General features: G+C 36.1%; 3 protein-coding genes across 3 annotated transcripts; all 3 read right to left on the bottom strand.

Moving 5' to 3' along the window:
- Positions 1-1716: 1716 nt before the first annotated feature.
- On the bottom strand, positions 1717-61753 carry LOC145673152 (trimeric intracellular cation channel type 1B.1). Its single transcript, XM_081742579.1, has 7 exons — positions 61484-61753; positions 26844-27000; positions 26425-26520; positions 20499-20587; positions 18424-18511; positions 9568-9688; positions 1717-1897 (listed from the first exon to the last, which is right to left on the bottom strand). The coding sequence occupies exons 1-7, from the start codon at positions 61602-61604 to the stop codon at positions 1742-1744; spliced, it is 828 nt and encodes a 275-aa protein (XP_081598705.1). The 5' UTR covers positions 61605-61753; the 3' UTR covers positions 1717-1741.
- A 13300-nt stretch (positions 61754-75053) lies between these two features.
- On the bottom strand, positions 75054-140498 carry Cpsf73 (cleavage and polyadenylation specificity factor 73). Its single transcript, XM_081742580.1, has 16 exons — positions 140346-140498; positions 136041-136104; positions 132577-132674; positions 126759-126887; positions 124456-124633; positions 123313-123402; positions 109378-109528; positions 108322-108497; positions 103509-103638; positions 100341-100516; positions 97138-97290; positions 94061-94169; positions 90059-90243; positions 87128-87256; positions 80431-80553; positions 75054-75256 (listed from the first exon to the last, which is right to left on the bottom strand). Exons 1-16 carry the CDS (start codon positions 140414-140416, stop codon positions 75170-75172), a joined length of 2049 nt encoding a protein of 682 aa, XP_081598706.1. The 5' UTR covers positions 140417-140498; the 3' UTR covers positions 75054-75169.
- Positions 140499-168011: 27513 nt separating this feature from the next.
- Positions 168012-206794, bottom strand: LOC145673154 (3-ketoacyl-CoA thiolase, mitochondrial-like). The gene is made up of 8 exons (XM_081742581.1): positions 206591-206794; positions 197308-197474; positions 190838-190969; positions 190029-190293; positions 187223-187398; positions 175138-175338; positions 174465-174619; positions 168012-168559 (listed from the first exon to the last, which is right to left on the bottom strand). The coding sequence occupies exons 1-8, from the start codon at positions 206607-206609 to the stop codon at positions 168478-168480; spliced, it is 1197 nt and encodes a 398-aa protein (XP_081598707.1). The 5' UTR covers positions 206610-206794; the 3' UTR covers positions 168012-168477.
- Positions 206795-227123: the final 20329 nt, after the last annotated feature.

Raw genomic sequence — 227123 nt, forward strand, 5'->3', positions numbered from 1 at the left:
TAATAATGTCGATAAAAGACACCTCGAGAATTATTACATCAGTTTTGTCGCTCTTCTTGTGACAATGATTAATTCTTTTCACTTTTGTGGCAATTCCTACTTGTTCAAGATGAGGAAGGGACCGTGGTGGCTTAGTGGTGAAGCGTTCACCTCTGGTGCACGGGATTCCTGGTTCAATCTCAGCTCGCGCCAAGTGGTCTTTGTGGTGGACAAACATCGTGCGTATGGGTTTTTCCTCACAGTTGTTTCCTCTCACTTTCTTTATTCCACCATTTCGTTTATTTTCGTCACCACCGTATCCTTTAGCCAACACAGCATAACAGTGAGATATAAAACTGAAATATTTTATTTTTCCAGATGAGCGAGTATCTCGTTCCAGTTTCTTCTCACTCATCCCAGCCAAATTTAACTCAGCAGGAATCTCGTCTACACCCGGATATACTTGTTTCTTTGATTTTTTTTTAAATAGCAATTTCTATTTCTGTTCGGTTAGGCTCTAGAATATATGGGTGTACTGTATGCATTTCACATTTTTACGTATACGAGGGGGACCCAAAAGAAACCGGACTGAAAGAGCGCTGCCGTTCCTAGGCGTAGTAGAGAGTTCTCCTGCTAAGTGGGTCTAGTAGAGACCTTCCCAGATCAGTTGGCCAAGCGGCGTCTGCGTAGGAGGTTAACGTTTGAGTGTATTATTTTTCTCAACTGTTCTTTTTGCCGTCTGCGAAATAGTTATGGCAGATTCAAAGGAACAAGGAGTGTGTTTGCTTCCTACTTAGAAAATCGGAAACGAAACCTTACCAAATGCTTCAATAGGCTTTCAAGAAGGATACTAAGAATGACAATTGTTTGAGTGGTTTGGGCGCTTTAAGTGTGGTGAGATGAGTGTTGAAGATCATGCTCGTTCTGAGTGCTCTTCATTATTTCGAAACGACGAAAACATCGAATAAATCTGCCCCAAAATCAGCGAGGATCGTAGTTTCATGATCGATGATATTTCAAAACAGGCAGGAGTAAGTTGGAGCTCGTGCTAGCGTGAGGTTTTGCAAATGAGACATGTTGCCGCTAAGTCTGTTTCTCGCCTGCTCACACAGGATCAAATCATTCGTCTGAATTTGAGCCAGGACTTGAAAAATCAGATTGAAAGTGATCCAAACTTTTTGACCAACATGACATTTTCCGAGAATTAAAATCTAAAATGTTTTGATGGTGTAGAGGTTGTAAAAAGAACTTCGCAGAGCGCATTGGACAATATAAAAGTTCCAGAGGTGCTTAAAACAGTGGGAAAGCAGATGGGAGAAATGAATCGCATTTAATGGAGAGTACTTTGAAGGAGACAAAGAATTTTGTAAAAAATTTAATAAATTATTTTTTTTTAGAACGAAAGTCCGGTTTCTTTTGGGTCCTCCCTCGTATTTTTTGACCGTGTTAACAAACTGTGAAAGACACTCATCACAGATTATCTACAGATTAACAAAACCTATTTAAGCGTCCTATTTAAGAAATGTTCAGTAAAGACTAATTTCTGACGAAACTAATACTTTTTTGTATACTCAATGTTGAAAAGTAATCTAACTGTACTACTAGTAGTTTTAGCATTATTTGAACTATAAGTACATTTGCTTAATTTGAAATGGTCAGTTACTGTTGCAATCTTCTATTTCGCATTCAATTCTTACAGTACTAAGCAAAACTTACCATAATACAAGTAGGACTTACTTTTTACATTCGTAGTTAACAGCGTTTAGTTGCTCTTTTTGGCATTTTCATCTTTGCTGCTGCCGCCACCCCTCTGCATTACCTTCTGCATTGAGTCCCAGATGCCTCCCATGAACAGGGCACAGAAAAGGTTCTCGAAAGGAATAAATGGATCGTGGATTCCGAGCAATAATGACGACAACTATAAAGAAATACAATCATATCATCCAGAAAAAAGAATTACATGAAACTTAACTTCAAAAAGACAAATTTCAATGATACACTAAACTACGAATATGCCGTGTGGTCACCTCAAAACCAATAGTTCTGTAATACGACTAGAAAATCTTCCTAAAAATCTCATTGGAATTCCTGGAGTTCGAAAAAGTGAAATTTTGGGGGAGAAATTTGATGTCCTAAAACAACTTTCCTTTCTTTAGTTCTAAATATTGAGCTGTACATGATTACGGTATTAACTGAAAAATATTTCTGGAAGATCTTTAAATATCTGAGTTGAGAGATTAATGTAATTGTATATCTGAAACAGAGGTAGACTTTTTTTTTTTGGGGGGGGGGGAGTGAGCTGTGAGAATATGAAAATGTAAACAAAAGAGTTTGAAAGAAGTTCTGATTATGTATACTGTAATTAGTGGCTTGTAATACTTGTGGTTTTTCGTTACAATGGTGGATTCACTTTGCTGAATAAGATGGTTACTCGAGAAAAATCATCATTAATTATTCTACATTTTTCATTAGGCTTATGAGAGTAAGCGTAACAGTCATATGCAATTATAAGTATTCTACAGCTTCTAAAAATACGTAAAACTGCTACAACTAATAATAATAATAATTTGGCGATGTCAGGGTATGATTACGTTGCTGTAGAGTGGGTTGAAAGTACTATGGTTATCGGTACATGTTCGAAGTTCAGGTGAACCAACCTCTTATAAGTTTCTTGAATAGTTTATGCACAAAATGTGGTTTTCATTGTGCACAGTGTATTTCGCTCGTAATCGCATAATTGCATTTTTAGGTAGTGTATTAATTTTCCTGAATCTACACTAATATCTACTCCAAATAAAGTAAAGTTATACCTTTTCTTCAAAGTACCATCAACTCGAAACAAAGATCATATTTCTGTTATCCTCATTTTCAATGTTCTCATCGTCTACAACAAAAATATTACTATAATTGAAACGGCAAACAAAGAGTGCAAAGAATGCTGATAGAAATATATATAATTAGTATTAAAAAATATTCGAAGATTTCTACTGTCAAATGGACATGAAACTTACAGGAAATATACTTTATGGACCACAGTTCTGAAAATTTACTTTGAAAAAAAAAAAAAAAAAAAAAAAAAAAAAAAAAAAAAAAAAAAACTTATCGCGTACATCTCCCTTCAATGCTCGAACCTAAATATAACTATTCTTAACAACAAACTGAAAAGCACGTTAATGTTTAGTGTCATTACTATCCATTTTGAAATCATTACAATGCTTTTAACTTACAATTAAATCATCACAATAGTTTTAAATATGCATATTGTCTGCACGTAGCGACACATTAGCGAGATCTCATGGTATGTGGTTCGTGTGCGCGTCTTTGACGCAGAAGAGTTCTGTTTTTAATGAAAGCTAACGTAATTCGGATTCCACGTTAAGTTGAGGTCCACATCTCATAGCTTCACTCCTGAACGGGACACTACTCAACAAATCAACCTATCTGCATGACTAACTATGAAGATTTAGCGTTAAGCACAGACAGACTTTTCCTTTTGAATATAAGTGTCACCATGTATTATATGAGTTGACCAAGACGCGTAAGGCATGTAGCAATCCGCTCGTATGGAAGCTCGCACTAGGTGCATAGCCTTGTAAATAGAAGGCTTTGGAATAAGAAACTTCTCGGTAGATCTAGAAGTTAGAAATATATGTACTAGAAGATAGAAATATAAAACAAGATTTTAGGAAAGTAGGGTACAAATCCCGACTGGATAGGATCCAATGGCTTTCTTTCTGATTCTAGTATTGATTTCTCTCACCTTCTCTGAATTTCTATAATTGAATAAGTAAATTTTTTTTGTGACACTGCGAACACTATCATTTATGGTAATCATAATTTGACCTATTTATTTACAACAAACCTAATTGATTTTTTTTCTTCTGCAACATTTGAATTTTTTAAAATTTAATTTTCTTTCAACAGCTTTCGGCGCTACTCAAATTTTTTTGCGCGTTCAGTGGACAAAATCAAGTCCCCTTTTCTGATCATTTTGGACATTGATTCCCCTGTGCTCTGAACGTCCCATTTCAAGATTTTCATTCTTTCAGCCTTTATCTTTTCAAAATATGTCTTGATTCTTTGAGGCATTCTTCGTGTCTTCCGTGGGCAGCTTAAAAAACCCAACTTCTGTGAAATACAGGGTGGCCCAAAAGTAGGTATACACCCCTGCATTGAACAAGTGTATCATTCTAGCTTATAGGTTTGTTTGTTTCGGCTGTTCTGAGCTTAAGATATAAGTAAAAACACATTAAGAACAAATAAAGAAACTAAGTCTACCTGATGGATAATAATAAGAAATGATATAAAAAGTAATAAGTTGATCAGTACGGGACTGTACATCTACTTTTGGGCCACCCTGTATAGTAATTTCCATTGTTTTTGGCATATTTTGAAGCATTTTCTTGACGTTCCAGATCAGTGAAACTTAGATAAGCCACTGGTTCCTTTACGAGTAGCTATAGTTGCCTAATCAGGACTGTGGAAAGAAGTGTTTATTTCCCTAGGGGAAAAAGGTAAATTCGCCCTGAAATACACTTAAATTCTATTTAATTTTGAAGATGATCTGTATCTTGTAACGCGAGGGCAACTGCTTCAACAGAATTGAACTTAAAATTTTCTTTCAAGAAGCGTCATACTAATCAGTTAAAAGTGTCAATAGATCCCCTTCTAAGTGGCAAAATGCACATATGCTATCAATTTCTACCCTGTTGCCTTAACTTCAGTAGTAGAAGAATATTGGGTATAAGATCACAATGGAGTCTTATTCACACACATTGAAATATTTAAATTTATTTTATCGTCCAACTATTCCAAAAGGAACAATCCACGAAAGCTTAGTCTGAACTGGAGTAGCCATTCAATTATAATTCAGGGAATTATTACCTGACCAGCGAACGAGTGCGGGCGGCCGATTTTGGAACTAAAATGCAAGCAGCAGTGTTTCTAACCGGATTACTTGTAATCAATCTATCACAGCTCTTTTTGTCCTGTTCGTAATAAACCACTTCACGCATATGCTCAAGTCAGGGGCAGATCCAGGGGGTGGGGCGATCAGGGCGATTCCCCAGAATAGGATATTTTTTTTTTATTTTAAAAATGAAACCTAAGAATTTTCACCTTTGTATTATAAATGTAAAATAAAGCTTAAAATAGGTAGGCCTTACTATTTTCTGTTTTATTTGGTCTAGGAATTAATTCGTGCGGTTGGTACGCACACATTGAAGCTGTAGTACAAACACAAAATGCATAAATACCTTAAGAAAAATACTGTCCATCGCTAGCCACCACTTTCGCCCATCTGTCAGGCAATGTACGGATTCCGTGGCGAAAGAAGTCCTCATCCTTGGAAGCGATCCAGTCAGAGACCCATGTTTCGATATCTTCTGAACAAGTAAACCGCTGTCCAATCAAATCGTTGTTCATGCAATCGAACAAGTAGTAGTCCGAAGGAGCAACGTCTGGTGAATACGGCGGGTGGGGTAAAACTTCCCATCCGACATTTTCTAAATAGGTTTTGACCGGTTTTGCGACATGTGGGCGAGCGTTATCATGTTGAACAATAAGTTTATCATGTCTGTTCTCCCATTCTGGTCGTGTTCTGGCCAGAGCTTGCTTCAAACGCATTAATTGTCGTCGATAACGTTCTCCATTCATAGTTTCACCCGGTTGCAGCAGCTCATAGTACACCACACCTTTCATATCCCACCATATGCACAGCATAACCTTTACACAGTGAATATCTCGTTTTGGTTGTGATGGACCTGGTTCACCTGGTTTCACCCAGACCTTTTTTCGTTTAGGGTTCTCGTAATGGATCCACTTCTCATCACCCGTAATAATTCGATGCAGAAACCCCTTTCTGCTCTGTCGTTGAAGCAGCAATTCGCAAATGGTTTTTCGTCTTTCAACGTCTCTGTCTTTCAATTCATGTGGAACCCAATGTGACATCTTTTGAATCATTCCCATGGCTTTCAAGCGTTTGGAGACTGTTGTTTGATCAACGCCTAATGCTGCTGCAAGTTGTTCCTGCGTTTGACACGAATCCTGCTCGAGCAATGCTGTCAATTCTTCGTCTTGAAATTTTTTTGGCTGTCCAGCTCGCTCTTGGTCTGCCAAGCCGAAATCACCACTTCTAAACCGTGCAAACCATTCTGACACGTTCGCTCAGCTAGAGCATGGTCACCATACACTTCCACCAAAATACGATGACTTTCAGTCGCACTTTTCTGCATGTTAAAGTAATGCAGCAGGACACCCCGCAAAAACACTTTATCAGGCACAAATTGCGCCATGTTCACTTAACTATAAACTGGTGTTGTTGACGCTTTAATCCACTGCCCTATACTACGAACGATACGCGATGACAGGGGTTTGCAACACATGTGTGGATACACGGAACTGTGGGACGCTCCGTTCGTTGCGCCATCTCTTGTCCACCCGCACGAATTAATTCCTAGACGAAATACTTTGCAGACGTCAAAGAAATTACTTACATTGGCGTTCTTGCTAAAGAAAAAAAAAAAAAAGTCCACCTTCGAAATCGCAGGTGGCCATTTCTGTTCTAGAAATTACAGACAATAGCTACTTCTTTTCTAAAGTTGTTTTACTTTTTTGTTTTTGCAATACACACTTACTTTGATTTGACTTCGAACGACCACCCCCCAAACATTCAGCCTTGACGCGCTCCTGGCTCAAGTTAAGACAAACAGTTTCAAAAGTTATTGAAGTTATTTGCAGAACATACAGAACATCTTAAGTAACACGCAAAAAAAAAAAAAAAAAAAAAAAAAAAAACCTCCATATTAACTTGCGAACAAACTAGCGAGCAGCGTTTTACAGGCTGCTCCTGTTTTATAATGACATCGAATAAAACGTAATCATTTTTTATACAATCTGCTTAATACAAGGTAGAAGCTCACTGAATTGTCAATTGTGCTATGTTCTTAAATTGGTAATTTCCATTTATATATCACTATTCACCATTCTGTATTACTACAGGAATGGTTCACTACAACCACAACTTACGGCGTTCTTTATTAAGCGGAAAGAGATTAGGCTATGTATAATATCTCAACTGCAACTTTTAAAAACCATTGGATACACTGCAGAGTGAAACTCTCCGCTCTCCTGTCCCACCGCGCTTGCCAAGAAACTGATGTAAACAGCAGCGCCATCCTCCCAAAACCGCACTGCTATCCTGGTCAGGTAATAACTACAAATTAGAACACGATTTCAATAATTTTCTATGGAGCACGCTTTTATAAAATACTGATCATTCCTTGTACTTGTGATATGACAAACATTGAACTTCGAACTATTACTTACTCCTTTATCGAAGGATTTCAAGAAGTGTTTTGTAGTATATAATTTGATTTTATTGTATTAAAGTTACACATTTATTTCTACTAACACAGTAAGTAACCTATTTCATTTGTGAAGTGTATATGTATACTCACAATTCCTTGTATTTCTGGAGCAATATACTTAATGCTTCGAATGTTATAGTTATTTGTCGAAGAATTCGAGAAAGCGCTTAAAGTATAAAATGTACTATACCATATAAAGAACTGCACAGTTAATGTTGCCATATATATATACAGATAGATATAGATATATAGACAAATCGTAAAAGAACACTTATTTTCAGCTTATGTCCAGTAGCATTAGATTTGGTTGCTAGCAGATAAGTTTCGTAAGATAGAAGGGAATCATTTTGTGTGCTCAACTTTCATAAAACTTGCTCAATTTCTTTATCCAGAAAGGTACTTCCCGCTTTAGTTCAGGAAGGAAACTCACTTCATTCCCAAATGGTCTATGTAATTTACGAAACAAAATATATATGCAAAGAGAAACAGAGGGGCCAATCTTGTGCCAAGTATGATTAGAAAAGTCTAGGATTAAGTAGATGATAGTAGTATTAATATCTATAGTACAATGATATGATTTGAAGATATTTGTACAAAAATTTGGATAGTTTTACTTACAAAAACTTTCCACTTACGAGGTGCTATCCAGAATTTTCGGGACTGGTGCTGCCATCTGTAAAATAGTAGTAGTAGAGTTTTGTACCGATAAGTGGCAAGACTAGCATATCTGATGAGAGTGCACAGTTTCATGCAGCTGGGTTGATCTGTTGAGTTTCCACAATGCTTTTCCTGATACTCTGTGTGTGGTGTGTGACGATTTTATGATAGATCCGAGAATAGAACAGTGCGTGTGTATCAAATTCTGTGCGAATCTCGGAAAAAGTGCTACGGAGATTTTTGCAATGATTCAACAAGTGTTTGGGGAACACAGCATGAGCCGTACGCGTGTATGAGTAGCATGCTCTGTTCAGGGCCGGCCGTACAGACATCGAAGACGATGCCCACACTGGAAGTCCCGTTAGCCGCACAACGCCGGACAATGCTGCCAAACTTCAACAATTGGTTCGTGAGAATCGACGTCGAACCATTCACGACCTTGCTGATGAAGTGAGAATTGGTTAAGGGACATGCCAACGAATTTTGACTTGAATTGGACATGCATAATGTCGCCGCAAAATTTGTGCCAATGATCTTGACTGCTGATCAGAAGGCACAGCGTGTGGCAGTTTGCACGGAGCTTCGTTAGACCGTATATGATGCTCCAACCTTCTTGTCACGGGTTATCACCGGCGACAGGAGCTGAAAAGGAAGTTGAAAGGCCGTTTGTTCGACACACTTCAGAGGATTTAAGAAGCATCGCTGGCGGTGCTGAACACGTCAAAGAACAGGACTTCCAGGATACATTTGTTGAAGTTTGGCAACAATGTCTGGCGTTGTGCGGCTAATGGGCCTTCCAGTGTGGGCATTGTCTTCGATGTCTGTACGGCCGGCCCTGAACGGAGCATGCCACTCAAACACGCGTACGGCTCATGCTGTGTTCCCCAAACACTTGTTGGAATCATTGCAAAAGTCTCCGTAGCACTTTTCCCGAGATTCGCACAGAATTTAATACACACGCGCTGTTCTGTTCTCGGATCCATCGTAAAATCGCCACACACTACGCAGAGTATCATGAAAAGCACTGTGGAAACTCAACACATCAACCCAGCTGCATGGAACTGTGCACTCACTCATTAGATATGCTAGTCTTGCCACCTATCGGTGCAAAGCTCTTCTATTACTACTACTACTTCTACTTCTTTCCAGATGGCAGCACCAGTCCTGAAAATTCTGGATAGCACCTCGTATAGTTAATTTCGAAACGAAAGTAGACAGACATCTACACTCTTATTGAGAATTTTAGGACTATCTACTTCACAACTATGGATCTTCCTTATTCTAGTAATTCATGGGTGTTAAGAAGCTGTTACCAGGTGAGCTAAGAATGTACCCTAGTATGGAGGGCGTGGCTTTCAAATGAACTATCTGAACCAAATATTACAAACCCCGATAATCACAACCTTGCTCCGTGAAATCTATATGAAATTTAACTTATATAAAGCAAATACTAATTAAAATTCTCGTATTGTTTCATACACTTAAATGTAATTTAGTGAATTTGACTTTCCCAATAGAAAAAAAACCACTTCCTAATTAAAATCCTTCTTAACTAGATGCTTACCTTAAAGTACACGAAGAAGATGACAATACCAAAGTATACAAGTGCATGTGGTGCTGAAATGAAGTCAGTCTTCTTATCTAGCACAAATATAAGTGAGGCCACGATGCACGCTTTTGTTGGGCTGAAAGTAAGAAATATTTACTTGTAACATTTAGACTTATTTAGGTTACTTAAAAAAAAAAAAAAAAAAAAAAAAAAAAAATTGCTTCCCGTACTTGTACAGATTCAGTTCAAGGCGACAGATTAGCAACTTCTGTAGTGCTTTCTCAATTTTCTGGTTTAAAAAAACCCGGATCAGGAATTATACTTAATTATTTCTTTTAACCAACTTCTATAGAAGTAAGACCTGATAATTGAAACTAATAATACATTGTGAAAACACGAATAAAGAATGAGAAAAAAATATTTTGTACATGAAAAGGCAACAACAAAATTTAATACTCTTATTTGTGACTTCTTGAAACTACAGGAAGTGAAGAAACAAAATTAGCTATTAACATTGCATTTTTAAATAGCTTCATTTGCACAGAATTCGGTGTAATCATACAAACTAAATTAAAAATTAAAAGCCGAAACCAGATTCTTGTGTATTCTTGAAACTCCCCGAAAAAACTATTAAAATTAATTTGCTAATAAATTAACTTCACTTGCACACAATAAAATTTCCCGTGTTAAAGTTTGTAACAAAACTGATAGAGCTGCTTTAACACAACTTTGTTAAATGAATGTAAATGTAGTTCAAATTCAGTTAGTGTCAACCGACTTCATCGTACTGCTAGTAATTCAGTTACCCTGGACTTGAATAATTCATTGCTTTCGCACAAATCGTCACCAGAATATCCTATCCACGACCTGTAAGCCAAAGTTACCATCAAATTGCAACACGATCCATAAAGGGGCGTTTACACTTAGTCGATTTAGTCGCACGACTAAATCGACTCGCTGCATTTGCCACTAAATCGAAGCAGCTAGGCCGAATCAGATTGATGGATGTGTTCAATTATTTCAACCACAGAAAATAGAACGTTTTTTAAATTCAGTTGCCAGTCGAATAGTCGCCTTGGATCAACAAGCGATTAAGTTGAAGTCCCGTTTACACGGTCGATTAAGTTGAAAGTGACGTCAATTCAACTGAATCGAACGCAAATCGACTAAGTGTAAACGCCCCACAACAATGTTGCCTTACGTGCTTGTGCAATATCGATTGTGATAAGGGTCCAACGTTCGAAGTGCAATCCAAACTACAACTCTAGTTTTGTATCCTAGGCATTCTAGTCTCTGCAGGATTTGAGCCTACGATCGCACATACGAAAAGCCAAAGTTCTAGCCATGGCATTAATGGGAAGCATGCAATAGGGATGAATTGAAAAGTTTGTGTCATGATTTGCAGAAAGAGGGAAGGAGGTGATGATTAATGATATAAAGGTAAAGTAACGGTTAACTATAATGAAATGTTGGCCTGTATCCTAACGCAAAATAGCTCAACTAGAATACTAATTTTACTATTGAATAGCCATATAAAACTAAAGCGTGGTAAACGGATGTGGTTAAGTAATGAAGGTATCACTTTCACATAACACTAACAAATATGTATCAAGAGGTGACAACACTGCAGGCTTCTTATTAAGAAACTGCGTGCTCTCATCATAAATTTATAGTCCTTAGCCATAAACCCTTAGCTAGCAAGCAAACAATTCTGATAGGGGTAGTAATTTTGTTTTTCTATGATTTGTATTCAGTATGTCAAAATAAGTAAACTGACAACTCGACCGCAATTAGTTTGGCAGAAGAATGTATTTAGCCCTTCCGGCCCTTAAGTTTATTTTTTCTGACCAAATTTCACACATGTACTAAGACGTATATAAACTATTTCTAAAGTAGAAATAAGTGTTTAACTTAATTTGAATTGCAATTATGTAGTCTTTCCTTCGGCATAAATCTACTTTGAATATTTCCAAAAACACGGAAATAATACTGGGTAGTTCTGAAAATTTCCCGATTAAAATGCTAGTTTCCTTTTTTTTCACTCTTCTTTCTTATAGCTTCGTAGCATTGTATGAGAAAATAATAAGACATGGTTAGCGTACGTGCTTTCGGTACAGGAAACCTGGATTCGATTCCCAGTGAGTGCTCATGTGGTTCAGATCCCACGTTATGCTGTAGGTCAGGTCCACATTTTATATGGCCTTTGTGATGAAAGGGACAGTAATAGTAATTTAGGCATAGTATATGATTGAGTGAATGTTGTGATTGTTTCCGTAATAGAGAAAAATACAATATATTATCACTTGTAATGGAAAATTAGGAAACTGAATTTTGCAAGAGGGAGGATTCATTTATATACATGCTAACCGGATTATAAGTTCAAGTTATATCAAGTTTAAATTGCAGATAAGTTGACTTTTTTCTAGTATATATTATGCTTGGACAACATACGGAAGGAAGTAACAGGAATATTTTAAAAACTAAAAAGTTCCCATGTTCATATTTATTTCATTAATTAATAAACCTGTTTCGAATAGTGAAAAAAATTAGGGCATACCACATTCCGCAAAGTTATCTTGTAAATATCGTGTGGTTGGCTCTTAATAAAGGTACATTACGTTTTCTCTTTAATTGCTTCTCAGAATTGGGGAGAGGCAGTAACTAAAATTAGGATTTGGTATGAACACCAAATGTAACAATTAGGCTGTTATTTATAGCTAATAAGCTTGGTAAAAACTCGCTCGGATTTATTTAGCACTACTGCAACATATACCATTAGATATTTCAACAATTTCTGATAAACTGTGATAGTATTGCCAATCCATTTTTCAAATTTTACTAAGAAATTAATTTCTTTTATATTTTACTCTGTACTGCTATAAAAATGAATGCATGATATTCCCCATCGTTTCTCTACAAATTAAACCAAAATTTCTGTGTGTTACTCACGTGGGTATGTCCCTTGGAGTCCAAAATTATTGGGAGAAAAATAAAAACAGATTATTTACATTTATTTTAAAATTCTTTCAAGTGGTCTTTGGAATTTTATTCAGAAGTGCTAGCGTAACATCTTATTCTTTAAATGTTGTTTCTTCCACTTAGACTATACTTAGGAAACCCATTAAAAAAAAAAAAAAAAAAAAAAAATCATAATATCAAAAGAGGGAATAGATTCTTACAATTCTTTTATTAAAATGAGACGAACAATATTAATTGCTAAAGTAGAAAAGAGAAAGTTAATTTCTTAATGTAATTTTAATTTAATTTTTTCAAATTTTATTTCTCTTTGTTTAGAGTAAACAAAGTTAGCATAGAGAATTTCATTTTAGCCGAGATTTTTGGATCCGACAAGGTCTTTGCTATTACAATATTCGGGCTTGCCGCATTGCTTATTTTTCTTAATTACAAGCCTGATTTTTGAATAATGAAATATGCAATACTTCTGATTTCATATTCCTTCAACAGAGCCAAGAGTTCCCAGATTCCAGAGATAATGTCTATTCTACAATCACCACCCCAGAGACTATGTTCGAAAAAGATGATCGACAATTGAAAGTCATGTGAATGCTCACGAATCAAAACATCGATTGGAACGTATGGATTGAGAAGACAATCTCCGGGAGTTGCTCAGAAGACCGCGATAAAAGTAACATCCCATTTCCAATGGACCATTTATTCGGTTGTTCTGTTAAATGCAATGGACTGTTCAAGTATGTTTGTGTATAAAAGGCTAATAGTTTCGCTACAGCGCGAACCATCACTTTACTTGAATCAGAAATGGAAAAAACAAGTTATGAATACATTCAACTAAGGAAGCCAGAATTCCACCCCAATTACAGTGACTGGCAATGCTGCAGAACTGCGAAAAAGAACAGAAATACGACACTAAAGACTGAAGGCAGGGACCGAAGAACTCAGCACCCTCCGTCTCAAGCTAAGACGACTCACCTTCGTTGAGGCTGGTCTATGTTGGTCTATTTCCATAGAGGAACTATGTGAAATGAAAGTGTTCAGCAATTATATGTGCAACAAAATTTCAGTATGTAATGTGTTTCTTATACGAATCATGGTGAACTACTGTAGAATTTCTCTTCTTACTCATACAAGGCACCAACTACCTATTCACAGTGAGCATCTCCAACGTTATTTCCATCTCATGTTTTGACGGTTTTATTTGAAGGGTACAAGAGACAAACACGCTAAGTCCAAATTACATGATTTTGAGAAATTTGTCCCTTCCGACAACTTAAGGTAGCATTTTACCAATAGTATAATAACACTGCGAAAGTAACAGCTTAATCCAGTTTTCTATAAGATTCTAAAAAAATTATGAAATCTGACAGCGTGTTTTTCCCCTGTACCCTTCATTTGTAATGGGCCTTTTGTCGAAGAACTGTTGACTCTTGAATCATTTCAACAATCAGGCTTCATTATTTTAATACAAACTGCTACATTTAATTCTTAATTTTAATTTACCGAAAAACTTGGCAACATCACAGGTTTTTTTTTTTTTTTTTTTGGGGGGGGGAAGGGCAGCAGTTTGGAATAATCATTTCTGTTTGTTAAAATTAGATCTTGTGTATTTTTATTTACAGATGTAAACCTCTAAATAAAGTGTGATTTTAGTTTTAAGGAATCAATTTCCATTACTTTAGAGAGTAGTGGAAAAGAAATAGGTTCAGAACCTAATCTATGCACACGTAAGTCAGAAAATATTACCAAAACTTTTATGCGTTTATATTTTACCAAATTCTATTGCATTATTCTCATGTACAAACCTAGTATAGCGTATCATGTCTGGAAACGTATGTACCTACTCCCTCTATCTCTAGCTGGCTCGTCACATGGCACCGCCGCTTTATTCGTAATCTGAGAACATACCGATTTAAGCTTCACGACACGTTTCCGCGAGATATGATGACCTACATATAAACATCGATAAGGACAAATACCAATTATGAATATCTACTTGTTGAAATATAAAATAATAAAACTGAACTCGTGAAACAAATAATTAGTAATTACAACGAATGTATTATTGACTGTGTGGATTGTTTGTATAAGTTCAGAAACCCAAACATATCTTACTGTTCAATTAAATAAATAAATCGCTTGTAAAGTGTTATGTTTATACTTTACGCTTTATTATTTCATAAGCAATATATTCTATTATATATAATTTTTGTTTTTGAAAAATTTAAAATATTTATTTCCCTTCCGTATATTATAAAGTTCTGTCGCTTTTTGTGGAGGTCTGTGTTTTATTGGCCTTCACACCGTGAGTTGAATGCGAATGAAGATAAGGCGAAGGTCAATTGGCGAAGGGTATATCCAACATGCTACCTGGTTGTGGCAGTTCAGTTACACTGTGAACTTTCATAAAAACAGAGTGAACATGGTATCTCCACAGAGCGTCATAAGGGCGTGTATGCTGTACGATTTCCAACTGGAGTCAAACGCCGGTGCAGCGGGGCGGAAGGTATGCCAGGCCTTTGGTGAGGGTGTCGTGACTACGCAAACAGTGCAGCAGTGGTTTAACAAGTTTAAAGACTGACGAAACACTTGAAGACGCACCACGTGCCAGAAGACCAACATATGTCCACAATAAAGATCTTTAGGCAGCAATTGAGGCGAACAGTGGCCAGACATGTGAGGAACTGAGACTACAATTTAATGTGAGTGGAGTATCCGTTCGGCAACACATCCAACGTGTGAAGCACTACACGTTGGGTCGATGGATTCCACATGATTGGACTCCTGGGCAGAAGGCAACGCGAATAGATACCTGTGTTCCTTTGCTGTCTCGTCTGAAGGAGCCATTTCTGGACAGGGAGTTGACATGTGATGAGAAATTGGTCCTGTACGAACCTCCACGGCACCGTCACCATTGATCTGCATCCCATGAACCAGTTTAACAGCAGAAACCAACATTGCACCAGAAGGTCTTTCTGTGTGTTTGGTGGACTGCTCGCGGCATCGTGAACTGCTACCAGTTGGTCAGAGCATCAATGGAACTATACTGTCAGCAGTTGGGTCGTGTTCACGAAAAACTCAAACTCTGGAGCCAGCACTTCTGAACTGCAAAGGGCATCAGGACAACGCTAAGTCCCACGTGGCTAGGATGACCCGGGTCACCATTCAACGCTTTGAACTGAGTTGATTTTGAGTTTTACGTTCCGTTCATCAGAGAGGCTATATGAGACGTGGACCCACTGATTAACGTGGAACCCGAATCACATGAGCTCCCACCGGGAATTGAACCCGGGTCTCCCACGCCCATTCTATGCTTTGAATGGGAAATTATCGCATCCGCCATACACCCCGGACATTGCAACTTCTGATTATCATCTGTTCCATTTCTTGGACAATCACCTTAGAGGACGCCAGTTCAAATTCCTAGTAGAGGTGCAAAATGTACTTTATACTTTCTTCGCTGCACGGCCCACCAAGTTCTACCGTGATAGAATCCATATCCTTCCAGAACGTTGGCATATGGTCGTCGATGGTGATGGGGACTATTTTTGATCTTCCAAGTACGTCTTAGGAGACCTATCGATGTTCGAAGGTGGTGAGTGAAAAAGCGACAGAACATTCTTTGTTACCTTTATATGTAGAAGCATAGCTTATAACGGAAGAATAGCGTAATAAATCTAATAAAAGATTTAATGTTATGCTGGATGTGTGGAATATCGAGACTGTGGAATGAGACAGTAAGGGGAACAACAACGATTGTAGAGGTGAGGAAAGTGATCCAAGAAGACTAGATGAATGGCCATCTGAGAAACAATTATGTGGTCAGAAAAGTAATGGCAATGCAAATACAGGGAGAGCAAGAGGGTGAGAGAGAAACAAGAAGAAATGATAGATCAAGAAGGGTCTATCTTCAAATCAAACTGGGAAGAATTCCGGGACAAGTCTTTAATGGGGAAGACCCATCAGAAACGTTGACCCTGCACATGTAATAAACAGATATAAAGACTATGCTGGAAGACTGCCTAGTTAACACCAATTTACATGCGGTAGGCTTTGCACATATCTCTAACTGGAATGTGTATGAATGAATATCTTCCACTTTGCAAATTCAATATTTTTCATTAAAAGATTTTTCTTCAGATACTATAAGAGCAATAAATACAATATTCACAGCATTTTTAAAGTGTAGCTTGGTATGCTTTATTTATTTATTTATTTATTTTTAAGGTTGTGTTGCCAGGTTATAAGCAACAAAAATAGAAAAAAAAATCGAAATTTTAACAACTTTCAAGTATTATTTCCCTGTTCTTGAAAATATTCAAACTAGACATCAAAGCAAAGGCAATTAATTGAAATTCAAATAAAGTAGAACTTTGCTTTCTACTGTAATTATGGATAGAATTCTATGAGTTTTAATATGTCTACAATTTTGCCAGAAGGGTAGAAAACTTCTAAGGACCGGGAGAATAAAACATGTTTTTCTGCCATATCAACTGAGGTCGAGTTGTCAGAATTTACACGAACAATGACATGCTGAAAAAATGAAATCTTTCAGTAACGTCCCAGAATTATGCTGTGTAGGTTAAAAGAGACTGATGAGAAATGAATGAAACGGCAGAACTGAGAAAACCCTCGCAGACAGTTTAGCTACTTTTAACATGCAGAATACAAGGATTTTTTTTTTTTTTTTTTGCTTCTATCAGAATGTTTGCTATTTAGGTGAGAGTAACAAGATACAAATTACGAGAATTCAGAAACTTTCCGGCCTGACACTGAAATTCGCTTCACTGGTAAACCATCATGGCATATAGTGCCATCTATAGAAGAAATGATTCAGTTTTAACTGTATAGTTATTTCGAGGCAGTAATTTGAATCATTTGTGCGCTGAGTTTGCATACTGCATAACAGTGCTCCACTTCGCACCGTTGTTGCCAGGGCTCCAATGTTAAATCTAGGTTGTACGGTGGATGATGAATCTCCTCGAAGCCATAGTCTTTCACTTCAGCCTTAGCAACAACAGTGTGAATTTGAGACTCATGCGGTATGCACGCTCAACGCAAAGTAACTGATCCATATGACTCACCAACGAACTGAAGCAGCTAGACAATTGAAATAGATCCACATTTTCTTCCATAGATGCTATATGCCGTGAACTGCTTATCACCAGTAACGCGATATTTCAGGGTCGAGCCAGAAACTTAGAAATGCCCTCATATGTAGCAACAGTGTAATCAAGTACACTTGGTAGGACAATTGAAGTATTATGTATGGGCATGCGGGATGATTGGTTTCTTCGAGGCATCCATTCAACTATGAGGCAATGTCCTGCATTTGTGTTAGGAAGTGATTTGACTAATAGTTCTGAGAGTACTGTGGTGGAACAAAACAAAATTAGTTCTTTACGTAATGAGAAGTTCTTGTGTTAAATGTATTGATCACTATAATCAGAGGTCTGCGCGGACAAATATATCCTCAACAGTATAGCTTTTCGCGGATGTATTTTTGGTTTTGCGAATACTCGTAGAGAGAGATTTTCAAGGAATATTACGAAGGAAGGAAAGAAAACCATTGTTTTCACAAGGCAGTAACTTTTTTTTTGCTGAAGTTCTCTACACGACCTAGACACGTCGAAAAGTATGACTACAATTGCTCCTTTCCTTATAAGCGTGGGAATGAAATATCACTAGCCAATCAGTTTTGCGTAGCGGAAAGATACAATAGTTCTGTTTACTGCCGTTTCGAAGCAAGAGGGAACAAAGAGTAGGTACATAGCGATAGAAGAATTTGTACATTTGGTCTAACACTTGTCTATATGGAAGGACGAATAGGTAAACAAAATATAGAAGTTATTTCTTTATACATCAGAAAAAAAAAAAACTTTCAATGTGAGTACTTACAAACTTGGCTGCATGAACTCCATCGCTGTTGGTGTCCATACACCTCGAATCAGTCGTTCAAGTAGTTTAACAAATCCAGCTCCATTACCTGCATCCAAGACAGCGAAAATTAATTTCTCACAAAACAAGTTACAATTCCAGCAAGAAACTAAAAGAAACCTATTTCTGATATCAAACAACTTATCTTGTATTTTGCTAAGAGACGCATAGTTATCGATTTATGGACGTGTGAAAGTTATGCTAGCTAAATATTAGCTGTTAGAACAAAGAAATCTCAGTTTGACTATATGAAATAATAACGCTACTTGCATGATAGATATTGATAATAGCACAAGCGAAAATAGATACTGTTAAGGTTTGAAGGTAACAGTCTCATCATTAAAGGAAAATGGAAACAAAACAAAAATTGATTGTTTTTAAAAATGGGAACAAAGGACAGTTTCAAATATGGTCAACCATTACATATAAAACTTCCTATTTCTTTCTACTGTATACTGACTCAGATCTTTTTCCACGACTATCATATGTAAGTCTTTCCTGATATGTCAACTGCTTACTTATAATCCTACAAAAACTACCAAGGAAAAATTAGTTTCGCAATTACAGAAAGTGAAAATTAGCCATTCAAAATAACGGATTACCGAAAAACTTGAAGGGAAATCAAAATATAAACACAAAAATCAAAATATACGGATTTTATACAGTTACTATCCAATACATTTGTTAAGTATATAGTACTTTCATTAGTTTCTCGGAAAGAACGGCGATGTAATCTACAGTAAGTCACTGAAATTTATTCATACTTTCCTTACGTATTATGTTCTGAGGCCAATCTGTTGATCACTGAAGAGCTAAGAACAAATGTTCTTCATTTTTATGAGCATGAGTATTACAACATAATGTTATCTATTTACAAAAAGGTCCAATAAACTACACGAAGATATTTTAATCTTGAATAAGAAATTAATTTTATTAACATTCTGGGACTTACTTCTCAACATTCTTTCATTTTGGAAAGAAATATTCATTCTGGGTTAACCACACGTAACTTACTTTTTCATTATACTACCTGGCCGCTCCGTCGTTTTAATAAGAATGTTAATTATTCCCTTTTTAATATTAGTCAATAGTAGACTATTATTCACAAGTAATAACCTATATTTGTTTAATAAGGATGCAAGTAATTTGTATTACCAGGAGATGCACTGTTCGAAACTACGTATAGTTATCATTTGAAGAAAATGTAAAAGGCATGTTCGCAACTGGCAACCTTGCACGTTACATACAGTGAAGCTCTTGTTGCTTATGCTGTGTGGTATGGCTACTTGTTTTTACCTTGTCGGTGTTTCATTTTTGTCTCAAAGAAATGTGGTCAGGCTAGTTCAGCTTCACTATTACTCACTTGGGTACATATTAAAATTTGAGTTTTATAATTTATAATTCTTGTGGTTATTACAGAATGCCTCCGTGCTGAAAAGAGGTGTTATACACCAATTAACTTTTAATTACAATATGAGATCCGAGGTAGCAGTCTTGTAGAGAGAACCTTTACAATTTATGTACGTAGCACTAAATATGATTAAAAATGTCTTCCAAGACTTAATATGAGACCGTTAAATCAAGTCTATCACTATTTGCTGATCAATATATTCACCTTGTCAGTAGACAGTTTCAGCAACAATTTTAGTGTCATTAATCATCCAGACAGCATTTACAGTGGCATTATGTAGCAAAATTAATGTGCCATGTGTACTTTGTACGGTGTAAATTGTAATTTCACAGGATACCGGTTCATTATCTGATCGCGGCTACCGTCAGATATTCGTAAGCCATGAAACTGTCTACTGACGAGTCTAGCTCGTCATGGCCTCCCGGTATCAAATCGCACAATGACGAGCTACACTAGTCATAAAATTTAAACTATTCTAGCATCACGTAGGGTTACTATATTAATATTTTGAAAGTTATAAAATGATGAACCATCTATAATACACTTTTATAACTTACACTTCAATTATCAGAAAATAAATCGTACTGGAAGGTGTTAAAATAAGTACGTATTAATAAAAGTTTACCTTTAAGTGTTCCAATAAGAATCATTATGAGGTATGCATTAGGATAGAGCTTGGCAGCATGTGAAACACCATCATATACCTTTTTACACCTGTGTAAAGATAGGAAACAAATACGTGACAATTATATTTTAGAAAACCTTATGAATCGTTCTAACACTATTATAAATAAATTAAATTAGATCGCATTCTAATTTTAGAATTTATAGCAACAATTATCAAAAGTATAGCAAAAATCCATACTGACAGTTACTTATAACTAAATAAATGTAGTATACTTCAGTTACTAAACTTATTTATGTAAAGTTATTTTCAACTCATTGAAACAGTAAATAAGAGTTCAAAATATCACAATTATACTATACTTGGAAAGAAGGACGAACAAATTTTGCATTAGTATTTTACTTAAGATTAAAAAATAAAGAACTATAATACTGAATTTTAGATATTGTTATAAAATATTATAATCGAAAATTATCAGTTCAATTGCACATCATGAAACTTTATTATTGCTGGATAATACACAAAATCCTGTTGAATAATAACATGGTGTACTGGAATGCAGTGAATAATGTAAATGTTGTATAAAGTTGAATTTCAATATAAATTTATATGAAAGAATGCATAGACAAGTCTTATGAATGAGAAATAGAATACTTATATGTCCTTGAAGAAATCTGGTTTCCAATATACGTATCTTAAATGCACGTAAGGAAATTTCAAGCGTAAAAGGGCAAAAGAAAGCAATTTGAAAAGTGAAAGATTCTCTGAAAAATTAAAACAGATTCCAGAAGAGAAAAACTAAATACTGCCTGAACGTTTTATTTATATATTTGTAAAAGAATCTGTGTTTCCTCCCTTAATGAACTACTATACAGCTGAATATACTGGGTGTTTCCTTCAGCCCATTGAATTGAAAGTACTTATCTTTTCAAACGCGAAATTGGCAACTAAAAACAACTGGATAAACAATGTATTTGATTAGTATAGGTGATTATTCAGACACGGGAAATCACTCGAATGGACTATAATCTACCTTTGTCGTACATGGTAAGTTAAGGAATGATTTATACTTGAACAAAATATGAAACAGTGAAAAATGCACGATTGGACAGGGACACGAACCCGGGATCTTCGGCGTAACGTGTCAATGTGTTAACCACTATGTTACAAAGTACGCTACCTGAACAGCCACACACTTCTTTACTCTGTAACATTGCCTACGCACCTATATAGAAATTGGAGTGTTAAAAATCGGTTTTTCCACCACTTATCAATATAAATTAACAAAATATATTCAATAGGTACTCATTGGTATTTCCTTCATAACTTAATTCAGACACAGGAAATCATTCAAATGAGGATGCCGGAAATTTGGATAAATCGAACTGTGGGGTAACACTGAAGTAATCCCACGACGTAAGTTCCTAGCTGCTGCGAGAAGAATCCATATCCAGCAGGATAAACGTAGACAGTCGCACTATGTAGAATTAGGATATGGGAGGACCCGTTTCTACTTATACCCATAGAATCAGCGGATCCGGGATTTCACTGATTGGGGGCTAGCCGTAGTACAAGTCCTTGACCGGCTACGAGACTTATGCCCCTTAATGTTATAGCGAATCCAACGAATGTGTTGATTACATCAAGACGCGGAGCAAAACTTCTCGAGCTGAAATGCTCCAGGTGCGAGCTCGATTGACCGACTGGTCAATGTAGGCAGTTCATTTTAGATGATTTTGTTCACCTCAACCATAGGTTGGTGGGACACATGGAAATTTTAAAACTTTTCTCTCGCTTGGGAGAGCTGTTTTATACTTTGATAAGGCCTCCCAAGTATAAAACAGCTCTCCTAAGATATTCTAGATATTCTATCCTTGGTCTTCCTCTTCGTGGTTTTCCTTCTGCCTTTCCCTCTATCAGCACAGTGATCCAATCGGAGTGTCGAATAAGATGGCCAAGCACGCTGTTTATTCTTTTTCCTATTATCTTCATGATCTGTCGTCCTTCACTAGCTTCCTTTAATACGTCTACATTTCTTTTCCTTTCGGTCCATGAAATGCGCAGCATTCTGCGCCAACACCACATTTCAAATGCTTCTAGCTTGGTTATTTCAGCTTCTCTCAATGTCCACGTTTCTGATCCGTATAGCGCCACGCTCCATACCAGTGTCTTAATAAATCGTTTACGAACGTCCAGCGACACATTTCTTAATGTTACTAGTCTTTTTTTCTATTGAATGCTTGTTTAGCCTGTGCTATTCTGGAACTCGCGTCTTTTTCACTTCTACCGTCCGAGGATATTACACTTCCTAAATAGGGAAACTACTTCGATTTTCTCTCCATCTAGCCATACGTTTGCCCTTCCTGTCCTGCTCTTGTGCACTATCACTTTCGTTTTCTTTTTATTTATCTTCATTTTGCATGTTTTTTCCAGCTGGTCGTTCAAGTTTGACTGTGCTTCTTGCATGTCCTCATATTTTTTTCTCTATCAATGCTATGTCATCTGCAAACCTTATTGTGCTGAAAACCTGACCATTTACTTTTACGCCTTTCTCGTTTTTATCCAAGAATTCTTTCATAGCCTCTTCTATATAGACGTTGAACAGGAGAGGTGAAAGTCCACATCCTTGCTTCACTCCTTTACTTATTCTTGTTTCCTTCTGATCTATTCCTGTAACAGCTGTCTGGTTCCTATAAAGTTGGTATATTATTCTTCTGTCTCTAATCTACTTTCAGATTCTTCAACGCTCTGAACATGATTTCCAATCTAAGTTGTCAAAAGCTTTCTCTATATCTACAAATGCTATCACAATTGGTTTGTTTATTCTGATGTGCTGTTTATGATCAACCGTAGACTCAGTATTGCTTCCCTTGTTCCTCTTTTCCTCCTGAATCCAAACTGGTTATCCGATAACCGTTCTTCAATCTTCCCCTCTATTCGTTATGCAATAATTTTGCACAGTATTTTTGATGCATGGGAAAGCACACTTAACACTTGTTCTGTGTTCTTCGCATTTCCGTGCGCCTTTCCTCTTCGGGATAGGTACTAATATGCTTTTCTCGAAGTCTCTTGGTATTTTTCCCCAAAATGTACGTTTCATTAATAAGATTAAATAGTCTCTTTGTTGCTATTCCGAGATTCTTAATCACTTCCGTTGGTATTTGATCTATTCCTGGGGCTTTACAATGTTGCATTTTCTCCAAAGCATTGTCCAATTCGCACTGTAAAATTGATGGTCCTAATTCATTTTCATCGAAGTGTTCTTCCTTCTCTATCTCTTCTTCGTTCACTGTCTCCTTTGTAGAGTTCTTCAATGTATTTCTTCCATCTTGTTATCTGCTCCTCTTCTATTAGCGTTGTTCCGTCCTTGTCTATGATAATGTCTGTGCGTTTCCTTTTTTCACAGAACTATTTTCTAATCTTTCTATATGCCGTTGACTATATTTTCCTCAATTTCTTTGCACAAGTTGTTTATCCAGTTTTCTCGGGCCTTCTTTACATCTCGGATGTAATTTCTTCACCTTCTGTATTCCTCTTCTTTGTTATCTTGAACTGTCTTCTTTGCTCCATCATTTCCAATATTTCTGCTGTTATCCAGGGTTTATATTGGGTTCTCGTTTCTCTTCCTATGTGCTCGTCGGCAGCTTTTGTAATCCCTGCTTTCATGGCTTCCCATTTCGAGTCGATGTCATCACCTGCTAAAGCTACCGTAGACGTCTTTGTTGCACTTGCAAATTCCCTTTCATGTTTTTATCTCTTCTTAGTTTGATTGTGTTCCATCTTTTGTTTGGTGCTACCACTAGCTTCTTTAGTCTGAGTTCACTTCATCAAAACCAAATTATGGCCTGAGTTAACGTCTGCTCCTGGGTAACTCAGTGTTCTTCACTTGATTTCTAAACGCTTGTTGGACCAGTATATAGTCTATTTGATATCTTTCTTTGTCTACTGGTCTTGTCTATGTGTATCATCTTAGTGGTTGTTCAAAGGGAGTGTTTGTTACAGTCAGATTATGGCTTTTGCAGAACTCAATCGTGTACCTCTCGCATTCCTTTCTCCTAGGCCGAAATTCCCAGTTACATTCTCTTCTTTGCCTTCGTCGACTACTGCGATCTAGTCACCCATGATGATTAAATTGTCCTGGTCTTCAACTTTCATCAATACTTCTACTTGCTCATAGATCTCTTCTACTTCCTCATCTGTGTAGCCTGATGTAAGCATATATACTTGGATTATCGTCATATTCCTCGGTTCGGTTGCTATCTTTAACATTATCCTTTCATTATATTTTCAACTGCCTATAACTTTCTGTCCTATATTCTTATTCAAGACAAAACCGACTCCTGCTGTACCGTTTACAGCTCCTGAGTAAATCATTCTGAAGTCTCCGCTCCACATGTCTTCTCCATCAGGCCATCTAACTTCGCTGATTCCCAAGATATCTATCTTCATGCGTTCCATTTCTTTCTTCAGGTTTTCCACTTTTCCACACTAACAGCGATCGCACATTCCAGGTACCTATACTGCAGGGGTTTAGTTTGATGACCGAGGGGACCCTGCTATGTTTCCCTCCACTGCCGGGGACGACCCTCCGTGAAACAGTAGTATCGTATTTCCTAATATTACATTCTCTTATTTCTCTTTCCATGTTTTTTTAGGGACTGAGTAAAGTGGTGGTGTCCCAGGTCCTTCCACCTCTCTGAAACAGCCATAGAGGACATTCTGTCCCTACCTATTTTTGCCCACATCTGAGCCCTGCCGATGTCAATTATCTTCAGCCTCAGTGTGGTAATGGTAGAGTTGCTGCTCACTATCATAACCTTTCTCTTCGTCTGACTCCTACCCCTAAAGACCTGTCCGCCGAAAGCGAAGCTATCTCCGGCATAGCTCTTGGAATCATTAGGGTACGCAAGCCCCTCCCACCGCGGCAAAGTGGAGATATTGAGGGAGGGGGAGGGATTTTAGAAGATAATCAGGTTAAATCGCATGTATGGGTATGTAAATTAAATATTAAAAGAATCAGCGTTAATTCACAGTTCACTGGCCACAATGTACAAAAACATTACGATAACTTAGTTGAGAGAACTTCTAGATAAGAACTGGCTAAACGATATGGTTGGCGACGCTGTGGCTAGTTCGCAGCTGGTCTGATCTGGCCTGCTAGAATTTCCATAAGTGGTTGAAGAATTCACTTGATTTAGCTCCAATAAACTATATAATGTAATCTTTACGTATTAATAAGTAAGGAAGAAACACTGAGGACCCAAGTAAGAAAAATACGTTTATCATATATGTAATAAACTACGTTCATTTTCTAAACTATATATATGATAATCGTATTTTTCTTACTTGGGTGTTTCATCGCAAAAATAAAGTATAAATTGAAAAATGATTTCTGTCTCCAAAATATACAGAGCGTTCACAAGTACTTATATAAACTGGTGACGGTTATAAAGGAAACAAATTTTAATGAGATATGTATTAGGAAGTGTATGCAACTTTGATAATTATCAATATAATAATAATAATAATTAAATAAATAATTAATTAAATAAATAATTAATTAAATAATTAATTAATTAATTAATTAATTAATTAATTAATTAATTAATTAATTAATTAATTAATTAAATAAATAATTAATTAAATAAATAATTAATTAATTAATTAATTAATTAATTAATTAAATAAATAATTAAATAAATAAATAATTAAATAAATAAATAATTAAATAAATAAATAAATAAATAAATAAATAAATAAATAAATAAATAAATAAATAAATAAATAAATAAATAAATAAATAAATAAATAAATAAATAAATAAATAAATAAATAAATAAATAAATAAATAAATAAATAAATAAATAAATAAATAAATAATTAAATAAATAATTAAATAAATAAATAAATAAATAAATAAACTTACCTGTATACTTCCTTCATAGCACCAAAAACTAACTTCACTGGCAGAAATTTGGCAGCCTTGTAACCAATATCAAAAGGTGTATAAAATATGACGTACCTATGAAAACAAAATAAATTGACTTAGTTACTACTGATGTATTTACGAAACCTTGACAAAAGATACACAACATGACGTGACAACTTTTTGAACTAAGATCGTATGACTCATGAACTACATTAGGTTTTAAAATATATAAAATGGAAAAACATATGCTAACGTCTAGAAGAAAAATGTTAAGATAAAATTATGTTCTATAGCAATTAATTTGATTCTATTTAATAATCCTTTCAATTCCAGTGAATGACTACCGTTGTATGGAAAAGATATACTATTGTCATTAGCTACAAATCGAACTAATTTTATTTCTGAAAATATCCTACCAAACTGCTGTCGCTACCAAAACTTGTGGTGTGTTTTTGATTGGAGCCAGAACAGGTTCTCCAAGTAAGGCGTTGCACAACATGCCACCAGCAAATACTACAAGCATAGTCGATAGCCAACATGCTAGTGGGTGTTTCCGGGAGAAGACCAGCGCTCCTGAAAATATATAATCATACAGTTAGAAAATGAAGTCTAATTAACTGAAATCATATTGTAAACTCACGTACAATTGTGTTCAAAAACATTAGCGCCCATCCTATTTTAAGAACATTCCTTCCTTCTCCATCCCTCTTTTGATCGCATTTGCAGGTTGCAACGTCTAACACTCAGTGTATCTACTCTTTCTTCCCAGGTTAATATGGAACAGATTTCAGGCAATGTAAGAACAATGAAGCTGGTCTTCGAAACGGGAAATCCAGCACTAATTTAACGGACAACATTCTGAACTGTGGCATTGTAGACCACGTGGAGTTGACAAATAATTGTTTGAAATTAGGATCCTGGTTGGCCACGTAGTTATCGGGGGTGTTTTCCACAAGTTCCCACATAGGTGGTATTCTTTATATACGAATTGCACTTCGGTTGAAGAAACGAACCATACTATTACAAAAGAGAATACATGGGTACACTCAGATGCGGATGCGAACAGTTTTATTTTCCCCGAAATTTTTAATAATCTTTTCATAGTGAACAAGAACTATTCTCAGTTCATATGTATTTAGCACAGAAAATACTTCATGCCGTTTCAAAGTAAATTTACGATACGATACAGTAGATAAAAGACTCCCTCCCCATCCCAACCCCGTAGACTTGCTCTAGATTCTTGTGCTATGCATATTACTTTGCAACCGAGTAACTAGCCGTAGAACATCGCTTTTGAAGAAAACTAGAGGCTCAGAAATGACAGTAGTGTAATTTCAGATTGTCCGGGAGGGAAAAACATTGTCCACCAATATAAGAATTCGACGTTATTTATTAGTATAAAATTCATTAAAAAACTTTCAGATTCACGGGGGGCCAACTTCTCCCCTGCTCTCCCCAACTCACTATCCTGAATTTACATAACCCAAAAACTATCATCAAGATCCAAAAGTTAAGTATAACCTGTATTACACGAAAACCACCCATAATGGAAGCTGCAGATGACATTTTTAGGTTCGCAGCCAGAATAGTAAGGAAGGCAGGAAGGAAAGAAAGGGTAAGATTTTCTTAGGAGAATAACTTAAATTTACCTTAAATTCGTAACTTAATATAAATGGTACAAAATTCGAAATTTATTCAACAATTAGCACAGTTGCATGTGATTTTCACAGCGTCTGAAAACAATTTATTACAAAACAAATATTTAATTCTATTCAATACAAAGCATGCCTGACTGTAAAAGAATCATGGAAAAAAAAATACCTAAATAGCTACTAGATTAGGAAAAAAAAAAAAGACCTACTGCTTCCGACAAAAGTTTCTGAAAACAAGAACTGATTACAATCCATCCCTCCTTCAGCGATACAATTATCAAGTCAATAATAAATTTCCATAAACAATGATTTCAGGGGGTGGTTGGGGAGAAATTATTCGGTAATCCTCAACCTGAGTTAACAGTATTTCTGCAGCACTACTCAGCCATGGGAACAGATCCTTGGGGCATGTGCCCCCACATTGCTTGGGCCGACATATTTGTATAAAAATCCTCATTGATATAGACCTATTGTCAGATCTGACAAACCTAAATTCCTTTGCCCTGGAACGGTCACAAAAATTGGGAGTCACTCCTTTCACATTCGTCACATCCTGGGAAAAGTCTTCTGATATCTTATTAACTAACTCTATGGCCTATGGAACCCCAGGGTTCAATGCCGCGTTCACAAAAGCTCTTCATTGACTTCTGTCCTCAGCCAAATGGATCGAATTTAAATTTTGATATTAGGCACAATTACTACAGAAAATAAATTTGTCATAAAGAAAGAAAGAAAGAGACAGAGAAAAGAGAAAAAAGAGAAAGAGAGAAAAAAAGAGAGAAAGAAAAAAGAGAAGAGAGAAAGAGAGAAGAGGGAGAGAAAAGAAAGAAAAAGAGAAGAGAGAGAAAAAAGAGAAAGAGAGAAAAGAGAGAAAGAGAGAAGAGAGAGAAAAGAGAGGGAGAAAGAAAAAGAGAAGAGGGAGAAAAAAGAAAAAGAAAGAGAAAGAGAGAAAAAGAGAGAAGAGAAAGATTCAAAACAACACCGACAATGTTTGGGAGGTGATTCCTAATAATAAGATAAGCGAAAAATATAGACCAACCAACCTGGGTGCACAAATGCTTCCTTTCGGTGTTACAGGCTGCCAAAAACATGAAAAAATTAATTTTAAACGTCCATAGCTCCAATACTATGGGATCTACCGTAGTCGGGTCCAGACTATTTAGGAACTAGTATGTCCCCTATCCAAATATCCATGTTTCAGAATCCTAAGGTACTTCTGCAACAATTTTTATAGAGGTAGTTGGTGAGTAATTCAAATTGTATCCAAACTACTTTCATCTGTTCCCGCACTTGGAGCATCTACGAAGCCATCACTTCGCTTCAGACGAAAAGGTGAAACACTTCGTGACAACGTGGTTCAACTAGCAAGGACAGGATTTTCACCAGGTGGGAATCTTCAAATTCATCCCACGATGTGACAAATGCCTCAACCGATATGGAGACTACGTTGAAAAATAACGTAATGTATGCACTATCTGGCTATATTGGTTGCACGAAATAATATACACACGTTTCACTGCAGGTTATGTAACCTTACTCTCTGATCACTCCTCGTATTTTAATTTTGTATAGCAAGATAAATATCCATACATTCTTTCAAAGGTTACCAGTATCTACGCTCTTTCAATAGACTCACATAAGCAAGCCCACAAAAGTGAAACTTATTTTAAAAAGAATAAAACAGTGTCTTTCGTGTCGCTTGATTAATCATACATGAATCACTTGACTAGGTTCGTTCTGCATTTTGCATTCAACTTTCAATTTTAAGGAAGTGAAACGTTGTCAAGACTTTAGTTTCTTCACTCACTCACTCACACACACACACACACACACACACACACACACAAAACATCCTCTTGAAAGATTACATTAAACATATGGGCTGCACTGAACTAATATTATTCAACAAGAGATTACCTTAACAGTGTGGCACATATTTCATACTTACAAAAACTATGCAACACTAAGATTTAATTTTTCAGGCATATTAATTAGCCTGTTTGAAAATCATTCACCCGCAAAAATGAGTATACAAACTTCTACATATTTTTTTGCCATGAACTTTTAGACGAGGAAATCAATTTTATTTTATTTATTTATTTATTTTTATGCATTACACTGATAGATTTGCTCGGTAAAGTTATTAATAACATCAGTGTGATAGTACATTACAAGATCTCCCCAGCAGACATTGCCTTTACAATGACGAAAATTTTGAAGGTGAAATCTGTCATCCATGGCAAGTTTACCTAATGGTACAGTGAAACAAAATGTGATAGATCGTAGAGAAATCTCATGGGGGAAAAACAGGCCAAAAATGTAGTGCACTAGAGCTTCTTTAAATTTGTTTATGACTAACGATTATTACCCGTAGGTTAAATGAGATTAATGATTAATTAAACTAAATTGTTATGAAGGAATTTATGGAACAAGAATCTGGAGGACCTCGAGAAAATCTACGGACACTATGTTGTCCACCACAAACATGGATTGGGATCAAAACGGAATCCCCTCACACCAGAAGTGAGCACTACCACTGAGTCACCATGCCCTTTAATCAACGAACTTAAAAAGTTCGTTACTGAATTGTCTGTGTGTGCGTGCGTGTGTCTTATTTGCGACTTTTTCAAGTTTGAGCCCTCCGTTCGATAAAGCATCAAAAATTATCTGAGAAAGTGATGGAATTTTTGCGTCACTCTTATTCCAGAGATATTAGCCAAAAAATGGCCGATTTCCGGAGATTTAAGGAGCCATACATCGGGAACCATAAATTAGAGAGATGATATTGGTATTAATCAAAACCTAAGAGGATGGTGAATATTTTGGTATCATAGTAACCGGTGGCAACCGGCCAGTTGGCCAGTGACAACCAGTTAATTTCGGTACCAAAATATTTACCATCCTCAGGTACTGATTAACACCAATATCATCTATGACTTACCGTTCCCGAGATATTGTCCACAAAATAGTTCGATTTCGGGAGATTTAAGGAGCCATATCTCACGAACCGTAAGTCTCAGAGATATTTTGCGAATTTTTGCGATTTCATTTTACATGTCGGAAGAATCAGTTATCCTCCTTGCCCCATTTCTTCATTCTTTTTAAGTTCGTTCTGGTAATGCTTTTGGAGCATTACCAACTCGTTTTTAATAGTTTCTTTGACGTAGTTTATTTATTTATTTATTTGTACAGCAAAAGTATTACATTGGTCAATTTTCTCGGAAGTTATTAGTAACATTAGCAATTAAATAGCATATTACGAGACCCTCCAACAGCGGACACCGCCTTTACGATGATACATAAGTATTCAAAGTACAGTCAATCAATATCAATTCTGTCTTATTGGAACAGAGATTAAATCTGATCGATCGTCGAAAATATGTGGCGCACGGAAGCTTCTTGCAGTATGAAAGGAACCTACAAGTCTTCGTACAAAATGTAAATGTTCTACCATTGAGTAGCTGTAAACAGTTAATACATTTAATTTTAGGTATATTTATTTATTTATTTATTTATTATATTTTGCCTTGTAAAATAATTTCATTGTATTTATAAATGTATTGATTTCATATACATCACTTCAAATGACTCATTTACCTCTTCCTTGACTTCTCAATTTTGTATGAATTTTCAACTCAGTAACAAGAATATAACATCTATTGAAGAACCGCTTCGGTATTTGCTATATAGTTTTAATATTTACCATGGATAATAAGTTCATTTTTTAAAAACAAAAAATGGCAATTCGGACAGTCATTTAACTTTCAAGCATCACTAATATCAGTCAACTCTAGTGAATTCATCAATCTTCAACAAACAAAACAAATTTGTGGAACTGATTAAAACAATATTCAAATGGAAACACACGAGTCTGAATTTAAATTAGCATCCAGGTTAAGAGCGAATGTTCACATATAAAAATCACGCACATTTAATGAAAACACCACGCTGTGCAAATAAACGTTACAATTAACACCACAACGATAAATCACTTAATATACAATATTTCAGCAAAAAATAAAAACTGATGTACGCGTCGGTAAATATACGAGAGCGGAATTATTTATTTTTCTAATATTTGTGTAAAGTGAGAATTATTCAAATTAGACAAGTTCTATCTTTTAGAAAGCAAATTTTAATTTACCGAACTTTAATATGGCGCCTTCTTTCCACTAAATCAATGGCACATCTAAATAGAAAAATTAAATTAGGAGAGTTCGTTTACATCATATAAAAGGTTTTAAAAGTTTCTAAGGAATTAAATCAACGTACTTCTATTGGGCTTAAGTTAAAAAAAAAAAAAAATGTCAAGTTATTGTTCTCATGTAAGAATGTTAACTTCTATATAACGGAAGTATGAGCTTTGCTATTCAAGGGTATCAATATTTGTTATAGCTATTAATATTAGCCGAAACCTTTGAATCTCGCAAATAACTTTGAACGAAAAACAAATACCGCTCTACCACACACTGATTTGATTTGGAGCTGAACGTCACTTAACACCGAGACTAGAGAGGCTGTTCCGCGCATGTGACCAAATTGTGCTTACCAAATAGTAACAAAAACCCGTGAAGCCACGTGCGGCAGTGCTCTGTGTGTCTTCCTGGTTCAGAATGATGACCAGGCAACGTAGTTTCCATCGCAGAAGACTCCGTTCAAGGACTACGAGCAGGATCTTATTCCATTTCTCTCCGAGTTCACTCGAAGTTGCCACACGACTCTTGCTCAAAGTCCTTTTAAGCAATCCAAATCCGTGGAATTTCATTGGATTTAGTTTGAAAACTTCATAGATATCTTGTTTAAAGGTGTGCTTCCTTAATACCTGGCATAATGTGAGGAGCGATCTTTAGGTAGGTAGGGGTGCGTGTGTGTGAGAGAGAGAGAAAGAAAAAGAAAGAAAGAGAAAGAAAGAGAAAGAAAGAAAGAAAGAAAGAGAAAGAAAGAGAAAGAAAGAAAGAAAGAGAAAGAAAGAAAGAAAGAAAGAAAGAAAGAGAAAGAAAGAAAGAAAGAAAGAGAATGAAAGAGAAAGAAAGAGAATGAAAGAGAAAGAAAGAAAGAGAAAGAAAGAAGAGAGAGAGAGAGAGAGAGAGAGAGAGAGAGAGAGAGAGAGAGAGCGAGAGAGAGAGATGAAGCTTTAGTCTTGATGGTTGAGGACAATATTGATCTAATTTCCATATATTTCTGATAGTTCCTGCTTGAGGATCGGCCTCAGGAGCTTCTGATAATACTGCAAGTAAATTTTGCAGTTCGTCCTGCAAATCATTAGTTTACTCCTGTAACAGTAGCCGGCAGCCACCATGAATCCTTTCGGGAAAGTATCTTGCATGTTCGGACCCACTTCGTAAAGAACTTTGCGCCTTTGTCTCCGTAGATGATGGTACTTGGATGCAGCCAGTGTTCTCGTCCCTTTGTTTGAGTACGATGGAATCATATTGCTGATCGTCAAGTTAATGTCACAATCTTTCTCTTACACTGCTTCCTGGTCATAAAACAGGTGCACCCACGGGGGGAGTCCACCGGGTCCGGACTCCCTCCCAAACTAGCTCAACATACATTTGTACACTTTCTCAATAAAACAATACTTGTTTAACAGGGAAATCATTTATGTATCATTAAAATTTCATTTGTACTCTCTCTCTCTCTCTCTCTCTCTCTCTCTCTCTCTCTCTCTCTCTCTCTCTCTCTCTTATTTAAAAGTAGTTCTATCATTTTTCTGAAAATATAGGAAGTATTTTACAATTAATTATCTTTCCGGGTGCAGAATAATACCCGTTGTAGTGGCTTGTAGTGTTGGATCTCCTAAAAGCTTGGACCCTTTCCAACAAAAATTTCTGGAAGCGCGCCTGCTGAAATACTAAACAGCGTCTTGAAGTGCTACAACTTAACTCTCCCGAAACTGATTCAGTTTTGGCAGCATATTCATCCCAGCGAGAAAAACTTTAAAAAGTTACAAAACTTAATCCTGAACGTTACTCACAAGGAAAGAATATGAACCTCTCAACAGGACTTCCTAATCACACCTAGTCCATTCGATAAACAAAGATATGCTCATGCACAAAAAATTAGGTGCCATGGACAACGGAGTGAGTCCCTGGGGCCCATTGATCCTGTTAGTATAAAGAAAATCGTAGACTCGCATAATAATATAAAGAAAATAATTCATTCTTTTCAGCATGAAACAAGCTTTCCAGAGGTGCTATGTATTGGGGCTCCTAACGTACTTGAACAGGGAAAACTGGGAGAATGTCGAGAAAATTCCCTTCAGAGATCCCTCCCATCAACTTTGGACCCCTTTGGGGTGGCCTCAGGTAAAAGGACAATTCAAATGTATCTTAAAAAATAAAAATAGTATAGGGGATAAGAAATGTGTAAACCAAGTTTTGTACTGATAGAATAGATGTGAGGGGAAAAGCTTGTATACCAACACATGATTTCTCCTCGTACCTATTGTCTAGCAATACAAACTTGGTATACGCACTTCTTAGCCCCTATAGTATTTTTCGAGATACATTTGGATTATGTACTTTTACCCGGGTTACTCCAGAGGGGGTCCAAAGTTTAAGGGAGGGATTTTTGGAGGGAATTTTCCCGACATTTTCCCAATTTTCCCTGTTCATGTACATTATCAGCCCCAATACATAGTACCTCTTGCAAGCTTGTTTCATGCTGAAGAGAATGAACTATAAACCATGACTTTTCAATGAACAGTGTAGATGCAATAGCTATTTCACTGCGAGTCTATGATTTTCTTTATACTAACAGGGTCAATGGGCCCCAGGGACTTACTCCGTTGTCCATGGCATTTTTTTTTTTTTTTTTTTTTTTTTGTGAATGAACATGTCTTATGTTTATCGAATGGACTAGGTTTGATTAGGAAATTCCGTTGACAGGTCCATGTCCTTTCCTTGTCAGTTTAGGCGGCATTTTCGGCCCAATGAGAAAAACTCATAGCTAACATTATACTGACAGAAGCGCTTGATCAAGATCGAGAAAGTTCACTCTACGCGATGGACGAAGAAAATTAATTTGGTGAAATGTACGTGGAACAGCCTGGGATCTAGAGCTTTACGTGGAATTTAAACCACATGAGCTCCCACTGGGAACGAAATCAGAGTTTCCTGCGCCGAAGTTCACATGCTAACTACATAGCCTCACGTACGAAGCTCACTAAATAGGATTTAATATTTCGGGAAACATACCAATTTGAAAAACTTAAGTTAGAAAATTTAAAACATTTCTATCATACGAGTGATTGTTTTATCAATTTGTTGGATTTTATCAGTTTCTTGTGTATCAATGTTGATACAGTGAAAACCGACACCAATGGAACATGAATTTTTGTCCGTTACTGAGAGGTGTCAGTTACAGAAATGTAATTTCTCACAGTGGTAATTCTATGTAGTAATATACAATAAATACATTATGTATGAGCGTAAATACGTAAAATTCAATATGAAAATACTCTATTTAGTACATATTTGAATTATAATTTCTGTCAAATATTAATATTGCTGGAGGACGTGTTAATATATTCGAATACTATATATACACGATAGAAACATTGGATAGCTATAACGCTTCTGTCTCATGTTCCCGGTGCCCTTCTCTGATTATTCTTGGAAGGGTGGCTACAGTTCCCTGTTTTACGAGAGGTTGCAGGATAGAACGTATTTTTACCTCCGTGTTCCCCGAAGTCTGTGCAAGTAAACTTATGGTTACTGTAGCCATTGTACTTTTATCTCATCTTAATTCTTAATCCAGCTTCCTTATTTGTGGTTTCATACTCAAAACATATGGAAAAGTAACCAGCCACATTATTCCTGCTTCACTGGCTAGTGACCTTGGTTTACCTGTTTACCAAATACCTACGTTATATGATTTTGTTTTAGGTAAGACAAGTGGATAGGAATGCTTTCTCTCCCCAAACTACGGTTGCCTAGGAGAGAAGAGTTGAAACAATCCAGTCACGAAAAGGTGTCCTGGAAACAGTAGTGTCATTCGAACCATTTAACAACCGGATCTATAAGTCGTTAAGTCGAATATCACTAGGATTATATTATGATGTATTTGTATATTAGTATTTATATATTTATTTCAGTGACAGACCACACAGCTTTTTGATGTTCAAAATACAATTGAAAACTATTTCCTCTGCCCATGGAAACATAGCAGCGACGAGTAGGGACTATATGCGTAGCAGAACACAAACATCTATGGTCCGACTTCGTATTAGTCTGCATAAAAGGAAATCAAAATTTGCGTTCATGACAGGATAACGAACTACGTCTGTGCATTGGCAGAAGTACATTTCCATTGATAAGATGCTACAGAAAATTTAAGAGCCATATCTCAACTGCAGTGTATTAACAGACTAAAAGCTGGAAAGGGAAAAAGGTACATTCTTGAAAATACTACTACTGAGATTAGGGAATTATTTGATTTGATTTTTAGTTTAACATCCCTTTCCGCAGCGAGGCTATATGAGACATGGACCTACAGCTTAACGTGAAATCCGAACCACATGAGCTCCAACCGGGAATCGAACACTGGTCTCCCACACTTAGGCTGTATCCCCTAACCACTTAGTCACGAGAGAACAAGAAAATATTTCCTAAATACTGAGTCTAGAGAAATTTAACAACCGGTTCCGGGAACAACCAACCAACCAAAACAACCACCACCACCACTACTACTACTACTACTACCACTACTACTACTACTAATAATAATAATCAGTTCGGGCGAATAGGCTGAATGACAATGCTTGAAAGTGATTTCATTTCGTTATCTAATCATGAACATTTTCTTTTATCTTGTGAGCAACCCTACACCAAATCCCCTGTTCCCAACCAAGGCGCCACTGCCATTTACATAAACTGAAGCAACGTTTTTGTCAATGAGTTCTCTCGTAAGTGTGTCATCGATTTTTGCTTCTAACTGTCACATTAGTTATGTACTGTCAACAATTCTCTATCTTTTTAAAGTAGCAGAAATCAAGAATTACTCTTTCATTGATTTCGATTATTCAACGCGCGTTTCGCAACTGCTTGAAATGAAGGCGAGGATAAAAATATCCAAAGCGGGAGTAATTTACGTAAATAATGCACACGTCATCGCAACACCAACCAATGAATATTGGGAACGTGTCCAATGGGGTGAAAGTATTTTTTCACCCGCGTGACACGTTACTAATGGATATTGAATGCTCTCCTCATACTGACTTTTTTTTCCTGAAATTATCAACTAAGATTAAACACTTTATGCAGCAGGATATTAGAAATACTCTGTACAAAAGATGACTTCGATCCCCATTACCTCAAGTTTGTCTGCCTTACATTAACGATGACATGCCATTAACGAGTTTCGAAATAATTTCTGAAAAATTTACATTATGAAAGGGGTAACATTTCTAAGAGTAATCCTGCACTATGAAATAATTGCATAATCTTGTTATATGCAGGATGTCCCAAAAGTAATGGCAAAAAAACGAAACCAGATTCCTGGCACCAAAACAAGAAAAGTTTATATGACAGTCCGGAAGTGGACAGGGGCGGAGCTAGACAGTTTCGAATGTGGGAAGAAAGGGTGAGAAGAAAGGTACTTCACACTTAGGGAAAGACTTGCCAATTTACAAAACCGCATTGAAGATGCGCGTGAACAGTTACGTAACATACCGGGAGTGATGGAATGCATTCGAAACTCACGATTAGCAATTGCATAGATGTGGGAGGATAGCACATTGAACATTATCTGTAGGTACGTTTATTGTTAGCACGTATGACTTAGTAGTTTGTAGAGCTACTCTGTGTAAGATACTACGTTACAAATACAGTACGTTGTGGATTCAGCCTTTTATTTCATTACATGGCACAATTAGTTACACTTGGTCTTATTTCTACCCCCTCTAAGTTTCTATCTGGCATACCACTTTCAATTGCCCCTGAAATTATGCAACCAAGCTAAAAGATTTTTGCTTTGACTCCCATTGAACATGTGCGTGCAATCGTGCAATGAGTAACTGTTTGGTTTCCATCTTTACTGCACCGTTTCATTACCTCTGCCGCACAGACATTCGGTGAATCCTTAAATGAAGTATGGAGAATCTCTGGTGCAGTTATGAAACATGAGTTTAACATGTCAAGCCGATATGATTTTTATGTCTTTCTGAACCTCTTTCCTAGATCCTATCATTATTCCACTGGCAGTGTGAAGTTCCTTTGCCCCACATTCGAAGCTGTCTAGCTCAGCTCCTGTCCATATCCGGACTATGTCAATATTTTTTTCTTGTTTCGGTCAGAAATCGTGGTTTCATTTTTCGCCATTACTTTGGGACATATTTTCAGTAATTCATCTGAATGGATCACGAAAACTACAGTTTTGCTCAATACTGGAGAGCTTTTGTCATTAAAGAAATGAACTAACAAGCCGCAGACGGGGTGGTCCTAAATTTTTTGCCCTCCCCAAGTCATAATTCAACATTATGTGCTATATTAACATGAAAGACAATTTAGGTATTGTTAAAGACTTACTTTGTATTTTCAATATAGGCTCTTCGCCAAGCCCTTTCCACTTTATAAATAGAAAGTAAGCAAGTAGTACCTCCAAAACGAACTAATAACAGTTTCCAAACATTATCTTATAGATCAAACTTGGGTGCGCAGTATATGAAGTCATAAGTACTATTTGGATCACCTGGTCCATTTTTTATCATTGTCTAAGATTATATTTATTTATTTATTTATTTAAGTTGGGGAGTGAGCTTAGAAAAGAATTAAGGGAATATAAGAAATGCAGAAAACAGGAGCGGGTTATATATATTATAGGGAGAACACATCTTTTAGTGAATTTTTACATAAAGTTCCTGGTAACTCCTCAGCGACAAAGTGGTAAGGGTATTCTATTTTAAAGAATAATGTAAATTGCTATATTTTTATTATTTCCTTAATATACGAAGGGCAGTCAAGTTCCCGAAATTTTGTAGTACCTCCTTATTAACAACACACACACCCACGCACACACACATATACACACTTTGTTCCAGTGATCCTGCGATTGCTGGAAACACCGGCGAAAGTTCTCTTTTGGTATCTTCCGAAATTCAGCTGTTGCGTTCGTTTTGATTTCTTTGATGGGTGCCTTGTGGCCTATTTTTAGCTTTGGGAAGAACCAAACATCCCTTGGTGCTAAACTATTTTTTAAGACTCAGTCTCTCTGAATCAGATTTTCCCTAATTTGCACATGAACTTGATGTTTGCGCATTGCTCGATCTGTGAAATTGCATCGACTAATCACTACACATTTCTCCGTTCAGCTACATTACTCGTACACTGCCTGTTAAGACGTGTTCACACTTGTCAATTTCATAATTAGTCAACCTAAGGACTATACTGTACACGATTTATTGAGATTGCATCACAGATGCCAAAACTACATTCCGGGAACATTTTGAGTGCCCCTCGTAACTCAAAATTTATTGTTAACGACGTTTCTAAATTGTTTTGTTGGCCAATACTTTAAATATTGTATAGAACTGCTTTACTATATCAATACCTACTTCCAATACCATACCTCCCTATACCTTCCACAGACTACCACTATTTAAGTTTCTTTAAACCTTTGAAGAAACCATTTTTCAAAGAGTGATACGCTCTTGAGAATGTAAAGGCCACTTAAGACTACTCAGGCAAGGATAATACAATGTGACATAGCATCCATTTTTAACATAGCGTACATGAGTACGATCGAAAACAGTGTACAGGTTTTATCGCTGCTGGGATATATCCACTACAACCCCAAAATTCATAGATGAAGACTTTGCTTCTAATTTCATCCAGAATGCTCCCGTGGACGTTCATGAACATGAAGGGGATGCGGATTCGAAACAGATCTCTGACTAATTCCCCATACAGTTTGGTCTTTCAGCCTCCACGCAAAGTTCTCAACGTCGTCATCTCATCCTCAACCACCAACTGAAACGAACTATTAAAGCTACCTTCTTGTAGTCCTACTTAACTGGACAGTAATGTGCTACCTGAACTTCTAATCCTTCAACGTCAATGGGAAATCAAATTCACTTAAACATGTTTTCTACATAAATATGTCCTTACTAATAATTACTAATTGTCATGTTGAACACCAGAAGAAAATTCGGAAGCAATATTCCATAATTTTAACAGGAACGCCAATGAAGACTACTCTTATCGAAGACGAGAAAAAACATGGAGGACGTAAGAAGAAAAGTAAACAATCAGAAAACAGCACACCACTTGAAAAGAAGAAACTTACATGGAAGGTAGGAGGTTGAAGATTCATCCTGAGATGAAGAAATTAAAGAAGCAACTCGGATGATACCTCAAAGGATATTAGCGACATCTATTATGAAATCTGCCTTGTTTGTGGTGAGTTTGGATTCAGTGAGTTGTGATATAAATGTGTAATATGTGGAAAGTGGGCACATGCAAATTGCAGTGGATATAAGAAAATTACGTAATTCTTGATTATTTAAATACAAAACAATAAGCAAATACTGAACTAAGCGAATTGTGTAAATCATAACACTGCACATCTGTAAGTCCAGTTTTAGCGAAATACTGTTTGACAAAATATTCAATTTTCTTTCATTTGTTCACATCTGTAGGCCTATTGTTATAACTAACTACCTAACTATGGCCTATGGAATCCGGAGGTTCAATGCCGCGTTCACAAAAGCTCTCCACTGACTTTTATCCTTAGCTAATTGGATCTAGTTTCCACTTTGTATTCCAATCTCAGCGAGATACATCTTAATATTGTCCTCCCATCTGCGCCTAGGTCTTCCTAATGATCGTTTTCCGATTGGTATTCCAGTCAAGACTTTGAAAGCGTTTCTACTTTCTTCCATTCTAGCTACATGACCTGCCCACCTAAGCCTCCTAGACTTGACGACCTTAACAATGTTTGGTAAACTGTATAAATTATGTAGTTCCTCGTTATGAAGTTTCCGCCATTCCCCCATTTCCGTTCCTCTTCGGTCCGAATATTCTTCTCAGGATCTTGTTCTCAAATACTTTCAGTCTATGTTCTTCCCTCAGAGTAAGCGACCATGTTTCGCAACCATACAGAACAACAGGCATGATTATCGTTTTATATATTTTAAGCTTCAAATTCTTCTACAGAATTCGCAGCAACAAGAGATTTTGAACCGAATAGTAACACGAATTCCCTGCTTTTAGTCGACATTTAATTTCTTCGTGAATATGATTTTCCTCTGTTAATATCGATCCTAAATATTTGAAAGTATCCACTTTATCAAAAGTATTATTTAATATTTTAACGCATCCACAATTTGCCGTATTACGGTCCCGACGCACTTCCATGTATGTTTTCTCTGCATTTACTTCTAAACCCATGTCCCTGCAAGCGTTTAATAAAATTTCTGCATTTCTTTATTGTTCTCCTATCATCCCCTATTAAATTTACATCATCAGCATATGCCATAACCTCGTGAATACCGTTCAACTCTAGGCTCTGGTTGCTATCTTTGATTTTCTTTATGGCGTATTCCAGCACAAAGTTAAATAATAATAACGCATCTCCTTGTTTCAGGCCATTTTCGACGTGAAAACTCGTGGACAAAAATTTTCCTAACCGGACTTTACTTTGGGATTCATTTAAACATATCTTAATTAATCTAATTAGCTTTCTCGGTATTCCAAGTTCCGGCCTATTGTTATATCTGTCAAAAAAATAAATACTTTGTCTAAACTTTGAAAAAAGAAAATGAAATGAAATTTGAGTTTTACGTCCCATGGTTATGCCGGTTAGGCTAAAGGAGACAGTGATGAGTAATGAATGAAATAGTGGAATGAAGAAAGTGGGAGGAAACGGGAGAACCCCGAGAAAACCCACACACACACGGTGTTTGTCTACCACAAAGTTCACTTGGCGGGGACTGGGATCGAATCCGGGACCCCAAGCACCGGAGGTGAACGCTCTACCACTGAGCCACCGCGGTTCATTTTGAAAAAAGAAATAGAAGTTGCAGTGAACACAATTGTGTAGGATAAAAACTGGTATGTGAATCAGTTTCACTTCTGAAATATAATAATCATTATAATACAGTCAAGTATTCAGCTATTAACTGGACAATTATTTCTCTTCACTTGTTTTAATTGCAAAAATTAAGTATTAGTGTGTATTTAAAAAAATGAAATGAAATTAAGTTTTACGTCCCACTTTTATGCCGGCTAGGCTAAAGGAGACTGATGAGAAATTAATGAAATAGAAGAAAGTGGGAGGAAACTGGAGGACCCCAAGAAAGCCCACGCACATGGTGTTTGTACACCATAAAGTTCACTTGGCGCGAGCTGGGATCAAACCAGGAACTCCAAGCACCAGAGGTGAACGCTCTACCACTGAGCCACCTCGGTCCCGAGTGTGTATAAGTGTTCTTAGTTAAACTGCCTTCTTTAAAACATGTGGTGGCAATCTCGACTTACTTGACGGTATTACACCAATGCATGGAATATTGTCAATCTGTACTTTTGAAAAAAAAATCTTAAATTTTGTGTTTTGTAATGGTAGTTGAATTTTTTTTTTTTTTGGGGGGGGGCAAAAGAAAAAGATGGTAATCTCTTACTTTAGGTAGTTTTTATTTTCAATAGTTTTGAGTTTTAATCAATGAACTGTCATCTTACGATATGCCATGCTGATCTCGCTCAAACATTTCATGCACAGCATCAACATTACTGGCAACAACAGGCGTGAATAAACCATCTTCAGGAAATTCATCACCAAGAAATGTGTGACTACACGAATTCAAAGAAAAAAAAGTCCTAATGGATGAAGTTCCATTCCCAAAAGCCAAATGAAGCTGTTCGATGCATTGTTTCGGCGTTCAACTACATTTAAAAAAAATAATAAAAAATAAATAAAAAAAAAGCCCAACTGTGCCCACGAGAAATCTGCATAACCATTAATGGAGATAACCCCCCTTCCTTCAAGAATGATACTGATTAGGTATGGTATTTCTACTCAACTTATACAATATTCGAAAAGTTTTCCTGATTACGATTATGGCGTAAAAACAGTTTCGTCGCTTTACACAACAGAAACCTATCAAGCACAACTTATATTCATGAAGTGCCGTTCATCTAGTTGCAACTTTGCTTTACTTACGCCCATGTCTTTTTCTAAGAGCTCTTTTTACGAGGTGGTATCAAAAAGTTTCGGGAATAATTCTGCAACATTCCAACAGATGATATTGCAAGGCTGCACGTACAGGCACAGGGAGTACCAACCTTCGGAAGTCAGTATGACAAGAGGCATCTTGTGTACATCGGGAACTGTGCAGCTGGTGCTATCCTGACCACGTGCGTTACCACATCTGCAATTTCATCATGAACACTAAGAACAACGAGCGAACGTGAAATTCTGTGTGAAACTGGGGAAATCTGCCAAAGACGCTTGACATATCCGGCAAGTGTACGGGATGGTGCAATGACTCGTTCGAGGTGTTTTGAGTGGGAAAACACTTTAAGACGAGAAATCAGATCGATCTTCAACGAACACAACATCCGAAAATGTTGAAACCATTCGGCAACTTATGCATGAGGATCATCGGAGAACAATCCACAATATTGCAGTCACTGTCAGTGTGTTATCAGGAACAGTGCAGACATCCTTACGTGTGATTTGAACATGCGCCGGGTTGCTGCCAAGTTCGTCCCCAGACTGCTGACCCAAGAGTAGAAGGAACACCGCGTGGAAGTCTCACAAGAGCTCAGCCAACATGCGTGGATGGCCCATCTCTCACACCGAAGATTAGTACCAGTGATGAAACTAGGGTGTACGAGTACGACCCTGAGACAAAGCAACAATCTTCACAGTGGAAGAGACCATTTCCATGACCGAAAAGGCAAGGCAGGTCCGCAGCTCGACCAAGTGCATGCTCATAGTATTTTTCGATATTCGCGGCATCGTGTATAACGAACTCGTCCCCAATGGCCAGATCGTCAATAGTGGACTTTAAATGTGTCCGAGGGAGGACATCCGGCGAAAGCGACAGGATCTGCGGCGCATGAAAAACAATGCTTCACGACGACAATACACCCTGTCACCGTGCTCTCCTCCCACGTGAGTTTCTCACCAGAAACAGATGATCGCACTTCCGCACCCATCTATTCGTCAATTTGGCTACTGCGGACTTCGCCACCTTCCCGAAGCTGAAGATCTAGCTCAAAGGTTGCAGTTGGGACACCATTCCGGAGATCCAGCGCGCCCGAAAAGACTTCCAGAACACATTTCAGCAGTGACAAAGGCTAGGAGCGCTGTAATACTGTACAAGGTGACTATTTTGAAAGTGATCATGTGTAGATATGGATAAAGTACTTTCTTTAAACAGAACTAGTCAAAACTTTTTGATTCCAGCTCGCATACCTTTAATTGGATAATAGAGAACTTTTGAAAATGCAGTTATGACATGTTGAATGTTTCCATATTATACAACTGCTAGGTTTATCAATATTATTCTCTTCCAGACAGTTCCCACGGGCTTTGTCCAACCTCCTCCTCTTCCCCCGAGCTAAAATTAAATTGTGATGCCGTCTACGTTCTTTACCAAATAGTATCCCAGTGCAGCCTTCCCTCATTCTCATTTTGCCCCCATCGGACAAAATTTTCTAGAAGAAAGCCTGATTGGCATAGGTGTAAGTGCCGGCGACCTCTGTTGCCAAGGAATAGAGCCTGTTGACAGTAATCTCTGAAACTTCTTTAATTTGCGGTCCTCAGCTAACATACCCTTCTTGACATAATTTTGATGCGTCAAGTTTTCCTTTTCCTATTTTATCTTCCATCATACTTTTTTTTATCAAGTCTTTCGCTCACATTAGAATTTCCTGCCAATATCCTACCCAATTTATTTTTAAATTACCTCCAACACTCATGAATACTTTACTACTTATAAGGTTCAAGATCTCTCCACCCAATACCCGATCCTATTCAGAGTTTAAAGTCTGAAGAATATTTGTACAAAATTTCAGGTTTATCCGCCCAAAAATTTCCGAGGCCTGTGAATGGAAAAAGCAGAGTCAATTCCCCCCCCCCCCTCCTTTAAGAGTCGAATTTTAAGAAGTTTTATCTATATGCAACTTGTCACTCACGTCCCACGTACGTGCTTTAGCAAATAGTTTCCCAGTGCAGCCCCCTCCCCTACATTGATTTTGCTCCTCAACACTAAAAAGTCAAGAATAAAGCTCAAAGTAAATAACTTCTAAACAATGTGTATTAAAACATTAACTTTAATACTTTTCTTATCTGACTTAAGAACTAAAATCTACATAATTCTGTATAAATGAGTCAAAGGAATATATTCTTTATCTATTAGCAGTAAGCAAAATTATTACTAGGATCCTCCAGACTTTCTGCCTATCACGCCTTCTAACAAACTCAAAACACGAAGGCGAGGAAAGAACAGTGTGTTGTCACTCAGACGGAGGGGGAAGCAGATGCGGTAACGCTTGGTCTAATTATATCCAAAAGTAGCAATAAAAAACAGTATTTTAAAAGAGCTGTAGTTTCTTTTCGAGCTCTGAAAGAGTAATATGCGCTGAGGCCACATTAAACTATGCGATTTCAACTATTATAATTTTTTCGCTCATTATCATCATCTGCACTATTTACACATATTCGTGTTTAAGCATTAATTCATTGATAACATCCAGATATGTTCATTCCTGGTATGGTAAAAGTGACAAGTTCACATGTGTACGGAGATGGAAAGGACCGTCATAATCCATGATATTTCGATTCAAACGAAAGCCGCGGTGGTTCAGTGGCAGAGCATTCACCTCTGGTGAATGGGGTCCTTGGTTCGATCCCAGCTCGCGCCAAGTGAACTTTCTAGTGAACAAACACTATGTGCTTTGGTTTCCTCGGAGTTCTCCAGTTTCCTCCCACTTTCTTCATTCCACCCTTCCATTCATTTATCATCACCCTCTCTCCTTTAGCCTACCTGGCATAATGTGGAACGTAAAACTCATTTCATTTTCGATTCAAATTTTTCGGAAATAGACCAACACTATTGAATGGAGAAAGACCAAATGTTGAATGTTTCTTGCTTCCTTTAATCTCTATTTCTTAGACGAGATAAACTTGTCAAGCAGAGATGACAATTTTGTAATGGAAACTTGCTATCCTCAAAGGGGATTGCGCACACTAATCTCAATGAGAACTGGTTTACATGCACTCCAAGCTTGGGCATGTCAACTTCAATGAGGCTCGCGAGCGCTCTTTCAATAGGGCTCGCACTCAATCACGCTTACGCTCAATTGAGCTCTAGGTAGATTGACTAGGAGTATGGATATGTTAAGCAGCACGGCAAGGATTTCCTTCCTCATTACCACAAAATAGCTCTATAGCGCAAGTTTGTGTATTCACGGTCTTATGGCCGGGTCAGTGCATAGGCTGGTAGAAAGTGGAAAATTTGACTCCCTTTCTACAAGGGTGTATCCAAAAGTTTCAGGACAGTGCTCATAGCATGCAAACCGCTTGTAGTTCACGAGTTTCCCGCTAGAATGTGTTGCAGTGATGTCTTTTGAGCCAGTGTGCCGAGTAGCGTGTTTTGAAGTGGAAGCGTTTGAATGTTGCACATGTTTTCGTGTGTGTTGCATTAGCAGTCTGCGATTTTTCTTATCTCGGCATATGGCGGAGGTTGAACAAAGAAGTGCATCCAATTCTGTGAGGCATTGGGTAAAACTTCATTATATAGTTTATGCTTACGACCCAGAAACTAAACTGCAGCCGGAAGAGTCCTGGGTCTCCAAGACCCAAAAAAAGCACGCATGGAAAGAAGTAAATTGAAGACTATGCTCATGTTTCTTTGACCAAAAGGGGATCGTATACCGGAAATTTGTCCCACATGGAAGCACGGTCAATGCAGACTTCTATGATGTCCTAAGAAGGTTGCGTGAAATGTGCGTCGCAAAAGGCCACAGAAATGGCATAAAGGTAACCTCATTCTCCACCACGACAATGCACCTGCACTCCGGTCCTTTAAAATGGCGCAGTTTTTGGCTAAGAACACGACAGTGGTTCCCCATCCCCCATACTCACCTGACCTGGCCCCCTGTGACTTCTCGAAGCTGAAGCTTTGGATGAAGGGGAAAAGATTTGACAGAATTCCAGAAATTCAAGAATAATCGCAGCGAATACTTGACACTATTCCAAAAAAGGTCTTTCAGAAATGCTTCCAAGCATGGCAGAAACGCTGGGACCGCTGTATTAATGCAAAAGGTGAGTACTTTGAAGGTGATGGAGAAATTTAACTTCAAAGGTAAGACACTCATTTTGCAGATTCAGTCCTGGAACTTTTGGATACCCTTTGTATATTACAGAAATAATTTACTGTACTAGAAATTTACCATGTGACCGTTTCTACTGCAGATTACAATATGATTTCCCTTTTTGAGCGCTCTTTTCAAGAGACTCTTTAGCCGCGACTGCATGTTGGGTCCATTATAGACAACAATGTAGTTGTTGTAAGTTGCAACAAAGCCTTAAAACTATCAATACAAAATTTTCTTCACTTATTGCAATAGGATAAGTTATAAACACAATCACTATAAAATTCGATAAGTAGAAATATATTTGAAATTACATTAATTTTTGTAGTGGAATGGGATCCGCACGTATAGCCTAGGATGCAAGAATGCTAATCCGGTCTTGTGCGCTCTAAGCTATCTTATGGAAGCGTAGTCTATTCTGCCTATGTTTAGTCTGTGAAATAAGTTATCTTTATACTTTTAGACTAAGCAGTTACAAGGTATACATATATTTAAAACCTATTTAACTCTTAAACATTCACCGACAACACAAAGTGGACTTCATAAGGCAGGGTACCCAGGTGTAACACCGATTGTGATAAGATTGCATAGACAAAGAACATTGAAAAAGAAGCGACACGTACTTTTTATATCGGCCAACAAGTGCATTGAAAGGGACAAATAGGGGCATAAAAATGGGGTCAAAATGAGATATGAAATATAGCGAGAACGAGAAGAGAGATCGGAAAATGTCAAATGTACGAAATACTACCCATAGTCGACGCAGTTCAATGAGGTAGAACGCAGCCATGAGAAGAGAACAGAACATCCGAAAATGGAACAATCACGTGAACAACATTGTCACAATGAGTTACGGAAATGAGCGAAAAGGGTGGTAAGGAGCAGAAAGAAGAAACGAAAACAGAAAATACGTGTTTTTGTTTGGGTACATACATCACCCATATGCGAAAAAAAAAAAAAAATACCTCAATGCACGAAGATGGGATAAACACGCAGGAGGGGTGCAAACTCCGTTCGTATAGGCAGCCAGCGAGACTACTGCGCAGTGGGTTGCATATATCGGGTAATGGGAACAAAAATTCATAGCACAGTAGAATGTAATAGCATGTGGTCCACATACTTAAGATAAACAGCAAATACTACACATGAGTATCAACATTATATCACTACGAAAATACGCGTACAACATAACAGTAATAGTAACAATTTTGTTTTTGTGTTACTACTGCCTACACACATTTTAGTTTCCAACATCCATATCGTCGTCCTTATTACGCGATATATGCAACCCACCGCACAGTGCTGTCTCGCTGGCTGTCTATATGAACGGAGTTTGCATCCTTCCTGCGTGTTATCCCATCTTCGGGCATTGACATAAATCTGTTTTTTTTTTTTTTTTTTTTTTTCGCATATGGGTGATGTATGCACCCAAAGCAAAAACACGTATTTTCTGTTTTCGTTTCTTTTTTCCTGCTCCTTATCACCCTTTTCGCTAATTTCCATAACCCATTGTGACAATGTTGTACACGTGCTTGGTCCATTTTTGGATGTTCTGCTCTCTTCGCATGGGCGTGTTCTACCTCTGAATTGCGTCGACTATGGGTAGTATTTCGTACATTTAAACTTTTCCGATATATCTTTTCGTTCTCGCTATATTCCACATAATCTCATTTTGACCCCATTTTTATGCCCCTATTTGACCCTTTCAATGTGCTTGTTAGCCGATATAAAAAAAATACGTGTCGATTCTTTTTCGATGTTCTTTATGTCTGTGTAATATTATCACAATCGGCGTGTTACACCTGGGTACCCTGCCTTGTTAGTAATAGTTCTTGTATTCGTGAGAATATTACTGTCATCAAACCGATGAAGCACAAGCAGTAACAAACAATGCAGTCAGTAAGTATTATAAAGTGTTTTGTTTTGTAGAAGTTCAAAGTCCCTTTTCAGCCACTAAACCAGCGGGAGCCCTAAAATTTATTTTATAAATTTATATATATAAATTTTAGGGCTCCCGCTGGTTTAGTGGCTAGCTTTGCGTCTTTAGTGCATGTGGTCCCTGCTTCGATTCCCATTTCCCAATGAGAGCATTACAGTTTCGAACTTATTACATTGGTTCGTTTTCCAATTTAAACTGTACGTCCACATCTTATATATAGCCTTGATGCTGAAAAGGGACTCTGAACTTCTACAACTTGATATATATAATCTCAAGTACAGGTTCTATAACAAAGGTCTACGAACTATCAAACAGTTAAGCTCAATTGGCTCAAGAAGGCGGATAGTATGAGTAAAGTAAAATTTATTGAAAGAATTTGTGAATGAGAGAATCTAAAACACCACTCAACTTGAGATCGAACCCGTAACCCTCTGTACCAGGGGAGCATTCTACCACTGCACCCCTCAGAGGAAGAACTTTCAGCAAGTTTGTCGTCTTGGTTCGGAAACTCCTCGGTTAAATTTCTGCATATACCGGACAAAATTCTATCATTCTCAAAGTATGAATGACAAGAAGCTGGTTTAATAAAAGTTATTTTCCAGTTACAAACAAATGCATATTCATTAAGAAGTAAGATAAGTTTACATATCCAATTAATAAAAATAAAGATCTCCACGATTTCTTTACAGCTTAGAAAAGAAACAATACGCAGTATCGTAAAAACTATACATCCTCAAATATTGCCAAAGTATGCACACTAATAGCGGAAACTGAAGCGCATACTTTGCATTCTCAATGTCTACATTGGTTTACACTTCGTATTCCCCTATCGTCTGTTTCTTGTAGACTATACCCTCTCTACTCTCGAACGAAAACATGCAGTGATACACACGCGCGCAGGTGATATCTTTCGGCGTCCCAGGACCAGTTCAAAAATACTCAACCCACCCCAGATCGTTCGGTGAGATCCCAGAAAAGCTTATTGCAGCTGCCTAGACAGAGAGTTTAGCCACTCATCAGACGTTTACAAATCTCTTCAATGTTCTGCTACAAAGATTTTTTTTTTTCACGAACGATCTTTATTTTATTCTTTGATTTCTTTCGTATTTGCTTTGCCAACAAAATGAAGTTTAAAATACATGTAACTAAAAGACGCAAGCTTTTTACAAGATAAAATAATAGTAAAGAAGCACAATACATTATAGTCAATAATTCTTTATAACAATATATATTTGCACCTCTAACTCAAAAGCGTGTAAATCAAAGTAATTCTACTACCACAAGAAAACTATTTCGAATTCAGGAAACAATTTCATGTAAATAATCCGTAATGCATCTTGGGACAAGATCTTAGGAATTCAAATTAGTTATCACAAAACTTCGAATCCGAGGTTAGGCGCCTTTGGCTCTGAGGTATAGGTATACGATACTGCACCGACAAACTGATAATAGACACGAAATTAAGGAAAGTCTAATGACCGGTTGAACGCGGCACCGTTTAAAGTGAAAGGCGTTCACAAATCGGCCGCTGATATGCCGAATACCTCATGAACGCGTAAGATGTGGCTGCTGGGTCGAAAGATTACACAAAGTCGATCCTAACAAATGCAATGACGTATCAATGGTAGCGGAGTGGTCGCTGCGTAACAGGGATCCCCACAGAGAATACTGTGCGAATTAGTCTGTAAGAATCCCTGTAACACGGAAACCACTCCGCTACCATCAGTTCGTCATTGCATTTGTCAGGGTCGACTGTGTAATCTAAGCCGACAGCGATATTTTTCCGCATTCACGAGATGCTGCATTAGAGTAACGCCTTCGCTGGTATTTGAACGATTTCACAGTGAAACTGCGCCATTTAAAACCCATGTTCATTAGACTTAAAAAAAAAATAAAAAAATTTCATGTCTTATCACCTTCAGTTTGCTGGTAACACCCTGTATATTGACATAATTCAGGTGAACTTAATATTGTGTAACACAAAACATACGATAAATGAAACAATAGTAGAACAAAGTTTCTTTTTATTAAAAAATCCGACTAATAACTGTACCAATACGCTTTTTCCAACTAGCTGGAAGTGCCAAGATTTACCTCATGAAAAGACTTTCTATTTGGAGGAAACTAAACCTTTGAAGTTCCCACAATTTTCATAGATAAAGCATTTCCCGCTAAACGAATAGTCAAAATCCAAAAACAAATACTAGTGTCACGTGTACACCACATGAAGGAGTTTGGTTAGAATATTGAAAGTACCGGAATGTTATGCAACCAAGCCGACTTCCGTACAATTGGGTCACATACTACCAAGGGGTACTCCATCTATCATCTACAATCCTTTACGAGAATACATGAGGTGCATGCCTTCAGATCAAATGGATGGATCACCTCCAATGAATTTAATTCCTAACTTATGATCCTCTATATCCTGGCCAAAACTGCCGATCCACCAAGTAGTTCTTGAGATTGTCTTCCGAACGGACGGACACACAGGGTCAATATAAAAACTAATTTCCTTAGAAAGTGATAATACGTTGAGCTTCAGCTTGATAAATACGGGTGGACAAATTTAAATTTTGTTCTCCAGTTGGTTCACTACCGTGTAAATGAAGCGTTCTCGACTTGTAATTAACTGGCACATTGAGAAAGATATTTTATCTGTTTACATTAATACACAAATATGTAACAAAATCAAAGGAAATGTAGCCGCATTACTTTTGATTCCATACTACCTGAAGTGCCCGTTCTTTGCTCGGGGAGAATTAGATTCAAGGAAAATAGTTTAACCTCTACCCTTTAGGATACGAATATCAATGAAAGTGTAATGCTAAAAACCCCGTAAGATATTCTATTTCTGGCATGAATTTTTAACTCCCTTCTCCCTTAGGATACGCCCTTTAAGGAAAATTACATAATACCCCAGCTTGAGGTAGGTATAATTATTTCTAAAGCTCATTTCAAACTGTTCAACCATTTCCTGTGACACGATCACGAACAACAGACGTCATCCATTTAAGTGTGAAGAAAGAAATTATAGAAAACTCCTTTCTTCCCTTAAAATTTTCAAAAACAGGAAGTGACGTGTCCCCTTATTCTTCGTGAGGTGTTTATATATCAAATTTCATTTTCCTAACTTTACTTGCTCACGAGATACTGTAATTTTGGCTAAAATTTTGAGCCCCTTTACTTCCATTACGATGTGCCCTTTAATCAAAGTAACACAAATAATAATGAAATATGTGCCAAAATTCATTTCAAACTGTTCAACAGTTTCTCGTGATGCGAACACAAACAACGGGCAAAATCACTTCCAATGGAAACAAAGGGATTACGGAAAATCATCCTCTCCCCTTAACACGAAAACTATCAAAAAGGTTGGAACACATGACCCTTATTTTTAATGAGGATTTATATACCGAGCTTCATCTTCCTAACTTTGCGGGCTCGTGACATATTGTATTCATTTTACATGAATTTTGAACTTCCTCTACTCCTCTTAGGATATACCCTTGAATCCAATATAAAAATCCCAGCTAACTATTGTATCTTCGAAAATTCATTTCAAACTGCTTAACAGTTTCTCCGTGTGATGCTATCAGAAACAACAAGCAACATCGCTTTCAAATTATAGAAAATGCTCCCCTTCCCCACTTAAAATGGAAACAAAAACACGGACACGGGTCACTTCCCTTTAATGGGAAATTTACATAAAAAATGTCATCCTCCTAACTTGACAGAATCGTGAGATACTAAGATTTTCGCGAAGATTTTGACCGTTTGCTCCCCCCATAGAACATACTTTAATCAAAGTAATCTCATTAAAAACCTAGTTTGAGGTACGTGATAACTGTATCCGAAGACTCTTTCCAAACAGTGTTGCGCGCAGAAACAAGATACTATTTATTTTTATATAATCGATTACAGTTGAACAGTGTTACAGCGAATTTGACCGAGCGCAAACAAAATTAATTACGAATGATTCCCAACCTTTTTTGTTTTCAATAGTATTCTGTTCTGGTAGTAAATACATATTTTAAGCCGATTTTGAAACTAGGCATACACTAAGAAGTGCGATTAAAGAAAATAATTATAAAGATTAATATTTCAATCCAAGTTTTGAAGTATACTTTTTGAGGTGGACTCCTTTGGGTTTTACTGTTTTTTTTTTATGTGGATTTTACCCCAAAAAATCCACTGGGAAATTTTGGGCTGGGGAAAATTCCAACAACCCTGATTTTGCCACTCAAAATTAAAATGTACTTCCTGAGCAGCAACTGCCCTACTGAACTCTACATTCGTATTACAGAAGTGCTTTAGGTTTTACGACGGAATATGGGAGAGAAAATTAACGGGAAACATTTGAAAAACAGAAGCCAGTGCCTTCTTATTAAACTAGCCGAAGTGCCTGTTCCTCACCCAGTGGAAAAGTAGAGAAATTAAAAACATTTCAAACATATATCGGGATTCCCACTCAACCATAGTCGAATTTGCAGTTTTTTCAGTTCTTTATTATTTATTTATTTTAATTTCACGGTCGGAAAGTGTATAAAAGCAATAAAAACCGCCCGGTGCAGAACTAAAATGTAGGCAGGACCTAAAGCGCAGTGACGCGGTCAGTACGTTGCAGTGGAATAATTGAACCTCTTCTCGTTCAACCTTATGAGGTTGACTGTACACAGAAAACGAAAGAATGCTAGATTTTCAGGTTTTGATAACTAAATTCAGGCTTATTCCAGTTCTTCCACGGTTTACGAAATCTACGGCTTATTTACGGTTGGGTGGGCAGCACGTATAGAAACCTGCTGGTTTCATCTGGTTTAATTTGGTTAATATACATACTATTTCGGCAAACTGTGTGGCCATGATCTCGTATTGTGCTGTATGCATGCCAGAATAATCACTAATGATGCCTGTTATTGCTTAGCTCCTTGCCCGGAAAATGAAAAATAACCAAGTATTTTTAAAAATGAAACTAATGTCAATTCTACACCATTCGATTTTTCTGATTACAGTCAATTTACGACTGTTTCCCCGTGGACTGTTTACGTAATAAATTCGATGCAACTTTCCATTAAATTTGTTTTCTCAAGTGAATTTTGTGGGAACCGATTTTATAGTGTAAATTGTAATATAATTTATTGTGTATATATGTATAGTGTAATATAATTTATTCCCAATCCATGTATGGATTAAGAGTTGGGTAGGACTATATTGTGTAACTTTAGATTCTGTTGCTTGTAGGTCTGAAAGCTATTAATAAAGCGCAGGGGATTGTGCATTGATGTAATTACCTAAAATATAGGGGAAAATGAACAGCTTTCAATCGTAGACTATCTAATCATCCAGAAATTTAATAAGCATATGACAAGATTGCTTATGATTTATAAGTAATATGTTAAACTACCATAGCACATAGATTTATTATTTAACGTCCCACATTCGTGCACCGAGGCTACGTGAAATTGTGATGAAAGTGGTGGGAAGACGACAGTAGAAGAAAATTCGAGAACCACGAGAAAAGACGCACACGTTATTTGTCCATCACAAAGACCCACTGGTGTCTCTGGCGTGTATTTTTTTTTGGGGGGGGGGGGACAAAATTGATTTAAATGGTACTTCCTAGTCCAACCTCTTTATTATCTTCGATTCCATTTTTACCCTTCTGTGCCTTCACGGATCCCCTGAGGTATACCAAGAACTCTGTTATAATCGTTTCACAGCCTGAATATTATATTCCAAATAAAAAATATTATATTTATATGTTATTCTATCGTTAGTAAATAATTAAATTAGAAAAAATATTGAATATTGTGTACTTCAAAATATCGGGGGTGACGTGTCCCCCTCGTCCCCCCGCCAGAGACGCTCGTGCAAAGAACACATGGTGGTTGCTAGGATCGAACAAGGGATCCCACGTGCCGGAAGTGAGCGCTTTACCACTGAGCTACCGCGAACCCCTCTTATCTGAGTGACATACCATCATTGTTAAATTAAATTTTAAGAAGAATGAAGAGTAACAGAACTGAAATTTAAAATTAGCCTGTGATTTGTTAGTTTCTCTAATTTATCTAAATAATATTAATTAATGGTTGTTTAAGAATAAAATTAATTACATTAAATTAAGTTGGGGAAAAAGATTGGAGAGATCATCTTACGTTAGTCTGAGTTATTATCCGTAACTGAATTTGCAGCAACGTTTTCAAAAGGCTTGTCCTATTAACGGGCGGCATGCTATATGATTAGAAGAATAGAAAGTTCAATTTTTGCCATGCTAAGATAACAATAACATTGACTTTTATTTCGTTTGTACTTTAGTATTACAGATACCCATATCTCAATTATCTAAACTAACATAATTGAGATAAAACTATGTTTAATCCATGTAACTTACTTCATCTTACTCTTCTTAAAGATAACGAAACAAGTTTTGATGTCACTTATATCTTAATAGTCTTTTACCTGAAATAATTCTTGCTACTCGTATTACGTAATACCAATCATGCAAAATGATCGACAACTATTCACGGTTGGACCAAACATAACGTAAAAACTATGAGCTAAGTGACAATTTCGTGAATAAAAAGGGGAAATCGTTACAGAGGGCAGAAATAGCCATAATTAGCAAAATTTACAGGAGAAAATTATTTAATAGGTTTCAATTTCACTACTATAAAGAAATGGTCTTTTATCCAAATTACTGAATATTTTAAACTATAGTTTTCATTGGATTATTTTTATTTTACGCATAGGTACATAGGTGCGTAGTACGTACTGAGGAAAGCAGTATAAAGTACGGAAGGCATAAAACCGGGATCCACTCACTTGCAATGTCTTAGTGAAAATACGACAATTCATACAATTATTTGGTCTAGGAATTAATTCGTGCGGGTGGACAAGAGATGGCGCAACGAACGGAGCGTCCCACAGTTCCGTGTATCCACACATGTGTTGCAAACCCCTGTCATCGCGTATCGTTCGTAGTATAGGGCAGTGGATTAAAGCGTCAACAACACCAGTTTGTAGTTAAGTGAACATGGCGCAATTTGTGCCTGATAAAGTGTTTTTGCGGGGTGTCCTGCTGCATTACTTTAACATGCAGAAAAGTGCGACTGAAAGTCATCGTATTTTGGTGGAAGTGTATGGTGACCATGCTCTAGCTGAGCGAACGTGTCAGAAGTGGTTTGCACGGTTTAGAAGTGGTGATTTCGGCTTGGCAGACCAAGAGCGAGCTGGACAGCCAAAAAAATTTCAAGACGAAGAATTGACAGCATTGCTCGAGCAGGATTCGTGTCAAACGCAGGAACAACTTGCAGCAGCATTAGGCGTTGATCAAACAACAGTCTCCAAACGCTTGAAAGCCATGGGAATGATTCAAAAGATGTCACATTGGGTTCCACATGAATTGAAAGACAGACGTTGAAAGACGAAAAACCATTTGCGAATTGCTGCTTCAACGACAGAGCAGAAAGGGGTTTCTGCATCGAATTATTACGGGTGATGAGAAGTGGATCCATTACGAGAACCCTAAACGAAAAAAGGCCTGGGTGAAACCAGGTGAACCAGGTCCATCACAACCAAAACGAGATATTCACTGTGCAAAGGTTATGCTGTGCATATGGTGGGATATGAAAGGTGTGGTGTACTATGAGCTGCTGCAACCGGGTGAAACTATGAATGGAGAACGTTATCGACGACAATTAATGCGTTTGAAGCAAGCTCTGGCCAGAACACGATCAGAATGGGAGAACAGACATGATAAACTTATTGTTCAACATGATAACGCTCGCCCACATGTCGCAAAACCGGTCAAAACCTATTTAGAAAATGTCGGATGGGAAGTTTTACCCCACCCGCCGTATTCACCAGACGTTGCTCCTTCGTACTACTACTTGTTCGATTGCATGAACAACGATTTGATTGGACAGCGGTTTACTTCTTCAGAAGATATCGAAACATGGGTCTCTGACTGGATCGCTTCCAAGGATGAGGACTTCTTTCGCCACGGAATCCGTACATTGCCTGACAGATGGCCGAAAGTGGTGGCTAGCGATGGACAATATTTTTCTTAAGGTATTTATGTATTTTGTGTTTGTACTACAGCTTCAATGTGTGCGTACCAACCGCACGAATTAATTCCTAGACCAAATAACATTTTGCAATTTTTAACTATTGTCATTAACAAGAACCTAATTATCTGACCTAATCAACCTAACCTCACAGAATCGAACCTGCCTCTAATTTGTTGGAAAATAGTGAACATTTTACATCTTATGCAATTAATATTTGGCTCCCTGAAATCTAATTTAACTAGCCCAACCTACTGAACTTTAGAAGCACAACCTAATCTATCCGAACTAAACTCGCATCCGCTTTTTTGGAAAATCGTGAGAAATTAACATTTTATGTAATTAATGTTTGCATCTCTTCTGTAACAAACATCTAATAAAAATTTGCCAACAGGTTAACTTGTAAATTGCCGAAGTCAAATAAGGCACCGGATCCGACAAATAAGTAACGAAGAAAATTCAAACTGAATTACCAACGCGTCGTTTATTCAACGATGTGAGTAAAACAAAGACATGTGAGAAAGTGGTAACGCATTCCAGTCAGGAAAACAGTGGCGACACGACTAATGACGTGCTAACCATACATTCTCCAATTAGAAATCGACAGATGGTTGCCTCAACCCTATAATGGATAGGCTGGGTCTGTCAGACCTATTTATATAAGTAAATCTATTATTTTCTCAGTTTATAAACTTTCGCAATAAAGGTGTGTATCTTTCAGATGTCTCCGCAAGGTAGTAACGTATACGTTTAACTTCACTTGCTGCTATCCTGTGCACAACGAATGGTTTAATTTACCTTTTATCTGAGACTGTGCTTGCGTAATCCTCTTGGGATTCTATATACATATTCCTATAATCTAGTTTTCATTCTTTGTAGAATATTTATGGACATTCCTCGCGTCCTAAAACCATAAAGATTGCAGAATAGGTATCATTATACCTTCACCTTCCTGAGTGTACTTGCAATGGCAGGAGAGCTAGTTAAATTAGATCAATAGATGTAGGTTCACTAAGGTAAATGACACACTGAATCAAATTAGGAAATTTTTAATACTTTGAAGATAAGTACGTTTCGCATGTACGATTTAACGAAACATGACTTGGGTCTCTTAGAACCGGCCCGTCCTTCCGTATTAAGTTTCTTAACATGTCAATTGTAGGGTTAAGAGGTTAATGCCAAGGAGTTAGCCAACTGAGAAAAACTATGTGTTTTCCTAGAAACACACACAGCGACTAAACTGAATGAAATGTCCAGTCTAGTGTGCCACGATTATGCATCGAGGTTAAGGAGAACTTTAATAATGATAATGAAAGAAATAGTAGAATAAAGGACGTGAGAAAAAAAAAAACACATACACAGTGTTTGTACACCGGCAACGAATGAAGTTTGGGTGTTGATCACTAACAATAAAAAGGAATATTGAATGACATCAGGCAATAAGCCGTAAGAGGTAACAATTCAAAGAATTATTACTCCAGCAGATGGTTCTATCAAATTTTGACATTTCTTACATTCTCAGGTCAGGTGAGAGCTTTGCATTTCTTTTAGCAGAGCAAGCACTAAATTAGGAGCTCCACTACTGCTTGCAGATTGACTTCAGGAGGGCTCAGCATAAATAAAGACGTATGGCATAAAAACAAGAACCGAACCAAGTTATGCTAGATGGCCAATAAAAAGAACGAATGCTATCTAACCCATTCAGGACAGCAGCGCAAGGGGGTGCGTCTGTAGGAACAGGCGCGTAAGCGACGGTGAGTATACGCATAGACAAGGATAGTGGAAGAGTACGATTATGCATACAACACTTTCCCTATCACTCAAAATTCATTTCAATATGCTGTGCAATGACAAATTACTTATATTCACACTCATTCCTTCACGAAAAATTATCACATTGAATCGTATCTATAAACTTCCTATTTGGTAGAACCTTCAGCTCGAGTGAACCCTTCAATGAGGTCACTCCTTGAATGAAACAACTTTTTACAGGGGGACGCGGTGGCTCAGTGGTAGAGTGTTCACCTCCGGTGCTTGGGGTCCCTGGTTCGATCTCAGCTCGCGCCGTGAAGACTGGTGCACATACACCGTGCTCGTGAGTTTTCTCGGGGTTCTCCCCTTTCCTCCCACTTTCTTCATTCATTTCTTATAATCACCGCCTGCTTAGCCTAACCGGCACAAACGTGGGACGTAAAACTCAGATTTCACTTAATTTCATTTTAACTTGTTACATAAAGCATCTTTCGGACAAGTGTTTATATCATTATTAACTTAAGGACAACAAATGCAACTGATTTCTACTATTTTCAAAACTATGAAATGTTAAGTTCTAACCTTACTTAATAAATGGTTAGTACTGACGAAAAAAGTTAAATCAGGGCTTTCGAAATTCGCGGTTGGGAAAAGTTAGACTTGCACAAACCACCAGAAAAAGAAGGGGAGAGGGAGGGAAATAAATGAGAATTTAAATATTAAGCATTTCCTACATAATTGCATTTTTATACAAAGCAGGAAGATACTGACAGTGAGCACCAACGGCGCCGACTATCCAAAATTTATGTGGGTGCATATCAATGGTGGGACGTCTTCAGGGAAGTCTCAATATTTGATTAATTTATTTTTAGTTAAAATCTTTTATGAACATTGCGTAAAGGGCTGTGCTGTGGCTGCTCTAGCTCAGTCGGTAATACGGCTGACAAACGCAATGGAAACTGGTTCAAACCCGGGTCCGAAGTAAGAATATTGTGGGTGCTGAGCATACGTTCCGAAAACCAATCCATATGACTACCATTACTTTTTTAAAGATCCCTTCAAAAACATATAGGATTCTTTGCATGTACACACAACATTTATATGTGCTACTCAGGAAGCTGTTCCATTACACTTATAAATGTCAATTTATATTAGACTAGGTTTAGTATTTATGCCATTTGTTAGATACTACTCATCTAACTTATTGAGTTTCGAAGAAATATATTACACGACTGATAAAGAACCTGTCTCGCATCTACCAGGAATATACTCCTATCACTGAGGCCCACTAGCAATGTATGAAAGTTAGCCCGTTAACAATTTGAAATTCCGGCGTGTTGCTCGTCCATACTAAGAATCTACGAAGTAATCAGTGATATATTTCAGAAACTGTAAGTTAGATGAAGCTGAGCAATTAGTATCGAGAGATTTTCCACCACGTTGACAATTGCAACACGTTAGTATCAGCTTTCTTGCATAGTAATTAATCAGGAATTAAGTCCGGCCGACCATCCCGACAGTCTTTCAGCCTCATTCCACCAGGCAAATGTCGGAATAGTAGCCTTTAAATACACCCAGCTTCGACTTACTTTCATTTTCCATCGCTGTTATTTGTTGGTTATTACGATTAAATCAGCCTCGCAGGCTTATCTAGCATTCATGGAAAAGAAATCAGACTTCCAATACATACGCCGCTGACAGAGAACTGTAATTATTATATTCCCTTAATTACTCTCAAAACTCAATTATGAAGCAAATCTTATATTTCCCGCCTGTCCCTTAAGAATGAAGAATGTTAAGGAGGGAAAACGAATCATCCATTCCCCTCCTTTAATACTAGTGCCGGTACCGTAAATCAAGCACTATGCCTCATTTGCGGTTATTGGATTCATTGGACCTATAAACCCACCTCTTATCAGTTAAGATTCTATCGTATATTAGATTGTCATATATTTTTCGATGACTGCTTGATCGGAGTAAACTACATCTTGTCTTTTAAAATGTCCAAATTAACACCGGCTAAACAAACAAGTCAAGTAGCGATACTGACACCAAAACATTCTTTACAAGCCAATTCTGAAGCAGGTCCATTTCATACACTTCAAGGCCAAGGTTGTGGTTACAGACTAAAAATACACTAATGGGTACTCCCAACATTCAGTATTCATCAGTTTATTGCAACTTCCCCCCCCCCCCCACTTAAATCACGAAAGAAAACTTATCTATACAAAGCAATATGCATGTGAAACCTATTTAGAGAAATGGTACAAGTAATTTCAGGTTTTTACGGACTAATAAATATATAATAAACAGTTTTCAGATACTTACCAGGACCAAGATCTTCGCGCACATGCAATGCACATAATGCACTATGTGCTATATCGAAGAAAGGAAACATTTTTAATTTTGTGACCTGGTTCGCCAGGTCAAGGAAACCCTCTGGATCCATCCTGTTTTGTGTATATTTCCCTCTTAGTCCTTAATTTTGCCGGGGAGTCGTCAAGGCCTGGTAGACACTTGAAAGTCTCCCGGAACACCCCTTCACCAATCCACTTCTCTTCCGACTCCAATCGCTCTCGTCGTTTCCGTCTGCTTTCAAAACTATTTCGTCGTCTGCAGCGCTGCGATCGCCATGGTTGCCAGGTCACGATGTTAATATAGTTCTCCTTACACTTTAGGCCTTCATTCCATATAAGCCATTACGAAAGCGGTACGCAGCGCAACGAAACGCAGATTAAAAATGTAATTATGAAGATGTTCACAAACACCTACTCTGTGCTCACCAGTGGCGAGACTTGAGGGGAGACAGGGAAGTCAGTGTATACTCATTAGAATTTCATGTGCATTAAGTTTAGTTTTTTTTTTCTAATATAAAATTTCCTACAATTTATTTTCTCTTTTTTTCAAGTTGAAACTAGATCCTTATACACAGAGACAGATCTTTAACCATCTAGCGGAACCGCGAACATTATCCTTGTGTTAGATCCATGTTTCTTGCTTCAATCTATAGAAGTGTAGGGTACGAGATGTGCGTGATTAAAGGACCAAGTAAAGGAATAGGAATCGAATCCAGAACTATGCACATTAACGGCCCACGCATTAGCAACTATACCAGCGGGAAGAGCTGCTTCGAAAATGTTTGTTAACAGCTCATTTAAAGAAATTATTCTCACTTGTGTGCAAATCACTGAATGGATTTTAATAGCTTATAACAAAATTATTTTCAACGAACTTTGATGCTTGCGAACAACATTCTCTTCCCATTAATTGCCTCCACACCAAAGCAAGTTTAGTTTTACGTCGCTATGCCACTGCAGAAAGTTATCGCTCGCGTAAGGCTGCTCAGAAAATACAATTTGAATTTTACAACTTCATTAATTTATCAAGGGGCCGCGGTGGCTCAGTGGTAGAGCGTTCACCTCTGGTGCTTGGGGTCTCTGGTTTAACCCAGCTATCGCAAAGTGAATTTTGTGATGGACTCAGGGTTCTCCCGTTTCCTCCCACTTTCTTCATTCCACCATTTCATTCATTATTTCATCATCACCATCTCCTTTAGCCAAGTCGGCATAATCGTGGAGCGTAAAACTCAAAGATTTCATTTCTATTAATTTGTCTAAGGGATATTACAGGATAAATTGAAGGACAACAGGACTCACTAATACACTGAATGTGTAGATGGAGGGCAATGATTGATTTAGGTATTTTGCGGCCTAGGCAACTTATGGTCGAATGCCCCTTCGCCCCTCACTGCACCACCTTCTGATACGCTATCCACTAATGAAACTGTTCCAAAGGTTGATTTTTCTTTTGCGGTGCTTATGAGCTCAGCGCCACTAGAGCCTTTCTAGTTGTTCTAGAGCGGCACTAGAGCCTTCTGGCGCTGCAGTCGATGTGTGCTTTCCAGCCGGCCCGTATCCAGGGGGTCTAGGGGGCAGCGCCCCTCTACAAGTTTCACGGTAGGCTAGCAAATGAACTATAATATGGTTGGGTCGGGACCCCCCTACATTCTTGGGCTGGCTACAGGACTGCTTTCCAGTACCTCCCTCAAAAGACGAGGGAGAAGTTGTTGCGACCGAGATCATTCAATTGTTAGATGCGGAAGCGTTGCCAAAATGAATTATTTCATGGACTTCGCTGTCCTCTATCTTGTTAGCCATTCTAAGTAGCCTACGATCTTCACTCGTCAAGCCAAATGATTGAATGACAAATTGGCAAAACAGCTGAGGTCATTCACTTTTTTTCCGTAAGCGAAGGGAGAATTTCCTCCGTCAGAGGGTGCCGAAATACAGTTCGCATACTTTCCGAGGGCATAGATGAGATAGACAGGCTCTAGACAGTTTGTCTAGTCGCAGATCCTACGCTGATGGAGGGAATACTTTAATCCATGCTTCATTTTCTGGTGTCCTGCTGATGGGCTACTTATAAAACTGTGATCAAATCGATTAGGACTTCGTAAACTTTGTAATTTTATTGGATGAAGCACTTGATCATACATGTGTCCTCTATGATCAAGGGCAGTGTTCTGAAGTGCGGCACTCCAGGCAGTTGCCCGGGTCGTCCTATATAAAAGCCCGTCGCTGAAGATACCTGATCAGTCATACCTTTATGTTTTGAGTTTTCATTAGTATTTGCTATATATCTATTTACTCTTTTTTCTTTGAGTATAAAATATAACATTTCATAATTAGTTGATTTTATATATGTAGCATATTATTTCTCCGAATTCTAATTTTCCGAAAATGAAATGAAATGAAATTTGAGATTTACATCCCACGGTTATGCCGGCTAGGTTAAAGGAGATGGTCTAGATTTTCCGAATGGCACCACATTTCCTAGAAATGAGGGCATCATTTTCCCACCTCCTCTGTAGGAATGATCATAGAGGACACACACACATATATATATATATATATATATATATATATATATATATATATATATATATATATATATATATATAGAGAGAGAGAGAGAGAGAGAGAGAGAGAGAGTCATTGGGGTCAAATGGGTATAAAGATAGCAGTTAGAACTAGACACCAGACGTTTATCTCCAGTTTGAGTTAAGAGCAAAATTATATGGATAACAATAGGCAATGTGACAAATTATGTAAATTCTTCCAAAGTAATCTGTAATGTTTTATCAACTAGATAGGCAAAAAGTGACACATTTTCTCGACATAGTATTTACTAGAATTAAGTTTTCTTTCTTATACAAGCATACCTGAAACAAAAGTTAATATTTTTCATACACAATGCCCACATGCGTCCTCCTCCACTGGAAACTGTAGAGTGAAATAGACTAGGGGTTAATACAGAATAAAACAACAGTCAATATTTGCCACACACAAACTGCAACTTATTAGAAGCACCAACACATTATTCATGATATCAAACACCACAATCTTGGCAGTGTATGCAGTCGAGAAATTTGCCGGACGTCGCACTGGTGAAAGTAGGGATGCGCACGAGACAAGATTTGAAACTGTCTCGTCTCGAAAATGTGGTGTAAAGTGATGTCTCGACTCGAAAAATATATATTTTTCTATTGGAAGAGCTGTGTCTCGACTCGAATTTTGTCAGGAAAATTCTGTCTCGACTCGACTCGAGCGCATCCCTAGGTGAAAGGTTTTCCGTAGAACTTGCAAGTCTTCCAATATGTAGAGCCCACCTATAAAAGTATTTTCTGTACGCGAGGATTCATAGTGAAGTGACTTTCTCGAATTTTTCCTGCTCAATTTCTTGATGTCATTGTCTGGACGTTCAGATTGAAGAAACATCCTAGAGTTTGTGTCTCAATTTCGCAATATGGTCTGGAGACGTCAAACTCTCAGATCCCTGCCTTGCTCTCTTTCTCTTCTCCACTGAAGGTCTCTTGCGAGGTGAGGATAGAACCTCTCGAGCTCCTGTTGTTGGTGGCGATTCTTGTCTTCGAGCTCCTGAACAATACTTACCGCTTCTTCATTAGGCGCATCCGTTGGCTGAATTGGAACAAGTTTATCATCGGATATGGCCAATCTGTTTAGTGGAAATCCGTTAGCAGCTGTTGCAGCCTTTCCCCATGCGTCATTTAATAGGTGACCAAACTGAACTTTAGTTGATATTCTATCTGGATGTGAGAAAAGCCACTGATTACATACTTGCTTAAAGAATACACTCAAAGGTCGGAAGAAAGCCTTGTCCAAAGACTGCAATGCGTGAGTCGTGTGACATTTCTTGTTGAATGCAATATTCAAGCACTTCCAATGACTTCAAATTAGCTGCATGACATCCATGACAAGTAACCAAGGTCCCTGTAGCTTTAGTTGAGTTATGTGTTTCAGCCAATTCAGAAATGTAGCCTCATTAACGTAACCGGAATCAGTCCTAACCAGGTACGAATCTTATGGTAAAACATCACGAAATTCACTCCTCAATCTTTTCCCTTTGAATATAACAAAGGGAGGAAAGAACATGTCCACAACATTGCAGCAAGCAATCACCGTCACATTCCCACATCCTTGCCTCTCCCCTATCCCAGTCTGAGTCTTAGATTAAAGGCCTAAATAAATTCAGTTCAATTTAATTTACTCTATAAATCGTGTTATATAATTATATATACACCAATGATAAATTACAGATCATGTTGAACGTACATATAAATAAAGTACAGGGGCCCACTTCACCCCACATGACATTACCCAATTCATCGTATTTTACACTTTTTGATACGTTATCACTTTCTTACTATCCCATGCAGGATCTACATCAATTTTTTTTCATATGCACAATGAAAGCTTGCTTTGCGATATGGTACAATCTGCTCAAATGGGCCCGGGCCCAGAAGATTTTTGTCCTAAGCCTGGCCCGGCCCGATAAGCAATCTATCGCCAAGCAACACAAATTGTAAATAGCATTACCTTTGTAAAACCTCTCAGTTCACCTGGATGCACACACACACTTCAACGTTTGACTTTATTCCAATTATAGTTTAACAAAAGTAAATCATTATTTTAAAAAAAACTGCAATTAATAGGCCCGACCTGAGGAGAGAAGCAATGTCGGCCCGCCACAACGATATAGCGTAGCTAGTCCACCCAAGTCATGCCAGTACAGGTCTCTAGTAGCTGCTAGATGAAATTCCTTTAAAAGGTATTCAATACCACCGCCATCGTTAATGTGTTCTTTGATTAATATGAGAAACTAGATTACTTTTTTGTGCTGAAACAAGACGGAATATTAAGGTTATGATTTACTGATTTCTTAGTTATTAGAATATAAGTATCATCGTAAAAATGAATTTATTTCGTACATAAATATATTATTATTTAAAATAGCAAAAGTTGACACTTCGTGATTATCTGAAGCATTTGATCCATCTCGAACTGGAAATTAAAAGAAATCGAAACAATACCGTTTTTCCTCGTAGCATCCACTAACATGGAGAAATGAGAGAGAGAACATCTTAGATATTCATACTTACACAACGCGTATTTTTAAGCACGCTCGATTCTAGCCATAGGAGCTAAATATGCTGTTCTGATTGGTTGAAGTTATCCGTTTCTCGCCACGTAGCACATATTGCAGAAATCAAAGGTTAGCTGCTGTCGGCTCTCGTAGCCGAGCGTGCTAGCAAACCAGGCTAGTAATCATAATTGCTTTTGGCTCGGGTTCAAACCCGGCCCAACGAAAGTTTTTTTAAAAAAAATTCATAACATTTTTTTCATTAATATACGATGAATTCTCAAAAAAGTGATTTACTTACGTTACGCGTGCAGTTTTGCTATACGAATCAATAGTATAAGTAGTAGAATTAGAAGTAGTAGTAGTAGGAGTATGGACGACCTGGTCAAGAGTGAACAGTTGTAAATCAAAGAATTGTGGTGCAATGGTGACAGCGAAAAACGCAATATGTCTTTGATGTGGAAACCTGTTATCTCTAATAACACATAGTTTAACTGCGGAAAAAGCAAGCAGAGGATACAGAGGAATAACATAGTTTTGACGAAGGAAAAATTTTCTACTTTTGTCCCATGTGGTGGGGTTAGAGTAAACAACGGTTGGAGCAACAGTGTACAGTCGAATAAAAACATAGAAGCGTAGATATAAACGCCAAGAAACACGTTGAATCATAGACGTATATGTACTGGTTACATGGAAATAAGGGAAGTTATAAAATACCAAACATATTAGTGTCAAATGAAACTGCCAACCAAAGTTAGTACTATATCATGCATGTTATAATTACAAATTATGAAAACAGGAGAAATCAGTTCGTTAACATCCGTCATGAAACACAAAAATGTTACGTGCGGTGCTGCATACGTACACAGTGGTCACACATGTACACATACTTCCTTTGTTTAAAATTGGAACATTGTTCGTGAGACCAGTCGTTGCATATGATACAGGAAATCTACATTTCACCGTTTGGAGTATCTGAAAAATAGTTCCCCACAGAATTGGCAGAACGTATCTATGTCATCCAGTACAGGTATATTTAACTGATGAGTGATGCTTTGTATTTGGTTGGATGGCTGATGCGAATTGCTTATTTGCTGTTCCTAGCTTCGTTTGTGTTCCTGTGCAACATTGCCTGTAGACATTCCCATGCAACATGGCATGTGCTCAACAACTCTGGCTGTGAAATTCTAAATTATAATGCAAACGTTTTGTTAGTAGTCTATGACCGCCAACTTCTGTATTACTCTGCAAATATCTTTTACTCAATGTTACATGTTGGCTCCTATATTTTCTTTACCCAACTATACCTCAAGGGGCAAGAGTGAACGTTCACGCTTGCCCATACACTCTTTCTCCGCCTCAGACATCTTTCAATCAATGCCTGAAGAGAAGACGAAAAGAGAAAGGAAGAAAAGCGATACTCCAGAGATGAAAAGAAAACAAGCGATACTGGGAAAGAAAAATAAAAGTCGAAACGTGATACTGAAGACGAAAGAAAGCATAAGAGAGAGAAGAAGGTAGCAATATAGAAACTAATATTAAGAAAACAACACCCGATCCGGAAGATAAAATTGAAGAAAAGGAAAAAGAAAGAAAGAAAAGTCGGAAAGTGATATTGAGGGTGAAAAGAAGTGGGAACAAAGAAGGTAGCAATATAGAAGCTAAAAAGAAGAAAACAAATTATATTGAAAATTAAAAAGCAAGAAGAGAGAAAAGGAAAGCAGAAATGGAAAAGTTGGAAGAAGAGAGAAGATATGAAACAGAAGATGGGAAAAACGAGAAGAAAAAATGAAAAGGAAAGAATTTGAAGACAAAGAGAAAAGAAGAGAGAAGAGTTTAGAAATTAGTAAAGAAAGTGATTATGAATTGGGAGAAAACGTAGAAGAAGAGATGAAAAGGAAGTCTATAAAAGAGAAACTAATGGAAGTCCCAACCGTTGTTATTCGGGAAGAGAAAATTGAAGAATATGAGACGCTACAGAAAAGTGTCGAAGAGATTAATTTTAATAAGATGACCCCGATTGAGATCTTACGATTTATGTTTAAATACAATATTCAGTTTTGGAAAGAATTTAAAAAGGATTTAATCCTAAGTTTTTTCTGAATTCTCATCATACTGGCATAACAAGATGGATGAAGTAAAAGACTAGAACAGTGATGTTAGCATCAAAACAATTGATGAAAAAGAGAAACCACAAGATAGTTTTACAGAGAATGAACATATTGGAAAGCCAGATATTGTAATTGGAGAACAAGTTGAGAATGGAAAAAAATACTGTAAATGAGAATAGAAGTAAAACTCTCTGTCAGGAAGATAAAGTACGTCTATACATGGAAGAGGAGATAAATTATGAGAACCAAATACAATTACAGGAGAAATGTCAGTTTCAGAAAATGGGACATTATAATGAAGAAAAAGGAAAATATGAAATTGGAAATAATGACGATATTAAAGATGAGTCGGAAGAACAAAGAGAAGCAAGATATCAATTAAAGGAACAGACTTATAAGGAAACAGCTGTTGAAAGATATCGAAGCAAGAAAAAGAAACATGATGGGAGTCCATTAAAAGAGGAAAAATCAGAAGAAAACTCACCCCAAAGTAAAAGAAAGAAAACTGAAGTTTTCACATGTTGAACACCAAAGATAAGGAAGACAAAATTCCAAACCCGGAAAAGGACAAGAAGAAAAATGAAACAAACGATACAACGTGAATTAAGATTTAGTAGATCGTCAAAAGTCAAAGCGGAGAAGAGGAAAGAAGGAAGTAGAAATTAAGGAATGGAAGTGTACAAAGAAAAGGATAAAATCCAGAAATAAAAGGCAAAAGAGAACTAAGAATAAAAAGATTTGTTTAGGAAACAAGGAAAGGGGAAGGAAGAAATCGAGAATAGAGTGGAAGAATAAGACAAAAGGAAGAAATATTTAGAGAACATAAAAAAGGAAGAACGGAATAGGTAATAATGAATCGTGGCGTTCGATGAGACAACAAGCATTTGTATTTCACCCAGGTGGATGAATTAGCGTGAAACGTTAGATGACATAAGTTAATTTTGTGTGTTTTTTTTAATTTTTGTTCAAGTTGTTTGTTGTTTGTTAAGATTTCCTGTTACTTTATAAACTTATTACTTCTATGAAGTTATTGCTGAAGAATGATTAGATAACAGAATAATCCAATTTCAAATGGTATTGCCGAAAGAATGCATAATGATTTAAACTGTTAAAATATAGAAGGGAAATGATGGAATGATGTGAAGGAAAAGAGAATTACATTTTTGTCCAGACCAAGAGGAGACTAATGGGGCGTTTACATTTAGTCGATTTGCATTCGATTCAGTTGAATTGACGTCACTTTCAACTTAATCGACCGTGTAAACGGGACTTCAACTTAATCGCTTGTTGATCGAAGGCGACTATTCGACTGGCAACTGAATTGAAAGACGCTCTATTTTCTGTGGTTGAAATAATTGAACACATCCATCGATCTGATTCGGCCTAGTTGCTTCGATTTAGTGGCAAATGCAGCGAGTCGATTTAGTCGTGCGACTAAATCGACCAAGTGTAAACGCCCCATAATGCGTCACTATTTCATACCTGGACCGCATTACATTGCATAATATTTTCGGAGGCGAAATGTTTTCTGTACCTTATGGTTTAAATCTAAATGAAAACTAAATTTTTCGAATCGAATATAAAAAAGGAAGACATTTTCAGAAAGTTTCAAGATTAAGTATCTGAATTAAATATATATATATATTTGTAAATTCTAGCATAATAAAATCTGAATAAGAGAGTTTGAAGCACTAAACTACAACAGGTAATATCTATCTATCTATCTATCTATCTATCTATGTGTGTGTGTGTGTGTGTGTAATTATCTGATTTTGTGGAAGATTCAAGAAGTAATTAAAATGAGGCACTCATTTAACACTTTAGGTTGGGAGAGACTTTCTCCCTAAAGCATCTACCGTGAAATATGAAAATTGAAATATAAAGTATAACTAAATATCTTAAATTTTACGTCTACATCAAATTTTCACATTCTGAATCCTAAATATGCTGAATATGCAATAACACAACAATGGAATTATAATAGATTTTATAGAATATCAAGAAAGGAGCATATAGTAGGACTTTTGGTATATAATTATTAATCAAAAATAAACTGAAGAAAATCTATTTATTTTATTGTTGATTATCATGATAGTTGTATGAAATAAGTTACTTAGAAGTATCAATATCCACGTACGCTGTTGTTGTTTTGACCAGGAGATACTCAGTTACTAATTTAGTGGAACCCCGGCTAATCTGCAATTAAGAAAAAAAATATTAGTTAATATTGTAAGAAACAGAATAATTATAAAAAGTAAATATAATTAATATAAATAGAAAAGGGGTGAAAGTAGGAAAGTCGTGTATACTTACAATTTATGCAATGAGATCTTCAATAGACACGTCGTGTGAAATCTGCACCAAAACCTGGAATAAATAAGAAACATAAATAAATAAGTAAATAAGTACATAAGATAATATAAAATAATATAAAATAATATAATAAATATAATATAATAATAATATAATATAAAATAATATAAAAGCGTTTAAATAATCGAAAAAGAAGAAATAATCGAAAGTTAATAAATTGTAATCTACTGTTGTTATAAATTGCTGTAGCAATTTATGTAAATTATATCAACCTTTTTGTTGTTGATTATAAAGTGATACCAGGGCTCATAGTGGTCTAACCTCTTGTAAGTAGTTGAAAAGTGACCAAAAGCATACGAAAAAGTGACCAAAATCTCATTATGCCCTTTTTTCCTTTGTCAATTTCTCCATCACGTCTCTTTGTTGTTTTGTTTCATCTTTTCTTCTTTTACTTCTTTTTGAGCTTCCTCCTTTCTTAGGTTTTCTATGTATGCTTTGTAGTTACAGTAAGCAGACTTAGCAGATATAAGAAGCTTCTGAGTAAGTGGAACAAGTTCTAGTCTATTTCCGAATTTCTTCATCCCAGACATTATATTTAACTTAGCACTGAGAGTGCTCAAAGCCATGAAATATTCAAATTCATCGCCTATTCTTATGCATAACACAAGACGGAACATGATGAACCACACGAACACACACACATAACGTTGAGCGGAGCGTTAACTATTACGAGAGAAAACTAAAAGACTATTATGACAGAAGAAAGAATAGGCACAGAAGGGTTCTCAACCCCACCTTGAGAGCTTAATCATCCATCAACCATCCACTGTGCTTTCGAAAGAATAAAAGCTGAAGTGAGAATACAGCTGACTGTTTCACATGTGGCAGCAAGTACTGAAGCTTTCAGAAAAGTAATAACAAGTTTCTGCCTTTTTCCACTTATTTTTATATATTTCTTAGAAAACTGCCAATGCAAAACATAAATCACACGAAAAGGTCACTTTACCTCCCAAAAAAGTAACTTTTAGTGACGAATTAAAAAAAAAAAGTAACTTTTAGTGACCAACTTGGAAAAAAAGTAAATTTTTGTTTAAAAATGACTCGCTATGAACCCTTTGATATTATTTTCAACTATAAGTGCATTTCAAAATTTTATTTCTAGCTTATGATATAGTGATATATACTGGTGTTCAAACTAAATTTGATACTTACCTTATTCTCACCTTAAGCTAATTTTATATACTCCCTATATGCTACCTCGTTTTTCACGAAGAATCTCGTTTCCTTCTTATATACTTTTTCCCAAGCCATTATGTGCAAGGGTGGCGACCGTTGCCACGGGCGAAACCTTGGTTCAGTTCTTGTGAAGAAACTTTAGATGTCTCATTGCAGGATTGTGCCCATAACTGAAGAAATAGTCTAGCTGGAAGAACCTGTCAGCTGTCTAGGTGTCACTGTATTGCAAAAGAGATTGGATCCAATGTAACATCTAAAGAAGTCTATCTGCATATAAGCACGACAGCAGTTAATAGTTACGAAAAAGTTTGCATACAAACTTTATTCTAAATTACAACACTGTAATGTAGTAGAGCGAAGGGCATGACAGGACTACTGGATGTTAGTTATTGCAGCGGTCGATAAATGTGCATCCCGCGCCATTACATGGAACATGAAAAGAATAACAATGATAAAGTATATTTATCTAGATTTTCGTTGCTGAAGAATTATGTGCCATTTCAGTGACCTTCGAGCTTCTACTTTTCACCAACCATCCCCAACCCCCAAGCGTCATTCATGCTAGGCCACATATCGGCTAGGCACTATGTAGTTTGAATTTGTTTCCGTTCCTATCAATGTGCTTTTTTTTTTTAAGTACCTGTACATTTTTCTTTTATTACAATCTCTGAAACAAGGATTGGAAGACCCAAAACCTGAGATCTTCAGAATGATCCACTCAGACAAAGGGACTAAGCGAAAGAGAAAGAATAAGTCACAGTCTAGGCATTCTTTCTTGCAGTAGTTGTTTCATACAAAACTTGTTGTTTTTCGTAGTGCTATGAATAATCGTATCGCTTTCGAGAAAACAGCAACTTTTTATCTTCACTCCTCAGTAAACAACCCTTAATTTTGGGAGTAGGAAGAAAATTCGAAACATCCCCCTTATAGAAACCGTAAGTTTAAAATTTGATACAGTTTCGTTGAACGATACGGTCTCTACACAAGTAAACACATTTTCATCAAGACAAACAGACGGGGGAATGAATAGGCGGACAGACATCCCAAAATCATTTTTTTTTCGGCTTGTAGGGACCACGGAAGATGTAAATCCATCGAAATCTCGAAGTCTATTTTTTAACGACCACCATTCTTTCTTTTTCCCCACAGTCGCTCGAAAGTAAAAAGGAAACAGTCAAATTAGGATAAGAAATGGAATGCTGCTTTCAGCTGAACATTTGAAATTCTGAAAATTAAAAAAACAGAAAAAAAAGTATAAATCGTTCATTAAACAATGATCGAAGCAAACAAACGTGCTTTATCAAGTCTAGTAGGACAAAACTTTCCGTGCTAACAGAGTGGCGATGGACTGGATTTACTATTATTTTGAATCGTATTTTCTATTGTGCTCACAGCCAAATCTGAATTCTCAATTATTTTTTCTTGCAATGAAATAAGTTATAAGAATTTCTTGACTGTTTACTTTTTATTTAAACAAACAACTGAAAGTTCCAGAGGAACAGAAAGCGGTCGCAGGGGAAGGTTCTTTTTTGGGCATGATGTTAGTTTAACACTTCATAAAAAGTTCATTACTATGTAAAATCTTCCTTCTTTATTATTTTATCGTTAAAAAATGAAATGAAATCTTCTAGTTTAACGTTCCATAATTATGCCCGTAAGGCTAAAGGAAACGGATAAGTAAGGCAAGTGAATGATGGAAAATTTGGTGGAATGAAATGTAGAAGGAAACGGGAGTACCTCGAGAAAACAGACACGTCCACCACAAAGTTACTTGGCCGGGGATCGAACCACGGACCCCACGCACCAAAGATAAGTGCTCTACTACTGAGCCACCGTGTCCCCTATTATTATATCATGTCAACATGTTTGAAATAAGAAACTTGGGAATATTGTATTTTACTTTGTCCTCTTCGAATTTTAAGGATCACAATATATGCTTATTATTTTAAAGATCACAAAACATAATGATTACAAGATCAGCAATATTGCTAACATTTTTAATCATTTTATTAAAATAATTTTGTGGTTGAACTTACTATAATAGCTCTAACAATAAACTATGCTTCCTGGAGTTCTACAACACCAATATTGCTTATAATCAAATACTATTTGAAACTAGCACCACTAACTTTCTTCTTTGAGGTATGTGGTTATTATTATTAATGAATACTGGAAACATTATGTGTTGCGAATGCTCAGGGCTAGATTAACCCATCTAGAGGCCTGGGGTTAGAAAACATAAATGGCTCCTGCTGACTTCACCTAATACATTTCTGTGAAAGTACAGTAGGAAAGTTTAGCGAATATGTTTCAGATTTTTGGTCATGTTTTATTTTATGATGATGATTGTATCTTCATGATTCCTTTTAGATAGCCAGTTGTGATTTCGACAGAGTGGAGGCCCCTATCCACCTGGTGACCCCGGGCTATAGCCCCCTGCATATGCTCCTTGCTAAATGCACTGAGTATAAACATGGAAATAATAATAATAATAATAATAATAATAATAATAATAATAATAATAATAATAATAATAATAATAATAATAATAATAATAATAATAATAATAATAGGGTGACGTGACTCCCTAGGTGAAAAGATCTCATCGTTCTCAAAAGTTTGAGAAACGATAGAAGACCTTCGAAACAACACTCAAGACATTCCCATTTGTGATATGGCATCGACCTACATCAAAGATAGAATCTCAACCAAACAGGAGTGAGCAAAGTTTACAAAGGTAGGCAACAAAATTTCAAACATAAAATATATGTAAGGCTTAGAAAAACATTTGAAAGATCGATTTCATAAAAAAATATTTTATTTGGCAGTTGACACACTCACACATACAAAAGGAATTTTTATTTAACTTAACAACAGCTGTTACATTATTTAACTTGACAACATGGAAGATTTCTTATGGTGGTGCCAGAGACTGGTACAGTTTCGTGACTGCAGTTTGAACTGTCTGTTGGAAAATTTCGTCTTCTTCACATCGCACATCCTGCAATTAAATACACATACATTTCAAATCAATTTACAGTAACTAAGCTCTGCTCTCTATTTCTTAAACTTTAGTTTTGATCAGGTTCAAATAGCACTTAACTGAAATATTAAATACTCTGGAATGAGAATTAACAGCTTTTCTCCCACTATGCGGAAACACTTCCTACCGGGTGAAGGTGCGAATATTACCATATATATATATATTAGGGATGGGCAAAACCGTTTTTTAAAAATAAAAACCGGTTATCGGTTTTCTTCAAAACCAGTTCCGTTTTCACCAAAACTGGTTTCGGTGAAAACTTTTGGAAAAAAACATTAAAATATTTCTGTGGAAACGGAATCGGATTCCAGAGAACAAGGAAACACTATTCTGGTCAGAAATAGAACCAATTTTGAAGAAAGAAAAAAAAAAAAACGGAACCGGGCCAAGACCGAAACCGGTTTCGGTGAATAAATGTTCTTTTGAAAATTATCGAAAACCGGTTTCGATTTTCCTAAACACCGAAAACCGATTTTTGTGCCCACCATTAATATATATATATATATATATATATATATAGGCATGGACCCAAGGGGTATAGGGGCTCAGATATATACTGGATAAAATGGGCTTCAATACTGCTTTACACCGGATAAAGCGGCAAACTATGGTTTAGGCACTCCCTTGATCGTATCCTGGGTCCGCCACTATATATATATATATATGTGTGTGTGTGTATGTATATATATGTTTGTGTGTTTGTTATTCCTGGAAATTAAATAAACAAAATCCAAATACTCAGTCATTCTTGAGAAATAAATTTAAGAGCTTTTTAAAGGGATGATTGAGAGAAATACGAAATTTGTACCAAAGAACATATCCAAAATACTAAAAACCAGCCTTCTCTTTCAAGCATCTCCAATCATTTAAATAAAAATTAACACCATATTTAAAGTGTAGAAATATTTTACCAATCGAATCTAACACAAAAAGATCAGTTTCAAGAACTTTTCCTACTAAAAACTAGATAATAACTAAAGAGAGGCAAAACACGAAGAAAAAAGTAAGAAAACCTGAAAGTCTATAGTCTAAAATATGCAAAAACATGACATTTTATTGATACATTCCCTAAAAGATACTCTATTTACGTCACGTACTCATTAACCTTTTAGAAACACGTCAGGCGTATGTTTACACCATTATTTCAATAATAAAAGTTCATAATTAGAAATTATTGGTGTTGTTATATACTTTACTTTAAAGGACACAATAACATGCAAATGGTTGATCGAGTAATATCCGATCGACTTTCAAACCAAGTCGCCGCCACCAGTACTGTTCTATCTATAATGGACTATCATCCGACACAACAATTTCCTGCAACAAATTTGAAGCAAAGACGCACGAATTCTATTCCATCCCTCACTGCAGGTTTTCCATAAATTAGTGAAGGGACAATGTTGCGAACGTCGTTTCAACATTCTAAAGTGCAGAAATCCATATGGCTGCCATTAGAGTATTCGACAGAAATGTGAAAGGGAATACCACAGATTCCTGTTTTCTGCTCTATTTGATGAGAAAACGCCAAGAGAATGGGTGAACGCTTTGTAAATGTGGATCCACACCTGGTTCTTGTCGGGTCCGTACAAATACAGAATTACTTTTGATAAATTGGGGTTATGATGGATTCCGCCCGTGTAGCATTCACCTTCACGCTTTTGTCGACTTTACGAACCCCAACTTCCCCTCGTAACCGTATTTGTCGGTATTCACGATTCTCTGCGAAAAACTCTATGTACTTGCAGTAAAATTCATTAGTCCTTTGCCATAGAACTTCCGGTACGTAACTGTCCGAATATTAGCGTCACGCGTATTATAAATATAGGCTTAACCCAATGTAACAACCGTCTTACTTTCTGACCACGCCGAGTCTTTAGTACAGTATGCTAAAGTTTATCTTATCTTCAGCAATGTGACGCGAGGGAGGTGGTGAGCGCCGGCAGCTTCCTAGGTAAAACCAGCTGACATTAGATTGTGCCAGGTTTAATCTCTAGGCCATATAACGGTGGGGTGGTGAATTTTCTTGGCTTGCCAATCCACGAATTTCAAGAAGCATCTCAGGCACACTTTCACTGGTAACCCCGAGTAAACTCTTCTTTGTTAGACAGTGATTCTGCATGCACCTCATACGTATTTATATAGCTACGATATCTTTAGTTTCTGTGTAACTTTACCAATCGAATCTATTTACGTTCGATTTACGTTCCACGAATATGCCTTGTAGATTTTATGAGTGGGTAAGCAATGAAACTGAATGATTATTATGAATAAAAATGGTGTAGAATTAGAATGTGAGATGTAACACGAGAACCTCGAGAAAAATCACGAAAACGATGCTATCACCCGCAAACTCACATGGCCTAATACGGAGCCACAGACCAGTGGCATCAGAGGTGATAATTCTACTCTGATCCCGATATCTTTAGCTGTGGTCACTTCGATTGTTAAGCATATTAAAATGGTTAAATGGTTAAAAAAAATTAGTATGTCTAAATTATATAAAATATGAAAGAAAAAAATGTGTTTAACTAGAGCCTGTATACTACTTTAGGTATGCATTAAAGAGAGAAAGAAAAAATGGATGTTAATATCCTGCTCCGGAGGTAAAATATGACACCATCCACACCCACTCACATGACTTGAGACTGAATCTTGAATCCTTTGCACCAGAGGTAAGAGCTCTATCATTTACTATTCATGTTCCGTCATAATTTAATGTAGTGCTCCCCTAAACCTTTCGTCATATGATGGAACATACTACATTTAATGAAACAGTGTAATTTTAACGGACTTACGCGTCCAAGAGAGATACGATTAAATGTATTCATGTTAGTGATGTATTACATTAATTGCCAAATTAATGTCATTTAAAATTTTAAATAAAATTCAATACGACTATGAATTTAGGTCAAAATTTTGAGAAAAGGTGCACATTTCAAATGAAAATATTTATACAAACAGCAACAAAACTGATTATAAGGACTCAAAATTCATTAATGTGTTAAAAATCTGTCTAAAACAAGTCCCAAAATACAATTTCACTAAAGTCATAAGGTCAGAAAAACTATAAAACAGATAACATTAACATTTTTCTTTTTCAGTGAGGCTACATCATCTTTACTAAGCAAGCTCGTGATAATGCGCGGGAGACCAAGTTTCATTCCCGGTGGGAACTCGTGTAGTTTGGAACTCACGTTACGCTGTAGGTCAGCGTCTCATATAGCTTCGATGCTAAATGGAATACTAAAGTCCAAATAAACTAACCAATCAACCAAGAGTGGCTATGTACGTAATTTAGAGTCACGTGCTTTCCCAATAAATCCGAAGAAAAAAGTTTATTCGTTTTAAAAGCTAACAATTATGGACATATTTCTGTTTATGAATAAGGAAGACCCAACACAAATTTTAGTTATCTTAATATGAGCCTGCAATCTTGGTTTATATCCATGAGAAATATGGCAACACAGCGTATGTCACAATGCTTGATGTTACTTTCTTTCATGTGTTCTGGTTTGGTTTTACCTACCGTCCGCAGTTACCACAAAACAATCTTTCAACGCCTGGCCTTTAATTATTATATAAATCCCACATTTTTTGTTACTGCGAACTCTTGCGTTTCTTATGTCCTTGCGGCGCTCAAGAGAGAAGGCAACTGTGTGAAGCTAGTCTGTAAGTTGTATGTTGATCACAAACATAATGGCAAGAGGGAACGAAGGGGAAAATCAAAAGTTTTTTTTTTTTTTTTTCTGCTCCTGGCAGAAGAAAGACTGATTCACTGCTTCAAAGGCGAGAGCTTCACAGCGAATCTTCGGTGCGACATTCATACGTATAAAAAATTATTATGAAGGAAACAATAAAATACTTTCTTTATCCACTTTACGATTTCAAAATTTAATACATACAAAGTACGTTTTCTTTCTTTCTTTCTTTTTTCGAGCACGTAAGAAATGAATGAATGTTCTTGAATTGCATTTTAAATTTATTTACCTCTGAAAAGTTATTATGAAGAATGAAAGCAAAGCTATAAACAACTATGTAAATGCTGCATATGTAATTTAAAGTAATAGTTATAGAATACGAATAAATACAGAATAGAAAAATACCAAAAAATAAAATTTCAAATTTTACAAAGAAATAGAATACATAAACACACATTTCTACTTGCTTAAAGATCAGAATTATCGTGGGTTCGAGTCAATTGTCAAGTCATATATGGTAAATTTAAAGTGGGAATAATCACAGAAGTTCAGTAAATTTAGTCCCCGCCAGACCCGAGAAATTTCATGCATACGCGTCTTCGGCATGGGATGCCATAAGCACGAGCGATTCAGTCTACGTTAAACAGTAGGTTCACGTCTTGCTGAAAAGAAATGGTCGAATTAAAAATAAAATAAAATAAAAACGAAATCAAAATGCATACTTGAATTTCAATGCATCATATAAGTATTATCATGTCTCTATCTTAAAAGTTAATAAATATAAATGTATGAGAAATGACGCTAAAGCTAGTTAAACTTTCGACCATTACTTAGTTTTTCTTTTCTTTTTGTATGTGTTTCCTATTACGCTGTTCACAAATATGGATGTTAATGAGTATGTAACCAAACGATTTTTACAGAATCGATTAAGAAATTCATTAGTTAGCGCGTGCGCTTATGTGATGTACGTGGTGTCGGGTTTGATTCTCGGTGGTTTTCAAGAGTTTACAGTCAAAATATTGAAAGCATTTTACATTGGCTGTATTAAGGAGAGCTTCCCCAAACACAAATTTATCTTGATTTTACTAGCCTAAAAGTCAGAATTATCGTGGTTTTGAGTCAATTGTTAAGTCATGTATAGTAAATTTAAGGTGAGGAACAATCACAGAAGTTCAGTAAATTCAGTTCCCACCAGACCTGAGGAATTTTCGATTTACGTATTTTCTTAAAACCCAAAATAAATCCTCTAAATCTAGACCTTGTACGAGGATACCACTCTGAAGAATGTTTTAAAAACGGGATTCGAACTCAGAACAGTCGAATACTAGAAAGTATTATTAGCCATTCAACTGGAATGTAAAAAGAAAGAAAAAAAAAAAAAGTCTTCAGTAATCATTAGTAACAAAGTAGCAGTGACGATCCACGTAAGCTTACCAAGTCAACCAAATCTATGTTCGCCTTCTTTCCATCTACAGTCACATACAATTTCTCTCCTTTGAATATCTTTGGTACTGATTCCTCCCCAAACATTTCTTGCAACATTTCAATGAGACACTCCTGCAATGAGAAAAAAAGGTGAAAAATAGTCAGTCTTTTGGACAGTACCTCAAAATAAAATGTCAGCAAAAAAAGTTCGTAAATAATTTTCTTTCCGATCATATCACAATTATTTTCGTTTCTTTGTTAACTATTATTTTATATTATTTAAGAACATTAGATTTCTTACTGTTTTATAACAATACTGTAGAAAATGGTTTAACGGACAAGATTCAACTCTAATTTGCAACTTTACTCAAAAAATATTTTTTTCATTAAAAGTCCTCTGTTCATAACTAAAATTAGTGTAAAGGCTCGACTAATGTTCAACAGATGGCAGCACGTTTCCCCTATCTTTCCAATGTATTTTCCAGGAAGCGACAATATTTAAAATAATTCAGTCAAATCGTAGAGTGAATATTCAAATATTCAAACAGAGAATAATACGTGCAATTTCTAAACATTTTGTTTTATTTAGTGTTGAGAACGCTTAATTTTACTCTTTAAAAAGCTGCATCCAATAATTAAACTCTTTCAACAATGAAAGAAACAACATCGGCATTATTATCATAGGTATTTTGTTATTACTGCCAGGTCACTTGATGTAACTGAGAAGCTTCCATGCTGCGCAATTTTCACCCAACCTCTTCGTCTTCACGTATGATTTTTCTGTTTTTATATCGCCCATCAACTGTAACCTCCTTGCTCCTGTCTCTTTTTCCACCAACCGTACCCTCTAGCACGGCACCCTTTTTCATGATACAGTTCCTTCTCAGTCAGTATCCCAACCAGTTTCTCTTCTTTTTAATTACGTAAAAGAAACAAGTTATCAAAAAACTACACCGATATTTCTTTGATTACTGATTCAATTTTCTGGTTTTGGACAAAATAATAACATCCATCTCTTGAACTCTTGAATTTGACTGAATACTGTCGCTCCCTACAAAGTACATTGGAAAGATACAGGGAAATGTGCTGCCATTTATTAGTAATCAGCGGTCCTTTACACTCGTCTCAAATCAAACTGAATTTCATAATGCCAGAGAGTGCAGGTTATAATAAAGAAAGGCGCATACTGTAAAATCCCGATGTAAGTTACTAGCAGAAACAGACAGTGCTCAAAACTTACGTTTTTCTATTTAAATATGGGTGTACTGTACATTATGTACTGCATGAACTTACTTTTTTTTTTTTTTTTTTTTTTGGAAAGCATCATAGATTTTGCGTTATGCACCCAATGAAAAATAACTGTACAAAAAATTACTTCTGGATTCTTTTTTTCATTATTTTTATTTGACTACGCAACGCTTTAAGACTCTTCGCTTAAGCTCATCTCCATTTTTTTTTTTTTAATTTAGTAAATAACAAAAACAATGAAAAATATCAAAAATATGGAAAGTGAGCCAGGTAGTATCTACAAAAATGTATTGAATAAACTGATAATCGCTTGCAAACCTTTTCTTATAGACCAGAAAATTGGATGCGCAGTTTATGACGTCATAGTTGTTGCAGTCATAAATTTATGTAGTATACACGTCTACAAAACAATTATTAGTTCATATAATATCGTTTTGCAGATACTTTCTGGATCACTTTCTATATTTTTGATATTTTTCATTGTCTTTAAGTTACTCGTTAAAACTTTTAAAAAGTGGGGATGGGCTTAGCACACAGCAATACTTTTTTTTTTAATGAGAGAAAGCTATTCTATTTCTTCATTGTCAAACCACAATCAAAACTATTTTAAGAACTTTTATCAAGCCCCATATACAATATTTTTGTGCCCCAACCCTTCATATTTAATTTGAAAACAAAAGCTAGGAAGCAAACCAAAGTAACAAAAAAAAAAAAAAAAAAACTATCATTTCGATAATATAATATTGTTTCTTTTATCAATATTCGAAGTAGACGAAAAAAATAAAAACAGTATGCTTTTCTGAGGTGTCTGCTTACGCATACCATTAATCTGTATGAAGAAAATACAAGTAGTATATTTCCTTCAATCTTTCATGCCATACATATACCACATTTTTCAGCGACTGTATACATAAACAAACAGAGGGAGCTACCTTATGTCTATATAGTTAGTATATGTATCCTCGGAACAAGACCAGGATTCGTTTCCTGATGACACCTCATGTGTATGGCTATAGGCTTATGTCTCATATAGCTTTGGTGCTAAAAAGGAACGTTAAACTCCAAATCAAGCAGCAATCAGAGCTAGATGCTACATTACTGCACAATCTCTTCGAAATCTTAGATTTTATCATACAGGGCTATAAAGACATCTGTAAACAAATTTAAAAATAATAAAGAACCAATTGATGTATAGTATAATCACAATCAATTTATGATTCCGTAAGTATACATCATTCGAAAAGTGACTTCTAAATACACAGAGAAACAAGAGCGAGATCTTTCTCCTTAACAAGAATTGGCTAGAGACCTTATATACCTTCTGCGCTCTCCAAGCTCTCGCTATGGGCCTCTTTACGAAATCTTACAGTTTTATTTTTATTTTCATTTATTTATTTATTTTTTCGAGTGTAGTGTCGGTCCGTACCCACTGCCAAAATTTCGCAAATTTTTGTCGCACTCCATAAAAAATTAATCAATTAACGACAAATAGCTTCGCTAATTACGTTATAGAATATTATTTTTTCTTAAAATCCTAAAACAGGGAAAAGAGAATAACATATAGAAGTTAGGCATTCTCCCCGCGCTCATCCAGTTCCTTCCAGCTGCTTTATTTTTTCTTCTTCTTTTAGTTGAAAGATTTGTGTTTTTTTGTGTCTGTCTCCAGTCTCCCTTCGAAAGCCGACTTCGTCTGGTAAGAAGTTCACTTATCATCTCTTCCGTCTGGGGAAGGTAATATATATATATATATATATATATATATATATATATATATATATATATATATATATATATATATATATATATATATATATATATAAAACAAGAAACGTAACGGATCTTCACTTGGTTATCACAGCTTTAAATAAGCAGAAGAGACAGGAATACTCCAAATTAAATTTTATTTTGTTCCGAGGTGAAAAGGATATTTTTATTTGCCAGTAATATATTCTGTAAGACTAACACAAAATCTAATTTCCTTGCAAGAAAACCACAAGTGTTCGATTATAAATTTTGTTACTCACTCTGTTTTTGACTTTTCGTAATACAAATTCTCATAGATTCTAAGTTATTATTTTCACAGTGCATGTATGAAGTTGAACTTTTAAACTCTCCAAATTTTCTTTGGATCATAATGTATCTGGCTAGCAATGGAATAATTAAAACTGCCATACTAAATTCCCGCTTTCTGTAACCATACGACTTTTTGTACACATGAGGTCAAATATCTAACCTCTTAAAGTTATCAGGGTTCTATATAAAAAAAAAATATCTCATGTAAAGGAAGCTTTTAGGAAACGTCTCTTCGTTGTCTTGTGCAACTCAGAGTCTCAATTTCGTTTTACAGATAATTAAACTCCAATCAGGTAAGACTCAAGCTTACCCCGTATCTACCCGACACTTCCGTAGTGCCGAGTGCAATTGATAACGGCTAAACAAAAACCTAGTGCACCCTCTCTCTCGTGGGGGAACTACGCCGGAACCTCGTGGCACAGACTTCACGTCTGCTGCTCGATTCGGTGGAACTCCTTCGAAACCTCACGACGTGGACATGCTGTCCGTCGTCTAAGGGGAACTTACGCCGGGACGTTGACACGCAGACTTTACGTCTGTTGCTCCTCCAGGAGAAAATTACTAAGTTGCCGACGAGGACTTACTGTACGTCGCAGCATCGAACTACTATCGGAAAGTTCTTCGAACTCCCTCTCCGAGAGTTGAGTTGAGTTGATTTTGAGTTTAACGTCCCGTTCAGCAGCGAGGTTATATGAGACGTGGACCTACTGATGAATCCGAACCACATGAACTCCCGCCGGGAATCGAACCCCCTCTCCGAAAGAGAGACTTCCATCTGCCGTGACGTCCATTACCGACTAGAGCTACTTTGTCGTGTCGCTACTAACTTTTGATTAACATCACACGGCGTATAAAGCGAATACTTTAATACCACGGTCGCTTAGTTAATAACTTCCATCTCTTAATTTTGTAACGAACAGTGCGTGTGTTATCGTCAATTCATTCATCAGTGCTAACTTCAGCTGTGCAGTACTAATTGTCAAACTGTGAGTACGCAGTCAATCTAGACTTATTCGCTGCTAATAAGACTCTATCTATCAATCTCTGAGAATTGACTCTTCACGGATCCCTTCACGATCCATAACTAACCTTGACTGCTTTGGCTCATAAATGCTTCCTCGTTCGCAATTGTAGTTTACTTGTGCTAAGACTTTTTTTTACATAATTCTCGAGACCTCATGTAGGAAGCACCTGTTGTTGTACAAAATCTACGGACTTACACGAGCCAAATAATAAAACTCTCTATACCTCGAACTACTTGCTTACGTCTTTCCAAATTCTCAATACTTCCTCATTCGAATCTCTCATCATTTTCTTGAGACATCTATTAACGCCTCATTCATCGGCGTGCGAGTGCTATAGTCTACTGGGGAAAGCAGTCGGCCTGCGGAGTGAAGTCCCGTTGGATGCCATTCTGTCTGGGTGCTGTGTTCTACCATTCGTCTCACCTTTATTCCAATATATTCGATCCAGGAGAAGACCAGCTTGTGCGAAGTCTCAATACTAAGAAGATCTCTAATTCTGCACGAAGCCGAGAGACATCATCCTGTACGAAGTCTTGGTAATCGTCCGCCTATCCTGCTCTTGTGTTTCAGTGTGATAATATCAGTGTGATTTAGTGTGTTAAGTGAAACGTGCTACCTGGTGTGTACGAAATGTCTATGGTAACGCCGAGGTAACCCAGGAGTCTTCACCATCTCGACTTCGGAGTGCCTGGAAGTAGGATCACGGACCTCAGGTGGGTTACAACAGTTTCTTTAATTTTTCATATATCTATCGCTTGCATTTCCTTTTTCATCAAGACGCTTAATTGTAAAGGGGATCACCTCCCAAGTAGTTTCAAAATTACTTTGAAATCTTTTATTGTTTTGATATAACGATGTGAATATTGATAGAGCGAATTCCCAGCGCTCCTCTCTTTTGGTCAATTGTTATTTATATTTGATTTTGAAGATCTCTTTTAATCCGAACGGTAATATCTTTTGTTTAATGGTAGCGATATGATGTAATTTGATATGATAATTGTTAAGTAGTCTTAATTGGCTGATAGCAGTGGTATTTCAACTCGCAGAAGCTTACACACGAATATCAATTGTGCTATGAGATCTATTTTGGCTTGTTCTTTAAATCTTGTATTAATCACTCATTCTTTCGCGTACTAACTCCATTTGTCCGAATTTTAACGAGACCGCCGCCTTCTAGTTATCTCTATCGCTTTGAGACCCGAACTCTGTCGTCTTTGACAAGTGGCCTTTCGGTAGCCTTATTGCATGAGATGGACATCTGCGCCTTTGCGCCTTGACTAAATTGATATTGTAATTGTGTGCTAATACATCATCTACCACCCGAGCTGCATAGCTCGCCTTAGATACAGACTAATTTAAAGTCCATATATAAACAACCTTTTTCAAGGCTACCCCTTACTCTTTAATATTATTATTTTGTTGTGTACGAGCCTCACCACCACAGATTGGTGGCTGACAGTCTCTCCAAGACTGCTTATTCTCATGTTATTGCGCCCGATGGGCCTTAATATGATTGATGACTCTCCAATGTGGTAGATTGTTGCGAAATGTTCTTATTATGTGATATTTATGATCTGGCGGTATATAAATACTTTGTTGTTGTTAGCTATTGTTCTCTATCGGTGTCTTAACTCCCTGTTAGTACGCCCATAAATTAATTAAGCGCTCATGTATGTTTAAATTGATAATTGTGGATACTACCAAAGCTTACTTGGGAGAGTGAACAAACTATTCATTATTCTTTGAATGCAAGTGATATAGAAGCAGTGTCCTTTCAACTTAAAAACACTGAAAATCCTACCAATCGGCCACGAAGGTCTATTTTTCCTTGAGACCATTCGTGGGCACGACACAAGAGAACTTCACCAAAAACTTTACCTGATTTGACTGAATAAAATAAAATTCAAACTCTCCAGGTAAAGATCCTATACACTTAATACCCCCCCCCCCTTCCTGGCAGCAAGAGGTTGTGTGAGTTAGAAATTCGGTTATTACTTTCTCATGCATGACGTTATAATTGTTGCAGTCCGGTAAGAGATTGAACGAGATGAGTGGTTCCCATGTGAATAACTTTCTTTTATTATTTTTTCATACAGAAACATCAATATCTTTTGATTATTCTCTTCTCGTTTCCTGCTATGAATTAATCGTGATCAATCAACAAACCTATCGGAATTCTTTAGTGCTTGTTTCATAGACTAGGAGAATAATTGTCACTTCAATGATGCGGTATATATATGATATACTCGCATAAGCCAACTAAACTTACAGCTGGAGAAATTTTCCAAAAATATTAATTTATTTTGAAATAAATTAAATTACTCACTCAGTATATACAAAAAATGCTTAGTCTACCATACCTTGAAATGCATCCTGTCCATTTTCGCTGTAACGGGGAAAAATTTTGGAGACTCTTCTAAGGATTCAGCTTGAAGTACAGCTGCTAATACTGCATCTGCATACATATCATTCACTGGACTTGCCACCCACTGAAAGAAATTATAACTTTTGTAAATAAAGACAGTTGAAGAAATGGATAAAGCTAATCAGATGTCTTTCGGTCAGGTGATATATCACCTTCAATCGGAGTCAATTCTAGCTTTCTAGAATGAAATTCGATACTTCGTAATTCAGGTAGCTGTTAATAATACATAGACAGCAATAATAATAATAATAATAATAATAATAATAATAATAATAATAATAATAATAATAATAATAATAATAATAATAATAATAATAATAATAATAATATAATAGCTATTACTTAACAGAAGTTTCAAGTAACGGGTAAGTTGAAAAAGCATGTGATCTTAAAGATTTATAGTCACAGGGTGAAAAAGCATATACGTAACCTTAAACGTTTATGATTGTAACAATAAACTATACAGTAGTTCTTCAATGCTGAATATAATTCTATTTATACAAAAGAGATCTACATTACATACAGGCTCGTAGCCACGGAGGGGCTAGAGCGAGCAGTGTCCGCTTTAAATTTTTAATTGCCGCCTCTAAAACAGAACGTTATACAGAATTTTTAATATTCTCAAAACTAGAAATGAAATTCAGTAGATGGCAGGATCACGATGCCACAATAACAGTGTATGTGCTGAATCTTCTCGCGCGATGAGGATGGGAAGTACTCGAGAACCCATCATATTCGCAAGTATTATCATCTTGCGATTTCGACCTCATACCAAAACTGAAGAAGTCATTACGAGAAAAAAGCTTTCGAACATGTGAAAACACTGCCACAGCAGTGAGTCGTGAAATCAGAAGATTCGATTACTGTACGGCTATCACATCTTGGCATGTGTAATGGATTCTTTGGAATACTATATCGAAGGACTCTAGATGGCACTGGTATGTGTTTCTGAGCTTCACGCATAATTGTAATAGTACCTGAAATGATTTGTAATATAATTTGTTGTACTTATTTTTCTCGTGCTATATCCCAATGGGGATATGTATGTTCACCCAGCTCCCTACATGTATTTTCCTTTGTATATTTCAGAATTTCTTATTTTGTTCCAATCTGCCTTAAATAAATAAGTAAAAAAGTTGCCATGACTTTTTGCGGTAGCTAAATAATGAACTTCCGTAGTCCTGGATTTGTATACCGTAACATTTGTCAGTATTTTTCTCTTTGTAAAATGAACTGTAGCTCTGTTACAGATTCATAAATAATAAATTAATAAACAATTATGTGGTGTTCCTTGATGTCTTTGTCATAGTTTCTCAATATTTACTTCTGTGCCCCTCGCCCGTAAGAAATCTATAGGCTATAGGCCTGAACAAACGAAGTTCTAATGCAAAGTGTTCGCAATAATATTGTCCAACAGCCTGATTGTTCGTATACAAAGTATGTACAATAATGAAAACTTTTAATCTCACAATTTTTCCCCTAAGCACACTTTGAAAAAAAAAAAAAAAAAAAAAAAAAAAATCTGAGAAGTGGAAATACTTCCATGTGAGTTTTCCAGACCCATTGATAAATGTAACAGAGATTGCTGAAACACTTTAGTACAATTTAGTGCTTTGGACACAGCAAATTGTATTTTTCACAAATTATATACATATCCATCAAATCATATACTTAAAATAAATACATAAATAATAATACCGTGAGATCATATATTGGGCCTCAACATCAATATATCTTGAAAATATATTTTTTGCTACACAATAGTTTGAACACTACGTCTCCCATCGAGTGGAAATATAAAGATGGAAGGATATGGAGTAGCTAATGAACTCAAATGGAACCTTACAATAACCTACACTTTCGAGTTTAGTTAACTTGAAGTATTGTGATACAGAAGATAGTTTCATCCTTATGCTAGCGAATTGCACTCGCCTGCCCTAGGCCGTAACTCCGCTTTCCCACCACCAATCATGTTCAATATGATGGCCTGGCGATGAACAATAGTAAGGTAGCGGAGCTTCCATTGAAGGAGGCTTCTATTCAGTATAGCTTGATCCAGTTTAGCCCTTTTACTTAAATACTTTCCAGAGTCCCTCAACTATTGTAGCTCAACGTTTTGTAATGTTCCATTTTAATAGGTCTGAGGCACAAAAATCTATTGGTCATGCATCTGACAATTCAAGGGGAATGTGTCTAAATGGTCCACTGCCTTGGTACCTGTCCCCTGTTCCATACGAACCATGTAGACTACCGTTGCTTTGGCAGTGTGTCTGTTCGCTTTGTCTTGGTGGATGTGGACTTTGGCGGTATCATTGTCACACAAAGCAGGGATATGTTGGCAATATATGGGATGGAATGTCGAATCCACTGTCCGTACTCCTTTCCATCAATAGAACGGTACTAAATCGCATACACCTGCTTTGACTTGGTCAAACAGACCCACGCCTCATCTAGGGTGATGACACAACGCCATTAATCACCCGCTAAGTAGCGCTCATACTAACGTTTGCATGGACTTTTGTGCCTTTGGCTTATTAAAACGCAACATCACAAAATGTTGAATTACAACACTTGAGAACTCTGGAAAATATTGAAGGGTGACTGGGCTAAACTGGGTCAATTATGCTGAACAGAAGCCTCCTCCGATAAAAGCTCCAATGTTATGCAATTGTTCATCATCAGAGCCATCAAACTGAACTTGATCGATGGAGGAAAATGAGTTTTACAGCTTAGGGCTGCCGGATGCAATTCATTAACATAAGGAAGAAACGAACTTCTGTCTGCATGAGTTAGTATCATACGAGCTGATACCTTATTTAATGATGCTACTGCGTCATACTTTTCAAGTTACTATTAGTATCCTCACCTCCAAAGTGACAACCTTATTTTCCATGATGACATCTATATTGTTGAATACTCTTAGCTTCTTTTCTTCGACCATCTCCACAGTGCCAGCTATCTGAGTCAGCAAATGCCTGAGGAGAGGAATGTGACCTGTGTAATGCACGCTTTGTCGCTGAACAACTTGACTCATTGTCATATCTGTGTACTCTGAAAGAAAGAACAACTCACCTTTATATAGAAGCGTAAGATGAAGTGTCAAATAATGTATAACATTTAGAAATACACGTTACTGAATAAGGAAAAAATACAGGTCATTAATGTGTAATACTTAAAAACACAACCTTTCTTGTATTATTGTTTTCTATTCAATATCAAAACACATTATCATCACTCATGTAAAGGACCAAAAATAATGCAGAAAGGAGCACGCTGACTTAGCGACAAAGCGCTCAACTCTAGTTCCACAGATCACTGGCAAGATTCCAGGATTATGAGTTTGTGGTGGACATTTTGTCCGTGGAGTTTCCTCCTATTTTCTCATTCCATTAATTTTCCATAATAATTTACTTTCATTAATCATCTATCTTCTTTAAAAGAAAGGACCAAAATGTAGGACGTTAAATTTAAAAAAAAAATTAATTTAATTTTCAGAAAGCACTATTAACCGACTTCAACAAAAGCGCTAAAAAGTAGAAAATAATAATACTGATAGCGCTTAAAAGCAGAAAAAAAATTGAAGTCAAACAAATTAATACCTAATATAAAATTAGTTTCAATGATAATTTTCTAAAGCATTAATTTTTTGGCTAGGCACAGGCTTTAAGTGTTCTTTGCAGATAATATTAATGAATTATTTTCTGATTTTAAGTCGGTTAATATATATATTAGGGTGTCCCTTATTTAGGGTAATTTCGTGTTGCGGTACGCACACCCACTAAATGGATTCTATGTGACCGTAAACACGCATTAGTGAAATAGTAGTTCCCTACGACAACGTTAACCCGTGCCGGCTTGACGACAAAGTCATGAAATGACGTTTCCACATTATAATATTGTGAAGTAGCTGTGTATTAGATGTGAAGTGACCATGTGATAATTGTATAAACTCTTAACTTAATTCGCCAAATTCAATTACTTTATTAAATTACATTTATCTACGAAAGAACTATGAACATTTAAAATCCAACGGAACAAAACTTTTATTAATGTACATTGCCAGACAGTTTGTATAAGCATGTATTTATTAATTGTTACTTTTGAAATTGTCAATAAACGCGATTAGTTTCCTTCTTGTTTTTCCGCGTTCTTTTCCGCCTAGCCTAACACTTCCTAATTCACTAAATGTCGAACTCATCGTTTTTTGATTTAGCAAAACCACGGAGGACACATCGACATGGGGTATTCGCCACAAGGTTTAGGAAGGTGCAGAATCGTCGTAAGGAGCACGTCGCTCCATTGGAGAATAACCAACTCCATGTCTTGGGAGTATCACTCTGTTGGTTCATCGCCGCAGATTCAATTGAGTCCAACATCTGATTAGTGGAATGAAGGTGTACAAGGTGTGATTGAAAAGTACCGGAACTTTTCCCGCCGCGCGGCTCCCTGGCGTTCGAAAAATGTGAGGGGCGGGGGAAATGTGCGCGGGACTTTCCTCTTTCAAGCGGAACTTGGCCCAGTGCGCTGCGAGCAGCGGTTGAGAAAGCATCGCTGTCCGCGCGAACGTCGTTTTGGTCGTCGGTCACGTTTTTTGAGCGCCGAAAATGTAGTCAAAGATTGGCCAACGCTACGCCATCAAGTTTTGTGTCAAACTAAAAAAGACGTTCACCGAGACCCAGGACCTGCTCAAGGAAGCCTTTGGGGAAGATGTGATGTCCCGTACTCGGATCTTTGAGTGGCACAAGGCCTTCAGGGAAGGCCGAGAGGACGCCGATGACGAACCACGCTCTGGGAGGCCGTCGACGTCGAAAACCGATGAAAACGTCGACCGAGTTCGCGAATACCTGAACCTGGACCGTCGGACAACCCTCCGGGAGATCAGCGAAGAACTTAATTTGACATACTATGCAGTGCAAAAAATTGTGACTGAAGAATTGAACATGCGGAAAGTGTGCCCCAAACTGGTCCCCAAGGTGTTGACCGAGGAGCAAAAAGAACTGCGAGTGAAAATGAGTCGTGAAGTGCTGGATTGTGTGGAAGCCGACGAAGAGTTATTAGACAGTGTGATCAGTGGTGATGAAACATGGAGCTACGAGTACTACCCCTCGGTGAACGTCTTTTTTTTTAGTTTGACACAAAACTTGATGGCGTAGCGTTGGTCAATCTTTGACTCCATTTTCGGCGCTCAAAAAACGTGACCGACGACCAAAACGACGTTCGCGCGGACAGCGATGCTTTCTCAACCGCTGCTCGCAGCGCACTGGGCCAAGTTCCGCTTGAAAGAGGAAGGTCCCGCGCACATTTTCCCCCACCCCTCACATTTTTCGAACGCCAGGGAGCCGCGCGGCGAGAAAAGTTCCGGTACTTTTCAATCACACCCTGTAGGTGAACATCATTGGAGACGCATCAAGACGAGAGAATTCGACGCCCCTGGTAGTCCAGCAGGATTAAGATCCAGTTGTTGGCTGACTCCAGTACATCCAGTCTCCTCCAGTCACGTACTGACCGAGATATTCGGTATAAAGTTGAGAAGTAAATTTTGTAAAAGATGACAACGTTGTACAGTGGGTAGGAATCCTAACAACCTGGTCAAAGCGCAATTTGCATGGGTTTATATACTCATGGGTTTTCGAGATCGCTGATAGCGATGATGACGTCAAAAGTGACTTATCGATTTCACATAACCACGGTACTGCTCCTCATGCTCTACCGCTTTGCATTAAAGGTTTTAAACAATACTGCACTAATGAAATTTCCGAGTTATTGTACCTTTTCTAAACTCAACTTTTCTCTTTTGTTGATGGCAGTAGTTTCGATGGACCTTTCTAGACTTACGTTTCCTGAATCGTTTGCAAGTTTCTTGTTTATTTGTAACAGTTAATTGTAGGGTAGTTAGTAGCCATCTACATGTGTTGACATAACATGGTACCATCGCTATTGCGATATTCAACTATATTTGTCTTTTACAACACGGTACACGCAACACGCCACAAATGTGTGGTTGTTGTTTCAGAACAGTACATTACCACCGATTAGCATTCCCGTTTGTCAAAAAAGTAGACCCCCCTCCACCTCCACGGTTTAGATCTCAAAACTCTTTACAAGAACAAGCCTTCCCTGGGTGGGAGTTTCATTTCATTCGCACTTATGGTTGAAAAGTTCTAACGTTCTGAAGTCCAGGTTACCACACTTTATGGACACCTTGAAGCTCACGAGACTATCGTTAAAATTTTATGAAGTTTACATGAGGTCACAAGGAAAGAATACCTTAAAACAAAACAAAACAAAACAAAACAAAACAAAACAACAACAACAAAACAAAAAAAAAAAAAAAAGTAATCTCTATGGAAGTTACGAACATAGACACAACATATGTCTAGTGCATGGAAAATAACTCCCGATTTTTAATATATGTTTCTCATAAGACATTACAGGTATAAACTCAATTTTTTGTACACGTGTATTATATACCATTATCTTTCCAAAAGTTCCAACTGAATGTGTGCTCCAGTATTTTCTGGACACTGTCTCAAACGAACACGTACGTTTCCTACCTCAAGACATCAGCAGGAACCCATTTATGACCTCAAGGATCTTCTCTCAGGTTCGTCAAGAGTTTGCGGTCTGCCGCGATACACTTTTTCCTTGCCCCACCCCCATAAAAAGAAACCCCCAACACACAGAATACTTAATAATTTATTTGATTTATGATATTACTTTTACTGAAACATATCTTACTAACTGAAGACCTGATTAACATTTTGTTATCTAGGAAATACATGCCCCGAACTTGAAATTTAGTTATAATAAATAAACTTAGGATATTTTTTGAATGTAAGGAAACTTTAGAAACCAGTTTTAAACTTACTTGACAAGTCACTTGCTGCAAGCATATGATAATTGAAGTTCCTTTTCACTAGAATACCCGATAATCGATGACCAGGTTTAGGTTTGTCCACAGCCAACGATCCCATTACCTGTGAAGTAAGCAAAAATACCATGGCAACTACAGATAACAATTATTGCATTGTCGTTCACCTTGCGTACTCTGTCACTTACAGATAAAAAATATCTTGCTATCAAATATTCGTCATGCAACGGATAGCATTTTCAAGAAAATTAAAAAGTCAAATCAGGATTAAACACACGACAAAGGAACACGAAAGTTGGAGAATGTTTAAATTAGGTCTGTACAAAGTTCTTCCATTAGCTCTTACAGATGACATCGTCACCTTCGCTCCTAAAAGAAAGAAAGAAAAAAAAATAGCACCAGATGAAAATAGGGCTGCAATTCACGAAGACATATATAAGAGCTAAGTGAATGAACATTATGTAAATATTATAGTGAAAATAAGAGAAGTTCCGTACCCTCATGGACCCTACTTAGTTATTTAGATTACATTTGATTTCTCCGTTGTCTATAAAATCCCACTCACTGCATGGCGAAAATTTCACAGCAGGGCATATCTATCTACGAATGATACAGTGTCTAAGGAAAGTGATAATGCATTATATGTTTACCACTATGATAATGTAAAATTACTCAAGTAACAAAGTTTAAAGTAAAATTGCATAAAACTGACAAATAACAACTAAAAAAAATCTCGATCTTATCCGCAGATCTTGGTATCGGTCACAAATATTTTAAAAAAATTGAAAATATAATTATATAAAATGTAGCAATTTCATTTTACGCAAATTATACTTAATAAATAAAATTAAAATTGTTCCCTTAATTTGCGTTGATTTTATTTTATTTCATTTCATTTCGGAATCTAAGGCCATTTAGCCCGTCACGTATGAGGGATGACATCTATCAACTAGTATACTACCCGGGGAAAGGGAAGGAAGGAAGCGGTCTGGGACCTGTAAGTTAGGTACCGACCCGGCATTTGCCTGGTGTGAATGAGGAAAACCTCATTCAGGATGGCTGGGCTGGAAAAGTTTTTACATTTTTTCGACCGAGTGCCCCCACCGTGAATAGAACCTGGAACCGCTCGCACCGAAGGCGAGAGCGTTAGCGTTCGTTATTATTATTATTATTTTTATTAAATTTATTTTTTATCGAATTTTCAACCACTATTTCTTTCCTGTGTTCTTCATCAGAATGTAAACTTCTTCCAAGGGAGTGTGCATCCTTCAGATATTCATAGTTCCTCTTTTTTTCTTATGACACTAATAAATGTAAAATAAATATTTATTAGTCTCACAAGAAACAAGAGAAACTGAATATCTGAAGCATCTATACTCCCTTCAAGAAGTTTACACCCTGAGGAAAACCACAGGTAAGAAATCATCATTATCATCATAGGTATTCTGCCTTTATTGGCAGGTCACTTGCCGTAGCTGAGCAACTTCCATGCTCCACGGTCCTCCGCTAACTTCTTTGTCTTCGCGTATGATCTTTCTGCTTTTATATCATCCATTAATTGTAGTCTCCTTCGCCCCCTCCCTCTCTTTCCCGCCACCATACCCTCTAGGACGTCCCTCATGATACAATCTCTTCTTAGGCAATGTCCCAACCAGTTTCTCTTCCTCTTCCTAATAATATCTAAAAGTGTTCTTTTCTCACCCACCATTTCTAACACTCTCTCATTCGTTTCCCGCTCGACCCAACTAATTCTTTCCATTCTTCTCCACACCCACATTTCGAAGGCTTCCAGTCGATTTTCATCACCTTTACGTAATGTCCACGTTTCTGCCCCATACAGTACAACACTCCACACGAAACATTTTATGAGTCTTTTTTTCAACTCTTTATTTAAGGTCCCACAAAACAGACTTTTCTTCCTCCTAAAGGCTTCTTTCGCCATTCCTATCCTTGCTTTTATTTCACGTTCGCACTTCATGTCGAACGTAAGAACATGTCATGTAAGAAATAGTAGTTGAAAATTCGGTAAAACATATAAAATAAACTCAATGCAAATTAAAGGTAGCAATTTTAAGTTCATTCATATAATAATATAATTTATAAGAAACATATTTTAATACAGACATAATCTTGCATATTTTCCTTAAGTTTAACTAACATTCATATATTATGTGTCCTAGCAATCCTAAACGGATTATTTTATTCCTAATATGATTTTAGTAACCAATTCTGTTGCCTTCGACAATTAGTAATTAACGACGAGCTTCAACAAATTCATGACCTTAATACTTGACAGTTTGCAATTCCTAGTATAATTGAGGAGTTTGATGTAATAAGGGGGTAAGCGAGTTTACGCCCTTTTTGCAACAAACGCATTTGTGGCTTTTGCCATGCTTGTTTAATCTCCTGGTAACATTTCAATTCAATATCGGAATAAAATATGCATATTACATTGTTTTATGTTAAAAAAAAAAAAAAAAAAAAAAAAAAAAACCTACTTAAATATTCAACATCGTTTTTCTCCAACTGTATGTTCCAGACTTACGCCCTTATTACATCAAACTCTTCAATTAATTTAATGTATTGTTATTGATGTCACACTTGATTTGTCCTTTAAGAAAATACTACAATCGTGTCAGGTAGAGAAGATTCAAGGGGAAAACTCTATTTCAATTTTGAAAATTTCCATAATTTTGAAGGTGTTAACTTGTAAAATTTAGCCTTAACTGTTCACTCTTTGTGTACTATTTGACAGAAGTTAAAATACCAGCAAAGACAATAATAACACTAGTTTGTGACAATTAGTGAGGCAAGAGCATAATCTTTGAAAAATCTTAATATTTTCTTTGAAAAATTGTATCGGGCTCCTGAAGGTTAAACTCTACTAAAATTTGGAGATTAGTATGTTCTGAAGCATAGAGTTTATGTATGATCCAAACCTTACGGATAGATTACAGATTTTCTGAAAGTAAGTTACTAGGATAAGTGACTGTGGATTAACTAAATATTATTTTCTTTTTGATCTTACGAATGGCTCTCTCAGTCACTGGATATTAATATGTGAGACAGTTTACCTTTGCCATTTTCTCTCCTCTAAAGTATAACTCAACGGCCACTGTATTCCGAGGATTATGTACCATTATATTAGATTCTGGATCATCTTCGTATTCCCTTACTAATGCTGCCTTCAGTCGATTCATTTCATTCTGCTCTCCATGAACCAGAACCTATAAAGATCATAAAACTTTCTCTCAGCGATATACAATCAGTAGAGATAATTGTGACAAAAAAGAAAAGAAAAGGGTAGGGGGAGATAAGACTGAAATTAGTGGACTGCATAAAAATCGGATCCTGCTACGTCAAAAAGAAGTGGTTAGCTGAAGACCATAGTACATAAACGCTTTTTGATTTGCAACCAGTGACCTCAAAGATGGTATAATACCTGTAATTATGGTAATGACAGCGATCAAGCAGTAAATCTTTTATGTAATTGCATAACATTAAGTAACAAGCAGAGCTAAGAACTTAGGTGTTGCACACTGTTTTCCTATCAAAATGCCCAAATTAGCTGCTTTTGCAAAAATAAATAAATACTCGTAACTGTGTTTTGGTTATACCTTTTTTCATGTTTTGAAATGAAACAAAATCTTTCAGTTTTACGTCTCACGATTATGGTGGCTAGCTAAAAGAGACGGTGATGGTGAGAAATTAATGCAATGGTGGAAACAATAAAGTGGTGGGAAACGGGAGAACTCCGAGAAAATCCACGAACACGACGTTTGTCCACGACATAAGCCTATTTGGCGCGAGCTGGGATCAAATTAAGGACTTTACGCACCAAAAGTGAACACTCTACTACTGAACTCCCGTGCCCTCGTTTTTGTTCCTTTTGTTCATGTCATCACCTCTTTGCAGTTTATAAAAAAATGTTGGCTCTTTGTCCGCACTTGATTCCTGTAACAATTAAACAATGAACATTGAAGTGTGCGGTAACACATTAATTTCGCTTCAGTGGAATGCTGTTAGGTGGAAGCTATTGAATAGGAAGTAAAGGGAACATGTCAACATCAAAGTCATAAATTACGGCTATCACCAATCGGTATTGTTGGGTGCTTCTGTACATACAAATATTCATTCAGAGACAGGATGGGTTAATTAGCTGATTAATTAGAGCTTAAATGTCCCGTTTAACACCGAGACTATATGAGACATGAATCTACAGCTTAACGTGGAATCCAGATCACATGAGTTCCCATCGGTAATCGAACTCGGATCTTATGCACTGATGGTACGTACGCTAATCATACAGCCATGAGCCCTACTTCGTAACTGGAGACGTAACTTCACTTTTAAAAAATAAATATTAAATATTATCTACTTTAATACTTTTTCGGACTTGTGAATTTCATTGAAATGTTAAATGTTACGTTTTAACTGTTTTCTGCACTTATGACTTTAGTAATGTTGTGTTCTGAGGCTTCTTTTATGCAGACTTTTTAATACACCACCGAATTTCGGGTCCTTATATATGATATAACTAGTTTTGGTAGTGTTTGTATGAATATTTACATTTGAAATTTGTACCACTTAAAACAATCTTTTAGTTTAACGTCCCAGACTATACCCTTTAGGCTAAGAGAAATGATGAACAAGGCAAGTGAATGATGATGGAAGAATTGGTGGAATGAGAATGTGGGAGGAAACGAGAGTACTCCGATGTTGTCCACTACATACTTGACCGGGGATCAAACCAGGGACCTCACGCACCAGAGGTAAGCGCTCTACCTCTGAGCCACTGCTTCCCTCTATTTTTCCGAAGTTTTGCACCTTTTGAATCAAAATTTTTCACCTAAAATTCCAAACTTTGGTAAAAACATTTTAATCTTACAAAACACTTATACTTCTCAAATAATTTTAGATGTTCCTAAAAATCAAGCGTAAGGAAACATTAATTTCAAATGCAAGGTCATTTATTAACTGCACCATTTAAATCGAACGAAATGGACTGAAACAAGAGTTTAAGTTTTTGTGTTTTATGTCTTTATGCAACACCTAAGTCATGAAAGACAGAGCTTGGGAGGTGATTCCTGACATCAAGATCAACCTGGGTCCACAAATGCTTCCTTTCGGAGTTATAGGTTGTCGAAAATATGAAAAAACTTGAAAAGTCCATAGCTCCAAAACTATGGAACCTACCGTAGTCAGACCAATACTTCACTTAGGAACTAATACGTGCGCTATCCAAAAATATATGATTCAGAATCTTAAGTACTCACGCAACAATTTTTATACAGGGAGTTTGGCTACGGGCATATAATTTTAAGTACTCACCAACTACCTCTATAAAAATTGTTGCAGAAGTACCAAAGGATTCTGAAACTTAGATATTTGAATAGGGCGCATACTAGTTCCTAAGCGAAGTCTTGACCCAACTACGGTAGGAACCATAGTTTTGGAGCTATGAACTTTTAAAGTTCACTTTTTCATGTTTTTGGCAGCTTTTAACTCCGAAAGGAAGCATTTCTGCACTCAAATTGGTCTATAATACAGGGTGGCCCATACTTATATAAGATGTTACAAAGACTGCGATAAAGAAACTAGCACCACAAGTTGAACATAAAATTGTACATAAACAAATTACTCTCATACCTTTCCTTAGAAGAATTTTAACCTCTGCTCTCCATGGCATGGTCTACCAATGCACCACCCAAATCGATACATTCCTGGAGATGAAGAGCACGATTGTCACAAACAGCTTGATAGACCCTTACCGGTATCCTGTAGGACTCTTCTGTGATAGCTTCTGTAGTTCAGCCAAATTGCGTATGTGATGTTGATAGACTTTGTCCTTTAAAACATCCCATAAGAAAAAGTCAGGTGGTGTCATATCGGGAGATCGAGCCTCCGCGTAATTGTTTGTTGCAGAATACAAACGCACAATTGTTCCAGACACAAGCGTTCCGCCATCCTGTCTGGCATACACTAACGGTCCTAAGTCCTGTGACCGTTATCCCCACTCTCAGGTTGCAGTGTTGCCATATCGAAACTTTTTGTCCATAATTACAAATATTACAATCAGTAAAACACCATAATTATAACCACCCTGCATATATATATATATATATATATATACACCTTAAAACGTGATTTACAAATACGATAATAATTATAACAAACAAGTTTTGCAAAAAAAATTTCGGTTTTCATATCTTTACTTTTCGTATCTCAACCTGACTGTACATTTATTATATCATATATTTAAAGAGTTGTCACGTACCACATGTGGAGGTTTAAGTGTCCTGACGAATTCACTTGTCTGTTGGTAATCCGTGTGAGCTGAGAAGGAAATATAATCCACTGACATTTTGAGCATTAATTTCTGCCCGGACATTGTTGTGATTTCTTCTGGTTCCGTCAGAATAAGCTTAGCTAACGTCCCTTCTACACAGTAACCTGGAAACAGAAAGTAAGGGTTGTTAACTTTCCAATAGTACGGAGTTACCTAAGAAATATTAATGGCACTGTGTCATTAGAAACAGGAAGATATAGAATAGTAAAATGTACAACGTTGTAAACTAATCCATTATTTCAAATTGCTGCAAAGTTATCGCTAAAGCTCGCGTTTCTATGACATATCATGTTTTTATTCTGAAATCTTTTCACATGTTTAATGAAATATCTTTTTGACTCTTATGAATACGAAAATACGGTTTGATTAGTTATATAAGCATATTTGCACCATATTTTAAATGTAAGTCATATTTAGGCCTTAACTAATATACAACCATATTTTTGATCATATTTTATCCCAGTTTCACTTTTCAGAAATATTTGATTTTGTGTACGGTGATTTGGAGCAATACATTAAAGTAAGAGACACAACGGTTCTTGACTTGGAGTAGCATGAACCACTTTGAAAACAGACAGCTACCTCTGTCTCTCTCTTTATAATTCCCTGCAGTGATACTTGAAGTCCAGTTTTTCGTTGCATACTGGTGGAAAACATTCCAGTCACATCCACAAAAGACTTCAAATATACGGAGAATGAAAGTAGTACTGCGAAGATAATGGTAATCCACGTTGAGCACGATCGGAGATATGACTACAGTAGAATTTTTCCCCGGGTTATCCACTGAAATCATCGTTTGCACTTATGACAAGACTTTTTCTTCTTTTTCACATTGAGCGAGGGCATGATGGCTCTGTGGTAAAGCCTTTACATTTGAAGTGTAGGGTCCATGGTTCGATCCCCGGCCAAGTTAGTTTGTGGTTGGCAACATCGTGCATCGTGGCCATGATTTTTCTCGAGGTACTCCCGTTTCATCCCAAATTCTCATTCTAGCAATTCTTTCATTATTATTTACTTGCCTTAATCATCCGTCTCCCTTAACTAATCGTTGGACGTTAAACGGAAAGTTTCTTTTTTATTTATTTATTTTTATTGACTGTAGGGACACTTTTCGAGTACGAGGAATATCTGACATTTGCTGGAAGATTTCTTTCTGAAAGAACTTGACATTACTGAGTATGTTTTCAAGACGTCTCAATTTAAGTGTTCCAGTAGTGTGAAGTTGAGTGGTTTGTAGATCATATTTTGCCATTTTAAGTGCAGAAATGCATCATGCATATTTTCAAAGTTTTTAGGTCATAAAAATCAAACCCTTGCTTTCATTACATTAATGTAAATTCTAACTCCAAGCCCTAGTTATCACTATAATAATGTACATTCTAACTCCAAGGCATAGTTAGAATATACATTATGACAGTAATTACTGAGCCCTATTTATCGTTATAATAATGTATATTCTAACTCAGGGATGCAAATAACCACTCGCCTACTCGCCCAGGGCGTATGGTTTATCGGTGCGGGCAAGTTCCTAATATTACTATTATTTATTTCAAAGGTAAGTAAATAATTTATATTGTGGGATGTGGGCTAATAGCTCTTTTCTTGGGCTAGTAAACTTTCGGTGCGTATTTGTATCCCTATTCTTACTAAAAAAAAATCTAGTTTATTAAAATTGGAAGTTCTTTTTCTTTTTTTTTCTTTTCTACGATTCAATGCCTTTTCTTATTTTGTACAACATGAAGCAATTATCAGTAATGTCAATATTATCTGAACATATAATACTGACGCTGCTTATAGTAGTTATAGAATACACACTGAATGACTAGAAAATGAAAGTTCTTACCCAGTATCCAAAAATTAAAAATCTTTTCAGACTGTTTCGAAGCTTGTTAGCCTCTTTTTCAATGACATCTACTCGCTGTTAAACCAAAATCATATGAGTAGGATCCTTCTTTTCCGTAGAATCTTCTTGGAGAGAAAATTAAATAAAATTCACACTATACAAAACTGCGTTGAACTTCGAATTTGGAAAAAATACTTTACAAAGTACATAGTTAATATTAAAAGACAGACATACATTCTTCCTGTTGTAAAAAAAGTGTAGTATTCTTGATTATGATTATTCACCTGTCTTCCTGTTGAAGTACAAATAATGAATTTAAACTAGAATTTAGAGTTGACATTGATTTTTTTCTTTCAGGTTATATCAGTGAACTGTCAAACAAAAGAACAGCGGGTCCCGCAATGCGAAGAGTTAGCTTTTATAAAACTACAGTGTTTTGGCGATTTTTCCTTTACTAGTGAGAACTGACACATTGCTAAAAATTGATTAAAGAACTGTAAGTATGAAAGTAAAATAAATTAAAGTTTTATCCATTAAGTCTGTGTATTTTTGAAATTCAGCATTATGTCATTCCATCTAAGGTCCAAATACCTTTTATCCAGATTTTGGGTGTGGACTTCAGTTCTTATGAAAAACGATTCAAACACAATTCTCCCAGTGATTGAAGAGTACAGAAACAAACTTTTGATGCTTTCTGTTTGGATTCATGTAAATGTCTCTGTAGGTCTGATGTGGACTAAGTGTCTTCTTCCTTAGAATTCCTAACATTTTCCTTTATTCTAGTTGTGGTATTCTTTTAGTAATGCTTATGTAGGAATGTGAACAGCAGCAGGTAACTTTAAAAATTCTTTTAGTAGTGCTTACGTAAGAATGTGAACAGCAGCAGGTAACTTTAAAAATTTCTGAAGGAGAGAGACGATCTTTATAAAAATTTCTTCGGATGTCTTCGGTTTATAGTAGAGAGTAGATGTCATTGACAAACAGGCGAGCATCAAAATAGTCTGGATGGTAAACACTTTCGTTTTCTAGTTGTTGCTTGAACAGTAACATTAAGAAGCAAGTAACGAATAGAACAATTCACAAAAATCGTAATAGTAACTCTCAGAGAATACTTATACATGTTGTAATCATAAAAAAGTCTTATACAGAGAGCACTAGAATTGTTTACATTAATTACAGACCTGAAAATTAAAGATCTTGATAGGAAAGAGAGAACATATGCACCCATCTGCACATAATATAACTTCACCTACCTGCTATAATCACGCCATTTTTCGCGTCTGTACACCATGATTCAAATAATTCTCTAGATAAGCCACTTTGCATCATACCAGGAGAAGCCATTACTACGCATGGACCCACATCCTCGAAATGATCGATCCCCTACAAAAAAGTACGGAAGAATATGAACACATCCAATAAACCAAGTTACCAAGTTTGCAAAATAAAATACCCTGCCAATACACGATTAAACGTTTTGAAAAATACCAATTGTTATTCATACGAACACTACTCCAACTTTCCAATGAATAGATATCGGGATTTCTAGGTGTTTTATATCAGATATGTTGCAAAAAATAAGTAACATAAGAGAGTGAAAGATTGTTTACCTGCTTTAACATTTTATCAACAAGACAACAAATTAATATATATGATACATTTAGAAGGGTGCGAGCTCCTTTGTGGCTAAGTGCTTAGCGTACGCGCCTTTGGTGTGGGAGACCCGGGTTCGATTCCCGGTGGGAGCTCATGTGGTTCGGATTCCACGTTAATCAGTAGGTCCCGTCTCATATAGCCTCACTGCTGAAAGAGTTGTTAAACTCAAAATCAACTCAACTCAATTTGGAAGGGGCCGCGGCGGCTCAGTGCCAGAGCGTTCATCTTTGGTGGATGGAGTCCTTGGTTCGATCCCTGCTCGCGCCAAGTGAGCTTTGTGGTTAACAAACACCGTGCGCGTAGGTTTCTTCGGGGTTCTCCCGTTTCCTCTCACTTTCTTCGTTCCACCATTTCATTCATTTCTCATCATCACCGTCTTCTTTAAACTAGCCAGCATAACTGTGGGACGTAAAATTTAAAGATTTCATTTCTAGAAACATTTAGAAGGCCATACTGAAAGTATCTTATTTTCTTCTGCTCTCAGTCGCAGTAGTCTTTGGCGGCAGATACATACTTTTGTAATCACTCGGTCAACGATTGGATTCCATGACGAAAGAAATATGGAGTCTGTGATGCGAATAAGTTCTTAACTACACATTGCACCGTCCAGTCATCAGCGAAGTTCTTCCCCGCCAAGAAGTGATCGAGATGCCGGAAGATGTGGTAGTCTGTGGAAGAGACGTCAGGATAGTACGGTGGGTATGAAAGCATTTTATACTACAACTCATCAAGGTCTGCACTGTCCTTTGAACGGCATGTGGACTTGTATTGTCATGCAACAAGACACCACCTGCTGGTTACTTCCGAAGTTTTGTGGTACATAATGAAGGTTTTGCCTTAACGGAGAAAGACATAATGGACCACTACCATCACCATGGACCACTATACCAGCTACAACACCTTCTGCGGGTGGAAAGATGGATTCTTGTTGGCCAGAGTAAATTCATGTGTATCCACCTTTTCCATCTTACTGACTGCGGAGCCGCCAAACGACACCGTATGGTGTATACTGAATTTGCCTGAAATCACATGAATACTTTTTCGAGGGTCTGGTTCCACAGTATTCCTGAGGAGTTCATCGGAACATGCAGTGGTCGGTGGCCGTGGAGCTAACTTTTTAATCTTGCGTCACCAGGACGAAATTTCTTAAACCAATGATGTATGATGTATTCATTCATCACTCCAGGCCCAAATGACCTACCGGCTAGATATCCACAGTGTCCCGGTTTGAACTCGCACAGGAAAATCGCTCCCAATTGTGATTCTCCATGGTCCACTTTCTCAGGATCTTGTTCAACACACTGCCCTCTGATTGACTGGACACTCCAGCCTATTTTGTGTTACGGAGTTTATGATGTGCGTGTGACCTCGACTCATCCACTGGTTACGTTACAGAGAGTGGTTTTCCACCAAACGTAAAATCCAACATTTCGGTCACACTGTTTCAAAATACTCACAAATATCTATTTTACCTCTTTTTCACGATTTTTCTCCTCTTTTGTTTTGTTTTAAATATCACAGACTGAATTTTATGTTTGTTGACGTTCACTTATTTTGACAATCCAGAAAAAATATAACCCCATTACATGTTCAACCTCTCTAGTTTTCTTTGATTCTAACATATGTGTATCTTTTGATCATTTCAAAGTAGATTTTAAACAACTGCACGTAGTCTTATAAACTTTTGTAATCACAGAAATACTTCTCTGTATTTACCAGGGACATTCACCCTGCTTTAGTTACGTTCCTTTTATATTTTATGCAAATCATTACTAACAGACAGGGACAACGGTTCGTCCACTCAACGTATTAAATGCCATGATATGGCGTATCTGTTAGTTTCATATTGCTGAAGTTTCTGTAAAGTATTAAACTCGTACATAATTTCGATCTTTTTTAAATAACAAAAATCACCTTTATCCTCCTGTTTATTGTTGCAAATTGTTTACACTTCTTGTAAAAACAAATCAAAATATTAATTTACTTATTTTACAATTTTAATATCTAGATACACAAAGTTAAGTTATAAAACTGGAAATCTAACTGAAAGTCTGTCTTTGTAAATGCCGAGTCATTTGTGTAAGGTAGAATTCAGTTATTATTATTGTTATTACTTATCAGACGGCTCCTCAGGGTAAGCAGGGTAGGCTAAGCCTATCCTGGTTGACTTGAGTAATTTATGAATTAAATCTTAAAATATTTGTAGAGCATTGTATCAAAACTTTCCTATAACAGTGTCTTCGAGATGTTTAAATTTGCAATTAATGATACACGCAAAGACCTGGACGAACGTGAGCTCATCAACTTTTGCATTGTAGTTCACGAAGATAGTTCTGAAATAGCTAAGGCCGGCAAATTTTAATCTACCTGCTCTGCCAGATATTTTCAGTGTGTATTGCAAGTTTTAGTTCATGAATAAGCATAATATCCAATACATGTTCCGCAGCATATACAGCGCATGCGTATAAAGCTTTGGCCGGCTCTTGCAGACTTTGCCTACTCCAACAGATACAGTGCCACCAAGCGCTGGCTCCCTTTTCCTGAAATCGCTAGTATCGCTTGTTTACATGTATTTTTATAGAGTTGCGAAAGGCTTAAAGCGTTAGGAAACTAAATGTACTAGAGACAAAACCAGAAAGTAATCGAGATGGAGAGGCAGCATCGATAACAAATACATGTTGTTAGTGCTCGGTATCTTATCTTTCTTAAACGATCGGCATACGAACAACAGAAAGAATAATAATTTCAAAAATAATAAAAACTTGTGCTTTCTTCTAATATTAAACAAGACGGCATGATCATTTGAAAATAATTCATTATTATTATTTAGTTATGATGCATGTTGTGTTAGTGGCATTGCAAGCGGTGGGTGATAACCCAGAGTGTCGCGCTTTCAGAGGCATCACAACGACAAACGAGCCTAAGTACGATTTGATACTGACTTTTATAAAGACCCATCGATTCAATAATTAATAATATAAATACCTAGGTACAAACAATTATGAATTTGGATTTGTTTACATAAAACATTACATAATGGTGGCTTGAAACAAACTTATTATCTGTTCTTGTAACAGTGCCGTGCCGTGGGGCGAAAGCGAGCGGGGCGACGGCTCCGGGCGCCGAAGTAAGGGGCACAAAATTTGGGAGCCCCCCGCAAAAAGAGAGAGTAGAAATTACTTGGAATATTACTAGTATGTACTTAAATTCTCTTCCTGCTTTAGGAAGTGGTCCTATAATGTTACTTATTTAGGGAAATGTATGTGCACATATATAAAATGTAAGAAAAAAATAATATGTGCTTAAAATCAAGGAAAAGCAGGGTTTATTTTTGAAAATTTTCTTACTCTTCCCGCCAATCATGGTGGTGCTTCGCGGCTGGTCTGTCAACCTCACTTTGTCATATGTAAGGGGACGCCGTCATATACTCTCGCTCCGGGCGCTGATTACTACGGCACAGCACTGTCTTGTAATATTAGGCCTCTAACATAGGCGATTACACAATAAATTTAATTTTCTTGTGTACTAAATTATACATGTTATTATAATTTGCCTACCCTAAGCATTTTGGTACGAGCCGCCACTGTTACTTAATCGTATTAAAACGTATTAAAATTTGGGTTGCGTTGTTTTCTATCACCTTGCATAAGGAGCAAATTAATTTAGATGTATGTTTTTATTATATGTTTTAAGGACTTAGAACTGAAGACAAGCTGATGAAAGAATATGTAAAAAGTGTGAGGTATCGATGTGAGGCATGAATTCCAAAGATTAAAAAAAAAAATGTAGAATGGAAGCCTTCGATATGTGAGGCTACAAACAATAACGTGAGTAAAAAAGGTGTCGAATGAAAAAGTGTTAGAAATGGTAGAAGGAAAACAGGATTACATACTATACTGAAAATTTTCTCGAAAACAAGGGACAGGATGACTGGACATATTTTTTACATGGAAGAATCGCGGAATTGTTTATGGAGGGAATGACAGAAGGAAAAATGCTCCGAGAAAGGCTGCGATTGAAATCTTCGAGTTTTACGTCCCACGGTTATGCCGGTTAGGCTAAAGGAGACGGTGATGATGAGTGATGAATGAAATGGTGGAATGAAGAAAGTGGGAGGAAACGGGAGAACCCCGAGAAAACCCACGCACATGGTGTTTGTCCACCACAAAGTCCACTTGGCGGGGTCTGGGATCGAACCCGGAACTGCAAGCACCAGAGGTGAACGCTCTACCACTGAGCCACCGCGGCCCAAGGCAGCGATTGAATATACAGACCAAAAAATACTGACAGATGTACGACTAAGAAGAAAAGATACAAGGAAACGAAAAGCCTGGCTTAGGATAGGGAAGAATGATAAGCTGTCAAACCAATTAAGAGATTGCTTATCGATTATTATTATTATTAACATACCTTGAGATTTGATATGTGCCTGAACACAAATGGATTATTTATTGCAATCTGCCTTCGTATCCTTTCGTTCATAGCGTTCACGTACGTTTGATACACGGCCATACATTTCTTTGCCAGTGACGACGCATAATAAATAGGAATATCATGTAATTCTGGATGCTGACTCCAATATTCATCTGAAAGAAGAGACGAAAAATACAGAAGTATTACATATTTCTATATAATATTTCTTCAAGTATCGATTTAACATGTGTGTTTATATGTAATGCAGATAACACGTGGTTCATATATTTGTTAAAAAGAACAGCTAGCTGACTTTACCACGCGTTAATGATGCTTAATCTTCATATCATAAAATTAAGTACTACTTCTTCGTCAACGCTACGAACTAAAATTAGCACCCATCAATACAGTTAGACACATTCAATTCGATTCCCCAAAATGTCACTTGGGAAATGTATGCAGCAATGGCTTACGACAAATAAATTATTTGAAAATTTATGAAATACTGAAAAATTTTTGAGACGTGTTTACAGACGAATTAGTTTTGAAAACAAGTTGTATAAGCAAGTAGAAAGATTAGTCATGGGCACCCCTCTTTTTCTTTGTCATGAATCATTTCGAGTATAAGATTTTGGGAAAGAACATTTCAAATTTATAAAATACTAAAAATATGTTGATGACATTGTTATCTTTATAGAACAGATAAACAATTACAAGGAAATTTAACCAGTTTCACTCTAAAATAAAATTTACAATTCAGCAGGTAAAGGATAATAATTAGATCTTTTTGAACTGACATTCAGCAGGCAGATATAATAACCAATTTATCGTTAACAAGTATAAAACACCAGCAGCTTCTGATTTTGATATACACAACAATCTGCTTATTGATTCAAGATTAAGTTTGGGTTATATTCGACACAAGACCCCATCGACTATTCAATTAAAAAAAAAAAAAAAAAAAAAATCGAAATATTTACTCCCGACAAATAAAGTCAAACCATATTTTAAAAGCTTTACAGAATCGTTCCTAAAATATCGATTACAGCTTACCTAATATTAACAAAAGTTCTTGCGCACGACCAAGCGCAAACACTGGAATCAAGCATCTACCTCCACGGTTGACAATATCATGAACAAGGGTTGTGAACCGGGCTTCTCTCTCTTCTCTCTTTTCATGGATATGTGTACCGTATGTAGATTCCTAAACGATAAATATATGAATATAAACGTACTGTTCTAACATACATTACCTCGTACATAAAAATAGTAAAAATGATACTTAATATATATAAATCCTTACAAGAATAAAATTTCACTCTACTAGGTAAGAAAAAAATGATACCAACAGGTGAGTTTCTTATGCAGCACTTTCTAATGATCTTAAAATTTTATTGACTTGTACAACGATTTCTTTAACTAAAATATCTAGGATACTCAACAGTATCTTTAGAAATTAGCTGAACTAACTCCGGGAGATGATTCTTTAGTAAACATAAGTGGAAAAAAAGCCTCCCACCAAAGTTATAATCGCCGAAACTACGAAAATTACGTTTTAAAAATGCCCTAGTTTGAAAACTGTATGACCTACCGCAAGCGATTTAAGAAATCACACACGAATTAGCAAGTGCACCATTTAATTATCCATGCTTTAGAATCCACGTTATCGGAGAAATGAATGAACAATTAGTAGTAAAAAGTGATCCTCCATGATCAACTTCCTTTAAAAATTCGCTTCGCCGATACCGGGAAAATAGTAAGTAAAACATGCATATATAGATAGAGTGCGATTATAACCGCCACCAGGTTATAGAAGTATTTTTTTGTGGACGCCCTGTATATTTCGTAAAGACAGTGATTATTATTTTCGATTTATACTTTATTCTGCAACGCACATAAGTTCTTTCTTTGGTGGGAATTGCTTCTTTCCCACACAATTGGACAAAGAAGTCTTTCATCGTTTTTTCATATATATATTTAAAACGTTGCTTTCGCTGAGAACATTTCAGTTAGTGACTAACCATTTCAGTGTTTCTCCCTGACTCATTATATACACAGTATATATTCTATAGTTAATGGGAACTGAATTAAGTGTTTTCTTTAATCGCTTATGGAAACATTATAATAGATTGGAGAAATACGGACTGACCAGATGTTTCAGTAACCAAAGTGGCACCAACTGTGTTGTTTCGTAGCCCGTTATCTGTACTTTCTCACGCCAGTGTTATCGCCGTGTCTAGTGCATTATGGGCAGTTGACTAAAATTAACATAAATTGTTTTCCGTATTCTGTTTGTATGTGCATACAGGTGAGTAACTGAGTAATTTTTGAAATGAACTGCCAACACTATTCTGTTGACCATTGCAACCCGTAGCTTGAGCTTGGACGCTCAGGGAGTTTGACTCCAGGTCTGGAAGATGCAACCACGCATCTCGCGTTGAACTTCAAACATAAGTTGTGTTAAGGGGCACAAGCTATTTAGCCGGTGAAGGACGATTTCTTACGGCTAGCCCCAATCAGTGAAATCCCAGGTCCGCAGACCTTGTGCGTTTCAAAAGTTATATTCGCGCCCTCCAATATCAGAATTCAACTGTGAAGACCTTCTTTTCGTTTATTTACTCAAGATTTACTTTTACGCTGCAGGACTGTTCAGCGTAACAATTGGGTTCATCGTGGGACGATCCAGACAACTTTTCCCCAGTGCGAATCCCCCAAGTGTGTTCATGGTGTGAGCAAAGTATTTATAGTGATACCTAAATTATAATCATATATACATAGAAAGGGCTATATTTCCTGAATAGGGCAAAACGTAATTTCAGCGGCAAAAGTTATTAGTGTCCAGTGTTGTATTCATTTCTCTTCGTTATTTTTTTTTCAAAATAGTGTTCTAATAAATAAGTATAGTGTCATTTAACCCAGTGTGTTTTCGTTGTATGTATGGATGGCGTTTGTGTGCGTTATGGTCTGGATGACCGTCTGATCGTCCGTGAGGTTTTCGAGACGAGACACCCGAACCTCTCGGCGCCTAATGCTCATCTCATAATTGAGACCGACGAGCTTTTTGGGAAACAGTTTGTAACCTTTCTTGAGAGGTCTTCGTCGTCCTGTCCAGGTAAGTTAAAGTATCAGGAGCATACTTATTGGTAATACCACGAGCCAAGGACAGCGAACAGAACCACGCCGGTTACAAATAAATGGACCACGAACTGAGGACGGTTACAAATAAATAGCTGCCCGAACATGGACCACGACCTCTAGTTGGTTATAAATAAATGTTCGCCCGAACAGTGACTCGAACACTAGTCGATTACAAATAAATGACGCCCGAACTACCGACCCGAATCGAGACCGTTGGTGCTCGAATACTTATAAGATAAATATTTTAATATATCACTTTTTTTTCAGCTTAGAACCAGTAATCTGAAAAAAAAATCTCTTTCAGGTGATTTTAATAATATGTTTTAGTGATAGTTTATTTTATCCTAATTGTACGTTTTGTTTTATTCTTGTTGAAGATGGCATACAACGAAGCAGATTTGTTTACTAAGATAAGCTTACTTTTTAAAGAGAATATTGACAGATTAAAGAAAGCAATGAAAGAGGATGTTGAGGAATATATAAAGGAAAATAAAGAGAACTTTGATAGATTAGAAAAAGAACTAAAGAGTGGATTAGGTCAAAAGGTAGACGCTTTACGGGATGTGTTTCGGGAAAATAGTCAGCAAACGGAAAATGCTGAAAACAAAACATCGGAATGCGAACCCGAGTTACAGTCAGATGTTCCTATTGGATACGAAACACCGGAAATTGAACCTCAGTTAGTGACTGATATTCCTAGTGAAAACAAAATATTGGAATTGAAATCTGAGCTAGAAACTAATACTCCTAATGAAAAGGAAACGCAGGAATCTGAACTCCAACCAGAGACAGGTAGTCTAAACCAACCTCGTAAGAAATCTGACAATGATTTTATTCATTCAGAATCTAGCAACACCACTTGTAGTAGTAGTAGTGAAATCCACGAACATATAATTGTAGACGACAGAGGTCGTAAGCGCACAAGAATAACTACCACAAACCACAGAGAGAAAAGGCGCAAACGAGATTACAGTTATAGCAATAGGCAAAGATACGCAGACCGGAGCGTAAACAATACGAAATTTAAAGGGAATCAGAACCAAGACCGCAGTCGAAAAGGCAGCAATAGAAACAGAAGGAGTCGTAAATCACGGCCATGTAACCTGAGTTATCACAAGCGAGACAGGAACCGCAACTTGTGTGATAACATTAAGAATATTTTCGTACGTAGTAGTAATCATTGTAGGAATAGAAGAACAAACCGTAATTATCAAAGCAGAAACAGTAATCATAGAAAAAAAAAAAAAAAGGGAAACCAAGACTTTGTGTGTTGATACAAATTTTTCTCCTAGGAGAGACGCATTTCTAAGCGATAAACATGTATTCATTTTCTTTCTTTTTGCTTTTAGTTTTTGGATAGAACACCTGGACACGAAAAGAAGAACTACGTATTTCTTTTAAACTCATTTTCGCTTCCAGCTTTTAACTGTTCGGCAATGAGCAGATAACACGTTTTTCTTTCTTTATTTTGATAAGATAGTCGCTGCATTCTCGACCATCTGTGCTTATGGTTACGAATGACGAACGACACACAGCTGATTCTTTTCCGCTTTTGGTCTTTACTCCGTGTCGCGCCTCACAATTGAATACTAATGTTGCAAACCTTATCACTGACTTACTATTAGTTTAATGTCATTAATGTTTTCTTGTTTTCATTTCAGATGTTTGAATTTGGATTTTTTAGTAAATAATTAAAGTATCCCATACGTAGGGGAATTGCATTTTAAAAGCAATTTGAAATCTTGGCGAGATTTCCGTACCCTCAGCCAGTGGGAAGATGTTTTGGCGTTATAATATATATTTTTATTGTGTTTTAAAATTAAAAAAAAAATCTTTTAGGATTTCTTCCCACTTTCGAAATTCTTAAATATGTTATTACATGTTATTTAGAATTAATGTTTGAATTTCTTTTAAAAAAAAATGTATCGAGATGCCCAGGATAAGAAAATTTTTAGTTGTTAGTTTCGTATATATTTCTGTATTTGTAAATGAAACTTAGTATGTAATCTCATGCGTAGAATATGGAATTTTACACTTATAATCAATGTTAAATTTCTTTTCAGTGTTAATCTTAGATTTTCGTTTTCATTTTGAAGTGTTTACTGTAATTTTATTGAACCTCATTTACGTCATTTACCCGATTTTGACTTTATTTGAATTTCCAGGATGTGACATGATATATTTTGTTCGAAGAGAAAAGTTTAGAACGGAAAGTAGGCTAAGCCTTAAACAAGTGAAACAGACATTTCCTTGTTAGCTAATAGTGTGTGTAGGAATGTCGTGTGAATAGTATATTCTTCGAACGAAAGCAGTAATCTTTTTATTTTAGAAGGAACTATATGAACAGATATTCTGATGGTGAACGGTCGTTTTTCCCCTCATATTAATATATATGCGGAAATATGTTTAACTTCTATATTTTCTTGCAATTTCTAATTAACATTTTTTTTTCGTCTTCTCTAGACCACTGAACGACCGTAGGGAAACTTCTTCGGGTAGGATATTTTATGGGGATAAATATAATTTTTTTTCAGGGAGGCAATTTTTCCTGGAATTGCAGATCTCTTGCAAAAATGGACGTGGCTAATCCATTGGATATTCCATAGCTAACTGTATTTTCGCCATCAATCGCAAAATATAGTTTGTCATTTCTCTTCTTCCTTTATGGTATCCGTAACTAAGTATGCGTATTCTTAGGTTAAATATTTTGAGTATATTTTGTTTATAACATTTCAGTGTATATTTTAATGTTTATGAATCGTAACTATATTGTGTACTTGTATGCTAATGTGCTATAATGTTTAGTTTTACATTAATTTTGAAAAAGCTATATTTTAATCACAGTATGTCCCAAAACTATTTGGAATTTTTTTAGTAAAATTGTTTTTGTTATGGAGTATTTCCTTCAGAAATCAACATGGCCAAAGGTTTTGGAATATAAATCTTTAGGTTTCAGCCATACTACCAATGACGGATGATTTTCTTCAAAAATCGACATGGCCCATTATTTATGAGGTTTCAGCCGTCTCAGAAATATTGATATAGATCCCGAAAAATAAACTTATTTTCTTTTTTCCAACAGTATGAAGCCATAACGTTTTTTGAGAATTACTTTCTGTCAATTATTTCATATGCTCGATGACTGAATTTTAATATGTTAATAAGACCATTTTGAAAATTTTGTAGCGAAGATGCCTAAGGAAGCTTGTTACAGCTGTTTTGTAGGGAATTTAATTGGATGTTTCAGACCAACCAGAAAGTTGTAATGTCGTTGACTATATTCTTGTTTGTATCTCATGTTTTTCTCTTAGTAGGTCTCATGTATTTTGTCTTATAGAGACATATCTTTACGATGCTACGAGAGCATTTGTATTTTGTGTGTTTACACATTTTTTCTAGGTGGAAGACGTATGTTATGTTCCAGGGAACATACGCGTAGTTTACTGAATATTAATGTTTATATTTCAGTTTTGTGCAGAAACAATTTTGTAAGTGCCTAGGGTTGCAGGCCTTCCTCGTTTCTAGTTTTTTTGCCTCGCAGGTGTCGATGGCATATTGTGTGTGTAAGTACGTGTAGTATTACACATTTTTCCCACCAATAGTTTTGGTCAATTTATGGCGTAATGACCATTTATTTTCAGGAATGTTTGGACTAGTGAGTCAACTTCCTTGATTCAGACCTTTGAAAAACTTGGATCAACACCGTATAGTTTTCAACGCTGCATTAATAAGTTCTTTTGCAGATAATACCCATATGTTCTGGTAACCCTACAATGTTTACGTTTATGGAAGTGAACAACGACCATTATTCTAGGCCTAAGCTAATAATAACTTTGTTTCAGAACGAAACCATTTGTTGTAATGAGCATTATTGAATTAAAGTCTCGATTTTCACGACGAGCAGATGGCATTTGATCTTATGGCGTGCCAAATTTTCTTCATACATGTCAACGAAATCACGATCTTTTCTTTGATATGCAGAATCATGCTTATTTCTTGGAATTACTATGAACGTCAATTTTGACACTTAAGTTTATTTTTATTTTATTTTTGAAAAACGATTTTTCGTTCTTTTCTACCAAACAACATGAGGCACAGTTAAAAAAAAAAAAAAAGGGACATACAGGTGAAAATCTTATTTTTGTTTATATATTGTCATTTTATCATGTATTTACATTTCCATTCATTTTATTTTTTCAATGATTTTCATATTTTTCAAATATATTAGAATGATATCGAAACTTTAACAATAATTTTAATATTTTAGTACCTTTAACATGTTTTGCTATTTGCTTATTCATTCATATTATTATATTTTAAATACAGATATCAGTATATTTACTAATTTTTATTAAGATATTTGATAATTCTTCAAGTCGATGTTTTCATGAATAGTTATCGTGTGTGTATATTTATTTCATATTGCACAAAATAAAGTGATCGAAACGGAACACTTAAACATTTTACGAAAAGAATTCATTAGTGTTTAAAAAAAAAAAAAAAAAAAAAGCATTTAAATAGCCCTATAACGTATTTACTTCATATTATATCAAATAAAGTGATCGAAACGGAACACTTAGACATTTTACAAAAAGTATTTGCGTGTTAAAAAAAAAAAAAAGGAATTTTAATAGCCCTACAAACGCTTTCTACGAACTTAAAAAAAAAAAAAAAAAAAAAAAAAAAAGTTATCATACAGGTGTTTCAACCGTACTTCGCTTCTCACACCAGTGTTAAAAAAAAAAAAAAAAAAATCTCCCCTTCTCCCCTCATCAACTCATCGTTGGAGAATCATGGAGGATACTCACACAGGAAGACAGCATGGTTTCAACATGTGAAGAAACGGAAGATAAGGAAACCCAACTGCACCAATTGTTCAAGAGGATCTTATTACTTCATGGAACATTTGGATTGGACATTGCTCATGCAGGAACCTCATCATGTTGTAGTGAGTGGACAAGTTATTTAACTATTTTAAATAGCCCTTTTTTCAGGTGAAAAACCATTCATCGTTTATACACGTAAGTCTCACACCATATGACAGTGTTGCCAACTAACTTATTTTAAATTTTCAGGTGAAAAACCTAATTTTATTCATACTTCGTCAGACGGCCAAGGGTTCTCAACCTGTCTACATGTGCACTTGACAGGTCGTTCCACTTTCGGACACCAATCTATAACCGCCACCAGGTTATAGAAGTATTTTTTTGTGGACGCCCTGTATATTTCGTAAAGACAGTGATTATTATTTTCGATTTATACTTTATTCTGCAACGCACATAAGTTCTTTCTTTGGTGGGAATTGCTTCTTTCCCACACAATTGGACAAAGAAGTCTTTCATCGTTTTTTCATATATATATTTAAAACGTTGCTTTCGCTGAGAACATTTCAGTTAGTGACTAACCATTTCAGTGTTTCTCCCTGACTCATTATATACACAGTATATATTCTATAGTTAATGGGAACTGAATTAAGTGTTTTCTTTAATCGCTTATGGAAACATTATAATAGATTGGAGAAATACGGACTGACCAGATGTTTCAGTAACCAAAGTGGCACCAACTGTGTTGTTTCGTAGCCCGTTATCTGTACTTTCTCACGCCAGTGTTATCGCCGTGTCTAGTGCATTATGGGCAGTTGACTAAAATTAACATAAATTGTTTTCCGTATTCTGTTTGTATGTGCATACAGGTGAGTAACTGAGTAATTTTTGAAATGAACTGCCAACACTATTCTGTTGACCATTGCAACCCGTAGCTTGAGCTTGGACGCTCAGGGAGTTTGACTCCAGGTCTGGAAGATGCAACCACGCATCTCGCGTTGAACTTCAAACATAAGTTGTGTTAAGGGGCACAAGCTATTTAGCCGGTGAAGGACGATTTCTTACGGCTAGCCCCAATCAGTGAAATCCCAGGTCCGCAGACCTTGTGCGTTTCAAAAGTTATATTCGCGCCCTCCAATATCAGAATTCAACTGTGAAGACCTTCTTTTCGTTTATTTACTCAAGATTTACTTTTACGCTGCAGGACTGTTCAGCGTAACAATTGGGTTCATCGTGGGACGATCCAGACAACTTTTCCCCAGTGCGAATCCCCCAAGTGTGTTCATGGTGTGAGCAAAGTATTTATAGTGATACCTAAATTATAATCATATATACATAGAAAGGGCTATATTTCCTGAATAGGGCAAAACGTAATTTCAGCGGCAAAAGTTATTAGTGTCCAGTGTTGTATTCATTTCTCTTCGTTATTTTTTTTTTCAAAATAGTGTTCTAATAAATAAGTATAGTGTCATTTAACCCAGTGTGTTTTCGTTGTATGTATGGATGGCGTTTGTGTGCGTTATGGTCTGGATGACCGTCTGATCGTCCGTGAGGTTTTCGAGACGAGACACCCGAACCTCTCGGCGCCTAATGCTCATCTCATAATTGAGACCGACGAGCTTTTTGGGAAACAGTTTGTAACCTTTCTTGAGAGGTCTTCGTCGTCCTGTCCAGGTAAGTTAAAGTATCAGGAGCATACTTATTGGTAATACCACGAGCCAAGGACAGCGAACAGAACCACGCCGGTTACAAATAAATGGACCACGAACTGAGGACGGTTACAAATAAATAGCTGCCCGAACATGGACCACGACCTCTAGTTGGTTATAAATAAATGTTCGCCCGAACAGTGACTCGAACACTAGTCGATTACACGATCTTGTGTAGTTCTTTGAACAGCTTGCGATAGGTCCCATAGTTTTCTAGTCAGGGCGTTTTGAAACGTTATGTTTCGCATTTTCGGCAGTTTATAACTCTTAAAGGTGTTATTTGACCCATTTTTTTCCTTTCAGTTGGTATACGGAATCGCCTCCTGGAGTTTGGTCACTGAATTTCTAAACATACTGTATATTTTTGTATGTATGTATGTATATTTATCTGTGTTGAATTATCTGGCTCCTGAACTTCATATTAATAAGTGTTAACTGTTCTATTGTGTTTCAAGCTATCTAATTTTAGTACTTCTTTGAATAACTAAGTGAATAGGAACATATGTTATACATACAAATGAGAAAAATACTATAAAAGAACACTAGTAAATTGTTACGAATAAAAATTATGCAAATATGGAGCAATATCATAATAGGAAAGGTTTATACACTCAACTTGTAAAATAAAACAAATGCCGAGATATACTCTATTATAAAATGAGAGTTAACTTAATGTGATGTAACAAATATAGAAATGCATATAGGCACATCCATAGCACATGAAAAATGAATTAAATCAATATTAATCTCACTCAGAAAGCAGATGGTAATTCATTATCAATGATAATACAATACGTGCACGTCAATACCATCGATTAAGAACTTTTAATTAAAAAAAAAATAATGGCTTACTGGTCGCTAAAGCCTCTATGTTTTTAATTTATGAAAATTTTAGTACGTAGAAAAGGAAAGTTAACTAACAGAACTATAGTTCTGAAGCCACATATTAAAAATTTCATATATGAGATTAGCCTACATATGACAATCGAATTTCTACTGTCTATTCATTGTTTCCTCTCACTTCTAAACAGCGCTAAACATAACTATTTATATCCATTTACTATTCGAAAACCTGATTCGTTAGAGATAATTTATTCCTAGGCTTACAGACGAAGAGGAAATTATATATGTGATTTTAGACTAGTTCGAACTATGCAGAAAAAAGAAAAAAAAGTGGCAGTAGTGTTTTGTGAAACAATGATTTCCTTTCTTTTTTAAAATTTTCAGAGCAACCACTGGTTACTGTGACAAACACATTTAGCACAAGTGCTCAGATCTCCCTTGTTTGTTCTACCACAGCACTCACGAAACTACAAGTCACGCATCTTTTCAACCTAAAAGCAGAACCATACCTACACAGTCGAACTGTCATATATATATATATATTAAGCTTGTACGCAATCGTCCAATTATTTCATTGAACGTGCTTTATTGCGGTCCTAGTAGTTTCTATCTTGTGATCTCATTTATGGTGGCTTAGTGGTAGAGCATTCATCTCTGGTGCATGAGGTCCCTAACTGGATTCTAGTTCGCGCCAAGTAGGCTTTCTGGTGATAAAACGTCATGTACGTGGATTGTCTCGGGGTTCTCCAGTTCCCTTACACTTTCTTCTCTCCACTATTTCATTTATTCTCATAACCATGGTCTCATTTAGCATACCAGGCATAACCGTAGGCAGTGAAGTTGAAGGATTTAAGATTTAGGAATTAGATTTCTGGCCTTCCGGAGTCTATGGCCATGTTAGCCCGTCAAGTATGAAGGATGATGTCTCTCGGCGATCATACTACCCCAAGAAAGGGAACGAAGGAAGTGGCCTGGGACTTATATGTTAGGTACCATTCCGGCATTTGTCTGGTGTGAATGAGGAAAACCCAGGAAAACTTGACTCAGGATGGGTGGCGTGAAAAGTTGGTGTCCCCAAGTGTCCAACCAGGAATCGAACTCGAGACCGTCGCATCAGTAAAGTCAAAATATTTTTCATTTTACAGTGCTTTATTTTCATTAGGTGAACTCCACCCCGTTCTTCACACGGGAGAACTAATTTACCATAAATATTTGGAAAGTGTTTTTAAGCCGCCTTCCCTCCCCCTCTTTTAGGATGCGCATTTCTGATAGAAATGGAATGATGAATATTCAGCTTGACCCAAATATTCAACAAGTACCAATGTCATACGTACACTACGTGAATGAGTTTGGTATTTAAGCGTGGTATTTTCTCAATTGATTTTAAACTGGTAGTGGTAGAAATCTACTACCAAATCTGGTCTCAGTAAAGAGATGAGAGTAGAGATGAGATATATTTTTGGGATGCTTAATTGATTATAGAAAACAGCTTCTCGCTATTTATTACTGTTTTCACTATATAGTGAGCAACGTTAAAACCTGAAGCGGCTCATTTCTGGGACTTCTTGTTCGGACAGTGATAAGAGCCCTAAATCCTATTCCTAGAGCGCTAAATCGATTCCAAAATAACCCTTTCTCGCTATTTCCTATCGTTTTTATTCCATGTAGATCGATATTGAAATAGGAAATTGTAATATTTTCCATAATGTAACACGTGTTGAATTTTAACGAAAATATATAGTTTTGCTCAGCAAATAATTAGTTTATACGAAGTTGTAGTGGATTTCTATCACCTTCGGTTATAGTAGATAGTTAAGGATGGAGATGAAATGTCGTCTTGGAACACTTAATCGATTGCAGAAAACCATTACTTGCTATTAATTACCGTTTACGCTCTATAGTTATCAACGTTAAAACCGGAAATGGTTGATTTTTACCATTTCTGGATTAAGTATCACCTCCATGAACGAACTAGATTCTGGATTAAGTATTACCTCCATGAACGAACTAGATTCTGGATTAAGTATCACCTCCATGAACGAACTAGATTCTGGATTAAGTATCACCTCCATGAAAGAACTAGATTCTGGATTAAGTATCACCTCCATGAACGAACTAGATTCTGGATTAAGTATCACCTCCATGAACGAACTAGATTCTGGATTAAGTATCACCTCCATGAACGAACTAGATTCTGGATTAAGTATCACCTCCATGAACGAACTAGATTCTGGATTAAGTATCACCTCCATGAACGAACTAGATTCTGGATTAAGTATCACCTCCATGAAAGAACTAGATTCTGGATTAAGTATCACCTCCATGAACGAACTAGATTCTGGATTAAGTATTACCTCCATGAACGAACTAGATTCTGGATTAAGTATCACCTCCATGAACGAACTAGATTCTGGATTAAGTATCACCTCCATGAAAGAACTAGATTCTGGATTAAGTATCACCTCCATGAACGAACTAGATTCTGGATTAAGTATTACCTCCATGAACGAACTAGATTCTGGATTAAGTATCACCTCCATGAAAGAACTAGATTCTGGATTAAGTATCACCTCCATGAACGAACTAGATTCTGGATTAAGTATCACCTCCATGAACGAACTAGATTCTGGATTAAGTATCACCTCCATGAAAGAACTAGATTCTGGATTAAGTATCACCTCCATGAACGAACTAGATTCTGGATTAAGTATCACCTCCATGAAAGAACTAGATTCTGGATTAAGTATCACCTCCATGAACGAACTAGATTCTGGATTAAGTATTACCTCCATGAACGAACTAGATTCTGGATTAAGTATCACCTCCATGAAAGAACTAGATTCTGGATTAAGTATCACCTCCATGAACGAACTAGATTCTGGATTAAGTATCACCTCCATGAACGAACTAGATTCTGGATTAAGTATCACCTGCATGAACGAACTAGATTCCTAACTTTTGACCTTCTACATCCCGGTCAAAACTGATGATAATCGGGTGATCTACCAAGTTGTTCTGGAGATTTTTTGGCTCCTGGACGGATGGACTGACATACTGAAGACAGGGTAAATAAATAAAGGAGTCTGGCAAACCAAACGATGCAGCCGTTATTCTATACGAAAAATATAAACCTCCTTCCCCATCTAATCCAGGTGTAAATGTGAAACTGCATTAGTGTTGTTATTTCTCCCCTGATTCTGTCACTGTGTTTTATCTCGTTATCTAAGCTCTTTCGTGTAATTTAATTTTTCTGTGCTGTTTTAAATTTGTCGCTATACACTCATGTCCAAAATTATTGTTGCTGCATATCTATAACTGTCTTCTGGTAAGAAAATAATTTGATAATGATTTTCCAGGGTACTTTTAATACTGATACTATATGTATAATCGGGAAATGCATATTTGTGGTAAATTTCATAGGAAAAGAATTATAAATACGAAAATTATAATAAGTAAAATCAAATGTTGCTAAATGGAATAGAAAATTTTATTTTCGTTTTATTGTTCTTATTTACTGCTCTTTTGACATGAAATTTGTCACATACCTGTCTTTGCCTATTATACACGTGCTAACATTACAAGAAATACCGGGCGAATTCGTTATCAAATTATATTCCTACAACAACATATTTATAGACATGCGACAATAATTTTGGACTTCAGTGTACATAGTTTCCTTCTTAAGTGTACATATGTTCAAAGTATTTAATCATGATTAGCAGTCAAAAAAGGATAATACTTAAATGTAATAATTAATGAATCTATTGTTACAGCCTGGAATATTCTGTTTTTGGCATCAATATTATTAAACCTACTCACTTGCCCTCCCCACTTCACTGTACGGATTTTAATTGAAGTGACACGATGAAAACCCAATTCAAGGTAGCGATTAACTATGATTAAAAAAATCATGTCAATCGATTCAACCGTGTTGCGATCACAGACAAGAGAACGTGTACTTTTTATTAGCATAGATTCTAATTCTAATGACAAACTACTATACTCATGAGTTACATGTACTAATAACTCAGCAGCAAATCAGCGTGCTTTAGTTACCCGTGGGTTTGTTTATGGTCGCTTAAAAGTAAAACGGAACAGAGAATAAGACAAAATGAGAAAATGAACGAGCATCGACCGCCTACCACACTGGTTCTAAAAAGTTTAATGATATCAAGTTGTCTTATCTAGTTCCGCTTTTCAGGCAACGAGAGCATGATTCCTTATAAACTATTACTAACAAGCATGTACAATCAGAGGCAAAAAACCTGCAACATGAGCATATAAGTTTATTGTGAAATGACGAAGTCTTTTGCTCCAAAATAAGTGTGCACGGGAGGAGGCCGAGGTTTATCCTGCCGTGATTCGTTCCACTGAGACGTTATGTTCATTCCCTGTGCTGTAAGGCGTAGTTTCACAATAAACTTACATCCTCATGTTGCAGGTTTTTTGCCGCGGATTGTACACGTGATACTTACTATAATGAGAACATCCGGATGAATATTCGGTATTTCCGCAGCCATCAAATGCCTATCCTCTTGCCGAGAAAAATCGCCTGTGTACAAAACCTAAAAAAAAATTGAAGTGAAAGTACAGTATTTAGAGAATAAAATTTAACATTAATTAACCAATTTTTTTGTAACAAAACAAAACAAAATAAAAATAAATGACCTACTGTTGTAAAATAAACCTAATGCCAAGATACCACAGTTTTGAAATAAAACTGAGGAACCATTTAATGACAGACATATATTATAGAATATATAACTCAAATATGAATAATCTTGGTTTATATTAAGTAACTTTCTGCAGATTAAAAAAAAAATCTATATCCAGAGAAATGGAATCTAGTTTGTGACGTAGAGATTCCAATATCAACACGGTTGCTTTGAGTTACAACCAATCTGAATAATTGCTAGCACATGCTATAGGATACAAAATTCAAATATGAACAGTCTTGCTTTGTATTATAACATGATTGGTTGCAAGCCAAAGCAACCGTGTTAAAAATTGGAATATCTACGTTGCAAAGTGGATTCCATTTCTCTAGACATAAACTTTAAAAATCTGCAAAGGTCAGATACAAGGCAAGACTGCTCATATTCGAGCAGCTATTTAGCTTAGTCAAAAGTCCACATAAAAAAAGTGAGGGGTCATACAATGGTTCAGATTCCACGTTAAACTGTAGTTGGTTGGCTGTATTGAGTTTAGTTTTCCTCAACATATATATGTGTATGAGTAAGTTTATTTTCAACCTCTTACTAAGAAAAGTTTATTTTCAATAAGAAACGTTTTTTTAAACCAAAATACCTTATATTTTATTACAACTTTAAAAAATCTTTTTACCTTATAAACAAGCGAAGGCAATTGTCAACCCAAATAATGCATTATTTTAAAAGCAAGATCTAAATTTAGGAAAGTTAAGTAAGTAGCTCGTTTATGTTTACAAGGACTACACATCAAATTTTATTCCATTCTTTGAGAAGTCAAGAGCCAAAAGTGGGGCCAACTAATTTTACATTCCCCATATTAACAAATAAACTGCGAAATTGTATATATATATATATACAGAGAGAGAGAGATAGATATAGGGAGAGAGATTTGTGTCAAAGAAAATTTACCTTAACGCCTGCAATTTCTATCATGAACATGGCTGCTCCTAACACATGACCTGCATTATATGCCCAAAATTTTACTCCAAATACGTCCTTCTCCTCGTGAAAATTGATAGTTTCTATCTTATCCATACTAGATTCTAAGTCAGCTTCGGTGTACAACATCTGGTCAGTTGCAATATTACTGTGGAAAAAAAGATACGAGATTCAATCAATTTCTAATGCTACGCACAAGATACAAGTTTTCATATTTAAATTGAACTATACGTGTGCAATATACTGTTGGACACTGCGCAGATAAAGTAAAAATTGATTCATTTATAATACGCACCTCACTAACTGCCTCTTCGGTTTAGCAAAAAAGAAAAAAATTAACGCAAAAAACCAAACATATCACTGCCTTCTATTGCTTGTCATCCAGCTGCATCAAGAGGTTACACCATAACGCATTAGCATCTTGTTTCATGTTATTCTATCATCACCTTGTTTCATTCAATCTATCTCGTGGCTAAATGGTTATCGTTCTCATCTTTGGTGTGGAGATCTAGTCTCGATCTCTGATGAGAACACATGCAGTTCAGATCCCATTCCAAACCTTAGATCCACGTCTCAGATATTCTTGATGTTCAAAATATATGTTAAACTATTTTCTTGACGCATCCCTAGTCTCATTCTCAACGACTATATTACCTGAGCTTCGATACTGCTTAAAAATAAATGTAACATAATGTTATCCTAATAAATTAATATCTATTTTTAAAGATGCATACAGATTGTTATACCGCATATACTCGAATCTAAGACGCACTTTTTCTGCAAAATTTCAGGTATAAAAGGGGGAGGGGGGTGCGTCTTGGAATCGCATACGAAACCGCATACGAAGTGATAGTGAGTCTGTGTTCAGACAGTGAAAGTGTCCTCTGTTGACACTGTAAGTAAAACTGTAAGATGGTGCCTTTGTTCTCTTTTTAATCTTGACATTTAAATGTTTAGTTTGAGCAGATAAACCCGTATGATTTAATTTGTACTGTCAAATTTTGAGTTGCTTCATTAAATATCCAGGATGCGTCTTAGATTTGAATACAAGAAATTGACACAACTTTTGAAGTTTAGGGGTGTCTTAGATTCGAGTATTTACGATAACTCAATTAGAAGAAGTTGCTCTCATTAACCAACTCCTTCATCATTAACTTGCATTAACACCTGTTTATGCTTGCACGACATAAATATTGAACACTAAACTGAAGATTTTATATCATTTCAATAAAACATACATCATCCCAATACAATACAGATATTCATTATCATTACACGGTAACTGATAACAGTACATTGGAGTCTCGATGGTAGGTTCCCGCATTTAACGAAATATTAGTTAGGTCCCGAAAAATAACTTTATATACATAATGTAATTCAATCCACATTTAAGGAAAATTATATTAGTACATGTCCTACTTTAATGAAATGAAAGAAAGGAAAGAGAGAGAGAGAGAGAGATGAAATATTTATTAGTAAATAGAAAATATTCACATACATCGCTCACGGAATGGTTTATTTACTGGAATCCGTAAAACCACTTGTTCATGGGTAATTCGGTAACTTTAAGCAAAAACTAGGCCAATATTTTCATCACCATCGACTGACACTAGGATCGATGATACTCTTCTGAGTTTAGAAACATTAATGTTTGCTTTAACAAAAAATTGGTTACCCACGAGAGGATATATAGATAAATAACTTTATTATTATTATTATTATTATTATTATTTAAATTTGAATAATCCTCTCATGTGCATACATAATGTTAATGTTAGCAATTCGTTTTCTTCAGGTTTCTTGTTAGTTTTTACTTTGATATGTTTGATCACTCTTGCTCTGGATTTTAGGACAGTATTTTTCAGTCTTTGGAAGGTGGAAATACTAACAGTGTATTTTTAAAAACAGTACGCTGTATTCACTGGCTTGTCATTTAAGCGCTTATTTAAATGTGTTAATATTGCCATCTTTTTCAATGCACAACTCTTAAAAGTGCAGATTAAAATCATTCAGATCTAGTGTTTTAAAAACACAAAATGTGTTAAAATATTAAAATCTCACGTTATACTGTACATTTCAGAGAAACTCTTCCTTATGATGCGCATTTCTTTTATATCAAATCCCTATTTAGCGAAAAATCCCATTTAAAGAAAGAAAATCCCCAAGCAATTCGTAAAATCGCAATTATATTGTATATGATTTTTGATATTCAATGCACATTTTACTATTACTTTTTTAAAGATCCTGCATTTACATATATAGTTGATACTTACCTAACTTTTATATAATCCGACAATAACCACCTGTAAATTGCCTTGGTCGCGTGAGTCATAAAACAACGCCCTTTGAAGCTTGTTTTCTGTAAAAACCATGGCAGGGCACCACAGTGGTCGAGATGAAAACTGAAATAAAATAATCGCAATACACTGAAAGAAATACATTTCATTATTATATCTTTAATATTTATATATAAGCGGGTGATCCATGATTAATCGACTCATGCTCATGGTTAACAATTGAAGGTGGATCCAGTTGTGAATGTGAAGTTGCTAGGCAAATAGGTGGCATAAAATTAAGTTCATTTTCTACAAATCCGTTTCATTAAAAAAAAAAAAAAAAGTTTTAAGTTCACAGCATAGGAGAATTACAATGTTTCTTAGGATTCTTCTTCTTGTCCTTTAAGTAACTTTCATTAAGTATAATATTTCATTCCATTTTCTCAATAGTCTTCTATAACCGTTCATACTTGACTGATGAAAATAAACAAATGCTAACGCAAAGAGTGAAAAGATGACTGATTGGATCAGGACTCGAACCCGGTCCAGTCAGTCACTTTTTCACCCTTTGCGTTAGAATTCATACCTATAGAGAATCTGGTATGTAAAATAAAATTAAAAAAAAAAAAAAATCGGTTATTTCCTCCTTAAACTAATATATATGTAAACAAATGCATTCAATTTTATTGATGCACCAGTATACTGAGAGCAATTAGTACTAGAAATATTAGTCTTTCATATATTACGCACCATTATTTTTGGTTCAAATTACGGGAACCCTTTGGCTTTTGGAACCCAGAAAATCATGTGGGAGTCTATTCAAAGAAGTTTAATTTCCGATTCCCGCAAACGCAAGAAATGTGCTCGTAATTACGGTACTAATACATGGTAATCAAAAACGTTCTTGCTGTTCTTGACGTCCCATTAATCAAAGTGCTCACAGAGAGGAACTGAAATGACGCACTACGTGCCAAGCGATCGAGAGTTAGTCCGGCCATCGATCTTCAGTACTATAGGCACATTGCGCATATACTGCAGTCATAGCCCGTCCAGTGTCGTAGAGAAATGGAGGTATCGAAGCAACTTGTTTGCGTGTGTTTGTTCTATGACATTAAAGTGGGCCTGTCAGCTGCCGCGTTAAGAAGTCAACCACACACAATATTTATTTATGGAGATAAATAGACGTATTTTATTGTAAGTATTCAAGTACGTACCTAAAGTAAGTCATGAAAAAATTATACAGTTTCGACAATTATTGCAGCTAACTTTTTCAATCGGACATGGTCACTTACATAAACACCAGTTCTTGCTGCTGTCGAAACTGTACAGGTATAGTTTTCCAATGGTTCAATTTAGGTAAATACTTTCCATTATTTATCAGTTACACATCAACTTGCAACACTTTCATAAATCAGTTACATCAGTTTTTCAAAGGGAGGTCAAAAAATGCATAATGTACGCGACAAAATACTGACCTATAGTGTTTACCTATTATAGCATATTTGATCTTAAGCCTTTTTTTTCTTTTTCTTTTTTCCTTCTTTCTTTCTTTCTTTTTTTTTTTTTCAAATAAAAGCCGGTACACTCTCTACGTTGTGTGTCAGCATTAAAGAAAGAAAGAAAAGCAGTTTTTGCTGAAGTACCGACCACAATACCAAAATTCCACTACAGCTGTCAATCTGCAACTGACCGCGGTGGCCCACTCGAAGAACGCTCACCACTCGTGCGCTCGATCCTAGCTCTCCCTTAGTGGGATTTCTTGTGAACAAACACATGTGAGTGAGTTTTCTTGGGGCTCTCTCGTTTCCTCCCACTCCCTTCACTCCATCATTTCGTTCATCATCGTCACCGTCTCCCTTAGTCTCGGAGCATATTTGTGGGACGTTGAATTAAAAAACACACCTAAACCACTGAATTATACAGAATGGATAAAAATGGGCTCACATGAAATCCCTAATATTACACACAAAGATCAGAGGAGAAAAGTCCGAATCAACAAGACCCCTTATAGACAGGGGAGCGACTTTTACTAGTTCTACAACCTACTGCGTCGGTTGCATGCGACTATTACGGAACAGGGTGTCAGCGTATGGAACAATTTTGTGTTTGTAACAAAACTAAGGTTGAGAAGAAAGCAATGCTACTATTTCATCATGTTCATCGTCAATAAATAAATGAATAAACAAATAAACTAAGACATTAGAAATATTTTATGTGGAATGGTCCTCAGAAGGTGCGCTTATTTCCACACATCTTTCGCGTTCTCCAAATATCTATACCTTTCCTTTCTATAACTTTTTTTCTTTCTTATATATTTGTTCTTATATACATACAGTCATAGTTCCACTCTATTTGCACCAGGGTGGAAAAAAATCATGATTTTTTTCAAAAAAATCATTTTTGTTGATTCTTTTGATTTAAATCGATTTTTTTGATTTAAATCAAACCTTTTTCTTCGTATAATACAAGTCGTGAACTGAAGAAAAACATTAGGAATTAGTATTAAATGTTAATTATGCCATTTAAGTGAAAGTATGGGGTTTTAATTTTGAATTAATTCCCAATCGTTAACCTATTTCAATCCCAAACAATGTTTCTTAAGCATTAAGGAAAGAGTACAGCAATGTATATCAAATGACACCTTTCTTTTCACGAAAGTTACTGATATTTGGCAGGGGCATATTTTTAAGCAATTGGAACTAGCTAGTGGCACGAAAAACATATAAAGCATATAAATTTCGCCTAAAATTAATTAACTCACTCTATGACCTATGGGAGGTTCAATGCCATGTTCACAAAAGCTCTCCTGACTTTTATCCTTAGTCAACTGAATCCAGTTTCTATTTTGTACTCCTATTTCTGCGAGATTCATCTTAATATTGTCCTCCCATCTGCGCCCAGGTCTTCCTAATGGTCGTTTTCCGATTGGACTTCAAGTTAAAACTGAAAGCGTTCTTACTTTCTTCCATTCTCGCTACATGCCCTGCCCACCTGAGCCTCCAAGATTTAATGACCCTAACAATGTTTTGGTGAACGGTATAAATTATGCAGTTCCTCATCATGAAGTTTTCGCCATTCCTTATTACCGTTCCTTTTGGTTCCGAATATTCGTTTCAGGATTTTATTCTCAAATACTTTCAGTCTGCGTTCTTTCCTCAGCGTAAGCGACCATGTTTCACAACCATACAGCATAACAGGCATAATTATCGTTTTATATATTTTCAGATCCTTAAAGCTTGAAATTCCTCGACAGAATTCGCGACGATAAGAGATTTTCAACTGAATAATAACACGAATTCCCTGCTTTTAGTCGATATTTAATTTCTTCGTGAATATAGTTTTCTGATCCTATATATTAGCCGATGGCAGAACTTTCTTTGTCTTTATGCGATGAGTTTTTGTAAGTCAAAAATTTTCTGCAGGAATTCCAAAATAAAAAATGAAGATGATCAGTTCCAAAAGAAACACTTGTGATTGTTAAAAATATGCTTTATGTGACGTGAAAAACAGTTCAAATACGAGTTGTCCGTGCATTTAAGACATCTATACATAGCAGGCACGTTTTTATTCTTTTCTATTGGCTATTTTATTTCCTCTGACAATTTTTCCTGCACGGGCACGACAAATTTTCTGCGATCACATCGCAGATCGCGGCATGTTCTGCAATGGGTTCAAGTATCCACTTTATCAAAGGTATTATTCGATATTTTAATGCATCCAAAATTTGTCGTATTACGATCCCGAGGAACTTCTATGTATTTAGTACATAAATTTCGCCCAAAATTTTAAAATCTATTTTTTTTTCTTTGTTTCGGAGAGGGGATCGGATCCCTCTAAATACGCCCCTATTATCTGGAAACAAACAAATAGACGTGGACACAAAAGAGTTTTCATCTTAAATGTCCATGGTGATTTCCCCTTTGGAATAGAAATTTTAAAACCCTGTGTAAAAAAAAAGAAGAAAGCAGGGTTCACCCGTTACCCATTCAAACGGGATTTTCCCTGATCGTTCTCTACATGATACTCGTTTTCTTACTGTGCTTAAATACATTTGAGTCTCATTGTATTATGATTATTATCTTCCATAATCGAAATAAGAGAACAGAAATGGGATTTTACTTACTTTCACTTTAAATTAATTCTTTTCGGAATTTGATTTAAATCAACGATTTTTATTGAAAAAATCAAGTGATTTAAATCTTGATTAAAATCGTGATTTAAATCAGACTGATTTAAATCAATCCACCCTGATTTGCACGATAAGAACATTGAATAAATCGGGTAGTCGCGAGTTGCCGTCCTTTATATCCACTGCAATTACTATTTTTAGGGACCCACATGGATCTTGCACTGCCAGTGGAAGTATGCCAACAACTAACTACTACTTTTTGAATTACGCGCCGCAGCTCTATCCATCCATCTATACTCTCCATCGGTGAATTATGAAATATAAGTAACATGCGATGGCTCATGTAAGTATGTTCTACGTTTTAAATTCCGATGCCACTCATTTCGTAATGAGGGACATCTGTTTTCTTACTCAAGTACGTATAGTAGTTAAAGTGATATCATTACCGACTCTGGTAATGTGGTGTAAACGATTTCTAAATTTGTGATGTGTGGTCAGCTCCCGTTTCCCTATCTAATGTGTGCTCTGGTTGCCCTAAGTGGAATATGACTGACTGGTGCTGGAAGTCAACACGGCAGTACGGAACTATGCGTACGAATCCTTTGAACAGTGCATAAAGTAATAAGGTCTGGAAGAAGTCTTAGATATTTCAGAATGACATCATTATTCTGGACTACCTTTATGTCTAGGAAAACTCATACAGACGCAATCCACAGAGCACCCACATCTTTTACTCATTATTTTAATAATTTGATTAAAATGTATCAATTTCTGTGTTTAATTAAATATCCTCTGCCAGACACTCAGAAAGCACAAACAAACAATAAATGAAATGAAATGAAATCTTTTCAGTTCAATGTTCCATGATTATGCCCTTTAGGCTAAGGGAGACAAATGACTGAGTTAGAATTGGTGGAATGATAATGAGGGAGAGAACGGGAATACCCGAGAAAACCCATAGACACGATATTGTCTGCCATAAGCTTACTTGGCCGGCGATCGAATCAGGGACCCCACGTACTGGAGGTAAGCACTCTACCATTGAGCCACTGTGCTCTCAAACAATAAATACATAAATAAATAAAAGCTGGGAAGATCACTGATAAATCATGTTAAGTTTCTGTAAGATTTTGTCAGGTACTTGTTATAAATTCAAAAGACCTTTAAAAATAACCTAAATATGTCCAAAAAGACCTTCACCATTCCTAATTAGACAACTCAAAAGTTCCAACCACCAAAAATTAAACAGCACATAACACTTTTAAACTAATATGCTTGAAATAAGTAAATTTATATAGTATCTTCATGTATGTTACTTGTCGATATCTAATACAACCTAACCAATAGTTTTCTCCAGTGGACCTTACGAATGTATGCCTCTTCTTTTGCCGCTGAATTGACATAAACAAAATTTCTTAAGAATTTGGATCTGGAGAAACGCTTAGGGTTCTCAACGAAGTCTCGTCTCGTCGCATTCTTGACGAAGTCTCGAAGGACACATATTGACTGGAACTTATTCACCCTTATGAAACACATTTTTCCTACTTAAAGCATCCGGTGAAATGCTTTAGGTATAAAAAGGGATTTTGTGAATAGTATCAGATAGTATAAACGTGTACTACATTTTCTATCAACCTAATTTACGGGAGACTTAGGTGACGAAAATGAGAAACAAATGCTACTTACTGAGAAACCAGCAAAAGGTCGATCTCATCTGCTTCAATAAGATCAACAAAGGGAAGAGCGTCCATTCCAGATAAGCCTGGATGAATTCCACAGTCCAACTGGAAAAAAATATATATAAATCGATTATAGAGTAGATAAATTAAATGACTGGTTTAATGTCCATTTTCAGCACTAAGAATATACGAAACTGACTTCTACTTAAAGTGGGATCCAATAGCACTTCCTAGGCTTTTTAGCCCTCCCTCCTGGTCTAGCGGTTAGCGCGTGCATTTGCTGCACAGAATCCTGGCGGGGACACTACTGACATTTGAACATATTACGATGGTTCGGATTCCACCTTAAACTAAGGACACACGTCTCACATAGCCTCAGTGCCGAAAACAAACGTTAAGCGTCAATAAACAAACATATAGATCCAGACAATTTTTGTGATTTTAACTGAAGTTTAGTACTCTAGCCGGGATCAAACTGAGACCGTACGCAGACACACACGTGTGAGACTTGGCATTAAAGGGGGGACTACAATGTACTTATGATTCAGTTTGTCACAGTCTTGCTTCAAAAAATTGTCAAATGACGTTCAAGCCATCAAATACTTATTCTTGAAGTGTGTGCCTTATATTAGATTGCGCTCGATGGTACAAAGTATGGTTAAATCAAAGACAATAAATCTAAGGCTTAAAAGCATTATTAAAGTCAAAATCTATTTTGACTTGTAGAATAATGCTCTGTGGTCCGTGGGCGCCACTTTTAGAACATTTGATATATATATCCAGAAAAAATTTACTTTTTAAGAATGTTGAGGAGACAAAAATTACTGCAGTATTTAAACTTTTCTTCGACAAATAGAGAAATGAAACATAGGTAAAACAAGTGAATCTGAGAAGCAATGTTTCTTTATTATTAATCAGCTACATAAGATATCGATTAGTGCTCACGAAGAAGAATATTTGGATACAAAGGAAATTTTATGGAAGACTACTGCAAGTAAGAAGAGCAATGTTACTTTTGAGAAGATAATCAACGGGACGTAACTCAACACACAAAAAGATATGTTGAAGAAGGTAATAATTTTTCGCCGAAACATTTACACTTAGATAATGTTGGCTGCGTTTGCGGTAAATATTTTTTAATGAATGCTTATAGTAACTGGACGTATGTCTAACTCACCAATGACCAGGGTTGGCTGGTTTAAACCAAACGAAAAATGCTTTAACCCTTAAGAGATCCGGGGTTTTGGGGCTATTTTTTAGACTTTCAGTCAAGCAGCTACTGCATCGTCACTATTTATCCTAGGGTCATGGTTCATACCTCATTCTCTTTAGAATGGAGCTAGCTTTCAAATGATACCACTTGCATGCTCATACCATATACCAGGAGCGGGAAAAATGATGTCAAAGGGAAAATTTTTTTTCTCGCACTTTGGGCCCCCCTGGAGCGACCCTGTGTGAACGTAGCCATCTAAAAAAAAATCTGATAAATAGTACTTGGTATACTGAATGTGTGTGCCAAATTTCAAGTTTCTATCTTGAATACCAAGGGCGGGAGAAATTATATCAGGAATTCCCACCATGCCCCAAATTACCGTAAAACACCATGATCTCAGGTAAAAAAAAAATCCTGAGACATCCCTAATTACCCTAGGGTCATGTTTCGCCCATCATTCTCTTCAGAATAGAACTGCCTTTCAGGCGGTATGACTCACGTGTCTCCATCATGTATCTAAGGCGGGAAAATGAGGAAAAACGGGAATTTTGGGTCTAAATATCCTTTTTTCAACTTTTAACGTAGAGATCTGAAAAAAAAATCAGATAAATACTACTCGGTGGGCTGAATGTTTATTCACAATTCCAATTTTCCAGATGCAAAAGTAAGCCCGCCAGAAATATATATATATATATATATATATATATATACACCGACAATGTCCCATATTCCCGTATACAGAGGGAAACTTTTAAACATTCCCTGAGACATCCCTAATTACCCTAGGGTCATGTTTCACCCATCATTCTCTTCAGAATAGAACGGCCTTTCAGGCGGTACCATTCACTTGTCCCCATTATGTATCTAAGGCGGGAAAATCCCGTGAAAGGGATTTTTTGGTAAAATTTCCCTTTTTCAACGTTTAGCCCCTCTGTACCCCCCTGTTTTAACGCAGAAATCTGAAAAAAATCTGGTAAATACTACTCGGAGGACTGCATGTTTGTGCAAAATTTCAATCTTCTACGTGCAAAAATAAGCCCGCCAAAAATACTTTACAAACCCCCCTCCCCCAAAAAAAAGTATTACACGAAAATATAAATTTTAGACTTATGACGTCATCACCTCCTATGTCTCGACACAGGAAGGTGTGAAACCATCCGTAATGTCTTCTGCAATGCCTCTGGACTTGAAAAACCAAAAAAACCCGGACGAAAAAGAGTTATAACGCAATGTACAATGAAACACCCCGTATGGTACAAATTGTACCATGAGATCTCCAAAGGGTTAAATCGTGTGAACTTCATGGTGACGTCTCCACATATGAAACCATTTGCATTACGTTTATGTAGTTTTCACCTTTTAATCAAGGGGTCCCCTGTTCAATTCTCGATCGAACCACAACCCATCTTTCAAGTGTACACCAAGTAGCGATTCGAGGTGTCCCTTTACGCGAAAGTCTTCTCCGTGATAACCTTGGTATTTCATAAGGATGTTAAGCCTAAACATACGAAACGAAACCAAATTATATATTTCTACTTGCCTGAATACCTGTTGTTTTATAAAGAAGTCAAGGTTGCTTAAATATATTGATAGAAATTGGCAAAATTTATCAACTGACTACGCAGTTTCCAACATTAGCTTGGATCTGACTTTGTTTTGATTTTATTGCATGATATCTACATACCAAATTTGTAATATAATACCTCAGTTTTAGCGTAGTGATTATGATACGTTGACCTTAAAATTTTATATACAAATACATTTAAAGTAATAACAGGATTTTCCCAATGGCTAAGCCGGGAGTTTCCCGATTTATATATAATTGTATAATGTTTTTACTTGTGTAACTGTTTATCTTTTTGTCCTTCTGAAATGACTCTTGACAATTATATTAACAACTAGGCCTATGTAAACATCAGTACAACGTATTTTTATCAGGAGTCCTTCGTGAGTGAGTCGGTAATCGCATTTGTGACCAATTAGTCACGGTTTCTTCTCGAAATAGACAATTTTTCTTGGATGAACCGAGAGTGCGGTTTGGATTCCGCTTTAAGCTTATGTGACCCCTTCCAGCATAACTTTGTTGTTGCATAATAACACCAAGGCGAAACAAACTAATTTCTGTCCATATCTAATATAAATACATAGAGTAAATTATTTAAACCAAAAAAAAAAAAAAACCGAATTTAAACAAAAAAAAACTGTTTTTTCAATAAAAACTATGGTTTTGGCCAACCCTGCCACTGGCTGATACTTACCATGATCTTCTTCCCTTTGAATTCCAACATAATACATGATCGACCAACTTCTTGTCCCGCACCTCTATAAAACAAAGAAAGAAACATCAGATGTTAATATAATGTAACTACTGCACAGAAACCATTTTTAATTTCTTAGTTTATATCTTAGTCGAGTATGAAGGTGAAATAGTTTCAATAAGAAACCATTCTCCCTAACTTTGACACACGACCCAAGAAATCACATGTCAGAGGGAAATTGAAACAAAGATCAGAGAGGTAAACGAAAAAAACTGTTTATTTATTTATCAATTTTCACATGGTAATCTGATCACTTTTGGAAAAATCTGGGTACGTACTATATTTATTAGGTATAGTGACAGCAATGACTCGTGAAGCCTCGGCTCTACATCAAACACAAAAACATTTTGTTTCACTTGTGATACATCGGAAGATTTCGGTACAATTCGTGAAGCTGCCTTCCGAACGCACACTTGAGAAAAGGTCAAACAGCAGAAGTTCACCAATACTCTTGCCTAACTTTAAAGAAATGATGAACAAGCGATAACCCCAAAATAAATAAAACGTAAATAACTGTGGCATAAACTGTAACAATTATTCCAATAAAACAGTACCAATAATAATAGTGAACATATAAAACAATAACAAAAAATCAACAAAAAGAAACTCAGCGGCAATCCGACAACCTCTGTACCTCATGAGATGTTCTCCATACAGCGCGAGAGACTACCCTGGGAAAATTTTATGGATCGAGTGTTGACGACCGAAATACACTCTCGTATTCTACTGAGTAGTGAAATCGATGGATCTAGGTTACGCTTTATAACTCCTTGCGATTATTATACGTAGTAAATCAATTCCTCGCTGTTTTCCACTATCAACATTTTAATATTTATCTATCTATTTAACAAACTTTCAGGTGCGTATTTTTAAAAAGGTATCATCCTGGCATTCGTCTAATGAATCTTAGAAAACCGGGAAAATGTCAGATTGGTCAGCTACTGGACCCCTCCTAACTGTTAAGAAAGAACGTTAAGCGATAGCTTATACATGAAAGAAATTAGTTACTGTGTGCAGTAGTCAAGCACAGTCTCTTCTTAATATCTTAAAACACATTGAAAAGTGTGTTTTACAGGAAAACATGTCTTATTCCATTAAAACACAAAATTGCTCTCTAGTGTGAAAGTATATCGATGGTTTAATAACACAGTCATTAACACACTAACACGTCAAGCTGGAAACCGAGGAGACGTATAGTCTAGTCGCACACTTTCATCCTTTAAATCATTGTAATTTCACTTATGGTAAAATCTAGATATAAGGAAAAATCAATTGTACCTTGTATTTCTCAGTTGTTTAAATATAAAATTAATAAATTATATCTTGATCGATAAAACACGTAGGCATACATCAGGAAAGGGTATCTTTCTATCCAACACATGAAAAATGAAATGAAATCTTTGAGTTTTACGTCCCACGGTTATGCCGGTTAGGCTAAAGGAGACGGTGATGATGAGTAATGAATATAATGGCGGAATGAATAAAGTGGAAGGAAACGGGAGAACCCCGAGAAAACCCACGCACACGGTGTTTGTCCACCACAAGTTCACCCCGAGAAAACCCACGCACACGGTGTTTGTCCACCACAAGTTCACTTGGCGGGGGCTGGGATCGAACCCGGGACCCCAAGCACCAGAGGGAACGCTCTACCACTGAGCCACCGCGGCCCCTTCTATCCAACACAGTTTATCATATAAAACTTTTACCTTAGTTCATAGTAGGCCTGCGATGGAAGACTACATGAATAAAGTAGAATCGAATAGAGTTGAGTTGGTCTGGAATAGAGGGCCATGCTTCTAAGGTACACTTCTTCTGCCAATTTCATTATATCCTCGGCCATCCATACTTAGTAGCTAACTCCAAATTTTAAATGCTGTTTCAACTGATATATTTATATACGTTTGAAAATAATAATAACTAACTGATTGGCGCTTAACGTCCCGTTTCAGTACCGAGGCTATAGGAGAGGAAACCTGATGCTTCAAGTAGAAGCAAACCACATTTTAGATCACCTAGGCAAGCACTCTCACTGGAAATCGAAGCTGGGGTCGTGCACACAAAATACGAGTGTTAGCGATTTTCCCATGGAGAACAACAAAAGAGGGCGAATATTTAGACCTACTGTATACATTAAAACATTGAAAACTTCCTGAAATCCACAAGTATGACTGGTTTCCAGCCATTAAAATATAAAAATAAAACATACGAAGAGATTCATTCAATGAATCGTACATCCAAATATATTTAAAAAGTGGGGGCTGGGGCACATAGTGTTCATCCAGCATTTCAAAAACAAAGGGACAGTTACAAGAAGTAGCGGACTTCAGTCGCACAAACAGTAACAAAGACGACGGGATTTGTGATGTGTTCAAAACACATATTCCAATTTCTAAGTTGTCGGCTTGAGCTTTTCATACCTTCGTGCCAGTTTAAACTTTAGCTTAAACCCCAACTGAAAGAGACTGAATGCAAGTTCTCGGACACAATTCCCAAAGATAATTTATTCCATTCTCCTACATTTCTCTACTTTCTCATTAAAACTAGACCTCTAATCTAATTCACATACTTTTACTAATGTTATTATAACATTTTGCCACATGAATATTAGATACAAAAGAACAGCTAATGTATTTGTGATACAGTACTTTCTCTATGGTAGTGCTGTACCCCAACCTGGGACATTCAATTGAATTTGCTTTTTGAGGAAGAGTAAGTGAAAATCAGATGAGAGGAAATAGCTGAAGTTAAAAAAATAGTTGTTGTTATTGGTTGTTTTCGATTACGTAAGCGGCACTGAATGTTGAGGCGGAAAGGACTACAGGAAACGGTGCATAAATTACAAGATTGTGAGATATTGCGTCAGAGTTTCATCAAGTTACACAAAAATAACGAGCATTAGTTGTTGAAATTGTATGAAAGACATGGAATACTAAACAGGCGAACAGTTTATCGTAGAAGGGGAGACGAAAGGAAACTTCAGAAAAGACGAGGAACATCAAACCTAATTTAGTACATTTTGGTACTTCTTGCACCCTTTTGACGCACCACTACAAAGAATTGTTCAAAAATTACAATTCTTACACAAATTTCCTTCTTATTGTCCCCTAAAAGGTTCCTATAGGGCGACATGAAAATATCTCACTTAGCATAGATAAAATTCAAGAGGCCAACCAAATGTAACTGTTGAAAATTTAAATTGCTTTACGAGTCGCGTATAAATACAGCTTTCGAATCTGTAGCATAAAAACTGAAGTGCAAAAAACACAAACCAACCTATACTAGATGCCACTTAAAAAGCACAAATGCTGCCTGAGTCTGAGCAGGACCAAACTGGTGGGTGCGTGCGGGGTTGCTTCCGAAGGGGCAGGCGCGTCAGCGTAGGAAGATATGTGCGCAAGTGAGTGTAATGGAAAGAAATGGGTTCTGGCAATAGTACTTTTCATGGTTTGATACTAGTAACGCTCCATTTGTAAACATAAAATACAAGTTCTGTACACTGTGTAGAAATATGCCGCCAGTGGAAGATAGCATCTAATACAGCCATCTTTCATATGCACTCACTTATCTTATCCCGGATGATCCGTTCAAATTTACCTGTAATCTTCCAAAATGTGGTGCGCCAAAACTATACCTGCACCTGGCTATGGCATTTAATATCTCCTCCAAAGCTGTGCAACACATAAGCCATGCAATTTATGCCATATAAATTATTTTTCCACTATCCTCGTTTATATGTATATTTGCCACCGCTGACGCGCCTGCTCCTTACGGCCGCACTCTGTGGCTAACGCTCGAGCCCCCTACTCCGCTTCTGCCCTTACTTAGATAGCATTCGTGTTCTTTAGTGGCCACCTAGCAGAAGTTAGTTCGTGTTTTATGCACTGTAGGTTTTACATACGTTTACCTTGTATTTCGAACAATAGTTACTAGGAAGTGAGCTAGGGTAACAACCTAGTGATTTGAGGAAAATTAAATAATACTAATTTTTCTTTTTCGATTTTCGTGTGGTCCAGCGATACAGTACTAATGTCCAAATTGCAAAAACCAAAGTTTAACATTTATATAGTCGCTATATGAATTTTCATTTGAAATGTTTACTTAATTTGCACATCGTTACTCAACTGTTTGCTTGCCTCAATAATACTGTTACCGGTAATAAGTGAATTAAACTCATTCTATTTATTTTATTACATTTATTTTCAGAATAAAGAAAAACTAAACAAGAAGATTAATTAAAATACATACAACGGTCTTATTACTAAGTAATCACTTTCTTCAGCAGGAACCTGCGTGTCTGCCTTCCTCTTCGCCGCCATTGTTGATTTGACTGTCAAATGTCAATACATCAATGTTGCTTGATTTTATTTCCTTAGACCATAATCTGTTACTACGTTCTTTTCATTTCTTGGAAAATTCGGAGCAAAGCAGTTTGAAATAAACAAAACTGTAAGGATTAGACTTCCCCTGCTTGATAAATGGTTATATGACCTATGGTTAAGTATATGGTTATATGGTTAAGTATATAAAAATTACTTATTAGCCACAATTAATGTGGGAAATACGCAAGAACAATACTACTCACCAAATCAAATTTTACTTATTATCCACAATTAATGTGATAAATACACAAGAACAATACTACTCACCAAATCAAATTTTGGGGAACGAACATTGGAAATGTAAACAATGTTCTTCTTCCTCTTTAACATTACAATGCATGATTTTTTTTTTATTTTCTGAGGAAAAAATGGTTTGCAACAGAAAAACAAAAATGAGTAGCGGAAGTACGGGTACGCTTAATAATGAGATCTATGCGGAGAGTATGGAATTTAAACTAGCTTTGAACGTTCCCAATCTGGTTCAACTGTTCAACATGCATTAGCAACTATATACCGTTATGTAGGAAAGTATAGCTTGTTTACCATTATGACCCATATCTGCCCCACTATGCATTTTAGGGTTAAGTACTCCGGTGCCAAATACCTGACCTCTTTTAGGCCATTTCTGGTGTTTGAATATGTATGAATAATTTACTTAACAAGCAATATATAAATTTAACATATATACTAAATATATCAATTGCATACACATCTCATTTCTGTATAATTAGTTAGAAAAAAACAGCGCTGGTGTAAGGTCACTTTGCATCTTGAGCATTTGTATAATAATTCTAGCTCATCTTTTATATATTTCAGTACCAAAAGAAAACAAATGAATTTTCTCTGGACGCTACTTATGAGCGTGTGGCCCCCCTCACTCCCATTCCATTTTAAATTCTCCCAGTTTTCCTTGGCTGAATTGGAATGAGGCCGCATGGATTATACGTCGACGCAAACTTTGTGTTAGTTTTATCCTTTTTATGAGTTGGCAATGCTGTGAGCAGTAACTTGTACTTCCGGTTGACCGAACAAAAAGGACGTGATGTGGTGATGTTCCAAAAAATAGTGCCGTAATTTCAAAAGCCATCCTAAGTTGTTTTTATTGATTTCAGAATTTTAAGTATAATATGTTAATGGCAAGATTATTTATCACCCGTGATCCATATTTTGGTTAACAATACTGCTTATGGATATTTTTTTTAAATAATCCTTTGGTGTGATTGGAGTAAGCTAACCGACGCTAGAAGAAGAAGGCGGGAACTGTGTGCGCGAAAATGGATGCAGCAATGAAAAGAAGAGGTACTTGGGCCAGCATCAAAATCCTAAGTTTATTCACCAATCCTTTGTGAAATCGCATCAATATAAGTCGGAGTGAACTGCAGAAATTGTGTTGTTTTATAATTCACGTAAGTTTTAGTGAAGTTCTACGAAAATAATACAAAATGCCTCAAATCGGCTCCAACTAAGTACGAGCACACCTTTTTAGTTTTGTGACACCGTTGTTGTTCAGCTCTAAACAACAAATCTAATGTTGAATTTCACTCATGTTATGATAAAGGAACATTGGTAAAACAAGAGATCAATATATTTTGTAAATTGTCAATCAGTGGAAACATAAGCCAGTACATTGCCAACTACGCAGCTGAATAATGAGAATAGAAACTATGTTGGAAAACAGGACATCCTTTCGAAGAAAAATGGGAAGAAGATTCTAGAAAACTGCCCTCCTATACATCTATTGCCCTCCCCCTTTCCTTTTTCAAAATCTCCAAAGCCCCAGTGCGTGTGTGAATTGGTGATTTGTTAAGCAATTTGCCGGCTTCGTCGTTATAGTTCAAAATTCAAATTCAAGTGTTCAAAATCCTTTTTTTTATTATTTTTATTCTTCCAATAAAATTCATGGGCTTGTATTCAATATGGTAAATGACAAATGAAAATCCTAAAATATAAAAATTACAGAGGTATCAAACTAAAACGTTGAAGTAAGTATGTATGTTGTATGTATAATACTTGTGTTTAAGTAAATCAATATCATACATGCATTATGTTTCAGTTGCTCCATACCAGTTTCTCACGCAAATCACTACTGGAACGGTAAGAATATTTGCTTGGTGTAGAAATTGTACGGATGTGTATCGGGCGTGTCACTGAGCGTGGGTACGCGCATAAACTGATTTGGATCGAACCCATCTTAATTAATGACTACATGCGATTCATCCCACAATCTCTAACCACTACTGCACAAAAGAGAATTCTATACTCCGTTCCATCATTCATATTCATTACAAATGGGAATTCTCAGTGTCTAAATAAAATAATTATACTTAGTGAAATCATAATCCAGGCGTACCGATCAAGACACGAGCCCCACAGGTCGTAAGTATACCTGCCCCGAACTGGAACCGAACCTAACACAATCCAATTGTGTTACAAAAATGGCGCTCCGAAACAGGAACAGAACTCCTTCACCGTACATGTAAAAAGTGGTGATTTATGTGCAGAAACGTAAAGGTATAAAGTATCTGACTCGTACTTAGAAATTTTCTGCAATTGTGAAAAATGGATGAAAGCACTGTTAAGTTATTGCTGGAAGCAATTAACGCAAATAAAATTGAAATGCAAAATTTACGTGAATCTTTAGAAAATAAAGTTGAAAAAGTTAATGAGTCTTTAGAAAGCAAAATTGGAAACTGTAATCAATCCTTGGGAGGAAAAATAGGAAAAACCGGTAAACAAGGTAACGTATGGGAATCTTTAGAAAGTACAATTAATAATTTTGGGAAATCTTTGGAAAGTAAATTTGTGGAAGTCAATGAAAGAATGGTAAAGCACGTCAACGATAAACTCCAGGCACAAATAGAAATTGTAAAGAAAGAAATCTGGGGTAAAAGTGAAGAAAAGGGGGTCCAAGCACTTGAAAAAATTGAATCAATCGAAGCTCCAATCGAAAAGTCTAGTTGTGCAGATGTAGAACAAGGGTGCCAAAAGGTAGTAAATGAATCAGTTTTTGTTAGCGCTTGCAATGGTAAAGAAACAAGTAGTCAGCCAGTGTCATACAAATGTAAAGGTTTAGTTAGCCAAACTGTTACGTCATGTAGGCCTAGTGTTCGTTCGAAGTTTAAACAGAAAGTAAATGCGTTGAACGTAAAATATTTGTCATGTTACGGAGGAAAATGCACTGATAGGTTTTGTACGTGTAATTGTACTAATGTAGTAATATTAATGAATGGAGGCAAGAGAATGCGCTCTTTACTCATTAGTCATATGTTGAATTTAATGGAGCTAGGATGCGTCCAAAGCACGTTACAAACAGATAAGTTTGCATGTATTCCAAGTAATGACATATGTTCGTACTTCGTGAACATAGTTAGGGTTCAGATTGACAAGAAGGAAAACAGTGGTAACAGTTCTCACTTGGTTGTGATAAATGTGTATGTTGCAAGTTTCAAGCGCATAAGGTTTTATTGTTTTCTATGCACCCAAATATGTGTAATGAATGATGAAATCAGTTCAGGCACTAGTAACATCAATGAGAATAATGTTAGTGGAATATCATGGCACAAACAAGTTGAAAGTTGTCGAAATAATTTTAGTAAGTTGCAATACATTTTGAGTAAATCCGTCAGCAAGTATAAATATTGGTCACAACGTAGTAAGCACGCGTCCGATAAGAAACGAAAGTTGTGTAAATTGAAACGAAAAATAAAAGGAATGCACAAAATATTGCGATCTTTTGAAAGAATGTCAAAGTTTGTCCGTAGGAATTTTAAGAAAACCCAATGTAAGCACAAAGGCAATTGTATGGTGGTAAGTAGTAATGAAAAAAGCAATGTAGTCACTCCAGAAAAAGCACAATCAGAAAATGTAAGTGAAAAGCAAAATGAAAAGTTGAAACCTAGTAAGCGTTGTAAGTTGTTCAAAAAGCCAAAAGTCAATGCGAATGGAAAACATATGCAGAAGTTAGTCGTTAAAAATTATGATGCTGTCCGTGAAAAATGTGGAAATCAAGTGAAAAAACCGTGTAGTAGCCAGGCGTCGAAAATTCAAAACAAACGCGAGAAAAAGGCAAAAGTTAGGTTAGTCCAACGAACTTGTGCTAGGTGGCACGAGTATTCAGTAACAGCACCTACGCGTAATCACACAGGGAAAATGAGAAACCAGGTTGATCACAAAAGTAAATTCAATGTTTCATACAAGATTAGGCAGAAAAGTTCACGCAACAAAATTTTGAACGAAAATAAGTGCAGTAAACATAATTACAAAATATGTGGAAATTGCATGTTAGTGAAGCAATGTGGTAAGTCGAAAGTCAAAAATTCTGCCAATATACGATTTGTTGTTGCTGCTGATCGTGAAAAATCATACGTGTATGGAAAGCCAGTGTTTATCAAAGTAAATATTTGCTGCAGAAAACACACAGGCAATTGCGAAAACATGTTTATTAAACGTTTTGGAATAAAATTCAAAATTCTTGTTGTACTTGAGAAACCAAGAGTAGGAATTGGATAAAGATATGCTTGCGAGAAAACTGGACTGTGTATATTTTGAAAATTTGACCGTAGCAATGTTTAAGATTCTTGAATATTACAAAAAAAAAAGAGATGAATGCAAGATTAAATATTTTGTTTTTAGAATGTAAAGAAATTAGAAATTGAAAAGATTGGCGAATTGTTAGATCCTTTAACTGGTAAATCAATCGGTTCACATTCAGTGGATAGACTTAAGGTGTGGAAACCTACGAAACAAACTCGTAAAATCTGGTTAAATCTTGCAGTAAAACATAGTTCTGAGAAATACCATGATGTAATTTCAAGCGAATTTAAAAATTCAGATCTAGAAAGCAGTGTTGAAACTGTTCTTTGCAATGCATTAACTACAACACCAGTATGTTTATCTCAAAGTGTTCAATCTAGAAGTAATAACCAACGAATACATAAAATATTGGAGAAATTGCTAGATATTGATAAGTATTTGAATTTTCTGTACTGTAAAAATTTGTGTTCATCCGATGTGTTGGAATTTGCGTTAGTAAATCTACAGAATCCTTATGTGGCACTAAATCAACAAGTACAAGGAATGTAAAAAAAAAAAAAAAAAAAGGTCGTTTCATATGATATATACAGGCATCTGTGACCCGCTATGCGACTTCCAGATGGCCGTTGATATTTCTTTTCCAAAGTAATGGAAAAACTAGCAAAGAAATATGCCAAGTTATGGAGATGAGGTACCCCCCCCCCTTATATGTGTATTGGGTAATGTAACATGTTTTTAACGCTCGGAGTAAGCTATTTTGGTAAATCCCATTCTTTATTATTTTAAGTTTTTAACCTTGTATTCTTTAATTCGGCCTCATCTCGGGGAGGTAGAACAAATAATTCATTGTGGGTAGGTTCCTTTGAAATTTAGCCAGGCAGATCCCGTCGAGTGATCAGAGAGAGTCATAACTAAATTATTACGTTGTTAAAAATTTAGCTGTGAATCTTTAAGGCGCCGATAAAATTTAATTAAATCTCGACAAAACGTATATTACTCAATATTGTGTGAAATAAAGTTTTTAATATGTAATATGTTTTAAAAATTTGTTTACGAATGAAAGATTTCATTTCATATATTCGTGTTATTGTATTATTGTATTGTGTTTACAGTTAATTAACTAATTAATAGTGCTGTTTAAATGTTGTATTTTAAAGGTTTGAAGAATGGAAATATTATATTATTAAGAGTTATTCTGAGAATTAGTTATAAGGAAGCATATATTAATGAAAAGGTTATTTTTGCATTTCATGTGTCATTTTTCTCAAAATATTGAAAATTTTATGTGTTCAGTATGATAATTATCTTTAGTGTAAGATGTTAAAACACGAGTCAGATACTTACAAAAAAAAATAAATAAAAAAAATAAATTGAAAATTTTATGATCTAAGTAATAGTGTAAGAAATATATTGGTTTGATGTTAATAAATAAAATATGAATAAGATATAATATAAAACGAAAATGTAATAGATAATCAATATTACTCAACTTATATTGAAATATTGTCTTATAAAAACAAATGTAATCTTATATTTACACACATACAAAAAAAAGCCCATTTAAAGTATATAGCCCATGAAATAAAAGTCCATCTACGTTTGTGTAAAGTGTTAGTGAACTATAATGGATCAATATTAATAACGGAAGAAAGAAGAGGAATAATAACCGGAAAAATAACTCTAAGAAGAGGAAACCTAAGGTCCCAGGGTTCTGATAATCTTCAAAGAAGATCATCGTCCATGTCGCACGCCATTTATGAGCGTGTGGCCCCCCTCACTCCCATTCCATTTTAAATTCTCCCAGTTTTCCTTGGCTGAATTGGAATGAGGCCGCATGGATTATACGTCGACGCAAACTTTGTGTTAGTTTTATCCTTTTTATGAGTTGGCAATGCTGTGAGCAGTAACTTGTACTTCCGGTTGACCGAACAAAAAGGACGTGATGTGGTGATGTTCCAAAAAATAGTGCCGTAATTTCAAAAGCCATCCTAAGTTGTTTTTATTGATTTCAGAATTTTAAGTATAATATGTTAATGGCAAGATTATTTATCACCCGTGATCCATATTTTGGTTAACAATACTGCTTATGGATATTTTTTTTAAATAATCCTTTGGTGTGATTGGAGTAAGCTAACCGACGCTAGAAGAAGAAGGCGGGAACTGTGTGCGCGAAAATGGATGCAGCAATGAAAAGAAGAGGTACTTGGGCCAGCATCAAAATCCTAAGTTTATTCACCAATCCTTTGTGAAATCGCATCAATATAAGTCGGAGTGAACTGCAGAAATTGTGTTGTTTTATAATTCACGTAAGTTTTAGTGAAGTTCTACGAAAATAATACAAAATGCCTCAAATCGGCTCCAACTAAGTACGAGCACACCTTTTTAGTTTTGTGACACCGTTGTTGTTCAGCTCTAAACAACAAATCTAATGTTGAATTTCACTCATGTTATGATAAAGGAACATTGGTAAAACAAGAGATCAATATATTTTGTAAATTGTCAATCAGTGGAAACATAAGCCAGTACATTGCCAACTACGCAGCTGAATAATGAGAATAGAAACTATGTTGGAAAACAGGACATCCTTTCGAAGAAAAATGGGAAGAAGATTCTAGAAAACTGCCCTCCTATACATCTATTGCCCTCCCCCTTTCCTTTTTCAAAATCTCCAAAGCCCCAGTGCGTGTGTGAATTGGTGATTTGTTAAGCAATTTGCCGGCTTCGTCGTTATAGTTCAAAATTCAAATTCAAGTGTTCAAAATCCTTTTTTTTATTATTTTTATTCTTCCAATAAAATTCATGGGCTTGTATTCAATATGGTAAATGACAAATGAAAATCCTAAAATATAAAAATTACAGAGGTATCAAACTAAAACGTTGAAGTAAGTATGTATGTTGTATGTATAATACTTGTGTTTAAGTAAATCAATATCATACATGCATTATGTTTCAGTTGCTCCATACCAGTTTCTCACGCAAATCACTACTGGAACGGTAAGAATATTTGCTTGGTGTAGAAATTGTACGGATGTGTATCGGGCGTGTCACTGAGCGTGGGTACGCGCATAAACTGATTTGGATCGAACCCATCTTAATTAATGACTACATGCGATTCATCCCACAATCTCTAACCACTACTGCACAAAAGAGAATTCTATACTCCGTTCCATCATTCATATTCATTACAAATGGGAATTCTCAGTGTCTAAATAAAATAATTATACTTAGTGAAATCATAATCCAGGCGTACCGATCAAGACACGAGCCCCACAGGTCGTAAGTATACCTGCCCCGAACTGGAACCGAACCTAACACAATCCAATTGTGTTACATACTGTAGGTTAGTTGGATATATTTGTCCGGTTCCGGACGGTCGGTAGACTACAGCTGAGGGGAACCTATGGGCTATTACTTTATTATTATTATTATTGTCCCTCAAATACGTTTTACATTGGAATAGAGGAGAGAATTTGGCAAGGAAGCAGGTGGCGTTTTTGGCTTTTTATATTTTCCTTTAATTTTCTTGAGATAAGTTTTATGAATAAAAGTAATGTAGGTGATTTGGTAACGTTTGTTATGAATGGTCTGATAACTTTTATATACACAAATAAATATTTATAATCAACTTTTTTTTTTAGTTTTGTGGCATCTTCACCTTACAAAAACATTATGATCCTTTAGATGACGAAGCAGCGGAACAGATATATATATATATATATATATATATATATATATATATATATATATATATAGGGGGAGGGTAGTACACAGTGGATCAATTTTTAAAACTTTCAGCACAAATCCGTTTAATGCAACTATTACTGGAATTTGTTTAGTGTAGAACATGGACACATGTCTCCACTACATTCGTAAGTAATTTATTAATATGAAGCGCTGCTCTGTATTTTACAGTTACAGTTAACGCTAATGCTTGTAAAGTGATTCACTGTGTACCACCATCGTACACAGTGGATCATATATGCGTACACAGTGGATCAAAGGAACAATGTATTGAAAGTAATAAATAGAAACCGTATGATAAAGGGGCCCATCACCTGAAAATCTCCAAATCTACATAAAATTGTAAGCATTATTGTCAAAATCTCTATTACTCACAATACAAAATAAATTTTAAAATTCTAAATAAAAGTTAGAATCGAAGTATTACAAGCATCTTAATAGCATAGTATTAATTTCAGAAATTGATTACCAAAATAAACAATACAAACGACTGTTATAAAATAAACTTTTTAGACAATTAAATTGATATCTTGTACGGAGAATCTTTGGTTTTGGACTAGTAAATTTAGTAGTTATGCACAACAGCATAATCAGTTTGTTATAAAATGGAGAATTTAACTTTCTGTACTGAGTTCAATTAGTCTGATTATTCAAATTATCAGTTTCACTATGACGACAAAAATATATGTCCAGCTCGACATTATCATTCTTTGTAACTTCAAAAGGTTAGCGGAGATCAATTCCATGGAACTCTACCGGCAACCTGATATTAACAGACAGTATTTTATTCTTCACAATAAGAGGTTTTGGAAGCCGTCTTACTATTCAAATATTGTGTGTGGGTAAAATATCTGGATTATTTGGGTGGACGAAACTTTCATGTATCTTGAGTTGAGTTGATTTTGAGTTTAACGTCCCTTTTCAGCAGCGAGGCTAAATGAGACGTGGACTTTCATGTATCTTCTCACTTCTTAGAAACGAAATCTAAAAATCATTTTTTATTGTCTTTCCTAGTCGTGATTTGACCAATGTAAGTGAAAGAAATCTTACAAGAACGTAATCACCAGGTTGAACTTTTCTTTGACTCTGTTCCAAATCATCAATAAGTAGGCTAGTAGTTTCTGTCTCTAAAGTAACATGGTCCGTATTCCTTAGCGTGAGGGGCATAATCGTGTGACGTTAAACTGAAAGATTTCGTTTTCTAAAGTATCATCATCATCTAAAGAATCTTATAATATAATTGACTTAAAATCATCATTCCCCGTTGAACTATCATTTTCTTTTCCTTTCTTCAGGACTGAAAGTCTTTATTTTATCCGTTTTGCTTCAGATTGCTGCTGAATTTGTACTCCTTTTATTCACGGGCTTCTTTCTCTGTTATTACTTTCTTGGATGTATGATCTATTCTAGTTCATGTTTAAGTTGGAAATACGTGAAAGGCTACAGAATTTGGGATATTTCGTAGATAAGTTACGTAAATTACTAAAGAATGCCTCAGCATTGTGTTTGTTGAATGACATCAATCTTGAGAGTCTAAGATTGACGCTATTCAACACATCTTCGGGATTTCGAATACTAAGATCTTTATTACGATTCACTCTAGACCAGAATTTTGCTTTTTTCCCACTAAGCAGGTATCGATATATTATTCTTATCAATTTCATATGCCAAACGCCTCACGGCAACGTAGACTAAGATATTTTGTTGCACATTTTTATATATTTCGGAAATAAATGCTCCAACTCTGAAGTGAATATTTGTCGTACAGAATAATTTGACTTCATTTTAACATTGTCACCTGGTACTTTCTTATTTTTTGACACATCTGCTCAAAGTTGTGTAATCAATGTTCTTCAATTTACCAACGCTGCTAATAGAATATCCCTGCCCCACCACTAATTGCACTGCTTCTCTCATCTAAATAAATGTCTTTCATGTTGCCTTGCGTATATTTCCTTGTGGTTAAACCATTAATCTGTAACGTGTAACATGATATTAAAAGCTCCGTGAAATGCCAATACTATGACTTGTTTCTAAACGAGTATGCCAAATACATTGAACTTCTATAAACACAATGAGGTACAGAGTGGATCAATCCACTGTGTACCACACCGATGTGATCCACTGTGTACTTGTTGGTGTCAACCCAAACAGTTTCCCACAACAAGGAACTATTAAAGTAGAAGAACAAAATAAACAATGCTATATTACAAATACATTCTTACCTACCTCCCTGCGATATTCTAAATTACAAGATAAATCACAGCGTCAGAGCATTCACTTCTATTACTTCATTTTTTACTTCAGCACAAGGAAAACATATTTTTCACTTCACCACAAATAAGAAGCATCCATTGTTGTTGACATTTCGTTCATAAGTGTGTAATGTGAAAACAGAATAACTGACATGCGCTAGCTGAATTTGTGCAATAAATAAATGAATAATGCCTTCTGATCCACTGTGTACTACCTTCCCCCTATATATATATATATATATATATATATATATATATATATATATATATATATATATATGTAATGGTTGGCTCTAGAGAATTCATATATGTTCGTATAATATTTGTTATGGTATTATAACTTCGACATATCAATGAAATGTGATGTCAGAAATTAAACATTTTTCAGTTTTAAACTTGAAATTATCCTTTATTACCATACAATCTCAAAAGTTCTCTCGTTTCAGATAATTGCAAAAATACATTTTTAAAAAATCCAAACTTGTGTGTCGTTGTTAACGTTTGTTACGATGGAATATGGCTTCATATGCTTAATTTTCGGTTTGGATTGTTTTTCTAGTTGTGCTTGTCGTACTATTGCTATTAGCATAGCAATAGTATGATCTGTCAGGAAAGTAAATGTACACCTCTTTTTCGAGTCTGGCATTCCTGCGCTCCATCCGTGGAGAGTATGAGAATTAAATCAATCAAATGTTTACTGAGGGGCAAAAAGAAAAGCTTAATCTGAATAAGACATTGCAGAGGGGCACAAGCTGTGAATACGAATAGTGCATAGTGTAAATAAAGGACGACACCGAAAGAGAAAGCCAGAAACAGCTGTTAAACTTACAAAAAAAGAGTAAAAATTGTCGAAATGGGAACATAAAACACAAATACAACAAATACGCCGACAACTAAACGATCACCATGCCATGATCTTGGTGTAGTTGTTAAGGTGTTGGCTTACAAATGCAAAGGACGCAAGTTCGAATCCTCGGCAAGCAAATTTTTAAAAATTTTTGTTAATAATACATACAACTCATGAGAGATGGTAAAAGAGGTCGTATTTAGTTTTTCGTAGCAATTATTATTGGTAATGTTTAGTACTGATAATACTTTTTGTCTTTGCGTATTGCTTTTGTTCTTGTCTTCATTTCGAAAGAGAAGAATATCCGAACAAATGCCACCAAAATTCCTCATATTTTGAATGTAAACGCCATTTGCAATTAGTGAAGAATAAAAATTGAACGTTCCGATGTAGCTGCAAAAAGTAAAAAGAAAAACATGGAAGTGAACCATACTCATGGTTATTAAAAATACAATTTCTACATGCCTTACACCTCCCGACCACGTTTCTACGTTAGCAAGTAAGAGGTTTGTGTTTAGGTTAGGCTGGTCAATACGTTTTGTAAAGGGACCCGGTTTAGCTCTGACGCACCACAGGTGCGAGAAGGGAGAAAAACACTTTTTCTCTCTCCCTCTGTGTGTCTATTTATCTATCTATTTGTATATATATAACGCTATTTGTGAATGCCATAACCACCCTAATTTTCAGCGGATTGAGACGAAACTTGGCACAAACATTAATTGTTGAAATATCTTGATGAGTTCGTTAACCAGAATAATCAGATGAAAATGTTCAAAATGGTGGCCCTTCAAACTCTTAAAAAGTTCCAAGGGAACCAAATTTCGCCCATAAATAGGTATTCAGAAAGTTTGAATAAATTTTCCTCTTTTACTGAAATATTTGTGTGCAGAAACTTATTGAAATATTGGACCCGATTAATCGCCTAAAGAAGGTTCACGCCCTTTCGCTACGGTCAGTTTTTTTTTTTTTTTTTTTTTTGCATGAGGGGGTTATTTTCCTATCGGAACAAGATGATTGTTAGTGATGATATGAAATTACACATTGAAAGTGAAGTAACTTGTGTAACGTGTTATTTGAAAGAATAATATAATAAATGTGCATTCCTCTAACACAGAGAACTGTAAATCATGTATTTCGAGTTCGGGAGCCTGAATGGCGAGGAGTGTTATTTGATTTGCTTTTTTGTAACACATTGCATTGCAAATAAAGGTAGACAACATTAGTGGTAAGTAAAATAATAATAATAATAATAGGTGTTGTTTGTGGCAGGGTAATATCTTAATCAATTCTTCTTCAAACGTAATGATTGTAACGCCATATCTCCCTTACAAACAAAATATTAGCAATTTATATCGAGAGAACGAGAAACTGTAGAGCGATGGGAGCAACGTTGGACAGTATGCACTCATAGTACTCAGAAAAATAAGCGATTTCAATGCAAAAGGAACGAAGAGTCATTGTCATGGGTACTCATGGGGCCACGGCAGAGCCCTCTTTAGGCAAAGTGTCAATAACTTATATCGAGAGGTGATACTGGGATGGGACCAACTTTGGACACCGTGGACCCATAAAGCGCATCGAAAAAAATAGGGGGGGGGGCGCCAGCCAGCCTTACTTATTTCCACATAATAATATAAAATTATGTTGTCGAAATACACGCACGAGTTAGCTACTAATATTTCATATTATTATTATTATTATTATCGACAGCGTCTTTTCATTACGTGTGCGTGTTTGACATGAAGCCAAAGAGAAGATCCATCATTCGTAGAAAGAATAATAGTCAGTTACTTTAACTGTGAACGACAGCGAAAAATACGAAAAGAGTGAACTAACTGTAGCGTAAAGAAGCAATATTTTCTCTCAAATGGATAAAAAATCAAGCCGAGATTGATTCGAACTCGCATGGACGGCGCGAAAAGCCAGTGCTTTGTCCACTTTTTTTTTTTTTTAACTGACTCACTGAACGTGTTTCAGTAACTTACTTATTGCTAATTTTACTTGCTTCACTCGTTTAACTTGCTTTGTCTAATAACTTATAACGACAGGGACACGAACACAGAAACATCGAGAACAGTTAAAAATCATAGATGCTCTCCCGCCGGGAATCGAACCCGGAACTCCATACACCAAAGGCGCACGTGCTAGCGACTAGACCAGCGGGAAGGGCACCGCTCTCTCCCTGTGTCGTTAGGGATTACGACCACTGTCTTGCCAGCTATCACTTCCGTGTGTTGTATACTATGATCACATGTTTCTTCTCTGCTGGAAGAGTAAAACCTACATTATATGTAATACATGAGGTATTTAGACCTACATGCTCTTCATATAATGTAATAAAAGGGTCATGCTGGGAATAAGAAAAAGAACATTCCTTGGACAAAACGGAAACTATTGGCATCAGAAATATTTATCTACGAGGCATGCGCAGTAGTATATTTCAGAATAGTTACTGTTTTGTTCAGTAAACGAAGAAAGGGGTATAAAAAAGCAAATATGTCGCGTCAACGAGATCGACCAGATTTGACGGGGGCGGAAGCAGATGTATAGTAATACAACAACTTCGCTCAGTTGATACGAGCCGAGCCGGTTGATATCACTACCCGAGTTGGTCTTCTGCTTGGGCTCAAGAATTCGACCGTGCAGGTCTCAGCCTTAATTTTAAGAACTACAGTATATACTTATATTGGTGATTACGACATTTGAGGCTGTCTCGTAATAATAATAAAAAAACTCTTGTCTTCTCGTTATCTAGACGAGACGAGATACACTAAAATTGCCCCACGAGTTGCACCAAAATTACGAGAGGAGACGCACCCTTGCCGTGAGCAACACTAAAAGTATCCCACATTACTGCCTACATTTCTCATGGCTTTCGGTTTCCAGTCTAATCAGGCCATTATTTCAAAACGAGTTAAAACGAGCTGAACGAGCGAGAGAGCCATTATAAAACTCGACTCAACTCGAAACTCGACCTCGAAAACAGCGCCTTGGCTTGGAACTCAACTCAAGAAAAATACCTTTGACTCGACTCGGATTGAACTCGAGTCGAGTCGAATTTTGGCTCGACTCCTGCTCATCCCTATTCGTATTTGTATTTTGTTTCCACTTCAACAATTTCTACTCTTTTTTTCTTCGTTTACCTATTGTTTCTGGATTTCTCTGTCGGTGTCGTCCTTTATTAACACCATGCACTATTCTTATTCCCAGCTTGTGACCCGCTTCAATGTCTTATTCAGTTTAGGCTTTTCTCCTTACATTGACTTGACATGTGATTGATTTAATTCTCACTTTCCGCGCACGACGGATGAAAATGTTTTATTATTATTATTATTATTATTATTATTATTATTATTATTATTTTTATACTATTGAACTTGCACGGCGAAATTACTGTATAATACGATATCATTTCAGTAATTTTATTCCATTGTATGTTATTTAATTTATTAATGGGCACTAAATTGTCTCCAGATCAACGAGTAAATTAACTACGGCATGCACTTTGGTGGAAATATCATTACATGAACATGTTTGGAACGAACCAATAATCTTATTGTAATGATATTTCCACCAAAGTGCATGCCGTAGTTAATTTATTCGTTGATCTGGAGACAATTTAGTGCCCATTAATAAACTAAATAACATACAATGGAGTAAAATTACAGAAATGATATCGTATTATACAGTAATTTCGCCGTGCAAGTTCAATAGTATAATAATAATAATAATAATAATAATAATAATAATAATAATAATAATAATAATAATAATAATAAAACATTTTCATCTGTCATGCGCGGAAAGTGAGAATTAAATCAATCACGTGTGAAGTCAATGTAAGAAGAAAAGCCTAAACTGAATAAGACATTGAAGCGGGTCACAAGCTGGGAATAAGAATAGTGCACGGTGTAAATAAAGGACGACACCGAAAGAGAAATCCAGAAACAGCAGGTAAAAGGAGAAAAAAGAGTAGACATTGTTGAAGTGGAAACATAAAATACAAACACGAATAGGGATGAGCACAAGTCGAGCCAAAATTCAATTCGACTCGAGTACAATTTGAGTCGAGTCAAAGGTAATTTTCTTGAATTGAGTTCCGAGCCAAGTCGCTGTTTTCGAGGTCGAGTTTCGAGTTGAGTTGAGTTTGATAATGGCTCTCTCGCTCGTTCAGCTCGTTTTAACTCGTTTTGAAATATTGGCCTGATCAGACTGGAAAGCAAAAGCCATGAGAAATGTAAGCAGTAATGTGGAATACTTTTAGTGTTGCTCACGACAGGGGTGCGTCTCGTCTCGTAATTTTAGTGCATCTCGTGGGGCAATTTTAGTGTATCTCGTCTCGTCTAGATAACGAGAAGACAAGAGTTTATTATTATTATTATTATTACCAGACAGCCTCAAATGTCGTAATCACCAATATAAGTATATACTGTAGTTCTTAAAATCAAGGCTGAGATCTGCACGGTCGAATTCTTGAGCCCAAGCAGAAGACCAACTCGGGTAGTGATATCAACCGGCTCGGCTCGTATCAACTGAGCGAACAGCTCGAGTCGGCTCGGTTGGGATGAGCCGATGACCCGAGCCGGCTTAGTTGGAACAAGCCATCGACTCAGCTCAATTGAGGCGATGGCTCGAGCTTTCTCGGTTGGGATGGGTCACCTACTCGGCTCATGTGAACCGGTTCGAGCCAGCTAAGTTGAAACTAGTTCATCAGCACGTTTCGACTCAGCTCAACTAAGCCGATAGCTCAAATCGGCTCGGTGTGGTGAGCTGTTGGCTCGGCTCACTTCTCGATTCGGTTCGATATTGAATGAGCTGTAAGCCGAGCCGCTCGAGCCGTTGAGAAGCCCAAACCCGGTCCCAGCTGTTTTGAATATGTTTGGATGAAGCCTATAACTTTTAACAATTTTTTGCTCGAGCCCGAATACTTGCCCCTTCGTAACTCAAACCCAGAACGTGACCGATGTCCTTGCCTCCTGAAGACTTCCAGACAACCGAGATCGACAGTCAATTAGCTTTTACTATTCAGATACAAACCGTATATCTTTTAAAGATTATACATGGAGTTGATATAATAATAATAATAATAATAATAATAATAATAATAGTTTTAAACTTGCCCTGAAATTTGGCAAAACTTACTTAAAAGTAGAGATTTCGGGGAAAGGGTTCCGTACCTTCAAGACACACCTCTGCAACTACCAACATTTTAAACTAGAACCTTTTATTGAAGTTTCATGTAGAAAGTATGTTTTGAGGAAAATAACTGTAATAAATATAACTGAATATCACGCGACAGTAAGGCATATAATAAACTAATTTTTAGAATATGCAGAGGTAAATATAAAAGCTTTGCTACAAAAATACCTACACAGTGCATAATTCAATGAGCTTTGAAATACAATGTAAAGAAATAGCCTATGAGATTCAGTCTACAGAGCAATTGTTACTTAAAGAATGGACATACACTATTTCGAGAATCGAGACAAGACGGGAAATGTTTACGATACTTTTCGTCTCGTCTCGATTCTCATCTCCAAAGAGAGACGAAAATTTTGATTTAGCCCTGACCCGTCTCGAATGTAAAATGTTAATTCTCATGTTATTTTATTTGTTTTAGAAACGAGATGAGAAACTCCTCTTCTCGTGAGCAACATTAAACCAAACCGAAATATTCTTTCCAAATGTCACCTTTCTCCTTGTAATGGTATGACCTGAGCGATAATTTAGCTTCTAGCTTTTAATCTTCTACGAGATAATAATTATTATTATTATTACTATTATTATTCCTGAAGATTTGATAGTTCAAGTATTGAAACATCCGAGTATTCAAATATCTGAATATAATAAAACGTATGTTATCGCTGATCAATCGCCATCAAAAATTCTAAAGTAAGAAAAAAAAATTGCAACGTGCATTCGCAGAAGCACCTTGACCACTGAACCGCGATAGCTAGGCGGTAAACGATCCGTCTTTAGTCTGGTTACGTTAGGTTTTTTGTCTCCGCTTGCAAACTTGTATGTTATATTTTTCGATTCAAAATGTCTTTCGTATTTCTTTTATGAAGTCGGCAAAGTTTACATTAATAACTTGAGTTTTTCTTAAACCACTGGTTCACAAGTTCGTTCTTTCTCCACACGAAACTACAAATATGACAGATTGAATTCTCATACTCCCCATTTCTTTCAAAGCAGTCGCCATTACCTGGTCAAAGACTTATTTCCGCCACGATTCATATTAACCAAAATAAATTCATTTTTCGGAAGCGGAACTTTCACTTTCTGGATTTCGGAAAATTATGGAATTCAGTTATACTCCGGAATTCAGAAGAATTTCGGAACTCGGAAAGAATCCGGAATTTAGAAAATTCCGGAATTGAGAAAAACTCCGACTTTCGAAAAAATCCGGATTTTCCGAATTCCGGAATGTTAACGAAATCAGAAATTTCTAAATTCCGGATTTTTCCGAATTCCGAAATTATTACAAAATTGGAATTTTCCGAATTCCGGAATTTGTCCGGCTTTACTTTCGGGAGTCCGAAAACTAATAATTCCGGAACGGGCTATCCCTAGTTTATACACAACCTTTCAGAACACTAAGCTAGTAGCTGTCTACAAACAAACAAGTAATGCAAAGCATGTTGTATCCTGCAATACGTCATGTATTAAAATCCGACACCATGACCCTTTTATTACATTATATGAAGAGCATGTAGGTCTAAATACCTCATGTATTACATATAATGTAGGTTTTACTCTTCCAGCAAAGAAGAAACATGTGATCATAGTATACAACCCACAGAAGTGATAGCTGGCAATACAGTGGTCGTAATCCCTTACGAAACAGGAAGTGCGCGTTGCCATCCCTGCTGGTCTAGAGGCTAGCACGTGAGTCTTGGGTGTATGGAGTCCCGGGTTCGATTCTCGGCGGGAGAGCATCTATGATTTTTAACTGTTCTCGATGTTTCTGTGTTCGTGTCCCTGTCGTTATAAGTTATTAGAAAACGCAAGTTAAACGAGTGAAGCAAGTAAAATTAGCAATAAGTAAGTTACTGAAACGCTTTCGGTGAGTCAGTTAAAAAAATAGTGGACAAAGCACTGGCTTTTCGCGCCGTCCATGCGAGTTCGAATCAATCTCGGCTTGATATTTTATCCATTTGAGAGAAAGTATTTTTTCTTTTCGCTACAGGATGGATTTTCTCTTTGGTTTCATGTCAAACATGCTCACGTAATGAAAAGACGCTGTAGATAATAATAATAATAATAATAATAATAATAATAATAATAATATGAAATATTAGTAGCTAACTCGTGTGTGTATTTCGACAATATAATTTTATATTATTATGTGGAAATAAGTAAGGCTGGCTGGCGCCCGCCTCCCTAATTTTTTCGATGCGCCTTATGGATCCACGGTGTCCAAAGTTGGTCCCATCCCACTATCACCTCCTGTTTTCTCGATATAAGCTATCGACATTTTGCCTAAAGAGGGCTCTGCCGTGGCCCCATGAGTACCTATGACAATGACTCTTCGTTCATTTTGCATTGAAATCGCTTACTTTTCTGAGTACTATGAGTGCATACTGTCCAACGTTGGTCCCATCGCTCTACAATTTCCCGTTCTCTCGATATAAATTGCTAATATTTTGTTTGTAAGGGAGATATAGCGTTACAATCATTACGTTTGAAGAAGAACTGAGGAAGATATTGCCTTGCCACAAACAACACCTATTATTATTATTATTATTATTATTATTATTATTATTATTATTATTATTATTATTATTATTATTATTGTTTTACTTACCACTAATGTTGTCTACCTTTATTTGCAATGCAATGTGTTACAAAAAAGCAAATCAAATAACACTCCTCGCCATTCAGGCTCCCGAACTCGAAATACATGATTTACAGTTCTCTGTGTTAGAGGAATGCACATTTATTATATTATTCTTTCAAATAACACGTTACACAAGTTACTTCACTTTCAATGTGTAATTTCATATCATCACTAACAATCATCTTGTTCCGATAGGAAAATAACCCCCTCATGCAAAAAAAAAAAAAAAAAAAAAACTGACCGTAGCGAAAGGGCGTGAACCTTCTTTAGGCGATTAATCGGGTCCAATATTTCAATAAGTTTCTGCACACAAATATTTCAGTAAAAGAGGAAAATTTATTCAAACTTTCTGAATACCTATTTATGGGCGAAATTTGGTTCCCTTGAAACTTTTTAAGAGTTTGAAGGGCCACCATTTTGAACATTTTCATCTGATTATTCTGGTTAACGAACTCATCAAGATATTTCAACAATTAATGTTTGTGCCAAGTTTCGTCTCAATCCGCTGAAAATTAGGGTGGTTATGGCATTCACAAATAGCGTTATATATATACAAATAGATAGATAAATAGACACACAGAGGGAGAGAGAAAAAGTGTTTTTCTCCCTTCTCGCACCTGTGGTGCGTCAGAGCTAAACCGGGTCCCTTCGCAAAACATATTGACGAGCCTAACCTAAACACAAGCCTCTTACTTGCTAACGTAGAAACGTGGTCGGGAGGTGTAAGGCATGTAGAAATTGTATTTTTAGTAACCATGAGTATGGTCGACTTCCATGTTTTTACTTTTACTTTTTGCAGCTACTTCGGAACGTTCAATTTTTATACTTTACTAATTGCAAATGGCGTTTACATTCAAAATATGAGGAATTTTGGTGGCATTTGTTCGGATATTCTTCTCTTTCGAAATGAAGACAAGAACAAAAGCAATACGCAAAGACAAAAAGTATTATCAGTACTAAACATTACCAATAATAATTGCTACGAAAAACTAAATACGACCTCTTTTACCATCTCTCATGAGTTGTATGTATTATTAACAAAAATTTTTAAAAATTTGCTTGCCGAGGATTCGAACTTGCGTCCTTTGCATTTGTAAGCCAACACCTTAACAACTACACCAAGATCATGGCATGGTGATCGTTTAGTTGTCGGCGTATTTGTTGTATTTGTGTTTTATGTTCCCACTTCGACAATTTTTACTCTTTTTTTGTAAGTTTAACAGCTGTTTCTGGCTTTCTCTTTCGGTGTCGTCCTTTATTTACACTATGCACTATTCGTATTCACAGCTTGTGCCCCTCTGCAATGTCTTATTCAGATTAAGCTTTTCTTTTTGCCCCTCAGTAAACATTTGATTGATTTAATTCTCATACTCTCCACGGATGGAGCGCAGGAATGCCAGACTCGAAAAAGAGGTGTACATTTACTTTCCTGACAGATCATACCTAACATGTACAAGCTCTCGAACATTTTCTATAATGAATTCTTTAGGAGAAATATACTTCTCATTTTGCATCCTGGAATTAACAATATCATAACTGACGTTTTAAGGCCCTACACTGATCCCTTTCTGATTGTAACTATACGATAGTGATGAGTTTTTTCTTACGTTAAAACCCAATACTTAAACAGAAAAAGTTTTTCTTTTCAATGATGTTATTAATGTATACTCTTTTTAGCGTATTAATTTCTAATTCGAATGTTCTGGTTACTAGACACATAGTCTACTGGTACGCAGAAATTAATTTTGGGAGCGGGTTTTTTTTTTTTTTTTTTTTTGAGAGGGTCTAAATTCAACATGAAGATAAATTATATTGAAATTTGTAATATCATTCCTAAAATTAGACTAAATTTACAGAAGAATCGGGATTTTGAGTAGAGGTTCGGACCCCCCCTACCTCCTACTAGTTACTGTACTTACTTTTGAAATGTTACATATGGCTACCTCTATTCTAAATCACAGAGAGGACAAAATTGTTTAGTTGATTTAAAGTTTAATATACCTATCAGCTTAGAGGCTATATAAGACCTACAGCTTAAAGTGGGATCCGAATCATGAGATCCTACTGGAATCGAACCCAGGTTTCCTGCACCGAAGGCACGTATCTACACTAATTAAATAACCAGAGAGCTCTGGAGCAAATAGGAAACTAGCATTGATCAAAACAAAGCTGGTAGCAAACAAGATTGTCGATGTTTTATAAAATGCTACTAGTGTACCCATGACTATCTGTACTCTACCAACATTAGCCTAGTTCATCCTAATTCCCTATCTCGTCTCCTTCCGTCCTTACTCTATTCTATTTCCTCTCCTTTCCTTACATCTGGCCAGATATAAATAGCTGTATAGTGCTTTCTTCGTTGTAGTTAGGATCGCGATATCATTTGCATACAAAAATATCTACATATCAGGTTGTCTAAAAAGTACTGACTCTTTGGAGGTCAAACTTGAGAATATACTCACTGTGATTTAAAAGTAACTTTATGAAACCACTTTGTTGGGCAACCTTCTGCCATTTCGGATAAATAGAACTTCTGTGGTTTCCACCATTCATTGAGTTCTGTAGAGACTGAAACTAACGATAACTTGTGCCAGGTTCGGCTATTCGATGGATGCTTAAAACCTTCCAAATAACTTCTCTCAATTTCTGACGAGTCGTTGAAGTTGTATGAGATCTGGTGTTGTCAGTGTGGTATATGACACCCTTTCTGTTGACCAGTTCCGTTCTTTTTTAACTTGCCAGATATACTCGCGCTAATTGTCGACAATACAGATTTCAAGGTTTTTGTTCTGCCCGGCGGCAGCAACTCATAGGTACGATGCCCTTCCAGTGCCAATAAATGCACAACATATCTTCCTGGGTGTCAATGTGGACTTTGCCATAGACTGCAAAGCTTCTCGCTTCGACCACGATCTTTTTTCGCTCCTCGTTGTCTTAAGTTATCCACTTCTCATCCATCATTCGTGATCAACCTCTCCAGAAATGGCTTGAGTTCAATTACGTTTCAGTAAAGATTCGCAAATATAAATTCAATCTAGTAAATGTTTTTGAGTTAGATCATGTGAAACCCGAACGTCGAGCTTTCTCCGAGAGAGACTGAATTATCTTGTGGTCGTTGCTTATGATAACGTACTTTTCCCATAAACAGCACACTTTTTTCACGGGCTTAAACAGCACATTTGCCTTTATCGAAATAAAATTGTAATGTGTAGCACAATTTTGAGATTAAGTTCACTCATTTTTATGGCGCAGTATTTTACATCTGATTAGAACTCCACCACTCCTGCACGTATACTATCAGCTATCAAAAGATCTTGGCCTGATCCGCTGCGACACATATATCCAAAATTTGGGACACAGAACGCCTTCTCGTGCGAAAACGACTCAACACATTTTAGACGACCTGATATATAAAATTGTTTGACGGATAGTTTCTCCTACACCGCTGGACCGATTTTAGTACGAGTGGACCCCGGCTTAAAGGTTTCATCACATTGGTTTTCCGAAAGGGCTTACCTTAGGGGAGGCAGAAGGGCTCATAATCTATCCAAAAGAACACTACCTCATAAGCCCGCCAAGTTAAAATTTTTAGATCAAACTCAGTATATATTTCCCTGCGTTTCTGAAAATTCATGTTTTAAGGGGGGAGGGGCACGAGGCATTTTATAAATAAAAATGAATGTAACAACGTTTGGGAGTCAACTCCTTCTAAACCGCTGCACTGAATTCGATGATTTGTGGTACATGATTGGACCGTGCCTCAACTTAGGCTTTCATTACATTATGAGGGTGGTATGTAACCGATATTATTGTCCAATCCATAGTTTTCGAGGTCACTGAGATGAATAGTTACCTTGCCGATGCCGTTAAAGTTCAAATTCATCACTCATCAGAATTGTCGCGAAGAGTGGGATTTGTGGGGCGGGGGGAAGGGGAGGTTAAAATAATCGAAAACGACCAATATTTGAGTTTCGAGGACGCTGAGATGAATAGTGATACACTCTGTAACGTTATTTCTTCTTCTACGTTACATTCCCTGATTCCAAATATATATATATATATATATATATATATATATATATATATATATATATATATATATATATATATTGAATATTTATACAGATCACTAGATTATCATGAATTACACAACACAGTTATGCACTTTTATACATATATATTCACTTTCAACATATATCGTGTTTGTCACATTAAATTATTATACATTCGGTCTTTACAAGATGGCTCTTCGTTCTATCTATCTTTCTTAGTTACGGTAACAACGACACCAAGCAGATACACTAGTTGTCACAGCAAGGAAATTAAGAAATATTTTGATATGATACAAATATGTAAATTATTTCTTTATATTTTATTCTTCTTCTTCTTAAGTGTTTGTGCCTTTAAAATGTCGCTTTTGCCCAGAGATGGAATGTGTGCGATATAGTGTTGAAAGGTCAAATATCTGGGAAGTACAAAATACCTGCCATGGACATCTTGCAGCCTCCCAGTAGACATCCAAAACCATCTAAATTGTATGAATGTATGCCAGTGATTTGTTGCATTTTGCATTGAGAAAAGGGCGGTTGTTTTGGAATTTGTGTACGTATACTCACTGAATATGGACATGATATTTTTATTTCTAATATTTATATAGACATTCCTCTTTTGAATAACAAAGATGTTTGTTGGTGGATATATGTGTGTACTATGTGATAGATGATAAGTAATTTTACCGCTGCATCCGTTAGAAATTAATTATAAACTGATAACTGTGATTTGATTTGCAAAATTTGTTACACGCTCATTTCTTGTTCCGAATCTAGGGTAATATTCCCTTGAGATGGGAAGAAAGAAAGAACTTGCCCCTTTTTGCCCCATTCGTAGAAATGTAAGGATATATATGAACGGGTGTACTATAAAGCGAAAAATAGTAAAAGCTGCATTAGTAGAATGTTTGGAAACAAATGTAATTGCAACGAAAAGTATCATGACGAACATTGTTATTCCGTCATTTCAAGTACAAAATGGAGTTTCGACGCAAAAGGAGAGACTTATTCTGCTGCTGCAGTTAGTGAGTAGAGGACGGAAAGAGCAACGGGGCCAACTTGTAGACCACGTTCTGGAAGAAGTTAAGGCAAAGACGGATAAAGAAAGAAACTATTCAGCCCGGCATTACTGTATTTGTTACTCATGCATTTCGACGATAGGACAAGGGGCATCGCATGACGGGCCGTTTCTTGCAGAAATATGCAATATGGCTGAACGAAAACGTTATTCTCGTGGAGGAGGAAGACAGGAAAATCCTGATACCTTCAAATTTGGACTCTCCACCCTCCACGCTTGGATTCCATTTATGGAGTGACTTCTGCATGTATCATATCGTCTCTATATACGATCCTGGCAGGTCAGGGGAAAAGAGAATAAATCTATGGTAGAACAAAGGAAGAAACAAGTTCAACAACAACTAAGGGAAGCACTCGGCCTCATCCTGGATCACCCACAGCACGGAGGTTCGGAGACAACAAATGACAAACACAGCGAGAAGATTCTTTGACCATCCTGATCAGGTTGCAAACATAATCGGCCTGTATGTAGATATCAAGAGATGTGTATTCATCTTACCAGCCATGTCAAGCGGTTACGCCATCAACACACAAGTTTGAAACATATGCATTAGAGATAGCGCAGCTCTATATACGGCAATACCCCTGGTACTTCAAGCCTGCGTCTGGTGCTGTTCATGGTGCGGCCATCATCTCCTACGCCTATCTGCCTATTGGACAGATGTCAGAAGAAGCGCAGGAAGCTCGCAACAACATCTAAAGCAATTTCGGAAGCATCACGTCGGGAAGAGCTCAATGGAGCTTACCATGCGAGATGTGATACAACGCCTTCTCGTTACCTCTGATCCTATCATTTCGATCTTACGGCATAAAATGATACCCAGACAAAAACGAAAGCCATTATCATGTGAAGCACTACGCCTGCTGAACGCTCCACAGCCATTCATGGTCAATGTCACAGATGTCAGTAAAGAGGACTCAGATTGAGATTATACTGTATTTGTCTTACATACTGATAAACATTATGGGTCTATAATTTCTACCCAAACGGTCATAATATTCTTTCAGACACTTTCTATCATCTTCTTTACGGAATTTCTAACGATTTCAAACCACACATGCAGTCCTTAGGCCTTGTCTGATTTTTGGCCAGGTTTTCGGGGTTTCTGGACCATTGTGCAGTGTTTGTAATAATTTGCCTTAGTTCACGTTGTCAAACATTTAGTTTTATAGTTGATAAACACGGTATGTAAATCTATTTTACATTCAAAATATTTCCCGATTATTTGCTTCGTTACAAACAGTTGGTCTGCTATGACTATACATATTTTGTTCCTGAAGATGATTTCTTTTAAATAAAAGGCAAAACAATTCCTCAGTTTCAAGAATAAGAAACACTGATGGAACTACATGTCATATAAGAATTTCCTCAGAAACAAAACTAGTGTTGCAATGTTGCACAACGACCAAAGAGTAACTAAAATAATTATCCGCAATAGTAGTAATGAAGTGAAGAACGCTGCTTCCTATTACTTTGATATATACCTCAAGTAGCAATTTTATAATTGTAAAATTCATTAAAATGTTTAAAAACTAGAAAATAATCCAGTAGATACTAATTTCTATTACATTGCAACGAGTTTACAACAGTCAGGGTCTTTAGCACGAACTATTGGAGCAAATGTTGTCTGCTTTCTCCTATCCTTGAAGAAAAAAACTTTGTTGTTGCAATTCTCGTGCACCGACGTAAAATTTTTCAAATATGTATAACACTAGAAATCAGCAAATGGAATTCAGTTATGGGGCCGCGGTGGCTCAGTGGTAGAGCGTTCATCTCTGGTGCATGGGGTCCCGGGTTCAAACCCTGCTCCCGCCAAGTGAACTTTGTGGTGGACAAATACCATATGTGTGAGTTCCCTGGGGTTCTCCCGTTTCCTCTCACTTTCTTCATTCCAACATTTCATTCATTTCTCATCCTCACGGTCTCCTTTAGACTAGCCGGCATAAACGTGGGACGTAAAACTCAAAATTTCACTTCATTTCATTTGGAATTCAGTTAATGTATTCCTATTGTTGAGAGAGATGAGTGTTAGTCACATGACTGTGATGAACTCGAACCAATGTCTTTTTTTAAAAATGATCGCAGCTTCACAAAATAAGAATAAAAATGGAATGCAGACCAGGAAACAAACGAGAGTAAACTCACATTTATGAGATAATTTTTCTCTTATGTACGTAGTGTAGGCTCCTTTCAGTGACATTCGAAAAGCGAATATTAATAGAGCAGTATTTAGAATCATATTACTAGAACTACTAATATGCTTCCCTAAATACGAACCTTTCTTCAACAAAAAGTAATGCTTATTGTTGAAATGTGTTTGGTCACTTCCAAGAGAAAAACTGATTTTTCTTCTAACAACAAGCCATTTCAAACTTAAGAACAACTTTAATATGTTAAGGAATCAAATGATTATGACAAGTCCAAGGTTGTACAGTCTTGAAAGAAAGAATCAAATAAGATAGAAAATGACAGCACACAATAATATAACTTGCAAAGCTGAAGCCCGATTCAAGTTCACAAGACATTTCATGGCAGCGTTTGCACTAGAAATGTTTTCCCAATATGCTTCGAATATTTCTAGATAAAATGTGAATGAAGTGTATTCAATTTATATATATATATATATATATATATAAATATATAAATATATATATATATATATATATATATATATATATATATATATATATATATATATATATATATATATATATATATTTACGAAATTTTATTTTTCATTTGTCACGTAATTTGCATCACAGTTATGTTGGTTAGTTAGTGAGGCAAATTACTGCCTTCTGTCTCCGAATTTTTGTACTGCAACAACCGGTATCATAATTCAGCAGCCGCCACTAAAAAATACCTGTTGCTTCTATTATTCACTATTCTGGTAACTCTTTACACTATTTTGCTACGAATTGTTCACTAAGTTGTAATGAAAAATGAAATGAAATTATTTAATTTGACGTCCCACGTTTACGACCTTTAGTCTAACGGAGACGGATATTAATGGAAGTGAATTTGAAATATTTTTTGTGCTCTACATCCGGGAATTGAACGCAAGACCAGTGGAGAGGACTGAACTGTAATGGTTTGCTGTGAAGGAAAGACTATGGACACTGTATTATACCACTATTTCCGATGAAAAAAGTTCTCTGGATTTGAAGTTTATAATAATAGCACTGACAATAATAATACAAAAGTATGTTTATTTCAAGTACAAAATTTCATACTGAAGTGTTATAAAAAGTACAAATTCTTTTGAAAAACTGTACATGCATTATATTATCATCAACCTTCTCCTTAGTATTTTTTACACCGTTCCCGAACGTGTACTTTACAAATTACTAACGTAACTTTACAAATTACTAACGAACAATTTCACGAAATAACAGAACAGCAAAATTATTTACATAACAAAAGATCATTATCTTCTATTTGATTTGCCTCTCTGATTGCTATAGTAAGTGCACTATTCCCATTTTGCAATGAAGAAATATACAAAACTACAAACATGGAATATAAGATATTTAATAGAATTCATTCCCATCAGCGATCAGTCTTATGAGAAAGATTTTCTCAATATATTGCATTGTTTAAAGAGTATTTGTAATCTTCAGTCTCGAAGAGGCGGTTGTACGGTATTTCTGAAAACCTACATACTCTCCAGAAGCACTGCAATACCTTGACCACCTCCAATACATGCAGATCCAATGCCGTATTTTGCATTCCTTCGTCTGGAAAAGAAAGAAAAAACAATGTTAATCTGTTAAGTAAACAAGGTCGTTCTTGGACTTTTAAAACCGATGTAAGCTTTGCTTTATGGCAGTTATAATCCTCAGTGAAACGAAAGTATCAAAGTGGCGAGCTTATTATATATATATATATTGGCGGTTCCTAACAAGAGGCGTAACTAAATTTTATGGATCCCCCGCAAAAGAATCATCAACATTTTCCTTCGTAAAATTGTAGATAACCAAACTTTGCTACATCTGTGAATAATGTGTTAGATGCATGCAATTACTAAACGTCACAATCACTATCACGTGACAGAAAAATAATTGTAAGGAAGTAGCACAGTCCATATCAAATTTAATCACCGACGTCTGAAAATTATAAGTGCAAAACTTTACTTCTTATTTTATTTGAGCATGCGAAAGTTATTTATTTATTATGATTTAACATTCAAAACTATCGCACAATACCAATTTAGGCTGAAATGGAGATAGATCCGGCCCATTGAAAGGCTAGAGGGTGAAAGGTCCCTTTACCCACAATGCGGGGTTTTGCGCTATAGTATTTATCATTGTTTCTAACACTTCCGACCTCCTGCCGATGCACATTCCGTATTCAATGGTGTCAAGGCCTACTTTTCTGCCTACTTTCAAGTCTACGAATATCTGGAAGCTGTTTTGGAAACACGTCTGGGAATTATGCCCTGTGGTGAATCTCTTGCGCACCCATTACACCCAGTGATTTAACCAGAATTTTGAACTTAGGGGGGGGGGGAGGAGTTCAAAAAATCTCGGGGGTTGCAATCTTGTATTAAGGTCGTATACTATTATCGTTTTTTTAATTATTTTTTTAAAACAAACTTTAAAATTTGTTGATGCAACGAACGATTGCATTGGATTTCCTTCCTCAGCCAGAGCCAATTAGCGTCGACTTTCTCATGTTTGATGTGACGTCGAGATGAAATCGTTGGCAATCGATTGATCAAACGTTGTTGAGACGATCACAGCCGTGTAAAAGTTGATTTCCACTCACTCAATCTTGCGTTGCGTGCTTTACTTGAAAATTTTTATCGTGTTGAAAGTAAGTTGTTTTATTCTATTGGCACTTAAAGAGTCTTCATCCCGGCAAAATTAAAATACCGCTAATTTTACAGTAATTATGTGATATCTTCAAATAGATTAAAAATAATTGAAATATGGAACAAGAGCGCCCTAGACAATATTATTTTGCGTGAGGTACCGTTATCACAAGTCACCTAGTGGCTTTATGTTTTCAGTTGTTTAGAAACGCGAAAATAAATGCCGATTTTCAAAATGGCTCGAAATCGAAAGCAGATAAGTTTGTCGTGATAACGGTTTCTCATGTAAAATGATATTGTCCAGGGCGCTCTTGTTCTACATTTCGATTATCTTATATCTACTTGAAGATACACATAATTAATGTAAAATTAGCGGTATTTTAGTTTCGCCGGGATGAAGACTCTTAAAAACAAGAATTCAAAATCTTTTAAAAACCAACAAAGCAAGATTTTTAAAGGTGTCTTCCCGTTCTGTCTAAAGATCCTCTAGCTATTTGTAGAAAATATTTTAAATGATCTTATCCTTAGGCAGAACGGGAATTTCCGTTCTGCCTAATCTTTCGAGACGAGGAATTCTGTCCAGGGAGGGATTTATTCAAGATAATTTTTCTTTAGTGATTGTAACAGATTCTGTAAGAAGAATAACTATTTCTTTAAATTTTATCATAAATTTTAGATGTTATTCTACTTAATCTTCTCGGAAAAATGACTAGATACAGTTCTGTTATTAGCAGTGTTATTCACATCTATTTCAGTAAAAATGAATATGATTAAAAAAAAAAAAGCTACCTGCAGAGAAATGGAAAGCTGATTGACTCAGTCGCAAGAAAGCCGTTTGACATTGTAGCTGAAACAAAGATAAAACAAACTTCGATCTAGTATCAAGTCATTTCACAACAAAGTTTTATTCAGTTTTCCAGTAGTTCACTTCCAACATGCTAAGGCTTGCAGTTAGGGGCGACTTTAGAATTTTAATTTTGGGTAGGCCTGCTCCCTCGCATATGGATACATATGCACATTTGAAAAAATGAAATGAAATCTTGCAGTTTTACGTCCCACCGTTATGCCGGCTACGCTAAAGGAGACGATGATGATGATTAATGAATGAAATGGTGGAATGAAGAAAGTGGGAGGAAACTGGAGAACCCCGAGGAAACCCACGCACACGGTGTTTGTCCACCACAAAGTTCACTTGGTGGGGGCTGGGATCGAACCCGGGACTCCAAGCACCAGAGGTGAACGCTCTAACACTGAGCCACCGCGGCCTCATATGCACATTTGATTAATGACAATAGGAAATTACTTTTACAGTAGTAGTTGAGGCTATTTATTAAATAATTATTTACCATTAATATAAAAAATGGAAAATATATGTACTCTTTATTGTATGTTTTAGTGTTTATATATTTTTCAAAATTTTTGGGTTGGCCCGTGCCTACCCGGCCTACCCGCTAAAACCACCACTGCTCGCAGTACGTAAAAGGTGCCACAGATCACATCCCCAAGACATGTTTGGCTATATATTAAGCAAAAAATGCAAAAGGATGCGTAAGACGGCCCTTATCACCGATTATCTGACCTTTTGATTTGATTGAAACACCAAAAACATACAAGTATTTCAATATTGATATTGAATTTTGTATTGCTGCTATTTACATTGACAATATAAATATGAAAATATAAGTATATTTGATACTATTGCATATAGTTTAGAATTGTGTATATAAGACAAATCAGTCGATAATGTGATGCCAAAAAAGGAGTTGTGATGTAGAACACTAACATTCTTTCTTAAGAGTCGCCTTATGCATCCTCTTGCATTGTTTACTTAATATCTGGCCAAACATGTCTTGAGGATGTGAACTATGGCATCTTTTACATACTGCGACTCTGAGCATGTTAGAGATGAACTACTGAGAAAGTGAATAAAATCTTGATGTGAAACAATTTGATATTATATCGAATTAAGTTTATTTTATGTTCGTTTCAGTTATAATGTCAAACGGCTTTCTTGCAACTGAGTGAATCAATTCTCCATTTGCCCGCAGGTATCTTTTTCTTTAAATCACATTCATCTTTACCAAAGTAGATGTGAATAACACTGCTGATAAAGAACTGTATCCTCGTCATTTTTCGAAAAGAACAAGAAGAATAACATCTAAAATTTATGATTTGAAGAAATAGTTTCTTCTTACAGCCTGTGTTAGAATTACCAAACAGATTATTGTGAATGCAGGACAAAATTCAAGAGGACAAACCCCGAGGAAAATTCAGACAAAACGGACTAAATTCAAGCGACAGAATTATAGGCGCAGATTAATAAAAGAATTATTATTTTTTCTCCAACTGTTATGCATCTAAAATGTTATCTGATTGTTCACTTTATGGAAATAACATTTTTTTAAAAAATGCTGAAAACCCAATAAAAGACGTAAGACTGTTATAATAAGTACATATATTTCACATTTTGATCTCTGCTAGAAAAAAAAAAAAAAACCTTGATCAGTATTTCAAATTAAAATAAATATTTATACATTAGTCAAAATAAAATACTGCTATATGCTATCACCCAAGAATGACTTTTTTTAAAAATCAAATAGCATCATCGTCACTTTTCGTAATTAAAATGAATGGTCTTACTGTAATATGCTAAACGTATTTCAAATGTATTAAAAGTATAATAAATAGGAATACTCAGAACTTTTCATATGGGTACGTGTGAAAGTAATTAAAGCAAATCTGCCCTTTTATTATAACTTTTTGTTTTATTGAGTTTTCAGCATTTTAAAAGAAAGGAAAAGTTATTTCAGCTGAAAAAAATACAGATAACATTTCAGAATATATGACAATTGAAGGGAAAAAATAATCATATAGGGTGTGCAGTGCTACATCCAATATATACTCCTGTGATTTTGTCCCTTGAATTGTGTCCTCGTCAGAATTTTCCTTGCATTTTGACCACTTGGATTTAGTTCCCGCCCTCGTTACTAGAGCCATTTTATACATGAGTTCCGATCTGCATACAAACACGCTAGGTGTCAAACTTTTCGGTGCTGCATTTCGATAAAAATTTCCTCCTCGCATAGAATTCCCTGTCTCCAAAGATTAGGCAGAACGGTTTCAATAAAGATTAAAATTAAAAGTTGATTTCTCAGAGCAGCAGACGCCATTAAACTTGTCAATAAAATAAAATAAAAAATAAAAAACAAAACAACAAATCCAAAAATTCGATTCTTATGATTTGAGATATATATATATATATAATGTAGTGCCTGTATTTTTGTTTCGGAGAAAGAAAATATATGAATAAATTCATTATTATTATTCCTAAAACTTGTTGTACAGTGCACAAGCGAGATTTTTTAAATTTTATTTTATTTTTATTTTTTATTTATTTATTTTTTGGGACTTTACAATATAGTTTCAATACACCGGAAAACTGCAACACCAAGAAGGATTGACGAGAATAATCCAAACTCTCAAAATTTCTACGCCAGGATATGAAGTACGAATGATAGAGCCTGCGTGGGTCCAGAAACACCCTTGGTTCTGAGAGGGAGGCTTACTCAGCACTTAGGTAATGGAGGGTGGACACTAAAATAGAAAACATGCGAGCAGGTGTGACTATACCTCTGACGTCAAACCGCGTAATATAAATAAACAAATGCGTTTGAATGAGGCAATATGATTGGCCTACGGACAGGCGACTTTTCAGATTATGAAACTGATCCATGTACAAGGTATGTTGCCACAACAGTGATGCAATAGACACAAGAAAATTGTAAGCAGCGACGATTGGTAAACGTACCGCGCAACTTGACCAGACCAGGAAATCATGAAGCATCTTATCATATCTGAGGCATCCTTATCTCATCGCAAGAGCACATGAAACGGGTATGGATTTGTCTACGTCGACGGTTTTACGGAGTCTGCTGAACATCTGACTGACAGCACGCATGCTTTTCCGTTGACTTCCATTGACCTCAAGAATACAATGGGCAATAGCCACATACACGTTAGATGCTATCGTAGTGAGCACAACCTTCCGGTAAGCATTATCGAACTGCATTTCTTAATGATCAAATATTCATAATGACTGTGCATGTGCATGGAGGCCACTTGCAAATCAAATTAAAATTAAGGTCTTACAAATTGAAGTGGGATTCTTCCGAAAACATTACCTATGCCACTTAACTCGCCAACGAGACGGTTAATGCTCCTATTGTAGTCATACAATGTTCCCTACATTGCCTATACCTAAATGCGGGTACAGCTCGTCAGGTCACGTAGTTTTCTCACTTTTTTATTATTTCGTTCCATGATTACGTCTAGCGACACCAGATTACGTCTTTGTTGTTGATTCTCTGAATACTGAAATAACCCAGATATAATTTTTTATTTCCATTTGCGAAGTAACTGGTCATTTCATTCTTTTGTGCAAAACAGTGTTTACTGCGCACTATCTCCATACATTTAAGTCTAAAGTGCGTATACGTTAAGAGGAAACTAGTATCAGAGAAAACTGGTATCAACGTGAGCATCGCAATTTTTGAAATCTATGGGAATGACGTAGTTCAGACAGTAATTCCGAAAACATCTATAATTGTTGCTTTCATTCGACAATCGACAAAGGAAATGTAAGCAAACGTTTAAGATGTCACGCACATGGTCTTGACGCATGTTACTCGTACTTCAGTATTTACATCGTAAGTCAAAAAATAAAAGAATGATCATTATAGTTCTTATATAAACGAAACTTCGATTTCGAAACGAACGTCGATTTCACTAATTCAGTACAAGACTATTAAAGAAATTGACAGTAGTCTTACCTGAGCTCATGGACCAAATGAGCTGTGATTCTTGATCCAGAAGCTGCCAAAGGGTGGCCTAATGCGATTGCTCCTCCATCTACATTCAAGATGTCTGGATTTAGCTTCAATTCTTTCTGACAAGCCAAAGTTTGTGCTCCAAAAGCTTCGTTAATCTACAAATGTAACGATTTAAAGACAAAGTATTAGATAACAATAATTTTACTTTATACAGAAAGAAGCAGTAAAATTAAAATAGTGTTCGTGTTAATTCGTATTTCCCATTAATAAATTCCTCGTTTTAATTTTTCGTTTAATCTTTAACTTGGTTTTCCTACGGATATCAGACAGGCATGTACATGTGAAAACAAGAGCTATGAAATGCCCAGTTGTAACACAGTTACATTTACGCTATAGTGCCAACTTTATTTGTCTTTTTTTATATTTTTCTATACTATCTCATACTTTAAACACACTTCAAACGAGAACTCAGATAACTGGAATAACCAAGTCTATTTCATCTTTCTCCTTCCTGAATTTAACTATATTTCTCTAATTTTTCACTTGCAATGTTTCTGAAGGTATCCACTGGAAAACGTAAACAAATGATAGAATCAACAAATTACAGCAATACTACACAAAATCAATAATTTTGTACTTCCTAAAAATGATCTACCGTCAAAGTTATATTTACCTCGACCAAATCAATGTCCTTAAGCTCTTTTCCTGAGATTTTTAGCAGTTTCTGGATTGCAGGGACAGGTCCAATACCCATGATTGTGGGTTCTACACCTACAGCAGCATAACCCACAAAACGTGCCAATGGCTTCAGGTTGTGCTGTTTGCAGGCCTCTTCGCTGGCTATGATGATAGCGCCAGCTCCATCACAGATACCCTTTAAGAAAGAATTTTTTTGTAGTAGCACTTAAACTTCTAGATAATGCTAACAGTCTATTCATTTGAGAAACTTTTCGCGTCCAGCAATCGTTAAACAAATGCATGGTGCTTAAAGTCAGAGTAATTATTATTATTACTATGTGTAAGTAACTAAAATTATCTACTTCTAGAGATACAGTAAATTCTATACTCTTAAAAGATTATTGAACGGTTAAAGTAAGCTGATTTAATGTATACATTGTTTAGATATTGTTGTACAGAAATAATCTATCTATTAAAATGCTACAATAGCAATTAAAAGCGCCTGAGCTAAAACCTATAACTTTAGCTCTCAAATGTTTCATTTTCGGTTATGTGAGATTTCACGTTTAACAGAGACAAACATTTTAAGTATTTGTACTTTAAATAGTCTAAATTAGTTAACTATATCTTTTTTATAAAGTTTGATATAAAATTATTGTTCAAAGCCTTTGTATTTTAATAAGCTTTCAATAAAATCAATGCATGTGAGTTGTGCTTCCATCTTCCGATTTCTTTTAAACTATGCTTATATGTTTGTGGCCTTCCTTTCGACAATGAGATCTCGGAAACTACAGGCTCTAGAAAGATGACGTTTTCACTGATCGATTGGAAATTTTGCGTAGATTGTCCAGTTCTAATTGAATATTTAAAAAAATGGCCATTATTTCTTTATTACATTTTTTTGGGGTACGCTGGAAGCGTTGAAATTAAAAAAAAAAAAAAAAGCATCAATATCCTATGTGTTATACATTCTAACACCACAATGTTGTATATTGGGTTTAGCTTCAATTCTTTCTGACAAGCCAAAGTTTGTGCTCCAAAAGCTCCGTTAATCTACAAATGTAACGATTTAAACACAAAGTATTAAATAACAATGTTACTTTATACACAAAGCAGCAGTAAAATTAAAATAGTGTTCGTGTTAATCCGTATTTCCCATGAATAAGTTCCTAGTTTTAATTTTTCGTTTAATCTTTAACTTGTATATGTCTCAGGCGTTTGTTCCATGGCCAAATACTAGTGAAAAAGGAAGGATAACCATTTCTCGAGTCTTAAGATAAATCTTTATTTTTTGAGTGTTTTGCCCGATGAACACCATATATAACTGACATTATAATTAATTGTATATGTAATGTATTTGCTTATTACATACTGCATGCAAGAAGAAAGAAAACACTGGTCATATATGAATTAGAAACTCCAACCGGAAGTAGGCTCAAATCTTGCAAATGCTGCGAGATATTGAGAAAAAATAATCGAAACAATCTCCACTTTATGATACCCCTTGCCGATTTTTTAAAAATCAAAAAGTCTTTCATTTGTGTCTGTAAAGGGACATGTACATATGTTGTGAGGAATGAGAATGAAATTTATGCTCATATGCGAATGATGCGCTGTGTAGAGAGCGCAGGTTCAGCTAGTGATAATAATAAAAAAATATACCTGGTCGTTAGTCGCGGGGGTGAATTGTAATAAGGCTGTCGTGAATGTGGTAAATGAATATGTTGGCGACGTAGCAAACGAATAATACTAATACGAATAATAACATATCGACATCAAAGGTTTCATTATTTAACATAATGATATCAATGTCATCTTGATCATGAGACTTCTTGGGAAGGAAAGAAAAGAGAGAAGTTAATAATCAGCGATACGTGTTTTGTATGAAGTGTTGTTTACTCAGTGAAGTTGTGCCGAGTAGCACAGTGTTGAGATGAATCACAAACTAACAACGGAACAACGTGTTTTCGTGCTACAAGCTTTGTGGAAGCACAACAAACCCATGAATGTGGTGACAGCAGACATCAGAAGATTTCCAGGTGTGGAACCACCATCACGTCAATCCATGAAAAACTTGAACCAACGATTCAAGGAGAGGTACTATATGTTCTATCGCAAAGCGGACAACCACGAAGTGTCCGAAATGAAGGAAACACTGAATTTGTTGCTCAGAGTTGCATATCTAGCCCGATGAAATCTATCAGAAGGTGCGCAAGTGACCTGGGAATAATACGTACCTCTTTAAGGAATATTATAAAGGATTTGAAGGTAAAACCTTACCGACCAAAGCACCGTGTTGCTTTGGTCGATAGGGACATATCTAGACACCAGATACCACGTAGGGACATATCTAGACAAATTTTCACACCTACGGTGCATTGCAAAATTATACGATATAACTCACGAGACTAAAGAGAAAAGGACAACGAAACATAACGAGGATTACAACTTTCTGATATCAGTTGGATAAAAAAAATGATAACGTATCCTATGTTCTGCTAATTAGTAACTACGAAAGAAAACACCGAATAGCCTGATTTCACTGTTGCAAAATAAAACTATCAACATATGAAAGGGAGCGTTACTTTACATTGATATGGTTGTCGACGCAGTAAGCCCTTGCAAGGATAATTCGCTTAGTGAAATTGAAGAAGACACATATTGGGTATATAACGTGCTTGTGTTGTGTACAACTGACAGGTAGAAAAATGTGTCGGAGGAGCATTCTATCTGAGCATGAAATGGGCCAATTACCGCTTATAATATTGAAAAAATATCGACCAGAGTTATAGCTAGGAAACTGACGACACTGCTGTATCGTTAATAATTATTTGAACCTGGAGGAAATTATGGTATAAAGAAGTAGACTGGAAGAACACTAGGATAACTGCAATGCTTCTCACATCCCACCTTTAATGTTCGCAAATCAACATTGTGCCGGGTTGTGCAGCGGTACAATGTGTTACAATACGAAGAAACAAGGTTCAACCTCGGCGCAACAGTCGATCAAGAACTCTCAGTCGACAGTACTCTCAGCGCACGAACATGTGAGCTGGAAGGAAGAATGGAAGTGGGTAATATTCAGTGATGAAAAGAAATTTAATTTACAGAGTGTGTACGGCACACATAAGTGTTTTATTTCCGTGTAAATAATTTGCATACTAATATTTAAATTGTATATTATAAAGGATTAATTGTGGATAAATTCTGAAGAAATCAGGCATTCGTAACATATATTTTATTTCAATTGTAGTTCATATATCGTATTGATAACAGGGGAAGGACTAAACATTATTAAAAGTCATATTTAAATTACGTCGTATGTAAATGCAGTGACTTATTAATTTTAAAAGAAGTAAGCATTATAGAAACAATTACCATTGCTATATGCAGCAAAGATAACGCTGGAGTTGAGATAGAAACTTCTGCCAGTAAAAAAAAAAAAAAAAAAAAAAAAAAAAAAAAAAAAAAAAAAAAAAAAGTTAAACGCACAAGAGGAGAAGGACAAATGGGCACAATAAATCTAGAGCAGCGTCTGATAAACACAGTAACGGTATGTTTCAACGAATATTCTATTGAGCCTCCATAAAAGAATAGAAGGACAAGAGGTTCCTACAAACGTATGTTGGGTACATACGATACTTGCCGAGATGCGCATGGAGACAGCAAGTTGCATGAATTCATTGTTTTCAACGACTCAGAAAATTTGGTAACTTCATGTGAAGGAACACACAACAATAAGGTGCGAGTTTTTGTCAACCTGACCAGTTTTAACAAGTAGTCAGTGCAAAGCATCATTTCGAAAACGAGCCTAGAATTTTGCTTCAAATTCGTTGCGGATTCGAAATTGAGAGAGAGAGGGAGCTATTTCTGTCAGCAGCCTTCATCCCCACATGTAAATAAAACTTCACAATTAATTCTTCATACATGTAAAGCTTTCTTGAATATGTCGAAGTTAGTATAGTATCTTTATTTCACTTTGTATATTATAGTATATTTAGACTATTAGAAGACAAAACTTATTTCAAGTTTAACTGTATCTTTGGGATCACTGCTCTTGGGGAAGTAGCATGCTGTTGCAAAAGCCATGATCCAGAAAGAACTTCTGCTTGAGCGGGCCACCACGAAGGAGAAAAGTGGATGTAATGATATGAATTGAGTGTGACAGTCAATAATCTTTGTGTATAAATATCTACTGTGTATAAATATCTACTGTGTATAAATATCTACTGTGTATAATACTGCTATTTGTATATAGTGTTCAATATTTTTATGTTTATATAACGCATTTTTTTTTTTTTTTTTTTTTTTTTTTTTTTTTTTTTTTTATCAAAGTATGCAAACTAGTAGACGAACACACAAGAACAGCGTGAGAGGAACACCCTCTCGCTACCAGGTGCCAGGAGCGCATGGAGTAGGCAGTGAGCCCGGCTAGGCGAGAAACCCCAAAGTGCATGTTAATTTTTTTTTTAAACTAAAGTTCAGTGTTTTAATATTCTTTAAAGTGCAATTACTTGATATTGGTGGAAAGATCCAAGTTCCTATTTTTCCGGACAAGTAGTGGGAATTGAAATAGATCACAAATAAGTGAAATATAAAGCATGTAAATGCCTAGTGTAGTATATAGGTCAGGAACATCTAGCTACAACCCCTGCTCTCCGTCATCCCCTCCATAAGATTTCAATGTACTGGGAAGCGACTTTCTGAAGGTGGAGGAAAACGAGCAGGTTTTAAAACTACCGGTCGCTGGAAAAGAGAGGGAATTCGGTTTGTGGTTTCGGTGAAGCAGGCAGACTTATTGGTAGAAAGACTTTTTTAGTGTCGTTGGAACCTGAGTGCTGAGTGACGAGGAGACTAGGGCACGCTAGTATATGTGTGTGTTAGTCATGTATAGTCAGGGACGTAGTGTCCATTAAGGATATAAGGCTTAGCCTATCCATTTATTTATACATCAGCCTGAAATGTTGCTTTTGGACATTGATACTATTAATCTTATTAAAATGGATTTATTTTATAAAACACTGCTTACACATCAAGCGAGTTGAAGCGAAGCTTCTGCAAGAACGCATTGAAGGCTATCGGCCGCTAGCCTTCCGCTTTTCTCATGGAATTAGAAGAATGGGGCAGTGACAATCACTTTCCCGCCATCCTCAGCAGACGAACTATTTAAGCTATACACAAATCAACACGATGCGACGAAAGTGGACGAATGGTGACGAAAGGCTAGCCTTTCGGGAATTTGGGGAAACAAAAGCGACAGGACGCGGTCTTGCAAGAAACTGCAGAACAGAGACTATGAAAAATTTAGAAGCTCGCATTCAGTAACAAGATTTTGACCAAAAAAAAAAAAGAGAGAGAGAGAGAGAGAGAGAGAGAATAAAAATGTTATGTTGTTATGAACAATATTAATATATCACGGACCTTGTTGCGTACTGGTTTGCGTTATCACAGCGTAAAATTTGCATTTTATTTGGTGATAATTGCCATAGCAGTTATAATTGCTTATTGTATTTTTTGCGTTGCGTTGCTATCCGTAAGTTTTTCGAAGATCGATACTATACTTAGATGAGGTATAGTTTTTTTTTTTTTTTACATACTTTCAATCTAAAAGTAGGTTTTCTGTAAAAATCATCAATTAACTGTGAGCTGCTGCTCCACTGTTTTCCAGTAGTATGCTGATATGTGTTGTTGTGGGTGAAGTGGTTCAGTTTGTGTATATGATTTCGGGAATTTACAACATAGCCATATATCCGGTTTTATTTGTTTCTTTGAAACAGTATATGAAATTCTTATTACTTCATTTGTTACATTTTTTAAACAATTAATTGGAAATTTTTAGTAATCTATTGACTGTCTAATAAATTGGAACCGTATATGTAAGGAGAGTATGAAGCAGAACCACTCTTATACTATTTCTTGCATTATATGACGAACATATTGCATGAATTAGCATTTTTCTATCAAGCATTACAGCCAGGTCCGTAGTCAGAACAATAAGACGTGATCGTTTTAATATGAGCGGGGTCGTTTTGTGTGAGGGGGGGAGTGAAGGGGTAACTTGAATTCACTTTACATTCATTTATACATACAACAAACAATTGCAAGTTTGAGGGGACTGGGTCCCTCCTAGCCACCTTCTAGCTACGAATCTAATTTCAGCCTACCCATTTCAAAACTTCACGCTACGTTACTGTGTATAGTTAAACAAACAATTGCAGTTACATTAATAAAAATTCCACGATCTTATTAGTGTCATGATATATATATGTAATCAGCGGTTATATATACTTGAAGGATCAACACCATGGACATACACAACTGTGGCTGCGTGTGATATAAAAAAAAAAGTATTGAAAGTGTCATCTTCCTTTCTTTTATAGGGGATGATGAAAGTAGGCAGTCGAATTATACTGATGTTTACCCAGTGGACCGCGGTATGTAGGTTCTACAGACATTTGATTCCTGGTGAACAGTACAAGTCAAAGCAGTGCAAATGTAAATTGGAATAGTTCAATTGTTCTAATTAGTTCAAGAAGTCTCTTACTATGGGAAGGACTTGCAATTAGTAGTAAGATCACTTGTATCCAGAAGTAGATCAGATGTGGTTTCAATTTATTGCGAACTCTTCATCCATCATTCTGCAACATAACATGCTTCGCTCATGGGAGAGATGAAGCCTACGTGGAACCAATCAACGGAAGAAATGAGGCCAACGAGGGATCAGAAAAGAAGACATCGAATAACTAAAACGTGCCCGAACTTTTGATAAATTCTACCGAAGTCAATATTTATTTACTATCAAGTTGTCTGGAGTGTATATCTTCTTCTTATTATTATTATTATTATTATTATTATTATTAAAGTTCATATTCCATAAAAGCGTAGTGGTTTCTGCTTTACTAGGATGATTCTCAAGGTACGTGCCAGTACATTATTTTACGTACTTCCTTTTGAGCATTTCCTGGAGACGCATGAGCTGATTACAGCTGTCATCCGTGGTAGTTGTGTGTGTATGCTATTGCTGTGAGTAACTTACGGAGTTAAAACCACAGGTCGTGCCCTGAAAACTAGAGTCTCTATTGTTAGTTCAGTTTAATTAAATTTATCATTTCATCTTTCAAGTAAAATTAAAGTTAGATGCTCTACCGCCTTAATTTAAACACTTGCATTCTAATTAGTTATGATCTAATTATACTAATTTAGGCCTTCCGCCATACAAAATCAAAGCTGTACCACATCGGTGCATGCGCCCACATTCAAGGGCCAGATGGGGGGCATATTATTGGAATGGTTTGAGAAAGGGGAACAGATCTTCTCCAAACGGCAGCAAGGTGGTAAATCTATAAGAGTCTGAGGTAGGTTCGGTGAAGATGGTATAACACAACCAGCGAATGAGTGCGGGCGGCCGGTTTTGGAACTAAAATGCAAGCAGCAGTGTTTCTAACCGGACTACTTGTAATCAATCTATCACAGTTCTTTCTGTCTTGTTCGTAATAAACCACTTCACGCATATGCTCAAGTCAGGGGCGGAGCGAGCGGGGTCTTGAGTAAGAAAATTCTTTTGCATTGGCATCATATTCGGATGTACTTCAAAAATTGGGTGAGAGAGAGAACTGATAATCTTTCACCGCCACCCTCCTAACCGTCTCCCCAGGGGTCCTGGGTCCACCCCCTGATTGAGATGGTGCATAAAGATAATTTTGTCTAATCTCTGTCATTATTTAGCATGGTTTAGTAGTTAAAAAAAAAAAAAAGATATTTCGGCCACATTTTGAAAACTTTCAAATAAAGTTTTCAAAATGTGGCAGAAATATAGTTTTTTTTAAAAAAAGAAAACACTAAACCATGCTAAATAATGACAGGGATTAGACAAAGTTATTTTTATGTACCATCTCAATCAGGGGTGGACCCAGGACCCCTGGGGAGACGGTTAGAAGTGTTGCATTGACGGCGGAGGGGAGCGATTAAAATGGGGTGCCTGATAATTGAAGGTTCCTTATAACTCCAGTAAAATTCAGACAAAATCTCTGAATTACGTAAAAAAGAAAATATACAAAACACATTTTCAGGGTAACTCTTACAGCCATTACGTTATTCTAAGATTAATGTTACTTCTGAAATTGATTAGAGCGAATATGTATTTGAATAACAAAACCACCTTCATAAGTTTTTCAAAGTATCAAGTTTGAAAAGAACGAAGTTTGTCTTCCATTGTTATCTCATTGCTCAAAGATACCGGTGATGAAGTAATTGACTGGAAATCAATCGACCATTTCTTACATCAATTTATAAAGAAGATGAGTGCCAATGTTAGATATGTCAGTTCAGTATTTTTTAAAAAGCCACCCAACCTCTTGCAACCATGTGTAGCGCATTTTAATACTTACACTTGAAATAAAAGTACAACTGAATAAAGACGTTTGACTTTGCCTTTGAATTTCATATGTGAATAACAATAAAGGACTTTTCAGATAGAGGACTGGGAGGAGCAGGTTTTATTAAACAAGATCGTACATCTGATATGTTTGAACTATAGGCAACTTGTGTTTACGGGCTAAACTCAGTCCTCTGAAGTCAATCGACAAATACCTTTAAGATGTTCAACAGAATAACGTATTAGCATTATTATATACTACAGACACAAATATAACACTAGGCTCCCAAGTTTCAAAATTATATTGTGTGTGAAAACAGTTAGTAGATTTAATTCTTTGTGACCTGATAGCTAAAATCTGAGAGAAATTCATAGTTAGTCCAGAGGTAATTTCTTTCCTCATAAATAAAATTTATTGTGTGCTGAAGCAATGATACTTACTCTTACACTACCCATACGCTGATGTGATAATAAAAGAAGGGTGCACTGAACCAAATTATACAAATCAATCCCTAAAGGCAAGCTATCCAACCCCATAAATCTTTAAAAATGAAGGAAAAATTTCTTCACCTCCTTTTCCCCCAAAGGGCTCACATTTCTCGAACAAAAAAATGAAATTTCTTTATTTTAACGTCTCATGATTATGTTGTTTATGCTAGAGGAGACTGATGATTAATGAAAGTGAAGGATTGTAAAATTAAATTTTGTTCTCTCAAAGGAAATCAAACCCAGAACCACATGCGCTGGCCAATAGACCAGCGGAAAGGACTTTCACAGTTCTCGAGAGGAAAAGTTTCGAGATTTCTCCCTGGCTAAAACTCGAAAAAATAATTTATTTGTCAATCGATAAACATACATTTAAACAGCAGCATCATGAGCCTTAACCTTAACTTGATTTAAACTTACGGTTACAAGATATTGCGCAAAACTCTAAGCTATCAACCCAAAATTAATCTTTTAGTCACTGACATTGTCATTCCTGCGTTTTACAGGCTGCTACTGTTTTATAATGTAATCGAATAAAACGTAATCAATTTTTATACAATCTGCTACACGGTAGAAGCTCACTGAATTGTCAACTGTGCTATGTTGTTCTTAAATTGGTAATTTCCATTGATAAATCACTATTCACAATACATCTGCATTACTTCAGGGATGGTTCACTACAATACATACATAAGTTACGGCGTTTTCTATTAAGCGTAAAGAGATTAGACTATGCACAACATCTAAACTGCAACTTTAAAAAACCGTTGGATACACTGCAAAGTGAAACTCTCCGCTCCCCTGTCCCACCGCGCTTGCCAAGAAAATGATGTAAACACAACAGCAGCGCCATCCTCCCAAAACCGCACAGCTATCCTGGTCAGGTTATAGAACAAATTGACTTCCCGTTCTTGTATGACGGCCACTGACTATCAGATAGAAGATAATCTCCTTCCCTTCGCTAATGTCAATAGTGGATCTCTGTAAATGTTTTAACAGGATAATGTCACTATACATGTGGCTAATTTCACGAAAGAGTAGTTTTACTGTAAAACCGAGCACGTAATGGATTGGTCTGTAATATCACTGGACCTGAATCTAATAAAAATATTTGGTGTGTGTTGTGTGAGCTTTTGTATGCTGGACGTAGACAATATTGAGTCTTTGAAATATACTGTTACTGATGCATAGGATGCAACTGATGTTTCCATCCTACAGTAACTAATATCATGTTTGATCGCGTGTTTCAACTAACAGCGAAAAGTGGGTCACATACATAAGGTATTAAGTACAGTGGTTGTATCAATTTGCAACAGCGCATTTGTTCGTATAACCATTGTTTCTTGTATTTCTAACCATTCTGCCATACAATATATGTAGGAATTGTTTTGTTTACTGTCATTTATTGTCAGTGTTACATTAAATATCCCATCATATTTATTTTTCTTTTTTTTTAATACTCTTTTAGTACCTATATGCAATGGTCCTATAATTTGCAATGCACCTTATATAAGTACTTTTTCGATATATTGCATGGTATTAATTTACAGTATTACGTCTATTAATAAAAATTATAATGTATTATGTATGACACCACTGAAACACAATTTTCATTTTATTTTTAATTCAAGAAACTACTATCAGAAAATATATTTTCCTGCTTCTACCCTTACCTAAGATTTTCCTCAATTGAAAATTCCTTTTTTTTTTTTAATCATCAACCTATATACTGACGCTTGGCCATGAAGAGGCGCAAGGGAATTTCAGTTGTGCTACAGCTTATGTGACCTAATTAAGTACCACCCTAGACGCTGCGTGGTTTGTCAAGAAAAGGACTGGATAACGTAGTGTCTAACTCACTTGTAAAGTAAGCTGGTTTGATTTCCAACCCAGTCGCACTGTTTCACCTTTCGGGAAATTAATAAATGATTTTTAAAATGGAATCTGGTCGTTCTTTTGTCTACTAGAAGTTGTAAATGCGCGCCGCGGTGGCTCAGTGGTAGAGCGTTCACCTCTGGTGCATGTGGTCGATCTCACCTTGCGCCAAGTGAGCTTTGTAGTGGGCAAACACTGTGTGCGAGGATTTTCTTGAGGTTCCCTGTTTCTTCCTACTTTCTTCATTCCACCATTTCATTCATTTCTCATCACCACCGGTCTCCTCCAGCCTAGTCGGCATAAGCGAGAGACGTAAAACTTATGGATTTCATTACTAGAAGTTGTAAATCAAATGCTCCTATAAACTAACTTTTAATACCATAATTTTGTTAACACGTACAAAAGTGATGTCTACGATCTTTCCCGTTATCAGTTGATATATCATCAATATTTTATTAGTAATTCTACTTTAGTTACATCTGCAGATATTGTGTTATGCCACTTGGACAAGCTAATAGCACCGCATTTTTATACTCACATATGCTCATTTGATAGACTAACCTAGATTTCTTATATTTTGTGCATATATATCTGTGTATTACAGACGCATATATGAATTACAGCAACTAGTTTTTTCTAGGCCGCAGTAAATATTGTACGGTTAAAATATTTTGCTTAATTAAAAGCTCTAGATGGCCCCGCGTGGTGTAGTCGCTAACGCTCTCGTCTTTGGTGCAAGCGGTCCCGGGCTCAATTTCCGGTGGGAACACTCGGTCAGCAAATCGTAAGAGCTTTTTCAAGCCAGCCATCCCGAGTGAGGTTTCCTCATTCACAACAAACAACATATGGGTCCAGCCCGCTTCCTTCTTTTCCCAATTTCTTTCTTCCCTTTCTTCGGAAGTGCGATCTCCAACGGAAATCGTCCCTCATACCTGATGGGCTAACATGGCCATAGATGCTGGAAGCCCAGAATTTTAATTCTTAATCCCAACCCTAAAAGCTCTATTTATATTTAACATATTTATTTATTATTTTAGTATACCCACCAACCACCCCAAACTATACATCATATTTGTGCAATTATTCAAGGACTTCCTTATACACAACAATGTGTTCATTTAATTAACTGAGTAACACGTTAATTATCGCAGGCAGGCAAGCGATAGCGCTGGTGGTAACATCTATTATCGTGACTGATTATTACTAGGAATTATTGTAACGCACAGAATGAAGGCATTTGGCTTTTTTATTAGGATTTTCCAGTCCGATCCATAAAGTTTTCAACATAACTATTCTTGATCTTACTGTTACTATTTATAAAATACAGCAACAAAACATTACATACCGATGATGTTCCTGCAGTCACTTTTCCATCTTTTTTAAATACCGGGGGAAGCCTTGCCAACCCTTCTAAAGTAGTCTCTGGCTTCGGATGTTCATCTGTGTCCATAACAACATCCTTCTTCTTGATTTTAAGCGATATTGGTGCCATTTCCTCTTTGAAGTAACCATTATCATTTGCTGAAAAAGAACGGCACTGTATTTACATTCGTTATTGATTTATGCGAATCTATTTTTGGAATTCTAGTTCTAATGTTTACTTCTAATTAGTAATACGTACATGTAAATTAGTTTCAACTGAGACTCAACTACTACATTCGGACACAAATAATAGTAGTAAATAAACGTAAGACACGACCCTCACATACTGCAATTCACAAGAAGACTTCCCGAAATGCTATCGCCGATATCGTATCTGCAGTCAACCTACAGTAAAATAACTTTATGCTTGTAGTTAAGATACTCTACGTGCAAAACTTTTAATGACAACCCGCACCGTTCTTTCAAATTAAAAACAGATGTCTATTTTAGTTTAAAATCTCTTTTACATCATTAGAGTTTATTAGACGTAAATTGTGGCCCCGTGTAGCGTGGTGCGAGCGGTTCCGGGTTCGATTCTCGGTGGAAAGATGGAACAGCTTTTTCAGGCCAGCCATTGAGTAAAGTTTTTCTTGGGTTTACCTCATTCACACCAGATAAATGTCAAGATGGTACCTAATCTATAGGCCCCAGGCAGCTTCCTTCTTTCCCCATTCTCTTCTCCTCCTCCCCTTTCGCCGGATAGTATGCTTAGATGGATGTCATCCCTCATATGCGATAATAGGCTTAAAACCATAAATGCCGGTAATGCCCAGAAGTATTTATCAATAAATAAATAAATTAGATGTGAATCTACAATGGGGAATACGAAACAAGTACACTCGTATCGATACTCGAAACCAGGTCTTCAGCACTCCAGATGAAAACATTTATTATTTTACCATCAGCGAATTCAATACCAGATGGTATTGTGTATACAGACGATACAGAGTTGGAAATTGCCTACGAATCTTTTGCTCCCTTGTTAGTATTGATACAATATGAGGTAGTGCCTGCAGTTTAACGCAGAATCCGAATCTTGGTACCTGCGTTTTGGAATTCGATTTCTGATGGGAACACATGTGGTTGAAATTCTATATTGAACTGTAGCTCGTTTTATATAGCTACGGCGTCGACACGGAAGGAAGAATTACAATTTTCAACATCTATCATTTATATGAAAGACAACGTCAATGGAACTAATTTTTGGACAATCAAGATTCACTCTCTCAACATTCTGCATGACAGGTACTTTCAGCCAGATATGTACAGTTAACCTACTCCGATCCCCTTATAGAGTAATACTTCGAAACTAACCCTCCAACTTAAAGTTCAGTAGAACTTGATATGTGTAACGAAGAGCAGAACTTGATATGTATTAGAAATTTAAGTGATATTTCACCTTCTTCACACACTAGACAAACTGCAAGGCTACAAATGAAGGACTAAGTAGAAAATAATAAAAAGTTGCCATATTGAGCTGGTCCTTTAATAACAATCGTACAAATTTCGAAATGTTCTGTCATATATATAAAAAAAAGTGTAACTTCACGAGTGGTTCATTGATCTAAATTGTCTAATGCCCCGCAGTTTAAGATCCAACATTGAGCGTGGCTTGTTAGATATCGACTGACAGTACATTGGTCTGTTACCTGAGGGCAGCACTAGCCAGAAGCGTCCCAATCCACTTTCATCACAGCGCATTTAGTGGAGGTCTTGAAGGCATCCTTGCACGACTATTGTTTTACCGATTTCGAATCTCTGCCAGTAGCTGTCCAAGAGGGGACGTTGTCGCACCCCGAAAAATTGGATACAGGAGAGTTTGCATAGGCACCACATCGGTGGAGCAACTGTATTCAGTTGAAATGAGACATGTTGAAAAAGTGACTATATATCTGAAAATGTGTAATCAGTATTTCTCTATGTTGAAAATAAAGCGTAGTTCAATACAATCCCCTCCTGATTTGATTTTCAGTTTGTTCACGAATAGTTGACAATTTTTGTGCATATTTGACACATTCTATTAGCTGGGACCGTGGCCTGTTCTTGTAATCCAGTCCTCTTGGAGGCGACATAGTGTGGTAGGAATGGACCTATACTATGGGAGTCAATCTTGCATAATAGCTTGTGAATCTGCCAACTGCACCGGATTCAAGTCCTCGTTGTTCGGAGCCTATGTTAATATCAGATTCCATTCCTTGTTGCATAAGGACGTAAACCATATTAATTAATCAATATCAAAGAGCTGAAACCTACCAAAAGTAATAGAAATATTTACAAAAAACAAGAGTCACATAAAAATATTATTTACAATTAGCCTTATTTAAAAATAAATTAAGAAAGAACAAGAACTGAAGCTTTCCTGGTGTCGTGATGAATATAATTGTTCTCGGGCAATAGCCGGATGAATTTCACGTCGTCCAACATTTCGAGAACAATGTTGTCAGTTCTCGAAACATTGGACGACATGGAGTTCATCTGGCTGATTACCCAAAAACAATTATATTCAATTTAGAAGAAGTTAGCACCTATGAAAAGAATGATATTTATTCAAAATTTCATCAACTACAGCTTTATGTGAGTGTTCTGTCCAATGACAGTCCTAGCTTCTATTTACCCAAACTGAAAATTAAGAAATATGAATAAGGTCTAGATTCAGATCTACACTGAGGGATTACTCACGTTATATTTTATGAACAAACCACACTGTCATGGCGGTATCCTTTCATTACCTTTTTTCCAGTTCTGTTGTGATCTTAGAGCAAATTCATCCACTTCCTGTCGGGTTAACTTGTATTTTTCGGCCAAATTTTCGGCTGTGACGCCCATTGGAGTTTTGCAATGTAAATCAGTTAAGCCAACCCACAACGCATCTTCTAAAGCATAGTTGACTCCAAGTTTTGTTCCAAACCGCGTATTTCTGATTACAAACGGTGACTGGCTCATGTTGTCTGTGCCACCAGCAAGAACGATTTGCGAGTCTCCCACAATGATTTCCTTTATGGAAAGAAAGTTTAATCTTAGGTCAGAATTAAAATTCATACAAATATAAAAGCGCAACAGACAAAAAGAATTATATTAGAATGATTGACTTTTTAAATTAAATTTTGAACGTTATGTATTATAAGGGGAAAATCTAATGATGCTAAATACAGAAATATTCTTTAAACCACCATAATATTTCATCTGTTAAACTACAGACGTTATTAATGGCATATTGTTCAGAAATAGTATCAAGAATTTACCAGGTCACTTTTAATTTTTCTCACACACATATTGCTGTGACAAAAAGAAGCATACATGTCACAAATTGTTACCATGAAAAAGGCGTGAAATATGATCCTTCTGCGTCAGGATTATCTGATCATTTCAGAGAGGAACATCACATATTATATACAAAACTAGTGGGGAACTATGTAAAAAGTCTCGCAAGAATTAAAAAGATTTTCTTTGAGTAGCAAAAGGAAAATTATAGCACTTTTACTGATTTTCAAAACTCGGTGCTCCTGGCTATTATCTATATCTAACTGCCTACACTTACGTGTGCTCCATTAACAATGGACTGGAAACCTGAGCCACAGAGTCTATTAATGGTAAGAGCTGGACGGTCGATAGGAATGCCACAGCGTAACAACACATGTCGTGATATGTATCCAGCATCTGGTGAAGATACCTGCAAATATTTATGTGAATATCAATATCAGAATACATAAAAATTATTAATGATAAGTTTTGCTCTTACCTTTATCGCGTCTAACAAAATGAATCCAAATCGATTTAATTCAAATCTCACAGAATATTACACGGTCAAATATGAACTAATTTTTTATTACCTTTTAAAGTTACGTTGTAAGATACTGTATACTTGTAAATATTTACATATAGTTTAGAATATTTCAGTGTTTCATAATTCAGTAAGTACGATACTAATACCTCTATATTGTATTTCGGAAGTGCAAGCCATAGTCTTCTCAATGAAGATTTTGTGGTTTCTAGTGCTACATACAATAATTGTCACTGCAACAAATGTTGTTATAAGGGAATCCGCTTTTCATAAATTCTCGAATTCATCATCATCCAACCTTGCTTACGTAAGTGATAAGGGAACTCAATTCCGTTGGGAAAATGTAGTAAGAACTACCGAAACTTTACAGATTTAACTGCACTAAACGCAATAAAGGAAAGTACAAAAATTGTTTATTATTATACGCCAATTTCTCTTTTAGGTCAGTACCAAAATATCTATTTATACCGAGAATACAAATTAAACTAATTTTTCTTGAATTTCTAGTAACTTTCAATGTAACTTTAGAATAAATAAACTTTTGAGTAATTTTTCTGTAAGTCGTATTTATATTTATTTATTTTCTTAAACTACAAACACTCGCGTGGCCAATATCTTCAAATGTTTGATGTTCAAACAATAATTAACCACGTTTCATTAACATCATAGTATACTATTACACATAGGTCTTCCCATTGGTCTCGTCGCCCCGGGTTCAATTCGGGCAGAAAAGCATTGTATTTCGGAGGTTCGGATTAGCGCTGTTAAAATTATTTGAATATTCGTTTTCAACATGCGAATAATCCACTTTTCGATATTCGAAGAATCAATTATTTAACAGCACTAGTTCGTTTTTCATCTTAAACCATGAGCCACATCTCATACAGTTGTCGTGCTCAAAAAAGAAAGTAAACTTCAACAAAAAACGAACAAGTACTAAATATAGGGTGTCCGCTATTCCTATTAATATTTCCAAAGGGTCCATTACTTATAACTACACTCGAGTGGGATACAAAATTTGAAACAGTATACAATTTTAAAAGCGATTTTAAAAGCGTTTCTATATTCCATAGAAACTCGCAATTATCAATTTCTGTTGACTGATGAGAAAACCATCAAATTCCGGTAATACAAAATTTAGCTCCTGTATTGTAAAAGAAAAAATATCTTACTTTACACCTTTATAATAAAATATAACAATTAGAGATGCAAAAAGGCGGCTTTTTTGAATCGTTGGTTTTTTTCACATAAAAAGCCGGCTTTTTTGGGAAAAAAAAACTAGAATTTTGGAAATTTTGGCTTTTTTCAATTTCACGATTTTTCTATCCAAATACCTTTCTTATTGTATATTCTATAGTTAGATACGAATTCCATGACCTAAATGCCATATTTAGCTCTGTAATTCACCATCAAGATGGATGGAGAACATGTTTTACGAATTGAAGAATGTAGTAAAAAGCTAACATGAAGAATGTAGTATTTGAGGGCAATTTTACAGGATATTTAACTTTATTTTAACTTTTGAGCTATAGACATTTTTTTCTTCTTTAGATCATTTTAGTTTGTCATCCGTCTTTCATTTCTAAGAGCTTAGTACTCTAGCTTCTAGCACAAAAGTTAAACTTACGTTTTTCTATATATCCGTCAAAGCATACGTTTTTCAATATGTCCGTCAAACCGTACTTCCACATTTCTGTTATACTGTATTTGTGCAATGATTTAGCAATCATTTTCCGGATACATCCTTGAATACCAATTTATACAAATAATCAGTAGCGGATTTAGAAAAGTACTTTGGGAGGGGTTTCTCTGATTGTTTCGTTTTCTAAAAAGTCCTAATTTTATTTGGGAGGTGCTTGAACTTTATGAGTACAGGCATAACTAATATTTCGTTTCGTTTATATGTTTAGCAATAATCTTCCGGATACAACCTTGAAAATCATTTTATACTGAGAATCAGTGGCGAATTTAGAAAAGTATTTTGGGAGGGGTTTTCTTACTACTAATGTTTAGTTTTTCTAAACATTCGTGATTTTTATTTGACGGGAGCTTAAAGTTTATGAGTAAAGGCATAACTAATAGATTTATCGTTCGTTTTAGACATTCCGCAACTTTGGGGAACAGGCTTCAGTCCGGAAGACCGACCCCCTAACCTTCGCAAAACCGTCACTGCTGGTAATTAGTAATAATAACTATTTAAAAACAATAAGAAAGGAAGTCGGCCAACTCCTACACTCCTAGTCGGCCAGTACACGCACTATTTCTACATTCACAGATGGAATGAAGGAATGCTTTGTCAGAATGGTCGAATACTGGATTGAATCCCGGACTTCCCGATAGAAGCGCAAAAGCCAACCACCTAGTCATGTTTGTTGTGCAGTTGTATGTAGCTTAACTTAAATATATTCCGTAGCCCTTTCTTGGGGGTGGGTGGGGGGAGTTCCGTAATATGTTGAATCCTTCTTGTTAAAAATTCAGAAAACTTGAGGACTGGGTAAACCGTGATGGTGGTCAAAACAAGGGCACCCATGTCGTGGTTTCCAAGGGGGGGGGGGCAAATATAAGCGACGTTTCAAAAATAGTTTCAAATTTTGCTGTAACTAATGTAAAAATTCTATTGGATTTTCGATATTCTGAAGTACATTTTCCTCTAGGAGGGCGAGCGCCCCCCCCCCTTGCCCCCCTGATGGGCGCCTTTGATGGTGGTTATAAAAAACTTAACTGTAGAATTTCAAGAATATACAGAACCAAAAGTTCCAGATGTGCAGCCTTTAATTGTATCATATAAATCTAAGTATTTCTCTTATGTTTAATTTTATTTTGTTTCAAAAAGAGGGTATGGAATATTTTGAAGTAAAAATACTACATACAATTTTGATAGTTATTTGTATATTTTTTAAAAAGAAGTTTTTACTTTTAGGGTTGGCTCGTTTACACCAGCTTTTTTTTAATAACTGGTTTAAACCAAAATAAATAAATAAATAAAATAAAAAGAACAAAAATACGAATCGTGTGAACTTCATGGTGACGTTTCAACATGTCAAACCATCTGCATTAGTCTTATTTCCTTTTCACCTTTTAATCAAGGTGTCCCATGTTCAATTCTCGGTCGAACCACAACCCTACTTTCATGTGTAAACCAAGTAGCAGTTCGGATGTCACTTTAAGCGAAAGTCTTCTCCTTGATAACCTTGGTATTACGTAAGGATGTTAAGCCTAAACATACGAAACGAAACGAAACAAAAGTATATATTTCTGCATGCCTGTTGTTTTATAAAGAAGCCAAGGTTGCTTAAATATACTAATTGAAATTGGTAAAATTTATCGATTGCCTACGTAGCTTCCAACATTAGCTTGGATTGGACTTTCAGTGATATCTACATACTAAATTTGTAATTTAATACCTCAATTTAGCGTACTGATTATAATACGTTGACCTTTAAATTTTACATGGAAAGCAATAACAGGATTTTCCCGTTATTGTTTTACATTTAAAATAATGACGGGACTTTCCCGATGGTTAGGGCGGGAGTTTCTCAATTTAAGAAATTTGCTGACCGGACTTCTTTAAGCTTATGGGACCTCTTTCAGCATAACCCCGTTGTTGCATAATGACACCAAGGCGAAACAAACTTATTTCTGTGAATAAAGCAAAATATCTAAATTAAAAAACCTGGTTTAAACCCCAAAAAAGCCTGGTTTAAATTGTCCCCAAAAAACAGGTTTTTGGCATTTTCAGAAACAACCATGATTCTTGCCAACTCTGCTTACTTTTGTATATAGGAGGTTATTTTTTTTTTATTATATACATTGGTTAATCCTTTGGAATTCATAATGTAAAAATGTTGAAGTAAAATTGTTTAAAATATCTTTTCGAAATTCATGGTTTATTTTCGAGTTTTTATATTATTATCGGCATCAACCACTAATTAAATGACATTTTGTGTTATAGAGAAGCGAAACAAAGTCTGCTTTATCAATTTAAAGCAGAAGTTTGAAAAAAGAACAAAATTTCCCACGCAAAAAAACGAAGCAGAAAAACCGAGTTTTTTTCCCAAAAAAGCCTGTTTTTTTCCGAGCCCTTGCATCTCTAATAACAATACAGTTTCAAGGCATCTCTCGCCTCTTTTTCGATGTGACTTTTTCAACTGGTCTGCTAAATATGACATGTTGATGGAATTATTCATTCCGTAAAATTCTATAACTCGGACGAAATACCTTTTAAAATTAAATCCTATGCAAGTTCACTCCATACCTCCAAGACCCGCATAATCCTAAATATCACAATTTCCTATACTTGAAAATATAAATTACGGGTATTTGTATAATTTATTCTTGTTATACAACATTACTTTTATTTCTCTTTAATCATGAGCGAGGGTGATTTCAATTCTGTTATTAAAAAAATCACGTCATATACACATTTGAAGAATGAAAAAAAAAAAAAAAAAAAAATACATTTGCTTTGTCTCCAGTTGGGCCCACTTCACGTTCTCGCGCACGTGTCCTTCAGTCATAGCATCGGTGCCACCAATCCAGACAACAGATACGAACAAAAGGCAGTTCAAACAGGTGTCTCTTGCATCCATGTCCCTGACTTCGAGGATATACATACGATAGTTTATTATAAGAATGTATCGGTCGGAACAACTAGTTTATTATAAGGATGTTTTTGTATTCTTAAATATACTATATCCTATAGCACGCACCAGTAAATATTCATCAACTGTACTTTGTTTACGTCACTTTTTTTCCTTTTAAACAGGAGTTAGACATTTGATGGCATCCAGATAGGCGTCATGTTGGCATTCCAACATGGCGCCAACCTGACATTTCACAACTACTTCTGTTATTTAATTTTCTTTTTTCTCTTTTTCCAAATATTTCTCCTTACTATCTAATGAAGCGATTATCAAAAGAGCATATAGTGTACTTTTCTGGTAATTTATTTGTATACATTTCAACATGAAGGTCAACAAGAGCAAAACACAACAGTAAGTGTGAGATGCAGAAGGAAAGGAACAACAAGAAAAATTAAGATCAAATTGTCACCTGGTTGAAGAGGTATACAAGTTCTGCTAGTTAGGCACGTTTCCCATTTATCTGACGTACACGAAATTCATGACATTTCCAGGTTTTCCTGGTTAGGGTTAACATATTTCCAGGTCTATATATAATGTAAACAAAAGCAACTATACTTTTCCCGATCAGGGCCTTCCTCATTTACTATGCATGCAGCATATATATATATATCCTTTACCAAATACCCGGGTAAGGTATAAAGAGACATGGATTCTAAGAAGAAAAAATTCCATACTTAAAACTCCCGACTTTTACAGTTTTTGTTTTTCATGAAATTCTCCTGACTTTTTGCCTGTTTACAAGTAAGCTGAATTCCCTGACTTGTCCAAGTTTTGCAGATCATTGGGAATCCTGTTAGTGAATAAAATAAATCTATAATAAGTGCAAACACGAAAGAAGTGACACTTTAACACAACGCAATAGACAGTAGAAATATTAGAATCTCTCTCAGACTATGTATCTTCCTTTCCTCATTTAAATAATTCACTTCACATTCAATGTTAATATTAAGAATACAGAAGAATTATCAATTCTTCCATAAAGAAATCGTCGAGAAATATTTTTCTAAAAAGATATCCACTTTAATAAAAGATCTCTTTCCAACTTTGAATTCTTGCACTAAAAATGCAAAATGTGTATATAAAGTGAGTGTATATCTTCACGTGAGTGACTTAATGTGGCGAAAAAGCCCATAGCTTAAGAAGTCGAAATCAATTGGTAAAAATTCTTATAGATGCAGTTAATGGAGATAATGATTCTACTTATCATTTTAATAATTTGAAACAAGGATATTTAGATCGGGCTCATACCAATTCCTACGTAATTTCCTCAACCAATTGTAATAGGTCCCACAGATTTCGACCTTTAAAGTTTATTTTCCCACGTTCTTCTCAATTTATCACCGAGAAAGAATCATTTTCCGTCCGATGTTTATTAGACTGTTTTATCTCTTTCCAAGTTCCAGTTCCCTACAAAATGCGTTTCTCCACGGTCGCCATTTTTTTCAGCACCAGTGTACTTACGTTGTCACACATTGGATTTGTGTATCGTTTATGTGTTGGCTTAATAATATTTACTTTCTAATAAGTAATATCACGTATATAATTAACAATGAATTATTAATAAATTATATACACAAGACATACGCTCAAAACATTGCCAACTACAACTGAATCCACCATTTCTGGTTTAACGTTTCCTGCGGCAAGAGCTGCCTTTGCTGCTACCTCCTGAAGATCTACACATGTTTTTTCCACAAGTTTTCCTCCAAATGCTCCAAATGGTGTTCGCTTTGCAGCAACAATGAAAATACCTGTAACAAGAAAAAACATACAATTTAATATTTACTATAATTTGTTGTCAAATATCAAAGTATCACATATCGGATATAAAATTGTAGTAAGTCTTAGAAAATACTTAAAAAAATACAGGTTGATGCGTGTTTTTCGCATGAGTAGTCTTTTTTATCACACATCAATTCGCGTGCATATTAACAATTTGTGCACAATTACATATCAGGGCGCATGCGCCAGTAAAATAAGTGTACAATGTCTTAGGGAACCATTTCAAGCAAGAAAAGAATGTAGAATGTCTTAGAGAGTTATTTAAGCCACTTTTTCTAAAATTAATTTGACGGCATACTATAAACCTGCACGCCAGAGGTGAGCGTTCTAGTACTTGGCTAGAGCAAATGGTTGAATATTTAGTGATGTACTGGTAAATTTAGTTATCTTAATGAAATAATCGTTAAAAATCTCGCCTACATACTCAACTGATTTTAAACTTCTCAGAAATAAACAACTTGTCAGCACCATACAAATTTCGTAAGATACAATCTAAGGTGACAAGAATTTTAGTTTACAAATTATGGGATACTTTGTTCATACTTCCTCAGAAACGGGAATTGTAAGTGTCTTGTTTGAGAATCAGAAAGAAACGGGACAATGGTCCAAAAAAGGAACTAAGGATGATAGACAAACTAAGGGGAAAGAACGCAGAAAACTGTTATTTAGCCTTGATGTTAAGAGTATGTTCCCGAGTCCTAAGAGAAAAGAAATAGTGAAAATAATAGAAGAAGAAATGCTAGGAAAGAAAATAAAGATTGGGACAATAAGAAGAGTACTATAGACATAGTGGATACTATATAATCAGAAACAGAATTTTAATATTAAAAAAAAAAGAAAAGAAAGAAAGAAAGAAAAGAAAAAAGAAATGAAATCTTTCAGTCTAACATCCCACTATTACGTCTGACGATGAAAGGCAAGTGAATGACGATGAAAAATCGGTGGAATTATAATGTGAGAGGAAATGGCAGTACCCCGAGAAAACCCACAGACACGATGTTGTTCACCACAAGCTTACTTGGATGGGGATCGAAACAGGGACCCCCACACCAGAGATAAGCCCTTTACCACTGAGCCACCGTGCTCCTTGATTATAAAAATGAAGAAAGGACTCAATATAGGATCTTGTTTGAGTCAAGCACTGTCAGATATAGTAATGAACCGATGGGAGAACGAGACAATAAAAAGAGAAGAAAAGAATGCTCTTTTTTTTTTTTCGTTTTGCAGACGGCTGTTTAAGAATATGGAAGGGAACGAAAAGGCAGCTGGAGAAATTAATGAGAGACGTGAAAGATGAAGACAAGGGCATTAGACTACGAAAAGACATTAGAGAGGTAGACAAGGAGTAAAATTATCTGGATATTAAAATAAAGAAGTTGGTAGAAGGAGACTTCATTACATCCTGGTACCAGAAAGTGTGTGGTGCGAGCGTGTAGTGCCACAAAAGAAGTGATGTGGATGAGGGTACGAAGAAAAGACATGTTCAGAAGGGAAAGACATGTTTGTAAGGAACAAATTTCTGCAGGTGGAAGAATTAAATACTAAGTAATACAGCTGTATTTTAGGTTTACAAGTTTAGGATTATTAGTGTAAAATCTTTACAAGTGCTTTACGATTATTAAAAGTAACTGCATATGAAATATGACTGGATTAGATACTATTTCTCTACAGGTGGAATATTTCTGCACAGTGTAAAAAAACCTGTATTTTATATTTAGAAACGTAGCGTTACTAGTGTGAAACCATTACAAGTGCTATTGGAACTCGTATCATTGCAAAAACCCACATGTTATCACTACCCTCGCTCACGCGTATACTCACTATCATTGACGCGTCTTCTCCCTTCGGATGCCTCCCCCCTCGCTCTTGTCCCCCAGCTCCGTCGTGCCTTAATTCGGATAGATAACATTCATGCTATTTTGTGGCCACCTAGCACAGCTTGTTTTTTCTGCACTGTAGTTTTATACCATATATTTGGAGGCAGTTTTTTAAAACCAAATCGTGAAAGGATTATAATTTTTTAAAGTTGACCTGCACGCTTTCATTAACGTAATTCCACGTAGATACGTGTTTCACAGGTAAGAACACAACATATTTTGATTATTTACACACTGGTCTATTAAAATATTATTACGGATTTGAGATTACCTGCCACAGATAGCTGCCCTGAAATACTAAATTTGGAGGAAATGAACATAATCAGACGAAAAGTCAGGATGAGAGTAACAAAAAAGGTAGTAATGTTCATCAATGTAGGGTAACTAATTACGAAGAAAACCTAAGTTAAATTCTGGACTATACAAGATGGCCACAAAGTCCCCGTTATCTCTGAAAATAAGTAACATACACTACTAAACGTAAGTAAATAACTACACGGAAAGAACTGAATGTCATGAACAATGCTTTCGAGAAGTTTTTTTGAGATAGGAAACATTAAGGATAGTTATACACTACGAGATAAATCCTAGGAAACATCTTAGGTTTTATCTTCGGAAAAATGTTATGACATATCTCGCAGGACATCCTACCCTTTTGTGCCATACACGGAAGAGTTTGCCTGTCTGACCGAATGATGGTTTTAAATAATATGAAATAGTTCCATTTAATAAAGTACAAAATTGATGAATTCCTATGCTAACTACACTGCAGATCCTTCTGATATTAATACCAGGCGCTATATTGTTAACATCGAAAAGTCGAAAGTTATGAAAATATCCTGTGGAAACACGCCCTTACGGGCCAGAGTAGAACAAACAGAACTTGAAGAGGTCGATATTTTCAAGTATCTGGGAAGTATTTTGACGAGAGACTCTTATTGCATCAGAGAGATGAGGCCAAGAATTGCCATAGCTAAAGAAGCATTCAACAAAAAACGATCACTCTTAAGTAGCAGGCTCAATATTGGACTTAAGAAGTTGGTCAAGTGCTATATATGGAGCATTGGACTGTATGGTTCAGATTTGGACATTACGGATGTTAGAGAATAAATATTTAGAGAGCTTCAAAATGTGGTGTTGGAGGAAGATGGAGAATATAAAATGGACAGAGAGAGAAACAAACGAAGATGTTTTAAAACGGATAGGAGAGAAGAGGACACTTCTAGCCACCATCATTCGTAGAAAGGTCAATTGGACTGGACACATCTTGCGAAGAAATTGTCTTCTTCACACCGCCATAAAAGGAAAGATGGAAGGGAAGCGAGGGATAGAAAGAAGAAGACAGCTGATCGACGATTTGAAAGAGCGATAAGAACGATAACAGGAATTCCAGAGAGAGAATCTTGCAGACATTTTTTCAAAGATTTTGGAATAATGACCATCCCATCCTTGTACATATTATCGTGCCTTATGTATATCAAAGAAAACTGTACAAATTATGTTATTCGAAGTAGTGTTCACTCACACAATACAAGGCGCAAAAATGAAATAAATATTCCCAATGTGCGGCTGTGCAAAACTCAAAATAGTTATAAATATATATGGATGAAATTGTATAATCTGTTGCCACTTAGAGTGAGAGAAATGGAGATTAAAAATTTTAAATGTTTTTGTAAAAAGTGGCTCTTAGAAAAGTGTATATATAGTATTTCAGAATTTCAGGAAGAAATTTCAGGATTAGAATAGAAAAGTAGTACTAGGTAAAATATAAAATATTGTATTGATTAATTAAAATTGTAAATATTACATGTACGCAAACTTAAATTTTGACGTTGTCTATTACATCATCATGTTGTTTAACGACAATAAATTATTCTTATTCTAAGATACGAGGAAATATTGGGAGTTAAAAGAGGAAGGTGAAGATCGAGAAAAGTGGAAGAAGCATTTCCAGGCCCAAATCTTATATTGAAAGAAAACATCCTCATTTGTCACAGGACCTGTCGAAAGGCAGAAAAATTAATAATAATAATAATAATAATAATAATAATAATAATAATAATAATAATAATAATAATAATAATAATACTGTAATAATATTGTTAAGTTAGATACATCTTTAAAAATATAAAAGTCAGGAGGTTGATGTTGTACTTTTGGCACACCACATTTTAGATGATTTACAGTAAAATTCAATACTCTGCATGCAAAAGACTATTTATAAAAACGAATTTCTGCAAGCAATAGAATTAAATACAAAGTAATACACCTGTATTTTATGTTTACAAGAGTAGGGTTACTAGTGTAAAATCATCCGTTTTACGACGGATAAAATAAGCGAGGGACAATGTTTAGCAGAAGGGGTGAGCTATTTTTCCTAAGAAATGTTACAATTTCAGTAGTTTTTGTTCACATTAGTTTAGTTTAGGTTAGTTACGGTGTTAGGTTATGTTAGATTACATTAATATAGGGTCCAGGATACTTTTCTAAAAATGATAGAATTTCGCTTATTTCTATTAATATTAGGTTAGTTTCAGTCAGTTTAGTTTATTAGGTTAGATTTGGTTAGGTCGTGTTAGGACTAAGTACTTGCATTTTTCATTTCTCCTGTAAATTTCGTATTTTTACGTACTTCTGAACCCCTTGTGCGAAACATTTACTGAAGTGAAAACATGAAAGATGACCAATGATACTGTTTTCCGCCATCGGTGTACTTCTGCACAGTTGACAGAAGCTATAATTTATGTTCACAAGTGGAGCGCTAGTACCATGACAAGTGCTATGATACCATGACAAGTGCTATTGAAACTCGTATCAATGCCAAAATCCACTCGTCTTCACTACCTTTGCTGACGCGCCTGCTTCCTTCGGATGCATCTGTTGCTAACGCTCGACCCCCCACTTTGCCCTGCGCTGACTGTTAGATAGCATTCGTGCTTTCAGTGGCCACCTAGCACAGGTTGTGTTTTTTTTCACTATAGTTTTAAAACTATACATCCGGTCGCTGCATTTATACGCAAATCGTAAAAGAATTGTAGTTTTTGATCAATTGCATTTGGTGGTCCCTTGAATTTTATCTATGCCATGTGAGATATTTTCATGTCGCTCAGTGCAAATCATATAGGAAACAATAAGAAGGAAATTAGTGTCAAATTATAATTTTTCAATTATTTTGAGTGGTGCGCCAAAAGTAAACCTGCACAATCAGAAGATAAATTAGCAAAACATACCTCATCATTTGTTTTGTTTGCACTCTCTCCCACTTTACGTCTCTTAAATCAAAATATTATTACTATTATTATTTTGAAATAGAGCATGCTCTAAACTAGAGAAATCTCGTAGGATCGTTCAGAACACAAAAATGACATGCGATCTGATTCCATATACGTTGAGATTTTGACTCTAGGACAAATCGTAAGATATTTCCTAGGATCTATCCTATAGTGTATAGCGTGCCTTAAGTGTCCAATGGATCAATCTGTCGACTGCCATTCACATGACGAAGTATAATACGCCACCAGCTCTATGCGACATTTTGCGAACCATTGCAGGTGTAACTTGAGTGAAAGCTGGTTTCACAGCTTCTGTCAGTTCAACCGTGGTATCGTAACGGTTTTGTGCAACGATGTCCTTTATAAACCCCCATAGCGTATTATCACAGGTAGTAAGATCTAAGCTTCGTGCTGGCAAGGCAAGTGGTGCAGGCAAATCCGGACTACCACGTTCTTCAATACAGTAACTGGAAATATCAGTCATCGTTGACTCAATCAGAAACAATGGAAAACCTTACATCAGCATTTATAAAGGGGTAACGGGAAAACTTACATTAGCATTTATCAAGGGGTAACGCGACTTGTCAACCTGTATGACAGGGGTTGTCAACCTGTATGAATTCGCGTATTGGTGCGATATTAGATGAACAGGCAACAGAGCATAATATAGTAGTGCTTCAAACCTACTGTCTTAGGTGCCTTCCGTTTCAATTCAGGCAGAGCATGTACCATCACCATCTCAGATATTGTTGAAACTTATTTTTATAGCAACTAGACACTTTTTTTTTTTTTTTGCTTTGTCGAAAAAAAAAAAAATCCCGTCAAGTAATGGGCCATCAAAGACGGGGAGTACAATTTATGAATTGTAGAAGACAAGGAAAATGGTCAACTTCGGAGCCTCACCATTCGGCTATGGAGACAGAGTTGTAATTCTTGTTGTGGTATGTACATAGGAATACAAATAAACTATATTTTATCATAGTTTGGTTTGCGCATACGTATCTTTTTGTACATAAATTAACAAATGAACGTCAATTTATCTGAAAAGTCGAAGTTTGCTTTTTTTTTTTTTTTTTAAGCACTTCCGGTTCGAATTTTAAAATTCTGTTTTCACGGTTGGGAAGACCTAGTTACCCGCTTTCCGAAAGAAATTTTGTATCGCTTCTATGTGCAGCCGTTGTGTCGCAAAAAAATTGAGAAATTGTAAAATTTTCAAAAATCGCCATTTTCTCGAAAACACCATCTTTTAAAATTCTGAAATTTTGTCAGATGGTTCAACTTTACATGAATAATAAACACACCAAATACCATTCTCGACCAATGCTTCATGAATTAACTGCAGCCTTTTAAAGTTAGCGAAGTTTCGTTAACTTTGATGTCACAGTTAGCAACACTGGGAACAAGAAAACCTTTTATTTTTCATGTAATGAATGTGAACCAGAAACATCATCAAATCATTGCACTTTTATTGTTCCCAGTGTTGCTAACTGTGACATTAAAGTTAACGAAACTTCGCTAACATTAAAAGGCTGCAATTAATTCATGAAGCATTGGTCGAGAATGGTATTTGGTGTATTTATTATTCATGTAAAGTTGAACCATCTGACAAAATTTCAGAATTTTAAAAGATGGTGTTATCGAGAAAATGGCGATTTTTGAAAATTTTACAATTTCTCGATTTTTTTGCGACACAACGGTTGCACATAGAAGCGATACAAAATTTCGGAAAGCGGGTAACTAGGTCTTTCCAACCGTGAAAACAGAATTTTAAAATTCGAACCGGAAGTGCTCAAAAAAAAAATTCGCAAACTTCGACTTTTCAGATAAATTGACGTTCATTTGTTAATTTATGTACAAAAAGATACGTATGCGCAAACCAAACTATAATAAATATAGTTTATTTATATCCCTATGTACATATCACAACAAGAATTATAACTCTACCTGTCTCCATAGCCGAATGGTGAGGCTCCGAAGTTGACCATTTTCCATGTCTTCTACAATTCATAAATTGTACTCCCCGTCTTTGATGGCCCATTACTTGGATGGAAATTTTTTTTCCGACAAAAAAAAATAAATAAATAAATAAATAAAATAAAATAATAAAATATGGGTCTCTTAAAAACATGTATAGTTGCTATAAAAATAGATTCAACAATATCTGAGATGGTGATGGTACAATTTTATTTTTTATTTTTATTTTTTATTTATTTTTTTGCCTGAGTTGAAATGGAAGGCACCCTTATTAACTAATCTAGGACATGTCTGGAAGAAAATACAGAGACGTAGAGCAGAAAATAATAATAGAGAGAGTTGTATCTGAACCAAATGTGGTGAAATGGGGCAAAATTTTGACTGCTAATTCATTTTATGGATAAATAGATTTGTAAAATGCAGGGAAGAAATGTATTTCACAACAGGATTGTGCAAGTAATCAAAATATATCGGAATCTTACATGTACAAGATAGAAACACTAAGTAAATAATATGCTCTTTACCATGTGGTACTTCATAAGAAGACATGATGAAGTAAAGTGCTATGTGAAGGCAGTGTACAAAGTAATCATAGAAGGTTCGCAAAGATGTGCCACAAGAAGGCATGTGTTGTATGCCACATGATGTGCTTTTCACTATCCTCGTTTATGCAAATACTCACCGTCGCTAACGTGCTCGTTTCCTATGTACGCATCCTATGGCTGCCGCTCGGGTCTCCCGGCTTTATTCGTTTCCTGACTTAGCATGATCCGTTCATGCTTTTTTACTGAGCCACCTAGCACAAGTTGGTTCGTGTCTTAAAGTTAATCGTGTTTTATGTCATATGTGCACACACACAGTAGTTATACTCAATTCTCCTAATATCAATCTGTACTATCAATGCAACTTCTTCCTTAAACTCTTTCTAAGGCAGTATGAAAGCATTTCTTGTTAAGAGAAGTTCGTATTTCATGAAAATAAACAGTATTCTCTTCTTTGGCAGCTGGGTACAGGAAAGAAGTATCTTCGTATGCGTCTTGTAATTTTTGATGTTCCATGAACATGTAGTTGACCCCCAATCCTTTCTCTAAAAGTTTATTTATATTATACTGTGGTAGGATGCTTTTTATAGTGTGGTTGGAAACATGAGAAGAATCCATTGTTTCCGTTACTTTTCAAGAGTGCGTAATTTGCAACACTTAACAGTTGGAAAGTACGGTATTGACTTTGCGCAGTATACAATACACATGGATACGTATCTAGTGAAGAGCAAATAAAGCGTAAAAATAAGAAATGTTAGTGCTTATGAAAATGAAATCTTTGTGTTTTACGTCCCACGGTTATGCCGATTAGCCTAAGGAAACGGTGATTATGAGTAATGAGTGAAATGGTGGAATGAAGACAGTGGGAGGAAACGGGAGAACCCCGAGAAAACCCACGCACACGGTGTTTGTCCACCACAAAGTTCACTTGGCGGGGGCTGGGATCGAACCCGGGACAGATCAAGCACCAGAGGTGAACGCTCTACCACTGAGCCACCGCACCCCGTTTTAAAAGTTTAAGAATGAATGACGGAAATGAAAGAGAAGTAATTCTAGGTATGGTATATTAAAATAACAACAAATAAATAGTAACACAATACTAAAAATTGAGTTAGGTTGGTCTAAGATTACTCCAAATTCGTTGAAAATTACTCCTAAAATTAGATTAACTATATAGATAACTCGAGATTTCGGAGGTTTGGGCAACCGGAGGTATGTTCCTATTGGGATGGAACAATTTTATATATTTATTTACGTGAAAATCAACTCACCTTGCAGCATCTGGATATTTGCATGTATTGATTGATTGTTTTAATGGGAACGTAAATTTACATTTTTGCTACTTAGTTTAAATAAATCTAAAAACAACTAATGACATACATAAATACAAGGTGGCCAAATACCAGGCCACCACGCCTACCTTTCGTTAGTGATCCCATTACAAATTAAGATAATAGATCTACGAATGAATTTTTGATCTTGAAGAACAAATAATTCTAGGTATCCACACTACAGTAGCTGTTCTACCACCATTAATCTATCGGAACAGCTTATCACTTGTCTGAATCCGAACCGTATGACACAGGAATTTTGTATACGCGGTGCCGGTGACTGACCTAATAGCTTGCGTGCGCATGATGACTTGCAGCTTGCAGATATTCTATCATAGTGGACCAAGTGCTAATTTGTTTACGTAAATGGTAAACATGGTACAGGGAATACGCCTCTTTTTGCCAGAAGCAATAGAGGTAACAGTGTTTTGAAAGAAATACATATATTCCATATTTCATGACAGAATAAGGACACGCTACTCCAGTTTACAGAAATAATCATGAATTCATGTTCTATATTTTTTCTATAATACCCCGGTGTTCTTATATCACGAATATGAATCTATGTCTACAGCAGTGGCGCAGAAATAGGATAGGCAGGGTAGGCACTGCCTACGGGCACAGGCATTTCGGTTTCAGGTTTTAATGATAATAATAATAATAATAAAGAAGCAAATTGTATACATGAAACCTCAAGTTTTTGCTGTCTTCATTTCCGAACATGGCTCACTTCGCTCGCAGTTTATTACATTGGCGTATCAAATTATTGGCATTACTGTAAACTCCTCTAGGTTATAGCACTGTATGATTAAGAAATTAATCCTCCTGTATTAATACGATATCAGTTCCATATTACATGTACTGAGCTTACTAACTTCAAATAAAATTCTCCTGCACAACAGACTTTCAATAATAATGACAAATTCTATGACCTATAAGATCTGGATTAAAACGAGTTAAAAAGTGTTGCCATGATTATGAAGCACAGCACAATTGCCACGTACCGCGGCCAGACAAAACCAAGCCAAGCACCAAGAGACGGGCAAACTTGGCAACTGCCCGGGGTGCCAACGTCCGGGGGCGCTCAACCGAGCACCTCAAAATAAATTTTCGAACGAATTTTCTATTATCTCTGTAATAAAATGTAGGCCCTGTAGACTAGGTGGTAAGGGAGTCAAAAGACATCTTGGCCGGGTGAAAATTTTGCCTTCGCCCGCTCCTAAGATGACATGATGTTAAATGGATGAGAAGGATACTGATCTATTTTGGCTCTAAACTCATTATTGGAGAGTAATAATTAACTGAGTAATAATAACTCAGTGTTCTCCTAGAAAGATTATGGTAATGTTATTCTCCCAAGTTGGATGTGGTCTTCTGTGAGCCTTGTTGGCTGTTTGCAGACAGGTGGGAACGAAATTTCCGAGAAGAATGGATTAATGGCATAAATACATGGAAGAACTTGTTAAATAAAATAGCAAGGCATGAAAGCTCAGAAACATGCGCACCGGCTATGTGGGTGCTCCGGGGCTCCGGCATCCACATAAATAATCTTGTGGATGCGACGCACCCACAAGATTTTTGGTTTGGACACGTTTCTCTTTCGTTGAAGTCAGCCGTGTTACCGACTGAGCTAGGGCAGCCCAAATTTATCATTATTTTAGCGGTAATTTTATGACAGTGTTTTTAAGAGATTTTTCGGAAATATATAGACTAACCCTGGATAACTAACTTCCCTGGATAAATATATAACTTCCCTGGAAATATATAGACTAACACGTGCCGCCATTGATAAGCACCCACATAAATTTTGGAAAGTCGGCGCCGTTGCTCAGAAAGCAATATTCATTCAGTAAGGGCGAAATCTGCAAAAGGTAAGCAAGCTCGATTTGGAAACATAAGCGAGCATTAATTATTGGCAGGAAGTATTAAAGCGAGTGTTTCGTGTTATCATTTTCCTGTGCTCTGGTGATGTATCACTTCGTGGACATCGAGAATCTATGAAAGAATGCTGCATCTCAGATAATTTTCTCCGAACTATCAGTTGTACGGCAGAATTGATGAAGTTTTGAACAGACTTTTAGAAGACGACAGGAAGAATATCAAATATCTATGCCCACAAATTCAAAATGAAATCATCGATCTCACTGCAAATAAAATTAAGAAAGACATCTGCGATGAGATTCAAGAGTTTTTTTTCTTCATTATACTGGATTCAAAAATCGAGCAAGTAAGCATCAACATTCGCGATCGCTCCCCCCCCCCCCCAGAAGAGGAAACTTTCTTATTTTATATATATAAATAAAACCCATCCCAAAGTTTGGAGCCCTTAAAAGTAGCAGTATGACAACCCACCGCCTGGATCCGCCCCTGAATTGTAGAAACCTTCTTGGATTTTATGATATGGATGAACATTATGCAGACAATTATGAAGATTTAATACTAAAACTCCTATTAGAAAATGAGATTGATATTAAGAAGTGCAGAGGACAAGGCTACGATGGAGAGGCTGTAATGAGTGGTCGTACTTTTGGCTTGCAAACGTGGATTCAAAAACATTCCAAGAATGCCATATGTGTTTACTGCACACCACATAATCTGAACCTCGTGTTATCGGATGCTGCAAAAGTTAACACAGAAGCTGTTAATTTCTTTGTCACTCTACAAGATAAATGTAACTTCTTTGATAGCAGCGTGAAACGCTGGAAAGCGTTACAAGACTATTCCCAAGAATACATCTCCGGAAAATGAAACGGATAGGTGCTGATTGCCACGGGTGCTGACTGCCACAGCCAATTATTGGTGCTGACTGCCACGACTGTCGCTGATTGCAAATATGAAGGTGCTGACTGCCACGACGGCGTGCTGACTGCCACGAGCCTGGGAGAAACTGTATTTGGAAAGAGAGGAATTAATCCCTCATACTAAATTTATGATTATTAATTAATTTAGTAGGGATTAATTTAGTAATCATCGCAGCAAATCTATGTGGCATCTTATAAGTTACAAAGTTGTTCACCAAGTAGAACGACATACACTTGGATGTTTATAAAGGGATTGTCTTTTCTGTTATATGCACAATTTGCACATTTCATTGTTTATATTAATTGTTTTATTGTATTATTTAATGGATATGATGTTCTGAAGCCAGCTGACAAGGGAAGTTTGGGAGAAGCACTCGCCTGCAGAGAAATAGGCATGTCATTTGAAGGACCAATTCATGCTGATTACAACAGGTAATAAAACTGTACGTTGAGAACTGTTCGAGATATTCAGCTTGGAAATTTATATGAGAAAATGAGTGGATGCACGTTTCAATGCGATAAGTATTCTCATCTATGGCGAAGCCTGATGGTTTGAAATTGCTATTGCTTGATCACTGGGGTCCATTCACAGACAAATTGTCCATTACAAGTTGCATGACGGATGGCAAAGACCTAGTGGTTGAGAAGATACCAAAGAATTGCACATGATTTGTGCAACCATTTGATGTATTTTGATTCCGATCAATCAAAGATTATAGCAGGAGATTTGTACATAGTATGAATCTTCTTCATCTGGACGTTATAATGTACCAACGAAACAATCAAATAAAGTTCGTGTCCATACGAATCACTTCCGATCACCGCGATACATAGGATTGTTTCAGTTTGCGTTCTGCAATGCAGGTTACGAACAAATTATAGGCCTATAACTTTTGAATCACTTGTTGAATTTGCTTTTTGCTTTAGTTCTGCGAACTGTTCTGTTGACGGATGCAACACAATTGCACATATAAAATGTTCATGGTGCAAGGGAGTATTTTGCCTGCGTCATTTCTTCATAAAACAGAAGAACAACAGTGATCAATTTTCATCTCTAACCTATGATTATTGTAAACAATGTAATGACTAATTATATCTAACAAACCCGTTAGTTATTGCGAAACACTTTTTTTCTGTTAATTCCGATAGCTTTCAATTCGTATGTCAATATTCGTTATATTATGTTGTACTTAACGCGTATAAATGCGTATATCCTCATTTTCTCATATAAACTTCCAAGTTGAATATCTCGAACTGCTCTCAACCGTACAGGAATGTTATTAGCTTGTTATAATCAGCATAAATTGGGACTTCAAATGGCATGCTTAGTTTCTCTGCAGGCGAGTACTTTCTCCTGAACTTCCCTTGTGAGGTACAGCCAGCAGTGCTTTTTTGATGGAACTTTCAAGAGCTGCTCGAAACAATTTGCACAGCTGTACACAGTTCATGCTGACATAGGGAGTTCAAGTGAGAATACATAAATCGTACCAATTTTGTACGCACCGCTCCCTGACAAAACTGAAAGTACACTCATGTCCAAAATTATTGTCGCATATCTATAACTGTCTTCTTGTAAGAATATAATTTGATAATTTTGCAGAGTACTTTTGATACTTATATTATGTGTATAATCAGGAAATTTATATTTGTGATATATTTCATAGGAAAAGAATTATAAATACGAAAATCATAATGAGTGAAATAAAATGTAACTAAATGGACAAGAAAATTTTATTTTCGTTTTATTGTTCTTATTTACTGCTCTTTTGACATGATATTTACCATATACTTGTCTTTGCCGATTATAGGCTACACATACTAACATTATAAGAAATATCGGGCGAATTCGTTATCAAATTATATTACTAGAACAACATATTTATAATCATGTGACAATAATTTTGGACATGAGTGTACATACAGAGACCTGTTTACCTTTGTTAGGTGTTGGTCTGAACAACACGATACTAAGGATCATCTACTTTCTTTCATGCTTCTTGGCGTCCGGTAATGTTACGTCTAGCAACTTTCTCTCAGGCTCGTGGCAGTCAGCACCTTGATATTGGCAATTAGCGCCAGTCGTGGCAATCAGCACCAATAATTGGCTGTGGCAGTCAGCACCCGTGGCAGTCAGCACCCCACCAATGAAACGACATTGAAGAATCTCTCTCAAACACGCTGGAATTCAAGTCATAATGCCGTGTTCGCACAAAGAAAGAGATAAATGGACTTTAAGAAATGTCTTAATGTCATGTGCTTTACTGGAACAGAAAAAGAACGGATGGAAGCAGCTCGTTATAAACGAAAAATGGAAAAAGTTCGATTTCGTGGTAATGCTTGTGTTGTGGGAAAAAGTTCTAACAAGCACTAATGCCCCCCCCCCCCAAAAAAAACCCACAGAACTATAGTATGTGCTTGTCAGAGTGTCAACGAGAACTGAAAAAAATGCTGTACAGTGGTACAGTGGTGCAACATCTTAGAATAATGTGTCTCAAGTATTCGAGAAAGCCAGTGCTTGTTTGCGCAAATATGATGTTTCAGATAAGTTAGAAGAAATATGGAAGCCAGTGCCGAAAATATTATTTGATGAATTGGCACAAGATACGCGATTTACTGACCCTATTGAAGAATTCGAGATCAAAGTGCTATTGCCTATCCTACACTCTGTAATAGTAAACATAAGAGTATACTTCAAAGGAATGAGGGAATTTCGTGAAAGATTTTTGTTCTAATGTCCGTCAACGAACCACTCCTGAAGAAGTGGTCACCAAGCAGTCTTATGACTGTGCGTTTCTGTATGCAAGCGATTTATCCACGAAAGTGACATTCCACGAGAAGTGTTGACTTTCAGAGGCACTTTTCAAGGCAGACTTTCAAATTTTTCAACCCGCGAAGAGATTCTTCATTTTATTACCAAATCTGACCTCAGCTCAGCATTTCCAAATATAGAAATATAGAATGTTATTTTGGTGACACCGGATTAGGAGGGCACAGGGCGCGCAGCATAAGCATTTGAATCTTTATAAAAAAAAATCCAAATTTTATTCTGGAAGTGTGAATGAGTATCAGATTAATCACAAATGACACAGAATTAAGATTCCGATGCTCCTTGCATGTGCCAGTGATTGATGTGGGGCTACAGCCCCCTTCCACAAATCCTACTTAACAGGGACACACCGGAAGAAGCTATTTTTTTTAAATCAAGTAATGTGAAATTTGGCGCTGGCGTTTTTTTTTTATTTAATTCGGTATAATTTTGATAACACACCACCTTTAGCGTCAGAGGGGGCGAAGCATAAGATTGTGGATCTTTATGAAAATTCCAAATTTTATTTTGAAAATGCTAATGAGCGTGAGATTAGTCACAAATGTCTCAGAATTAATATTCCGATCTCTTTGCATGTCCCAGTGACTTATATGGGCTACAGTCCGCTTTCAAAAATCACAAAAATTCACAATAAATATGTCATAATTAATATGTAAGTTGTCATTATTGCAAAATAAAAAAAATATATACAATAAACCTGGAAATTACTGTAAATGAATAACTTCTGTCAGTGTAACTGATTATGCATATAGCTTTGTTGTTATGGTGTCACTGGAATATAATAAAAAATATTTTTAAAAATCAATTAGGGCTCTTTTTATAGCAGAAAATCTCACACATAAATCACCTACGTATTTTCTACACACTTAAGCAGAACCATCTCGAAATAGAACACAAAATGACAATGAAAAACGTAGCAGGAACAAAAAAAAAAAAAAAAAAAAAAAAATGAAAAGTAAGATCTTAAAAATTAAAAGTGAGCTTTAAGTTTCAATATTGTTTGCTTTATTCGTAAAAAGAAAAAGCATGTATTTTCCTTACTTCTTACACAATAACCGTATTATCCAACTTTCCATATAACAACTTACTCGTATGTACTGCAGACGTAATACACACGGTTGTAATAGAAACAAATGTTTTCCGAAAAATAAGAATCAGTTGCTGGAAATTATTCTTTGTTGAAAACAACTCTTTTTGGCTCTACTATCACTAATTGTTTAAAAAGATCATTAACCTAAGTGTAAAACCCATAAAATCAACTTACTTTTATTCGGCATGCCCTCCTGTACGAGCAAGACATAAATTAATGCGATTTACTTAAAGAAACTGTGAACACCTTCTCCAACATATCTGGAGTGATCATCTCTATACTGTGGACAATCCCCTGTTTCAAGTCCTCTACACTGTTACATGATTTTTGGTAGACAATTTGTTTTAGGAATCCCCACAAGAAAAAATCGCATGGTGTAAGATCCGGACTTCTTGGTGGCCATTCGACACTTGACCCCATAGAAATAATCCGTTCCCCACATTTCTCTCTCAAAAGATTTATAGTCGTATTTGAGCGATGCGCTGGCGCTCCATCTTGCATAAACCATAATTCATCACTTTGACCTAAATTTAATCGATCAAGTTCAGCAAATACTTTTTCTCTTAGTAGCTTTTAGTATGATGACGTTGTTACATTTTCATCAAAAAAGAAAGGTCCTATCACCTCAGTCGCAGTTATACCACACCAAACCATTATTCCTCGTTTGTCCATTGACACTTCTGATCTCACGTTCGGCTGTATCGATGACCAATATCTTGCATGTGATGAGGACACAGAACCATTTAAGAAGAATTTTGCTTCATCGGAAAACATCACTTGAAATAAGAACATAGGGTTTTCATTTAACTTCTCGATAAACCAGTTACAGAAATAAACACGATCACCATAATCACTTGCACACAATTCAGAAACCATTCGGACCTTGTATGGTTTTACCTTCAAGTTTCTTAAAATTCTTTGTAGCGTAGTTTTCTTAATATTTAAGCCTAAGCTTCGACGAGCGAGGGATTTCCGCGGTGAACTAGTAACAGATAACAACACCTGTCTTTTTGTTTCTTCTGTAGATACACTTGGAGATCTTCCTGCACTTTTTCTAGATGCAAGATGGGCAGTATGAAAACAATTGCTGCGGAACTGTTTGTACAAACGGTGAATTTGCATATCGTGTACTTTAATCCGAGTTATTTAACTATACGGGATCTTGTTGCTCTTGCAGATTTTTCTGATAAAATGTACCATTCAATTACATTAGCACGCTGATTCTGAGTTAAAGACTGCATGATCGAAGGACACTACAGTATGAATGCACTCTTAAAGTATACTGGAAACAAGTAATTATCAAATGATTAAGCCAGTCTATTCCCGAGATTCACCTACTATGTAATGTACATTTCCGAAGAAGTCAATCTAACCCAGGTGTTGATTACAGACACGAAATCCTATTGAACTGTCAACACGTTAACTCGTAAATCGTTGGTGTATTGCGATAAGAAAAGGTCTGAAACTGTTGTCAGCACACATGAACAAGAAGTTGAGTCAGGAATTAGAGGGTGTTTTATAAACAAAAGTTTGTTGACATTGCTTAAAATCAGCTTACAGTGGGACGCCAACAAATGATTCGGACGTGTTACAGTGCTTCTTAAACACACATCTCTGTTAGCATGCATTCTGAATAGGCCAGAGAGAAGCATGGAAGACAATAAAACAAAGTGTGTGGTTCTTTAAATGATTTTGGGACCGGGAAGGGGGAATTGAATCACTAAAGTGGTCGCTGGCATATGAAGGTAGCTTCTAAGCATTAATTTTGGTATATTTCCAAATATTTTGACGCTCACGGGAAATAACGAAAAGTTTGAATTTTTCTTACTGCCTATCTTCCCCAATTTGGAGGTTTGGCGTAATAAAACTAGAAATGCATGTACCATCATAGATGAAAGGGGAGGAAGAAGAGGAATGGTATCGTATTTTCTACCTAAAACTGCTAATTTACAGCAAAATTCGTATAAATATAGAGCAAACTGCTTTCCGCATTTTACATTGAAACTCCAGTTAGGCCAATCAAATTTTAAGTGACGCCACTAAAAGAGATCAACACATGACCATTATCATATTGTCGCTTTAGCTCTTTTCTAAACAAACATTTTTCGACAATAATGCCAAATTTCACTTTAATAGTGAAAAATATTTACCTTCTGCCAGTAGGTCCTTGCGTATAAGGACATTCATAATGAATTTCTATTGTTTTATGAAAGGGGATTGTAGTCTAATATCAGTCACTGGTACGTACATGGAAATAGCATAGGAGTATTAATTCTGTGCGCCTTGCAATTAATTTCAAGCTCATTGGCACTACCAAAATAAAATTTGGAATTTTTATACTTCGGCCCCTATGCCCTCCAAAGCCAAAAATTACCAACCGCGCCTTTTGTCCCCTGTTACCAAAATAACATTTCAGATTTGGAAAATACATAACTTTTTACTACAATAACGCCAAATTTCACATTAATCGACCAATAGAAAAAAAGCTTCTTCTGGTATGTCCCTGTTAATCGTGATTTTTGGTGATTTGTGGAAGGTGGCTGTAGCACCACATCAATCACTGGCACATGCAAGGAGCATCTGAATATTAATTCTGTGTCATTTGTGATTAATCTAATACTCATTCACACTTCCAGAATAAAATTTGGAATTTTTATAAACATCCATCATTTTATGTTTCGCCCCCTTTGCCCCCCTAAGTCGGTGCGTTATGAAAATAACATTCCAGATTTGAAAAACGCATACTCTTTTGATACAATGACGCCTAATTTTACATTAATTAAAAAATACCTTCTTCTCCTATGTGCCTACTACGGATATTTATGTTTTTTTTTATTTTTGAAAGGGGGCTATAGCGCCATATAAGTCACTGGCACATGTAAGGAGTATTAGAATATTAATTCTGTGACAGTGGTGAAAAATCTGACGCTTACTGGCATTTCCGGAACAAAATTTTGAATTTTTATAAAGATCCATCATCGAGTACTTCGCCCCATGTGCCCCCTAAGGCGGTGCGTTATCAAAATAACATTCCAGATTGGAAAAACGCATACTCATTTGATACAATGACGCCAAATTTCACATTAATTAACAAAAATACCTTCTTCTCGTATGTCCCTACTAAGGATATTTATGGTGATTTTTTTTGAAAGGGGGCTGTAGCCCCATTATCAGTCACTCTTATATGTAAGGACATTGGAACATTAATTCTGTGACATTTATGATTAATCTCACGCTTACTGGCATTTGGAAAATAAATTTTGGGATTTTGGTAACATATCACCCACCACCTTTTTACGCCCCTTGCCCCCCAAAAGGGGGACCTTCGCAAAATAATGTTTGAGACGGCTTTACTAGCTTTGTGAATGAGTGTTTTTGCATTTTGTAACAAATACAACTCATTTGCTCCAAAATCTTCACGAATAATTATTGGAGAAAACTGCTTCTAAAATTTAACATTGAATCTCCCATAAGGAAAATGAACTTTCGTGTTTACACCCCTAAAAGGGGGGCTAAACAGCAATTTTCTCTTATTTTCTTTAGAAATTCGAAAAATTCAGATATTTCTCAATAAGAGTGCCAAATTTTACATTAATAGTGTATAAACTTCATCTTCTCCCAGCGCTGTAGAAAATAACACGAATTATGGAACAGTCTGTATATATATATATATATATATATATATGAATAAAATCTATTACTTCTTAAAAAAGGGAAAGAGGAAAAGGAACTCAATTATACAAGTGGCAAATCTGTAACTATGATACGTGTAAGTAAATATATTAGGGTCATTTGATAAAATATTTTAAATTAGTTTTCTAGTGCAATTAATACCCGAGAGGTTTCTAGAGATTCATTTTCTTGAATCTTAGTGTTGCAGAGTATGACCGAAATGTTAAGGTTCACCATTTTTTTGCCATAATTTGTATTTATTTTTGGATCAATCAATATATTTCAATCAAAAAATTTCTTGTAGGCCTTATATCTGGAGAACTAAATATAGTGTAGCCAAATCCAAACTATTACTTAACTCGGAACAAAGTTCTTATTCCGTAGAAAATACGAAAACACGATTTAGAAACCGTTCAAAATTTTGTGGTCCCTGATCCTAAAATTAGTTGTTAGTCAAGATCGCAATCTTTTGATCCATTTTTTAAAATCATTCCTAAAGTTCTTGTTCATCTCTCTGAACATGCTTTCCGGCACCTAATCTTTAGGCACATAGTTACTCTAATCACATGATTTAATCTACTCGGTGTGCGTAGTCCCTTATTATATTCTCTGTGAGAACACTAAATATTTTGTTGTTGACCCAGCTTTGAAGCAATTGGGGAGTTGCCTGAATTACGAGGTAGCGAACTCTAGTTCAGAAAGCCCAGTAATAATTGCGCCTGGGAATGAATCATCGTAGGCGTACATCAACCAATTTAACTTGTTTTATCTTTTTCTTTAACCTTTTTTATTGCTTATACTCGAACTTGGTCAAGATTAATGGGAAAAATAACCGTAATTTTGAAAATAATATATTTTGTAAAATAAATAAATAAATAAATAAATAAATGTTTTTCTTAAATGTATTAGTTTGTTTGGTTGTTTTGGTATGTAAATGGTAAAGGATTAGGAATGAATTCTCTGATCTTAAAAACTAATAAAAACAAAATGATATAATCCTTCACCCACTTTTACTGTACAGTGTGCATTTGTCTTAAAGTCTTAAAGTACAGTAGTATTTGCTCTTCATCCAGTATATTTGCTCTTGTGCCATGAATTGTTGCACCTTGAACGTTACGAAGGATATATATATAAATATTGTTCCAAAGTCCAGTTTAATTTTCCAATGGACTTTAGTGCACATCATTTCACAATTATTTTACGCCAATCCTGATCACAGTACTGTCGTATTCTGTAAATTAAGCATGAAACATCAAATTAAAATAATATTGTAATTGTTGAAGGTCGAAAAATGAAATACGAAAAAAAATCAATGATGTTATTTTTTTAACTTGTTATGACATACTTATTCCCTTTTTTTATCCACTATAAAACCTTCGGACATTTTTTTTTAACGAAAATGAAAACCTTAGGGAAGCCATACTTGATAACGGTAAATATAGGCATCGTACAGCTTCTTTAGATTTCTCCTTTTTTCCTATGTTGCATAATTTCAGGACAAAAAATCATTTTGTGTCACAAATAATTTATTGCAGTGATTTTAGAATGAAATAGAGGTGGCAATGCTGTTTCATATTAGATAAAACTTTCCAAACCCTTTTTGTCACATTTTGGTTCAGTAAAGGTCACAGCTCCTTTTTGTTTTGTTTATAATTTGATTAAACGGTAAACAAAGCAAAAGAATAAAGGAATTTGAAAAGACTAAAAGTTCAGTAGCTTTATCAGATGTATGTGATGTATAAAGGTAACCAAGAAAGTTCTGCCACTTTTTTTTTTTTTTTTTTTTTTTTTTTGAGGTCTGTATTCTATTGGCCCTCACATCGTTAGTTGAATGCGTATGAAGATAAGGCGAAGGCCAGTTTTTGGTGTGGGTATATCCAACATACTACCTGGTTGTGGTAGTTCAATTACACGGTGAACTTGTGTAAGAACAGAGTGAACACGGGACCTCCACAGAACATCCATAAGGGTGCGTATGCTGTACGAGTTCAAACTGGGAACAAACGCTACTGCAGCGGTGCGGAAAATATGCCAGGCCTTTGGTGAGGGTGTCGAGACTACGTGGACAGTGCAGCGGTGGTTTAACAATTTAAGAACGGTAACGAAACACTTGAAGACGCACCACGTGTCAGAAGACCAAAACATGTCCAAAATGAACATCTTCAGGCAGCAATTGAGGCGAACAGTGGCCAGACATGTGAGGAACTGGGACTACAATTCAGTGTGAATGGAGAAACTATTCGGCAGCACCTCCATCAAATTCGGAAGCACTACAAGTTGGGTCGATGGCTCCCACATGATATGATTCTGGGTGAGAAGGCAACGCGAGCAGACATCTGTGTTTCTTTGCTTTCTCATCTGAGGAAGGAGCCGTTTCTGAACAAGATGTTGACATGTGGTGAGAACTGAGTCTAGTGCAAAGCTCCATGGCGCCGTCATCATTGGTTAGAATTCATGAACCGGTTCCAGAACTCCCGAAATCAGCACTGCACCAGAAGGACGTTCTCAAGTGTGTTTGGTGGACTGCTACCAGCTGGTCAGAGCATCAATGCAACTGTAAATTGCCAGCAGTTGAGCCGTGTTCCAGAAAAACTCACAAAACTCTGGAGCCAGCATTTCTGAATCGCAAAGGGGTACTCCTGTTACAGGACAACGCTAAACCCCATGTGTGACGCGGGACACCATTCTACGACTTGGATGGGAAACACTATTGCATCCGCCATACTCACCGGACATTGCACTGTCCGATTATCACCTGTTACACTCCTTGGACAATCACCTAAGAGGAGTCAGTTCAAATCTCTAGTAGAGGTGTAAAATGCACTTGATAACTTCTTCACTTCACGGCCCATCAAATTCTACCGTGATGGAATCCATGGCCTTCCAGAACGTTGGCAGAAGGTTGTCGATGCTGATGGGGACTATTTTTTATCTTTAAGGTACGTCGTAGGGGACATATTGATATTCAAAGGTGGTGGGTGAAAAGGCGACAGAATTTTCTTGGTTACCTTTATAGATAGAATTGATATTGGTACTTGGAAACAATTCCAAACGAACTCCAATCATACGAATACTTTTTTCTTTTACTTTCTCAGCTAGCATAGTTTGCAACGCTGAGCAGTTCGGCGGAAGACGTAGTTGAGATGCTTCGTTGTTTTCTGTATGAGGAGTGATCAGAAAGTAAGGTTACAAAGCCTGCAGAGAAACGTGTATTGTGCCGGTGCTGTGCCATCAATCTTAGCTCGGAATAATCTCTAAAAATACTCATAGAATAATGTAACAATTGGGGATGAAACTGATGCACAACACGGTACTTAACTGCGGAATTATGGTTGAATTTAAATAAAATTCAAATGTTTTAATTTGAAAAATGACTAGTTGGGAAAATAGGCGAGAGAGATATATAGATTATGATTAAGAGATAAAGGAAGAGCACTGGCCTGACAGATCCGATTGAACTGGTGTCGTTCTGGTCATCTGGATGATGAATGGTTTTCTCTGGAGGAGCCTGGATATACTGGAGTCAGCCAACAACTTGAACTCAATCCTGCTGGACTACAAGGGGCGTCGAGTTCTCTCGTCTTGATGCGTTTCCAATTATGTTCTCCTACACCTTCATTCCACTAGTCAGATATTGGACTCTACTGAATCTGCGGCGATGAACCGACAGAATGGCACTTCCAAGACATGGAGTTGGTTGTTCTCCAATGGAGCGACGTGCCTCTCACGACGATCCTGCACCTTCCTAAACCTTGTGTCGAATGCCCCCAGTCGATGTGTCCCCCATGGTTTTGCAGGATCGAAAAATGATGAGTTTGACGTTCAGTGAACCAGGATGTGTAAAGCTAGGCGGAAAAGAACGCGGAAAGGCAAGTAGGAAACTAGCCGCGTTTATTGACAATTTCAAAAGTGACAATTAACAAATACATGCCTATTCAAGCTGTCTGGTAATGTACAATCTTTATAAAAAGTTTTGTTCCGTTGGATTTTAAATGTTCATAGTTCTGTCGTTGATAAATGTAATTTAATAAAGTAATTGAATTTAGCGAATTAAGTTAAGAGTTCACACAGTCATCTCACAATCACATCACTGTTAATACACAGGTACTTCACACCTAGTACACAACTACTTCACAGTATATGCAACCTATACAGCCAGCAAACAGTACATACATTAAGTTATTTTTCGACATAGTCTCCATGTTGGTTCAGGCGCTTGTCGCATCGTGGGATGAGTTTGAAGATTCCCTCCTGGTAAAAATCTTGACCTTGCGTGCTTAGCCACGTTGTCATAAAGAGCTTCACTTCCTCGTCTGAAGGGAAGCGACGGTCTTAGGTGCTCCTTCAAATGCGGGCACAGGTGAAAGTCGCTTGGGTTGAGGTCCGGGCTGTAGGGAGGGTGGTCGATGATGTTCCAGCGTAACTGCTTCAACAGCGTAATGGTCTTCTGGACTGTATGCGGGAGGGCGTTGTCGTGAAGGAAGATGACGCGACATGCTAACAAGATATTACAGTCTCTCAGTAAACCTCTATCAGCTGCCGGTGATTTCATCAGCTGTTACATGTTTCGCCAATAGAAATCGAATAACTGAGCGGACTTCTTCGTGAGACCAGTTTTGCAAACGAATCGCCATTTGTGTTTACCTGCAACTTGCGCCGTAGGTGGCAGGTGGCTGAAATTTTGCATAGTTGTCAACTTCACGTATTAAAAATTACCACACACACGTCATTTCTCTATAGCCTACAAAACTCCAGAAATATCGGCCACGTAACCGTAGTTTCTGATCCTTCCTCGTATAAGTTTTGGTAATTAGTATAGTGTGGAAAATTCATGAGTAAAATGAGGATTTTTGACTCTGAGGAAGAGATTTTATAAAGTCTCAGGACCTCATCAAACGTCGGACGGAACTGTCGATGGGTGGACACAAACGGCTTGCTTACTACGAACTGTTTCAAATAAAATATGAACTGCTGCATGGACCAAGCTTTCACTGTTCATTGAAAAAAAAATGAAATGAAATCTCTAAGTTTTACGTCCCACGGTTATGCCGGTTAGGCTAAAGGAGACGGTGATGATGAGTAATGAATGAAGAAAGTGGAAGGAAACGGGAGAACCCCGAGAAAACCCACGCACACGGTGTTTGTCCACCACAAAGTTCACTTGGCAGGGGCTGGGATCGAACCCCGAACCCCAAGCACCAGAGGTGAACGCTCTACCACTGAGCCACCGCGGCTCACTGTTCATTGAATTCAAGAATACGCGGAAGATGGATCCCACTCAATAATCGCTGGTAACGACGTCTTTTGCAACCCCCAGAAGCAATAGTGCAAACTCAAAAGGATAACGTTAAATACATGATTTATACGCAGATCCAAGGGGATTTGTAGGGCTATAATCCCGACATAAGGTCTGTTTTTTTAACGGATTAAATCAATAGTATCCAAGTTTTTTGATTGGTGATCCACTAAATCGTGACACACTTAATATAAATTATAGTAGTGTAGAAAAGTAGCGATTCTATTTATTACGGAGCATCGTTGCTGCCGCTGGAGCGTTGACTGGAATAGTCTGTCTCAAAACTGATTTTAACTAATTATTAAACACTTAATGATTTTTAAATTCTAGAATTTCGCAGCATACCCTATGGGACTGCGCGACATATCGGTTGGGAACCACTGGATTAAAATAACCTCACCAAGACTTTTAAATCTTTGGAGCAGTTTCAAGTCAATAATATTAGGTATGGGCTGTGTGCTTGTAACGGACCGTTTCAGCTTTGTTCATTTTATTTCAATGTTAACGTTTGAATGTTTGGTTTATATTTATTCAATATGCCGACGTTATGTCTATCTGCGCTGTTGGGTTTAAGTTTACTACTTGTTAAGTACCTCGTGTTTATGTTGTAAAATTGTCTCTCTGACATAAATAATGCTTGAATTTTTTTTTGTAATTAAATTTAAAAAAGAAGAAAGTAAGTGTGATATATAGTGTATTGTCTTAAAACAAGACTACTAAATAATTTTGTGTAATTTTAAACCACAAAATAATCATCTAAAGATATAAACTACAATTATTTATTCTTCTGCGTTTTATATTTTGTGAAAGGGATTTATTGCCAGAAAGTTTAAAAAAAAAAATGATGTATATGTAAACCAATGTTCTCCGGAATCTACAGGTAACATTAGCTGTACGAAAATACATTGGATGTAAGATTCATTCACGTCTGAATATCCAAGTTTACTTTCATTGGTATTTAGGTTAGCGTAACTATGTCTACGATATTTATCAAATTCGTTAGCTACATCCAATTAGACACTTTCTTATGAGGGCACACCATCCTGTTTCCGAACCTGTAACCTAGAAGGAGTAACACATGCTTCAAATGCCCTTTGTAAGTATCTTTATTAAATTGTAAACTAAAGGAAAATTAATCTCATTCATTTATACGGTGACTGGATTTCCCTCTTCTGCTATTGAAGTTAATGGTATGCTTATTAAGAATGGACCAAAATAACCGAACGGGACATGGCAGATGAGCAAGGAAAAAATGTAGATGTATCCGTCGTAGCAATACGTGATACTGGTAATATTATATTTCGTATGCCATATACCAAGCTGTAAATAAAACACATTGATCTTAATTGGAAAGAGGTGAAAGGTACGGAAGGGAGAACAGGACTTTCTACTGTAAAGGAAAAGCAGTTTAGGTAAAACCAACTACCACTGAAGACACGAATATTACACTGACGCAGGAAGTGAGGATATAAATTGTAAAGGAATATTACATGGGGCAGACCACTGAAAAGAGTAGGTACAAGAAAATTCCATGCCGAGTTCAACAATGATCCGTCCGACAAGTCATTCATACACGAACTCATAAAAATATTGAGCAAACAGAATTCGTGCTTGATGAGGAGCATGAATACTCACGTTTGAAAAGGACCGAAATGCAGCAGCATGCTACCGGTATTAGCGGATGTTACAGAACCCCACTAAATTCACGAGGGGTCCATCGCAACAGACAGAAGTATCACGAACAACATTTTGATACATCCTGAAGGACCTTGACCAAAAGCCATATAAGAGTATAACAATATTGTATATTTTTAATATCATTACTTGTATTTTTATCATCTTTACTTGTTTTTATGGGCAACATGTGCTATTAAAATATGCACAAGCTAGCTAGAAGAAGAAGAAAATATAAAAAGAACTAGAATTAATTTTCTTCCGGATAATATGATTGATGTTCAGTTAACATAGCAATTTGACGATATGTGTTATTGGTCGTCATAGCAACGAGAGATATAAGATATAACAAAGGACCTATCTTGTATAATTTACATGCATGTTAATTAAAGGGTGTAAAAGTTTCCTTCTTTACGTATTATAATAAAAGGTAATGTCAAGATGCAGTGTTTAAGTAAATTTTGGTAAAATCGTAAACTAGATTTTAGACATATTCGAACTGTGGGCTATAATGCAACGCTATATAAAAATATAGACAAAAATATACGTTCCATATATTTTGTTGTTCCTGACAAAATACATGTTAAAATTAATGGAATTCCTCTTCAAGCTTTGATTGACACTGGAGCTACGATATCACTTTTGTCTTATTCATTTTGGCGTGAACTTACAAAAGATTATTCTAGTCCTAGATTACAAAAAATAGATAATTTGATATTAGTTGATTATACTGCTAAGTATAAGAAAAGGGTTATGGGCAAAACACAAATCGTCATTGCAATACAAGATTATGAGATCACAATTCCTATTTTAGTTATTAATGAATTGAACGAGAATGTGTTAATAGGATTAGATTTCTTAACACAGTTGCGTGCAATTTTAGATTTTGAAAATAAATCATTCTCAATACGTACGCTTAATGATAAAATTGTTCAAAATTTAATTCCTGTTAGCGACAACACTGTCTGCCAATACCTACCGTTTATAAATAATGTTTTAGGTATCAATCAAGGCGATCATGAGAAAACCAATGTTAAGAAAATTGAAAACGAAGAGTTTATTAAAAATAGTGATCATTCATTTAAAAAATGTGTGGATTAAATTACAAGTCACATAAATATTACTGATAAAGATTTCATATTACAATTCAGGGATATTCTTTATAAACATAAACAGGTATTTTCGCTTAGACCTGGATGTTGCAAAGACCGCCTATGATATCGAAGTTGATACTACAGATCCCATAGTAACGAAACCATATATTGTGCCATATAGATTTAGAGAAAGTGTGAGAAAACAAATGCTGCAAGATGGTATAATAAGACCTACCCAAAGTATTCATTTGAACTTGTTGCATGTGGTACCTAAAAAGGATGGTAAACGCTTGAGAATAGTACTAGATTGAGAAAATTAAATACCCATATAAAATTGCAACAAGTGAGATATCCACCGGTAGATGAAATTCTTAGCGCATTACAGGGAAATACGATATTCGGAAATCTCGATCTTGTAAAATGGCGTACAACCAAATTTTGTTGGGAGAAAGTTCAAGACCATATACTGCCTTTTCATTCGAAGGACAATTATATGAATATAATCGGGTTGTTTTTGGACTGATTAATGGTAGTGCTGCTTTAGCATCATGTTTGAATAAAGTAATAGGGCAAGATCTACGTACTAATGTAATAATTTATGCTGATGATATTTTGATTATGGGAAAAACTCCTAAAGATTATTTGGAAAGCTTGGACACAGTTTTAGAACGCTTAGAAAGATCAGGCTTAACTGTAAATATTGAAAAATCTAAAATTTTCAGACTCTATTGAATTTTTAGACTATTCTATTGACGCATGCGGAATGTGTTTTAGTGAATCTAAGGTGCAAGCTATAAAGGATTTACCCGTTCCCACTAATTTAAAAGAAACACGACAGGTTCTTAGATTGTTTAATTGGTTTCCAAGATCAATACCTCGATTTGCTGAAATTGCACAACCCCTATTCTCAATAACAGAAAGGAATACGGTGGCAATGGGGTCCGTTACAAGAACATAGTTTTCACAAATTAAAGATGTGCATTATGGAAAACATTCGTCTAAATCACCCTAAGTGCAATCCTTTTTATGTGCAATGTGTTGGTTCATTATCTGGAATTTTTGGCATACTCTGGCACCAAATCCTACAACAAATGAACCTGCTGTTATACATTGTGTCAGCCGAACGTTGAGGAACGCCAAAAAGGGATATACTACCACAGAAACTGAATTACTTGCTGTGCGTTTTTCACTGCAAAAATTCGCTCCATACCTTAGTTGTTGTCATTTTACCGTTGTAACTTATCATAATTCTTTACCTCATCTTAAAAAAGTACAGGGATATAATAGCCATTTATTAAAATGGCCCTTAGAACTTCAATCTTTTGATTTTGACGTACATCATATCAAAGGAGTTGATAATGTTCCAGTCGATACATTATCAAGATTGTTTCCGAATGATAACCATCAAGTATTGTCGATAAACGTATTTAAAATCTTACAGGAGGAAATATCTAAAATTTCCTTGGAGGAATTGCAAGAACATCAAAGAAGTTATGAAGGATATGCAAAAATCATATGTCATTTAACATCTTGTTCTGGAAATTGTGATTGTCCTCGCAATATGAATACTTTATATCAATTATCTAATGGTGTATTAGTAATCAAAGATTTTAAATATAAGTATAAAAGTAAAATTTGTATTCCGCCGATATTGGTGCCTCGTATATTAAAGGCCTTTCATGATGATTTGGAATATTTCGGATACTTGAAGGTATATTCTTTGATTAGCAAATCTTTTTATTGGAAATCTTTAAGAACACAAATCAAAAACTACATCAATGGTTGTGAGGAATGCATGAAAATTAAGCACAACTATCAGTCTATATATAAACCTATGATGTCAATAATGCCTGAACGACCTCATTCCTTTATTTCGATAGATTTGTATGGACGTTTTCCTAGAGCGGCTACTGATGAAACTTTTCATTCTTATGGACATTTTTACTAGATATTTAGTGGCATTTCCTTTGAGTAAAGCGACTTCTTTAGCAATTGTAAACCGAATTTTAAATGTATACATACCTCATTGTGGTCCTATAGAACACATACTTTGCGACAATGGTGGATAATTTCGCAGCAGAATAGAAACCCTTATTAGATCACTTCATATGGATTGATTGTACTGTATTTTCCAAATTAAGTACGGCATCACTAACATAAGGATTATA

Source organism: Thermobia domestica, chromosome 16 (genome assembly GCF_964235325.1).
Source record: "Thermobia domestica chromosome 16, izTheDome1.hap1.1, whole genome shotgun sequence".
Classification (NCBI taxonomy): Eukaryota; Metazoa; Arthropoda; class Insecta; order Zygentoma; family Lepismatidae; genus Thermobia; species Thermobia domestica.

What these genes read in the sequence shown, in the direction of transcription:
- LOC145673152 (XM_081742579.1), bottom strand. Translation starts at nt 61,604, where the DNA reads ATGGATCCAGAGGGTTTCCTTGACCTGGCGAACCAGGTCACAAAATTA. An exon ending in GCGCGAAGATCTTGGTCCTG is followed by an intron (nt 27,001 to 61,483) that starts GTAAGTATCTGA and finishes ATATATTTTCAG; the next exon opens with GAGCGCTGGTCTTCTCCCGG. An exon ending in TTGGTAGCGACAGCAGTTTG is followed by an intron (nt 26,521 to 26,843) that starts GTAGGATATTTT and finishes TTGTTTTCATAG; the next exon opens with GTACGTCATATTTTATACAC.
- Cpsf73 (XM_081742580.1), bottom strand. Translation starts at nt 140,416, where the DNA reads ATGGCGGCGAAGAGGAAGGCAGACACGCAGGTTCCTGCTGAAGAAAGT. An exon ending in TAGAAATTGCAGGCGTTAAG is followed by an intron (nt 123,403 to 124,455) that starts GTAAATTTTCTT and finishes ATTTTTTTTTAG; the next exon opens with GTTTTGTACACAGGCGATTT. An exon ending in ACATAGATTTGGTTGACTTG is followed by an intron (nt 75,257 to 80,430) that starts GTAAGCTTACGT and finishes ATTTAATTGCAG; the next exon opens with GATGTGCGATGTGAAGAAGA.
- LOC145673154 (XM_081742581.1), bottom strand. An exon ending in TGACTGCAGGAACATCATCG is followed by an intron (nt 175,339 to 187,222) that starts GTATGTAATGTT and finishes TCTTTCTTAAAG; the next exon opens with GGTATCTGTGATGGAGCTGG. An exon ending in AGGACATTGATTTGGTCGAG is followed by an intron (nt 174,620 to 175,137) that starts GTAAATATAACT and finishes TTACATTTGTAG; the next exon opens with ATTAACGAAGCTTTTGGAGC.